At 39.4% G+C, this 288,358-nt stretch overlaps 6 protein-coding genes, 3 long non-coding RNA genes and 1 other non-coding gene across 39 annotated transcripts in view; 6 read left to right on the forward strand and 4 right to left on the reverse strand.

Annotated features, from left to right (window-relative positions):
• Positions 1-7,507: 7,507 nt before the first annotated feature.
• LOC112652744 (uncharacterized) lies at positions 7,508-13,526 on the reverse strand. Its single transcript, XR_003131671.3, has 4 exons — positions 12,705-13,526; positions 12,529-12,603; positions 11,555-11,734; positions 7,508-7,751 (listed from the first exon to the last, which is right to left on the reverse strand). It is a non-coding gene; the product is annotated as an uncharacterized LOC112652744 (long non-coding RNA).
• Positions 12,163-75,151, forward strand: MROH2B (maestro heat like repeat family member 2B). 9 transcript variants are annotated; one of them, XM_025436362.3, is made up of 43 exons: positions 12,163-12,244; positions 13,614-13,676; positions 15,271-15,332; positions 16,755-16,865; positions 18,241-18,400; positions 19,310-19,408; positions 22,135-22,289; positions 24,554-24,694; positions 25,069-25,161; positions 25,253-25,322; positions 26,962-27,075; positions 28,371-28,444; positions 30,422-30,544; positions 31,287-31,400; positions 32,950-33,106; positions 33,246-33,286; positions 33,900-34,041; positions 34,643-34,686; positions 36,705-36,812; positions 40,340-40,456; positions 46,326-46,433; positions 46,979-47,131; positions 49,396-49,422; positions 50,150-50,269; positions 50,482-50,561; positions 56,053-56,188; positions 56,284-56,379; positions 56,631-56,720; positions 57,073-57,193; positions 59,157-59,254; positions 61,121-61,273; positions 63,668-63,825; positions 64,324-64,450; positions 65,037-65,224; positions 66,249-66,389; positions 66,819-66,933; positions 67,556-67,702; positions 67,956-68,138; positions 72,348-72,503; positions 72,827-72,961; positions 73,369-73,471; positions 74,486-74,551; positions 75,009-75,151. In XM_025436362.3, the coding sequence occupies exons 2-43, from the start codon at positions 13,649-13,651 to the stop codon at positions 75,113-75,115; spliced, it is 4,761 nt and encodes a 1,586-aa protein (XP_025292147.1). In that variant the 5' UTR covers positions 12,163-12,244; positions 13,614-13,648; the 3' UTR covers positions 75,116-75,151. The 9 variants fall into 9 exon arrangements, 8 of the variants coding, with proteins under 8 accessions (XP_025292147.1, XP_025292146.1, XP_025292148.1 ...); XM_025436361.3 differs by lacking the exon at positions 12,163-12,244 and adding an exon at positions 13,134-13,224; XM_025436364.3 differs by lacking the exon at positions 12,163-12,244 and adding an exon at positions 14,451-14,588 and having other exon boundaries at positions 13,154-13,676.
• On the reverse strand, positions 69,513-90,673 carry LOC112652743 (uncharacterized). Of its 7 annotated transcripts, none has more exons than XR_003131668.3 (6): positions 90,479-90,624; positions 89,553-89,668; positions 75,244-75,403; positions 72,323-72,401; positions 69,774-69,849; positions 69,513-69,677 (listed from the first exon to the last, which is right to left on the reverse strand). It is a non-coding gene; the product is annotated as an uncharacterized LOC112652743 (long non-coding RNA). The 7 variants fall into 7 exon arrangements; XR_003131665.3 differs by having other exon boundaries at positions 90,272-90,531; XR_003131666.3 differs by lacking the exon at positions 89,553-89,668 and having other exon boundaries at positions 90,538-90,673.
• A 2,705-nt stretch (positions 90,674-93,378) lies between these two features.
• C7 (complement C7) lies at positions 93,379-145,739 on the reverse strand. Of its 2 annotated transcripts, none has more exons than XM_025436229.3 (18): positions 145,523-145,739; positions 141,135-141,187; positions 138,960-139,035; positions 135,045-135,186; positions 132,738-132,885; positions 131,472-131,610; positions 123,736-123,906; positions 121,222-121,465; positions 118,914-119,027; positions 114,734-114,900; positions 112,113-112,341; positions 109,631-109,802; positions 108,233-108,320; positions 105,429-105,561; positions 103,199-103,390; positions 98,731-98,821; positions 96,064-96,248; positions 93,379-94,660 (listed from the first exon to the last, which is right to left on the reverse strand). In XM_025436229.3, the coding sequence occupies exons 1-18, from the start codon at positions 145,526-145,528 to the stop codon at positions 94,422-94,424; spliced, it is 2,589 nt and encodes an 862-aa protein (XP_025292014.1). In that variant the 5' UTR covers positions 145,529-145,739; the 3' UTR covers positions 93,379-94,421. The 2 variants fall into 2 exon arrangements, with proteins under 2 accessions (XP_025292014.1, XP_025292015.1); XM_025436230.3 differs by lacking the exon at positions 93,379-94,660 and adding an exon at positions 94,776-95,199 and having other exon boundaries at positions 145,523-145,738.
• A 29,087-nt stretch (positions 145,740-174,826) lies between these two features.
• CARD6 (caspase recruitment domain family member 6) lies at positions 174,827-215,176 on the reverse strand. Of its 3 annotated transcripts, none has more exons than XM_035714903.2 (3): positions 215,046-215,176; positions 183,904-184,472; positions 174,827-177,790 (listed from the first exon to the last, which is right to left on the reverse strand). In XM_035714903.2, exons 2-3 carry the CDS (start codon positions 184,409-184,411, stop codon positions 175,386-175,388), a joined length of 2,913 nt encoding a protein of 970 aa, XP_035570796.1. In that variant the 5' UTR covers positions 184,412-184,472; positions 215,046-215,176; the 3' UTR covers positions 174,827-175,385. The 3 variants fall into 3 exon arrangements, with proteins under 3 accessions (XP_035570796.1, XP_025292083.1, XP_025292086.1); XM_025436298.3 differs by lacking the exon at positions 215,046-215,176 and adding an exon at positions 186,052-186,462 and having other exon boundaries at positions 183,904-184,551; XM_025436301.3 differs by lacking the exon at positions 215,046-215,176 and adding an exon at positions 186,052-186,191.
• On the forward strand, positions 191,776-194,790 carry RPL37 (ribosomal protein L37). The gene is made up of 4 exons (XM_025436315.3): positions 191,776-192,236; positions 192,909-193,044; positions 193,299-193,383; positions 194,675-194,790. Exons 1-4 carry the CDS (start codon positions 192,234-192,236, stop codon positions 194,742-194,744), a joined length of 294 nt encoding a protein of 97 aa, XP_025292100.1. The 5' UTR covers positions 191,776-192,233; the 3' UTR covers positions 194,745-194,790.
• Positions 194,519-194,598, forward strand: LOC112652865 (small nucleolar RNA SNORD72). The gene has a single exon (XR_003131778.1). It is a non-coding gene; the product is annotated as a small nucleolar RNA SNORD72 (small nucleolar RNA).
• Positions 206,827-213,684, forward strand: LOC112652684 (uncharacterized). The gene is made up of 2 exons (XR_003131632.3): positions 206,827-207,841; positions 213,438-213,684. It is a non-coding gene; the product is annotated as an uncharacterized LOC112652684 (long non-coding RNA).
• A 578-nt stretch (positions 215,177-215,754) lies between the features above and the next one.
• On the forward strand, positions 215,755-251,814 carry PRKAA1 (protein kinase AMP-activated catalytic subunit alpha 1). Of its 9 annotated transcripts, none has more exons than XM_025436305.3 (11): positions 215,781-215,913; positions 217,162-217,285; positions 233,405-233,546; positions 235,178-235,271; positions 235,754-235,798; positions 238,881-239,025; positions 240,343-240,430; positions 243,354-243,578; positions 244,925-245,411; positions 245,530-245,656; positions 248,862-251,814. In XM_025436305.3, exons 4-11 carry the CDS (start codon positions 235,212-235,214, stop codon positions 249,104-249,106), a joined length of 1,422 nt encoding a protein of 473 aa, XP_025292090.1. In that variant the 5' UTR covers positions 215,781-215,913; positions 217,162-217,285; positions 233,405-233,546; positions 235,178-235,211; the 3' UTR covers positions 249,107-251,814. The 9 variants fall into 9 exon arrangements, with proteins under 9 accessions (XP_025292087.1, XP_025292089.1, XP_025292090.1 ...); XM_049109303.1 differs by lacking the exon at positions 215,781-215,913 and adding an exon at positions 216,213-216,237; XM_025436306.3 differs by lacking the exon at positions 215,781-215,913 and adding an exon at positions 216,342-216,480.
• Positions 251,815-255,157: 3,343 nt separating this feature from the next.
• TTC33 (tetratricopeptide repeat domain 33) overlaps positions 255,158-288,358 on the forward strand; it is a 34,965-nt gene continuing 1,764 nt past the window's right edge. The window contains exons 1-5 of one of the 5 annotated variants that reach the window (XM_025436313.3): positions 255,158-255,289; positions 259,719-259,940; positions 281,836-281,917; positions 283,412-283,543; positions 285,228-288,358. The exon at positions 285,228-288,358 is cut by the window's right edge and continues 1,764 nt beyond it. In XM_025436313.3, the coding sequence (XP_025292098.1) occupies positions 259,720-259,940; positions 281,836-281,917; positions 283,412-283,543; positions 285,228-285,581 (789 nt within the window). In that variant the 5' untranslated portion in view covers positions 255,158-255,289; position 259,719 and the 3' untranslated portion in view covers positions 285,582-288,358. Of the gene's footprint in view, positions 255,526-256,101; positions 256,240-259,718; positions 259,941-281,835; positions 281,918-283,411; positions 283,544-285,227 lie in introns of those variants that run through there. The other 4 variants (XM_025436312.3, XM_035714910.2, XM_025436311.3 and 1 more) reach the window with 4 other exon arrangements.

Genomic DNA, 288,358 nt, shown 5'->3' on the forward strand with positions numbered 1-288,358 from the left:
GGTGGGAGAACCATTTACCATTCGAATGGTCCTCAAAAGAAAGCAGGGGTAGCCATCCTTATATCAGATAAACTAAAATTTACCCCGAAGACTGTAGTGAGAGATGAAGAGGGACACTATATCATACTTAAAGGATCTATTCAACAAGAGGACTTAACAATCCTCAATATATATGCCCCGAATGTGGGAGCTGCCAAATATATAAATCAATTATTAACCAAAGTGAAGAAATACTTAGATAATAATACACTTATACTTGGTGACTTCAATCTAGCTCTTTCTACCCTCGATAGGTCTTCTAAGCACAACATCTCTTAACACATCATCTTAAATGATACACTGGACCAGATGGATTTCACAGGTATCTACAGAACTTTACATCCAAACTCAACTGAATACACATTCTTCTCAAGTGCACATGGAACTTTCTCCAGAATAGACCACATATTGGGTCACAAATCGTGTCTGAACCGATACCAAAAGATTGGGATCGTCCCCTGCATATTCTCAGACCATAATGCCTTGAAATTAGAACTAAATCACAACAAGAAGTTTGGAAGGACCTCAAACACGTGGAGGTTAAGGACCATCCTGCTAAAAGATGAAAGGGTCAACCAGGAAATTAAGGAAGAATTAAAAAGATTCATGGAAACTAATGAGAATGAAGATACAACCATCCAAAATCTTTGGGATGCAGCAAAAGCAGTCCTAAGGGCGAAATACATCGCAATACAAGCATCCGTTCAAAAACTGGAAAGAACTCAATTACAAAAGCTAACCTTATACATAAAGGAGCTAGAGAAAAAACAGCAAATAGATCCTACACCCAAGAGAAGAAGGGAGTTAATAAAGATTCGAGCAGAACTCAACGAAATCGAGACCAGAAGAACTGTGGAACAGATCAACAGAACCAGGAGTTGGTTCTTTGAAAGAATTAATAAGATAGATAAACCATTAGCCAGCCTTATTAAAAAGAAGAGAGAGAAGACTCAAATTAATAAAATCATGAATGAGAAAGGAGAGATCACTACCAACACCAAGGAAATACAAACGATTTTAAAAACATATTATGAACAGCTAAACGCCAATAAATTAGGCAATCTAGGAGAAATGGACGCATTCCTGGAAAGCGACAAACTACCAAAACTGGAACAGGAAGAAATAGAAAACCTGAACAGGCCAATAACCAGGGAGGAAATTGAAGCAGTCATCAAAAACCTCCCAAGACACAAGAGTCCAGGGCCAGATGGCTTCCCAGGGGAATTTTATCAAACGTTTAAAGAAGAAACCATACCTATTCTCCTAAAGCTGTTTGGAAAGATAGAAAGAGATGGAGTACTTCCAAATTCGCTCTATGAGGCCAGCATCACCTTAATTCCAAAACCAGACAAAGACCCCACCAAAAAGGAGAATTACAGACCAATATCCCTGATGAACATGGATGCAAAAATTCTCAACAAGATACTGGCCAATAGGATCCAACAATACATTAAGAAAATTATTCACCATGACCAAGTAGGATTTATCCCTGGGACACAAGGCTGGTTCAACATCCGTAAAACAATCAATGTGATTCATCATATCAGCAAGAGAAAAACCAAGAACCATATGATCCTCTCATTAGACAAAGCATTTGACAAAATACAGCATCCATTCCTGATCAAAACTCTTCAGAGTGTAGGGATAGAGGGAACATTCCTCGACATCTTAAAAGCCATCTATGAAAAGCCCACAGCAAATATCATTCTCAATGGGGAAGCACTGGGAGCCTTTCCCCTAAGATCAGGAACAAGACAGGGATGTCCACTCTCACCACTGCTATTCAACATAGTACTGGAAGTCCTAGCCTCAGCAATCAGACAACAAAAAGACATTAAAGGCATTCAAATTGGCAAAGAAGAAGTCAAACTCTCCCTCTTCGCCGATGACATGATACTCTACATAGAAAACCCAAAAGTCTCCACCCCAAGATTGCTAGAACTCATACAGCAATTCGGTAGCGTGGCAGGATACAAAATCAATGCCCAGAAGTCAGTGGCATTTCTATACACTAACAATGAGACTGAAGAAAGAGAAATTAAGGAGTCAATCCCATTTACAATTGCACCCAAAAGCATAAGATACCTAGGAATAAACCTCACCAAAGATGTAAAGGATCTATACCCTCAAAACTATAGAACACTTCTGAAAGAAATTGAGGAAGACACAAAGAGATGGAAAAATATTCCATGCTCATGGATTGGCAGAATTAATATTGTGAAAATGTCAATGTTACCCAGGGCAATATACACGTTTAATGCAATCCCTATCAAAATACCATGGACTTTCTTCAGAGAGTTAGAACAAATTATTTTAAGATTTGTGTGGAATCAGAAAAGACCCCGAATAGCCAGGGGAATTTTAAAAAAGAAAACCATATCTGGGGGCATCACAATGCCAGATTTCAGGTTGTACTACAAAGCTGTGGTCATCAAGACAGTGTGGTACTGGCACAAAAACAGACACATAGATCAGTGGAACAGAATAGAGAACCCAGAAGTGGACCCTGAACTTTATGGGCAACTAATATTCGATAAAGGAGGAAAGACTATCCATTGGAAGAAAGACAGTCTCTTCAATAAATGGTGCTGGGAAAATTGGACATCCACATGCAGAAGAATGAAACTAGACCACTCTCTTTCACCATACACAAAGATAAACTCAAAATGGATGAAAGATCTAAATGTGAGACAAGATTCCATCAAAATCCTAGAGAAGAACACAGGCAACACCCTTTTTGAACTCGGCCATAGTAACTTCTTGCAAGATACATCCACGAAGGCAAAAGAAACAAAAGCAAAAATGAACTATTGGGACTTCATCAAGATAAGAAGCTTTTGCACAGCAAAGGATACAGTCAACAAAACTCAAAGACAACCTACAGAATGGGAGAAGATATTTGCAAATGACATATCAGATAAAGGGCTAGTTTCCAAGATCTATAAAGAACTTATTAAACTCAACACCAAAGAAACAAACAATCCAATCATGAAATGGGCAAAAGACATGAAGAGAAATCTCACAGAGGAAGACATAGACATGGCCAACACGCACGTGAGAAAATGCTCTGCATCACTTGCCATCAGGGAAATACAAATCAAAACTACAATGAGATACCACCTCACACCAGTGAGAATGGGGAAAATTAACAAGGCAGGAAACAACAAATGTTGGAGAGGATGCGGAGAAAAGGGAACCCTCTTACACTGTTGGTGGGAATGTGAACTGGTGCAGCCACTCTGGAAAACTGTGTGGAGGTTCCTCAAACAGTTAAAAATATACCTGCCCTACGACCCAGCAATTGCACTGTTGGGGATTTACCCCAAAGATACAAATGCAATGAAACGCCGGGACACCTGCACCCCGATGTTTCTAGCAGCAATGGCCACTATAGCCAAACTGTGGAAGGAGCCTCGGTGTCCAACGAAAGATGAATGGATAAAGAAGATGTGGTTTATGTATACAATGGAATATTACTCAGCTATTAGAAATGACAAATACCCACCATTTGCTTCAACGTGGATGGAACTGGAGGGTATTATGCTGAGTGAAGTAAGTCAGTCGGAGAAGGACAAACATTATATGTTCTCATTCATTTGGGGAATATAAATAATAGTGAAAGGGAAAATAAGGGAAGGGAGAAGAAATGGGTGGGAAATATCAGAAAGGGAGACAGAACGTAAAGACTGCTAACTCTGGGAAACGAACTAGGGGTGGTAGAAGGGGAGGAGGGCGGGGGGTGGGAGTGAATGGGTGACGGGCACTGGGTGTTATTCTGTATGTTAGTAAATTGAACACCAATAAAAAAATAATAATAAAAAAAAAAAAATAAAAAATAAAAATGAGACTGAAGAAAGAGAAATTAGGGAGTCAATCCCATTTACAATTGCACCCAAAAGCATAAGATACCTAGGAATAAACCTAACCAAAGATGTAAAGGATCTATACCCTCAAAACTATAGAACACTTCTGAAAGAAATTGAGGAAGACACAAAGAGATGGAAAAATATTCCATGCTCATGGATTGGCAGAATTAATATTGTGAAAATGTCAATGTTACCCAGGGCAATATACACGTTTAATGCAATCCCTATCAAAATACCATGGACTTTCTTCAGAGAGTTAGAACAAATTATTTTAAGATTTGTGTGGAATCAGAAAAGACCCCGAATAGCCAGGGAAATTTTAAAAAAGAAAACCATATCTGGGGGCATCACAGTGCCAGATTTCAGGTTGTACTACAAAGCTGTGGTCATCAAGACAGTGTGGTACTGGCACAAAAACAGACACATAGATCAATGGAACAGAATAGAGAATCCAGAAGTGGACCCTGAACTTTATGGTCAACTAATATTCGATAAAGGAGGAAAGACTATCCATTGGAAGAAAGACAGTCTCTTCAATAAATGGTGCTGGGAAAATTGGACATCCACATGCAGAAGAATGAAACTAGACCACTCTCTTTCACCATACACAAAGATAAACTCAAAATGGATGAAAGATCTAAATGTGAGACAAGTTTCCATCAAAATCCTAGAGAAGAACACAGGCAACACCCTTTTTGAACTCGGCCATAGTGACTTCTTGCAAGATACATCCACGAAGGCAAAAGAAACAAAAGCAAAAATGAACTATTGGGACTTCATCAAGATAAGAAGCTTTTGCACAGCAAAGGATACAGTCAACAAAACTCAAAGACCACCTACAGAATGGGAGAAGATATTTGCAAATGAAATATCAGATAAAGGGCTAGTTTCCAAGATCTGTAAAGAACTTATTAAACTCAACACCAAAGAAACAAACAATCTAATCATGAAATGGGCAAAAGACATGAACAGAAATCTCACAGAGGAAGACATAGACATGGCCAACATGCATATGAGAAAATGCTCTGCATCACTTGCCATCAGGGAAATACAAATCAAAACCACAATGAGATACCACCTCACACCAGTGAGAATGGGGCAAATTAACAAGGCAGGAAACCACAAATGTTGGAGAGGATGCGGAGAAAAGGGAACCCTCTTACACTGTTGGTGGGAATGTGACCTGGTGCAGCCACTCTGGAAGACTGTGTGGAGGTTCCTCAAACAGTTAAAAATAGACCTGCCCTACGACCCAGCAATTGCACTGTTGGGGATTTACCCCAAAGATACAAATGCAATGAAACGCCGGGACACCTGCACCCCGATGTTTATAGCAGCAATGGCCACGATAGCCAAACTGTGGAAGGAGCCTCGGTGTCCATCAAAAGATGAGTGGATAAAGAAGATATGCTCTATGTATACAATGGAATATTACTCAGCTATTAGAAATGACAAATACCCACCATTTGCTTCAACGTGGATGGAACTGGAGGGTATTATGCTGAGTGAAGTAAGTCAGTCGGAGAAGGACAAACATTATATGTTCTCATTCATTTGGGGAATATAAATAATAGTGAAAGGGAATATAAGGGAAGGGAGAAGAAATGTGTGGGAAATATCAGAAAGGGAGACAGAACGTAAAGACTGCTAACTCTGGGAAACGAACTAGGGGTGGTAGAAGGGGAGGAGGGTGGGGGTGGGAGTGAATGGGTGACGGGCACTGGGGGTTATTCTGTATGTTAGTAAATTGTACACCAATAAAAAATAAATTTAAAAAAATTATTGTTAATTTTTTAAGTATCGTGCTCACTTTTTCTTTAAAGAGTCTTGACTCTAGTTTTTAGAAAAGCATTCTAAAGTATTTGTGAATGAAATCCTATAATGTCTGTGATTTGCTTCTAAACAATCCACAAATGGGGAAACAGAAGAGGATATAGAGGAAAGATGAAGTCTCACTTGATAATTATTGAAACCAGTGATGAAAACATATGTGAGCAGTCATTATACAATCATCTCTACTTTTATAAATTTCTGATATTTTCCATATTCTTAAGATAAAACAAATCTTATTTAGACATTTCTCTTCTCTCTGCAAAGTCCTCCAACTAGCAGCCCTCAGATTTTCCTGTTTAACTACATTTTCTCTAACTTCTGTATTTTCTCAAGCAATTCAACTCTCAAACAGAAAAACAAAAGCCTTGAAGCTAACCACGCCCAGCCCTTTAAGGAACATGTTAAAGATTATTAATTACGCTCAGAGTCTATCCCTTGAGATCTTGGGTTCATGCCAAAACATCTGTTTAATCATCTAATCTAATTGCAATTCTTTTTGTATGTCATCACACTGGAATTTTTTAAACAAAGAAAATGTATTACCATAAATTTTGTCTTCTCAAGCAGCATTAAAATTCATGTGTGTGTGCGTGTACATGTGCCACACGTGTATGCACACATTTATCTCTGCCTGCATGTGCTCAAGAGGCACAAAAGCCTAAATGAGAGTGGGAAAATTAATATTTCAAGAGCTTCTGAAATGAATTATTTTTTAATACTTCGTTTATTTGTTCATGAGAGACACAGAGAGAGAGCGAGAGGCAGAGACATGGGCAGAGAGAGAAGCAGGCTCCATGCAGAGAGCCCGATGTGGGACTCGATCCTGGGACTCCAGGATCATTCCCCAGGCTGAAGGCAGACAACCACTGAGCCACCCAGGTGTCCCTGAAATAAATTAAGTAAAATAATAAATAAATAAAAGTGAGTAAGCCAAACAAATTAGGACAATGATATGAGGTATAGTCTCCATTTGAATTTATCTATTACACCCTAAACTAAATTTCATTGTCTTGCCTTTACTTTTATTCACTGTTCATGATTTACATAAAGCCAACTCACAAACACAGAAGGAAAATGTCATCAAACATAAGAAATAACTGGCTCTACCCGGCTCCCTCAGAACTCTAGTCATATTTAGGTTTATGGCAAATTCGTATACCCGTTAATGTTGGGAACATAATAGGATTTTTGTTCTAGAAGACACTCTGGGCTCTCTATCCAAAGGATCCTCATAATCCCTTTCTTCCCTGTCTTCCTCTATTGAGAAACATGGAAGCTAAAATACATGCCTTCCCAGACTCCATTGCAGTGAAGAACAGTCATATGACCGAATTCTTACCAATAAAAATGTGAGTAGGATTCACTGTGAATGTCTTCCTTTCTCAAATTTAAAATTTAAAGTCTTACATGGAGAAAGCTTTGTACTCTTCCACCTACTTCATTCCTGAAATCCGAACATGAGGTCTAGTGGTATAGCAAGGCCATCTTGCAACCGAGAGATCAAAAACACATGCTAAAGATAGTAAAGCATTAAAAAAAAAAAAAAAGAACCTAGTTCCACAACAACATTGTTGAATAGCTGCTTATTGTATAGTTAAGCCAATGTTAGAGGGTTTTCTGTGTTTCTGTTTTGTTGGTTTTTTTGTTTGTTTTGCAAGGAAACATATGCCTAACTTACTAGCATTCCTGGGAGAAAGTGTGTAGTAGCCACTCATAATAAAGAAACAACATAAATAATGTAAGAATTTTGGTAGATTTCTTTTTAAAAATTTTTTTTATTTATTTGAGAGAGAGAGAGTGAGAGAGAGAGACAGAGATCACAAGCAGGGGGCAGAGGGAGAAGCAGACTACACATTGTGCAGGGAGCCTGATGCAGGACTGGATCCCAGGACCCCAGGATCATGACCTGAGCTGAAGGCAGATGCCCAACTGACTGAGCCATCCAGGTGCCCTGTTGACAGACTTCTGCTTCTGGCAAAGATGAAGTTACAGGAATTGGAGTTACATTTCCACCTAAAATAAGTAAAAGAACAGACCTAAGACACAACAGTTTTCAGGCACTGAATACCAGTTAATGCAGGACATTGGTCTCTAAGAGGGGGATATATGAAGTCAGTTCCAGTGATGGCCCTTACTTCCTGAAGAAAGTTCCTAGATATGGAGCTGGGAGTTCAGGCAGGGCAAAGTGGATAGTCAGGATGGCAGACCACTGGAGGGCTGGGGTGGGGGAGAATATTCACCTCCAGTCTGCAGCTGAGCACTTATGAATAAGGCATTGCATGTAAGGAGTACAGAGGCTGGTGAACAAAGCATGCAAAAGGAACAGAAGTAATGATCCCCAAAGCCTGCCCAGGCCTAGGAATAATCTGTATTTTCAACCAGCCAGGCTGGAAAACTTCATAACTCATGTGACAGCAGATGGTACTCAGAAGAGTATCACCCCAGTAGTAGGGCCAAATTGGCCCTTCGTTAAAATCATCTGGTCCTTGTACTTTACAAGACCTAAAAGAAAACTCAGAAAGGATCAAGCTGTTTGCCAATAACTTAGCTGTGTCACAGAATGAAGCTTAAAAATATTCAACACCCAACAAAAAATAATTCACAATATCTGGCATCCAATGGAAAAAATTTATAGAAATTTACATATTTGTGATTTTAATGGTTTTAGAGTACAGTTCATTTGAACTTTGACATGAATCCTTTTATTCTTTTTTTTTTTAAGATTTCATTCATTTATTTGAGAGAGAAAGAGAGAGTGAGCACAAGCTGGGGGGCAAGGGAGAGGGAGAATCAGTCTCCCCACTGAGCAGGGAGCCCAATGTGGAGGTTCCATCCCAGGACTCTTGAGATCATGACCCAAGCCAAAGGCAGATGCTTAACCGACTGAGCCACCCAGGTGCTCTTTTATTCTTTAAATGAAGAGAACAGGAAAATATAACCTAATCAATGAGGGGAATAAAAAGAATCAATCAATAGACTTAGAAATTATGTATTTTAGGTTGTAAACAGCAAAGAACACAATCAGTATATTTGTTTTTATAAAATTAATATACTACCAAAAAGCAGAGAAAATTTACCGAGTATTATTTTATGAACTATAATACAAGAGAAATGCTTAAGAAGTAATTAACATATGGGTAATTAACAATTAGATTGATTATATCATCAGTATGATTATTTTATAAAGAAACCTGGAAAAACACTTTCTCTTAAAATCAGAAAACATGCTTTTTTTTAAGATTTTAAAATTTATTTAATAGAGAGAGCATAAGTTAGGGGGCAGGGGGGCAGAGGTAGAGGAAGAAGCAGACTTCCTGCTGAGCAGGGAGCCTGATGCCCTAATGCAGGGCTCAATCCCAGGACCCTGAGATCATGACGGGAGCCAAAGGCAGACGCTTAACTGACTGAGCCACCCAAATACCCCAGAAACTATGCTCTTAATACCATGATAAACATAATACTGCTGGAATAATTTGGTCCAGTTAGTCTATTTTTTGGTTAAGCTGTAAATACAACAACAAGAGCAATGCAAACAAAATAACGGATAACAATAACTTAATGAAAAAGTGCAACACCTTCTTCTTGCATTTCCCCCGAGCAACTGACCATTTTATAGAAGGCAAGACTGGACTAAGGCTTAGAGAAACTAGCTTTATTACTAAACAACTCCAGGATTTATATCTACTTTTCTGCTTCAGTGAGTGCAAAATGCAGACATGGGCTCCAGGTTCATCTTCCTGAACTTCTGTGCTCTTCCCCGTACACTATGAAAGCAGATGAAGAATTACATATATTAACCGTACACTATGGAAGCAGATGAAGAATTACATATATTAACACTAGGACCAGCCATGAAAGTCATGTTTTGTTTTTCAATCCTTGATCCAGATCATGGTCTTACAATTTGCCTCCTTTCCAACAAAAATCCAATTTCATATTTGAGTGCTACTAGTAACCAGAAATTTTATTATTTGAAACTTTACCTAGTATTTTACCATCACTTCTTGACTAAAAGGTTTTCAAAGAGTTTCATTTACTAAGTTTTCCTAACACTCAATGAACATGGAGGACTCTAAAAATCTCTAAGTATAACATGAAAATATTCACATATTTATGACGCATCCAAAGGCCGTCGAAACCCAAACTGTGAATTAGAAATGCATTTTACTCTTATAAAAGTCATCAAAAGATGACAGAGAAGTGTTCCTTTCTTTAAAAAAAAAAGTAAGAGATTTTTCTTTCTAAATGTAAGATGATCATCCAGAGGTAATAAAGTTGTCTTTTAATTCTTAAAAATATGATACTGATGGCTGTTTCTTCTTTTTACCTTACGCATTTATTAGGCCCAAGTAATATATTATGAAAAGCTGAGAGAATGAATATATCCTACTTTGTAGTACCTAGCAGCCAGTGAAGCTGAATTCCTCAATTAAAAAGATGATGTTCTCAATAACATGACCTGTGCATCTAAGAGGTAATTGACAGTTAAAACCTCAACCTTCCAAAAGCTCTAAGAAAGACTGAATGGGCTCCAGAACACAGAAATCTAATTCCTGGGGTGCCAGGCCACTAGGGAAGGTCTTCAGAGGTAAAGGGCTCTGGTGTTTCTCTCACTACTCGAATTATGAAGCCAAACTGTGTTCTTCTGGCACCTGTTGGTGACAAAGCTAGAAATGCCTAACATGAGAGGTATTTGGGAAATAACTTGCCAGAAAATTACTTGTCTGCAAGGGCTTCAATTATCTATCACTTGAGAATGAAACCACTTTATAAATCCATCTGAAAATTCCCTCTCTAGCTTAAATTCTTGAACTCCTTCCGAATTCCTGAAGTGATGACTTTAAAACCATATTCTTAATTTAAAAATGCAGTGTGCTTAAGAGAATTACTACAAGCAGAAAAGCAGAGAAGGGTAAGAGAAACTAGAGAAAAGGAGAGGAGAGAAGAGAACAAGAAGGAGAAAGAAGGGGAGGGGAGGGAAAGGAGGAAATGAGAAGCTGCTAACAGCACAGGGATATTAGTTCTGTGTAAAATTATCATCTAATATTTCTTGCCTTTTATGCACCAGGGTATAAGCAATTAGGCTTAAATCTTAAAACCAGCTGAGAAAAAAGGAGGGCCTAATTTCATTTTAAATACATTTTATGGGGGGATCCCTGGGTGGCTCAGCGGTTTAGCACCTGCTTTCAGCCCATGGTGTGATCCTGGAGACCTGGGATCCAGTCCTACGTCAGGCTCCCTGCATGGAGCCTGCTTCTCCCTCTGCCTGTGTCTCTGCCTCTCTCTCTCTCTCTCTCTCTCTCTCTCTGTCTCTCATGAATAAATAAATAAAAAATTTTTAAAAAGAAAAAGTAAATATATTGTATGAAACCTAATACTTCATTTAAAGAATAAAAGGAAGAGCACCTGGGTGGCTCAGTCAGTTAAACATCTGCCCTCGGCTTGGGTCATGATCTCAAGGGTCTTGGGATGGAACCCCCACATTGGGCTCCCTGCTCAGCGGGGAGACTGATTCTACCGCTCCCTTGCCCCCCACCCCGACTTGTGCTCACTCTCTCTTTCTCTCTCAAATAAATGAATAAAATCTTTAAAAAAAAAAAAGAATAAAAGGATTCATGTCAAAGTTCAAATGAACTGTAGTCTAAAACTATTAAAATCACAAATATGTAAATTTCTATAAATTTTGATATTACATAATTTTGATATTACATAGATTGATATTCTCCCCTAGCTTTACATTTTGCCTTTACTGCCTTATTAATATTTCTGATAACACCTCGTTTAGGAACAAGTAATCCTCTATTGGGTAGCATCACCTGTCAAGTTAGATTGAAGGAGAAGACTTCTTGGTTCTTTAGCAAGCTGAATTCGAACTCCCTTGCAAAGAAACATCTAGAAATAATACTTCATTAGTTAGTACATGCCATCCTATTGACTTTGTTGGTGTTTAGCATGCTCCTAGGGCTTCAGAGACATCAAACCCAGACTGTGTTAACCTTGTGTAAAGAGAAAAATAGGAAATAATGAGGAAAATGAAGCAAGATGGCCCAGGAAAATGGAATAAAAATGACAGCAAATTTGTTTTGAAGTTTGACTTTTTAAAATCTATCTGCAATATTGCTTTATGAAAAGAGAGATCGATGGCTGAATTTGCTTTATCTGAAAGAATATATAGCAAAACAATGTGTTTTGGTTGCCCTGATAAATTACAAAGTCAATATAAATCAATCATCTCCTAACCTCCCTAATCTCTATGAAATAAAGGAAACCTTGATATATATAGACATTCAGAAAACTCATTTGCTACCATTCACAAAAAGAGTAAGAAATTGATTATAACAATTATCTAAATAGCAGCTTTCTTATCATTGGTTCTATTGCTCATTGTTCTTTAAGATTCTAAGAGCACGTAATCTGCAATGCCTTTATTTCTCTACAAGACATTAAGAGTTTGAGGCTACCTCAATACCTCCCTGACCCACCAATTCTCAACCTATTCTTCAAGGGTAAGTCACGGTACTGGAGATGAGCAGCTGCTCTTCTTGCCCAACCACAATGAATACCCTTCAAATAACTGCTAAATTTTCAATTATCTCCTAGTAGGTGATTGGGCAATGAGCTTAGACTGTTAGTCTGTTTCTCAGACTTTAGTGAGCCCAGGAATCACTAGGGGTGCTCATTAAAAATATATGTGTCTGCCCCCTCATTCTAATTCACCAGGCCTGAGGTGGCCCTGGGATTGGACACGTTAAATAAGGATACCAGATGATTCTTGTTACCAGGCACTTACGGACACAATCTGGGAAATAGTGATGCTGACTTGGGAAGCTCAAAATGTTCTTAACCATCAGCCTGGTGAGGTCCTCTATAATAAAAACAATGAAAAATAATTTATCTGTAAAAAGAATGATGGATTCAAAGATTTGGTTGGAAACATTTGATCTACTAAATCTGAAAAAACTTCACCAAAGAAGGGAAGATGACTGGAGAAGACCCTCAGATGAGAATTGTCATGAAGCCCTTCCCTTGGCCCCTTTCACGTCCAGACCTATAGACTCCTAGTACCCCCTTCCCTAACACCTGCCCCATTAACATACAGCCAGTCTGGGCATACATTGAAAACTGTGGTCACATAGATTTAGGGTCAAGAGTATTGGGACCAGATTTAGGTCCATACTAGTAAAGCTGAAAGCATTAGAGACAAGAGGTGTGGATAAAAAATGATTTGAAAACCAGAAAAGAGAATGGAATCAAAGAAAAAGCCTGAGCCTAGAGTGAGGCCAAGACCCAGATCAAGTGAATGGCGGAGGGGAAGTAGGGAACAGGAAGGGAGGCAGAGAAGGCTTTGCTTTGCTGCTGTCAGTTGGACTCCATTCAACTGCCCCTGGTGGGCATTCCAGTCCACTGAGCATGCCCAGTTTGTGTGACTGACTTTCACCAAGTAGAACAATCAACAAGATCACCATAAAGGCTTTACCAACACCAGGCCAGTAAAGTGACCACTGAAAACCATTCCCAAATTTGTGATCAATGGACCCAAGTTTAGGGAAAGGAACTCCTTTGGTCTACAAAAATGGTTTGTGTCCCAGTCTCTAATTTCCTCCTTCTCAGATACTCTGGTCTCCACCCAAGGGACAATATTCGGTGAGATGCAGTCATTTTGTTGGTCAGCAGGAGCTCAGAAGCAAGAAAATATCATAGTGGTAGAATGCAGCATCATCCTCCTCAATAGCAGCCCATCGCTGGAAGCTTCCAGATCATTGTGCCGATCGAGTGGAGGAGGGACTTTCCTTTAGAGAACCTTATGTGAACCTTATTGAGAAACTTGCCAACTTGCTTGTTCGATTTTTTAGCCTTACTATTTCTGATACTTAGGTGCTGTCTCTTAGAGAGCCTGAAACAGCCAAGATATGACTCAGGCCATGGAGGAATCTGTAGGTGAGCATCATGGGATCCTGAGGAGCTAAGTGTTTTGTGTCTGTGCGATCATATGTGTACATGGGATGGGGGATAGTGTGGGTCATTGTGGAAGGTCTGTACACCTTAAAAGTGTTATGAAAAGGTATGCTAGATTAAGATTATTTGTCTCTACTCTCCTTTTATCCCAAAATAATAAGCACATTGATTGTAAAGGATCAATGATAGACTAGGAGCCTGAGAGATGAGGGTACCTTACCTTCTTCAACAATGTATAGTCTATCTGAGGAGAAAATGCCTACTCAAAGAAAGACATTCTCTCTTTTTTTAAAAAGATTTTATTTATTTATTCAGAGAGACACAGAGAGAGAGAGAGAGAGAGAGAGAGGCAGAGACACAGGCAGAAGGAAAAGCAGGCTCCATGCAGGGAACTCAATGTGGGACTTGATCTCAGGTCCCCAGGATCACACCCTGGGCGGAAGGCAGCACTAAACCGCTGAGCCACCAGGGCTGCCCAAGAAAGACACTCTTATTTAATCTTAAATGCTAGAAGAGTCCTTTGGAAATATATTCCCCTAATTTTTAAGCATGATTGCCTGTTTCGCCAAAAAAAAACAAAACAAAACAAAACAAAAAAACAAACAAAAAAAAAAAACAAGACTGTGCTAAAGAGCGCTGTGGCTTGATTTGGAGACTCACCTCTAAGAGTTTTTCTCTTACCAATTTGCCATGTGGCCTGAATTGCTCAATTCCTTTGACTCAGATTTTTTTTTTTTTTTTCTGTTTTCCAATGAGCCTTACTCAAATACAAATATGCCTGGAAAGTGCAAGTCAAACTAACTTAGGTCATTGACAGAAAACAGAAGATTTCATGAGCTTGGAACCACAAGAGTGATCTGCCAAGGCCAGAAGGTTAGACAGAAGAAAACAGAGGTAGGCCAGATGTAGACAGAGTGCGGAAAAGAACATGGCAGAGATACTGAGGGGAAAGTGAAAGAGCTATATCACACCATTGCCTTCTTGTGCTCAAGTAGGATGGAAGGGTTTCAACTCATGGCATCCAAGAGCTATGTCTTGATAGAGAGGATATATAGGGTGACACCTACATGACAGGAGGGATAGACAGGAATGTAATATTGTTTTTTTAAAAAGTATTTATTTATTTATTTATTTATTTATTTATTTATTTATTTATTTAAGAGAGAGAGCACAAGCAGTGGGGAGAGGCAGAAGGAGAGGGAGAAGCAGACTACTTCCTGAAGGGGAGCTTGATTCAGGGCTTAATCTCAAGACCTTGAGATCATGAGCTGAGCCTAAGGCAGATGCTTAACCAACGGAGCCAATCAGGTGCTCCAGAATGTAGCATCTTTTACCTTCCCCTTCCTCTTCAATTCAGGTTTTGAAAAAAATACTAAGTATCTGCTATTTGCAAGTATGTCAAATATATGAAATATGAATAAGACACAGTTCCTGCCACCAAAGAGCTAGCAGTCAAGAAGAAGAAGGGGTAGGAGGCAAAGGAGAGAGAAAGTCAAGACGAAAATCTCCATTCCTGCATAGGAATTAATAGGAGAGTATTGCAGCAAAGACTTAATTCTTTTTCTGTACATTATAGAGACTTTTGGAGATATTAACCTGACTCTAAGCATGCTGAACATGGAAGATAATATTAGCAAGGTAAGGAAAATAGAAAATAATCTCTTTTGCATTTACTTTTTCTAGTCCACTTATTGTAATATTTCATATACTGCCTTTTTTGCCTTGACTTCTTCTTTTCTCTCTGGCTCTATATATGGCATTTAATCTTTCAAAAAGTACAGTTATAATAGAAATCATCATAATGTTTAAACAATGATATTTGGCATTTGAGGAATCAGGGCATCTACTTCCGGAAGCTAGCAAAAAGAATGCCCCTTTCTATAACCTTATACAGGCAGACCTGGAAAGAGGGGGAGGACAGATTTACAACCACGTGGATTAGCATCTCCTCCTGGGTAAGCTGAGAAGCCCTATGAAAATCCCCAAGGATCTCCCCTACTCATCTGTGATGCTACTTCACAATTAGAGATTTCTTTCTCTGGGATGTGAAGGCTTTTCTGGCTCCAACAACCTTTTGGAAAATAATTAACAGCTACCTTCAAGGGACACTTACCTAGGAAGCAGCACCCTAGATGCCTTTCACACACACTGACTTGTATTATAGTCACCCCTCACACCTTTACCAGGTAGTCTTCGCTGTTTCCATTTCACAGCGAAGAAGAGTGAGAGCCAGAGCAGATGCATGACCAGAACACAAGCCTGTCTGACTCCAAAACAAGGCATCTAGTCATGATCCATTGCAGTCTCCCTGTGAAGGACAGGGCCTACACCTGTATCTCCTAATCTGGTGGTTCTCAGCGCTGACTGTGTGTTAGAATCCCTTATGCAAAGGGAGTTCTTTCACACCTTAAACATGGGCATGGTAACTTGAAAGCAACATGCTTGAGGCTCTTGGGCCTTTCAGGACACCAGTGTCTCATCTATCAGAGGCCAAGTAGCCACCTGAGAGATTTAGAAGAGCCCTTTCACACAGCACCTGCTCAAGCCCCATGATTCTGAGGCTGCAGCTCTGTCCAAAAGAATTTCTAACTTTCTTTCTATAAGCCATGAATAAAGCTAGGGCTTATAAATCTCCCTTAGGATCCCGTTTCATAGTTTATCAGCCTCTTTGGGAATCACAGTTTGTTTCTTAATACCATAGTCATTCCCTGGTGGTAGGAGCAGTGGTTTGGGTAATGAGCATTTCCAATCCCCTGAGTGCCCTGCAACAGTGATTTTCAAGCCTTTTTGCTAGGTAGCCTGCGTCCACCTTCAATTAGATTTTGTCATAGTAATGTAGTCAGGGTAGTCAGTTTAAAGTAGTTTTCAGAAAGAACTTTGCTTTATATGTAAGCTTTTGCTTCCTAAAGTTGCATATTATGTTCAGGAAGCCATTACAATTAAGATGTATAATATCCAATGTGAGGTAGAAATTTGTTTGATCGTGTTCATCATTTGCACTTTATCAGATTCCTTTAATTTTGCCACTCAAATTCTGTGTATACACTTGTATGTTCACAGGAAGACATTTATGGTCATCTCACTTCCGTTATTCAGAACAGTGATATCTTAGATGATGCAATTGTCCAACGATTGATTTATTATGCTTCTAAGGACATGAGAGACAACAATGTAAGTTTGATTCTTAATGATGAATCAATGCCAGGGTCAGCAGCAGGTCTTTAAGTGGCTCAAATGCACCCATGTGGACATTTATAAGCTTTTTCTACATTGCTGCCTGGACTGCAAATCACTTTCATTAGTTCTTTCACAATAACTTGCATATTATTGACAGTACCTATTATTTATCCATTCACAGATAAGGAAACTGAAGCAAAGCTGAAAAAAAAAAGATGTTAGAGATAATATTATCCATTCCACTTTTAGATGAGCATGTTGATGCTTGGAGAGATTTCTTTTTTTTTTTCGAAATAACACAGCTATCTATGGACAGAACAAGTAACTAGAACCCAGCTTTCTTGCTCTCCATGAATTATTATCTCTTCATGTGTCTACTTAGCTACCTATGCTAGGCATTGTATCGAAAATTACTTGTAGAAATAGTTTGAGTCCTAAGGTGTTATTTTCCTGCAGAAAAGATTTTTGCTTGTTTACCTGCCAAGGGTCCTAACAATCTATGATTAGTTTCAGGACTTGCGATTTTGGGCAATGAAGGGGGGCAACTTCTGCGACTCCAAGTTGGACCACGGTCCATGGAGGGCCAAGTGAACCTTTCATTTAGGTTCAGCCTTTTGGAATCTTATGCCAAAAGATAAGGAGGGGGATGATCAGGGTCTCACCATTTATTGGTCCTAAATTCTATTTTCCCACCATACTGCAAAGTAGCCTCTAATATAGGACTTATCTCTCTGGATTCCCAATCCTTTCCAGATCTCAGAGTAGTAATTCATTCCACCCTATACTCTGATGTTTTTTTTAATGTATTTTCTAATAGTTTATCTCACTCTTTTTATTTTCCTTAGCAGGGGAGTCGGTCAAGGATACCTAGCTCAGCATTACCAAAAGCAGAAGTCCCTCCAAATATCTCTGGTATCAAAGATAACTAGATCAAGACAATATTAAAACCCAAAACTCTAGACTCTTGGCCCTATTTCCCTTTCACCATTCTCTCCAGTCTTTCAACCACGGTGATCCATCACTTCAGCATAAAATATAAATCCTGTGCTCATAGCACCTGATCAATTAGCAAGAAAATGTATATTGACCTCAAGTTTACAAGAACCTTATTAAAACCCGGTTTTTTTTGTTGTTGTTTTTTTGTTTTGTTTTGTTTTTAAAACCCGGTTTTAAAGTTCATTACAGTTACCTCTGTCTTGGCAGCCACTGACCCCTACCCCAGAGGCTTTCCCACCTGGGTTTGTAACTGCCTGTTCTCTCTTTATCCCAAAGCCAAGGGAACTTTGAATATTCTCTAGAATGTTCCCTCTCCACAAACTCCCTCTTCTCTTCCTCTCATTGTCATTGCTGTTTTCCTTTTCTTCCTCAGATCCTCAGAGAAACCAGAATGCTGGCTGGTGAGGTTTTGGTGTCTCTTGCTGCACATGATTTCAACTCTGTGATGTATGAAGTACAAAGTAACTTCAGGATACTGGAGCTACCAGATGAATTCATTGTGCTTGCCCTGGCTGAACTGGCAACCAGCTACGGTATGGACAGAATAATCTCCACATTTTCCTGGGAAGTAACCACCCTGACTAACTGTCTAAAACCAGATGGGTGCAAGCAGCAGAAAGGAGAACATACCTCCCTTCTGCCATACTAAAGAGTATCGATACTGGGATTTCAGCACTTGTTTCTAAGCATAGATGAGCCTACTGCCCCGCCATTAGTCTGTGCTGTTCCAGATTTGGCTGGACTCTCCCATCTTCACTGTCCCTTTCACTTGGCTTTGTGTTTGCAAAAGCCCTTTTCCCACAAGTCATGTTCTACAAACCGCTGAACACTTACATGAAGTAGGAGTTTGTTATCATTTTTTTTCTACGTCACTTTATTTAACAGGTGTTTGTTTTTATTGTTTTTATTGTTTTATTACCTGTGCTAGGCCCTGGGGATGTAGGCAAGTTCTAGTAGGAGAGATAGACATTAATAAAATAATTATCCAAATAAACACTTGCTACCTAACAACAGGTACAGATGTCTTTATGCCTAGCACCTTATTTTATTTTTTTTAAGATTTTATTTATTTATTCATGAGAGACACACAGAGAGAGAGAGAGTCAGAGACATAGGCAGAGGGAGAAGCAGGCTTTCCATGGGGAGCCCGATGTGGGACTTGATCCTGGGACCCCGAGATCATGACCCAAGCCAAAGGCAGACACTCCACCACTGAGCCACCCAGACATCCATCTAGCACCTTATTTTAAACCAACAACTCCTTGATTCTCTAACTACAGCTAGGCATGATGGCAAAAGAGGGGTAGAGGAGAATATCTTCCTGCTGCACCTCATCTGTCTCCCCAACACAGCCTTGAAATGCTTGTTACTAACATGGAGAATCACAGAACTCCCCAGTGTGAGAGGATAATGCCTTTCTTCTCTTGTGCCCCTCTTGGCAGTGTCCCAGAGTATTCCCTTCATGATGATGACTCTGCTAACCATGCAAACCATGCTTAGGCTGGCTGATGAGGAAAGGATGAAGGGAGTCTTTTGTCTTGGTGGGTATCCCTAAGGTTACCTCTTTGTTAAGACCAGACTATGAATTGAACAAATGTTTCATTTTTCCTTTTACTCTAGCCTGTTCTTTCTAATAATATAGTAGCTACCATTGATTGAGTGCCTACCCCATGGAAGTTTCTCTGCAGGGACTTATCTCTCTCAATCCTCACAGCAATTATAATTCTCTCTGTCTCAATCCTAAAAGCAAGGTAAGTACTCTTAACCCCACTTTACAGGGGAGAAACTGAGGGTCATGGAAATTAAGCAATTTCTTAAATTGTGACAGTCAATGAAATGGCAAGGTAGGATTCAAGTCTATGTGACTGTAGTTTATACATTTTCCACTGCCCTAAAGAGCTTCCATGTCTACTAGCCTCCTTCTTTAGTTGGATCACATTTTCCCCACAGTGGCTCTGGGAGCTCACCAAGCTCTTAGCAGTAAGGTAAATTTTGGCTTCGCTTTATAATGCAATATTGTAATAATGGTAAGTAATCAACCTAATCAAAGTATAAGCAATCATAAAATTAAGAAAAATAGGTAAACAAACTTTGTGTCACAAATCCCTCAACTCCAAAACTGGAGTTTTGGGAAATACATCTAGAGTAACCAAGAGTCTACAGAGAAAAACATGCTCTGGGATTCCCAGGAAAAAGCATGTACAGCACAGTTAGAAGCTCCTTGGATGAGTCTAGAGACCTGGACGCTTTTTCCTGATAATCCACTGAACCATCAGGTGACTCTGTCCTCTCTCAATATCATTTTCATCTCTAAACACATTAAATAAAGTGATTACTAAGATCCTCTCAACTCTAACACCCCCAACACTACTATTTTGTAATATTTAAAGCCCTTGCTGTCAGGAATGTCATCTTTACCCATCAACCAAGTCTTTTCTGTTCTGTTTTGGCCATTTCTTCTTTTCTGTCCTCAATGGAAGCAATATTTATATCTGGTGTATACTGAGATTTTACTTTGTACCTGAATACTGCCTTGAGTATTTTAAGATTATCATTTCCTTTAACCTCACAGCAACCCCATTAGGTAAGTAACATTTTTCTCCTTCACTTTATAGATGAGAAAATTGAGGCATAGAAAGTTAATAACTTGCCTGCAGTTACACAGTTAGTATGTGGCAGAGTCAAGATTTTAACTATGACAGGCTGGTTCAAGAACTTGAGCAATTATACTAGATTAGCCTACTTCTCAATACTTTTTAGTTTCCCTACTTACTATCGCAGCTAACACTGTGTTCTTGCAAATAAACTTTGGTGCTGGTAATAGCACTTCTACCTGCAATATCAATGACCCAACAGCGAAAAGGAAATAAAATTAGAAATCATCATGGCATCGAATGAGAGATTCTCTGTCTTTGTGTTATAAAGTTATCTAGTGCCCTTTGGTCCTAAAGCAACTTTTGTCTGACTGCCACTAAAGAATAGGCATAAAATTTCATAGTCCTCTATCCATCCTTCCAGCTGTTCGTTCAATCGATCAGCCAATAAGCAGACATTGTGCGCATTGCCTCAGATACCATCAATAGATAAGACATGCTTTCCCCCATGTTGCTTTTGGCCAGTGCAAGACACACACACACACACACACACACACACACACAAGATTATGACAAAGTACAGCAAGACATTATCAGTTTGAAAAGAAAGTGAATGAGTCAATAAATGACCAGCTCTAAGATACACAGGATCTTTCCAGAGTATTCCTTGCATGTGAAGTATCATTGAGGAGTAAACTATGAATTTTCTTCATCTAGTGAAACGTGAGGGCTGAAGGAACAAATAATTTTATTTCATGCATTTGATTCAAATATATGTGGGTGGTGGTCCAAATGATATTTTTGCAGGCTCAACATTTTTTCTTTATTTATTTTATTGAAGTGAAACAGACACATGGAAAAAAATACAAATCAGAAGTGTACAGCTTGATGAGTTGTCACAAAATGGTCTTACTCATTTGACCACCACTCAGGTCGAGTAGTGAGACATTACTAATACTCCAGAAACCCACCTCATCTTTCCTGCCAATCATCACCATCTCCATCCTTTCCAAGGGTAACCTGACTTCTAACACCATAGATTAGTTTCATCTATTTGTGAGATTCATACGTGTTGTTGGGTGAAGCTATAGTCCGTGCTCACTTCTGTATATTATTACGTGTCTATACTGCAATTCTCCCATTCTACCTGTCGACAGACATTTTCTGTTTTCTATTTGAGGTTTTTCTAGAAAAAAAAAAAGCGAATATGTTTTCTTTTTGAGGCTATTACCAGAAAAAAGTACAAAACCAGTCTTATACAAGTATTTTAGTGTCTATTTATTTGGGTATCTAATGACTGCATACTTAGGAGTGGAATCTCTGGGTCATAGAGAACACATATTCAATTGTGGTAAATAGTGTCAAACAGTTTTCTAAAATGTTTGTATCAATTCACAATCCCCCAAGCAGTATGTGAAAATACCAGCTGCACCTTTGTCTTATTGACATTTGACATTGTCTGAAATTTTAGCAATTTCATAATTTTCATTATGGTTTGAACTTACATTTCACTAATGTGGCTAAATACTTTTTATATGTTTATTTGATACCATCATAACATTTTATAGAAACTATTACCATTTGCTAACCATCAGTGCACTCTTCTCAAATTATTTTATAGTCCCTCTGATCTTTATATTTTTCTCCATCTGTGATTGTTTTTAAAAATGCAGCCCTTGAGAAATTCAGCAAGGCCATTTACAAGTATGTCAACCACTGGAGAGACTTCCCTTATCCAAGATTGGATGCCAACCGACTCTCTGACAAGATCTTCATGCTGTTCCGGTATATAATGGAGAAGTGGGCCCCCATTACCTCATCTGTGCAAGTGAGTGGAGGCCTCAGCATGCCTCAAGCTAGCTCTCCTTCCATGCTGCTTGAACTTCCTCCACTCTCTGACATGATCATTAATCTCAGTGGTTTTGGAAAGCTATGAGTTGTATTTTATCAAGTTTATCAGAACTTTTTGTTTGCTTCAAATCACTATTTATTCATTCTTGGACTAATATTTATTGAGTCCCCCATGACATGCCAGACACTGTTGCCCATGCTGGTGAGACAGCGGGGATTGAACAGACCAAAATCCCCACTCCTGTGGAACTGACATTCCAGTGTGTGGAAGGAGCAATAACTAACTGAAAGTGAGTAAAATAGAAAGTTAGCTATTTTGTGTTTTAGAATCCATATTTGGGCTGAGTCACTGATTAGGAAAAACAACGGCCCACAAAAATATCCCATATCTCTGAAAATGACAGTGAAATAAAATAACATCTAAAGAACATGCATGGCTGCTTCAAAAGATCATAATGCCTTGTGCAGAAGAGATTACAAAGCTCAAGCACACGGAATCCCATGCCTATCTTGCTTAATCGGTATAATTCTTAAGTGGAGGCTTACATCCTATCTAGGTCTTTTAGTCCTACATTATAAAAGGTGTAACACTTAGCCCTCTCTAGTTCAGTTTCTTTTCTACATTTGAAGCTACCAAAGCATTTATTTTTTTTTTTAACATGCTGGGATAGTTAAATCATTAGCAAACATGGAACCTTTAAAATATCCTGTAAAAGTCTCTTCTTCAGGGCACCTGAAAAACACAATTCAATACAAATTCACCAAGTACTTCCCTAGCTTCCCACAGAAAGAGTTAGATAAGTGACAAGAAGTTGCACACAGTAATAAGGGAACAGAGAGAGAAGCACCTAAACTCCTGTGGTGAGTACTTGCAAAGGCTGTGATGTTGAAACTGAGCTTGCAGCTTCTAAAGACTTTCACCCCCAGCAAGAGGCATTCCCTAAAGAGACAATAAAAGCTGCTGAAGCAGAGGCTGGAGACAGGGTAACATGTGCACTTGAGTGAGGCTGGCAGGTGAAAGGGAAAGGGAGAAGAGAAAGGGGCTGTAAAGAGGCAGAAGCAAATGAAACCAGAAAAGGTTTTGGTCTTGGCCACATAATGAAGAGCCTTGAATGCTAAACAGGAGTTTGGACTTTTTTTTTTTAAATAGGAAATAAGAAACCTTTGAAGGGTTCTAAGCAAGGAGAATGAGATCTTAGAAACTAAGGAATAATTTTCAAGAAGCCAAGGGAGATCTATGGAGAGTCTATTGTTAAGTGCTTTAGCAAGAATAATCTTGAAAAGCGTCCATTGCTTGGAAATGTCCAATTGCTTAAAAGAATCATCCAGCTGACACACAGTTGAGTGAAATAAATGGTTGTTATTCTGAGCCACTAAGTTTTGAGACAGTTTGCTAGACAACAAAACTTACCTGACAGAAAAAAATCCATCACATAGTATTAGGTAGAAAAAGCAGAATGTAGAACTATATATCAAAGAATGGCATCAGGTTTTTAAAAATTAAAATGTACAGAGAAAATATAGAAAGAATAAGTCAAGCAAATTTAAAAAACATACTAAATTACACTAAACAGTGATTATCTATCAGCAATTTGAATACTGTTTACTACTTCATCATAACTTGTGTGATTTCTAAATTTTTACAATTAATCTACTTACATTACATTTTATATATATATATATATTTTAATGTCAGCAGAAGTAAATGAGAGGTAGGAAGTGGAGATAGCGAACATAGACGTCTCTTTCAGAAAACTTTGCTTTTTGTTTGTTTGTTTCAAGTTTTTATTTAAATTCTAGTTAGTTCACATATAGTGTAATATTGATTTCATGAGTAGAATTTAGTGATTCATCACTTCCTTTTTTTGAAAAAAGGAAAGAAACAACATTGAGCTCAAAGTGATAGAGAACTGAAGAATTTTTTTTAATATGAGGGAAGTTTTAAATTTATTATTTATTGACAGAAAGTGACTATTGGGGAAAGTTTAAAGAAATAGAAAGAGGAGCAAATATTGAAATGAGTATCAGTATAGATACAGATGTAAATCGAGCTATAAATACAAAGATAAATATAACTGCCTCATGCAATGATTTTAACCTAAACATCTTTTAAAGAATTCTTTCTTGGTTGGAAGTAGTGAGGAAAGTCTTTGGGGGGTGTCTAAAGCTCCTGGTATTCTGAGAACTGTATAAAAATCATAGTGAAGTATTAGAAGTGCTGTTTGTTGGCTGCCCCTGCAGACGTTGGCCATCATTAAGGCGCATGGCCCCACAGTGAGCCTGCTGCTGCATCGAGAAGACCTCTGTGAATATGCCCTGGACCAGGTACCCTGGCTCCTGAACCAGTATAAAGACAAAGAAATTGATTTCCACATCACTCAGGTAAGAACCACACCCTAAAGGAACTGATTCAGAAAGTCTACCGGTGACCATCCCAGAAGATAGTCTCAAGAGGTCCTGAGGAACTGAAATACTGGTTTGGGCAGCTGAACTTAAATACTTTTTGAGAAACATGAGGTAGAGAAGAGGTTGGCATAGCTGGGTGATGGGATCTCCAAAAAGGGATTAGGAATTTTCTTTTCAAGCTGCTGTAAGGCATTGACTAAGGCAGAGGGGCCAGAATCACTCAAGAAAACTGGTAACTGCAGGAAGATATGGGTTTGTTCTCCTCACAAAACATAATTATTTGTCTTCCACCTCCTGTGCTACTGCTTCATGGGCAGCCTCCAACTAACCTTTGAAAGCTTCCATTCTAGAGTCTAAAACAAATACTGACCGCGGTGGTCCTTTATGACACTGCCCTTCCAAAGGACTTGAGAAAAACCATCTTCATCAATTTACTCAACCAGGTAAGAAAACCCTACTGTCAGATCTGATTGTTTCATTTCTACTGGTTTTCTGTTTTTAATATCTCCCACCTCATTCTTCTTTCTCATTCAGGTGTGCAGACTTCCAGAGCCTCCAGTAAAGGAAAATGAACTTGAAGCTTCAAGCTGTTTCCTCATTCTAGGTAGGACCCAGTGTCCTGAGGGTTCTTAATAAAAATGTCTCCCAGTGATGATGACACAGTGATGAAGGGTCACATTAGTTATTTCACACACAGACATAACATTCTTTCAGCTTACTATTTTCTGTGCCTCTTCCTATCCTACCCATTCCTAAAAGAAGAGCAACAGATAGGATAACCAATCATCCTGGTTTGCCTGGAACTAAAGGACTTCAAGGGATAGAACTTTTAGTTCTAAAACCAGAAAATTTCCAGACATATTTTGGGAAATAACTCCCTTATCAGATATATGGCTAGCAAATATTTTCCCCATCCCATGTGTTGCTTTTTCATTTTGTTAATGGTTTTTGTGGGTTTTTTTACTGCCAAGCAGAAGATTTTTGGTTTGATATAGTCCCACTTGTTTATTTTTGCCTTGGGCGCTTCTACTTTTGGTGTCAAATCCAAAAAATCATTGCCAAGACCAATGTCAAGGAGCTTACCACTTGTTTTCTCCCAGGAGTTTTATGGTTTCAGGTCTTATATTCATGTCTTTATTTTGATTTGATTTTTGTATGTAGTATAAGGTAGGGATCCAGTTTCATTCTTGTGCATGTGGTTGTCCAGTTTTCCCAACACCATTTATTGAAGAGATTATCCTTTCCCCGTTATATATTTTTTTGGCTCCTTTGTCAAAAATAAATTGACCACATATGCACGGATTTATTTCTAGGCAAACCAAGGTAAGTTGGTAATTCTAGGGCTAGGAAACGCTTTTTTTCTTGGTATTTGAGATTATTTGAAACTGTGTCAAACCCAAAGTCATGCTTTTTTCTCATCTCTTAGTATCTATTCCTTCTCTCTCTCTCTCTGTCTCTCCCTCCTTCACTCTTTCCCCTTCCTTCTTGTTCTCTCACAACACAATCCCACCCATTGTCTGGTTAGAGTACCTGGTGCAAGTCATAGGGAAGGTACCAAGTTCTCAGAGTCAGTATAAAAATTATGTTCCATCATAGACCCTAAAAAGTAAGGACCAAAGCAATTCCATACCTCCCATACCTCCACCCTCCCCAAAATATGTCATTTCTACTATTTCACTGAATACCTTTCTATTATGTTCTAATTCTCCCTTAACTGATCCCTCTGCTTCTATGCCCAACTAATTAACTACTTCACTCTACCGCTAATAATTTCAAACCCAAACTATTCTACTCCAGCCAGGCCTGTTCTCTTTCTTCCCTGTTTCCTACCTTACCCTTGTAGCTCTCCAGCTCCACAACTAGTGAAGCATCTCTCCATTCTCTGCTTCCACGTTCGCAATGTGTTCTCCCGTGTCTTCTCTCCTTTTCTCCTTTTATACTGAATCGGGGCCCAACCTAATAACCTTATCTTAATTTGATTCCATCTGTTAAAAAAAAAACAACTAATTTCCAAATAAAGTCATATTCACAGGTATGAACAGATGTTGACCTAGGTATATAAAACTCTCTTTGCCAAACTGCTTAATTCTGTGATACTAAAGATACACCAATGTAATAAAATCTAGTTACCAACCAAAGAGTGACTTTGCCAATCTTCATGGAATTCCACTTTTCCCATTCACAAGTATTTTATCTAAGGTGAAAATGAGTTCTTATGACTTCAGTATTTCTTAAACCTGCAGCCCATTCCAACCCTGCAGACCTGGTGGAATTTTTTGATGAACAAATGAGAAGTAATAATGAAACCACTCGAATGGGAATCTTGACTTTGTTAAGATCGGCTATCAATGCTGAGGGTAAGCAAAGGAATAAAGCCAGAGTGGTTTATTTTGTGCCAAGAAGCAAACTGAAGCCTATGCATTCTCTAACTTTATTCTGTGTCTTTGGGGAGTTTATAGAAGATCATATGCAAGTAAAGCTCTGTCTTCTTGGTCATCTACAATCTACTACTTTTGTAAAGATTTTATTTATATGAGAGAGACAGTGCATGAAAGAGCATGAGCAGGGGGAAGAACACAGGGAGAGATTGAAATGGACTCTCCACTGAGCCCAACACCAAGCTTGATCCCAGGACCCTAAGATCATGACCTGAACTGAAGGCAGACACTTAACCGACTGAGCCACCCACGCACCCCTACAATCTACGTTTTTAAACAGGCATTTTCACTTACTTCTCCTCTTCAGATATTTATAGACATAAGTAGTTGAGAGGGAGAAGTAGAATATTTGAAAATCAAATTTAGAATTTAGAAGATCTAGTAAGCTGCCTAAGTGGCCCAATAAATAGGGGGTATGTGGGAGGAATGCACAATATTCAAGAGATTAGTACATTTAGAAAAGAGCAGAATTTAATGAAATATCATATTTTATTAATGCCAAGAAGCACATATTTTCATTATATTGGAATGCATTGCATAATTGATAGCATCTTTAATTATAATCAGCCACTATAAGGTTTTTTTGGTACAATATAAAATAATGGTGTCTCATAAAATTGATGTTATCTGGATTCAATAAAATATGAGAATTCATTTTTATTCTACATCATTTCAAAAAATTCCGTTAGCTCTGAGATTTACTGAAAAATCAGCAGACAAGATATATGAAGTAGTCTCACGAAATTTAAAGCTAATCCACTGGGCGTGATATATTGAGTCCACTTTGGAACCTAACATTTTAAGATGAAACCAAATATAACTGGGAGCAAAGAGAACAATAAATATCTTTCAAAAATTGGGAGATAAGAGGGGTGCCTGAGTGGCTCAGTGGGTTAAGCATCTGTCTTGGGCTCAGTCACAATCCCAGAGTCCTGGGATCTGGCCTCATATGGGGCTCCCTGCTTAGCAGGGAGTCTGCTTCCCCCTTGTCCTCTGCCCCTCCCCCTGACTCATGCTCTCTCTCTGTCTCATAAATAAATAAAATCTTTTAAAAAATGAAAAAGAAGAGGGTAAGAGGAAATTGAATAACGTGAAATGTTATGGACAAAAGACTTTGCAATTGTGTACCATAACTCTAATGGATTTTCATCAATCCTAGAACCAACTGTACTCCTACTGAACCCAGTCTCTTAATTTCTATCCCTGTCTTTCAGAGCCCAAGTTGCGGGATCACATCACTTCAATTGAAAGAACAGTCAAAGTCGTCATGAGTGACCTCAACATAAAAGTTAGAGAATTAATGGGGACTTTGATTTTGTTGATGGTAGTTTTAGGAATTAATGAAATTCTTTAAGAACTCAGTTATGAATTCCATTTTTAATAGAATTCCATCTTTCCCTGAAAGATAAATTATATCAAGTTAAAGTTTTAAAGTACATTCAGTTCGAGGGTTTCTCAGTAGAAAAAAAAAAAAAAAAGATTTTTGCCCAGAGCATCACAGTACTATGCTCTTCAAATAGTTTAAAAATTAATTATAAAAATAATATATCTTTCTCCAAAAAATAATAACCGCTAAGTCTTTTGTTTTTTAGCTTAGATATCCTATTTTCAACTAGGGAACATCTAGAGCAAGTCTTGACATAGGGGATTGCACAATATTTCTGGATTATTTGATTAAAGTTTTCCATATTAGAAAAAATATATAACTTGTACTGGAACAAATTTTAAAAAATAGAAATTACTGTATTTTTTTGTTAAAACCATATTTTGTTTGGATCAAAGCCTTATACAGGAACCAATGAAAAGAAGAAAATTCCCTATGAGACTTTCATCTGCAGTGACTATAATAAAAGCCATACAATAAAAAACAATAATTATGCTAAGTGAAATAGGTCAGAGAAAAACAAATACCATACGATTTCACTCTATATGGAATCTGAGAAATAAAACAAATGAACATATATTAACTTTATATGTAAATGATGAATCACTGAATTTTACTCCTGAAACTAGTATTACACTATATGTTAACTAGAATTTAAATTAAAAATTGAAACAAAAAATAAATAAAACAGTAAATTATAAAAAATTAAAAAGCAATGGTGTGATTATATATAAAAACTTGGCCCAGTAAGTGGCCAAGCCAATTATAAAATTACTAAGAGAGTTTAGGGTAGAATAAAATAGGACAGAAACTTTAAGGAAGTCCCCAGGCAAAAATAGAGAATTTATATATATTTTTTGAGAATTTATATTTTTTAAAAAAGATTTTTATTTATTAACTCATGAGAGACACAGAGAGAAGGTAGAGACATAGGCAGAGCGAGAAGCCGGCTCCTCGCAGGGAACCCGATGTAGGACTCCATCCCAGAACTCCAGGACCACACCCTGAGCCATGTTCAACCGCTGAGCCATCCAGGTGTCCCTCAAAAATAGAGAATTCATAACTTTTTTCTCCCTCGCTTAGGTAAATTACTGGTGCCTTTATGCTAATTGCTACCTTGTGGCCCTGCCTCCCTATTCAAAAAAAATTTTTTTACAACTCTCCATTAAAAGACCCATTCAGTAAAGATTTAGATATGAGCTTTCTATCCTCGAGGGAAGCAATCCAATAAACAAATTTACTTATTTACAAGTTATAGTACAGGTTCATAATCTTTTGTTCTAATCCCTGAAGCCAGATATATTTCGGAACTCACAACCTTCCTGATTTTAGAAAAATATTACTGTGACAGTAGCCACAATCAAATGCATTAATATCTCTGCAAGAAAATATATGCAGATCTACAGTACATAGAATAAGTAAAGACTACAGTTTTAAGAGCTGAGTTGGGTTTTGCCACCAAATGAATTAGCACCAAACTCAAGAAACAAAATTCCAGTGTCCAGAGTTGTTTGGGCTTTGAAATTGTAGATAAAGGATTGCAGATCTATAGTTCACGATGCTATCTTTCACTGAGGATTTTTAAAGCAAGGCAGAGATTTAGCCCACAATACCAATATTTCCTAATCTACGGTAATAAAGGACATGTCTTGGGTGCTAGGGAGAAAGATTTTGGTTAAAGAGAGCCTTTCCAGTAACCCTTAAATCATAAGCTCTAGCTGGCTTCCTGCTCCATCTATATATAGTACCATCATTCAATTGATACTCCTTTTTGGAAAGGTTCCCACTAAATGATTCATGAAGGTTAAAGAGTAGGAGAAGCTAAATTAATGTTCCACCCGATGTAGTAAAATGCTGCAAGTACATTTTTTCTGATTCTAGGTAAGGAATTCCACTCTCCTCCTCATCCAAACCATGTGTGAGAAATGCTACATTGAAGCCCGGGAAGGATGGCCACTGATTGATTATATCTTCTCCCAGTTTGCCATGTCCAACAAGAACCTGGTATGATGAGGGTGCAGTTTTGAAAGCTACACTGTCACAAGGGCAGTTAACTCAATGAGGGCTCAATTCAATGACTGATTTAGAAGTTATATTTCAGTCTTACCGCTTTTATTGATAAATTTTTCGGTCTCTAGCATTCTCAATTCTCTTTCATTGGTATCATTATAACTTATGATAAATTCAAGATGGGTGACATCATGGTTTTCCCTGAGAAGGCAACCTGTCCTCAACGGCTTGGGACAAGGGTGTAGAAAGTGAATTACTTCAGAGAAAACAAGAGGCATCCATAGTTGCCGCACTGGGGTTGGCTTCCTGAAAAGCATGTGCATCAGATCCAGATCTTAGCAAGTCCATGATAGCTGAAATTACAATCCACTCCGCTAGGGGGCAGTGTCTTTGAAAATCTTCGCCCCCACACACACTCTGACTCCCACTCCCACTCCCATCCCCACCCCCGAGAAAACAGCAAAGGCCTCAGGGAGACAGGGAGTATCTGTAGTTCAAGGACCCTCACAATTTTTGCTTTTCTGCTCTATCCAGCAGAGTTTTTTCTAACCCATTCCTCCAAGGAAGACTTTAAAACAGAAATTAAGGACTGAAGACCAAAATCGCTGGGTTCCATGAGCCTTTTTGGTTGAGTGACTGCATCCTGCACCCCAGAGTCTAAGAACACATCCAAGTAAGGTCAGAAGGGACCAACAAGAAGGATGATTAACAAGTCACTGTTTCATCTTTCTTGAAGGAAAAGCCAATGAAACCCAACTCCCTTAAGGATGAAAAGGGAGAGAAATCTGTCCGGGAAATAAGCCTCGAGGTCTTAAAAACCCTAGACCCTTTGGTCATTGGAATGCCCCAGGTAAGGGGTCTTTTGTCACACTGGCAGTTACTTAGATTATCTTCTGAAGCTCTGCCCACTTAGGAGTAAAAACATGAATTTGTCCTTCATGTGTCATCATCGGCTTTTTGATGTTCTGAATAGAGGAAGTGCATTGAGATGTTCAGTGCCCAGCCTAGAGTAATTCCTCAAAAACTTCTCTTCTTCCCCTGCACACCTAGACATATCATTGCGTGGTGAGCGGAGATTCTAATTCAATGAATGTTAAACTTTCCCCATTCATCTGGGAAGGTGTAGAAAGCACACATTCTCAAGCCACACCTGAGGCTTAAAAATAATCTAGACCTTTGTGGGAGGAGCCTTGGAATCTGTATTTTCCTTACGCAAAATGACCTGAGAAAGGATTAACTGGCCAGAAATGCATGACACAGACAAGAGACAATCAACAGACCAATTTAAGTGGATCAGAGGCTTCATCTACAAGGGCATTTTAAGGTGTGGTTCTTGGATTATCTAAAATATTTCTTTAAAATGCAGGTCTCCAGGTCACCTCCCACATCTACTAAATCAGCATTCTGGGCATAGGGTCTATGAATCTGCCCTGCAAACAAATACCAATATTTCTGAGGCACACTACAGTTTGAAATATTTCAATGTAGAAAGTAAATGATGAAAAGAAATGTAGGCCCAAACTCTAATGGGCCTGACATGCCACATTCCTAGCTTGTTATTAATGAGCCATTCAAAATGTTAAGCTAGCGCTAAATATTTAAAACAATAACTGTAAGAGATCAGTGGATTTACATAGAAGTAGACTGAAAGCAAAGTGGGTGAGCATGAGATCAGATGCAACTCACAGGAACTGGAGAGGAGGCATGAGAAAGTAGGAAGGAAATACGGAGGGGCATGGGAGACCTTATAATGAAAAATGGATCGGGTTTCGTGATTAAATCTGGATGGCAAGACAAAGGGAACAGTCCATGTTGACACCTAGGTTCCCATTAGGACAAGGGAGTTTTCCACAGGATATGAAACAGACTGACTAAAGAAACCAAGTGCTCCAGAACTCCAAACCACGAAGGTCAGCACTTAGAGCACAAACAGTAACAACAGCCCATTCACTCTCTGTTCCTAATCTTTCCCTCTCAGAGCAGTGCACTCATCTTGGGGTTTGGGGACATATAGGACTTATTTTGGGTTGTCACACTGACACGAGGCTTGGTGGTGAGTGGAGCCCAAGGATGCTAGACTTCCCAAACTGCCTAGAACACTTCTTCTCAAGGAAGAATTGTCCTGCCCTAAATTCCAGCAGAAAACACTCAGTAATACTCATTACAGCTAGCACCTGAAAATGAATGTGCAGTGCAGAGATTTTATTTCATGATTCCATTTTGATTTGGCCTGAAGAGCAATAATAATAATATTATTATTATTAATAATAATAATAATAATAATAATGATGATAACAGGTGGGGGAACATGCTCTGAATCAGAGGGAAACCCGCAGTGAGGACCAAGGAGAAATCATGGAAGAATGAACAATCCTTGCATCTTGCCTTGTTTTCCACAGGTGTTATGGCCAAGAATCCTGACTTTTGTAGTACCTGCAGAATATACAGGAACTCTGGACTACCTGTTTAATATCATCAGAAGTTTGATTATGGCAGAGGAGAGGAAGAAGAATGATGCCAAAGAGTCAACAGCACTTGTCATCTCTACAGGAGCTGGTGCGTACATTCAGAAACAAAGTAAAACATTTCTGAGGCTCATTTCCAGAAAGGCTATGGTGCTTTGATTATATATCCAACCCCAATCTAAATTTCTCTAGCCCCCACAGCAATAATGAAAATCGCTTTCTCTTCCCAGTGAAACTTCCTTCACCACAACAGCTATTGGCCAGACTTCTGGTGAGTGAGTTATGAATAACTAATGTGGGGATAAATTTAGGCCAATATAGATCATTCAATTCTAAATAAATGTTAATAAAAATTACACAGCAACTGCAAACCAAAAGAAACACGAAAATGGCATAATAAATGTTCTGCTACACTAATGACACTCATTAAGATTACTGGCAAGATTATCTTCTAGCTCTGAAATGCTTGTTAAACTTAATTTATTATTTTAAAATAAGCATAGAGTGAATTTGATCCCGAAGTACCATTCAAACAAATTCCACATCTATTATTTAGATTTCCTTCTTTCCCCCATATGTATCATTTGCTCAGATAACATTTCCACATGCCCTTATTTAACTAACAAATGTATCTAAGTGTTGGTACCTTCCATTTATTTTTGGTTGAAGGTTTCTATATATTTTTTCACCTTTATCTTCAGATGAAAATTGGGGAGGATTATCTAAGTATTAGCTTTTCTCTAAGGTAAGAATAGACTGATGATTTGTTAAAAGATTATCTACTGTAGGAATCAGGGGCATCCAGGACAGTGGTAAAAGGAAAAGGCAGATGGGCCTTTTAAATAACCTTCCACTGGATTAACTTTTTATCTTCCATTTTTCAGGTAATATCTATACTTGCCAGTTTAGGGAAATTACGTGGGGCTGGTGCAATAGGACTTTTGAAGATACTGCCTGAGATAATTCACCCAAAATTGGTAGACCTGTGGAAAACACGCTTTCCTGAGCTTCTGCAGTCTCTGGAAGGTACAAGGGAGTGGGATTGGGTCTTTATCCAAGGAGGCAAGAACACAAAGAAATGAGGCACCACTTCTCTGCCTAAGTCTCATGTTAGACAATTAAAATGATGAACTTGACATGCAAGGTAGACAGCTATACTTTTTCCTTGATTCCTTATGTTCTAATTCTCTACCACATACTTGTACTACAGTAGGATCTGGTGGGTAATATTCTTAGCAGAAACTTTTATTTTTGCTCTGGTCTTTTTCTTATATTTAGAGAAACTCTGTTTTGGTATTGTTCTAAAAAGTCATTACTATTTATGTTATTTATGTTAAAATATGGTCATTTAAGTACTTACTGTTGAAATTAGCAAAAAGTCTAGATTTGTATCATGGATTAAAGACTTTTTGCTTATGCTATACGTTGGCAAATTGAACTCCAATTAAAAAAAAAAAAAAGACTTTTTGCTTATGTGGCTAGGACTTAAAGTTGGCAACGTAGTAAATTTCATCTGAAACAATCATCCTGTGTAAAGCTTGAAGTGGAGCTCCAGTATCCACTGGGGAACTAGCAAGGGAGAAACAGAATCCTGACTTTATTTTCTATTTTTAATTTCTATTTCTAGGAAAGAACACCAGCATCATTCTATGGGAAACCATGCTGCTTCAGGTAAGGGTAGCTTCTAGACTGACTGTTGATGATGGGGTGATAAAATCAGGTAGAGTCACCCATCTTAACGAAAAAAGATCCAGATTCCAAAGGGCAGTAAACATTTCCTTTCCTTGGGAAAAGGACTGGAATGTTAGAAGTTGATAACTTAAGCATTACAGTCTCTACATCACCATAGTTTGAACAATAACCTTTAGTCTTCAATTTGGTTAAGAGTTTAAGATAGTATTGAAGAGTTCACTTACTAATATTTTTCTCTGTGTCTTTCTCAAATCTTTTCTAATTTCCAGTTCTTTCCTCTCCTTGTAATTGCATTCTTTTACCATTTAAGTAAATTGACCTTTTTTTCTGCTTCTATGCTTCTAAATACAACTCTATTTGCTCCTCTTTCTGCTTCTCACTGTATTTTTTCCTGATTTCTAAAAACCAAAGGGCGACATTATGCCATTTTTCCAGAAAAAAAAATCTCTCATCCATAAATTTTTGGGACTTCTGCAAATGAGCAATGCCACAGACAGTGCCAAATCCCCAAAATGGTAAATTGCAGATAGGAGTTGAACCATGGTTGTGCACAGAGGATCCTAATTTCAGGAGCCTATAAAATTTCAGGAGGTCAAGGAACCCATGGAAAGGGAGCTTTTAACCTTGCAGGGTCTCAGTTCATAAGCTGCTTTCATAGAAATTAACTAAGGCTTTTTAAAAATGTCAAGTTTTAGTGACCTTTCGGCATCACCTCCATGTCCCATCACTCCTCCTTGGAGCATCAAAATCTGTAGGATGGGTTCTTAAGAACTGGCATGCTTTACAGACTCCCACAAGTGATTCTTACCCAGTGTGAGATTTTAAAGCAACTACTTTACTTTCCTGGTCTTTAATTCTAGGATCCACCTCTCCTCCTATATCCATGCTTCTTTTATCTTCCACCTTCTTTCCCTCAAAATTCCTACCTTATTTTCCCCTGCTACCATTCTAAAGTAACTGTTCTTACCATTATGGAAGATTCCCTCTCAAGAGGGAAGCCCTAAGAACATTCTTCTCCTTTCCCTCTTCCAATCTTGAGTGTACTTCCATTTAGCCTTCTTCTCCCAAAACTATTTACTTGTGCCTTCTTCTCTCAGACTTCCAAGGTGGTTTAATTTCTTCTCTTCAAAGGGCCCACTCACTGAATGAGTTCCAAGAAAATATGTAGACATCTTTATTGGTTTTGACATTAAATGTCCTTTCCTAAGTTTAAAGTGGGGAAGATACAAGAGAAATAACTGACTTTAGAAAGTACAACGGATTTTGTCCTCCAAAAAAGACAAAAACACCTTTTTATGTATTGTTCAATGAAGAAGGAGATGGGTTCAGATGGCTGACTGAAGCTCTGGCTCAGAACAATTGGTGAAACCAGGAATGCTTAGCCACTAGAGCTGAAGTTAGCAAAATGTACTTGTACATTTAATTGGTTCTTCAAGACATTTTAATTCTTTATTCCAAAAAATGTCCCTTTCTTTTTCTTCTGGTATGTAATAAAACAAACACTGACAAATGAAGTTTTTCCAAATCTGTTTAAAACTTGAAAAATGTTAACTTCAATTTAAGTTTCAAAATGAATTAGTTTCTATTTTAAGACTTCAGGCAATTTTAATTTAAGGGGAAAAAGGAAAGCACTTACATGGAGTTACTTCCACCTTCTATGTAACTTGTTCTTAATGGGAATTCAGAACATACAGGATATGGCTATTAAAATAAACAAAGAAAAGGGCACCTGGCTGACTCAGTTGGAGGAGAGTGTGACTCTTGATCTCAGGGTTGTGTGTTTGAGCCCTACATTGGGTGTAGAGATTATAAATAAATAAACAAACTTTAATAAAATAAGAGGAAAAGTGCCAAAATAACCAGTTTTCTTAAATGGGAAAATGAACAGTCCTAGTTAATATATATTTATACTTTAAAAAAAAATAAAGTAACAAAAAAATACCAAGAAAGTACACTAAACAGTCATATTTATATCTAACTTCCACTTCCTTGAACAGTTGCTCAAAGAATCCTTATGGAAGATCGGTGATGTAGCCTGGACCATTCAACTGAGTCAAGATTTCAATGAGCAAATGGACAGTTACAGCAACATCTCCCTTGAAAAGGTTGGTTTTTCAACGAAGGGACCTTACTTCCTAGCTCATGACCTAAATTGGCTGCTCAACTTCCAATTTGTCTGTACTACCACCAAAAAAGAGGGAGAAATTACTAGAAAAACGCTACCTTCTCTACACCTTGCATTTGACCAAAAATTACTCATAGGACTATCCTAGCTGCAAGGAAAACTGAGTAATATAGCACCTTTGAGATAGATACATACCTGGTTGAAATCCAGGTGTTCTGTTTTAAAGAAGGAAGGAAAAGGGACGCCTGGGTGGCTCAGTGATTGGGCAGCTGCCTTCAGCTCAGGTCGTGATCCTGGACCCAGGATCGAGTCCCACATGGGGCTCCTGAGAAGAGCCTGCTTCTCCCTCTGCCTATGTCTCTGCCTCTCTCTCTCTCTCTCTCTCTCTCATGAATAAATAAATCTTTAAAAAAAGAAGAAGAAGAAGAAGAAGAAGGAATAAAAATAGATAATGAAGGCAAATAGTAGTCCCTGTCACAGCACTGTTTTAATGTCAGTTTATGCCTTAGTTTCCACTGGGCCAGTTTTGTGAGGTAGGCTACAAGAAACAATCTACCACAATTTAACAACTTATTATACTGAAACTGAAAGAATACTCAGAGTCCAGCTTTCTCCTTCCTCTGTTCCTGAATGGCTTCCACCTAACCCTCTGCATTGGAGCCACTCATTCTAAATGGAGTTTGAATCCAGCTTCTACTCCTTACTATATATGTAACTTTAGATAAATTACTTAACTTCTCTAGAACTTCAGTATATTCATCTAAAATGGAAATTATACCCAGGTCTGAGTATTGTAGTGATATAAGGGTTCAAAGAGATAATATATGTAAAGTCCCTAGTGAAGTACGTGCCTGGCCCAAGACTTCTGCTCAATAAAAATAGATGAAGATTATTGTTATGGTTATAACCTTTCTAATTTTTTTTTCTGGAAAAATGTTTCTTAACTCATCAGTTCTAGTATTAAGTGTCAATTCCAACAAACTATTATCAACTTTCAACTCTCCTATGCAATATTCAAAATTCCCATCACTGATTGATTCTCTCATATGGTAGCATACTGACTCTCCAAATTATGGTCTATGAGGCCTGCAGACGTGCTCATCAGGAGTATTTGATGAGCAATGCCTCATCTTCCCATATGTAAACTAGACTCGTGCATCCCATGTAATACCATCCATCCAACAGCTTCCAGATTCATGAGATGAATCCAGGATAATGGTGATATGGATAGGCAAAGCAGTTCAAGCAGTGAGCTGCTTAAATGGCCCTCAGCCATTATACTCAACAGGAAAGAGTGTACCAGTTTGCTTTAGCTGCATAGCAAACTACCCCCTAGTGGCTTAAAATAATAGCCACCTACTTAGTTTACACGTTTGCAGGTTGACCGTTTGGGCTGAGCTCAGCTGGGCAGTCATTCCATCTCAACTAGTCTCACTGGCATATATTGGGGATTGGCTGGTGTGCCAGGATCTCAACTAAGACAACTAGTCTCTGTTCCTCGTGGTCTCTCCTCCTCCAGCAGGACAGCCCAGTCTTGCTCTCATAGTGTGACAATGAAGTATACAAGGTCTCCTGGGGTCTGGGCTCCAAACAGACACACTATTACTTCTGCCACATTCTGTGGGCCAAAACAAGTCACAAGGTCAGCCCAGATTTGAGGAGTGGCGAAACAGACTATACCGATAGGAGGATCTGGAAACTCACATAATAAGGAGGCATGGATAAGGATGGGATGGAAAGATTCTGGCTATTTTTGCAATTGATCACATTTTTTCCCAGTTCTGGGTATCTGATTTCTGGGATTCCTTGCCAAGTCTCAAAGGAGAAATGCACAATACACTGAATCTGACCAAATCAGCAGAGAAACAGCAGCTCAACAGTATTGGGAGGCAATGAGGCTAACTAACCCTTTACACAGAAGTCCCCTTCATGGCATCAGGGTTTTTTTTCTGCAGCACCAGACTTTCCCCTGTCCTTCCACTAAGGTGGAGTTAAATGGACTCTAGCAGCTTTAGCCCTAATTAGTATTTACTCCTGTGTGATGCAGTTTTTCTCATTATAATTACATTATCATGGGGGTGTTTTGCCTGGAAATCCAAGAATGCAATGGTGCTGCTTCATCAGATTTTTACTCTGCAGTTGTTTGACCTGCTCTATCACCTCATGGACCCCTCTCACCCCAGTTGGTCTAATCTGTACAATTTCTCCTAAATGTCTCTCAGTCGCTACCAGTTTTTCCTTTTCTCCTATGCCATAGATTCTGATCCATAATGACCCCTCAATCATTACAGTCCTTCAAGCCCCACAGAGTCCTTGGAATAAACTTCTAACTGGCCAGTTTTCTGTCTCATGTGTGGCAAGATGGATGTTTTAAATAAGGAGATGGCAATCTGATATTATATAGCTACAAATGATTTGAGTTTTAGAAAACAAATTAGGACTTCATGACCTCTATTTTCTAGCCATATGGCAAATATCTCCTCTTGTGAATATTTTCCTTGTATCTTTCTTCCACAAGAATCTAGATCTATCTATAACACACACACACACACACACACATACACACACACACACGTGTATACACACATACACATACACATATTAACATCCAGGCATGTGTTGTGGTATTCAAACAGAAGCCACTCCTGGGCTACCCCATTCCTTCAGCCATACTTCTAAATCTTATATGGCTTATAATGAGAGAAAACAGGAAGTCATTATCTATCCCACTTGATTTTTCCCCATCTGGACATTACAGAGGTGTCCATTCTATTACAGAGGAATTCAAAATTCTCACCACCTCTAAGGGGTCTGGGAGCCACAGACTGATTCCCCATGTGCTCTCTTGCCAGTGTTCTTTCACTGGGGGTTTTCCCTCCCCAATTCACTCAGAGTTCCTTACTAAAGACGCAACATATGTGTAAAAGTTCCTGTATGACTCTTCTCCTTCACCCTGGACACCATTCTACAGCACTTCTGCACAACTCAGAAGTTGTACTCCTGAGAAAGAGATAATAATAGAGCTTACAAAGTATTATTTTCAGAACTATTATAGGTTAAATCTCTTAAACTATAAAATAAGTTAATAGACTTTAGAGGTCAAGAATTTCTAATGATGTCTTTGAATAATAATATGTCCATTGAAGATGGGTATTCTAAAAGCAGTTTTTGAGCATTTATTAGCTACCAGGGACTATACACTGAAAGTAATCAATAAGACCCTCTGTTGCCGAGAACTGAAATTCTGAGCACAAAGACAAGAAAATTGAACTTTACAATAGGGGGTAAAAAGTATTATAATGACCCTGCACCTTGTGCAGAGTAGAGGAATACAGAAGAGCCCAGTTAAGGACAGACCCTGCGGTTGGGTGGGTGGGTGGGGGGGAGCAAACAGGAAGAATCACCCAAATTTTCTTCCTTTGGATAACTGTTTTAATGCTTTCCACTTTTCATTGGAGTTTTTCTCTCCAACCTTTAACATTCTGTCACTTATCTTTTGTTTTCCAGAAATTCCTTTGGAAAGCCTTGGGAACCACCTTAGCATCCTGTCAAGATAAAAACTTTGTAAGCTCACAGATTAAGGAATTTCTGATTGCTCCCAACCAACTGGGAGATCAGCGACAGGTAGGGTCCCTTTCTCTCAGTTTCCTCTTATGATAAGTAATTCCATCCAGAAAACCACTGGCAGGTCTTAGGACAATCTTAGAATCTGATACATTAAAAATAATACAACAGAATTTCTCAGAAAAATGGTGTTTCCCTGATTAAATATCAATGCTTCATTATTTTTTAAAAGTTTAATTCCAGTATACTTATCATACAGTGTTATATTACTTTTAGGTGTATAATGTAGTGCTCACCACGATGTGTATTCTTGAACCCTTTCACCTGTGGAACCACAAAAGACCCCAAATAGCCAAGCAATCTTAAAAAAGAAAAGCAAAGTTGGAGGCATCACAATTCCAGACTTCAAGTTATATTATAAAGCTAAGGTGATCAAGACAATATGGTACTGCCACAAAAATAGACAGAGCAATAGAACAGAATAGAAAACCCAGAAATGAACACACAATTATATGGTCTATTTATCTCTGACAAAGCAGAAAAAAATGTCAAATGGAAAAAAGACAGTTTCTTCAACAAATGGTATTGGGAAAATTGGACAGCAAAATGCAAAAGAATAAAACTGAACCACTTTCTTACACCATACACAAAAAAATAAATTCAAGATGGAGTAAAGACCTAAATGTGAGACAGGAAACCATTAAAATCTTAGAAGAGGACTCTGGCAGTAACCTCTTTGACATCAGTCATAGCAACTTCTTACTAGATATATGTCTCCAAGGCAAGGGATAGAAACACAAAAATAAAGTATTGGGGTTTCACCAAAATAAAAAGCTTCTGCACAGTGAAGAAAACAATCAACAAAACTAAAGGGCAATCTACAGAATAGGAGAAGGTATTTGCGAATAACATATCTGATAAAGGGTTAGTACCCAAAATATATAAAGAACTTACAGAACTCAACACCCAAAACACAAATAATCCATTTAAAAAGTGGGAAGAAGACATGAATAGACATTTTCAAAGAAGACACACACATGACCAACCTCCCGTCTGGCAGCCTTCAGTTTGTTCTCTATAGTTGAGCCTGTTTCTTGGTTTCTCTCTCTCTCTCTCTCTCTCTCTCTTCCCCTTGGTTCATTTGTTCATTTGTTTTGTTTTGTTTCTTTAGTTCTACATATGAGTGAAATGTATGGTATTTGTCTTTCTCTGACTGATTTATTTAGCTTAGCATTATACTCTCTAGCTCCATTCATGTTGTTACAAATGGCAAGATTTCATTCTTTTTAATGGCTGAATATTTCATTATATATATATGTGTATATATATATATATATATATATTATATACATACCACTTCTTCTTTAATCATTCATCTACTAATGGACAATTGTGCTGCTTCCAAATTTGTCTATTGTAGATAATGCTGCTATAAATATAAAGATACATAAATCCTTTCAAATTAGTGTGTCTGTATTCCTCGGATAAATACCTAATAGAAAAATTTCTGGATCATAGGATAGTTCTATTTTCCTTTTTTAAAATTGATTTATACATTTATTCATCACAGCATTATTTATCATAGTGGAAATGTCCAACAGTGGGGGAATGGTTATAATAAGATGGTGTATCATACCATGAAATACTACACTATCATGAGAAGTTATCTTTTTTTTTTAAGATTTTATTTATTTATTTGAGAGAGAGACAGAGATACAATGAAAGCACTAGCAGGGGGAGGAGTAGAGGGAGAGGAAGAAGCGGACTCCCCGCTGAGCAGGGAGCCCAACATGGGGCTGAATTTTAGGACTTTGGGATCATGTTCTGAGCTGAAGGCAGATGCTTAACGATGCCACCCAGGTGCCCCAGAAATCATGGTTTTGAAAACAATTTAGCAACATGAAAATGTGCATTTAATATTAAGTGAAAAACATGAAGATACAATGCTGAGTATAGAGAGGGATCTTAATTTTTATAATTATAAAAACTGGAAGGAAATATACCAAAATATTAAATAGCTATTATGTTTGGATGGAGGACTCTGGATGATTTCTGTTTTTCATTAATTTTCTTTAGTTTATGTTTTCCAAATCTTATACCTGAATCTTGTGAGTGGGGGAGGAGTTCGGAAGAGTTAAAATGTTTTGCCTTGCCAGACATTTTTTAGCAAGCCATAAGTTCTGTTTGATGTTAATATGAATAGTTTTCAGAACCAATTTCTGTATCCAACTCTAATTTGATAATGATTCTTTACTAAAAGAGCAATGGAGTGTAGCTGCTTTGAATCTGTATTCAGAAAAGGACTGTTTATTATCTTTGATATCATTGATGGATGGATTTTTAGCAAAAGTTCTGACTTCTTAACTTTTTAGTTAGTACATTTATATCTTTTTCCTTTCAAGTTTTTATTTAAATTCTAGTTAGTTAACATATATGGTAAAACTGGTTTCAGGTATAGAATTTAGTGATTCATCACGTACATATGACATTCAATACTCTTTACAAGTGCCCTCCCTAACACTCATCACCCATTTAGTCCGTTCCCCCACCCACGTCCCTCCATCAACCCTCAATTTGTTCTCTATCATTAAGAGTCTTTATGGTTTGTTTCCCTCTCTCCTTTTTTCCTTTCCCCTATGTTCATCTGTTTTGTTTCTTGAATTCCACATGTTAAGTGAAATCATATATCGTCTTTCTTTGACTGACTTAGCAAATACTCTCTAGCTCCACCCACATCATTACACATGGAAAGATTTCATTCTTTCTGATGGCTGAGTAGTATTGTATCTATATACCACATTTTCTTTATCCATTCACTGGTCAACGGACATTTGGGCTCTTTCCAAATTTGACTACTGTTAATAATGCTACTATAAACATCGGGGGACATGTGCCCATTTAAATCTGTATTCTTATATCCTTTGGGTATTGTGCTACCTAGTAGCACAATTGCTGAGTCATAGGGTAGTTCTATTTTTATCATTTTTGAGTTCTGTTTTTAACTTTTTTAATTCTATTTTTAACTTTTCGAAACTTCATATTGTTTTTTAGAGGCTGTATCAGTTTGCATTCCCACCAATAGTGTAAGAGGGCTCCCGTTTCTTCACATCCTTGCTAACACTTGTTGTTTCTTGTGGTTTTGATTTTAGCCATCTGGTGTGAAGTGATATCTCATTATAGTTTTGATTTGCATTTCCCTGATGATTGATGAGCGATGTTGAGCATCTTTTCATGTGTCTGTTGGCCATCTGTAATGTCCTCTTTGGAGAAATCTCTGTTCATGTGTTTTACCCATTTTTAATTGGATATTTGTTTTTTGGGTGCTGACTTTTATAAGCTTTTTATATATTTTGGATACTAACTCTTTATCAGACATGTCATTTGCTAATATCTTTTCCCATTCTGTAGGTTATTTTTTAGTTTTGTTGCTTGTTTCCTGTGCTGTGCAGAAGTTTTTATTTTCATGTAGTCCCAATAGTTTATTTTTGCATTTGTTTCCCTTGCCTCAGGAGACATGTGTAGAAAAATGTTGCTATGGCCAATGTCAGAGAAATTATTGCTTGTGCTCTTTTCTAGGATATTTATGGTTTCAAGTCCCACATTTAAGTCCTTAATCCATTTTGGGTTATTTTTGTGTATGGCATGAGAAAGTGATCTAGTTTCATTCTTTTATATGTATCTGTCCAGTTTTCCCAGCACCATTCTTGCCTCCTTTATCAAAAGATTAATTGACCATATAATTGTGGGTTTATTTCTGGGCTCTCTATTCTGTTCTATTGATCTATGTGTCTATATTCATGCCAGCATTATACTGTTTTATTACTATAGCTTTGTAGTATATCTTTAAATCTGGGATTGTGATACTTCCAGTTTTATTATTCTTTTTTAAGATTGATTTTGCTATTCAGATTCTTTTGTAGTTCCATACAAATTTCAAGATTATTTGTTCTAATTCTGTGAAAAATGCTGTTAGTATTTTGATAGGGATTTTATTAAGCCTGAAATTGCTTTGGATGGTATAGACATTTTAACAATATTTGTTCTTCCAATCCATGAGCATGGAATAGCTTCCCATTTGTGTTATCTTCAATTTTTTTCATCAGTGTTGTATAGTTTTCAGAGTATAGATCTTTTACTTACTTAGTTAAGTTTATTCCTAGATATTTTATTATTTTGTTGTAATTGTAAAGAGAATTGTTTTCTTAATTTCTCTTTTTGCTATTTCATTATTAGTGTATAGAAATGCAACAGTATTCTGTATATGGATTTTTTATCCTGTGACCTTACTAAATGCATTTATCAGTTCTAATAGTTTTTTGGTAATCTTTAGGATTTTCTATGCATAGTATCATGTCATCTGAAAATAATGAAAGTTTTACTTCTTCCTTATCAATTTGGATGCCTTTTATTTCTTTTTCTTGTCTAATTGCTATGGCTAGGACCTCCAGTACTAAGTTGAATAAAAGTGGACATCCGTGTCTTGTTCCTGATCTTAAAGGAAAATCTCTGTTTTTCACCACTGAATATGATGTTAGCAGTAGGGTTTTCATATATGGTCTTATTATATTGAGGTATAGTCTCTCTAACATACTTTGTTGATAGTTTTTATCATGAATGGATGTTGTACTTTGTTAAATGCTTTTTCTGTATCTACTGAAATGATCATATGGTTTTTACCCTTTTGTTGATGTGGTATATCATGTTGATTGATTTGTGAATATTGAACCAGCATCCCAAGATCAATGCTTCATTTATTTAACCAGGTTTGTAAAAATATCTAAAAATGAATTTCAAGGTCACCTGAGTGGTTCAGTCAATTAAGTGTCTGCCTACAGCTCAGGTCATTGTCCTAGGGTCCTGTGATAGAGCCCCTCATTGGACTCTCAGCATGGAGCCTGCTTCTCATTTGCCTTCTACCCCTCTTCCCTGCTCACTCTTTCTCCCAAACTTTCTCTCTCCTGCTCTCTCAAATAAATATATAAAATCTTTTTAAAAATTAATTTCAATTATCCTTAATAAAACTATTTTTAGCATATTTTGGCCTCACCTTTTTAACTTAAGGATATGATCATAAACTTTAAAATCATTGAATTTACAAGCTGAAGGTAACCTTATATACCATTGATTTTCAACCTAGAGAAAGCATAAATATAACCTGGAGAGCTTTTTCAAAACAATTTTGCCTATTCCCTATCCTGGCTTGGCTGCAGAATGTATGTGAATGTGGAGGAAGGAGAGCATGTATATTAAAAAAATGAAAAGTAAATTAAAAGAAAAACTCTGCAGGCTAATACAAATCACCTAGTATAAAAAATTTGTAATGTATTTTGTTATACATTCTCCTCAGAAATGTTCAGATGTTTACAGGATCCTTTCTTCCATATTAAATGTTCAGAAACTACTAGACCCACTGAACTTTTGAAGCTGCTTTTTTATTATGTTATTTATTTTCTCTTTGTCAGATGTTCAGTTATCTTACTGCTCTTGGCATTATTTCTAACACCATTTCCCCATCCTGTTTGAAACTCTCCTTCCCACACAGTCCAATGGCTTGCTCCCTTATTTATTTCAGAACACTGCTCAATGTCACCCTGTTTATGGAGCCTTCTCCAGCCTCCCTGTTTAAATTGAGAACTCCTCCTAACCTGCAGCATCTGTTCTCCTTTCTTGTTTTCCTTATCTCCATAGTACTTGTCACCCTCAAAATACTATATGTTTACTTGTTTACTGAATCTATGTGTTTATTTAATGTCATTTCCCTGTCACTTCCCCAGTTTCATGCACCACAAGGATAGGGAGTTTGGTGTGTTCTATTGACTGTTGTGTCCTCAGCACCTAGAAGAGTGCCTGACACAAAACAGGTGCTCCATAAATATTTGTTGTATAAGTGAATGGTCAAACTCAAAATTCCTATCTTTTCTGACTTTAGGGAATAACATCTATTTTAGGATACTGTGCTGAGAGCCACTTGGATACTGTTTTAAAAGTCCTTAAAACATTCCAAGATCGGGAAAAGTTTTTCATGAATCGATGTAAGGTAAAAGGAATAACTTTCTCTTCCAAAGCTTTTGGTCAGAGCATGGGCAAGAGACACTGATTCCTTCAGTGAACATCCCTCTCCATATTATAGTTGTTCCTGTCCCCAGGTCTTTTTTCCAGGTGCAGACTGCCCCAGCTCAGGCCCTGTAGAACAACTACCTGTCTAACAGGTCTACACCAGTTTTTGTCACTAATACTGACCCATAAGGTCCAAAGGAGTTCTGTGTGTGCCTAGGTTTGTCCTCTACCAGCTGCTAAGGCCTCATGGTGAATTTCCATTGTGTACACTCTGCTTCCCCTGAAGGAAAGGGATTTAAGAAATAAAAATTAACACAAACTTTCTCACAGGGACTTCTTTCAAAGCCCAGTAGACCCACAGCACAGACCCGGGTGTTTAAATTTGACCTAGCAAGAACATCAGATTTAGACTAATTTTCATCATCCCAGTCCCATTTCTTAGCCCCTGTAGTGGTCTCTAGGATTAGGAAACAACATGGAGGAAAGGAAACATCTTCAGTCATAGTTTTCATGTCTCTCTTTCAGGGTCTTTTTTCTGGGAAAAAGAGCCTGACCAAGACTGATGTCATGGTAATCTATGGAGCCGTGGCCCTGCATGCTCCCAAGGTTCAACTCCTCACCAGACTTGATCAAGACATTGTTTCCCAAGTCTTATTTCTTTATGGCCAGTGCTCTCAGGTAATGGCCAGGACAGGACTGCCTCAGTTTCCAGGCTGGGGTTCCCAAACCTTGGAGGGACTGACCACTTGGAAATATTCATGCTCAAAAGAAACAGGCCAAAGGCAAGATAGGATATGGTATGTTTGAAAGATGAGAATGTAAGAGAACAAAAAAATTCATTATAAAACAAGGTCAGATCATTTGTTTCCTTCCTAAAGGCTTGGGTAGTTCATGTCCTGTGATATCTTCCTACATCAAATAGCCATAACAGTCTCCTTCAGGTCTGAACTTAAAATAATTACTCCAGTATTACACTGGGGCAGCTGGATCATTACTTCCCTGTAATAGTCTCTGAAGCATTACTAATGACAGTTGTTTAACCTTTTACATGGTATAGATGAACCACCTAAAATAGTGCCTGACAACTAGTCAGTGCAATATATGTATTTTTAAGTGAATAAAAATGTGTCATTAATCAGTCTACTCAACCTACCTCATGTTGTACTGTTTCATATACACCCCAACACACACATTCATACCAGTCAACCTGACTGCCTCTGATGGTTCTTAAACACACGAGGAATATTCTCACCTCAGAACCCCACAACTGAGTTAGAATCCATCTGATCATTTCTGTCCCCCATAGAACTTTTTATACCTTTAATAATATGCTTTGTATGTACTGTCAATTTATCCATTTGGCTAACTAGTACCAGGTTAGCTACCTAAAAATCACCTTGCGATCAAGTTTGAAATACAGCTTCCCAGAGCCATTTTTCAGGGAGATTGCTTCAGTCAGTCTAGGTTGAAATCTGACATCTGTATTTTTAAGAGGTTTATAAATGATTCTTATCCACAGCCAAGTTTCAGAAGCTCTTACTGATTATGAGCACATCTGCTCCCACATTAGATTGTTGGCACCTTGATGTTAGGGATTGTACCTTATGCTCCCTTATCTCCTCTTCTGTGCTCTCCACACACCACCTGTTTGATAAATCTGTTCTTGACATTTATTCATGTGTTTATGTGATAAGAATGGAATCATAGGGAACTTGTGATATCACAGATATAAGTATATGCTAGTGGAAGGGAACAGGACAGTGATCCTCACACGTCAGTTGCATGAGAATTACCTGGAGAGTCTGTTAAAAATAGAGGTCCTTAATGACTCCCAGTCTTCAGGGTGGATCTCCGAACCTGTATTGTTTAACATCCTCCTCAAAAGGTGATTCTGATGTACCCAAAATTTGATAAGCAACGATGAAAACCAAAGACATAGTTTTAAAAAAAGACATTTGTGTTAAATTAGTTTTTAGGCAAGCATTGATGGAAACCATGATAAAAATAAAAGAAGAAAGGAGACAAATATGTTTTAGATAATTATGACTATACTATATTTTCACGGTACTGTCAGTTTCTGCCGTAATGCAACATATGCACAAGATAGTACAAGAAAAACCACAGTGATTATAGGGGAAATGGGAGAGGGGCACAACATTCAAAAACCCCATCAACGACATATAAAAAATAGGAATCTAATGTTAAAAACAAGCTAAGAAGTAGATAAAAAATACTACAAAAAAAAAAAAATAAGGCAATTTTTCTTGAAAAAAACCCGAATTCATTTGTGAAAGTTGTGAGTTCTTGTGAAATGGTGGTAGGAAGAAAGGTCGTTTGAAGTCAGACAGACAACTAGAAGGCCAGGTTTAAATGGGGAGCAGTTCATACCGTGGTAAACTGAGGCAGCTGGCATGTTTGAGGTATTTGAGTATTCCTACACCACTCTGTTTGGCTGGCTCAGCTTTCACTGTCATGTACAAAACTGTGCATAAGCAAACATAAAATTAAGAATATGCTAGAAGTATTTATTCACAGATCGATTTCACTGGAACAAATTTGCATTTTCAAGGCAAGCATCAAAGCAGAACTAACTGTATCTCAGTTCCAAAGTCAGCTGCCCTATTAACTTTCATATTACAGCTTTTCACTCCTCTTTCTGCCAAGAGCCTCTATCCTTTTTCTTACCAAAATCTGTTAGAACCTCTTAAAATCATAAGGCTTGAAAGCTAAAGGCTTAGTTAGACGCACCTGGAGGAAAAGTCTGCCAAAGTATATAGGGGTCTCACTTTGGAAATGGGAGAGGAAGCGAACAGCCCTCACCCCTTGGCAAGACTCAGTGTCCTGCTTAGCTGTTGTTTTCAGGTTGGTGGGTGGCTCTTTTTGCTGGTGTGAGGGAATTCTAACTGCTGCTCTAGTATCTGCTTTTACCTTTGGTTTTTCAGGTTCTGGGCATGTCTGTGATGAGCAAGGTATGCAATATATTTGAATACAAATATATTTAAATACATAGCATGCTCCCTGGAAATGCAGTAAGCATAGATGTCCACCTGGGTTGATTCCAGAGGATAGGATCCCAATATATATCTAATTAATCCTAAAGCCAGGATCCCTGAGCCTAATCTATGACAGAACAGAGAGCTATATTTGGTTCCAGGTGGTTTGGAAGTTATACTGTAATCTACAGCAGTGTTCTTAGAACTATGTGCTGTGACCCACCAGAAGACCATGAAATCAGTCTAATAGATCACAACCAGCAAATTTTTGTAATGCAATAAAAGAGAAATAGAAGAGTACACTGCATTTAGCAATAAGAAGATCATAAAGCTTTCAGTTATTATATTTAACATATATATGTTATATATATATATATATTACATATAGTGCATATAAGTACAGAGTAGAATTGTAAACTGTTTCCTACAGTCTATATAGTTAATGGTCCAAAAAGTTTGAAAGCCACTGCTGTATAGAACCTCAATCTCTGGGGACAGGGGGTGGGGGGAGGAATAGAAATTGACCTTGGTTTTTCACTTCCTTTGCAACTTTGATCTTAGACTGAAGTAGAGATGGCAAAAAGAAGCAGAGAGTCTCATTTCTGTCTGGGCACATAGTTCTACCCTAGGTCAAGAACTGGGGTTATAGAACCAGGTGTGGAACCCAAGACTTTGGCTTGCACTGTGAATCATTTTGCTGTAGGACATGGATCTGCAAATGAGTTTCACAAGAAGTATCACTGAGATTGGTATTGCTGTCCTTGATGCTGAGGATCAGGGATTCAAGTTCTCCTACAAGGAGGTGCTGCTGGGTTACATGCTGGTAAGTGCAGAGAGGACATGGACAAGGTCTTGTAAAGACTGTTACCATGAGTGCAGAGCTATCTTTTTTTAAATGGGTACAACTCACCAGTCCCAGGTAACAGATCTCTGCCATTGTATGCACCAAGGGCACCCAACAGTCCAGTGGGGCTGCAGCTGCATCTGGAAACTCCCTAGATCCTTTCTAGAATATTTCATCCCTTTGTATTGCAGGACTTCATCAGGGATGAGCCCTTGGACTCCTTAGCTAGTCCTGTTCGGTGGAAAGCCTTAATCGCCATCAGATACCTCAGGTAAAGGATTTTTCTTGCTCTCATTGAAAAAAATATTTCATCCCCAATATCCTCCTTCTGACCAACTGACTTATCAATCAGTGCCTACTCCAGTATATCCTCCCCTAAAATGAACACAGCTTATCAATGGGTATTTTTTTTTCCAAATAGAGGCTTTTCCCTCTTTTCAAACTTACAGAACTGACTAGAGGGGCTGATCTTTCAGTGATGGACAGGGGTAAAGAGTGACTCAGAGGAGTCAGATTTATTGATACAGGAGGATTGAAGTTTCTGTGCAGAAGGAAATTTCTCTTCCTAGACCTCAGCAAATTTTAATATTCCCATTAAAAACTTATGAAAGCCCTAATCATATTTTAGTTGGTTAGTAGCAATAAACCTGAAGAAGGAAATAATTTTAACCAAATTTTTAAAATAATATTTTCTCCCCTGCAGTAAGAGAAATATAAATTCATTGTTAAAACTTGGAAACTAGGGACACCCGGATGGCTCAGAGGTTGAGCGTCTGCCTTTGGCTCAGGGAGTGATCACAGGGTCCAGGATTGAATCCCACATTGGGCTCCCTGTGAGGAGTCTGCTTTTCCCTCTGCCTATGTCTCTGCCTCTCTGTGTGTCTCTCATGAATAAGTAAATAAAATCTTAAAAAAAAAACCTTGGAAACTATAAAAAGTTTTTTAAAAATAATAAAAATCACCCCTTGTTTTCAACATTTTGGTATACATCCAAGTCTTCATACCTAATTCTCCATTTTAAGTACAGAGCTGAGAGGCAGCCCCTGTGGTGCAGCGGTTTGGCGCTGCCTGCAGCCTGGGGTGTGATCCTGGAGACTCGGGATCGAGTCCCACATCGGGCTCCCTGTGTGGAGCCTGCTTCTCCCTCTGCCTATGTCTCTGCCTCTCTCTCTCTGTGTCTATGACTAAATAAATAAAGTCTTTAAAAAAAAAAGTACAGAGCTGAGATCCTACTCTATGTACAGCTGCATCCCTTTTTTCCTCACTTCACCTTAAATATTTCCTTATTACCAATTCTTCACCAACATTGTTCTTTTTTTCATTGTTTAAAAAAATTTTTCATTTTGGTAAAATACCCATAAAATGTTTCATCTTAACCATTTTTAAGTGTATAGTTCAGTAGTTTAAGTGCAATCATACTGTTGTGCAATCAACCTCAGGAATTCTTTTCATCTCATAAAACTGAAGCTTTGTATGCATTACACAACTCCCCATTCCCTCCTCCCACTAGCGCTGGCAACCACCATTCTACCTTCGGTCTCTATGAATTACATACTTTAGTTATCTCATATGAGTGGAATCATGCAGTATTTCTTTTTGTGTCTTGCTTATCTCACTAGGATGATGTTCATCCATGTGATAACGTGTGTCAAAATTTCATTCCTTTTTAAGGCTGAGTAATATTCCATTTAATGTATGGTGTACCATATTTGTTAATCCATTCATGCAATGGATGCTTGGGTTGTTTGCATGTTTTGGCTGCTGTGAATAGTGCTACTAACGAACATGGGTCCATGAATATCTCTTCTAGACTTTGCTTTCAATTCTTTTGAGTATATACCCAGAAGTAAGATTGCTGGATCATACAATAATTCTATTTTTAATTTCTTGAGGTACCATGATACTGCTTTTTATAGCAGTGGCACCATTTTACATTCCTGTCATCAATGCATAAGGGTTCTAATTTTTCCATATTTTTGTCATCCTTTGGTTTTTTCTGTTTTTTTTTAAAGATTATTTGTTTTAGAGAGAGAGAGAGAGACTGCACAAGCAGGGGGGAGGTGCAGAGGGGGAGAAAGAGAGAGAGAGAGAGAGAGAATCTCAAGTGGACACCCCACTGAGCTTGGAGCCCAACACAGGGCTGAATCCCAAGACCTTGAGATCATGACCTGAGTGGAAACTAAGAGTTGGACACTTAACTGACTGAGCTACCCAGGCGCCCCTCTGGTTTATTTTTAATAGCAGCCATCCTCAGTATCTCATTGTGGTTTGGGGTTGTATCTCTCTAATAATTAGCAATTCTCAGCATGATATCATATGCTCATTACCTACTTTTACATCTTCTTTGGAAAAATGTCTATTTAATTCCTTCGTCCATTTTTTAAAGTTGATTCTTTGTGTTCTGTTGTTGAGTTGTCAGAGTTCTCTATATATTCTGGTTATAAGCCCTTCAATAGAAATATGATTTGCAAATATTTTCTCCCATCCATAGGATGTCTTTCACTGCATTAGCTGTGCCCTCTGATGCACAGATTTTAATTTTTATATTGTCCCATTTGTACTTTTGTTATCTGTGCTTTTAGTATTATATCCAAGAGATCATTGACAAATTCAATATTATTAAGCTTTTCCCCCAAGTTTTCTTCTAGGAGTTTAATAATGTAAAGTCTTACATTTAGATATTTGCTCCATTTTAAGTTGATTTTTGTATATGGTATAAGGTAAGGGTCCAACTTCACCCTTTTGCGTGTGGATATCCAATTTTCCCAACACCATTTATTGAAGACTGTCCTTTCCTCCTCTGAATGGTCTTGGAACCCTTGTTAAAAATAATGTGACCATGTATGCCAGAGTTTATTTCATTAATCTATGTATGTCTCTCTGTCTCTTTCTGGCAATACCACACTGTTTTAGTTATTATGGTTTTGTAATAAGCTTTAAACAAGGAAGTGTGAGAACTCCAACTTTGTCATTTTTCAAGATAATTTTGGTTATTTGGGATCCTTTAAAATTTCATATGAATTTTAGGATAGATTTTTTTCATATCTGTAATAACTGCCATTGGGATTTTAATGGGGATTACATTAAATCTATAATTTGCTTTGAGTAGCATGGGTATCTTAATAATAGTAAGTCCTCAAATCCATGAACATAGTATGTTTTTCCATTGTGTCTTCTTTAATTTCCTTTAACAACATTTTATCGTTTTCAGAGCACAAATCTTTTGTTTCCTTGGTTAAATAAAGTATTTTATTATTTCTGGTGCTGTCGTAAATGGAATTGTTTGATTTTTTGATTGTTCGTTGTTAATGTACAGAAACACAACTGATTTATGTAGGCTGATTTTATATTCTACAACATTGTTTAATTTATTCTAATAATTTTTTGTGAATTTTAGGGTTTTCTACATATAAAATCATGTCATCTACAAACAGAGATAGTTTTATTCCTTCCTTTCCAATCTAGATGGCCTTTATTTCTTTTTCTTGCCTAATAGCTCTGACTAGGACCTCTGGTATTATGTTAAATAAAAGTGGCAAAAGCACGCATCTTTAGCTTATTCCTTTTTTTTAAATGGAATTTTTAAAAAGATTTTATTTATTTATTCAAGAGAGGCACAGAGAGAGAGGCAGAGACATAGGCAGAGAGAGAAGCAGACTCCCTAAGGGAAACCTGATGCAGGATTCAATCCCAGGACCCCAGGATCATGACCTGAGCAAAAGGCAGATGCTCAACCACTGAGCTACCCAGGTGCCCCCCTTATCTTATTCCTGATCTAGAGGAAAAATTTACAGCCATTCACCATTAATATGATATTAGCTGTAGGATTTTCATATATGGCCTTTTTTATATTGAGGTAACAAATAGCATTTTTAATGGCTGCTTAATAACTTATTGTATAGGTATGTCTTGTATTACTTAACCAACTTTCTCTTGTTATATTTTTCAGTTTTTAAAACTATAGATAATATTTTAGCAAACACCTTTGTGCAAAAAAAATGCTTTCTGAACTTTTAACATAAAAGTTGACAATTTAGTTCAATAAATATTATTCAATGTCATCCATGTATCAGGCATGGAGCTAGGTTCAAAGGATAATCATTAACTAAATATGGCTTTGCCCTGAACAATATATGGCTTTGCCTACTAGGTAAAATAGATGTGAAACATACCCACGTAATTTCTCTAAAATGTTGTAAGAAGCAACATAAGGGAAGGCACAGATTGCCATTTACAAAGATAAGTGAAGTTTGAAGAAAGCTCAAATAAATAAATCCTGAAGATGAATTAAGAATTAACTAGGCTCTAAAACAGTGTTGTCAAGTCTAAATATAATGCAAGTCACGTATGTCATTTAAAATAGTAGTCACTTTTAAAAGAGTAAAAAGACACAAAGCAATTTTAATAATTATTTTGCTTAATCCAATATATTCAGTATATTATCATTTCAACATATATTTGATATTTTAAAATGTAATGAGATAATTTATATGATTTTTCATACTAAATCTTTAAAATTCAGTGTCTTTTAGAATTATAGCATGTCTTAATTCAGACTACCCACACTTGGGTGTTGGATAGCTACTCGTTGCTAGTGTCCCTCATTTGGACAGAATACTTATAGAACTTGCAAACTGATCTCTAATGACTGAAAACCAATCAGTGTTTACCTGGGGCCAGTGTGAAGGAAGAAATGAGCTGTGAAGGGGCATAAAGAAAAATCTGGATGTTCTATATTGATTATAGTGGTGGTTTCATGGGTGTGACACTCATTTAATTGCACACTTGAAACAGATGCAGCTTATTGTGCATAAATTATACCTCAATAAGTTAATTTTTTTAAGTCAGCCAGATAATAAAGATGAAAAGACTGTTCAGCTTATACCAACATATTTAAACACTTTCAATAGACCTGTCCCAGCTGGTACTGACTTTTACTTCCCTATGAGAGAATCAATTTTACCCTGCCCTGACCATGTCATAGTTTTTCATTTCTTTGCTAATATGATAGCTGACAAATGGTATTGCATTGTCTTTGTTTACATTTATTACATAATAAATGGGGATTTTCATGTTTATTGAACATTTGCATTTTTCCAAGTTATGTCTAGGTTTGTTCATATCCTCATGTTGTTAGTAGTAAATGGCTGAAAGAAAGAAATAAGGGGAGAAAGGAAGGAAAGAAGGAAGGGAGGGAGGAAGGGAGGGAAGAAAGAGAGAGAAAGAGAAGGAAGGAAAGAAGAGAGAGAGAAGGAAGGAGGAAGGAAGGAAGATTCCAGCCTCTTTACTATAGGTACCCTCATGAATACATAAAGTATGTGAGACCCTACTTATAACGCGAGAAGACAAATGAAATTGATAGAATTCACTGCTCCAAACTTAGAATCATTACACACACATATACACACACATGGGCACGTGCACACACACACACCCACACACACACACAATGAGCACCAGAAAAAAATAAATAGGTTAATGTTATCACAGATCATATAATAAAAAGTTAAGTAACACAAAGCTAGTGATGATTTATCACTGTAGTAAATTAGAGATGAAGCATGTTGACTATATGCACCAGTACAGTCTGATTCTATGTCCTCAAACTCTCCCTATTTCTGTCACCGCCTCCTGCAACATTCCAATATGTCAGCAAGCATATCTGACCCTCTCAGAGGTGGCTGGCAGTTCTTGAGAACTCTTCTGGGCTATGTTTTGTTTGTCATCATAATATCCATCCCTCCACATGGTTCTCTTTTCAGTAAACTGAACCCTCAGCTCTCACTAAATGACCACCTAAATATTCTTGAAGAGAATATTCGCAGGCTGCTTCCCCTTCCACCTCTGGAAAAACTCAAAGATGAAGGCGAGACAGACAAGGACAAGGAACACATTAATGTACGTGGGGGTAAGGCCTGAGTAGAATCAAGGGCCACAGTGGGACTCCACTCTCCTGCCTCAGCCTGACACTCATGCTCACATTGGATTTTCAGTTTCTCTACGAACGATCCATGGATGCTCTAGGAAGGCTGCTGAGGACCATGATGTGGGATAATGTAAAAGCAGAGGACTGTCAAGAAATGTTCAATGTGAGTAGGCCCACTGCTCAAACAGATTCCCACATTCCCTCATCTGTGGGGCAGAGCAACACTCCAGACTCTACCTCAGAGTCTTCACCTGGCCCTTTAACCCATCACATAGGGCCAGTCCACTTAAATATTGTCTGTGGGAGGGGAGCACTCTGTTACAGAAGAGGCAGAGAGAGAGAGCAAAAGTTAGAGAATGGGAATGAGTAAAATGACGAGCACTAAAGAAAGAACATTTATTCTTTGACCAACAGCTTCTCCGAATGTGGCTCGTTTCACAAAAAGATTGGGAAAGAGAAAGAGCCTTCCAGATCACTGCAAAAGTGCTGACAAATGATATTGAGGTACGTAATCCCCTGGAGTGGATAGGTTTCATTGCTTGCTAACAACAGGGATCCCTGAGGCCTTTGGAATCCAAAGCCCCTGCATGCTGGATCTCCAGTTCCAGAATGGGGTGCTTTCCAGAGAACCATCTAAGAGGTATCTTCTCACTCAGGATTAAACCTGTTTGGTTGTCTTTACATGCTCACTAGCTTATTTTTCCACTGCCCTTAAGGAAAGGGTTCAAGATTCAATTTCATTTACTCTAAGGACCTATAGGGGGAAAAGAAGGGACTTCAGATCCAGTGTTGCTGGGAATATTCTGGGATGTCATCAAGCTGCCGCATAATCTTGAGGGTCTACTTTATCCTGCAGGCACCAGAAAACTTTAAAATCGGTTCACTCCTCGGCCTCCTGGCTCCTCACTCCTGTGACACTCTGCCTACCATCCGTCAAGCAGCTGCTAGCTCCACTATTGGTTTGTTCTGTATAAAAGGTGAGGGAAAGATGAGAAACCCACAAATGAAGATACCTATTTTCTTTTGTTCTTGGATTTTCTCCTTGTCTCTCTCTCCCTCTCTCTCCCCAGTTCAGTCATTTCTGCATTCTAATGCTTTAATCATGTCACAGAATTCATCTATTGGATCTTTGCCCCCCAGTGGCTCTGTTTTTCTATTTTTAAAAACAAAGATAGTAACACCAAAGCATCATAAATGTCCATTGAGGTAGGTAAAATGTTTTGAGAGTGACCAATTTAAATCACTGAGCACTTGGGCATATTAGCAATGCTTCCTCTGTCATGTGGATTTCTTCAGGAGGAAATTTCACTAGTCTTATGATGCTAAGTGATTTTCAAAGTTATTTAGGAAAGACAAGTTTGTGGGGGGTTTTCCAGCTTCCAGAACAGGACCTCTACCTGCTCTCTAAGTGCTCTCTCTGCACGTGAAGTAGCAATATCAGGAAATGTAAGGAATTTTAAAACTTCAGTTCAGGCTGTAAACCAGCAAATCAGGGCCTTGCGTCCACGTTAAATCAGCAGGTGCTTCCCAGAGGAGGGTCCTGCACTGTGCGTGCGCAGTTCTGCGCAGCCTAGGCACGGCCGGAACGCTGGTCTAGGTTTAATGCCATCTCACACCTGTATTCTGTTCCTCATTCTTTTGGATACTCAGAAAATGCTTATTAAGTCGTTTCCATGTGTCAAGCACTTCTCTGATGCTGGAGGCGCAGATATATTACAATTCTAAAATTCAGCTCAGAAAAGTATATTAAAGCCAAAAGTTGGAATTGGGGGTGGGGGAAGCGTTGGTTGGTTAGTGGAAAAGAAGAAAAAAAAATTCAGCAGAGTCAAAGTACGTATGAAAGTCTTTTGGGATATGGGAAGATAATTCATTAAGATATATGTTTGTACTAAGCCAGAAAATGAAAAATGAGTTAAGGAAGTAAGAACCAAGGGCCCATCCTACTAAGAGAAGTAACATCCAGAGAGGAACCTCATAGGAAGAGAGGGATTTCAATTCTATTAGTGTTGTACCTACTCTTCCTTTAGCATACTTTATGTTCCTGAAACATGCGAAAATCAGGTTTTCAAATACTCTTTGTTAATCAGAAATCCCATACCTCATTATCTACGTTAACTCTTTTCCTTGATAGGTCAAATAAGCATGGCAGGGAGAAAGAATGTGATTATTAACCACCTGCTGAGTACAAGTAACTAGTGTGATGCTAAATTAAGTACCATTTAATGCTCAGTGTTGCAATGAGAGAGCTGAGGTTAAGAAATTTACCGGCTCCAAAATGTAGTAGAGCTGGGCTGTGAGCCCAGGTCTGTCTGACTCCCAAGTCCCTGTGTTGCACTGGGCTAGGCTGCCTTCCACAGAAGGGTTCAGGTGTTAGTTTGCACAATTACCCTACATTCGAACAACAAACAGAAAATCGTTACCGTTTAGCTCTGAGTTTATAAATTGGTTTCAACCACCATTTATAAAGTTGCTGATGTTCCTATTGTAACAGATACCTTTCCGGGTTCCCTTTTCCCCAAAGTGGCTTAGGGCTGAAGAGAACTCCCAGGAGAGACAGCAGTATAGCAGAATAGTGAGAGCCTAGGCACTGGTGTCAGACCAGGGTTCAAATTCTGACTCTCCTATTTTTAGTCACTGGATAACCATGGCCAACTGACTTTTTATCCTTCCTCGTCTGCAAAAACAGGAGCGTCTACCTTAGATGATGTTTATGAGTAATAAATGAGATCATTGTACATAGAGTATTTAGCCTGGTGCCCAGCATGTAGAAACTACTCAATCCGTGTTTGCTCTTATGCCCACCCTCCCATCAGACAGGCTTTAGTGCATTTGTGAAAAGTATCCAGCAGCTGAATTAGTGTCATGTCAAAGTACAGCCAACCTCTTTAAACCCTATCAGGTCTTTGAACTCCTGCATCTGTCTCCCCTTGTGGATTTTAGGCACTCACCCAGAGGTGGAAAGACTGCAGGATCTGCAGGAAGGGCTACAGTGTGATGATGTGCAAGTCCAGATCAAGATTTCTTCTAAAATAGCAAAGGTAATATAATAGATACAGAAGACTAGCCAAGGGATGTAAAGATGATTCTGGGTTGATTTCCAATGAGTAAGCTGTATATGCCTCACTGCCAAGGAGAGCAACGATCTAGCCATTCTTTGTCCTATCATCTGTTAACCCTGAATATATGTGCTCAGTCAACATCTGCTACTGATCATTTCATACTCTGGGAAATCTTATGAACCAAGCATCCCTCTTCAGGGTGAGGGAGGGAGGGGGATGGAGTAGAAGGAACGAGGACTTTGGAGTCTATCAGATGATGCTGTGTGCACTTGAAGCCCATTCTCCTCATTAAAAATAACAATAATAACTTACCTCTCAGAGTTGTTCTGAGGATTAATCAATGAATTGATTCATTTATTCAATCATTTACTCATTCACCTACTAAGCCCTATGCATCTACCATATGCTGGACTTTGTTCTAGGCTGTAAGGATAGAAAAAGACACAATGCTTGCCCTCAGTCATTATGACCATATGCTTACAGAGATAAGTGAACTGTCTTGAGGACAGGGTGTCTCTTCCTAATTTGTAAAAGCCCCTTCTGAGCTCGTGGTGTTTCTGCAAAAAAGAGCATGATAAGACTTATATTTCCTAAGGGTCATCTGGCTGCTGTGTTCAGACTATGATACAGGACAGCAAGAGTGAAATTAATGAGGTCAGTTTGGAGGAAACTACAAGAATCCAGGTGTGAGATTAGGTGGCTTGGACTAAGATGGCAGCAGCAGAGATGACAAGAAGGTGACCAGAATAAGGGAGAGAGAGAGGCCAGTTGGGAAGCATGGAGGAAACATATGTCAAATGCCTAAGAAAGTATCTGTTGTATAATAGGTGCTCAGAAACATGAGTTCCCCTCCTTTCTTTCTTCCTAAACCATCATCTATCCCAATGTGAGATAAAAAAAAAGAAAAAAAAAAAAAAAAAAAACAGATACCATTGAGTTTGGAGCCCAGACAGGAATTTGCTGTTACACAGAACAGATGTGGCAGTCTAGTTCCTTGATCTTAGAATCAAAATTACTCAGAAACTGGTTGAGACATGCACTTACTCATGAAAAGGGATTAATTTCCTTTCAAGAAGAGTTCTACCAAATATCAGTCATCAGGCCACTTAATGGAGGGAGAAGTCAGTTGTGAATTGGATTGCTGTCATACCTACATACTGATCTTGCTTGGTTAAAGCCTCAGACAATGTTCCTAGAATTCATTCAAACTGCCAACCTTTCACGTCCCTGCCTGCCTTTTCATTAGCCTGTATACACACACTCATAATCACGCACTTCTGTCACCCATTCTATATAGTTCTTGTACTTAGAGATCAAAATTGCAAAGTTTTTATTTTCTAGATTTTTGTTGACTACTCTTAATTTTGAAACATGGAAGAGCAAAAGGCAGAACTCAATAATTCATACTTACATGGGTATTGTGATACAAGTGGTATTGAACAGAGCCCTTAATACTTGGTGATAGATTTTCCTAAATTCTCAAGCCTTAACTATTCTTTGGAAGACTCAAGACATATTTCTGTGATATATGAAATGTATGTGAAAGTAATTTATAGCATATAAATTGTTATGGAGTGGAGTGTGGAGCACACTATAACTTTCAAGTTTGGAGAAGTTGACTCAGCAGTCTTGGGATTCAATAAATATAAAATGATAAAAGGGTAACTCCAAGGAAAGTTTGCCTAGAGTTGCAGGGTAAAGTCTACGTCTGTTTTTATATTTTCTGTAGTTCCTATGGCCCAGTCATATGCTGTTTGGAAATTCCAGTGGTTTCCAAAATCCTAAAACAATAGCAGCATGAAGTGAGGTAGTTGATAATATCAGTCTTTCCGGGTGCATTCTCAGATTGTCAGTAAACTAATCCCAACTGAAGAAATTCTAATGTTCCTGGAGGAAACCCTGGATGGTCTGGAGAGCCTTAACCCCACCTGTACACATGCCTGTGGCATATGGATGATCACGGTCCTGAAGGAGCAGGGAGCTGCTTTGGAAGAACAGGTGAGCTGACAACCAGTTTGACCACTGAGCAGAGTTCTAACACTTCTGGAATGCCACGTTGGTTGCCACTTCTCAGCTTATCCACTGATGGGCAACAGGCAAGAGCACACACAGCTTCAGGAGACCTCAACAGAGACCCAAGTTGTACATTAACAAATAGGTTCATGTTGAGTGCTTGTCCCACCCTGTTTCAATTGCCTCTCTAGTCTGTGACTTAAAACGACGACAACAACAACAAACAAACTTTCCCAACTGTTGCTCTCTAGCCAAAGACAGCAGCTCCAAACCAAGGGCATTTGGGTTCTGGAAAACTGGTTGTTAGATCTGTAAGGAGGGGGTGATCACGTGGATCATCTTTGGGATGGCCACTAAGGGCCAGTAGAGTTTCTAATCTCACTGCCACTCTTCAGGCTGCTCTTCCACACAACTTAGGGTTGGTTTTCTGGTAAGGAAGTCTGTCATTGGAGAACTGATTGGGGGAAAGTCCTCAATCCCTGCTATCAGCTGGAGAGTTAGAGTGAAGAGGATTTGAGTTCAGGAAGCTTGGTTAAGAGCTCCAAATGGAGATGCTCGATCCTCTCTCTTGAGGTGAGAAACAGAATTCAAACAATTCAAAGATTAATAAGGAAAAAGAGAATATTTAACTCAATGAAGTCACCTCAAGAGGAATAGTTGAAAGTTATGGTTCCCATATCCCAGGGTCAATCAACCATAAATTATAGAATTCTCCAATGTATAACCTTTAGAAATTATTCCTGTGCTAATTATTCTCCAATCAGTTTTTTTCAAAAACAGGGTTTTTTTTTTTAAGATTTATTTATTTCAGAGAGAGAAAAAAGTGAATAGGGGAGACGCAGAGGGAGAGAATCCCCAAGCAGACTCCCTGCTTAGCACAGAGCCAGACTCAAGGGTCCATCCCAGGATCCATGAGATCCTGACCTGAGCTGGAACCAAGAGCTGACACCCAACTGACTGAGCCACCCAGAAACACCCAAAAACACTTATTAAGTGCAGATTATGCCAATACCAGGCAGTAGGCTAGGCATTAGAGAATCAAAGTTTCATATATTTGGAATGTCATTGTATTTGTGTGTTTAGCACTAAAAAGGAGCAATAGGGACTGGAATCCTCTCCAAACATCATTGAGATGGGGCTCTGTGGCAATCATACTTGCCAGATATTTATGTTTAAGGAATTATAAATCAGAGAAAATGTTGTGTTTAACCTAAGAATGTCTATCCAAAATAAATAAGAGAAATATCTACTAGCAGCAAAGTTACTTTAGCAGAGAGATCTCCCTTCTTCACATCAAAAATCCAAATGTATAATATCATTCTCTGCTGTCCACAGATTAACACCCAAATTTGGAAGGGTGACCTTCAGTGCTCTCTAGGATCTGGCTTCATATCTTCATATCTTCTATCAAGTTATCTTCTTTCATCACCCACATTTCTCTGTGTTCCAAACCAGTCCCCTAATCCAGAAATCTTCACCATATTCGCGTGGGCCCATGCTCTCTTACTAATTTTTTATATAGATTTTTTTAGGGCAGTTTAGATTCACAGTAAAATTGAGTAGATAGCCATAAACCTCCTCTGCCCCCACCACACACACACACACACACACACATCCTCTCTCACTATCAACACCCCACACCACAGTAGTACATTTGTTACAATCAAGGAACCTACACTGACACATCATTGTCACCCAAAGTCCATAGTTTCCATTAAGATTCATTCTTGGTGTTGACAAATGTATAATTGCATGTGTTCACCATTGCAGTAACATACAGAATAGTTTCACTACTCTAAAAATCTGTGCTTCATCTATTCTCATGCTTTTTCTTTTACATCTTTATCTGTATTCTTCTTTCTGATGAGGATGACTTTCCCTCCATCATCTCTATTTTGCCTTTTGAAATTGCTATATATCCTTCAAGACTCAGGCCAGATGTCCCTTCAAAGGGACCTCAGTTACTTCTGGATTGCCCTATCAATCCTGTGAACCTCCTATATACCATTTGCTACACACTGCCTTTTGCACAGGCCTTTGAGTATATGACTAACATCCTTTATTAGAACATTCATTCCTTTTGAGAGAGGGTTACATCTTATTCATCTTCGGTAAATTCCACACAACGTCTCTCACAATATTTGGCATAAAGCAGCCTTTCGCTAAATATTTGCTGCATTGATTTAAGAATAAATACCCAGTATAGCTATAATCCCCCTGAGTAAGAGATAGGCCATGTGTAGAATTGATTATTGTTTTCAACATTATTTATAATTCATCAACCACCCTTGAATAATATGCTGACTATATGAGTCCAGAGACATTCACGTAGAGGAAAAATGGCAACTTAATGTTTGATTTGGCTTTTTTTTTTTTAAGCTGTTGGAGATCTTGAGCATGATTTATCATCACATGCCAGTCCTCAGACAAAAGGAGGAAAGCTTTCAGTTTATGCTGGAAGCCATCTCTCAGATAGCCAGCTTTCACATGGATGCAGTTGTTGCCAACCTTTTACAGAAGCCTCTGCCCTTCGACAGGTATATTCTAACATCTGGTCCCTTCTCCCAGGAAAGGCCACTCTGCATTGAGGAAGAATTTGTGGTTTGAGAGAAAGAAAGCAAAAACAAAGATTGAGAACATTTCATCTAAATAATAATTTCAAAAATGGTGTTTGAATCACAAGGAGTGTTTTTCCAAGTGTTTTTTCATAAACATGTCCTCATTAAATGATGAGATTAAAAAAAAATACACCATAGGAAAAAGTATTAGAAAATGAGTATTTCTTCTCTTTCCGGTTGCCTAGAATACACCTATGTGAGAGGTTTCTGCTTTAATGGACATCAACAAACCTAAGTAACCCACGTCCAGAATGCTGGACTGTTAAATAACACATCCTTCTTATCGCCAGGCATATTGGCATCTCCATCTGTCCTTGAAATTTTGATTAGTCATAATGTGGTTTTAGAGAGGAGCAGATGAAAAAGCTCATATTCCAAGGAGTTGTTTCTTATCAGCTTCATGCCTTACCACCCTAGGGACACAAAGACACTGTGGAAAGCTCTGGCTGAGAACACAGCCTCCAGTGGGAAGCTCTTGAGAGCCCTAACAGACAAACTTGAGAATGAATTAGAAGATGACCTAGCCGGGGTGGAGGCGATTGCAGTGAGTTGGACAACCCATCACATACCTGGAATATTGTCCCACTCCGTGGTCTGTCCTCACCTGGAATTTGGTGATGTGGCATTAATCATACGTCTTCCCCTCTCACACCCTGATTTTAAATCAACTCCAGCTTGTATTGGACAAATATGGCAGTAATTTTGTCTGTGGCTATCACTTTTAGAAGCAAATTTCTCATCCTCCCAAAGAAAATCCATGATCTGTATTTCCAAATTGGTCTTCAAGATATCCAAAAGCACCCTTTTGAAAGACCTCAAGGCCAGAAAACTTTCATTTTACCTGGCCGGTCCCCCGTCCCCCTGCCCTTGGAATTTGGAGTTGCCCAACATGGCAGTCCTGAGAGAGAAACACTTTCTGAGCTGAGAAGTTTCCAGACAAATACGTCCTCTCTTTTCCAGCTCTTTTTGGTTTTGTTTTGTTTTTTTCTTTTGTTTTGCTTTGTTTTCACCATGAGTGTGGTCAACCTAGAAAGCAATCCTTTGGGGAGAAAACTGACTTGAAGGTCAGCCCAGGGAGATGTCCTGGAGGAAAGGAGCCTGTGTGACCACAATGTCCTCTCTCCCCTCAGGTGGCCTGTGCTATGTATGAAGTGGTCTCAACAGGCACCCCTGTCACCAACTTGTACCCAGAGGTGTTCACTCTTCTCCTGAAGCTGGTCAGCTGCACCCTGGGTCAGAAAATGTCCACTGCCACCTGGAGCCGCAGGCGACGGGTGTTGCAGCAGGGAGAACAGCAGCAGACAGCAGACCCCTGCAGGTAAATGGCCTTCCTCAGTGTCCGGGTCCCAGACTCTAGGGGATGAGCTGTGGAAGTCAGGGCCTCGGCCTGCTGCTGTGGCCTCCACTACCCCTGAGGAAACAAGGCTCTCCTGCTCCTGAGCCAATCTCTGGGGTAGTTGCTCAGAATAACGACAAACAGCAGCTCTGTTTGCTTCCCCCAAGGGCCTCCTCTGTTTCATTTGTTTTCTCTCATTGAGACTGTTCAAGGAAAGCTGGAATTCTGTGATACTCAGGGCCACCAAGGAAAGCAGAAAAATAAAAATCAATACCATATTTTATCAAACTTAAGACATCACCAGTTGAGGGAAGCAAAATTATTTTAAGTATTATAAAAAAAGAAAGAATCCCCAGCTAGGCCATGAATCAATGCTTTCTTATACTTTCAAATTTTTACTGTATATTTATTCAGAGCTCATTTAAAATCTCTTTTATCAGGCAGAGATTTTTATCCTCTATCGCAACATTCTGCCCCCTTGTCCTATGGCATATATTTTTATTCCGGTATCAAATCAGCCTTTTTAAAGAGATCCTAAACAGCCGTTAGGCCCCACACATGTAGCTCCATTAATACACGTCAGTTTACTAAAGAGACAACAGTGTTAGGAGCCAAGCCTCAATCCACGCACATCCCTGTGCTCACACCAGTCACACTGACTACACCACAGCCTCTGCCGGGCCAACTACCGTAACACACCACTCATCGCAGGATGTACCCTATTTCCAAAGGCCTGTGTTAGAATCAGCAAAATACAGTATTTTGCACTTTCCATCCTGGGCTTTATTTTCTCATGAGAGGTTGACAAGATTTTGTGGCATTAGTTCCCATCATCTCCATGCCCCCCTGACCCTAGAGTGTGAGATCGGGTTGCCCATCTTTTCCCCTTGCACAGCGTCCGCTGATCCAAGAGTGAGGGAACCCTGAGGGGAACGGGAGGAACCGGGGGATCCACAATCCCCTGTGTGGGGCTGACTTACTTTGTGACGCCCACTGTCTCCTTCAGGCTCTCGACGGCAACCCTGAAGTGTGTGCAAGCCCAAGCCATGAAAGAGGGCCTTGCCAAGGAATCTGATGAGGGGGACAACTTATGGGCCCTGCTGAGCAGTCCTAGCACCCACCACGTAGGAGTGTGTGCACTGGCCAGGTAAGGGGCGGGCCTTCTAGAACTGGACACAGAGGAGAAAACTAAAAATAGAGTAAAAACGCAGTGTAGGCAGCTTCCCTGGAAGCAGTGGGCCCACTAAGGGTTTGCCTGCAGTCGGCAGAGAAAACAGGGAAGACAGAGCGAAGGGAGGTGGGAAGCGGTGTGGGAGCAGCCCGGGTCCCACCACCCCCTCAAAATCCCGGGATGCGGAGCACAGTTTTAGGAAAACCGCACCTCAGCAGGGCTCTTGGAAGGGCTACTGTAGAGTCGAAGCATTAGACTCCAGAGTAGGTACAGGATGTTTGCTCTTCCACTGAACATCCCTTCGTAGATCATTTCTTTCCCTGAGGGAGAAATAGACTCAAATTTCCTCCATTGTTTAGAAAGAAAAAAAAGTCTCTGCTACAATTGGAGCCTTGCGTTTTCTAGGAGCATGGCCGTGTGGCAATATGGACTCACACTGGACATCATGGAGCAACTGTTCTCCTCTCTCACCTCCTCCTCGGAGAACTACCGGATAACCGGCACAGCCTTCTTCTCTGAGGCAAGACAGAAGCTTCGCGTCGCCGCCCGGCAGCCTCTCCGGGTGTCCCTGGGGGGTTACTCTCGGGGTCAAGAGTTCAGTGGGCGCTGGAACCCCAGAAGGGGCCCCTCGGGGAAGCTTTGGTAGCAGAGAGATCCAGCCACTGCCGGATATGTGGCACCTGAGCAGGGAATGCCGGGGGACAAAGGACCCAGGCCCAATCTCTTCTTCGCTCTGGTCTGCAGAAACCAGGCCTCCCTGGGCAGAGAAGCCTGGAGAACCAGGGCGACCGGGACAAAACAAACAGTACCCAACGGGTAGATCATTGTCCCCTCACACCCTGGCATAAAAAGTTTGTCCCAGGCGAATCAGAACAGGGACATTGTCAGGAACGCTCCCGTTTTCCCATTTTTCCATTTGGATTAGGGAACGTCTTGTCAAGTAGATGTTATGGTCCCCGTCGCCACGTACCCTTGACCTGTGGGCCGCTGGCGCCTAGAGATTAGTTTGTGCAACACTTGCTGACTCACTGAGGGCTTCTCCGCGCCCTGCTGCTCCTCTCTAAGTGTAGTTATGATGCGCTTGTCACTGTCAGGAAGGGAGGCCACTCCCTTTAACTAAAGGGCCAAGTGGTTGTTTTCAGCTCATGAAGGAGCCCATCCTTTGGAAGCATGGGAATCTACGGGAAGTGCTGATCCTCATGGACCAGAGTGCCTGGGACTCCAATGCCACTTTGAGGCAAATGGCCATCCGAGGACTTGGTAATACAGCTTCTGGAGCCCCTCACAAGGTAAAAGGAATTTGGGAGGTGGGGTGGGGGGGAAAGGGGGATATTTGAGTTAAAAATTATTATTTACTAACCCACACCTCTTGGTTGCATAGAAATTAAGTAAAAAATCCAAATAAATTGCTACATTGGTGTCTCTTGGGTTGAAGTACATGTGACCCTACCAGAATTCCAGTTTCCTTGTCTGCAGTCCCCTACCCTATCCCACATGCACATAGAACAGTTTTCAAGATTAAGAGGCCTTATTTCAAAATAGGTGAAGAAGCATAAGCAGATAATATTAGAATCTATCATCAGAGGCCTGTATCACCTGGCCCGCACCGAAGTCGTCTGTGAAAGCTTGAAGGCTCTAAAAAAGATCCTGGAGCTGCTCACAGACCGAGACGTGAGCTTCTACTTCAAAGAGATAGTGCTGCAAACAAGAACCTTCTTTGAAGACGTAAGTGGGCCCATTCAGGAATCTTCCCTCCCCAAAAGTGAGTGAACACAAAGATTCAGGTAGTGCTTACTGTAGCAAGCAATGTCGCCGTCCCATCTGTATTGCTTGGCCTTCCCCCTGGGGTCACCTGCACTCGGGTCCCCTTAACAGAGATCACTTGGACAATTCCTGTGCAGGCCCCTGGCTTCCTGGGTGTCTCTCTGCCCGAGGGTACTCTCTGAACTGGGAATCACGATCCCTCTGAGCAGGGTGGGCCAGACACGTTGGGGGAGAACCCTCAACCGATAAGGAACAAGTTGGCAAATAAACTGCCCGGCTTCCTCACCTAGCACAAGGATTGAGCCCCACTTGCCCATAGGGGTAAAAAACTCATTAGTATTCCCCTTTGTAGCTTTCCTCTCTCATTCCCATGAATTATGACAATATTCAACACAGAGCAAGGGCCCAAATAAAGGCCTGTCACCTCCAACACTCTTCTCCACATCCAAGACTCAAAGGTTCAAAACGCTTGTGTGTGGTTCATTTAATCCAGGAGTCAGTACCAACGATAGCCAGCAGGCCAAATCCTGCCCAGATCATCTTTCTGTAAATTAAGTTGTATTGGAGCACAGCCATGCTCATTGGTTGCATATCGTCTATGGCTGCTTTCTCACTTCATCTGCAGGGTTGAATTAGTTGTTACAGAAACCATATGGCCCCCAAAGTCTAAATTATTTACTCTCTGGCCTTTTATGGAAAAAGCTTGCCAACCCCCAATCTAGTCAGTATCCTAGAAATTCATTTCAAAACAAGGTCAGTCTGTGACCCCAGGCAAAGGAAGGTCATTTTCCTTTATAGCTTCTGGAAGACTAGACTTCATTATTTATTTTTGGTTTATTCTCTGTCATCAGTGTAAAAACCTATTTATTTCACCTCCAACTTACATCTATTTTTTTGTGATTGAAACCTGTTTCCTCATGTTGTGTTGTCAGAGGAGATGGAAGACTGCTGGTTTCTTCCTCTTAAACATTAACGCTTGATTAAATTACCTTTCTACCTGCTAGTCTCCAGACTGAAAAGTCTTCATTTCCTCCATTATTCATCATAAACCTAATTTTTCAGCTCTTTAAATATTTTACAAGCCAGTGACTGTGTTGTGTCTCTAGATGCGGCCTGCAAAGGATTGAATACAACCTAAAGAAAAATTACGTCTCAGGGCTGATTTTTTCCCTATTTATCCACTCCAATCTTTTTTTTTGTTTGTTTTGTTTTGTTTTGTTTTGTTTTGTTTTGTTTTTAATCTTGCCTTTTCTTCCTGACTCCTTGGCAATTTGTAATCATATAGGCCTCTAGATTTTAGTCTACAATATATGCCCACAGTCAACAATTCTTCACTTTTGTATTTTTCAGTGTCCTTTATTTACTTGCTAGCCCAAACCCGGCCTTTGAGAGCAGCTTTCTGCTTGTTTTCAGCTACTTTTTCCAACGTATCAACTTTCCTTTTAATTCTCTTCTTGTCCTCAAAACCACTTGCTTGGCTCCCACTCAATGTAGTATCTTCTGTAAAATAACAAAGAGGTTCTTTTTTTCATTACACAGATAATTGATGGCAATCTTCAACAACAAAGGGCTGAAGTCGCCCCTACAGCGACCCACCTGTTTGTTAGGTTCCCTGGGGTTGTTGTTAATCCAGGCATGATGATTCTCTTGGCTCCCAGCCTCCTCTAATCACCTACAAGTTTTGTGATCAAGACAATGTTTCTCAGTCTCATGCAGAAGAAAAAATCTCAAGTCCTCCTGGGTGGTTAGATTAGAATTTTCTCATCCCCAATAGGTACCAATTCCATCATATTTGTATAAAAGTGAAATTTGATAAAATTTAGGTCTTAGTTATGACATGCTATTTACTCTCTGCTAATGCTCTCTTCCCACAAATAAATTTAACTATACTTGATGAAACTTTGCCCCAGGGATGCCTGGGTGGTTCAATGGTTGAACATCTGCCTTAGGCTCAGGGCGTGATCCCGGGGTTCTGAGATCAAGTCGTGCATGGGCTTCCCCTTGCATGGGGCCTGCTTCCTCCTCTGCCTATGTCTCTGCCTCTCTTTCTGTGTGTCTCATGAATAAATAAATAAAATCTTTAAAAAAAAAATAAGAAAGAAAGAAACTTTGCCCCAGCAGTTTTCTATAGATTAAGCATACAATTCTGTAATCTCCAAATTTCTCCCCTCCTCCCTGTCTTTCAGTATTTAAGCACTTTGTTGGAAGTCTCAAGACATGGTGACACTTCAATGAAATGGTAGAACAGAAAATATGGCTGCCGCCTCCCGCTCTGGGTTCGCCCAAGCCCGTCCTCCCGCCGACCCTGTGCAGTCACCTTACTCACAAGACACTAAATTCTAGTAACCCTCCCAACACCCACAATAAGTTCAATGCTTGTTTCCTGCCTTTTCCTATCATCCCTTGATCTATCATTAGGGCCTATCACTTGATTCCAGAAAATTTTAAAGATTTTGAAAAAAACTAAATACCTTTCTACCTTTCTGTATTCTGTAATTGGTTTGTTTTCTTTCTCTAAAAAGAGACCTTTCAGGGCACCCAGCTGGCTCAGTCAGTAGAGATGCAACTCTTGATCTCAAAGTTAAGTTCAAGCCCCACGCTGGGTGTGGAGATTACTTAAAAATAAAATATTTTAAAAAGAAATAAATATGCAAACAAATTGGGGCACCTGGGTGGCTCAGTTGGTTAAGCATCTGACTCTTGGTTTTGGCTCAGGTCAAGATCTCAGGGTCGTGGGATCCAGCCCCATCTCGGGCCACCACACTTAGCCCCACCCATGTGCACATGCTGTCTCTCTCAAACAAGGAAATAAAGAAATAAATAATCTTTTAAAATAAATAAATAAATAAATAAATAAATAGACCTTTTAAAAATGTATCCTGACCTCCTTCCTAGTACATTTAAACATTTCTACTTCTATTCCCATTATACAAGCTCAAGTCTCATGTATTCATTGAACTTTTCTGGCCTTGTCCCAATCAACTGTCTCTATTTTTTCTGCAAGATCTTTATTAACTTCCTTTTCTTATGGCATTTTTGTTTATGTGCCCATTTCTGACATATCCTACCTTGCTATCATAATTAATACTACTCTCTCTTCTTCCTCTCATATTCATGGGCATGCTTTTTGTTGGCCCTTGTTTATAGCAATAAATAATATTCTGCTACTCAGGATGACTTTTCCCTTCATTGTTCTGTCTTTTTATGGGTATTTTAAATAAGTTTGTTAGACCTGGAAGGAAAAAAAGAAAGAAAAACCTCCAGAAAATCCTTTAGTGTTTTTTAGAACTCTGAACAGTATCAGCAAAGTGTCTGGGAATAACAGGCGGCCATCTTTCTCCAACACCTCACCCTGTGGTCCTTAAAATCACTGCTTACCATTCCGGCCAGACAACAAGCCAGGAAGCTCCAGAATTTCACATATGCAAGAGTAGGGCTAGGCACTTGTTTGATTATTCTCTGTCTCTGAGACCCAGGGCCCAAATTTCTGAGCTGCATTTAATGCCACTGGAAAGTATCTGGGATCTTAGAGAAGAGTCTTAGGACTTGAGAAATTTAGATTAGAAGCCCCAGAATTCTAGACACAGGCTAATTCATACAAAATACATAATAAGCAGGAACCCTCGTTGGCCTTTTGCCACCAGTACTCCCTGTTTACCATTCCTATGGTCTGTCTCCCCAGTAGCTACTCAAATGACAGAAACCAAGTCTCAGGCAGCCCCAGTGGCTCAGCAGTTTGGCGCCGCCTTGGGCCTGGGGTGTGATCCTGGAGACCTGGGATCAAGTCCCACGTCAGGCTCCCTGCATGGAGCCTGCTTCTCTCCCTCTCCCTCTGTCTCTCTGTCTCTGTCTCTGTCTCTCTCTCTCTCCCTCTGCCATGAATAAATAAATAAATAATCTTTTAAAAAATTTAAAGAAACCAAGTCTCCAACTCTAAAGCATCACTTAAACCTCAGACCAATGGTCATTTAAACTCACAGACTGTGAGTGCAGAGCTTCTGGAGAAGAAAGAGCATTCTTGGTGCACACAGCGGCTGAGCCAAGAGCGCTCTGGTGCCTGGGTTGCGGCCTCCCTTTGCTGAAGTGGGGCAGGGTAGAGCTGGGGGTGGGGTGCCGACTGGGAGTGGCCTGTGAGGGGGACTCACCCACCACATGCATCTGTCGCCACAGGAGCAGGATGATGTGAGACTGACTGCCATCTTCTTATTTGAGAATCTGGCATCCCTAACAGGAAGAAGGTGGAAGATTTTTTTTGCGGAAGAAATAAAAAAGAGCATGATTTCATTCCTTCTCCACCTCTGGGATCCTAATCCCAAGATTGGAGCCGTAAGTGGCCCCTGCACAGACACCTGCCCTCTCCTCCCACCGCTGAGAAGTGTCAGTGAGTCAGGTCTGGCTGAACCAGAAGCCAGTTCAGAGGCCACTTCTCTCAACTGAACCCGAAAACCACTTCTTCAACCCTAAGTTCTTTCTTGCCCACTCTGTCTGAGATTGCTCTTCCATCTTTGAAACTGAGAAGGTGGCAGCGCTGACTTTAACCCCCTCGCATCACTGGTGTCCACTGCTCTCTCCCAGCACCAGGCAGCATCCTTCCCTTCCAGAGGGCAGTCCAGTGTTAGGGGCAGTAACTCTAAATACTCTCTTTCTAGGCTTGCTGTGACGTCCTGATCATCTGCATCCCTTTTCTGGGTCTTCAGGAACTCTATGGGGTGTTAGATCATCTCCTTGATGGTCAGGATCTACCACGGGCCAGGGATTTCTACAGGCAATTCTGTGTGAAACTGGTGAGCGTGCAGTAAATGCTGCCTGCGAAAGCGCAACCCGGAGTCCAGGCAAATCCCAGAAAGGCAAACAACACAGGGAGGGATGTCTGGCCCTCGCCAGAACTGTCCTGCAAGGATAGCAATGATTCCTTGTGTCCTGCCCCATTACCCTCAGCTCTTTCCCAAGTCCTGACTGGGATCTGTTCTCTGAGATGCCTGAAACACAGCTGCTGATAGTCTCACAAGCCCCAGTACTGTTCTGATGAAAATCGGATTTGAAATAACCATAAGACATCTTCCAGTAGAATAATTAATGGCTGTGTGAGCCTTCACTGGCCTTTAGTTTCCCTTTGTGGGACCTACAAGATGCCAAATTCCATAAAGGGTCACTTCCCAGTTGTCTTCTTTGTAACGTACTTCTTTTTCAGGCAAGGAAAAACCAGGAAATCCTGTGGATCCTCCACACCCACTCATTCACCTTCTTCAGCAGCAATTGGGAGATGATCCGGAGTGCTGCAGTCAAGCTCACAGGTGGGGGCCTGGCTGCACTCCCTACTCAGAGGTGTCTGCTCCTTCCCATCTAGTTTCGCTTCAAATGGAAGCTACTCTACCATGAAAGTGGGAATGACTGGGATGACAAAAAAAAAAGTGCCAGAAAGGAATTAATTTTGCATCTTGGAGTATCTTCCCTCAAAGGAAGCTGTTCTCTTTTGCAAATGAAAACTTGTAACATCTTCTAACTTCCCAATACCCTCTCTCTTCCCGTTAGACCCTCCTACCTTGTGGGCCTTCCATGCTTCTTCTGGTTCCAAGTCATGGCTCTTTCCTTTGCCAAAGTCTTTGCCCTCAGCCTGCTGCCATGCCAAAATGCTTCCTTTGCATCATCCCTTAACATAAGCCATACTAAACCTCCTAAGCTCAATTGAAGCTGAGTTTTAGCAGCAACATGATACAAGTGGAAAGTGTGTTGGTGAGGAGACCAGCAGACCTTGGCTCGGCTATAAGATTCTGGACAATACACTTAACCTGTCTGATCTATAAAATAAAAGAGGAATGTAATTGAACCCCTGAGGATCCTTCTATTATGAAATTCTAAATATTATCATGACACCTAGTCCAACTAATCCAGCCCACCGTGAACCGGCTTACTCTCTTGGCCACCTTTAAGACTGAGTTAAAACCTAAGAATTTCTTCTTGGATCACATATATGATCCCTCTAGCTGCACTGTAAATTTTTTTAAGACAAAGATCATATCTTACTTACACATGTTTGAAACCCTGACAACAATTGGCACCCCCTGAGAGGACACTGCATGATCTTTTCCAAATACACATTGGGTGAGGGACCACTTCCAGACATGGCTCTCAAGACCCAAGAGACATCACCCTAACATCATCCCGGGGTCACAAAAAGAGTCATATAGTTTGCTCATTCACTAGCCAGACCACTTAACTTCTGACCAGGTGCAGAGTCTGACCTGACCCACTATTCATGGCCTCTTCCTCATGATGAAGTTAGTATCTGTTTTTCCTGTTGATTTTAGATGCCATCGTCCTCAATTTGACCAACCGATATATGCAGTTATTAGACAAAGAACAACTGACCACACGTGAGTACCAAGCCTAGGTTCTGCACAACATATTGTTAGAGAAATACCTTTGAGAAAAAGAAGCTAATGCTGCACCAAGTTCCATGTTAGCCCAGTAACTGAAAATCATAGTACCCCATTATTGTCTCTAATGCCCCCTAGATACTGGAATTTCTCCAGTATAAAGCAACCCCCAGTATAACGCAACCCCCAGCTCCAGCCCTTTGCAGGTGTCATTCCCAACAGACTGTTATTTTCCAATTGTCTATAAACCTAATGATTAAACGGTCAGGATCTTCTCTTCCCCTATTTCAAAGTTAAAATAGATTCTCAGCTTGCAGATCCAAATCCTACCCATTGGGATAGAATGTGAGCATGGAATCCTGAGCTCCATGTAGAGCTGACCCCCAACATGGAGCCTCACAGTGTGACATAGGTTGGCTTTCTTCATTCACTGAACTTTGCTGTTCTATTTCAGGGCTCCAGGCACTTCGGCAAGACCCCTGTATCAGTGTCCAGAGAGCAGCTGAAGCTGCCTTGCAGACCCTCCTGAGAAAGTGTAAAGAGACAAGCATCCTTCTGTAAGCCACAAGGAAATAAAGTGCTAGACTTTTTCTACAACTGACTCCTGTCTTCATCCTCACCACCTACAAATTTGCAGTATCTTGAAGGATGCTAGCATGAGGATCTTGAAATGATGGTATATTCCTTACCCTTCAGAGTCTCCTTGCCGACTTCCATTAGTAAAAAGTAAATCCCACAAATTCACGTGAGGGATAACCTGTGATTTGAGTGGTACCGGCCACATAGCTTGCAAGGTTACCCTTCTATCTTACGAAGCTTATGTCCGCAGATATCTTGAAATGACAGCACCTGAAACAATTCCACTGCCATTAAGAAGAGGGCCACTGTTATTTGCACACATAGCTCTGTCCTTTATCTCTGCCAGCCTTGAATTACTACTCACACTTTCTACTTTCTAAAAAGCAGTGTTATGATAAACTTTAATCTGTGTGTTCTTTCTCAGGTTGTAATTTTTGTTTTGAGACTATGTCAAGTACTTTTCTACAAAAGACCCACTCAGACATTGTATTAAATCTCATGGTTTCCTTTCTATTGTTATCCCAGAGCATTTGAATGGCATGTGTACGTGGCTGTGTTTGCGTGTGTGCATGTGTGCACATGCATGTGTTAACCTTCTTCACGGCATCTGAGTCATAACTTCTTTTTGTCACAATGCCTACCTGAAATGTTACACACATGGCATTATGTACATAACAAGAAGTTTCTAACACAAGAAGTGCGAAGCCTGGCACTTGTCGAACACTATTACCATCATGATAATCCAGTAGCAACATTATTAAATTGATGCATCCCTTTATAAATTCCTATTAGCTATATTCTCATATCTTCATTGTCAACGTCTTTGGGGAAGCATCTTTTCCTACAAGACCTTCTACGGACCAAAGGAATTTTTTAGGTCAGAGAATTTAGGCCAGAGTCCATTTATTCATTCATTTAACAAATACTTACTGAGTGCCTAAAATGTATAAGGCACTGTTATAGCCATCAGGTCTATGACTATGAAGGAAAAAAAATAGAAAAATTCCACCATCGTGGAACTGAATGCTATGAACTCTGCTTATAAATTCCAGAGGATGGGATGCCTGGGTAGCTCAGTGGCTGAGTGTCTGCCTTCGGCTCAGGGCGTGATCCCAAGGTCCCAGGATCGAGTTCCACATTGGGTTCCCCTCGAGGACCCTGCTTCTCCCTCTGTTTATGTCTCTACCTCTCTCTTTCATGAATAAATAAATCTTTAAAAAAAAATTCCAGAGTATGGAGCCAGCCTCCAAGATGGCCCTCGGTGATTCTTGCTTCTGGAATCCATGTAGTCCTCTCCCACAATGAATAAAAATGAGCTATGCAATCAATATTTCAGGAGTTACAATGTGTGACTTCCAAGGTAAGGTCATAAATGGCATTGAACTCTCTTGAGTTACTCACTCTGGGGGAAACCAACTGCCATGTGAAGGAAACACTCAAGTAGTCCAAAAAGAGTTCCATGGGGCAAAGAATTGATGTGCTCCCCCCGCCCCCACCACCACCATCACCCCGGACCACACACACACACACACACAAGCTAGCAACCAGAGCTAACTTGCTAGATCTGTTCATGTGCCGTCTTGGAAATGGATCCATGAGCCCCAGTCTGAAAGTCTTCAGATGGTTAAAGCCTCAGCTGACACATGACTGGATTATGAGATAAAATACAGAATGCCCAATTAAATTTGAATTCAGGTCAACAATGAATATCTTTTTAGTAAAGTATGTCCTGATTTTTACACTGGAAAAAAAAAGTATTGTTTCCTAAAAACAAAAATTTAAGCACCTTGTATTTTTATTTGCTAAATCTGGCAACCCTACTTCAATCTAATGAGAGTCTTGAGCCAGAATCACTAAGCTGAACTACTGAATTCCTGAACCACAAAACTATAAGAGATAATAAATCTTTGTTGTTTTAAGCCACTAAGTTTTAGGGTAATTTGCTGTGCACCAGTAAGTAACTATTACACAGAGTCCATGATACCACCAAAGTTGTCTGCAAATTTCTGTGTATAATTGTGTAGGTGCATTTTCGGGGTAATGGCTTTCATTAAATTCTTAATGAAGTCAGAATCTATTCCCAAGCATAATATATATGAAACAGAGCAAGAAAAGGAAAGTAAGAGACATGAGTTTAGTCCACCTCTTTTGGCAGGTTATTCAAAGTCAAAAGACTTTTCAAAATAACACTGTCCACTAGAACTTTCTGCAGTGGTGATACATTCTGTATCTGCATTGATTGATATGCTGGCCACTTGCCACACGTGGCAACTGAGCTTTTGAAATGTAGCTACTCTATCTAAGGAATTAAAAGTTTAAGTAGCCATATATAGCTAGTAGCTACAGTATTACACAAGACAGTTTCCAAACTTGGGGCAAAGAGTCCTAAGAGAATTTGAGTAGAGCCACCTCAGAACTATAGGATGTTCTCAACATGAGCATAAATTCAGATACAGGACCTTGTCTGATATTAATTTACATATCTTCACTACTTCTCTCCATCCCTTCTGGCATCCAACAAAGAGCCTTCCTCATCACTGATTGATAGAAATTAGGTAGAACCTGGTATCATAATAGTGTTGCATGGGGACAGATGGTAGCTGTACTTGCAGTAAGCATAGCATAACATACAGACTTGTTGAATCATTGTTGTACACCTGAAACTACTGTAACCTTGGGTGTCAACTGTACTTTGATTTAAAAATAAATTAGGCAGAACAGCCACATGAAACATTGCCACTGAAACTTCATCTGTCTAAACTCTGATCTTAGAAGGATTCTCTCGCTGACAGGAATTCCCAACAGTCCTTACACGCTGTGTGACTTGGGGAAACCATTTAACTAACCTCTTTGTACTTCCACTTCCACATCTGTAAAATTAGGGTAATAATATCTACTTCAAGATGCTATTGTGGGGATTAAATGTATTCATGTACACGTAAAGCATTTAGAAACCTGGCCCAGGATCATGGTCAAATAAATGTTACCTATATGATATAAATATTAATAACATGAACAAATATATCATTAGAATCATAAATATTAATGTAAACTCAGCAATTGGTATAGAAAGCCAGCTGATTATACCACCTCCGTGGGGCCATGTTCCTGACCCTGTGAATACTGCTACCCTCCTTGGGAGGCTGGAAAGAGGCTGCCAACCTGCCCCCACCCCATGCCAGTCAGAAGATCCAAGCTCAGCAGCTGGCACTCCTGCTGTGACCGCCAGAGTCCCTACAACACACATCAAAGCCTTCCTACCTGCTTTCACATCACACAAGCTAGTCAGGCTGTGTGGCAGGAAAAGTTTAGATCTCTTTGCTCTCTCCAACAATTATTTCCATTAATCCCTCCCTCTCAGAGTTGCCGCCAGCCTGGTTCAGGCCTCTCTTGCCAGTCAGCCCCCCAACAGGTTGATCTAAGTGGTTCAAACACAGGCAAATCACCCAAGGGAGAAACACCTCTAGAGGGTCTCGGGAAATTAGAGTTACAGAGGAAAAGCATGTTCAAATACCACCGAACAGATTCCTCACTCCTGTTGCTTGCCTCACTATTATTTGTACATATGATCATTTTTTAACTCATGTTTACTTTAGAGGAGTGATGCATAACGGGCTAGCACTTCTTTAAAGGGCTCTGGGATCACTTGTTTTGCAATTCAGTACTCTGCCCTTTGACCCAACAGTGAGAGCCAGGGCTCTGCTGGTAAACTGGGGACATTTAGCTTGGCTGACCCTGCTAAAATAGTTTTACCAGAAAAGAGGAGAACAAAGATCACAGATGAGAAGAAATAGGCTTCCAGGGAAAGAAGCCAGGGGAATTGCTTACTTGGACTTGTCCCTGCACAGCCCTAGTACAAGACTTCTGGAACCCTCAAGACACTCTGAGATTGTAATATAAATTTTCTAATAGTGTTGTCTTTTTACTAGATTTAGCCCCCAGCCCCACTGTTATCGTTCAGATTACCAAAGTATGTAACTAGAGTGCGTGGTCAGTTAGACATGGCAGTAACCTGTCCGCTAATCAGTAGCTTTCATCTGGGCCCCTGACAGAGAGCAACGTTCCAACAAACAATTTTATACGGCTGCACTCTGGAAATTATCATCTTGGAATTTCTCTTTCATACTTGTTTTTTGCAGGTATTTCTAAAACTGGGATAGTAGATAACATGAATAGAGTCGAGAGCAACCTGAGGGAAGACAATGGGATTCATTGCAAAAATGTGTGTGCATGTGTATAAAATGGCCAAATTGTGACATATGAAATGGCATTTGCTTCTTACTTCTACTTTGTCAAACTTGATTGACCCGACAAAACATCCTTACTTATTTGTATTCCTTCTGGACAAACTGTCCTGGATTTTATTTATTGAATTATGTGGTTATCCTGGAAGCAAGATAAATTTGGAGAACACAATTTTATAAATATCTGTGACTCATAGCTTCTTTTTCAATTTGGGAGCCTCCAAAAAAAACATAAGATAAGAAATCCTTCTGCATTACCTACCACTTCCTCCAAATATTCTCAGAGGTAAATCCTAAGGATTAAATTGACCAATGCCCTAACACCTTCTTCACTGCACAGTGATGAAAAAGAGACTCTGTTTTGGAGGTGGAGATCCTGGAGAATTGCTTATTAGTCCTAGGTTACCTAGGACTCATTTAATTTTTCAGAGAGCATAGAAAGGGAATAGGAATTTATCTTTAGGGGCACCTGAGTGGCTCCATCCATTAAGCATCTGCCTTTGGCTCAGGTCATGATCTCCAAGTCCTGGGATCGAGCCCCATATCAGGCTCCCAGCTCAGCAGGGAGTTTGCTTCTCCCTCTCCCTCTGCCTCTGCCCTGCTTGTGCATGCTCTCTCTCTCTCTCTCTCTCAAATAAATAAAATATTTATTTGAAAAAAAGGGAATTTGTCTTTACCCTGGTCCTAGTGGAATTATAAGAAATCTTTAACTACCCACATCCAATCCTCAGAGGTTCTCCTCTGGATGAGGGTAAACAGGCCTATGGGCAGGGTTTATGGCATGGCCATTTTCTAGTCTGTAACATTCTACAAAAGATAGAATGGAACCCCATATGACTATAGCAGAAAGGTTTTATTAAGGAATAAAGATGGATAAATAGCAAAAGGCCAAATATTGAATGACAAATCAAGTTATACTGTATCTGGAAGATAGTGGGTAGCCAGAAGAAGTTTTTGATCAAGGTAGTAAAATGATAAAATCCGTACTTTAACATGTGATTAATAGAGTAGATAAGCTGGTAAATCAGATAGTTGTGATGGGCTTTCAGACTAAGGCAGTATTATAAAAATAAATGACACAGCCAATAACTAGTAATGAGATTGAATTAGTAATCAAAAACCTGCCAACAAAACAAAAGTCCAGGACCAGATAGCTTCACTGGTGAATTATACCAAACATTTAAAAAATTAACATCAATCCTTTCAAACTGCTCCAAAAAATACAGAGAAGAGAAGAACACTTTCCAAACTCATTTTATGAAGCCAGAATTATTCTGATTCCAAACCCAGAAAGGAAACCACAAGAAAACAAAATTGCAGACCAATATCCCTGATGAACATAGATGCAAAAATCTTCAGGAAAATATTAGCAAACCAAATTCAAGCATATTTAAAGGATAATATGCCATGATCAAGTGGAACTTATGTCATAATTTAGTTCACAGAGATCTCAATCACCTTTCTCTTCTATATCACATGAACTCATTACATTGATGACTTTACACTGATTGGACCAAATAAGAAAGAAATAGCAGCTAATCTAGATGTACTAGAAAGACATTTGCATATCAGAGGGTGGGAAATAAATCTGACTAAATTCAAAGGTCTCAGTGAAATTTTTAGAAGGCCAGTGTCCAGGCACATCAAGATATCCTATCTAAGGTGAAGGATAAGCTGTTGTATCTGGCCCTTCCTACAACCAAGAAAAGCACAATGCCTATTGGACCTCTTTGGACTTAGAGGCAATGTATTCCTCACTTGGGTATGTTACTCCAGTCCATTTACTAACTGACCCAAAAGATACCAACGCTGAGTGGATTGTAGAATAAGAAAAGGTTCTACAACAAATCCAGGCTGCTCTGCAAGCTGCTGTGCTATTTGGGTCATAATTCGGCTCATCAATGGTGCTTAAAATGTTGGTGGTAGATAGGGATGCCATTTAGAGCCTTTGGCAGGTCCCTATAGGGGAATCCCATCCTAGGGCCTTAGGATTTTGGAACAAAGCCCTGCCATTCCCTGCAGATAACTACTTTCCTTTTGAAACAGAGTTCTTGGCCTGCTAGTAGGCCTTAGTAGAAACCAAATGCTTAATCATGGACCAGCAGGTGACCATGCAACCTGAGCTGCTCATCATTAACTGGATATTATCTGACACACCAAACCATAAAGTTGAGCATGGACAGCAGCATTCCATCATCAGTAGAAGTGATCAGGCCCACACAGGTCCTAAAGGCACAAGTTATGTGAAGAAGTGACCCAAATTATCCTTACTCCAGCTACACTGCCTTCTTTCCCAATGTGCACCTATGGCCTCATGGAGAGTTCCCTATAATCTGCTGACAGAGGAAGAAAAAACTCAGGCCTGGTTTATAGATAGTTCTGAACAATATGCAGCCACCACACATAAGTGGACAGATGTAGTGCTACAGCCCCTCTCTGGGACAGTCCTGAAGGGCAGTGGTGAAGGGAAACCTCCCAGCAGGCAGAACTTTGACAAATATACTAGGTTGTTCATTTTGCTTAGAAGGAGAAATGGCCAGATGTGCAATTATATACAGATTCACGGGCTATGTCCAAGATTTGGCTAAATGATCAGGGACTTGGAAGAAAGATGATTGGAAATCTGGGAAAGAAGTACATAAATAGATCTCTCTGAATTTGCAAAAAAACATGAAGACATTTGTGCTCTATCTAAATGCTCACCAAATGTGACTCGATGTTAATAATTAAGTGGATAGGATGACCTATTCTCTAGACACCAGTCAGCCTCTTTCCTAGCCACTCTTGTCATAGCCCAATGGGCTCATGATCAAAGTAAGCATGGTGGCAGGGATGGAGGTTATTCATGGGCTCAGCAATATGGAGTTCCACTCACCAAAGCTGACCTGGCTACAGCCAATGCTGCAGGCCAAATCTGCCAGTAGCAGAGACCAACACTAAGTCCTCAACATGATACCATTCCCCCAGGATAATCAACTAGCTAGATATTGGCAGGCTGTTTATATCAGACAGCTTCTATTATGGAAAGGACATTGTTTTGTTCTTACTGAGGTATGTAGTGGATACGGATTTGCCTTCTATATACCCAATGCTTCTGGCAAAACTACATCTGTGGACTTACAGAATGCTTAATCCACTGGTGTTATTCCACAGACCAATTACTTCTAATCAAGGGACTCCCTTCACCGCAAAAAAAGGAAGTGTGACAAGTGGCCCATGTTCATGGAATTCAAATGATCTTAACCATGTTCCCCACCATCCTAAAGCAGCTGGCTTGATAGAATGGTAGACTGGTCTTTGGGAGACTTTGTTACAGTGCCAGCTGGGTGGTAATATCTTCTTGGAGGACTGGGGCTAGTTTCTCCAGAAGACTCTGAATCACCATCCAATAGACAGTGCTATGTCTCTCATAACCAGATTCAGAGATCCAAGAATCAAGGGATGAAAATGGAAGTGGCATCATTCACTCACTGGCATCACTTCCTGTTACCCCCTAGTCATCCACGAGCAAAATTTCTGCTTCCTGTTTCTATAATATTATGTTCTGTTGGCCTAGAAGTGTTAGTTCTAGAAGGACAAATCATTCTACAAGGAGACACAACAATGATTCTATTGAACTGCCACCTGACCACTTTGGGCTCCTTATGCCTCTGAATCAACAGGCAGAGAAGGAGTAACTGTAGGAGTAACTGTGCTGGATGGAGTGATTGATCCTGATTGCCAAAGAGAAATTGGACTACTACTCCACAATGGGGACAAAGAAAGGTATGTCTGGAATACAGGGCTTTCTGGATCTACAGCTTGCAGATGATAGATAGTGGAACTTCTTAACCTCCACAATCACATGAGACAATACCTTATTATAAATATATAACATATATGTATTTCATATATATATTTCATATATGTATACGTAGAGAGAGAGAGGGAGAGAAAGAGGTTCTGTTTCTCTGGGGAACCCTAACTAATACACTCTGCTTATGTATATACTATCATATACATTACTTTTATACTAGTCAAAGGAAAATTGGAATATCTATATCAATACCAGACAAAGCAGACTTCAAAACAAAGAATTGATCAGATATAAAGAGATATTTCATGCCAATAAATGGGTCACTTAATCAAGAGGACATAATGATCCTACGAATTTATAGAGCTTAAATACACAAAGCAAATACTGGTAGAATTGAAAGGGCAAATAGATAAATCCACACTTACAGTTGGAGATGTCAACACTCTCAATAACTGGTAGAACAAGCAGACCAAACATCAACAGGGTTATAGAAGATTTGAACAAGACTATCAACCAACTTGATCTTATTGACATTGTATGGAACACTCCAAAGAACAACAGAATGCAACTTCCTTTCAAGTGTACGTGGGTAATTCACCAGATAGATCATATTCTGGGCCATAAAACAAATCTCTATAAATTTATCCATTTTGAAAGATCAGTTTGAGAAATATATCATTTTTTATACAGCTGAATCTTTTTAAAAAGTTATAGAAATTAATTACTGACTTTATTTCAGCAACCAAATCTTATCCTGAATGTTGGCTTATTTTGAATAAGACCAGGTATAGCAAAAATTTTAGAATCAGTTAAGGTCCTTTATCAATGAAAAGTGCTATTGCCATTGTAACATGTCAGAATAGTGATTAAGAGTGTGATCTACTGAACCAAAGGACTTGGATTTGAATCCTATTTCTTCCATTTGCCGTGTGAAGTTCACTAAATTTCTTAGCTTTTCTATCCCTCCACATCCTCATTTGTAAAATGAAACTATAGTATTTATTCATAGTGTTGTTGAACTGATTAAATGAGTTAATATATGTAAAGTGCTCAGAGGAAGGACTGGCACCAATAAGCACCATAGAAGTTTTCGGTTTGGATATTAATGTTATTCCTTACTGGCATTCAGGTCTTTGTGTTCCACATTCCAAGACTGGGTGCCAATATTCCTTCTCAGAAGAGATGGAACATCCTAGCCTGAGTTGCTTAGGACCTATATTAGGCATTTGCAGCACTGCCATTATAATATGAGAGAAAAATGCCTCCCACAATACACAGAGAAAATACATCTGGCTCGATAAATTTACTTTGATGTCTTAGCCTTACTTGCCAAGATTGTGAAAGGGCAAGCTCATAAGGTAACATCCCTCACAAACCCGCTAACTGAAGCACAAGTTTGACCATTAAATCACAGCAGCTCACGGTCTCTGCCATGGGCTAAATGTATCCTTTCAAAATCTGAATATTCTGTAGTTTTTAGGGGATAGATTCTTTACCTCTTTGGTTAGGTTTATTCTTAGGTATCTTATGCTTTTGGGTGCAATTGTAAATGGGATTGACTCCTTAATTTCTCTTTCTTCAGTCTCATTGTCAGTGTATAGAAATGCCACTGATTTCTGGGCATTGATTTTGTATCCTGCCACACTGCCGAATTGCTGTATGAGTTCTAGCAATCTTGGGGTGGAGTCTTTTGGGTTTTCTATGTACAGCATCATGTCATCTGCGAAGAGGGAGAGTTTGACTTGTTCTTTGCCAATTTGAATGCCTTTTATTTCTTTTTGTTGCCTGATTGCTGAGGCTGGGACTTCTAGTACTATGTTGAATAGCAGTGGTGAGAGTGGACATCCCTGTCTTGTTCCTGATCTTAGGGGAAAGGCTGCCAGTGTTTCCCCGCTGAGAATGATATTTGCTGTGGGCTTTTCGTAGATGGCTTTTAAGATGCTGAGGAATTTCCTTCTATCCCTACATTCTGAAGAGTTTTGATCAGGAATGGATGCTGTATTTTGTCAAATGCTTTCTCTGCATCTATTGAGAGGATCATATGGTTCTTGTTTTTTCTCTTGTTGGTATGATCTATCACGTTGATTGCTTTACGAGTGTTGAACCAGCCTTGCATCCCGGGGATAAATCCCACTTGGTCAAGGTGAATAATCTTCTTAATGTACAGTCGGATCCTATTTGCTAGTCTCTTGTTGTGAATTTTTGCATCGTGTTCATCAGGGATATTCATCTATAATTCTCCTTTTTGGTGGGGTCTTTGTCTGGTTTTGGAATTAAGGTAATGCTGGCCTCATAGAAAAAGTTTGGAAGTACTCCATCCCTTTCTATCTTTCAGAACAGCTTTAGTAGAATAGGTATGGTTTCTTTTTTAAACGTTTGATAGAATTCCCCTGGGAAGCTATCTGGCCCTGGACTTTTGTGTCTTGGGAGGTTTTTGATGACTGCTTCAATTTCCTCCCTGGTTATCGGCCTGTTCAGGTTTTCTATTTCTTCCTGTTCCAGTTTTGGTAGTTTGTGGTTTTCCAGAAATGCATCCATTTCTTCTAGATTGCCTAATTTATTGGCATACAGCTGCTCATGGATTGGAAGAATTAACATTGTGAAAATGTCAATGCTACCCAGGGCAATTTACACATTTAATGCAATCCCTATCAAAATACCATGGACTTCCTTCAGAGAGTTGGAACAAATAATCTTAAGATTTGTGTGGAATCAGAAAAGACCCTGAACAGCCAGGGGAATATTAAAAAAGAACCAGAGCTGGGGGCATCACAATGCCAGATTTCAGATTTGTACTACAAATCTATGGTCATCAAAACAGTGTGGTACTGGCACAAAAGCAGACACATAGATCAATGGAACAGAATAGAGAATCCAGAAGTGGACCCTCAACTCTATGGTCAACTAATATTCAACAAAGCAGGAAAAACTATCCGCTGGAAAAAAGACAGTCTCTCCAATAAATGGTGCTGGGAAAATTGGACAGCCACGTGCAGAAGAATGAAACTAGACCATTCTCTTACACCATACACAAAGATAAACTCAAAATGGATGAAAGATCTAAATGTGAGACAAGAATCCATCAGAATCCTAGAGGAGAACACAGGCAACACCCTTTTTTAACTTGGCCACAGCAACTTCTTGCAAGATACATCCATAAAGGCAAAGGAAACAAAAGCAAAAATGAATTATTGGGACTTCATCAAGATAAAAAGCTTCTGCACAGCAAAAGAAACAGTCAAAAAAAACTCAAAGACAACCTACAGAATGGGAGAAGATATTTGCAAATGACGTATCAGATAAAGGGCTAGTATCCAAGATCTATAAAGAACTTATTAAACTCAACAGCAAAGAAACAAACAATCCAATCACGAAATGGGCAAAAGACATGAACAGAAATCTCACAGAGGAAGACATAGACATGGCCAACATGCACATGAGAAAATGCTCTGCATCACTTGCCATCACGGAAATACAAATCAAAACCACAATGAGATACCAGCTCACACCAGTGAGAATGGGGAAAATTAACAAGACAGGAAACCACAAATGTTGGAGAGGATGCGGAGAAAGGGGAACCCTCTTACACTGTTGGTGGGAATGTGAACTGGTGCAGCCACTCTGGAAAACTGTGTGGAGGTTCCTCAAAGAGTTAAAAATAGATCTGCCCTACACTCAGCAATTGCACTGCTGGGGATTTACCCCAAAGATACAGATGCAGTGAAACGCCGGGACACCTGCACCCCGATGTTTCTAGCAGCAATGTCCACAATAGCAAACTGTGGAAGGAGCCTCGGTGTCCATCGAAAGATGAATGGATAAAGAAGCTGTGGTTTATGTATACAATGGAATATTACTCAGCCATTAGAAACAACAAATCCCCACCATTTGCTTCGACATGGATGGAACTGGAGGGTATTATGCTGAGTGAAGTAAGTCAATTGGAGGACAAACATTATATGGTCTCATTCATTTGGGGAATATAAAAATAGTGAAAGGAAATAAAGGTGAAAGGAGAGCAAATGTGTGAAAATATCAGTGAGGGTGACAAAACATGCGAGACACCTAACTCTGGGAAATGAACAAGGGGTAGTGGAAGAGGAGGTGGGCGGGGGGTTGGGGTGACTGGGTGATGGGCATTGAGGGGGGCACTTGACAGGATGAGCACTGGGTGTTATGCTATATGTTGGCAAATTGAACTCCAATAAAAAAAATAAATTTTTAAAAAACTCTGAATATTGAAACCCTAATTCTCAGTGTGATGGCATTTGGAGATGAAGCTTTTGGGAGCTAACTAGGTTTAGATGAGATCAGGGGTCATAAGGGTAGAACCCCCTAATGGAATTGGTGCCCTCATAAGGAGAAGAAGAGACCAGAATGCCCTCTCTTTCCACCATGTGAGAGTACAGCAAAAAGTAGCTCTTGACACACAAGGAAGAAAGCCCTCCTTACCAGACACCCCATCTGCCAGGACTTAATCTTGGACTTCCCAGCCTCCAGAAATGTGAGAAATAAATGTTTGCTTGTTTTTAATATTTTTTAAGTATACTTATTTATTTTCAAGTAATCTACACACCCAACATAGGGCAACAACTTACAACCAAAAGTCACATGTTCCACCAATTGAGCCAGCCAACACTTCTAAATGTGTATTGTTTCAACCACGCAGCCTATGATATTGTATTAGAGCAATCAGAACTCACTCGACAGTCTTGTTCTTTCTGTCACCAAAATGAGAAAGAACGTCCATCATAGGGTTGTGATTCCCAATCCGTAACTAAGAGAACTGTCAGCTCTAGCCACTTCCACTGCTAGAAGTAGGAGCAGCGATCTCTTAATAAACCAGCATCCCAAGATTAACTTTCCCAGAAAATAGGCTTGTGTGCCAAAATATTCTTTTTAAGATTTTATTTATTTATTAAGGAGAGACAGAGAGAGAGGCAGAGACAGAGGCAGAGGGAGAAGCAGGCTCCATGCAGGGAGCCTGATGTGGGGCTTGATCCCAGGACACTGGGGATCAAGACCTGAGCCAAAGGCAAACACTCAACCACTGAGCCACCCAGGTACCCTTCAAATATTATTTAGATTCGGGAACTTCTAAGCTTCTTCCTTAAGGCCTCTGCCTCTTTCTATAGCATGAGTCTCAACAACAAACTTCTTCACCCTTAATCAATCCTCCACAGAGGCAGTGAGAGGGAATCCCCTATCTTTATTCAAAAGAAAAAAAAAAAAAAAACAAGAGAAATAGGAGGGACATGCTTCCATGGCACAAAAGACAAAGCATACCTATTTAAGGCCAAGTTAGTATTTCAGAATGCCAGCCCCTGCAGGTGTAGCAAGACACCACAACACACAGCTCATTAACTCTCCCACGTCTGGCAAGACACAAACAACCACCACAGGTCTACAGCACAGAAAAAAGGCCAACACTGCAGTGAAACAAGATGAACCCTACCCTAGGAAGCAGAAGAGCCATTTCCAGACTAGATCTGCTATGTGACTATAGAAAAATGACTATAAAATGGGCATTTTATTGAGCATACACAGCCAATGGACTGAGCTATGGGAGGCACAGAACCACAGGATGAATCCCTACCCTTACTAGTCTAGAGGAAATCTGGGGGCAAGATTTCCTCAAAGGTGCCTTTCTCTCATATCTAATGAATTCTGTGCACCACGTCCATAGGAAAAAGCCAACCACCATTTTTAAGAGACTCAGGATACTTTGGAGGGCTCCTTATCATCCCAAAGTATTTAATTCCATAGGGCTGTAATCATCCAATTATTTGGCTTGTCCAGTTTAATATCACGCCTGACCTCAGGAGTTCCTCTTCATGCTCAGTATCCATGTAGAGAAGAGTTTCTAGACTTAGAGCTCCAGTTGAAGCCCTTTACTAAATATTGTTATGATATATTCATGGTGGGGCCACCTGGGTGGCTCAGGTCGTGATCCCGGAGTCCTGGGATCAAGCCCCACATCGGGCTCCCTATGGGGAGCCTGCTTCTCCCTCTGCCTATGTCTCTGCCTCTCTTTCTGTGTCTCTCAAGAATAAAAAAATAAAATCTTTATAAAAAAAGGAAGAAAGAGAAGTACATAAAATATTTAATAATAATAATATACTTGTGGGTTGCATAGAGTCTAATAATACACCAATGTTGAGCTTTTTGTGTTAATTACTTCTTCTTGAGGATGTCTGGGAAACTTTCCTTTATTGAGAAAATTCTATTTCATGATTACAAAAAATTCCTTGACCTCTCTGTGTTCCTAGCCCACCTGATCAGCTGATTATTACATAATGGACACTCATTCTGCAGTACATATGCTTTGTGCCTTGAGCCAATGCACCTCTGTCTTGAACATCATTGATCTGTTATGTACCTAAGGCCTTGCCCCTGGAATTCAGCACAAGCCTCCTCTCCTAAGGATGAGTGCAAATAGCAGTGATAACAGGGCAGTTCTTTATGTTTGTCCTTTCACAGGAAATTGTCCTCAGCCTGTGAATCAAAAATAACATTTTATTGTCTTTCTTCTCCTACCCACCTACTCACCATCAGCCCATTCCTTCTCAAACAACGACAGTCTTTCTATCAGGTCTTGTTAACCCTTGGCTTAAAAAAGCAAATTTCCCTACATGATTGATGTTTTTAGTGTAAATCTGGAGCTTTGTCTGACAGGAATAAATAAAAAGACAAATTGTAAGTGCTTTGGTTGTCACAGCAGGGATTCCTATCATGCCATCAGCTTTCTTGTCCCCAAATGTGTGAGCTGCCTGAAAGACCAAGGTAATTGAAAGGCATGCATATACCTCTGGTTTCTCAGATATTAACGGAAATTGCTTCCTACTGTGGTTGCTTTCTGGCTCAGTGTTCTAAAAGAGAAACAGGTCATTCCATTTCTAGGACAAGTATTGAATACACTTTAGTCCATCAAGAAGGAAAAATCTCAGTGCACTGGTAGGTAGTGGGACAAATGTGGCTGCTCAGTTCTGCTAATCTTATACTAAAAATGACTCTTTTTCAGTTCTTTTTTCTTGTCTTGCCCCTCCTCTGCCTCTCTCTCCTACCTCAGAAAAAGAGTTGGTATACCTGGACACTTACTTCATTTCGTACCCAAAGTATATAGCAACTTAGTTTATCTTCAAGTTTACGATGACCTCTTCCACCAACTATTAGAAATAATCCAAATGCCTATATGGTGGGTAAGTGAGTGAGTGTGTGGGTGTAAAGAATTTTGGTATCCATAAAAAGAAAATATAGACCAGATGATACGCTATGGGGTTCAAAAATTTTCATTAATACACATACTTATCTTAACCAAAAGGTAAAGGCACATGACCAGTTTTAGGGAATGCTGGGTACACCACCTGCCCAGCATCTGTAGCTCTGAGAATGGGTTCACAATTCTCACATGAAGCTGAGAATAGCCATGACCTTTCCAGCTGAGAGAGGAAGCCCTTGATCAAATTAACCGGTTGGTTGGCTAGTTGCCAGGTAACCCAGAGTTCCAGGGGTCATTTGTCAGATAGTTCCCCTTGCCACTCCACACCCCCACTATACCACACCTAAACATAAGAACCTTCCCTCGGTTTCAAAGGATTACAAGTGTCCCAGACCCTTGGTGGAAGGGTAGGGGAGCAGTCTGGATGGGGTTCACTAAAGTTCACAGCATTGATAAGCAGCTCTTCTGTTGGTCAATTATTAGAAAATGTATGGAGTGTCACAAGAAGATTCCATTTCATCTTGTTTTATTCTTCCCTCCCTTCCCCTATGATCCTGTTTCTTAAATTCCACATATGAGTGAGATCATATGATAATAAGGAGCTCGTTATGTATGTAATGCAACTGATGAATCACTGAACTCTACTTCCAAAACTAATAATACACCATATGTTAATGCATTGAATTTAAATAAAACTATATATTTAAAAAACACACTCTCCAGTGTGATTAGAAGATCTTCCAAAGCAGCTTCTCTGCCCAGGTGGACTTGCAGTGTCCCCTTAAATCGTGAGTGATGACTTGTGGGATGTGGCTCGGCTCCCATGTAGCTCCCTGAAGCTAGTGACGGTTAATGCCCCAGTCAATTCCCTCCTCCCCCTCTGTCCCCCACTTGGTCCAGATGACGTGAACATCAGCACTTTCTGCCTTCTCCTCCAAGGTTATAGCCCACTCTAACCCAGAGGATCTTCACCTGGTCTGAGGCAGCAGGAAGGGCAAGCAGGGGAATTGTCAAATTCACACTAATCTCTTTGCAGTCAATTTTCCTGGCATAAGCAGCCCTGGCTTTCCAAAACCTTCTCTTTAGATGTTCAAGAGCTTATTTTCAGAGTTTCAAAACATTTTAAAAGACTTAATGTTGAAAGTTACATCTCCTTGCAGATTCACTGCAATGATCGTGATTCTTTTATAAACAACTACGAAGATCTCTAACTAGAGGAAAGGACAAGTGTAAGAATGTTCAGAAAAGAAAAAAGGCACAAAATTTAATATTTCAAGATAGCATCTCTCTACAACCTCATTCACTGCTCCCTCCTTCTCCTCCAACTCTTCCCTAACCCCTTACTTCTCCTTCACTAACTCTGGGAAACTTCTTTTCCAAACCTTAGTTGTCAAATCTGCTAATTTATTTTTTTCAGACTTCATTCAACCTCTCCTATAGCATTTGACAGTGTTGACCATATCCTCTGTATTAACTAGGAAAGGAGGGTGGTAGTGCATAAGTAGTAGTTGTTTAACTCTCTACTTGCTTAAGACAAGAGGAGAAATTATTGGAAGGTTACTGAGCTCTTCCTCCCAAGGAAATTACATGTTCAACTCTGTTTTGGGACCTGCATCTGGGCCTGGCATTTTCAAATCTATCTCCCTACCCAGGGTGGAAATGAACTCCCTAATAACAAATTCGTTGTTATTTGTTAACAACAAATAACAATGCGGTTGACCGTAAACATTTTTGAACACTATTGTTTTTAATCTATTTAAACCTGCTTCCTTTTAACTTCCATATATTCTCTCTGAATCTTCACTCAAGGGACAATGTGGTATATAAAACTGGGCCTGGACAGACCTGGCTTTTAGGTAAGAACACACTGGTACAGCTATTGTGGAAAATAGTATGGAGGTTCCTCAAAAAATAATAAAACTACCATATAATCCAGCAATTCCACTTTTGAGCAAATATCCAAAGGAATCGAAATCAGGATCTTAAAGACATATTTCACAATAGCCAAGATATAGAAACACCTAAGTGTCCATCCATGGAAAAAAAAATAAAGAAAATGTGGTGTATATATACAATGCAATGTTATTTGGGTTTAAAAAAAAAAAAAGAGGGAAATCCTACCATTTGTTTAAAAAAAAAAAAAAAGAGGGAAATCTACATGAATGGACCTGCTGGACACCATGCTAAATGAAATAAAGCAAACAAAGAAAGAAATACTATATAATCTCCCTTATGTGTATAACCTAAAATAGTCACATTCATAAAGAAGAGAGTAGAATGGTGGCTGTCAGGGCTGAGGAGAGGGGGTATATGGGGATGTGATGGCCAAAGCGTACCAAGGTTTAGTTACACAAGATGAACAAGTTCTGGAGATTCACTATACGGCATTGCTGTAGCTACGTGTTAGCTATAATACCTATAGCTAACAATACTTTAACAAATACTTAAAATTTTCTAAGAAGGGGGCCACCTGGGTGGCTCAGTTGGTTAAGTGTCCAACTCTTTGGCTCAGGTCATGTGGTGGGATGAAGCCCCGCATCAGGCTCTGCACTTGGTGTGTGCATAGTGCACAGAGTTTGCTGGAGGTCTTCTCCCTCTCTCTTCCCCTCTGTTCCTCTGACTGTTCGAGTGCTCTCTCTCTCTCTCTTTGTAAAATAAATAAAAACTCCAAGGAAATTTTCTATGAAAAAAGATCTTATGCTGTGTTCTTACCATATAAATAAATAAATAAGTAAATGACAACAACAATGATAATAAGAGAGGTAGGGGAAAACTTTCGGAGGTGATGGATGTGTTTATGGTCTTGATTGGTGTCTACTTATCCCCAAACTCATCAAGTTGTATACAATAAATATGTATAGCCTTTTACATGCCAATCATACCTTAATAAAGTAGTTTTAAAAATAAAGATATATTTAAAAAGAACACATTAGCCATTCTTCATGGAAAGATTCACAATACAGGTGAAAAAAAATCCAGAGACTAGTATCTTTAATGAGATTTTAATCATTGTCATTTTAACTAAGGTTTTGTTGAAATGTATTTATCAGTACCAGAAAAGTACACAGATATTATGTGTATATAAAAGCATATTTTAAATTCCATTTAAGCCCACTCATTTCATCTCCCACAGCTGCTTTTTTGTTTTGATGAAACACTGAAAAAGGAATAAATAGAAGGCCAGTGTCTCCAATTGATGTACCTGTATGGCCCCCTGAATAATCCAAGCATGTATTCATATGCAAGAAAACTGTTCTGTCAAATACACAATCTCTCAATAGCTCAGGCCAGAACTGATGCCTCCTACAAAAGAAAAGGGGGAGAAAGCAAGCAACTTGCATTTCTTGTGCTTGACACATACTGAAGAAAAGTCCGAGAGAGAAGATGGGATTGTCTTTGTCGTCAGACAAGAAGGCAGAAGGCGCCAGTGACTACAGCACAGTGGTTCAGACTTTTCAGGGGGTGCATCTCCCGACAAGATTTAGGGATCCCTGCATGTGGTGCTTGAGTCCTCATCGGGCAGCTGAGGTTGCCGCTTGGGGTGGGTGCCGGATCTGTCTTTTTCCATTCAAGGTGCCCTTTGCCTTATTCAGCTTCACTGGGAGAAGCAAGCCAACCTCTCTGACCTTCCAGTTTTCCTGATCCATGTGTACAGACTGGGTGTTCGGGCCCCCCGATGGGTGGGGTCGATCATGGGTGGGGTCAGTCATACTCGAGGGAATCAAAGGGCGGGGTTAGTCGCCTTCCTCTGGGCTAAGCCCCTAATTTTCAGATTTTAAAGAGTCACGGTTCAGACACATTAGCAGTTTGTCCAAGAGCACACGGTTCGTGCAAGGGGTCAGGTGTGCTGCTCGTGCAGACTGGCTTTTTTTTTTTTAAGATTTTATATTTTTTAAAGATTTTATTTATTCATTCATGAGAGACAGAGAGAGAGAGAGAGAGGCAGAGACACAGGCAGAGGGAGAAGCAGGCTCCACGCAGGGAGCCGGACGCGGGACTCGATCCTGGCATCCCCCGCGGGCGGGCATCCTAACGAAGGGGCGGAGCAAACGGCTCGGGGTGGGCGGGGCGTGGGGGCGGCTCCCGCGGGTTGGCCGTGCAGGGCCGCGTGCCCGTGACCGTGACGCTCTGGCCGCGGCACCGGAGCGCGCCCGCCGCGCACTCGCTCAGGGTCTGCAGGGCGCCGTCCACCTGCGCGCACACCGCAGAGCCGCCGTCCTCGGCCTCGCACTCGGAGGCTTCCCGGCAGACGCATCGGCCGCTCGCGGCTGGGAAAGAGACGACGGAGGCTTAGAGGCACGTGGAGCAGCTGGGACCGCGGGGCGCCACCGGAGATCTCCAGAAGCTCCCGCCGCCCCGAATAAGCAGGGCCTGAGGCTGGCGCGGCCCGGTGGCCCTGCCGTCCCGTGTGGGCCAGGCCTCTCCGAGCCGGGGGCTCCCCGGTGCCGCCCCCCTGTGCCGCTGTCCAGGGAAGCCAGAAACGGAGCCCTCCTCCAACCCCTGGCCGCAGAAGGAGACCTCAGAAGAGACCAGGTCGCTGCGGGGCTCAGAGGCAAAGAAAAGAATTCACCTGCTTTGAGAGATGGGGCCTAAGACGCAAAGGGCCACATGTCCCGTAAAGACAAGCCAGAAAGGAGTTGGGGACGATTCCACCGTGTGCGCTGCAGGTGCCAGGCTGGAGTTAGGCCAGCCAGGTGTCTCCAAACGGAGTGACAAGGTCAGCCAGCCCAGGGGTGACTGCCACTCCCAACGTGACCCAACGGGGAGAGTTCAGTGCATCGTGGCTTGTGTGGCAAAGTGTCCAGGACTGAGGGGGGAAAGGTCCAAAGGAGGGCCTGAGATGCTGGCAGAGGTCTCACAGATCACGCAGTCCAGCTCCCAAATTTATAGGAGGGGAAACTGAGAGCAATGACTTGGCGCCAGCCGCCCAGGCTTTCCCCCTTGGTAAAGTGGCTAAACCCGTGGGAGGTAGGCCTTGCCAAGGGTGCTGCTGTCCAAGATCATGGTAAGTGCTAGTGGGACACAGCACCGGCAAATCTTGAACCACAACTTGAAAACAATCACTCCTTTTTCTCTTCTTCAAATTATTCTAATTACTTCTAGGAGGAAGTGTCACCTTAGCACTGATATGCTTTTAGGCACTTTTACCACCTCCTTAACACTTGCTAGACTCCCTTTATCCCAAAGAAGCAGCATCCCTCAAGCTGCCAGCAGCATCTGGCTAGCATCTGCAACCTTACTTTGTGTCATTATATGTATTTTTGTAGTTGCCTAATATTTATGGCAAGTGATATCTCCTTTTAAGAAAGTGATAATGAAATTTTCTTCTTAAAAAATAGTTATTTTTTATGTGGATCTATTTTTTTTAAATGAGTACATAAAACGGGTAAGACAAGGACAGAGCAAAAATCATGAAGGGGGACTGGGAACCGTCAGTGTTTGGGAGGACATTCAGAGCATCGATGGTGGATTTTTGTCCTCTTAGATACTTGATCCCCCCAGCTCCCCAGGAAAGGCTGTGGGCAAAGACAGTTACCCTTAGACCAGCCTGGGACTTTCACATCCTCAGGGATCTGCTTGGACTTGCTGCTAACCTAGAAACTACAGTTTTTAAAACCTCAGTACGACTACCTCAGCGTTGTCACCGTTACAATTACGAAATGCCCCTTACCATCACATTTTCCCCAGAGTGGACAGGCCCCGCAAGCTTTCTCGGTGGCGGCCGGCAGAGTACAGCTGTCGCTACCAGCAAGGGTGTAATTTCGGCCCTGACAGTGGAGAACATGCATCTTGCACACTGTCAGAGGCAGTATCCTTTTGCTTCTCTCATCTCGAGCACATACATCCAAGGAGGACCTGAAACAAATGTTTTAGATTCCATTATTTAGAAGATGTTCATTCTCAAAAGTGGAAGATGGGAAATGAAAGGAGAGGCTCGGAGCTCCGTGCCTCAGATGTTACCAGCCACAGCAAAAAGATGAAGCAGAAACTCAAATCTCCTTCATGACTGGGGCTCACCCTCCTCAGATCTTCGAAATGAACATATTTTGCTCTTTATTGGCTCACAATTTTTACACACGTAGATACCTGGTGTTCATCTAGTTTCATCTACAGCAGCTCAGATACAGCAAATTAGAAGAGAAGGCAAGGTCTGCTCAGGAAGCCGGGGGGTTGACAAGCAGGAAGGAGACAAAATCAGCAAAGATCACACACTCAGAGACTAGTCCAGTGGGACCAGTGACTGAAGGAGAAATTAGGTCCTCCCAGCCCAGCAGCCCTCAGAGTTCATGTCCATGATACGGCATTGTCCAACACCCGATGGTCAAATCCTCAAGGGAAGATGAAATCATATTTGTCAATGGGATTTTTTAAAGTATCTGTGTTTACAAAATCATTTAGGAATATTTCTATGAAAATTTATTACTTTTTTTTTCTTAAGCATGGGGGCTAAAATGGTGAGATTCAGCTTTTTAGAAATGTCACTGATAAAAACAAGCATCTTTCAGAATGTTGATGGATAAGGAAGGCATTACTATAGTGAACCCTTAAACAACAAAGTATTTTTGTATGGTAGATGGAGCCTATATTTATTTTTATATATATTTAGTTCTAATATTTTCTTCAAAGACCAAGAGCTAAATTTACTTGGAGTTATTTACATCAAATCCTTATATCTTTCTTTTATCTGCTTATTTAAGCTTTAAATCAAACTACTCAGAACAGCCTAAAGAGCAGAGACCTTGCAAAGCCACCTTGTTATCAGTATCTGAGAGAAAGCTCACTCCGTGTCTGTAGACAGTAGGCTGCAGAGAAACTAAATGAATCAGAGAAGTTAGAAAGAGGATGAAAGTGAATCAAAGTCAACAATGATTCATAAAGAACTAACGCCACAGTCAGAACATTCTGGTTGGACAACCACTGCCATTTACACTATTCAGGTGTATTTTTCTCACAAGAAGTCACTTCTTCTTATAAGATACCACCAAAATCACCATTGCCCACAGTTGGCGCTCAAGGAGTTGGATAGGAGTCAAGTACAGTTGACCTTCCAGCAACACTGGTTTGAACTGCACCATAGGTCCACTTTTACAGGCTTTGCTTTGATATAGACAGTACTATAAATGTATTTTCTTTTCCTTATAATTTTCTTAATAGCATTTTCTTCTCTCTAGATTATTTTATTATAAGAATACAGCATATGACACATATAACATAGAAAATATTTATGTTATTGGTAAGGCTTCCGGTCAATAGTAGTTAAATTTTGGAGGAGTCAAAAGTTATATGTGGACTTTTGACTGTGCAGGGGGTTCAGCACCCCAACTTCTGGGTTGTTCAAAGGTCAATTATAATTGGTCAGTACATTTGTGTTTTGATTCTTAACCTTAAAGATGACCAGTAAATCTGGGGGCCCAAGTATCTCCCATCTGCCTCTCCAGATTCACTCTCCACTCTCCCCCCTGCTGCCAAGAAGGCTGACACTATGAGCCACATCCACGGACTTCCTATCCTCTGGCTTTGGGTGCGTTTGATCAATGGCAGGAGATTGGAGGGATGTTTAGTGCCCTGGCTCACTGCAAGGGGGGTATCTCTGAGGTCCCTAAAATGAGAGACTAAGCTCTTCCTCAGCTCCCACCTGCAGAGTCTTCTCTGTCTCCAGCTTTGCATAAGAGCCCCCCTCATCACTCCAGGCCTGGGCACAGATATGTAGCCTGGCTGTTAGCAGTCCAGAAGTACTGCCTCGTGGCATCAGTTTCCTTCACGCTGCCCACACTTCTGTAAACAGTCCCACTAGGAAACCTCTTCTTGTCCTAATGCAATCATACCATCTGTATCCACCTAGGACCAGATCACAGACATCCAGTACCTACTTCAGAAGTCCACCTACAGCGGAGTGATTTCAAGTTGGGTGCCATTCTTACAATGCACATCTAGAGGCACAGACATTTCAAGAATGGGGAAAGCAGCACTTGTATCTGTTGGTACACTGCATTGAGAGTTTATATTTCAAGGGAATTTCAACCCTAATCTCCTCAAGCTCTAAATCCTCAAGTGACAGTGTTTTCATTTTCCTCCATCTCGTGTATAAAACAAGCAGTGCCTGAGTCCTTCAGCCTTTCTCTAGACGGAATAGAACACGGCTTTAACACCGCTGGTTGTCAGCCCCCATGACCCAGGCAAATAACAGACAGCAGATGGACCAGGTTAAAACGCAAACAACTATCCTTAACCCTTGGTCAGCAATACCTTCCATCTAACAGAGACGCATCCACCAACACATTTTTTTTTAATCTTGAATAAAATAAAACAGAGAGAGGTGAGCAAAGAAAGAGCTTACCCACATTCATAGGGCATTTTACAAACACATCTTGAATTCTGCAGTTTCTCCCAGCGCTGACATTTAGGCCCTGCTGGTATCAAAGGAGCATCTGGAAGAAAAGGATGAGGGAGATCCAATCATTAGAAGAGCTTCTTTGTGGTAAACAAAATGTTATTTTAATTGTTGAACCGGGTTGCTGTAATATTTTCAACTGCCACAAATTTGTACAGTCAAAAAACAAAGCTTTTTAAAGCATTTTATGGAAGACAGAGTGTTCCTAGGAGAACCCTACAAATAATTTCATTGTTAGCACTTCCTACTGTATGAGCATTTACTATTGTGATATTTAATCCTCCTTAATAAATGCCCACTTCAGGTTAAAGAAACTAAGGGCCAGAAAAGTTAAGAAACTGGTGCTAGTTCACACGTTTAATAGATTGGCCAAGCCAGGATTTAAGTCCATGTTTGTCTGAATTCAAGGCCAGTGGAGCAGGCTCCCTTTCATCAAGAAGTTGGTATTTATAAACTGTTGTTTGGAACGCATTTGCCCACTCTGTCTGTGGTGGAACAGAAAGCAACACAATGTGACCTGTACATGGAGAACTCCCTGGTACCCCAAGATCTATGATAACCTCTCACATGTAAATGTCTAACTGGGGATCCCTGGGTGGCACAGTGGTTTGGCGCCTGCCTTTGGCCCAGGGCACGATCCTGGAGACCCAGGGTCGAATCCCACGTCGGGCTCCCGGTGCATGGAGCCTGCTTCTCCCTCTGCCTGTGTCTCTGCCCCTCTCTCTCTCTCTCTGTGTGTGACTATCATAAAAAAAAAAAAAAAAAAAAAAAAAAAAAAGTCTAACTGGTCTCCCTTCAATGGTGAGTAAATATCTAGAGATATTTACATTAATAAAACCCTTTCCGTTGCTTTTTGTGTTTTCTACAAACTGCTCAAAATCAACCATCTTCCTATTTTTATAAGAAAACACCTTAGGTCCAGCTTACAAGAGCTTAATTTGACTGCCATCCCTTCAGCCGTCCCTGATTACAAGGTGAATGACCTAAAACATCCTGTTTTTTCCACCTCCTGCTAGCTTCATGACAATGAAATTCAGGGACATATATTTTCCCAACATAAAACTAGTTCTGTGTGGGATATATCTATAAAGGTAGTTTATCTGAAGAGCATATTTTTACGGAAGCACAACCTATGCATTACTTCCTCACTTGGGAAAACTTAAGGGCTTTAGACATGACAGTAAAATCTCATGAACAATTCATAACTTGTAAAAATGGCCACAATGTGAAGCATAGCCTTCCATGTCCAGCAACATCTGTAATGAATACTCATTCTTTAAACACTTCCCTTTCAAAGTTTAACCTAAATGCAATGTAGTATTCTGAATTGGATCCTGAATTGGATATAGTGAAAAAAACCAGTGATATATAAATAAAATCTGGAGTTTAGTCAATAGTATTACACTAATATTAGCATCTTAGTTAACCCACTAAATTATGTCAAGGTATATGAGATGTTTATATTATAAGAACATGGTAAAGGGTATATGGAAACTATATTTGCAACTTTTCTGAAAACTAATATTATTCCGAAATAAGATGTTTTTAAAGATGGTGTTATCTAGGGGGCACCTGGGTGGCTTAGTTGGTTAAGCATCCAACTCTTGATTTCACCTCATGATCTCAGGGTCGTGAGATCAAGCCCTGCCTCAGGCCGCCTTATTTAACAGATTCTCTCCCTCTCCCTCTCCCTCTCCCTGTCCCTCTGCACCCCCTCTGCTAAAGCAGCAACAACAACAATAACAACAACAAAAAAATGGTGTTATTTAGAACAGTGCTTCTCAACCAGGGGCAATTTACCAATGTCTAGAGACATTTTTGGTTATCTACTTACAGCTATCTAGTAAGTAAAGACCTGGGATGCTGCTAAACATCTTACAATGCACAGGACAGATTCCCACAACAAAGAATTACCAGTCCAAAATTCTAATAGTGTTAAGGTTGAGAAAGTCTAATCTAAATGTACCAAAACCAAGGTTCAATGATAAAGTCATATAAATGAGTTCTGCATTATGCAGAAGTTTATTTGCCAAAGACAAAGCTGGGGGGATGGAAAGAAGATGGTCAAAGGATACAAAATTCCAGTTATAAGATAGATGGATACTGAGGATGTAATGTGCAACACGAAGACGATACTTAACACCACTCTATGATATATAGGTAGATTTTTGGGAGAGTGGATCCTGAGATTTCTCATCACAGGGAGAAATTTTCTTTTTTTCTTAATTGTATTTTAGCGAGATGATGGATGTTAACTGGACCTGATGTGGTAAGCATTTCACAATAGATGTAAATCAAACCATCATGATGTACACCTTGAGCATCTACAGTGATCTACATCAATGATTTCTCAATAAAACTACAAAAGACGTTTTTTAAAACTTTATTTACTAACCATTCATAAGAATGAAATTTTAGATTTTAAATGTTTTCTACAAGTTATTATAATTTCTTTATGAAAAATCACTGGTAGAATTAGCTAGATGAAAGACCTTTGTATTTAAGAACATAGCTTTCTTGGGCACCTGAGTGGCTCAGTGGTTAAGTGCCTGCCTTTGGCTCAGGTCGTGATCCCCGGGTCCTGGGATTGAGTCCTGCATCAGACTTTTTGCAGGCAGCCTGCTTCTCCTCCTGCCTATGTCTCTGCCTCTCTCTCTCTCTCTCTCTCATGAATGAATAAGTAAAATCTTAAAAAAAAACAAAAAAAACAAAAACAAAAACATAGCTGCATTATCTTCATATATGTTTATGAGACTGCATTCTGATGGAGGAAGGGAGAAATGAGTGATTGGTGTTTAATGAGTAGAGAATTTCAGACTGGGAAGATGAGAAAGTTCCAGAGATGGATGGTGATGATGGTTGCACAATAATGGGAATGTACTTAATGCACTGAACTGTACATTTAAAAATGGCTAAAATGGTAAATGTAATGTCTGTTTTACTACAATAAAAATAAAAAGACTCCTGATACAGCAGGTATTTTAAAACATCAGTTTTGGAGGCTGACAAACCGGGTTTCTTTTTTTTCACCTGTAATAGGCTTATTTTAAGGGAAGTTACTATTATTATTCATCATGTCTTCAAAAAAACACACAGGCCTGAAAAATATCCTTAATTAAAACTTTAATAGAATTTGCTACTGAGTAGGGGAAAATTCATACTGAATTGTGCTACAAAACAACTGAAGCAGACATTTTAGAAAGACAAGTATATAATATCTCATTTGGAATAAAAGAGCAACCTCATCAAGTGTACATTGTTCTCTTTAATTTTAGAATTCCTGGTACAGGCCCATAACTTCAAATATCCCTGATAAATTCATATTTATGCTTCAGTGCAGTAGAAAACAAAGCACTTGTCTCTGCTGTGGACCTTTGACAGCTAATGAACATAGAACCAATGTGGTGGGCACTCTGCTGGCCACGCTGCCCTCCCTTCCCGTCATCAGGATCTATATTTAACACCAACAGCCTATGTCCACCATCAGCCACAGAGGGCTCTGTGCAGCCTGCTCTCCCGTCAGTTGTAACCATCTAATTCATCTGACAGTATCACTCACAGATTCTAGTACTTCATCCTCACTAAAAAAGGCAAATTTTAGCATTGAATTAGAAGTCATACACCAGAAAATAAGAATACCATATAAAATGGAATATAAGTGAGTTTTCCCTCCTTCCTGTCTTTTAATTGTCACAAATATGTATTTTCCATTTATTTTTTAAATATGTTTAAAATGTAAACAAAGAAGAAACTGGAGGCTATTTTAAAAACAAACCCATCCTACCTTAAATACCCCTAAAAAGAAATAGTTTGCTTTCTAAATCTCTTCTTATTGTAGCTTCTTAAAAGACCATTTCAATTTGCCTGGTGTTCAAAAATACTGGATTTTTGGATTTCCACTATTAAGACCAACTTCACAAACCCCAGCACTTTGCTTTCAATAACTTCTGCTTTGCAGTGTTAAATGCAAATGCTTTTAAGTTTTCTATTTCAATAATGCTAATAAACTCTCTGAAAGCCCAGGAATGAAACATACAGAATTTTTTATAAATTTTCATCTCAACTCTGTATTTAATAAAAGTACCTTTAAAATTTTTAGGAAAAAAACAGAAATTATTTTTGAAAAAGCCTTTATATTCTTGGCACCAAAACAGATACAAAACTAATTTTCAATAAGAAGGATTTAAGTTTGTTTCAGAATCACCAGAATTCTTGCCTTGCCTTGCATTCCATGAGTCTATCTGTGTCATGTGAAAAAAAACTGTTACCCAGTCTATGAACTGACCTTCCTGTAGAAGGGCAAAGAGGGAAGGAATGATTCACAGTATGTCCATCCAGGGCCATAAAGGACCACCACAAGGAGCCTCACTCACTTGAGTGCAGGTGTCCTTGGACAGATCTATGAGCTATTCACCTTTTTTCACACACTGAACGTTCTTCATATCAGGACTCCACTTAAGGCTGGATCCACAGAGAAACGCTGAAGGACCTTCTAAGGACATGCCACCTGAACAGGAAATGGTCACCTTTTCACCAACTCCATAGAAAGGTTTGTGGGGATGACTCTGTATGCCATCCTTCAATGGAGGTAGAACGCAGGCAATTTCTAAAAATAAAAGAAAACAGAATACAAGGATCATTGTTTTCCTAAGTCATCTTCTCTTAAATGATAGCTTCCAATAATGCTAATATACATGCTCTGCTTTTTTACATATTAGAAGACAAAGAGGAAGAGGTAAGTTCACTCCTAGGATGCCCTGAAAGACATGTCCCATAGTGCCTGGCATGTAATTGACCAATGAAAGACTAAAGACCAAAACAATCCCCATTCTCCATCCCGGCCCTCAAAGCTATGTGACAATTTAAAATGAATCATCTTTATAAACAGAGTCCCAAAGCCCAGGCTGCTGTCAAAACCAGACTTTTCACAGCTGCCATTTATCTTTTTGGTCTTGAAGTCCCACCAGAATTTTCCCAGGAACTCTGTTCATTTGCATATCATTAAGCATACATCCAATTAGATATTTTTACTATCTGAAAGTCTTAAAGAACCACCTTTAATCTTGCAACTGTACAAGTATTAAATACCTTTGGTTTTCCATCTCTAGTCTTTCTCACTCGATTACATTCATTATCTCAAATCTTCTACTTGAGAAAACAGCAAAGAGAAAAATGAGAAACATGCAGAGTTATGGGAAGCAAGTCAGAATTTATGATTCAAAAAAAAATCTTGGCAACCTCTCTAATGGACTTTGGACAGTATTCTACAAAATATTGCTCTGTTTCTGTACCATTTCCATCAGAAACTCCATTCATTCATTAATTCAAAAACAACATCTACTAAGTGTCTATATTTAGCCAAGTATGTTGTGTGCTGCTGGGGATGTGACAAGATACAAGTCTACAATGTTTGGTAATACCTTTCTCCTTGATGTATTTGTAGTTTGAAAAAAAATGCTGGAAGTCTGCTAAACTAAGGAGGAACTGCAGCTCAGAGGCTGAAAAATGGATAGAGTTTTTAAGAGTCATAGGGTTAGGGAACTAAGAGTTAGAGTCTAGTCCCATCACAAAGGAGAACCTAAGGAGAAATCCCAGACTTTCTATTGAGATCCCTTTAATGGCTACACACTAGGAATAAAAGTAAACAGGACATAAAACAGCCTCACTGCTTGCCAGAAACAAAAATCAAATCTTTTCTAGAGGAAGAGAACATCATCCAAAACCTCAAATTATTCCCTTATTTTTTTACACATAAAGTCTAGCATTTAATCAAAACTAATCTAACATTTAAAAGGCCAAGAATTAACCAAAATCCCCCCAGAAGACAATAGCAACCTGCCCACAGCAGGTCCAGATTATGGGATTAACAGCCACGGACCTTGAAAAAACTGTCATTAACAAGATGGGAAAAAATTAAATGACAAGGTGCAGAATCTCAACAGAGAATAAGAAAATATAGAAAAGTGGATAAATGAAATACCTAGGATTGGAAAATGAAATTAAGAACTCAACGGAGTTCTTAAAAGCAGATTAATACAACTGTACAGAGAATTAATAAACTGGAAGGTAGACCAATAGAAAATATTTAGAATGAAACAGAGAGGGAAAATTATGTAAAACAAAGGAAAAAATATACGTAATATACACAATCTAAAAAGTACATCATCTGTGTTTCACGAGGAGAAGTGAGCAAGAATAGGACAAAGGCAATGAGGACACAGTGGCCAAGAATTTCCTAAAATTGGCAAAAGACATTAAAGAACAGATTCAAGAAGTGCTTCGGATATCAGCCAGGGTAAAGACAAAGAAAATCACACCTAGGGACATCACAGTGGAGGTGCTTCTGAAACACAAGGACCGGGAAAAAATAGAAATTCTCAAAAGTAGCCGAACATAAGATTTTCAACCAGAAACAGTGAGACTCAGAGTGCAGTAAAATGTGCCTTCCCAACAGGAGCACTATCAACTAGAGACTGCTGAGGGCTTTTTCAAGACACAACTGAAACTTGAACAGGAGCATATGAGCCTCTCTGGAAAGGGAGATCAAGACACGGGCCACACAGTGAGCAATGATTCATCTTGATTCATTCTCTTCCACATTATTCTCTCATCTTAAGTTATATGCTACAGCCAAGGCCACTCACTTTGACAACGCATTTCCCCAACAAGCCACTGTAAATCATCTCCACATCTGGCTACAGGATCTCCAATAAGAGAATATCCTTCATTGCAAGTGTATACTACATTAGTCCCAACAGGAAACATGGCACCTTTATCCTAAACAGAAATAAAAGAGAGATAGAGAGAGAAAAGTATGTCTATTTTGCATTAACAGAACATTTCTCTAGATATATTTGGCCTATAAATCATGTCTTCTTTTAATCATCAGGCAAACTAAGTTCAAATAACTAATTTAGAAAATTGTCTTTAAAAACATTTTTCCCTGGATGGTCCTAGCCAACACTTGCACTAGCATTAGCTGAAATAAACCCATTAACACCACTGTCCTATAATTTATTGATTATCCCCGAAACACCAAGCACTATACTAAGCGTTTTACTAAAATAACTTTAGTGGACACTGCCCAAGTCACTTCTTTCCCCCTACTTTTCAGGAAAATACACTTTGTTATCAGATTTTGGAAAAGTACTTGTCAGTCAGTTCTTTTTAGAGAGATGTCATGGGCTGTTCATTGGCAATACTGCCTAATAAGAGCCAGTAAGAACAGATAGGAATGTTCAAACCCTATCAGCACATTCATGAGAGTTAAGGTTTCTCACTGCTGACTTTTAGGGAAACCATAGTGCTGATCTTCTCTCATCCCACCCTCCAGCCCCCACCCTGTAAGGGCAGTGCTTCTGGGGCTGGGCCAGATTCTGGGACATGGTATTAGCCCAAGATGCCAGGAGGTGAGATTTCACAGTGAAGCAAGGAAGAATTTGAAGTCTGAGACTGAAGGATGTAATCATGCTCTTCTCTTCGTCCTTTCCTCATCCTTCAGGTTCTCTGCCACCCCAGGGGTGATGGTGAAGAACATCAACCTGGGGGAGGGCTGAAAGCCGGACCTGTTCCGCTCCCGGCAGTAGAACAAAATTCCATGGTGCCATTTTCTTCTTGCTGTCAGTCTTGGCCCAAGTTGGCTCCATCATGGGAGTTGGTAGGAAACCAGGTTACTACCAAGGTTTGAAGAAAATGGGGAAGGATACTTGATTTGCTTTAAGTCCCTAGGCCTTCCTTTGCCTTGCAAAGGGGACTGCTATAAGGGGAAATTGGGCTCAACAGTGCCCAAATTGACTCTGTATCAGAACCACTAGTAGCAATTCAAAAAAAGGGGGTGGGGGGCGCCTGGGGGGCTCAGTTGGTTAAGTGTGTGACTTCAGCTCAGGTCATGATCTCACAGTCCTGGGATGGAGCCCCATGTCAAGCCCCCTGCTCAGGGGGGAGTCTGCTTCTCCCTATCCCTCTGCCCCTTCTCTGTGTTCTCTCTCTCTCTTTCTCTCTCATAAATAAATAAATAAATAAATAAATAAATAAATAAATAAATACTTTTAAAAAAAGACAATTCTCAGGCTTTACCCTAAACATACAGAATGAGGAAGTAGAAGAAAGAAAGAAAGATGAGGGGCAAGCAGCAATCTCTATTGTTAAGTTCCCTGGGTGACTATGTTGTAGTCCATTTGTGGCGCAGTGTTCAGGAGTCAGGGGTTCCAAACCCAGGAGTTTGGGACAGCAGTTCAGAATTTGCTAACTATACAAGTTTACTTGGCGTTGCTCTCCAAGCCTTCAGGAATTTCATGGATTGTGGGAGCTGTATTGGAACATCTGACTGTTAGAGCTGCTGGATTCATTCTCCTCTCTCTCTCTCTCTCTCTCTCTCTCTCTCTCTCTCTCTCTCTCCACACACACACACACACACACACACACACCTTTTCCATTTCCCAACAATACCTGTATTTGGAGAATCTTCGGCAAAATGTCAGTAAGTGTATGTTTAAGGTCCTGGAATTTGAGGGGCAAATCCTTCATGGAGAAAGCAAGGCTGACCATACTGAGAGGGTCCTGCTGCACAGTATCTCCTATGTGAGCCAGGAAGACACTTCACTGGGGCTTTGGGGCCAAAGTCTCATCATAACAAGCAGCAAGAAAAATATGCATTAATATGGCCCCAAAGTAAAAAAAAAAAAAAAATTCCCCTAGAACGACAAGTGGTAGATGACTTGTGTTCCTTCCTGAAGAAGAAAATTGCTCAAAGTATCATGACCCATATCTCACCAACACTGGCAAAATGTCTTACTGGCTTCTGGAATAAACCCAATATTTCATCCCAAACCCCATATTTATGAAACAAAATTTTTAAAGACATTTTTTCAGGGTGCCTAGTTGGCTCAGTCAGTTGGACATCTGCCTTCGGCTCAGGTCATGAGCATGGGGCTCCATACTCAGCAGGGACTCTGTCTCCCTCTCTCCCTGGCTTGTACACTCTTTCTCTCTCTCTCTCTTTCTTTCTCTCTCTCTCTCTTTCGCTCACTCACTCTTTTTCTCTCTCAAATAAATAAATAATAAAATCTTTTTTAAAAAGGACATTTTTCAGTGGCAAGAATAAAATTCTCTTTGTTGAAGATCTTGCTTATGGATTCCTATTTTAGCGTCCAGAATGGAAATGTTCAGCAGCCCTCTGGCATGATTACATTTCTAATTTCACTGGGCAGCAGTATTGATTAACCTTACCACAGAAGATCTACTGCCTTCTGCAGAATTCTAATCACCTTGGGCCAAAGAAGAAAAGTTACAAACTAAAACCCTCACCACTAAAAGGAAGATGCACAGATAAACTATTTTTAGCTCTGTTTCATATGGAAGAAGGAAACAGATTATGACATCAGTAGAGAGAGAGTACTTGGAGCAGAGAGTATATGTAAAGGAAAGCAATGTATCTTTCATAACCAACTTGAACAAATCCATCTTTCAAGGCAGGAGGTGATGGACAGAATTCTTTTGGAACCAAAGACAAAGGAAAACAATGTGGTTCAATCAATCTGAAAAGTAAAGGAAACAAACATAATTAATGTGATGGATTTCCACAGTATGATAAATATTTTGCAGCACACTGAATTTTTCATGTACATCTGAAGGGACTCCGTTCACATAAATACACTGATGCAATTGCCATTTTCAAAATCGGTATCTGATCACGTCCTGTAGTAGAGAACTCAAACATGAACTCAAGCTTCTAAAACATAGCTAGTAAGTCAGCAGTATGAAGAACAAAGAAGAAAGAAAAGGAAATAAAAGTCATTGGTCAACACACCTACTTTATATGATTTCTAGAGGTCACCTGTCTCAGACCTGCTTTTTCTCCTGCTGTCTGGATTTGAAACGCCCTTAACAGAATTAAATCTGTATTAAAAAATAAGGTAGGGCAGCCCGGGTGGCTCAGTGGTTTAGCGCTGCCTTCAGCCCAGGGTGTGATCCTGGAGACCAGGGATCGAGTCCCATGCATGGAGCCTGCTTCTCCCTCTGCCTGTGTCTCTGCCTCTCTCTCTCTCTCTCTCTCTCTCTGTCTCTCATGAATAAATAAAATCTTTAAAAAAAAATAAGATAATAACAGGGGCACCTGGGTGACTCACTTAAGTGTCTGCCTTCCCCTCAGGTCATGATCTTGGATTCCCTGGGGGTCAAGCCCCACATCTGGCTCCCAGCTCAGCAGGGAGTTTGCTTCTCCCTCTCCCTTTGTGCCCCCCACCCCCGTCTCCCCACTTCTTCTCTCTCTTGCTGGATGGTTCTCTCAAATAAATAAATCTTTTTTTTTTTAAGTAAGGCAATAACAGTTAGTGATCCTGCAAGAGAGGTTACACAAAAATAACTAGTTTTGATTGAGCATTTACTATGTGGTAGGCACCCTGGCAGTTGCTCCACGAATGTGCATTATCTCAATTCACATTCACAGTGACCTTATGAGCTAAGAAAGAAAACAAAGGCTCAGAAAGGCTGAATGACTTGTCCAAGGTTATAAAGTAATAAATGTCAGGGCTGCATTCATGCTGTAGTCAGCTAGACTCCTACAGTCATGCTCTCTCTATCACCCAGCCGGTAGGGAGCAGATCTGCTTGATGCCACAGCTGCTCCGACCCCCTAGGCCAGGCGGCCTCTGAGTTACTCAGTCAGGAAAACGTGAAACACACAAGTGCTAGTGGACCACACACACGTCTCCCTCCTTCATCTGACCCCACTGCCAAGGGCAAAGGAGCCACTGATAATTAATTTCTGAATCTTTAGTCGCTGCAAATCGCTTACTGCAGAGGGCGCTGTGCTCTCTGCAATTGCCAGGAACCCTGGTGGCCATTACCTCAAATGCTGCAGCTCCTCATCCTCACAGGGGCTGCTTTCCCGTGGTTCTCCAATACAGGATTGCCCACCCTCACTGGGTGGTGGGTTATTGCATTCTCGGTGCCTTGTTTTCTTCCCTTGAACGCAGGGGGTCCAAGAGGACCAGCAATTCCAACCCCCATCCACCCCTCCTGTAAGATAAGAGAGAGGCTGTTCAGAAAGCACTTGGAGAAGATTTCAGAGTTTAGTGCTGAGCTTCCTGCTCAGGCAGTTGTTGGCAGAGGGGACAATCTGGGCACTCACTACCTTCAGGACATCTTCTACAATGACCAGAGTATCTCTGCACATCGTCTAGGTTTGTCCATGTTAAGGCTGCATTAACGAATCTCTTGCAATAATAATATCTTAAATTTGTTTATTATTTTGCAACTGTTTCAGAGCACTTTTACATACATTCAACCCTTCGTTTACTTCTCACAAGAATGAATCCAGATGGTCAGGAGATCTGTCACCCATTCTCTGTTGATACGTATGGAATCTAAGACAAGGTGGTTAAATGTCATGCCCAGTGCTAAAACAGCTGCCAAGAGACACGTCCAGACAGCAACATGGTCTTATGGCTAGGTCTGGGCTCCTCTCATTACAGCAGTTTCTATTGTGAACATTTCTATTGTAGAAGCAGTGATTGGGCATGAGAAGGACATAATCTACCGGGTATTCCAGACTGCCGACCTCAGAGCTGGCACTGTACAAAATGAGGAAGTGCAGACATAGGAGAAATGCTGTTGCCTCCTGTCATCATCCTTCAATCTGCAGGTACTTACTTGGCCCAGCCTGGCCATCTTCCAACTCAGGGCCAATTCACCACTAACAGTGCTTTTACTATTTTCCCCCATCATATTCCTTGGGGGAGGCAAAAGAGAACTTGCACTATATTCTAAGAACTTGGCTTTCCTAGTTAGAAACTGATCTCAGAACCATGCCCCCAAAGCATTACTTCCTGATGATGGATGTGTTTCCTGCTCTGTAGCTATTTCTACTGTGTAGCCTGCACCCCTCTATTTACCCTCTCCCCTCCATCGGCAGCCACTCTTCAGTATCACACACACCAAAAATAAACTAATTTGGTAATATTTTCCCATGAGTTCCTTTATGCTTTCTTACATAATCAGCAATTGAGTTAATAAAGTAGTTCCCTGAGCATACCAACAGAGGGTGGGAACAGCTTGATATATTGATGGCTACCCCGACCCTTACCAGCAGGGGGAGCTTCCATTTTATCAAATTATAGGAAATCCAAGCCATGAAGAAATGAAATCAAAGCGGTGGAATTTCAATTTACCAGACAGGCCACTTGGGAAGAGAATTGGAGGTAAGGATGCCTTCTTGATGCTTGTCTATAAGCAACTATAGTTTAGTCATCATGTATTCATTCATTCATTAAACATTTATTAAGTGACTTCTATGAATCAAGCCCTGTTGGGCTCCGGGAATAAAAAAAAAGGAATCACAGTTCTGACCTTAAGCAATGAACTTTCTAGAGGAGAGAGATATATAAATAAATACAACATTACCTCATGCTTTGTCTACTTATGAAGTCATTCTCACATAGATCTGTACAAAAGTGCTTATAGTACCAAGAATTCAGTTGAACACATTCAGCAGATGTTCAAAAGCATTTGTGAATAATTGATTGATGGAACACAATACAAAATAGAAAGAGATATTTCAAAGAGCTTGCTGTCAGAAAGGCTAAGCTATGCATACACAAGCTCCACAGACCTGTGTTACAATAAATCCTTAAGGACATGACTCTGGAAGGACAGAGGTGTTTTAAGCATTAACCTGTTCCAATGGAGAATGGAGGCCAGGGTGGGTCTGCAAATTAAGACAGGACAATGGAGAGACCCCTGGGTGGATCAGTCGGTTGAGCTTTTTTTTTTTTTTTAAGATTTTATCTATTTATTTGAGAGGGAGAGAGTGACACGAGCAGGGAAGGGGCAGGGGGAGAAGCAGATTCCCTGCTGAGCAGGGAGCCCAACAGACTCAGAGCTCCATCCCAGGATCATGACCTGAGCCAAAGGCAGATGCTTAACCGACTGAGTCACCTGGGCACCCTAAGCGTCCAACTCTTAATTTCAGCTCAGGTCATGATCTCAAGGGTCATGAGATCAAGCCCCACATTGGCTCCATGCTCAGTGAGAAATCTGCTTGGGATTCTCTCTCTCTCTCTCTCTCTCTCTCTCTCTCTTCCTCTCCCTCTGCTGGTCCCCACCCCCATCTCTCAAATAAATAAATAAATCTTAAAAAATAGAAAGATGGGAAAACAGAGACTGCAGAGGACCTTGACCCAGTAGCTATGACCCAGAAGTGGAATAAGAAGGGTGATACTAAATTAAAATCCCCATACACAAAGAAGCACAACCTCAGGAGCCAGATGGAAAGAGTATTTCCCTTTTCTCTGTGTCCAGCAATAACTAGCAAAAATTCAGCACACTGACCTGCTTCATTTCCTACAAGGAATCCTTGCTCACAAGCCACACCAAATGTATATGGTTTGCAATGGCACTGACATTGGGTCCCCTCAACGGTGGCAATGCCACCATTTTGGCAAGGTCGACAATGGCAGGGGTCAAATTCATCCAGATATTCCTCGAGAGCTCGCTTCAGGTATAGTCTTTTCACGGAGGCACAAGGTACTTCCTTTACCAGCTCATACAAAGGAGTCAGCTATACAGATAAAGATATCATGGTCAGTAATCAGGGTTTTAGGCAAGAACACTTTTTTTCTGGCATTTAGGCTCAATCCCCATTAAGATAAAATGAAAAGCTACTCTTAATGTTAATTCCAATTATTTCTTGTTCAAATAAAAAGAAATAAATTCACTTTCTTTGCAAGGCAAAAGGACAAATAGGAATGAATAGGGAAGGAATTATTTTATATCTCACATGAAATTTTTCAAAACCAACAGGACATTCATTTTCTAGTTACTGAAAGATTATTTTGAAGGCAGTACATTTCCACCCTTGCAGGGGACAGAAGACAAGGAAACACACTTAAATTATAGTGAAGAAGCAAGTGCAAATAAATTTACAATGAAATATCCTGACTCTAAGAGACTTAGCATGTCTCTTAGTGGAGATTGTGACTATTTTTCCCTGAAGAAATTTAAAACAGATAGACATAATTGCTCTGTGCTGAACATGTCCGATGAAAAGCAACTTGGAAACCCTAGATGTGCTGGCTAAGCTTTAACAATCTGCTCTCCTAAGGAAAAAAAAACGTTCCACTTTGTAGCATTTGCCAATTTCTGCAGTAGAAGAACTCTCCTCATGGCCAATTTCAGGTTGTCACTGTGATGCCAATGACCATGGAGTTGGGAAGACCTATGCACCATCTGGCTCTTGTGAAGGCCCGTCCGCGCTGGCTGCAGCACACCACTGCGAGTCAAGACTCAGCCACGTTCCCCTCCATCTCTGCCTGGCCTTACATTGCAGCTTGAAATAATTGACTGGATGGCATTGTGCGGACATACACCTATAATAAGTTAGCACAGCTGTGACAGTTACAGTCTGTTGTGGAGAAGAGCAGAGTTGAGAATGAGAAGGAATGTCTGCTTCCTCCTAATCCACGATTTCGAATTTTTCAAGATTTGTTATGGGGCACTGGCATTGAAAGTAGGTCATCGTGAATATCGGTGGTGGTGCTCCATGATAAGACCTCCTCGGAAAAACTACCCTCCTCCCTCCACCCTTATTCAGAGGCAAGTGGGTGTGTGTGGTGTTAGGAGGGTGCTCAAGGAGCTGGTGTGATTTGGGGCTTTATAAAATGTATCCAGGTCAAGTTTCACCTGGGACACTGCTTGACTCCCATGATATGGAATAGACTATAGAATCAGTTCTGCTACAGCATTTGTTTTGAAAATGTGAATTTGTTGGGACGCCTGGGTGGCTCAGTGGTTGAGCCTCTGCCTTCAGCTCAGGGCCTGATTCCGGGATCGGGGATCGAGTCCCACACCGGGTTCCCTGCAGGGAGCCTGCTTCTCCTTCTGCCTGTGTCTCTGCCTCTCTCTCTCTCTGTGTCTCTCTCTCTCTGTGTGTATCTCTCATGAATAAATAAATAAAATCTTTTTTAAAAATGTGCATTTGTTCCATGGAGACAGATGTATTAGGAACCACTCTGAGTACATTGCAGATTTTGCATTTTCTTACATACAATTTCATCCACAAGAAAAACCAGGTGAACCCAGAAAGGTGGACACAACTGACCTGAGATAGGAATACACAAAATGCGCACAAACACACACTCCAAACATCCATCCAGTTCAGTATCTGTGTAATGAACTACACCGGTCCGTGTCTGGTGCTACAACTATCATCTAGCAGTTTCTACGATCATCCAAAGGCTCTAGCCCTTTCTTCCTCCAGCAAGCTGCAAGTCTTTTTCCAGGAATCGTGCCCCATTAGTGCAGCATATGCACCCCTTAACAATTGAACACATATAAAACTGCACTGTGGTTTTTACCAATGCCTGTCTTTTTTTTTTTTTAATGAGCATCAAAGATCAAGTTTTTGAGTTTTACGTCCTTAACCCCATTTTCCCCACACTCCAGATAGTGTTTATTTGTGCAATCCTGCCTAGCTCTCTGATTTTTAGGAGCACATATGTTGCATTATAAAAGAAGTGACTGCATCCACAAAACATCCTAAAATTCTGCCGGCCGAATTTGTTCTATCTCGATGTATATGTCTCCGCCATGCCAGAGAAGGAAAAGAGGACCTGATGAGACAGCAGACATGCCTAAATGCTATTCTTCTGAAGTAGAGACCAAGGAAAACATAATCAGATTTAGGTCAAAAGCTTACGATGCAAATTTTGTTATTAATTTCTCTTGGGATTTACAAGACATTTAACCTTTACAATTGAAATATGGACATACAAGATAATGAAGCCTCTGTTTCTCATTATTATGTATGCATTCACTGCACCATACAAAACATAATTGGGAGACAGAAAATGCTAATGAGGGCTCTCTCTGTTTAACCACCTTGATTTAATCTCATTTTCCCAGTGCGAATAAACATGCCTGCCTTGTGCTGCTTTCAACAGAGCAGGACATACCTTTTGTTTTATGACTTGGGGAAGACGAGTCACAGATTCTGCCCAGGAAGCATACCGCCCTTTGTTTCCAGCAGGATTGTCCAGCTGCAGCTTACTGAGGCCAGCCACGAAGTCTAAACTCCCGCCCCTGACATACGGGTCCCCTCGCACCATATTGCCCTGAGTTCCTACGCAAGGAGAAATCAGATAAATTAGATCAGGATGCTCAAACAAAACCAAAAGGAGACTATAAAAGTGAAAAGTCTATCAAGTACTAAAACACAACCCATCCAGCTTTTTGATATTCTGGGAAAGGAAGAACTATGGAGACAGTAAGAAGACCCATGAGTAAGAAGACCCATGATTGCCAACAGTAGTGGTTGGGAGGAGGAGTACATAGGTGGAGCACTTGGCTGTTTAGAGCCGTGAAATTGCTCAGTATGATACTACATGGTGGATATATGGTATTAGACATCTGTCCACACCCAAAGAATGTACAACACCAAGGCTGAACTCTAACATAAACTATGGACTCCGGGTGATCATGATGTGTCAATGTAGGTTCACCAACTGGAACAAATGTCCCATTGTGGTGGGGAATGGACAGTGGAGAGGCCTTAGTTTCTGACAGGAGTGTACAGAAATCCCTTGTCCCTTTTTGCTCAGTTGTGCTGTAAACCTAAAACTACTCTTAAAAATATCTATTAGAGGAAAAAAGAACGGGCACCTGACTGGCTTAGTGGATGGAAAGTTCAACTCTTGTTTTCAGCTCTCATCATGATCTCAGCATTGTGGGATCCAGCCCCAAGTCAGGCTCTGTGCTCAGTGCAGAGTCAGCTTGGGATTCTCTTGCTCTCTCTCCCTCTGCCCCTCCCTCTGCTTGGTCTGTCTCTCTCAAATAAATAAATAAATAAATAAATAAATAAATAAATAAATCTTAAAATAAATAAATAAATAAAATCAAAAAAAAAAAAAGGAAAAAACACAATCATTACCTGACAGTAGATGATATTAAGGAATTATTGTTCATATTCTTTTTTTAAAGATTATATTTATTTATTCATGAGAGACACACAGAGAGAGAGAGAGAGAGGCAGAGACACAGGCAGGGGGAGAAGCAGGCTCCATGCAGAGAGCCTCACATGGGACTCAATCCCGGGTCTCGATGATGACACCCTGGGCTGAAGGCAGCGCTAAACCGCTGAGCCACCCGGGCTGCCCTATTGTTCATATTCTTAATGTTCTTGGTATTATAAGAGCATTATGTTATATAGGAGACTGCCAAGCTTCTTAGAAAATATATGCATATATTTTGGGATGAAGCATCATGAAATTTACTTCCAAATTTTTCAAATAAGATTACAAATATTTTAAATATATAATATTTATGTTATTAGATAATCCAAGTTATAAATATTAAATGTAGATTATATTGCAAAATATCATAATAATCATTACATATAAGAGGTGAGTATATGGGTATTTATTACTATGTTCTTTCTGTGTGTTGGAAAGTTTTCATAATAAAATAAGAAGGGAGTTCTGGAATACTAACAATAAGAAAAAAAAAACTATTAACGGACATACATTAACACGTGCAAAGTGTTCTAAACAGTGAATATTAATTGAATTCTTTTCTTTTTTTTTTAAATTGAATTCTTTTCTGCATTTATGTGCCTTGTATGTTCAGAAATATTTTTGCCTCCATTTGTAATTGATTTTTACACTAGAAATTCCTAACTTGCAGACCAGATTTGGGGTGATTTTCCATTCATTTCTTTTCTTTTTAAGATTTTATTTATTTATTCACAAGAGACACAGAGAGAGAGAGAGGCAGAGACACAGGTAGAGGGAGAAGCAGGCTCCATGCAGGGAGCCTGATGTGGGACTCAATCCCGGGTCTCCAGGATGACGCCCTGGGCCGAAGGCGGCGCTAAACCGCTGAGCCACCCAGGCTGCCCCCATTCATTTCTTTTAACTAAATTTTGCAATTTCATAAAATTTTTCAAATTCAAAACTGTACACATTTATCAGAAATTATTAAAGCTTGACTTTTTTAGTAAATTAGCTGAGTGCTTCCTCATCTTCATTGTTAGCTCTGCCCTTAATATGCAAACAGTCGCCCATAGAAGGCAGTGAATCACAATGTTCAGTTCCTCCACGACCTGAACCAGAACCACGTGGAGTGACTACACATTTCTGAGCTCCAACATCTATGAGAGAACAGCTAGGAGGAAAGCCCTGGAGTCAATATTTTAACAAGTTTCCCCCATAGTCTCGATGTATACTAAAGTTGGAGAAATCACTGCCTTCACTGGCACACCTGTTTATGAATTACAGATCCTAAGAAACCAGTTTTATTTTTTTTTAAAGATTTATTTATTTATGATAGACATAGAGAGACAGACAGAGACAGAGACACAGGAGGAGGGAGAAGCAGGCTCCATGCCCGGAGCCTGATGTGGGACTCGATCCCGGGACTCCAGGATCGCGCCCTGGGCCAAAGGCAGGCGCCAAACTGCTGAGCCACCCAGGGATCCCCAAGAAACCAGTTTTAATTTTATTTTTAAGCCTGTAGCCACTCTCTTCACACCTCAGTGAGCTCCCTGCTCCAGCTGGCCCTCTTCCTCTAGACAATGGACTGGTGTGACAATGAGGACTGTGAAGCCAGATGTCATGCCTTTGAATCTCATGTCTGACCCTTATCAACTGCGATCTTGGGCAACCTTTCTGTGACTCAATGTCCCTGTCTGTATAATGGGAATATGAATAATACCTAACTCTTAGGTCAGAGGAATGTATTGGCTAATTTTTGTAAACCACTTAAAATTGTGTTGGGCACAAAGTAAATGCTACGTGTTAAATACCAAATTACATAAAGTCAGCAAGCAGCCTCCAGTCACGAGCCCAGTTGGTAACTGATGTCTACATCTTCTCAAATCTCCCACTCTCATTTCTATTTCCAGATCACTATATTTCTATCTCTTTCAAAGACCTGTCCTCCTCCTTTGTCATGCCAGTTCCAGGAAGACAGGCATTTTCTCGGGCATGTCACTGCTTGTATCCCAATGCTTAGAACAAATCCCACTGCATACCACAGGCTCCATAAACAACTGATGAAGGAAGTGAATGAGTAAATAAACCTGGTTTCACTCTTCTGTCTCCCTCCTTCCTGCAGTCATCTGCCAGTATCTTGAGAGTCCCTACTTCCTTGGTAAGAACTCTGGCACCTGGATCAGTCAATTCACCTTTGCCCCAATTTCTGCCGTCACCCCAGGACAATTCAAACTCTAGCACCACTCAGTCCATTGCTACCACACTGAGAATCTCTTTATTGTAAGGCAAATATGTTGTAATCACCAAATTCAGTGAAGAGTCTCCGGTCCTTCTCTTACTTAACTTCTCTCTAAGAATTTCTCTCTGTTGACCTCTCCTCCTTTACTTTTAATGTTACTGATTTTTCCAAGCTTTTACTGTTTTTTTCTTTCTTTTTTCCTTTATTTTAAGTAGGCTCCCTACCCAGTGTGGGGCTCAAACTCAATGACCCTGAATTTAAGAGTTGCATGCTATACTGAATGAGCCAAACAGGTAGCTGTTTTCTGGTTCTTATCCTATCAGATTGTCCCTCCTCAGTTCTCTCTTCTTTCTCTAAAACTTCCTTTGTAATCTTTCATTTAATCACTCCCTATATTAAATCCTTTAACAGCATCCCTTGTCATCAGAATGAAATCCAAATTCCTTAACATGGCATCTAGACAGAATTTAAATCAGTTTATTTTTCCAATTCTTTTTTCAATCCCTCAAAGAATAACACATCACCTTCCCCACTCCCTCACCCTCCAGCAGCAGCAGCAGCAGCATGCACCAAAAAAAATGCACTGAGCATCCATGTCAAAATGGAATTGAATCTTCTCCTGCTGGTGTCTTTTTTCTAGGCCTGATTGGCAATGTCATTGTATGGGAGAAAGTTGGTACACACTGAGGACATATTTACAGTGCACAGGATATACCCAGTAAGCTTTCCACTCTGTATAACATCCCACCGCCATGACATATGAGAGAGAGATCAGAGGCAAAAATAACGAGATACATTTAAAAAACAGAACACCTGCTAAAATCTCAAAGGCCCTTAGAGGTCAGGAATTAACCACAAAAGAGGGATAGAGATTAGGCTTTAATGCAAATTTCCCCTCTTATTTACCTGAATCTGATTTTAAGACGTCTTCCAGATCTTTGCATTTGTTCTCTGATGATGCATAAAATAAAAAATTGAACGTTGAGGCAGCACATTCCTTCATATCTACTGAACCAAGACCTGAGGAGAACGTTTTAAAAGTGTTTAATTTCTGCATTTATTAAAGAGCCCTTTTGAAATACAGCCAGGTATGAGAATGGAGATAAGAGGTTATGTCCTACTATTTTGGCTATCTAATCAAGAGCAATATGATAGGGACATTTTCAAGTGCTCTAGAAGGGTCAAGGATCAGAAAAAGGAAAATTTGATTTTTGTTTTTAAACAAAATAATAGATGCATGCATATACCTAGGAATGAAGAAGTGTCATATGTCTGAAACTTACTTTCAAATGCAAATTTTGGTTCCAATCATTTTTGATCAGAGAGGGGAGAAGATTGGGATGATTTCTACATGAAAACAGTGGAAGGAGCAGAAACTGAACACCCCAAAGAGTGATATCTTTGGCGCATTTGATCAGCTACTCAGGCATAAAGCAAATCATTAAAAGTAGACATGCAATGGTCCCCATCCACCTACTGGAAACCTCAAAAGCTGGGTTCTGGTTCTACAATAATTGATTCCTAAAACCCTAGGTCTACTGCCTCAATCTCTCCATTTTAATATCTTTACTGTCTCTGGTTTCCAACATTTCCTTCCCACCACCCATAACCTTAGAATGTAACAATTTCTACTCATTATCAAGTGGAGTTTGGCAATACATTTTTTTAAAAGAAGGATAGGAAATAATAAAGTGTGGAAATATATTTTTCTCATATAATTTTGCTAACTATACTGTAATAAACTCAGTATTTCTTTAAGAACAAGGTTATACTTAAGCAGTTTTGATAATATTTCAATTAGAACTTTTTGGAAGAACAGAAACTGCTCAAGGGTAAAATTTTTACTCAAAAGTTACTTTGACCAATTTGTAAAGCTTTTAAAAATTCTCTCCATTTCTTTTAAGTACTAAGGAAAAAAGGGGGAAGCAGTGAAACTGAGTTTATATCAAGCCACGTGCTGGATTAATTTTCCAAAGAAATACTGCCTTTGTTGTTGCTTTAAAAAACAAAAACAAAATTGTGTTGTACATTCATTTCCATCCAGGGAAGTTAAAAAAGTTCAAATTCTAGTTAAGGCTTATCAGTAAAAAATTAAGCCAAATGGGGAAAAAAATAACCCAATGGACATAGAAAAATATTATAGTTCACCTACAAAGGAAGGTTACGAGATCTCCTCTGAATCTCATGTAATAAGTCTTACCCTCTTCTAAGGCCTGCCTGAATAGAAAGATTCTGAAGAAATGATCAGGAACAGAGAAGGAAGTTTGGACATCGATGTAAGGAAAAAGTTGGGAAGGAGCAGGTTTGACTTGGAATATTAATAAACCAGAGCCAAAGATCTTTGGAGAAAAATATTGGACACTGAGACACCACTCTCTCCCCTCCCACATGGGGACACCTGGTGAGGACTCTCCTCTAATTATGAGATCAAAAAATCATGAACTGAGTGGCATGCACTGATTGTAACAAAAATTGGCAACAATTCTAGCAACAACATAACATAAGAAAAAGTTCAGCTGACTTTGGAACCAATTAGACCTCCTTACAATCTATATGCCCTTGGATGAGTCTCATCGTAACACTGAGTCTCCATTTCTCCATCTGTAAGACCAGAATTGTACTGGCCACCTCACTGGGTAGTAGTGAGGATCATTGCTAATACATCTAACTTACTTGTTGTAAGAAACCCATCCAATAAATTTAAGCTATTATTACAAGAATTAGGTAGTAAACAAACCTGTGATATCCAGAGCAGATTTTTTTTTAAGGAATGTGAGTGATAATGAACAGAGGTAAACAAAATGCTTCTTTAAAACATTTTGACAAAATAAATAAATAAATAAAAAATAATAAAAAATAAAACATTTTGATTTCTGAAATATAATTCTTCATTAACTTTTCCTCAAAGAATATTACTCAAGCTGAGAAATGGAAAAGGTTAAAAAGTATTCCAAAAATCCAATCAATACCCTCTGGAGATAAATGATAATAACTATTTCACATTTCAGGTTACTATCCAAAAGAATAGGCAGGCTTTTCTTAGAGCCTAAAGATTATGAGTAGAATATAATGGATTCTTACCATTTTGGATTCCTTTGCAATTTAATTCTATTTGTCATATTTTAAAGCTCTGGAAGTTCAAGCTAACTACATGCCATTCCCCCCTCTAAAATCCCTACAATGATTGTATTTAATAATTTTTTTAATACTCTACCTCTTTGTTTGAGTTTACGCGAGTCTACATAAAATACAACTTTGTACTCTCCTCCTAGGGACCCAGACTGCAGATAATGTGTCCCATACTGGTCGATTAATCTTCGGTAGGCACTGTAATCATACAGAGGGGGAAGGAGGGAGAGTTCCTTCCAGAACGGTTCAGCAAGGTGTAAAAATTCCGGATTATTATTGACAAACTGAGCCACTTCCACAGTGTTCTGGACAATCAGCAACTGATGATTCTATGGGAAGAAGAAAGTAAAAAGAGTTTTAGGTTGGAGATAAGTTGAATTAGTTCCCTGTCCAGTGTCCTCAACCCAGACTATATGAATTTCTATTTTTGATGCATGATGAGGTCTTTTGTGGGCCCACTCACTTGAGGCAATCTAAGGAATTTTTGGAATCCCAAATAGGAGTAATCTCTGAGTAATAACATGGTAATTTCTTGCATATCTGACTTGAAAATCTCAAAACCAAGTTGTTACACCCTCAACTAGAAAAAGAGAATCAACTTCATTAATTTCACAAATAAGTATATAAAATGGTGTGTCCCTAGGGAGTACACATTGATAGTGACTTATAGGTAAGGTGACCATATAATTTATATCCCTTCCGGAGGTCTCTCACTTCATAATGAGGGTTTTTTTTAATTTATTTTAGTGTAATTAACATACAGTGTTATATTAATTGGACGTGTATAATATAGTGATCCAACACTTCCATACATCACCCAGTGCTCATCACAAGTGCACTTCTTCATCCCCATCACCTATTTCATCCATCCCCCATCTACTTCCCCTCTGGTAATCATCAGTTTGTTCTCTATAATTAAGAGTGTGCTTTTTGGTTTGTCTCTTTTCTGTTGTTGTTGTTCATTCATTTGTATTCTTAGATTCCACATATTAGGGGTGCCTGGGGGGCTCAGTTGGTTAAGAGTCTGTCTTCAGCTGTCTCAGGTTATGACAGGTTACCCTGTCTCCAGGGTCCTAGAGTCAATCCTCACATCCCTCTCCTTCTCCCTCTGCTGTTTCCCCTACGTGTGCTCTTTTGAGCTCTCTGTCAAATAAATGAATAAAATCTTTTTTAAAAATCCCACATATGAGCAAAATCATATGGCATTTGCCTTTCTCTGACTGACTTATTTCACTTAACATTATACTGTCTGGATCCATCCACATTGTTGTTTCATTCTTCTTTCTGGATGAGTAATATTCCATTGTGTAAATTACATCTTCTGTATCCATTTGTCTATCAATAGACATTTGGGCTGCCTCCATAATTTGGCTATTGTAAATAATGCTGCAATAAGCATAGGAGTGCATCTGTCTTTTTGGATTAGTGTCTGTATCCTTTGGGTAAATACCCAGTAGTGGTCACAATGAGGCCTTTGAACACTTCCTAAGCATCTTGTAATGATGTCCAAACAGATGTACTTTATACCAAATCCTCACTTCTGTGAACAATATAGTACAAAGATAATACATCTCCTATCTCCATAGTCAGCTTGTTAGTCATAAAACAAATAAAATCACTATTCCTTTATACCACTTTGCAATTTATTAATCAAGTTACTGACTTCAAAACTGAGGGGGGAAATACAGTTTTTAAATGATGATAAGCTTGAAAAATTCTTCAGCAGTAGATGTACATCAATTAGTACAATCTATCTCAACTGTTCAGGTTGGCCAAGATAAAGGTTTTAGTATCTCAAAACAACAAAGTATCTAAAAATAAATCTTTCAACTTCCTCAGATAAAAATGTTAGTATCTCAAAAGTAATAAAGTATTTTAAAATCTTTTAGTTTCATGCACTTTCTAAGAAAGACTCTAGTATTAGTATTTAGGAAGTACATATTAATTGGATCTTTAAACTGCATATAACATTTATATAACCATGTATAGTAATCATGAATTCAAAATTTTAAAAAATTTTAACTAATAGATTTGAAAGTAATGCTTTTCTAAGAGTTTCAAATAAGAACAAATACTTTAATAAGAAAATAAGGGATCCCTAGGTGGCGCAGCGGTTTGGCGCCTGCCTTTGGCCCGGGGCGCGATCCTGAAGACCCCGGATTGAATCCCACGTCGGGCTCCCGGTGCATGGAGCCTGCTTCTCCCTCTGCCTGTGTCTCTGCCTCTCTCTCTCTCTCTCTCTCTCTCTCTGTGTGACTATCATAAATAAATAAAAATTAAAAAAAAAAAAAAAAAAGGATAGGGGTGCCTGGCTGGCTCAGTCAGCAGAGCATGTGACTCTTAATCTTGGTCCTGAGTTTGAGTTCCACACTGAATATGGAGTCTACTTTAAAAAAAAAAAAAAGAAAGAAAGAAAAAAGAAAAAGTATAAACAAATATATTATCCAAGAGAAGTAACATGATACAATCTTACCTTTTAAAGAAATATATTACATTGTCTCTTTGAAGAAGATAATCCATTTGGTAAGTACACTTTTGTTAATGTTAGAAATATTTAAGCACTAAAATATGAAAAAGTCAACTAATATTTCATACTAACCTTGTTCTCGTGGGTTTTACTGGTATGTGAAATACGATTATATGACGAAGATGATGAAGAACTGAACAAGGAGGATTTCTTCCTAGATGATGTATATTCAGCTGAGGTATGTTTTACATAAGACCAACTACTGTTGTAAAATTCATAATTAAAATCATTATTTATTTTCACCTATAAAGAAAATGAAAAATTTTTCTGTGACCAAATTAAGGCCTTGGATATAACCAAATATCTTTTGCCACAGACCCTTTAACATGGATACTTTCTTCACAGTCTTCTCCAAAAAAAGGCAAAGCTCTTCATTGACACATAATGACTGTGGCCCTCATTACAACCGGAGCCATATGAATACAAGGAATAGAGTCCATTCTATAATTACTCTTTGTTAAGAAGGAGATATGGTATTAATAATGGCAATCCCAAGTGATTCACAGAACACGTTTGTGTACCAACATCCCCCACTTTCTTTTAGTGTCAACTGTTAGCCCAGAAATTAGAAAATCAACAAAATTATACTAACAGAAAACTGAATAGCACTATGGTTCTTGATTTTTCATCTAATAGAAGGGAACAGAGATGCAAATTTTTTTCCTATGATAGATGGCAGAAGAAAAGGCCATCCCAAAAGAATTTTGAAGCAGACAACAGGATAGTCAGATGTGGCTAAGAGAGAAGTGACAGCTCCAGCACTGATGAAAAAGACAATCATTTATTTATCCCTTATTTTGTCCTAGATCAAGTGTCAAAATAAAACGCCCATGGGGGCTAGCAAGTAATATAAATGTTGGAGGCATACAGTGGAAGGCAGGGTGATGAAGTGAACTCACACTGTCGAAAGAGACACCAACATTCAAATCCATCATACAGTTACCATATGTAACCATAAGTTCTAGCATTGACAGATTATATTTTTAAGAAAAGAGAGAAATCTGAATCATGACACAAAAATCTCTAGATTTTTTAAAATCATAGGTAATTAATTTGCTAACAAATGCCAGTCACCATGAAAATAAAGCAAGACATGCAAGATGACTCCCTCTCACAGTTTCTGCTTTGTATAAATAGTCAAATCACTAACCGTCGTTCTGCAAGCATTTGTGTTCTTGGCATATATCCATAACATCTATGTTTGAGATTAATCAAAGTATAAATAAGCACAGGGAACATTAAAATGATGGATATCATACACTTTAAACATACACCTAAAAGGAGTGAAAATGACGGAATATCATGTAGCCATTTTAAATGATGCCTGTGAAGAAAACTATTCATGTTAAATGAGAAAGTAGGTATAAATGTGATAATCCTGTTAATTACAACCATGCAAGTATATTTCCTAGTCAAAAAAGACCAGAAAGAAATTGGCTTGGCTGACTGAGTGGCTCAGTCAGTTGAGCCTCCGACTCTTGCTCTCAACTCGGGTCATTATCTCAGGGTTGTGAATTCAAGCCCCACACTGGGCTCCATGCTGGACACAGAACCTACAGAAGAAGAGGAAAAAGAAGAAGAAGGAGAAGGAGAAGGAGAAGGAGAAGGAGAAGGAGAAGAAGAAGAAGAAAGAAGAAGAAGAAGAAGAAGAAGAAGAAGAAGAAGAAGAAGAAGAAGAAGAAGAAGAAGAAGAAATTCAGCAAAATGCCATACTATATAACTTTTATCACTGCCCATCAAAATTACACATGCACACTAAGAACATGCTGGAAAATAAGAAAAGATAGATTTATTCATATCTTTTGTTAGAGCATTATTTTCATTACATTATGAAACTGGTTTGTTTAAAAGTCAAATGCAAAAATTCAGCTCAAACTGAGATGGAAAATATATGTATTATTATTGACTACAAAGAGGACAATAATGAAAGTGCCATTAGGGCAGCCCTGGTGGCGCAGCAGTTTAGCGCCACCTTCAGCCCTGGGTGTGATCCTGGAGACCCGGGATCAAGTCCCATGGATCAAGTCCCATGTCGGGCTCCCTGCATGGGGCCTGCTCCTTCCTCTGCCTGTGTCTCTGCCTCTGTGTGTGTGTGTGTGTGTGTGTGTGTGTGTATGTGTGTGTCTCATGAATAAATAAATAAAATCTTTAAATAAATAAATAAAAGTGACATTAGAGATTTCTACAGCCACTAGATAGTGTCTCCATCCTATTTGGTTTTAGACACAGAATTTACTTTTTATCTTTCTTAAGAAAGAGAAGCTATCTATCTTCCTTTCACTGCAAAGGGAAAAAAGCCTATTTCTCCTCATCTTCAGATCTGCAGTTCAAACTCTTGATTAATGCAAATAAGCCTCTTTACCTGCTTTAGTTCAGCATTGCCTCACTCTCAGCTACTCTACACAGAGCTACAAGAGTCATCTTTTCCAAGGTAAAATGTGATCTTCTTAAATGCCCCTTAATTAATAGTCTCTCCATCCAACTTACCATACCCCAGACTGATCCTTCCTCTGAAATCACAAATCCAAATGTCCTATACCCTGCCACCTCTCAGTCTTTTGACTTTCATTCTATTATCACCATAGCTATTATTCAACTTCGTAGACACAAGTTTTTCCATTTAGTTTCCCTTCTCTCTCTCTCTCTCTCTCTCAGCACCTTCATTTTTCCACTTCCTTCCTTTCCAGAAAAACTTCATGGTTCATGACTTGAACCAGTCTCTCGCCAATGATCTTAACTCCCTTGCCTTAGATATGCCCAGCCATCATGCTTGTCCTGCAGAATCCCAACCCTGGTTCAATGCTCACAGCCAAGCTGCTCAGCCCTACGATAGAAAAATCACATAACTATATATGGTACCACATCAGTCCACTCATGATTTCCAGTCTCATGAGGACCCTCAATGCAGTGCAGAAGCTTCATATTTCCATTCTCTTTCTCTCTCATTCTCTGCAGTATCTATTTCAAAATCTCTGTACCTACCTCCATCCTCCAATCTTAGAACCACTCCCCTCACTCTCAGAACCTGATCTTCACCTCTTTCTTCACAAACATTCCCATTATCAGACAGAGGTCTCCTAAACTTCTGGCTAACAAATCCACAAACATATTTGCATTTCTTCTACTCCTCTTCTCCACAGGTGTCCCTCCTCTAGCTAAAGCTAATTTCTGTCTCATCTCTATTGCATCCCCTCCCTCTTCTAAAGACGTATTAAATTGATGGCTTATTCCCTCTCCCACAGCTTCAATTGTTCTTTCTCTACTGGCTCATTCCTATCAAACTAATATGTATTCTAACCCCACCTAAGTAAAGCATGTTGCAAGGGCTCTGCAAACACATTTCTTGGGTTCAGATTCCATGTTATCTATTATCTCTATGATTGTGGGTGAATTCTTCAGCATTTTTTGTCTCGGTTTCCTCAACTATAAAATAGAAATGACAGTACCTACATTTTTAGACTAATTATAAAGAAAAGAAGATCTGGAGCACCTAGGTGGCTCAGTTGGTGAAGCATTCAACTCTTGGTTTCAGGTCAGGTCATGATCTCAGGGCATTGGGATCCAGCCCTGTGCTAGGCTACATGCTCAGCGGAAGGTCAGCAAGGAGTCTGCTTCTCCCTCTCCCTTTCCCTCTGCCCCTTCCCCCATTAACATGCGCTCGCTCTCTCACTCTCTCTTTCTCTCAAATAAATAAATATTTATTTAAAAAAGAAAAAAAGAAAAAAGAAAAAAAAGAAGAAAATCCATTTTAAGCACCTGAACAATGAATAGTATATAAAGGGCTCTTCATGTATGTGAGTTATTTCAATCATCATTTAAATTATTCCTGGTTAGCAAGGTAGATTTAAAAATATCAGATATCTAGACTCATACCAACAAAGGAAACAGAGGATCAGATAATTAAGCATTAGTTAGAATTGCCTTTAGAATATGATTTTCTTGGGGCACCTGGGTGACTCAGTTGGTTGAGCAACTGACTCTAGGTTTCAGTACAGGTCATGATCTCAGGGTCATCGGATCCAGCCCCAAGCCTAGCTCTATGATCAGTATGATGTTGCTTGAGATTTTCTCCCTCTCCTGCTGCCCCTCCCCCTGCTCATGCTCTCTCTCTCTTTCTCTCTAAAATAAATAAATAAGTCTTTTTTTTTTTTCAAGAGATAATGTTTGGGGGGGGTTTAAGATTTTATTTATTTATTCATGAGAGACAGATTGAGAGAGAGGCAGAGACATAGGCAGAGGGAGAAGTAGGCTCTCTGCAGGAGCCCAATGTGGGACTCTATCACTGACCTTGGGATCATGCCCTGAGCCAAAGGCAGATGCTCAATCATCCAGGTGTCCCCATAAATAAGTCTTTTTAAAAAGAATGTGATTTTGTTATTTATTTGTTATGCACATAGGCTCTCTTTTCCAAAATATAATGAAGTACATTCAAAACTAAATACAGGAGGATCCAGGAGATAATTCATTTCCTCAACCCTAATCCTTACTCCCATCTGCAACTCATTCCAAGTTGACAATGAACACAACAGTCTCATCAGCCTCCATGCTGAACTAGCAAAGAGGCACCTTCTCTAAGAAACCATGGAGGAAGAATATGCTTATGTGTCCAAGGCTTCCTTGTGGTATGAAAAGTATGAGGAAAAAAAGAAAAAGAAAAGTATGAGGGAACAATGTGCACGGTATCAAAGAAAGTGGCTTAGTCATCAAGAAACCAGGTTTGCCCCGGATAAACTACAATGTTAATAATGAAACGGAGATTATAAGATGTTTTGTTTTTATTTGTTAATATTTCTGTTCCAACAAGCCAAAAGTAATTTTCCACTCAGAAGTAGCTGAATACCCACTGGTCTCGGGTCTATGTGAGCTGCAGAGAGCATTTACCACCCCCATCTACACACTGGGTTAGCACTTCAGTGACTGACTCATTGCCTATTGCTTCCACCTCACTTCCCTCAGGCTGGATTCTCAAAACATCTCTATTCTTCACTCAATAACAGGTTATAATTTTCCTTTACCTCTGACAAACACCTTCAAACTCAAGGACTGGAAAGGCATTTCAGATGTCAATCCAAAAACCAAGCCATGCTGAAGGAAATGAATGTCAGGATTGTGCTATTATTAAATTATTTCTCTTCTTCAGAAGCTGCAGACTTCCAGCATGTCTACCTTCCAACTATGTCAGAAATTCTCTCATTATTTTCTCTGCTCTGTAACTCTCTAAATTTGACCCAAAAAAGTATATATGCAATTATCCCTCTTATAATTATGAAAGAATTATCACCACATCCTCCTAGTAATAGAGGGGAAAAAACTTTCTACATATGCCTATGTTACATTCTCCCTTCTGGCCAACAGTTAAATTACAATACATATCATCCACCATGTAGAATTTAGAGTTGAGAAAGCCATTAAATACAAGATATTGGGAGAGTAAAATATACTAGAAAAAGGAAGGGCTCTGAAATATGGCAGATTGGATCCAAGCTCTGCTACTTATTAATTTGGTGGTTTAGAGCAAGTCAGCTGAAGTCCTCTGAGCCTCAACTTCTACATATATAAAATAGTAAAATACCACTTACCTTCCAAAGATGTTATAAAGATTAAACATACACAAATTGCCTAAAACAGTACAGATGCCACAGTAGGTATTCAAAAACTGGCAGCTACCTTTTTTTTTCAGATCAGTTTCATTTTCCATTTCCATGATACAATAATTCCTTTATTCTAAACATTTATTTAATTTGGGGTGCCTCCGTGGCTTAGTCAGTTAAGCATCTGCCTTCAGCTCAGGTCATAATCTCAGGGTTCTGGGATCCTGGGATTGAGCCTTGCATTGGGCTCCCTGCTCAGTGAGGAGTCTATGTCTCCCTCTCCCTCTTCTCCCTCTCCTCTTCCCCCTTACTCATGCACGCGCATGCATGCACTCTCTTTCTCTCTCAAATAAATAATGTATTTATTTATTTCAGAGAGAGAGTGACAGGGAAAGGCAGAGGGAGGGAAAGAACCTCAAGCAGACCCCCCTGCTGAACACAGAGCCCAGGGCTCCATCTCACAACCCATGAGATCATGACCTGAGTTGAAATTAAGAGTCGGTCTTTTAACTGATTGAGCCACCCAGGTGCCCCTATGATGCAGTAATTCTTAAATGTAACTTATTCTCTTGTAAGTCAGAAGAGGATGCTGTTTATAATCAAAACTGCATTCTGAAGAGGGTTAATTTTGGTAAACAAAAGCCCTTCTGTCTGAACATCCAAATAGTTTTGATTTACAAAATTGGAGACAATAGATAAGAAGTACTGAACTGGAGATTTTCGGAATTCTGGAAAGAAGTGAGGAAGGGAGTGAAAGAAGAGGTCTTGAAAGAAGAGAACAAAAAAAAAAAAAAAGAAAGAAGAGAACAAGAGACCAAAATGTGATGAGAACAGAAGCTTTGATTTGTTGAGGTTCTAGAAGGACAGATGTTTTAAAATGGAGATGTCAAAATGTTTTTGTTGAGGTTCTAGAAGGACAGATGTTTTAAAATGGAGATGTCAAAATGTTTTTGTTGAATGTGTTAGTATGACTACAACAAGAAATTTCTCCTCTATATTCCCTTCAAATGTTTAGGATTCTCCCCCTTAAGCCATAACTCTATCTGTGTGAGTGGATTTTGTGTGGAAATCATGGAAATCATGGAATCGGTGAGTATGACAGAAACAGCTTGCAAGAAGAAACCTGGAACAGAAACCCTGAGACTCTAAGCAAAATGGAAAATTCTGGCAATACAGACGTTGACAAGGATATGGAGCACAGGCCCCGCATTCCACACTGCTGACAGGGTCTAAATTGATGACACAAACATTTTGGAAACTTTACTGAGTAGAGTGCAACCTGTACATAACCTGCAAGGCAGCAATTCAAGCACCAGGTGTATGCCCTAGAGAAACTCTAGATCATTTGCATGGAACTCATGCACAAGAATGTGCAAGGCATTTTCATAAGAAAAAAAATTGGAACCAGCAATAAAAATGTCATCTACATCAACATTAATAAATTTAAAAACCATAATTTTGAATGAAAAAAATTCATAGAAGAATAAGTAGGATTTACTTATAAAAATGGCCAAAAAAAAAAAAAAAAAAGGCAGGCAAAACTAAATCACAAATTTTTATTCAGGGACAAAGACATATGAGATAAACATATACAGAAAAACAAAGAAGTGATTAATACAAAACAGAAGCTAGTGGTTGTCTGGGGAACAAGAGTGGGGAGGATGTGACCAGTGAGAGGTAGATGAGAACCGCTAAGTCGGTCATTGGCAATATTCTATTTCTTAAGGTGGTTGGTGGACATAGATGAGTATTTGTTGTATAGTTTCCCTCAAACTGTATGTTTATGTTATTCATACCCTTTCACAATTTAAAAATGAAATCTTTCACAATTTAAAAATAAAAGCATTTTTAAGTGACACTGACACTTTGGCAGTGGTAAAGAGATTAGCACAACCAGTCATGACCAGGGCCTTGAGTTTATGACACCCATACAGGAACAGACCATCTAGTTTGGGGCCCATATGGTCCATGGACTTGAAAATGAGGTAAAACAATACTTCCACCTAAATGAGACAAATTAAAAGTATCACTGCCCTGAATCCCAGAGTTAAAGATATGTATCATTTTTAAGCCCATATAAAACATTCGTAAGAACTGACCAAATATTAGGCCACAAATAAATTCTCAACAAATACCAAAAAATCAGTATCACATAAGTAATGATCTCCGGCAATAATTCACAGATTAAAAATAAATTAAATCAATGAAATTAAGTACCTGGAATGTATAGGAAAGGATATTTCCACTCAGTCTATAGAAAAAATTTCCATCCCCACTAAATACTTTTCTGCATTGACCACCAAAACTTTTAGTGTTGATGACTTTGTTCTTAAACTGGCCAGTGAGTTCATTGTAACTATTTAAAAAAAAGAAGAAGAAGGAGGAAGGAAGGAAGGAAGAAAAGACGGTTACAAACCAGAAATAGTGCTTGCTGAAAAAAGAATTCTAGAAAATCTTGAAATATATTACAGTTAAGCATCTCTTCAAGAAAGTTCAAATAAAGAGAACAGTATCCTAAAGCACACCATACATTATTCAGCCTCCCCTGGGTAGTATAATAGGGAAAACTAATTGCTGGGGAAATCCAACATCCCTTTAGCCTAAGAACATGTTTGGTAAACACACAGCCCTTTTGTATCTAATGGCAACAGCTGGTTTTTAGTTGAATCTATAGATAAACCAGTGCAATTAAGATTACTCTTGAGGAGAAGGAAATTTGTATGACAAATTTCAACTAAATTGCTTCTTAGCTTACTGAATGGTAATACTCTTGAGTAATTTTACCATTTCTCTGCTAATAAAATTGAAAATATTATAGAAAAGGCACCTCAAACTACCACTCTAAAACAAATTATTTTAAAGCCTTGATATCTCAACTTGGATCTGACCCTTAAACGTTTTTCAGAATTCTTTTTGAAAGGACAAAATGGGATTGTCCCAACTTCACCTGAAAATGAAAGTTTCCAGCTGGTTTAGACAATTATTTTTCAAGCCTAAATATTCCAACACACCACCTTCTCTCTTCTTTCTGTGTTCATACTCTATTACCTCTTCATTCTCTCCCTTTCCATAAGATGACCAACTATCTAGGTTTTCCCAGGTCTGAGGGGTGTTCCTGAACATATGACTTCCAGTGTTAAAAGCAGGACAGTCCAGGGACAATTGGACACTCCACATTTACCAGATATATTTTCAGGTATACAGTTATGAATTAAAAGTGCTCGCACACCTAGCTGGCTCAGTTGGGAGACTCTTGATCTTGGGGTTGTGAGTTCAAGCACTTACATTAGGGGTAGAGATTACTTAAATAAATAAAACTTTTTAAAAAATGGTTTTAAATGTTTCAGGGTATAGCAAAGAGTTCTGAGCCAAAGGCTTAGCTATTATGACTTGTTATTATACTTACCAAACCATAAAATAAAACAAAACCAAATGAAAAGCTATAACCCATCAATATGCACAGGAAGCTGCCCAGTACCTTACCCATTTCCAGTAAGTTCTATGTTGGGAGGAGGTTGATCAAGGTCACAGGAAGGTCTACTTTCTGAGTCCTCACATTTGTCTTCATCAGCACTATCCTCTTCACAGTCAGAATCCCCATTGCAAACCAAAGATTTGCTGATGCACTGGCCTGTACAGAAGATAAGCCCCCACAAAAAATAACAGAGGAAGAAGGGAAAAACTACTTGGGATCAAAAAGATTTTGCCTCTAGGGCACCCGGGCAGCTCACTCAGTTGAGCTTCCAACTCTTGGTTTTGGGCCAGGTTTGATCTCAGGGTCATGATTTGGAGCCTGGTATGGGGCTCCATGTTCAGCAGGGAGTCTGCTTGAAGATTCTCTCCCTTTCCCTCTGCCTCTCCCCCTGCTCCTGCTCACTCACTCTAAAATAAATAAATAAATCTTAAAAAAAAAAAAAAAAGATTTTGCCTCTGACCCCAACACTGCACTAATATTCTAAAGTGATTTTGAGATCAATCCTCAAGATGTCCAGGAAAGGACTGGTGATTATTTTGGTCCTCATAACACACAAAATTGATTCTGATCTCAGCTAGAAACAAAATGGAAAATAAAAACTGAATTCAAATTCCAGGCTCTAACCCATAATCAAGCTGTTTGTCTGAGTCTTCCCAAAATCAAAAGGTGCCAACCACTGGGAAGACAGATTGACATCCTGCCCTTCAACTTTCAGCTTATTTTTTGTAATTACTGACCAAGATGGCAAGGCTCTGTTTGTTTGTTTTTTGGTGATTTGATGTATAAGCTTTTGAGAACATGGAAACTGGGTCAAAAGGTTAAAACCCAACATTTCTGTGCAAGGCACTCTTCCAGATGTTAGAGTACAAATATAAATACAAATGGTAAGCTGGGATTTTCATGTACTTTACAATCTAGTAGGATTTTCATGTACTTTACAATCTAGTAGGACTATAAAGACTTAGATCATTATAGACATAGATCCCACTATGTAATTGTTATGGTAGATGTACATCCCAGGCACCAAGGAGGCACTGAAGGGTACTAAATGATCTAACCCTTGCCTACCTCCCCAGCATCATCTCCAGCTATTCTCCTAGCAGCTTCCTGTGCCCTCATCACACCTACATGAATAAAAGGCCAGGCTTTCTGTCATCTCCTCTGACCTTGCACTTATAGTTCTCTCAGCCTAGAAGGATTTCTGTACCTGTCACGTACTTGTCCTTCAAGAATCAAATTAAACATTATTTTTTTCTTAGAAATCATCCCTATACCACAGGCTGTAATGCATGTCCTTCGTATACATCCTCATGGTATGCATTACACACAACTCTTCTGATGGTATTTCATGCACCCCAGTGTGGTCTCACTCAATCCAATGCAACTAACATTTGTTGAGAGTCTGCTATGTACCAGGTACTTCAGATGCAAAAATTAAAGGACTATTATCCATATCCTCAAGGAGTTCACAAGAGAGATAACCAGGTCAACAAATACTCCAGATTACAGATGGTATGATGTACATGGGGAACACAGAGCAGTGACTTGTTAATTATCTCTATCAGTTGAGGAACTAAGGAATGCTTCTTAAAAGAGGAGTCATCTGATTTGGGTTTTGAAAGTAAAATAGGGGTTCCACAGGTATTGTAGAGGGGACAGAGAGTGGGGGATTATTTATGTACTATTCTGTCTGTAAATTTTAATATTTTTGAAGGAAGAGGCTATGTGTTCATTTATATATCCACAATCCTTACCACTATTTCTGGACCATATTAAGAATAATAAATATTTGCCAAAGGTTGTTGAATTAATCTGACTACACAAATGCTACATAAACAATAGGTCAAATAATAGTGCCAAAACTTGAAATTATGTTTCAATCACCCTGTACATAGGAGTGATCTGTATTGCTTCTTAACTAGATAATTAGAGTTACTTTTCTGGTAAACATAATAATAACTTGGGCAGTAACATTGTTTTTGCCCAATCTTGATATACCAGACTCTCACATCTTCAACAAAAATACAATGTCAAAAAAAAAAAAAAAAAAAAAACAATGTCAAGAACTGTTTGGGTCTGTCAATAGCCATATTTCCTTTCAAAGAAGCAAAGAGTATCTCCGCCTTTATTACCAGATGAAATAATGATATTGCATTTGAAATAATGATAGCTGAGTGTGTAATAAGCCAATAAAATTAATTTTATGTCAATATAAATTCAGCAAACCTGAACAAATAAATACTGAGCAGGTTAATCAAATAACATTTTGAATTTACACTCTGCATGGAGTTTCCAAACCTATGGAAAACAAATACCTGAGAAACACCTGAAACGCTCTCCACATCCCTCTTCTGTCGGACATCCTCGTGTAGGTTCACACGGTTGTGTTTCAAATGCACTTCCAACACAAGGATGGCCGCCATACTGCCCATAAACAGCAACTGACCTCCTGTGAGTCTAAACACAAAACAGATTGTGCTTTTTAATATCTCCTTTCCTTTATCTGAGAAACAAAATCTGAGAGAAATTAATACAATTGAAGAAACATTGTTCAGGAAATTGTTCTGGTGCACAGATGTAAAACTTCCCAAATCAATAAACCCACAGACCTACTTGTCCTTGAGTACAATGACTCTTGGATTACTATTTATGAAGCACTCCCAGCCATATATTTATTTATTCTCAGGGTTGAGTGTAAAAAAAAAAAAAAAATCAGTGAATCTTTAAGAAAGTAACTTGAAAGAGTTCTCTGGGTAGACATATAAGCAAATAAGTTGATATAGATGATTAATGTTTTTGCTCAAGCTATGTGCCAGGAGCTAACTAGAAGGGTGACACAAATTTTGCCAGAGGGAGAGAAGGATCTTGGGAACCAGGGCTAAGGAGAAGTAAAGTTAGAACAACCTTTGGAAAAGTGGTGGAATTGATTTTAGTTGGATGTTAAGCCTTCTTCAGGAAGGCAAGGCAAGGCAAAGCAAAACAATCTAGAGAGAGTTATATGTGAACATGGAAGTCAGATTTTCAGTACAGAAATCTTGGTAGTCCAAAGGTGAAGCTACCTCTGCAATGGAATTCTACTAGATAATCAAAATCATTGGCCTCTGAAATGGGAAATACGCCAAAGGCAAATCTCTGGGAGACAAAGTATGGGAAAATAGAGGAAATCATCAAGCCAACTAAGAAGCAACTAATTCGTCATAAAAGTCACTTAATCAGTGTGAAGGCATGTATTTAATATTTAAACAAAAAGAAAGGTCCACAAAACCCTGTCCCTCCCCAACAGCAATCAGATACATCATACAAGCCTCTTCCTATACTCACCTTTTCCCTATTAAAAAAAAATAACAGAATCTGGCATTCCAGAGAATTTTAATGGCAAAGACTAATGGGGAAGACAGGATATACAAACTGATGTGGGGCCAGGAGTGGAATGGTCAAGAAATAATTCCTGAGATGTTGGTGCTTATATCCTTAGTGCTCAAGGGAGAGGGGATGTGCAGAGTATCAGATCATAAATGTGTTTCTACTTATAAAACCATTTTGCAGGATTTCTCTGGTGCTTATCATTGGGTTCCTTATTAACTATCAGTGAGATGAACAGGCAGTCATGAGACCCCTTAAGAATGTAGCAACCAGAGGCACCCACGTGGCTCAGTTGGTTAAGTGTCTGCCTTCAGCTCAGGTCATGATCCCAGAGTCCTGGGATTGAGCTCCGCATCGGACTCCCTGCTCAGCTGAGAGTCTGCTTCTCTGTCTCCCTCTGTCTGCCTCTCCTCTTGCTTGTGCTCTCTCTCAAATAAATAAATAAAATCTTAAAAAAAAAAAAAAAAAAGAGAGAGAGAGAGAGAGAGAGATTGTAGCAACCAGCACATATTTGATCCTTATGGGAATTCTGCAGGCCATAGGTCAGCCTTCTGGGCTAAACGTGAAGACATTTCTACTTCTTTCCCTTTATCACAAACCAAGGTTGAATCTCCTCACCCATCCTAAACCAGGTTAGAGATGGAGATTCTTTCAGACAAAGGGTCGCAGTATTGCAATTTGCTCTTTGAGCAGTTTTGTGTCAGCCTGGGCCTGACACCGGCACCTTCTATTAGATCTAAGCAGAGATGCCATGGAGGAATATGACTGGGGAATGGAACACAGTACAGTTCCTTAATAAGTTTTTAGTTTCTGTATTTAATTGTTGAAGATCTCTCTTATGTGTCTTATTAAATTATCCTTTTGTGAAGTTCCAAAGCACAGATTGTGTTGTCTAAATAATGTTTCCCTCTCTCTGTATATGAGGATCACTTTGATGGCTGCCCACTGTGGACAGTCTCATTCTCACTTGACAAATTCTGATCTTATGACCCTATTTTCATTTTCACTTGTCTCTTTCTGGGTGAAAATTTTGTTATTATAATCTAGGGATGTAATCATTGCATGATGACCTTCTCGCAAAGAAAAAATTATTAATATGGCAAATACCTTCCATCTCTTTATTTTTAAATTATAAAAAGTTTTCCTTATTTGGTGCTTCACTTTTGCCTTGTTATTCAAGTACCCATTTGCCTATAATCAGAGTAGTCATCTCTTTGCCCAAAGCCAAATTCTACATTTGTGTAACTTGTTTTGTAAATATAACTCATGTAGGTACTAAATTAATGCTTGACGAAAATGATGATTATGATGATGCTTCAAAACAGAAATTATCTTCTGTAATATGGTTCTGTTATTTTAATAATTAAAAAGTGATTTTTAAATACACATTTTTATTCAAGCTGAACCACCTTTAAAATATTCTGCAAATACAGAATCATGTTGTGTACCTGAAACTAAAATAATGTCATATGTTAATTATATTTCAATAAAAACATATTTAATCATTCAAATGTTTAGAACCTTTAAAACAAACATTATATTTTTGGAATTTATCCTGAGAAAATTATTAGAACAGAGGACAGATTTCTTTTTTTTTATTTTTTAATATTTTATTTATTTTTTCATGAGAAACACACACACACACACACACACACACACAGAAAAAGAGAGAGGCAGAGACACAGGCAGAGGGAGAAGCAGGTTCCATGCAGGGAGCCCGATGTGGGACTCCATCCTGCTTCTCCGAGATGACGCCCTGAGCCAAAGGCAGACACTCAACTGCTGAGCCACCCAGGTGAGAGGACAGATTTCTATGTACAAAAATGTTCACTAAAGTTTTATTTATAATAATGAAAATGTAGATAACCTAAATCTCAAACAACAGGAAAGTGGATAAATAAGACTGATATACTCATATAATGGAAAATAATACAGCTGTTAAAATTCATGCCAAAAGTATAACTTTAAAACAGTAGAGTTGTGGGAGCCTACATGGCTCAGTCAGTTAAGAGTCTGCCTTTGGCTCAGGTCATGATCAAGTCCTACATCAGGCTCTCTTCTCAGCAGGGCTCTGCTTCTATCGTTCTATCCTTCTATCCTTCCCCCTGCTCTATCTTTCTCTCATGCTCTGTGTTTCAAATAAATAAGTAAAATCTTAAAAATAAAAAAATAAATAAAATAGTAGAGGGGTGCCCAAGTGTCTCAGCTGCTTAATTAAGCACCTGGCTCTTGATCTTAGCTCAGGTCTTGATATCAGAGTCGTGAGTTCAAGCCCCATGTTGGGCTCCATGCTGGGTGTGGAGACTAGTTTTAAAAAAATGGAATATAGGGTACCTGCCTGGGTCAGTCAGTGGAGCATGCAACTCTTGATCTGAGGTTTGTAGGTTCAAGGCCCATTATGGGCGTAGAGATTACTTAAAAGCAAAATCTTTTTTAAAAAAGTGCAAAATGTTTCACTTTTCATGGTCATTCAGTATTCCTTAGGTAAAACAAAGCAGCTATGTTGTACTTGTTAGTGCTTGTTTTAAAATAACAAGAAAAGTTGAACCCAATAAGTATAAAACAGATTTTGAATTACCTACTAACTTCATTTCATGCTCTTCAATTTCTCTAATAGTTAAATAGTGAATTGCTTTATTCTATGTATATTTCTAGGCTCAAATGTAAGATTTAGAAAAGTCCTGCAAGAAAAATAAGAATGCAGAAATTACTTTATTACATTATTATTAAAGTCATACTTTTCTCCCTTTAAAATTACTAAATATATTTTTAAGAAACAAAAAAATAACATGCCAAAATATCATTTGTCCATATGTAAGCTATTTCTGCATATAAACAATAAATACAAATTTTTTGTATGGTCCTACCTGAGTCTTGGTACACCCGTTGCATTCTGACCATGGGGCATAGGTATCCCACTGGCAATTGACTGGAGAGGCAGCTCTGTCAAATTGTTATAAATCAGGTAGAAAGATAAGAGAGGAGGACACAAAAAATAGTCAAAATTAATTCAAAAAAATTGCTTCACAATTTTTTAGGAGGCACCAAAAGCATCCCAAGATACTTAAAAATATAAGTGGAAGGGACCAACTTTTGTAGAGATTAACATTTATTAAGCATCTATAAGGTACTAGACACTATTTAGACACCCGAGCTGTAGACCCAATAAGAGATGGGTCACTGACTATTGATAGAGTAGAGGACAAAAATGAAGATATATAATCATAATACAATAATACAAACACAATCCATAATATATCTAATTTGAACAATTTCTTTTTTTTAAAATTTTTTTTTTTAATTTATTTATGATAGGCACACAGTGAGAGAGAGAGAGGCAGAGACACAGGCAGAGGGAGAAGCAGGCTCCATGCACCGGGAGCCCGACGTGGGATTCGATCCCGGGTCTCCAGGATCGCGCCCTGGGTCAAAGGCAGGCGCCAAACCGCTGCGCCACCCAGGGATCCCTAATTTGAACAATTTCTTGACAGAAATGTGTACAGTATAATATGTTGTGAAAATAAAGATAACTGAGTGTTCACATTTGGGAGGGTAGGTGAGAACATATCGGAGGAAGTATTCAGGCATTTGAAAAGATTCTGAATAATGAATTAAAGAACTATACAGAAACTCTTAACTAGAAGACAAAAAGCTCTAAAAAGACCTTATGAGAAGTGAGAAACTAAAAACTGGCAAAGACTAGAGGGACAGAAATTTATTTCTAAATGCTCCCCCTGTTCATTTAGGCTAATTCTCAAGAACACACCCAAGTAGGGTCAATTTGAGCTTAAACAACTCTGCTCCATCAAAATACATGAAAAATGGAGAGTGGATTCTCATGTGATACTTAACTCCAGCTCTGTCAAGAAGATCACATGGCTAAGCCCTAAAGGATGCCTCACCTAAAAGCACATTTTACAAGGGGTAAAGGAACTCAGACTCCTGATGTCTCAATTTCAAGCACATTCCTAGCCTTGGAGACACCTGGAGTCAAGGTGATATGTGCTTATCTTAAGCCTGTGAGATGACGCTGAAAGTAAGGGGTCCCATCTGTAGCATGTGTGCCTCACAGGCTTTCATGGAGCCAACCCTGCTAGTCTTCATCTTGACATGGCACCAACGATCCAAATGCCTCAGTGTTTTTGACCCTTAAACAATCTGAACTTGCTATTTTCCTGTGTTGTATCCCAGGGACAGGCAGAGGCCTTCCCACACACACCAAGGTTTAGGAAGGGAAGCTAGCTTGGCCTTCTCCCTTCTGTTCTCCCATAATACCCCATGCAGACCTTTCCCAGAGCCCTTAGCACATCTGTAGTGAAACCAACTCTTTCAAGATCTGATTCACCCAATGGACTCTCAGTACCGTTTTGATCCTCTTTATGTCCCCTGTCACTACCACAGGTCCTGACACATATTCTGATAGCTTGATAAAGTGAACTGACCCGGTCCTATCCCATCAAACTGACAGTGAAAGCACAAGACCATGGGTAGATGTTGGCTTTTTTTCAGGTCTCAATAGTCAATAAACCTAATTTCTTAAAAAAAAAAGAAAGCTCTCAACCAGATGGGAGCTACCCTTGTAGGAGCATAGCATAAGGTATAGACTTGTCAAATCACTATGTTGTATACCTGAAACCAAGATAACATTGTGTATCAACTATATTTCAATTAAGGAAAAAAGAAAAAAACCTCTCAACCTTTAAAATCCAAAGAATGTTTTGCAATGAGAACATTTAAAGATCAAATTGTATTCTAAGTTGTGTCGATTCTAAGGTTGGTGCAGGTAAAATCATGGTACTGGGACAAGAAGAAAACCCTGAGGTATTTTTAGTCTTCACGTTCCTTCCTTATAAGGAATAAAATAGAATAAGAATAAGGATAAAACAAGCTTTTCCTATCATTGCCTTTTTTCAAAATATGGAAAGATAAAGTATTGAAGGAATAAAGTTGTTCAGACTGCAATGTAAAAATCAGGCCATACTAAAGAACTTTCTAAAAATAAAAAAATTAATGATTTCCAACACAATCCAAAACATTCTCACCTTGAAAAAATTTGGAAATCTGTAAATCCCACCAAGATGAACAAAGTTATTACCTGAGGGGAAGGGAATAAAGCGTTACTTTAAGTTTGCATTTCTTTAATGAGTTGAAAGTGAATACATTTGTACAAGTTAAGATTTGTGAGTTGGGAATATAAGGAAGAAAAGTACCATGGACAAGTCTCAACTCTGCTTATCCTTTAAACTTCCATTTTAAATAAAAGTTTAATACAGTTCTGTTGAGCTCACCTCCTGTTCATTTCTGTAAAGACAACTCGGGGCCTGGGAATATCATGGCCAAACGAACAGAAAATTTAACCCATTAGTACATTTCTTTAGGGATCTTTTAATTCCTTTCTCCACTCCTTCGCTCTAACTTCCACACTCATAAGGACACCCAGATAGGACGAAGCCTAGAAGACAGACCAGCCAAGAGTAAGGAGTTAAAAGGGAAATAAGCTTCATAAATGAAGAGTCAACCCAAAGTTAAAGCACATCCCTAGCCAGAGGGGCGGTGAGGCTCTCCAGGCCCCTTAGTTCTGCAGGTGGCTCGGGTTTAAAACACCTCTGAGGCCTTCTGTAATCGTCTCTACATGAAAGCACCAGCCTAAATATTGAGGATCTGACAGGTCACAAAATTGTATGTAAAATGGGGTTACATTTTGTTTGAAAAATCAAACATGTATTAAAAACAAATCTAGAGGGTCACCTGCGTGGCTCAGTGGTTGTGTGTCTGCCTTCGGCTCAGGTCATGATCCCAGGGTCCTGGGATGGAGTCCCACATCGGCCTCCCCCTCAGGGAGCTGCCTCTCCCTCTGCCTGTGTCTCCGCCTCTCTCTGGGTGTCTTTTATGAATAGATAAATAAAATATTTAAAAAGTAATCTAGAAAGAAATATAACAACGGTTAATAGGATTTTTCTGGGATGAAATTATAGGTGATTTCTATTATCTTATTTTTACTTTTATGTATTTCCGTACTTTGACCACTGAATGTGTCCAGGAATATAATTCAAATCTTTACTGGAGACTCTTTGAGAGTATCAAATGTATTCAATTTATAACCCGGTGTAACAGTCCTTAAAACCATCTTACCCAGATTTTAACAGGCCGATATATACTTTCTCTTCTCCCTCAAAGCTTTTTTTCTCTCCATGTAGTTGTGAAGTGGCTTCCCAACATTTTTTCCAGACCCTTCTACTTTCCTTCTTGGATTACTTACCGTCTTTTTTTTTTTAAGATTGTATTTATTTATTCATGAGAGACTGTGAGAAAGAGATAGACCCTCAGGCAGAGGGAGAAGCAGGCTCCATGCAGGGAGCCCAACGTGGGACTCGATCCTGGGACCCCAGGATCAGGACCTGGGTCGAAGGCAGGCGCTAAACCGCTGAACCACCCAGGGATCCCTACTTACCGTCTTTTTACGTATCTTTCTTTCAGTTGTAAAATTCTAATTGCATACTTCTGCTTTTTATTGTTCTAGAAAGCTTTTAGCCTGTTATTTTGATTGGCATAACCAAAACCCTAATAGCTGTGAGCATCCTGGAAATGAGTGAACAGTGGTGGGAAAAGTTGTGAATACTTTTCTGACTTTTCAATAAGTTTGTAAAGCAGTGTCTTTTAAAGGTTGTTGTTTTGTTTTTTAATTAAAAACTACAATTTTTTTTCCTTTTTCAATGATGTCTTTAACTCTGTGCCATGTCAACTCATTTTTTCTGCCTGTAGGAAAGCCTATTTCATAGCTTTACTAGTCACTCCCAGGCACTAACACTCACATTTTCAGAAAACAAAAATCCTGAAACAATCAAGTAGTCAAATTTCAATTCAGTATCCAATCAATTCACTATCCTACTCCAGGGTCCTAGATGCTTATAACAGGGGTGAGAGGGTGTCTCCTTCAGAATTCTTTCTCGTTCTTTTTCTTTTCTTCCTCACCTCTCCAAGCTCCCTCTGTCTTCTTCAAAGTCACAGCAGCAGGAATGAAAGGGGCAAGAGCCAAAAAGGGTCTTGTGTGACTGAGCCAGCTGGAGATCTTGATGGTAAACCAGGATGTTGGTATGTTGATTCTTTATCTCCCACTGCGCTTTTTGTGGTTCTTTGGATGCTCCCCTCCCACCCCCCCACCCCCATTGCAGATCTACAACCACTGTACTCTGGTACAAATGATTAATCTCTTTGTTCATGACTCTGGATTCTCACCAGTGCTTGCCTCGTGGGAGTCCTTTCCCCTACGTATCCTACCTGTTGGGGTTGCTTCATCCTGCAGGCAGTTTGTTAAGCAGAATCCCTGGAGACCCAAGTCTGGCTCCTTCCCAAAGGTCCACTTTGAGTCTATAAGATACTTGCACATGTCCTTATCCTGTCAGACTCTAGATGTCCAGGATGTAACCAACCCTGCTGTGTTGATTTACTCTGCTAAAGGCAGACCAGTGAACCAACCTGTGGCTTTAGATTTTCCCATATGTGACTCGAGTATCATTCCCTGATATGGAAATGTTGGGGTTCAGAGCAAATGGTCAAGAAAGAATTCTTGAGACATCTACAGTGCAAAAAGGTGGTTTTATTAAAGCAGGAGGACAGGACCCACGGGCAGAAGGAGCTGCACTGGAGTTGTGATGGGTAATTAACTATATTCTTTCGAGTTGGGAGAGAGATAAGGATATTGTAAGTATCTAAGGAATTTTGGAACCAAGGTTTCCCAGACCTTTAGGGGGCCCAGCTACTGTCTAATAATACCTTAGTCATGAGACCCTTCAGATGTATATCACTGGGCTATATGCTTGGAGGATGATTGCTAACATGTATCTTGGGGTGGGGGAGAATGGGAGTAAAGATAAAGGGAATTTCCAAAGGAATTTTTATATGCTAAAATAGACTTACAGAATCCTGGGGGGTCAGGATAATGTTAAGCTAAGATTGCCTTTTACCCTCAGCAAAGTGTCAACAACAAGGCAGCTGAGTTTCTAGAGAAAGGTCACTATTTGTTTCAAGGACTTGTCAATGGGCTATAGACAGTAAGGAAACTTAATTTTTTCTTTGGTCTTTGTTTCCCACATCATTCCCTATATCTCCAGTACTCTAAAGGGTTGATCTTGTATACTTTTAAGGATAGGTATAATGAAAGTGTCACCCGACAGAAGTAAAGTTACCCTTTTTTTTTTCTTTTTTTGAGAGAGAGTGAGAGAGAATACATGAGCCAGGGTCAGGGAGAGGGACAAGCAGACCGAACTGAGCTCAAAGCCCGATTCTCATTACCCTGAGATCATGACCTGAGCTGAAATCAAGAGTCCGCCATTTAACCAACTGAGCCACCCAGGGGTCCCTAAGCTCCCTTTTTGTAATACTGCATTTCCTGTCCAGTATCTCAGTCTAAAATGTGGGGATACACAGCATTCTTTGTTCTTGGCCTTCAACTCTCAGCCAAAGCAGGCATCATGAAAAGATTCACTCTTAACATTCTTAACAGCTTTTATTTTTTTTTTCTTAACAGCTTTTAAAACACATTTTAAAAGAAATTCAACCAAGTTTTAGGGAATATACTTTTTTTTTCTCATCAGGCCTGCCTTTGTCAACACCTTTCCCATATATGTACTCTTTATTATAACCTGTGAAGATCTGCTTATTACAAGGCAGTTCTCTTCATGAGTTATATAAGCTGAATCTATTAACCAAAAGAATGCCTTGAAATTTGCTAGCTGGGTCCCTGAAAATGAAGCAGTTATCATTTCCCAACTTCAGAAAGAGTATGTTAACAAATGGACAAGATAGAACAATCACAAATTAATAACAAGTGATGCAAAAATAAGTTGAAGTTGCTGTCTCTGGTCCTATCACTGGTTGAATTGTAATTTTCCTTACATTTGGCTATGTTGTATTGGAGCCAACAAGTATATTTGGTAAACCTTTAATTGCATTCCATCCATCTGTATCCTCCACTCTCACATTCCTGATATTTCATCAAGGATTCCATCTGAAACTCCAGGACTCTTACATAAGTCAAGTCATGGGGGCTCATGGCATGGCCCCAAATCAAACAAATAAACAAACAAAATATACTGGAAGGAAGTTTTCCCTAAGAAATAACAATGGTATTATTGTATTTCTTAATCGCTTTCTCAGGACTTTCATAAACATTGCCTCCAATATCTGGTTCCCAGACCTCTGAACCAGTAATTTTACTGCAAAACAAAACAAACAAACAAAAAATAGAATTCACTTTGACCGAATTGTTAAACATATTTAAACAAGGATTTTTTGTTGTTGTTTTAAGTTACCCCCAGATCTTTGTCTTTCCTATTTCCCCATGACTTCTCCTTATTTGAGTCATTTTGGTTAAGCCTCGCTCCCTTTTGAGATTGCTTCGTTCACGAAAGTAATGAAATTATTATCTTACCTTCATGTTTGGAAAAACATTCAGGGCAGAAGAAAGGAAGAAAACTTCCAGTGAGTGCCCAGTGAATTTTCAACAGCAGGAAGAGCCCAGCAGCCTGCTCCCTCTCTCTCTCTCTCTCTATGCTGGGGATTAACTTGGCACTCATAAACAGAGCAAGTGGTTCTAAGACTTAGCTCCTACCCCAACCAGATTCTCTGGGGACACCAAGAGCCTGCCCCTGGACTTAGTCTGTGTTTTGAAGCCAGATGCATCTTATCAATTTACACAGGCCTTAGCTATAACCAGCTGGAACTGTTTGGAAGTATAGTTCTAAGAAAACATCTGTAAATCAAGAAAGGCAGCAAATGTTCTCAGTTCAATGTTTATATGATTTTCAACCAAAGGAGACTTTATGTAAGGCAAGGGATAAACCCCCTTCCTGTTTCAATCTTCTAAACTAAGCGGCTGTTTTCATGATTCTCTTAAAGGGTGTTGTACACCAAACTTTGAGATTAAACACTGTGAGAAAAAATATATAAATGCAGTTCTGTCACTCAGGATATAAATGGAACATTCTGGAGTGGAATCTCCACCCCTCCCCCCAACAAAAAAAAGGAAAACAATACAACAACTATACTATAATATATATATATATATATATATTATACTATAGTTGTGTATACACACACACACACACACACACACACACATGGCCTAACACAGTATTACATTCATTTCTTCGTGTTTGACTTCCACAGAATGGTCAAAAACAGCATCATGTTTTGCAAACATTGAATAGCATCACCAATTTCCCCAAGTTCTTCCCTTAATCCTTTTTGGAGATCACTGTTGGAAAGTTCCTATCGTTGGTCATCATCATCCGTGCATTATCTCTTCCCCCATTATTGTCTTGCCTAATTCTTATAGATCCTCATTCCCCACAGGTTTGCATTGATTCTAGCATTTCTCAACATCACTTTCATAGACTGCAGGAAAGCTGCATTTTGGGGGCAAGAGTTCAGATTTTTTACTGAAGCTAAGCTATGGTTTGATTCACATGGTTTGGTCAAATATTCTGACGCTTGCTGCTAGGGCATTATAAATAGGCGAGACTCAAGTGTTAAGTGGGAAAGGGATTTTAAGTTGAGAGTAATTTTATAACTAAACATTCCATTAGTGAATACTTTCCAAAAAAAAATATTTTCCAGTTTTAATGATTTATTTCTTTCTTTATCCTAAGAATTTGAATAATAGAGACCAACCCCCATCTTCCTCTTATAAATTAGTGTTGGGCTTCCAGAGATAAACTTTCCACATCTTTTGTTAAAATCATTAGTGATTTGTGTGGGAGAGATTTTGCAACAGAGAAGATGACCCCCTAATTCCTGAAAGATTTTTTTTTAAATTCAACTCCAGTTGCATGATTTCCAGATGTTATGGACTTTTCTTAAGAACTCATTGTGCAGAGGAGACTGAGTGACTCAGTTGGTGGTGCGTGTGAGTCTTGATCTTCGGGTTGTGAGTTCAAGCCCTATGTTGGGTGTGGAGATTACAGAAAAATGAAATCTTAAAAAAAAAAAAAAAAGTACTCAATGTACAATTCTACATTCAAGGACTCATTTGCATCCCTGAAAGCAGATTCTGAGACAGGAAATCAATTGCAAGTAGGCTTTTTGAGGGGGGTTGGGGGGCTTTTGTTTTTTTTTTTTATTTGGGTTTTGGCTGGGTTATTTGTGGGGTTTTGTTTGGTTTTCTGATTTGAGAAGTGATCATAGCTGAGGGATGGAAAAGGGAGACAAGGAAGGAGAGGTCACCAGTAAAAGGCACTTTGCCTTGTGGCAATTAGAACTCAGTCCCAGTGTGGAAATCTGGGGACACTGCAGAGCACTTCTCAGAGCTATTCCAATTAACTGAATATATCAACCCTCTCTGATTGAGGGTGGCTCCTAGACTCAACTCTCTAACACTTCCAATTTGCCTTGGAGGTAGGCTGAGCAGCCCTGGTAGTTAGGGCAGGAAAGGGCCTTCAGGAAGACTGTTGCAGGTATCAGCAGTATTTGCAGGTATTTGCTTTTGTCATGTAGTGAAAACTGCTGAGGGGATATAATAAGTAGATACCAACAGCACTGCTTGTGGTAGCCTGTCATTCATACATGAATGCATTCATTTATTTGTTTATTCTAATTCAACAAATATTTACTGAGGACACATAATATAATAGGCTATAGATTTTGACAGCAATACCTTTTATTATTTTTATTCCTTACATGCTATAAAGATCATATGAGCCCATGTATAGAATATCCTTAGTCTAGAGGATGACACATGCATGCAGTATACCTATAATAAGTTAGAACTTGAATTGTGCAGCTCACAGGGACTGTATCCCAGAGAACATTTTAAAAGCTTACAAAAACTTCCTTTCCCCAAGTGTTTTGCAGTCTCCCATCTCCATATCTTTGCTCTCACATGAATAGTGTTTCTTCAACAGTTGGAATTTCAGTGGAGGAGCCATTAGAACAAAAGCTTTAAGTGCAGGTGGGAACCTTACTCCACTCCCCTCAGGTGGGAGATTTGACTGCTGGCATACTGTTGTGTGGACTTAATTCAAAGGACAATAGGAACTCACTCAATGGAAGTTTTAAAGAAAGAATCAAAATGATGTTTCCAAATGATCGAAACAGTGGTGGTATGTGGGCCACGCAGGTAAGGAACAGAAGGAGGACACATGATTTGGAATTTATTTCAGCAGTCAGCCAAGGGGTAACCAGGCCTCATTCAAGAAGGGATGGACAAAAGACCAGAGAATTCACAAGGCTTGGTGATTAAACATGGTTTCATGTCTGACTGAGAACATGGGGGAAGTATAACAAATGAATAAAAGAGAGAAATGGGAAGTTGAAGAGGAAGAGGTGATTTTGGAGAGGGGACATTTTATTTTGGAGAAAACAACCAACACATAACAGAAATGTAGATATTTCTGGAAAGAAATATAGGAACTTCCTTTCACAGGGATATAGATAGAGCCACTGGCATAAGGATAATACATAAGCGAAGTCATGAGAGAGTGATCACAGTGAAGTATAAAACCATAAGACCTGCCACAACTCTGGGAGCAGAAGGAAGAAGAGCCAAAAAGGAGAGAAAGAGGTTACAGAAGGAGAAGGAAAACCAAAACAATGTACTGTTAAACCAATTTAAGAGAATCATAAAGAGAGGTCAGTCAACAAAGACAAGTGGTGCTCAAAGAGAAGGAATATTGAGGGAAAAAACCACACTACTGGGCAATTGAAACCTAATCAGAAAACTGTGGATAAACTGTGGATAAACAAAGTTTCCCCACATATTTTCTAGTCTGGTGCTACAAGATGTGTCTAATAAAAAATAATTTTACGGTTTTTTTTAAAGATTTTATTTATTTATTCATGAGAGACACACACACACAGATTGAGAGAGAGAGAGAGTGAGAGAGAGAGAGAGAGAGAGAGGGAGAGAGAAAGAGGCAGAGACATAGGCAGAGGGAGAAGCAGGCCCCATGCAGGGAGCCCGAGGTGGGACACCATCACGCCCTGGGCTGAAGGCAGCGCTAAACTGCTGAGCCACCCAGGCCGCCCAATTTTATGTTTAAATATGTGTAGAAAGCATATATTATAGAGAAGAGTTTCTCAACCTGTGAATTACCGGCCTTTAGGGCATTGATCATTCTTTGTTGGTAGAGGTGGTAGGGGGCACTTGTCCTGTGCATTGGAGGACAGTCAGTAATACCCCTGGCTATCTACCCCCTTGATGCCAGTGATACTCTTCCCTAGTCATGACAATCAAAAATGTCTCCAGATATTACCAAATGTCCCCTGGAGACCAAATCAATCCCCTTCCATTGAGAACCACTGTTAGGGTGTCTATCCCTAGGGTGTTCAGCCTTAGATTCACAAAACACATTGCACAGTGCATTGTAAATTAAATGTTCTAAAAGTTACACACCAAGTAAAATTTCTCAAAACGTTTTCCAAACCAGAGTTTTGCAAATTCATGTGACCCAGAACTTGTATTTCTGACAACCTTCAAAACTGATATAGCAGACATGCTCTAGCAAACGGTGTCTGAGCCAACACTGGATCAATGGAAGAAGAAAGAAGATTGCTGCCAGACTTGGGAAGGGGGTCCGCAAGGCCTCAGTCCTCTCCCTCTGTCCTGCTGACACACTCCCTATTACCCATTAGTCTTCACTTCCCTTGGTAGCACCTCAAAAACTTCAACATCTTCAAACCCTAATGAAACAGACCAGTGATGATATCAAGAGGCTGTTATGGTCCACCTTGGGGAGATATTTGCAAACATCTTAACAAGCCTATTTCATTTGCTAGCCATTTGTTTTATTCTGAATTGTTCCACTGACTCCAGGAGCATGAGAGGACTAATCTTGCTGAGGAAGAATTAAGCCTCCTTTTCTCTCTTGTTGAGTCTGAGGTCAGAACTGAAACTTCCAGAGATTGGAGCAAAAGGCAACAGCACCCCCTAGTGGCAGGCATGCTGCAGTCCCTTGAGTGGTTGGTACAAGAGCTTTAGGCGCTGGAGTCCAACTACTCCGGAGAAAGAAACGTTGAATCCTCTTAGTCTCCCCGTCAAGTGCTTGTTAAACTAATAAGTAATCCAGGCTGTATCTCTTTTTCCACTAAAGCGTCATTGTGTGAATAGTTTAAGAATGAAAAACGGCTGCTAGGCAGTACTTTATCTAAAGGAATTTTTCAGCAAAACAATGACAGTTAAGTGCTTTATCATATGCCTAATAAGATGTCCATCTCTGCTGGTAGCACTGCATTCAGTACTGTGATTTGTGCATTATTTTATTTGTCTATTTATTTATTATTTATTTATTTATTTAATTATTTATTTATTTATTGATAGACATTTATTGAATACACCACAAGGGAGCAGTGGCGAACAGCAAAGGAGAGACTGCCTGCATTATTTTAAAGTGAGGTTCACAAAAAAAGAAAGAAAAAATTGAGGTCACTAGATTAATACTCTCTGTTGGTATCCAGTCCCAAGGAACAATGTTTTAAGGTTTAAATAGATTAAGAAATATTTCCAGGGGCGCCTGGGTGGCTCAGTTGGTTAAGCGGCAGCCTTTGGCTCACGTCATGATCTCAGGTTCCTGGGATCCAGCCCTGCATTGGGCTCCCTGCTCCGCGGAAAGCCTGCTTCTCCCTTTCCCTCTGCTGCCCCCCCCCCCCCCCCATTTGTGTGCTTTCTCTGTCTCAAATAAGTAAATTTAAAAATCTTTAAAAAAAAAAAAAAAAGAAAGAAAAGAAAAGAAAAGAAAAGAAAAGAAAAGAAAAGAAAAGAAAAGAAAGAAAAAGAAGCAGCATTTCCAGGGCATGACACTTCCTTTTGGACAGTTGTTGCCCTCTACAGCACTGGACTTGCCTTGGCCCTGGTGGCCCTGATGGCTGCAGATGGCAAGGATCAAAATACAATCAGGAAGCGATAAGACACGATTTTCAAGGTTTTCAATAGTGGCAGGCACCTGCTAAATTTAGGAGAAGGCCTGGATCTGTTTGGGTTTCTGTCGTTTGGGTTTTTCAGTTATCTGCAGTGCACATTGCAGCGGTAGCCTGCAAAGCCAAGATACATTTCATTTGGTTCAAATTTGAATTAAGTCAAACAGCTCTGAGAAGGAAGCAGGAAATGCAAAGATTTTCGTGGTCCTTTAACTGCTTTGTGTAAAGGCCTGCAGAGGAAGGGCGAATAGCAAAGGACAAGGTCATTTCTTCGATCTGCATGATAAACTTGGGGTATCTATGCAGAAAGTTGGTTTGTTGTTGTTGTCATTGTTTTTCCAGATCAGGAGTTCAGCATATCATAGCCCTACATTAAAAAGTAATCACCTGCAGAAAATGTCGGTCTATGCCACAATTTTAAGCTTTATCTTCTTAAGCTTTCCTTTTTTTTTTTAATTTATTTTTTATTGGTGTTCAATTTACTAACATACAGAATAACCCCCAGTGCCCGTCACCCATTCACTCCCACCCCCCGCCCTCCTCCCCTTCTACCACCCCTAGTTCGTTTCCCAGAGTTAGCAGTCTTTACGTTCTGTCTCCCTTTCTGATATTTCCCACACATTTCTTCTCCCTTCCCTTATATTCCCTTTCACTATTATTTATATTCCCCAAATGAATGAGAACATATTCCTTAAGCTTTCTTTACACAGATATACTTTGATATCAGATTTATCATTACATGTTCCATAGGTCAAGAAATTAAATCCTGAATTATACAACTCTTCAAACGTTTATGAAAAAGTTTTAGAAAACAGTGAAGAACAGTCATAAATACATGACTAGAGGGCAGCCTGGGGGGCTCAGCGGTTTAGCTCCGCCTTTGGCCCGGGGCCTGATCCTGGAGTCCTGGGATCGAGTCCCAATGTCGGGCTCCCTGCATGGAGCCTGCTTCTCCCTCTGCCTGTGTCTCTGCCTCTCTCTCACTCTGTGTCTCCCATGAATAAATAAATAAAATCTTAGAAAAAAAAAATACATGACTAGAAACTGCTTAAAAGTAAGAATTCTCCTGAAAGCCCTCAGGCACTAATCTGTGTACAAATATGTGTTCTGAAGCCAGAGTCTAGATTTGAATCTTGGGCAAGCTGTTCAACCTCTTAAATCCTCTTGCTTCCTTATCTGAAAAGTAGAAATAATATTATCTAAATCATAAGATTGTTCTATGAAATAAATCCAGGTAAAGTAATTAGCACTGTGCCTGGAATATAGTAAGCCTACTCCAATAAATATGAGCTATAATACAAAAAATTAGAAACAACACAGGGGTGCCTGGCTGGCTCAATCAGTAGAGCATGTGACTCTCAATCTCCGGGTGAGTTCAAGCCTCACCTTGGGCACAGAGCATACTTTAAAAAAAGAAAAGAAAGAAACAATACAAACATGCATCAATAGTGGATTCATTAAATAAATTATAGTATACATATTAAATGGAACATTATGTACCTATAGAAAACTGAAGAGGTTCTCCATGCACTCATATGGAAAGATCTATAAAATACACTGTTAAGGAGAAAAAGGAAAAATACAGAGCAGCAATTACTTTGGGGTTAAAAGGAATACATATTCATATTGGTTTATACTTCCATGAAGAAACTCTGGAAAATACACAAGAAACTAAAAAATTTTTATCTCATGGGGCATGCATATGAGAAGGGCACTAGGTGGAAAGATGGAAATAGGATAGAGAAAGAGATGGGACGAAGACCTTTTACTTTATACTAGCTTATATTTGTAATACATTGATGAATGCATTACCTATTCAAAAAAAGAAATTTAAAATTATTTTGTTAGCTGCCATTCTTTTATCTCATAGTGCTGTAGAATAGCATCTTGAAGATTCTCTGACTTTTCTTGGCTTGTTTGTTTATTCATTTGCCTGAAGGAGCTGGGGTAGACTGTGAGGATACAACTGCGGTAAGAGAAACAAGCATCTTCATGAAACACTTGATGAATACCAGGATTGAAAGATTGGTCTGGAGGCCAAGTTGATCTGGTGATTCATAGATCTTCACTTCAGTGCACTGTTGATATATATCCTCAATCTTGATGTGATCATGTTTACAAATGTATGCTACTTCATTTCATAGTGAGCATACAAATAAAGTACACTGGTCATTTGTATTTAGAGGCACGTGACGATGTAATAAGGCACCTACACTCCTAAAGAAATTTGTTTTACTCTCTTCTTGTTCCTTCTTCAGCTTCAGCTTATAGGCCTGCTTCTTGGGAGAACGTGGCTTGCCAGAAAGGACATAGAACAAATCTTGTCTCAAATTTAAGTTTTACCACTTGTTATCTGTGTTATCGTCTTAACTCTCAATTTTTATTTTTTTAAGAGTTTATTTTTTAAGTAATCTCTGTGCCCGATATGGGGCTTGGACTCATGACCCCAAGATCAAGAGCCACATGCTCTTCCAACTGAGCTAGCCAGGTATGCCTTTTAACCCTCAATTCCCTTAAAAAAATAAAAGATAATTAAAGTTTCTTTCTAAGGCTGATGAAATTTAAGATCTATAAAATGCACACTGAAATATCTTAAGTACATATAGATCTCCACACCTTCCACATCCATGAATAAATGAGTTTTTAATCCATAAACAGATACAAGCCAAAGAAAAATTTTAGCAAAACAATTTATCCGGAGATATGCCCCAATGATACACAGTTTGAGTGACTTCCTGAGAACAATCAACTTGCAATCAATCAGAAGTAAACTGATTAATAATTAACGACCAGGGAAATTACCAACTACATGACATTAGATTCTTATGGGTCTGTGAAGATAGTCACCAGGACCAAGAGGTATTTTACTGATTGAAATTTACATGATCTAAAAGGAGAATGTAAAAAAAAATAATTAAGTAATTTAATTTAATGAGAATGTACAGGCATATCAAAGTATCAAGATCCTCTTCTTTAGATGAAATTATATCAAGTAGCATTGTGAGTGACAGTTCAGACCAATGAGAAGGCCCCATTGAGAGTTGCATTATTATAACTTTGATTAAGCAAAAAATGAAATCAATTTATGTTAATAAATGCTTTTACCGTCAAAAAAAAAAAGAAGTCCTCCAAAACCTGTGTCCAGGTGAAATGAAGACAGCACCACTCAGGAAAAAAGTTGGGAAGACCTTGACACAACATCCAACGCTTAATGTGGAATCAATAAAGGTTAGTGCTTCTCTCGTCAAGACCAAAAAGAGGAAACCTCAAAATTATCCAAACACAGGAAGTAAGGTCTCTCTTCCCAGGGAAAACTGAGCAACACTCTTGAACTGCATTAAACAGACCCATGAGAATGGAAATCCTCGTTGATGATTTAGTCGGAAATTGCCACTTACTTCCCCTTCCCCGCAGAATGGACCCTATGTGTTCAGTCAGGATAGATTAAGGAACGTATATTTTAATGGAATAGGCAAATACATAAATAAATCCATGAAATACAAGGTGATAAGTCGCCTCTGTATCATTCCTGAATTTCTCCTCCTTCTCACTGCCTCTCACACCCAGTCATCAAGTTCTGTAGAATGTATTTCTGACTTCTATACCCCTTCATTCATTCATGTTGTCAGTGTATAGCCACACCTTCCAAATCATTTGCTCCCTTATTGCCTGTCTGCTATATTTGTTTATTGGGATCTAATTCACACAACATAAAACTCACCCTTTTATAGTGCATAACTTAGTGGTTTAAAAATTACTCACATGTATATGAAGCCATCACGACTATCTAATTCCAGAATATTTCCATTATTCCCCAAAGAAATTTCATACCCATTAGCAGTCACCCTCCCATTGCCCACAACCTCTAGCTCCTGGAAACCACCTATCTACTTTCTGACTCTGTAGATTTGCCTCGTCTGGACATTTCATACAAATGGACTCGCATAATATATGCCTTTTTGTGACTGACTTCTTCACTTAGCAGAATGTTTTCAAGGTTTATCCATTTTGTAGCATGTATCAGTAACTCATTCCTTTTATGGCTGAATAATAGTCTATGAGTGTGCCAGAATATACAATATTCTGTGGCTCAGTCAGGTAAGCATGTGACTCTTGATTTTAGCTTAAGTCATGGTCTCAGGGTCGTGAGATCAAGCCCCACATCAGGCTCTGTGCTCAGCAGAGAGTCGGCTTGGGAGTCTCCTCTCTCTCTCTCTCTCTCTCTCCCCTTCTCTCTCTGCCCTTCCCCCAATCACACATGTGCTCGCTGGCTCTCTCTAAAAAATAAATAAATAAATAAACATTTTAAAAAATCAATTGACTATAGATTTATGAATCTATTTCTGTACTCTCATTTTATTCCATTGTTTTATATTTCTATCTTTATGCCAGTACCACACTGTTTAGAGTACTGTGGCTTTGCAATAATCAGGAATTAGGAGTCTTCCAATTTTGTTCTTCTTTTCAAGTTATTATGATTACTGAGAGTTACCTGTAATTCCATGTGAGTTTTCAGATCAGCTTTCCATTGTTACAGCAAAGGTCACAGGGATTTTGATAGGGATTACATTGAATTTTTAAAAAAGATTTTATGTATTTGTTCATGAAAGACACAGAAAGAGAGGCAGACATACGCAGAGGGAGAAGCAGGTTCCCTGCAGGGAACTTGATGCAGGATTCAGTCCCAGGACCCTGGGATCATGACCTGAGCCAAAGGCAGATGCTCAGCCACTGAGCCACTCAGGTGCCACTTCAATGAATCTGTAGATGACATTGGGTAGTGTTACCACCTGAACAGTATTAAGCCATTCAATACATGAATACAGTGTGTCTTTCTATTTCTTTAGGTCTTCTTTAATTTCTTTCAGCAATGGTTTAAAGTTTTCAGCATACAAATCTTGAATTCTTGGTCAGATTTATTCCTAAATATTTTATTCTTTTCAATGCTTTTGTAAATGGACTTAAAATATTTTTTATAAAAAATAAATAAATAAACAAATAAAATATTTTTTATTTGCAAAAAAAATTTATTTTCATTTTGTTCATTGCTAGTTTATAGAAATACAATCATTTTTGTTTATGAATCATATATCTCATAACCTTGATGAACTTTCATAGTTTTCTGTTGGATTCCTTATAATTTTCTACTTATAACATCATATCATCCGCAAAGAGAATAATTTTACTTTTTTCTCACTTCAATCTGGATGCCCTTCATTTCTTTTTCTTGCCTAACTGCCTTGGCTAGAATCTTCAGTGCAATATTGAAGAGAAGTAGAAAGCAGACATCCTTGTCTTATTCCTTATCTTAGGAGGAAAGCTTTCTGTCCTTTGATATTCAGTGTGATGTTAGCTGTGGGTTTTTCATAAATGTTGAGAAAGTTCCTTTCTACTCCTATTTTGTTAAGTGTTTATATCATAAAAGGACACTGGAATTTTTCAAAAGCTTTTTCTGCATCTTAAGATGATTGTGTGGTTTATGTCCTTTATTCTTTTAATATATTACAAATGGTTAATGTTCATACATTGAATGAATCTTGCATCCCTGGAATAAATCCCCATTTAGCCATGGTATGTAACCCTTTTTATAGGCTGCCAGACTGTTTGCTAGTTTTCTCTTGAGGAATTTTGTGTCTATACCAATAAGAGATATTGGTCTATGTTTTTCTGTGACGTCTTTCTCTAGTTTCTATATCAGAGTAATAAGGGCCTTGTAGAGTAAGTTGGAACATGTTCCCCTCTCTACTATTCTTGGGAACTATAGTTTGTGAAGGATTGGAAAAACTCCATCTCTGTCCTTCTACTCTCCTGTTAGTAAGCATTTGCATAAGTAACCATTCGTGTTAGTTTGGGTGTATCTTTCTGGTGTTTCTTTTATGCAAATATAAGAAAATACAAATATATGCTTTTATTCCCCCTCTTTATTACATATAATTAATATATGTAAACTCTGTGTGTGTGTGTGTGTGTGAAGAGAGGGAGAGGGAAAAAAAGAGAAAAATTGAATGTATGAGAGGAAAAGAATGAAATAGTTATCCACAAGTATTTCAGTGTAAAAATTCTTGCATTCTTTTGATTGAAGCTACCCTAGTCAACTCTTCCCATCTCATCCCATCATTTATCTCTAGCATATGTGTGTGTGTGTGTGTGTGTGTGTGTGTGTGTGTGTTTATTTATCAAAATCACAACCCTGGTTACATCCAGTCCAATTCTCTTCCTGTAGCTTCTGATTGGTCTTACTTTAAATTCATGACCGTAAACTTCAGGTGGTCCTTTAAGCAGTAATCACATTACACTGCCCGGTCCATTCAGTTGTTCACTATGACTATTTCACACTTCCTTTTTTAAAATCTCTCCTATGGGATCCCTGGGTGGCGCAGCGGTTTGGCGCCTGCCTTTGGCCCAGGGCGTGATTCTGGAGACCCGGGATCGAATCCCAGGTTGGGCTCCCGGTGCATGGAGCCTGCTTCTCCCTCTGCCTGTGTCTCTGCCTCTCTCTCTCTCTGTGTGACTATCATAAATAAATTTAAAAAAAAAATTTTTTTTTAAATAAATAAAAAAAATAAAATAAAATAAAATCTCTCCTATGAACTTGCATTTGTCTCTCTGGTAATAACCTTGATCTCCACTTCACTGAGCAAACTGAACCACGAGAAAAAAAACTTCCACATACTCCCAGAGAACAAATGTACTCTGTGTCGCCTCTGGTTACAATGCATTGCTTCTTTATACTCCTAACTCAGTAGCAGAAATTCTACTTCACGTTTCTCTTCCAGGAGCCCTGAAGAGAAGAATGATAACTTTGGAGTCACACTGAGTTGTTTTGATCTCCAGATTCCCTGGGATGCCTGTCAGAGCAAACTGATTTACAATACTGAGGCAGTCAAGGCAGGAAAGCAGTCTCTGCCCTAACTTTCACCTCTGGAACTAAACTGGTGTCTTGTAAGGCACTGGGATAAGCATGAAAATGAGTGATTTTAAGTGGCAGCAACAGCTCTCTCTCAGCCCCATAAGGGCTTGGGAGAATCCATCCTGGGCTTAACCATTCTTTGTCTTGCATGTCTGTCCCCTACGACATTCCTCTCTCATTTATCTTGTCAGGTTTGTCATTCAATCTTTCTTCACTGACTTCTACTTAATATTGATCATTGGGATGGTAGGAATAGGTCGTGGGTGCAATGGGGAAAGTTGGTGAGTGTAACTTAGGCAGAAAAGAAATCCAAAACTTCTTACACGTGTGGATAACTACTTCATACTCACTTTTCCCCTCACACATTACCTCTGAAATCTACTTTCTCATGTTCATTCTTAACCAACACCTTACTTATTTCATTAAAAAATGGAATGCATTAGAAGAGGATTTGCACGTGTTCCCATTGTGCATCTGCCTACCAGCATCTGTGCTCCAATACTCTCTGCCTTACGCTCTGTTACCACAGATGAACTCTATATGCTCCTGACTGAGCCAGTTCTGCTCCTTGTTGACCAGATCTCATCCTGTCTACTCGCAGTAAGAACCTAAGGAGCCATCCGTCATTATCCTTAAAAACTCTGCTTGGAAGCAACCCTGCACTCGTTGAGACAACATCCCCATTCCTTTTACAATTAAGCATTGCATGACGGAGTGATTATGTGACCCTTGTACCAAAAGAGATATTTAAATGTTTCCCCAAACAAGTTCTGAGACCCAGTGGCATTCTGCATTTGAGCTCATAGTAAGTGCTCAGAGTATTTTGCAGAATAACATTCATAAATACAACCCCAGATCCCAGGGCTGTAACTCCAGCCAGAGTTTCTAACCCTCTCAAGAAAAGCTTTGCCTAGGGTTTCATCAATTATTAATGAATGATCCTGATAAAGTACAAAAAGTATATTGATTAGACCTATTTCAAGAAAGAAAGTGTATTATACTTTCTAATCCAATATGTTGCCTACACCTTAAGTTGAGAGGGAACTGGTTTTCTCTCATAACCACTAAGTACTCTGCTGAGTGATGTGCCCTTTTGGTTTAAAAAAAAAAAAAAAGATAAAATTGACCTGCTGTTTACCCTAAGTCCCTTCGGCAAGAATATAAAAAATACGATGCTGCCTGTAACCAAAATTGGTTTCTAAAGCATTTCATATTCCATCCAAGAGCAGCCTTCAAAAATATATGGCAAGAATGCCACTGATGAATTATGCTGCCAAGTAGTGAAAGGAGCTATTGAGCCTGACTCTTCCAGGATAGATTCAACACAGTAAAGCAGTGTTTCTCCTGAGTTAGCAGCAACACTAGCATGTTGCAAAGACTTTGCCATGTGCCCTAGCCTCTGTCTCTGCCCTCTTTTTTTGTCACTTCTCTTTCAACAACAAAAAATCCCCCATGCCAATTTTCACTCATTTATTCCAAGTCTATTTTCCAGATTCCTTTTATCCAAATATTTCTCTGTCATGAGGCCTAAAATTTAGCTTTAACAATTTATCCTTTGCTTCAAATAATCCGTCTCCAGAATGGGCCCCTTAAAAGTCCCACTTGAAAGACAAAAGACAAAAGAAAAGCAAGGAAAAGACATAAGAAAGAAATTAAGCAATATATTGGCCTTTCAGTCCCAGTGGTGGCAGAGCTGAGCCAGAGATGCCAACACTCCTGGCTCTCAGAGCGCCCACTCTGGCCTCACCTCCTCCTCCAGCCCATTCTGCTGCGGTGACTAAACATTTCATCTACTTTGCCTGGGGCTTCTTGACAACAGCATCACCACTGCCATCTCTCTCCACGACTGCAGTGGCCAGTCAAGTGGGTGAAGCTGCTCTGGTGGAGGCAATGTGTAAGCCAACAGATTGCTACTGACTGCTTGTACAAAGGCAAGATGGAGTATATATCCCATTTTCCCAAAGAGCAAGAAGTGTTCTCCTTCAGGAAGGGCACCACAACAAGGGTCAGCAGATATTTCCTTGCTCAAGCCCTCTCTTTGCCTTTCAGGGTAACTACAAGCAGGTGCTCTTAGGAAGAATAGGCAAGCACACACAGCACCAGAGGGATTTTGCTGGCAATGTGATCTCTTGTGGAGCAGCTGCAGCCGCTTCACTCTCTTTCATTTACCCAGTAGATTTTCTCAGGACCCATTTGGCAGGTGATGTTAGAAAATCTGCCAAGTGAGCAGAATTGAAAAGCCAAGGTGGTTTCCTACCCCTGCAATACTATATGCCAGGAGTTGACTTTGTAGTATGGGCACAAAGGAGCTGACATCACATATACTGGGCCCCTCAACTGCTAGAAGATTTCCAAACATGCAGGTGGAAGAGCCTTTTTCCAGGGGCATGATCCAAAATTCTCAAGGGCTGGATGAAGTCCTGTTAGTGTTCTGAAACTCAATTGGAAAATGGGGCCAGGATTTTCTTTCCATACAACACCAAGCAATTCTGGGATACAAACAGGGTGTCCAAGAATTCAACTCAATTCTGACACTATCTACCAGGAGATAGTGCCAGATTCCATAGGCTGAGGGCTTGGTCCTGCAAGAGTGCCCCGCCCCCACCCCACTTTCTCTTCCAGCTTCAAGCCTTGGCTGTTATCTACATTCCAACCAACTGACTACAAATTGGAGGTTCCAATGACCCCCTCCAACCCAGGATGCCAACCTCAAATCCAGGTTTTTCCCTATACTTATGACTGATTATAAAGTAAAGGTTCGTATGACCCCCCTATATGAATATTTTTCTTCACGGGCATCATTTAAAATGAAGACATGATATTCTGTTATTTACTAGAGTGGCTCACAGATCTCAGACAAATGTCTTATTTACCAGATTACCAATGTATCATAAAAGTGTCTATAATTCAGGAAGTGCCAGATACAAGAGATACATAGGAGAAGGAAGGCATGAGGAAAGGATGCAGAGCTTCTATGCCCTTTCCAGATGGCACCACTCTTCCAGCACTCCCACCTGTTCGCAAACCAGGAAGATCTCTAAACCCAGTCCTTTTGGGTTTTTAGAAAGGCTTCATGACATAGTCATGATTGATTAAATTATTGGCCATTGATTCAACCTCCAGTCCCTGTCTCCTCCCTAGAGGTCAGGGGGTGGAGCTGAAAGTTCCAACCCTCTAATCACATGGTTGGTTCTACAAGCAATCAGCCCTCACCCTTAGGTGGGGTCTAAAAGTCATTGCATTGACATAACAAGACATAACTTTAAGGCTTTCATCACAGAAGAGTCCAAGAGTTTTAGGATCTCTGTGCCAGGAAACAGAAGACCAAATATAGATTTCTTATTATGAATCACAATATTATAGAGCCCTTGTGTTTGTCCTGTATAATACATCGAAGAAAATCATCTAATTGCAGTCTAACTAGAAATCGGAACCAAGAATTCATGTAAAATACTCAGCATACTTGCCACGTGAACCACTCTCCTTTGAGAAAATTCTGGTGTCTTTACCCAAGCCAGCTCATATTTGTATGATGGTAGGGAAACTTTAGGAAAAGGAACCAAGTGTGATCACACCCAAACCCCAGCCCTGATGCTCCCACATATTGGTTATTTCTGTTTGGGCAGGGAATGTATGACTGTTACTTGAGGTCCAGAGATGAGGCAGCCCAACCTATCAGATTTAGGAACCATCTAATTGAAATAACCATTTTATAAGACCCCAAATTATGTCTAAGTATTTATTTGGACAAACTATGTTTCCCTTTATACTTAAGTCCTGCATAACATTTTGCATAGCAGAATATTTTCAGTTACATTCTATATTGGATATTCTGTTGTAAAATAATAGACACACAGAACACATTTTAGAAAAGACCTATTGAAAGGGAAAGAGTGAGTTATGAAAGAAAAACTGCCTTCCTTACCATTTTGCCAATGATTGGCCCTGGATAAAATAATTATTTTTGCTTATCTCTCTTGCCTTATCTAAATGAGAAAATATAAATGAAACTCTCTAATCAGGTGCCTGGCATATTGCCAGAAATAAATCTTAGTTTTCTTTTCTCCTTTTTTTTTTTCAAAACGGGGGATGAGGGCAGAAGGAAAGGGAGAAAGAATCTTAAGCAGACTCCAGGCTCAGCACAGAGCCCAACATGGGGCTCAATCTCACAACTCTGAGATCATGACCTGACCTGAAATCAGGGGGCTTAACCACCTGAGTCACCCAGGTCCTCCTCCTTTTCTATTCCATTAAGCTTCACCTCCCCAGCCTACCTAGTATGCTATGAAACATATTAAAACCCATAAGTAAGTTATAAAAATAGTAACCTTCAGAACACTAACTAGAATTTATAAGAGTAGTAAACTATATACAAAAGACTTGAAACAATTAATGTATTCCACTTAATGCCATTCAGTAATTGGATCCAAAAGTGTTTTTGGTCCCATTATGTTCATTCTCCCCTTCTTATGTAGTGCTAGAACTCTGATGTTGAACTGCTCACATGATGTGGAATAAAGACTAAGTTTTTTTTGTTTTTGTTTTTTTTTATGATAGTCACAGAGAGAGAGATAGAGAGGCAGAGACATAGGCAGAGGGAGAAGCAGACTCCATGCACCGGGAGCCTGATGTGGGATTCGATCCCAGGTCTCCGGGATCGCGCCCTGGGCCAAAGGCAGGCGCCAAACTGCTGCGCCACCCAGGGATCCCAAGACTAAGTTTTATAACCTCCCTTACATTTAGGCGAGGACGTGATGCTAACCTCTGGCTAAGGAGATACCAGTGAAAGTGGTGTGTGCAGTGTCTCTGAAGAGATCTTATCCCAGTCTCATCCTCAAATCACAATAAAACCCCAATCCAGCCTCTCTCCCTGTTCTCATACCATTCTTGGGCCAGCTGGGAATCCTACCTGGGAGGTATTCTATCCCCAGAAACTTCATTATGTATTTTTATACCCTTTCGATATGTGCACGGCATCATCAGTCTTGAGGCCCAAACCAAATCTTCGGTGGAGGTGCATTCATCAAGGCACACAAATATTTTTTTTTTAATTGGAGTTCAATTTGCCAACATATAGCATATCACCCAGTGCTTATCTCATCAAGTGCCCCCCCTCAGTGCCCATCACCCCAACCGCCCCGCTCACCTCCCCTTCCACTACCCCTTGTTCGTTTCCCAGAGTTAGGAGTCTCTCATGTTCTGTCAAAGGCATAAAAACATTTAATGAAAATTTCTGGTAATCTACTTTTTCTGGCACCTATACATTGAACGAGGAAGTTTCATAACCACTTAGACTTGAGAAGCATTACTCTAAAGCATACAAATTATACAGAATGGCAGACCTATAGTAATCCAACAATGTCACAGGGAAGAAGAAGAAGAAGAAGAAGAAGAAGAAGAAGAAGAAGAAGAAGAAGAAGAAGGAGAAGGAGAAGGAGAAGGAGAAGGAGAAGGAGAAGGAGAAGGAGAAGGAGAAGGAGAAGGAGAAGGAGAAGGAGAAGGAGAAGAAGGAAGGAGAAGGAGAAGGAGAAGGAGAAGGAGAAGGAGAAGGAGAAGGAGAAGGGGAAGGAGAAGGAGAAGGAAGGAGAAGAAGAAGAAGAAGAAGAAGAAGAAGAAGAAGAAGAAGAAGAAGAAGAAGAAGAAGAAGAAGAAAAGAAGAAGGAAAAACTTCTGGTTTCCCAATCTAGTTACTAAGTATTTGCTGAGTATTTTAGTCTAAGCTGTGCCCAAGGCCTCAGGGTGTAGCAGTAAACGGAACAGACGACACTCCTGCCCTCGTGGGTCCACACTGCGCACTAGCATGAAAACATTACAATGCAATTGAGAATTTTCAGTGGAAGAGTTGTGGAGGAAGATGTTTGTTAGTGTCATTTGGAAAAATACCTACCCTTATTTCCTATCAACAAAATAATAACAACAACAGTATTTTTGTTGGTCAGTCATTTTCTGAGTACTTACGATGAGCCCAGCAGCATGCTTAGAACTTCTTATGTGTTATCAAGCATTTCAGTACAGGCATTTGCACTGGTTTTTTCCCTTTGACCCATCTGGGTATAATAGAAAGAGCACTGCATATGAGTTCAGAGTATTTGGACTCAATTCCTGATCTGACCACTTGCTGGCTATATGACCTATGCCAAGTCACTCAGTTTTCTTTACTCACAATTTTATTAAATAGAAAGGAATGTAATCTTTACACTGTCTTTCCGGAATCTAGACAGGGTCAACTGACATCTCTCATGCTCAGCACTTAGAGAATCACTCAGCACATAGAAAAGACTCAATAACTATCAGCCATGATTACTATAATTATTTAATATTTTATTATTAAATAATGAGTAAGTAAAAAAGACATTGCACTATAAATTTAGCCTCATAACATGGATCTCACAGAGCACCAAGATTTTCTTCCCACTTGTTTAAATTTTTTTCTGAGTAGAAACCACACAATATAACTTACACTCAAATTATTTTTATCTTATTTATAGTATCAGATTATGAAGCTAAGATTATACTTTACTGCCTCATGTTCCATTCTTAAAGATCTGAGTGTATCATTCTTCTAGGGGCAGAAAACCAAATGTAGATTCTACTACATAAATGTCTGCTAGTAAAAAAAAAAAATAGGAAAAGAGTACTTATTTTGCATAGTATCTTCCAGTTCTGGGCCTAAATATTTTTTTAAAACCTCTTTTAAAAATATCTTGTAAAATCAGTTATTATTACCAGCATATTTAGAACTACAACATTATTTTCAACCAACTTCACAGAATTACATTGTACAAGTGTATTACCACATTTACTTAAGTTTTCTGGATTTTTCTAGTCCTTTATAAACACTGTGAGATTGTACATTCTTCACATTTATACATCTTTGCATGCATCGACAAGTATATGTGTAGGATGAATTCATAAGTAAATTCATTGGGCCAAGAGATATTTTATTTTTATTTCTTATAGAAGCAGTATAATTGTCTTCCCAGAGGACTGTAATAATTTATACTTCTTTTTTTTTTTTAAAGATTTATTTATGACAGACACAGAGAGAGAGAGAGGCAAAGACACAGGAGGATGGAGAAGCAGCCTCCATGCTGGGAGCCTGATGTGGGACTCGATCCCGGGACTCCAGAATCGCACCCTGGGCCAAAGGCAGGCACTAAACCGCTGAGCCACCCAAGGATTCCCATAATTTATACTTCTATCAGCAATAGAATAGCCATTTTACCCACCACCTCTATTAACATTAATCTTAAAAAGCTATCGTTGGACAAGGTTGAAATTAGTGGCCAATAAGTGGCTCCTGAATTACTTGTAAATTTTAACTGTGTATGTTTGTTTCCATCCCCTATAAACAAAAATAACTGACTTCTAACTTTAGCCTCCATATTTGGTAGGTATTACGTTGTTAAAGAATTTTTCCAATTAACCAAAAAAAATTTCCAATTAACTAAAGAAATAATTTTAATTATGCAAAGTTTAATATGTCAGCCCTGGATTAGAAAGAGCTGGACAGAACTGGTTTTAAATTTTTGTATTGTTGTGGGTGTGTTAGCTTTCAAAAGATCCAGAAGGTGGCAGCATAATGATGTTTTTTCGTAAATTTTGTAGCGCAGCTACTTAAGTGGGAAAATCTAAAAATATATGGATTTTTTCTTCCAACGATGAAAATATATGATTGTTTCCATTTTTATTTTTTCTTGCCTTATAATACAAGATCATGAAATACAAGGCTCTAAGGAATGAGGACAGGAGCCCTCACACAGAAGAAAGAGGAACAGGGACTGGGTAGGAAGGGTACCCAACTGGGGATTTCAGGATTCCTACCTCAAATTATACTCCTTTGGGTAAATCCCTTACTCTCTAAATCTATGTTTCCTGTAGATACAATCATCTAGCAATGCCCATCCCACAAACCGTTGAGCAGGCTAACTAAGAAAAAAATATAAATGTGGGTAGCCCTGGTGGCTCAGCGGTTTAGCACCACCTTTGGCCCAGGGCCTGATCCTGGAGACCTGGGTTCGAGTCCCACATCAGGCTCCCTGCATGGAGCCTGCTTCTCCCTCTGCCTTTCCCTCTGTCTGCTATTCCCCCAGCTTGTGCACTCTCTCTTCTCTCTCTGTCACATAAATAAATAAAATCTTTAAAAAATAATAAAAATAAAGATCTCTCTTTAAAAAATAAATATCCTTCCCATTAGGGATAGCTACTGAAATATTTATGATCAAAATGACATGAATATCTTGGATTTGCTTTTAAAGACTTTTTTTAAAAAAAGAAAAATGGGAAGGTGTGAACATATAGGTAAAACGATATTGACAAACTATCGATCACTTTTGGAGCAGCTGTGTTGGGGTGGTTATACAACCCTATTTGTGGGTCTGATTTTAAATGGCCATGCCCACCCATACACCTCACTCTAGCTGACATGCAGAGAACAGGTGACAGGGAGTCGAGGGCAGAGACAGAGAGGGTGGTTGGTCCAAACGGGAGGTGACGGTGGCTTAGGCTGATCTGGTGGTAGTAAAGATGTTAGCAAAGTGCCAGGACTCAGAATATATGGAGATCAAGCTGACAAGACTTCTTTGTGACTTAGGACAGATGAGGAGGGAGGAGAGGAAGTACTGCCAGGAGAAGTCCTGGCTTTTTTGCTTTTTTGTGATGAGTGGGGTCCAGGATGGGGTACACCTTTGGGACAAGTTCTCTTTCCCCAGTTTGGGATTCCAATCAGGCAGGCACCATTTTAGAAATGTCAGGTCAACAACTGGGTGGAGTTTGTAGCACAGATCAGGCAATCAGAGTCAGGTGGCTAACATTAACAGTCAGGAGGCTGAGTGATGCCACCAAAGGAGTGAAGACATAAAGAAGGAACCTCAGGATAGACGTTTAGAGTCTCAGTGTCAAAGTCCCCACCTGTCTAACAGAATCGTCACAGGGCTCTTGGAAGGATTACATAGGATTTTTCTATGTAAAACCCTATGTGAGGGGCGCCTGGGTGGCTCGGTCAGTTAAATTCGGCTCAGGTCAGGATCTTAGGGTGGAGAGATGGGGCCCTGAGTCTGGCTCCATGCTCAGTGGGGAGTCTGCCTGAGATTCTCTCTCTCTCTCCCTCTGCCCCCCCTCCTAAATAAATAAATAAATAAATAAATCTTTTTTTAAAAAGCCACAGTAGTGGGGCACCTGGGTGGCTCAGTGGTTGAGCGTCTGCCTTCAGCTCAGGTTGTGATCCCCAGGTCCTGGGATCGAGTCCCACATGAGGCTCCTCGGGGGGAGTCTGCTTCTCCCTCTGACTATGTCTCTGCCTCTCTTTGTGTGTCTTTCACAAATAAATAAAATCTTTTAAAAATTTAAGATTTTTTTAAAAAATAAAAAACAAAAAATAAACCCCACAATACTGTGTGACACGTAGCGAGTGTTCAATAGCTCTTAGTCCTCTTTGTCCCATTCATTTTTAGCAGACGACCTCTTCTCTTCCTAGAGGAGAACAGAAAAGAAAAGCCATCAGGAGGCAGCAGCTGCCCTGCCCTCAAATCTGCTTGTAAGTCTATCGTAATTCTTCCCAGAGTCATAAGATGACAAATTCCCTTTCCTCTTCAAAGTTCACTTTTTCCAACAGGCTGTCAGCTCTATCCCTCCCACCACTTCTGGGACCTTGCCCTACCAATTATGACATTCTGTGTTACACTTTCTATTTTTTCCCCTTTATAGCTTTTTCCTCTCAGTCTATAATAATGAGTTCATGCCACCATTAAAAAAAAGAGAAAGTTTTCCTTATTGTTTTTAATGATTTTTCTACAGAAAGCGCTTCTCTTATTTTTATTGTGCATACGAAATACCAAGGATCTTGTTAAAATGCAGAGAAGGTTTCAGTAGGCAGAGAGAGGGTGCCGAGCTGAGATCCCGCTGAATGCTGTTGCTCGTGCCACTGGTGCACAGACCACACTTTGAGTAGCAAAGTCCTGGGGCAGTGGTTCTCAACCGTGACTGCACACTGGGGCTACCTAAGGACCCTTATCTGGGTGCTGTGTCTCTGACGTGGGCTATGGGCCTGGCAGCAGACCAAAAAAATCTCTCTAGATGATTCTAATGTGCAACCAATATTGAGAAGTCCCTCTTTCCAGAGGGTAGAATTACGAAGGACTTCATACAACATATATTTTCCACAATGTTTGAATTTTTTCCAAATATTATGTAATCTTGGGTAGCCCGGGTGGCTCAGGGGTTTAGCGCCACCTGCAGCCCAGGGCCTGATCCTGGAGACCCGGGGTGGAGTCCCACGTCGGGCTCCCTGCGTGGAGCCTGCTTCTCCCTCTGCCTGTGTCTCTGCCTCTGTCTCTCTGTGTCTCTGTGTGTCTCTCATGAATAAATAAAATATTTTAAAAAATATTATGTAATCTTGGATTTTTTTTAAGAAAAAAAGGGAAGATCGGTCAGAAGAAAAAGAGGAAAAGGAAGGATGGAAAAAGAGGAGGAGAGGAAGGGAGGAGGATGAAACGAAGAAAAGTCTTATCTTTAAAAAAAAAAAGATTTTATTTGGGGGAGGAGTCGGTGTGTTCAAGAACGCCTTGACATTAAAGACATTAAAAAAAAGAAAATAAAAAGACATTTTGGAAAAAAGAAGAAATATTTTTCATAAAGAACTGTGCCAGTTCAAGTCCTTCAAGAAAACATCCGCTGGTAGGATTCGAGGGCGCAAGAGTCTATGAAGCAAAAGGGAGAACGGAGCTGGGGGCGGGAGGGGGGCTCCGGTTGCCGGGGGGGGGGGGGGGGGGGGGCCGCCGGGAAGGCGAGGGGGAGGGGCGGGGCCGAGGTTCTGAAGTCTCCGCCAGGCGCGCGCAGAGCCCAGACGGCGGCGGCGGCTGAGGTCCCCCCCTCGGGACCTCCCCCCGGGGACACCCCCCCCCGCCCCCCCAGCTCTCGGGTCCCTGCGGTGCCGAGTCCCTGGCGGGCAGCAGCGGCGGCGGGTTCTGCGGGCCGCGCAGCAGCAGCAGCAGCAGCAGCAGCAGAGGGTGCGGCTGCCCAGGGCCGACACCGGGGGGCGCCGACGCGGCTGCGCACAGTGAAGGGGCAGCTGAGAGCCCTTTGGCGGGTTTTCCTCTTAGTTTCAGAAACGTTCGTCTCATTCCTTATCTTAAAAGCACCAAAAGTAAGTCGGGGGACGCGGGGCTGGCTCAGTGGCTGAGCCTTTGGCTTTGGCCCAGGTCGGCTCAGGGCCTAAGATCGAGTCCCGCCTGGTGCTCCCCCTCCCTGCACGGAGCCTCTGTCTCTCAGTCTGTCTTCTTTATTTCGTTCGTTCTTTCTTTCTTTCCTTTCTTTTTTTTTTTAAGATTTTTATGTATTTATTCATGATAGAGAGAGAGAGAGGCAGAGACACAGGCAGAGGGAGAGGCAGGCTCCATGCAGAGGGCCCGATGCGGGACTCGATCCCGGGACCCCAGGATCGCGCCCTGGGCCAAAGGCCGGCGCTGAACCGCTGAGCCACCCAGGGATCCCCTCAGTCTGTGTCTTTCATGAATAAAAAAATACAATCTAAAAAACAATAATAATAATTAGTACTTCGAATATCATCCCGTTACAACGGGAACCTGGGTAGTGGGGACAGAATGCCAGGAGCTGGGATCCCTGGGTGGCGCAGCGGTTTGGCGCCTGCCTTTGGCCCAGGGCGCGATCCTGGAGACGCGGGATGGAATCCCACATCGGGCTCCCGGTGCATGGAGCCTGCCTCTCCCTCTGCCTGTGTCTCTGCCTCTCTCTCTCTCTCTCTCTATCATAAATAAATTAAAAAAAAAAAAAAAAAAGAATGCCAGGAGCTGCTTGAGGAAGTGCAGCAGTTAAAGGCAGGCAGGGGATCAGTGAGGTGCAAGGAGGAAGACTAGCTGGAGAAGAGCCAGGAGCAGTGTGCTGGAAGCCCTGGGCAGGGTGTGTTTCAAGAGGACAACAGAGCCTGTCTTGAGCATTTTATCAAGTCAGGGCCAATTTCCTTGCCTTTTTTTCTTTTTTTTAAGTACTGATTTTTTTTGAAGTACTAATTAATGTACTTTTTTATTAACAGTATTTGCTTCTCTCTTATCTGATCCCTTAACCCAATCCTATCTTGGGAAAGGGGACAGACATTAAAGGCTCACAGTATTCCAATCTCCCTTTGGGTTGTATTGCTCACCCTTGAGTCCTGAAGTGGAAGTGGGGAATTTACCAAAGACTGGGGGGTAGGGCCAAAGGCCCATCTAGAGGACACATACAACATCTCAGTATCTTGATCTATTCTCCTTTCTCTCTGCTTTTGCCAACCCAGAGAAATTGATCTGGCCTTCGAGACCCAGAGACAGGGGAGTGTCAAATTAAGACCCAAGGCAAAAATCATCTGCATCAATCCCTAGCAAAGTCATTCTGCCATTAGTGAAAGAATAATATGATGTAAACCAGTGACATTGGGGAAGAGGAAGAAAGGGCTGAGGCTCAAGAGGGGAAAAAACAAAACAAAACAAAACAAAAACAAGTCTTAACCATGGAGCAAAGAGAAAGAAGCACAGTTTGGAAAATAAAAGGATGTGTTTTTAAATTTAATCAGCTACAAAACCTGCCAACAAAATGGGAAGTGTTAGATGTAGAAACCTATAGGTGGAAAAGAGCAGTCCTAATCTTAAATGGCTAAAACATTTTACCTCATTATCACCTCATTGCACCAGCTTTTTAGGGCACAATTTTCCAGCAGGAGATGAATAATGACTTTAATGAGAATGATAATGCAAGGAAATTATCCCAGACTGAATTCCTGGTCCACATGAAAATGTCTTTCTCTGAACACAAATAAACAGGTTTGCAGCTCAGGCGGGATCTGGGTTTTCAAAATGTGGCCCCAGGATCTTCAGGATCTTCAGTGTCAGTGGGCATCCTGACATTAAAAAAAAAAAAAAAAAAAAAAAAAAAAAGCCATTCCTTAGGCTTACCCTAGACTTTATCAATCTCTAAGGGAAAATTTAATAATATGCAATCTTAAAAACCACCTCTGGTGATTTTTAGGCATGCTCAAATTATATAATCACTGTTTCAGAATTTAAGGAAACTCACCAAGAGGGTGTATAGAATGTTGACACCTTGGATTAGGGAACAGTCTAGTTTATATTTCTATTATAGAATGATGGAAAACATTTCGGCCCTTGTGCATAATATAGGCTCAGGGGCAGGCAATACCCGGATCACAGTAGCAACATTTTATTTATATAAAAAGAAAAGAATATATAATCTAAAAATCTTCACTGCAAAATCACTCAAAATCCTTTTAATTCAGGCAATTATTACCCCTTTCCATCACTAAAATAATTTATATCTTATAATAACTGAGAAAAAATTATGATTGAAGTAGTAAGAACGAATATTTGATGTGCATTTTAGGATTGAATCTGGTGACTCTATCTTCCTCCTCTGGGCTTCTCTCTGATATTGATATTCTATGATATTTTGGCAAAATGCTGCTTTTCTCCTTCTTCCTGGATGCATGGCCACTCAGCTGGTGACTACCTTTCCCAACCTCATTTACAGCTACATGTGGCCATATGACCAAGTTTGAGCCAATGGGGTGTGATTGAAAGATGCACGCAATTTCCAACTCATCTCTAACCTAAGTCAGGTTGGTCTCTTTGGAATTTGGCTTTCCTCATGTTCTGTAGATTGCATCAAGGAAATGAGAGAGTGGCTTCAATCGTGAAGAAAAGGACAATGTCCAAAGGGATGAAATAACAAAATGGAAGGAACTTAGCTCATGATTTTTTTTTTAATAAATTTTTATTTATTTATGATAGTCACAGAGGGAGAGAGAGAGAGGCAGAGACACAGGCAGAGGGAGAAGCAGGATCCATGCCGGGAGCCCAACGTGGGATTCGATCCCGGGTCTCCAGGATCACGCCCTGGGCCAAAGGCATGCGCCACCCAGGGATCCCATTAGCTCATGATTAACCCCGAAAAGAGATGCTCCACCAGCTTAGGCTGAATTGTTACAGGAAGGAAAAATTAGCTCGCATATTATTTAAGCCACTAGATTTTTGTCTGCCCTTTGCTATAGTATCTCAGCCTTTATCCTAACAAGCCCTGAAAACTACTCTTAACCAATTACCACTTAGAGCCACCCATTAAATCAGATTTCTGAATCCATGGCGGTCAGTGTCATGTTTATCCTCCCCAATAGACACTTTGCTTACATGGACCCTATATAGCAAATAAAAAGAAACCTATACCTTAGTCACAAAGGGGACTATAAAAAATTCTAAGACGTAAGGAAATGCAGAAGGTCACCATGCATGTGGGTAAAGCCTAGTTTTGGGGGGCTAGTACAATTTATGAGGCAGCTTTGCCCCTAATGCCAGTCTCTGTATCACATTGGACTATACTCCTTTTAAGCATCTCAACAAAGAACATGCTTTTTCCAATGTTGAAAAAAAAAGTAATCTTTATTTGGAGTCCTGTATAAAATAAAAATTGATTTAAGGTGTTTAAGAAAGGACTTTCAGGTGTTGAAAAAGGTTAAGTCATTGGGTAGACTCTTCAATCTACCAACAAAAAAAAGTCAGGTTCAAATTGAATGCTCTCAGTTTGGTAAATAATACACATAAAATAAATGGTTCTGAGTTTTAGCATGTGTGACTTAAAACAATCAAACTTGTGTATTACATAAAGATGCCCTTAAACTATATTTTATGTCTTAAATTCACACTTTCTTAAGACATCTGGAAAACCAATATTTCATACTGTTTATATTACCTGCCCCAACACTGTATTTGATTTTGCCACATTCAACCCTGATTGATACCTGTAAATATATATATTTTTTATTTTTTTAATATTTTATTTATTTATTCATGAGAGACAGAGAGAGAGAGAGAGAGAGAGAGAGACAGGCAGAGGGAGAAGCAGGCCCCATGCAGGGAGCCTAACGAAGGACTCGATCCCGGGGCTCTAGGATCACACCCTAGGCTGAAGGCAGCGCTAAGCCGCTGAGCCACCCAGGCTGCCCCTGTAAATGTATTTACATAGAAAAAATATATGAAAATGTTATTAGTGAGTTAGAGGACTACATTACCAATTATTCTGAGTTATGAGATCACAGACTATTTTTATTTTATTTTCTTCTTTGCCTATTTCTGCATTTTTGAAACTATATATGAGCTTATAGTTTTATAATAAAGAGGAAACAGATTTATAGGATCTCATGACCATAGCAGGATTTCTCATTCTCTTTCCATGTCTTCTCAGTTCCTACTGAAGAAATAAATGCAAGAGAAGGCAGAAAGGTGAAAAAAGGAAGAATGAGATGGAAAGGGAGGAATCTGCTAAGCAGCACCTGTTTGCCCCTCCAGAGTCACTTTCTACCCTGCTTTGAACCCTAAGACTGGCCAACACGAACTGCCTAGGTGGACTCCTTGTTCTCTGGTTTCTGGTTGGCTTTGGCCTAGGGGATGCACTGGGGATCCAAGTTGTGGAGTACATACTCTCTTGGGCAGCTCCCTGCAGGTCACTGCAGCCTGTTGTCCCCCTCAACCAACCAGCCCCAAGATCCTTCCCACACAGCTCTTCTGACTAGGGAAAACACTACCCCCTCTCTCCCTTTGGATCTTAGGGTGGGCAATGTGCCTTACTTTTACTAGATCCATGGCACTTCATTCTCTTTTGCGCTGTTTTTACATCTTGTCCAACCCTTTATAAATAGTTCCTTTATGAAATCTCTCCTCGAAGTGTCCAAATTGAATGTACCATATGGGTATTGTTGAGACCCAGACTAATACAGAATCTGTTGGTGACAAATAATTCTCCAGGAACTAATCTTGAAGAAGGATTCAGTAAAATGTTTTTTAAAATATCACAAAGTATTGCTCATTTCAAAAGTTTAAACAACAAGATTATTTTCACTGAGGAACTCCACTTTTACACCAAAGATTCTGTAGTTATGAACACTAGTTATGCTTTTTCTCTTGAAAAGATAAAGACAGGGGATCCCTGGGTGGCTCAGTGGTTTAGCACCTGCCTCTGGTCCAGGGCGCGGTCCTGGAGTCCCGGGATCGAGTCCCACGTCGGGCTCCTGGCATGGAGCCTGCTTCTCCCTCCTCCTGTGTCTCTGCCTCCCTCTCTCTCTCTCTATGTCTATCATAAATAAATAAATAAATCTCTAAAAAAAAAAAGGAAAAAAAAAAGAAAGAAAGAAAAGATAAAGACAAAAACCTACATGCATAATCCTTTCTTTCTTCATCCTTACAGTAACTTTAAAGATTTAACACCCTCTAAATACTCAATAGTTTCTTGTTTAAAACATGCATAAGTGAAGGATGCCTATTGTAGTATGAGAATGTTTTCAGAAATTAGTTCTTCCTTTTCAAAGATCGTTTTTCATCTATTTATCAATATGATTTTTTCCCTTGGCATCCTTGAAAAAGAAAAAAAAATTAACCCAATGAAGACAATGTGGGGCCATTTTAGTACTTAAAACTAGTATTAATTTTATAAGAGTTATGAGTTCAAAAACCAGAGGTCTTAATCCAACTTACGAATCTCATTATTTAATTTCTAAATCTAGTGAATTTTAATATCAATCTTTGAAGTGGTCTTTTATTAATATTTGGTATCTTTTACAAACTTAATTAAACTTAAATATTTTAAGTTTAATATATTCCTTTCACTTATGCTTGTAACTGGCAGAACTTAGCCAAATGTTTAGGATAGTAATGAATCTAATAAAGTAAAATTGTAAATTTTGTGAATTTTAAGTTCTCTTAAACATTGCAATGCTTTCTACAAGCTTTGTAACTCTAAAATTAAAAATTCAATTATACATTTTAACTTGAAATCATGAGGATAGGTTTTTTAATAAGCCAAATTATCTTAACTATTACAAATAATTTACATATAAAACATTCACAGATCATACCCAAGTTAGTGCAAAATCATTTATTTCATTGGTTTTTAGCTCATTATTTCTGCATGTAAAGGCCAAATGAGTTACATTATCCAAGCAAATTGGAGCTGTCATCAGAAGTAAAAATGATTTAAACATCCCAAACAAACAAGATTATCTGCTTGGTGGCTGATACTGAACCAAAAAGTTTTGACCAAGATACTTCTGGAGTAGCCAACATCTAGTTTTTCTTGCAACACTGAAGATGCGTGAGCCTTATTTTATGGAGTAATCTCAACAGCCCCATTCCTCGAATTCAGGTTATATACTACCTAATACTCAAGGTTGGATTCAGTTAATTTATTTACTGCTTGATTCTATTCTCAATTCTTTTCATATTTTTCCTTTTGGTGAACACAATTCTTACAGATATTTTAATGATACCAGTTAGGCTGTGCATATCTTTTTTTTTTTTCTGTGTCATGCTAATGATGATAATCTCTTATCATCACTGCCTTTCTTCTTTAGGTTAATGTATGATAGCAATGGCTGGGGTGAAGGATTTGTCTCATAGTTCTCTAGAAACAACTATGAAAACTAACGTTTTCCTGCCCTTGGATTATATGTCTTAGCCTGTGAAGGACTGGTCCTACATGACTTGGGTTGAGTCGGTCTGGGCTGAGAAGGTTTAGATTGGGAGGGCTTGGGTGGGCATGGTTTGGGCTGAGTGGGTCTGGGCTGAGGAGGTTTAGCTTGTGAAGGTTGGGGCTGAGTGGGTTTGGGTTGGGAGGGCTTTGGCTGAGTGGGTCTGGGCTGAGAGGGTTTAGCTTGTGAGGGCTGGGGCTGAGTGGGTTTTGTTTGAGTGGGTTTGGGTTGGAAGGGGTGGGGCTGAGTGGGTCTGGGCTGGGAGGGTTTAGCTTGGGAAGGCCGGTACTGAGTGGGTTTTGCTTGAGTGGGTTTGGGTTGAGAGGGCATAGATTGGGATTGCTTGACTTGGGATGGCTTGGGCTGGTTGGATGGGAACTGAGAGCTGGGTAAACATTTGCTATTGGACTTGGGATAGGATCCCATTTGGAAAGCTGGATTTGAAGGTCCATCCTGTGTCTTCAGTTTGGCTCCTTGCTGAGAAGCAGATCTTAAAGGCTTTTGTATGACTCCTGCTGGTTGAGAGGCCTGAGGGTAAAGACCTTCATTTGGGGATATTGTTTTCATAAGTTTCCCAGTTGCCCTAGTTGGTTGTGTCCTCTGGACGTAGGCATGCTTAAGCTGTGGCTTCCCAACTGTTCCCACTAGCTGTACACCCAGGGAATGGAAGTGCCCTACATGGGAGACCACTGCCCCAGATCTTTCAAGAGCTCCCATTGTCTGTGGTCTCTTAGGCCAGGCCTGTACATGCTGAAACATAGGTCTTAGTGGTCTCCCAAATGTATTCATGTGATGTCTCCAAGCCGTTCTTGAAAATTTCATAAATCTTTCGGGTGAATAAAACCTCTGGGGTTGGAAGTACTGAAATCTAAAACCTTCACCTCGACCACGGTCCCTCATTTTCTGAAAGGGCCAGGGACGGAACCACTTAGACCTCTGCTCTGACCCAAAGTGGAAGCCCATAACCCAGGGGGCTTTCAAAGGAACATGGTTAAAGTTACCTCCAATTCTGGTTGGTAAAGGACAGGAATTTTCCAGATGAGGCAAGAATACTGGGGTATGGTGGAAATTCTGAGGATTCCAGCTAGCCCCAGGCTCTCTTACAGGCATCTCAGTTGGAGCTTCAGGTGAGCTTTCTGGTTGACTGTGTCTTTGTTGTCTCTCATCTCTAGCTGTTCTAGCCAAGTTTTCACTAGGGCAACTATGAATTACCTGAACGTTCTCAAAGTCTTGGTCTACCTGGATTCCCAACTCCCTGGCCAGGGAGCCCATGTCCTCCATGGACACACATCTGAGTGAAGATGACGTCACTTCTTGCAGAGCAGTTTGAAGATGCTCCATATTCTTTCCTCTCTCTCCAGCTTCCTCCCCCTCCCAAAAGAGTAGCTGTGATGGCTTCAAATTTAGAACCCTCTGGAAAAGCTGAACCTCTTCACTCTCCTGGGCTTGGGGACTGAGAACAAAGTAGAATCTTTCAGTGGCAGCTTCTCCTAAAAACATTAGCAAGTCCCATTCCTTCTCACCTAGGTAGTCAGTGAAAAAAAACACAGCTGAGGAAACTTCCACCAAAAAACCAAACTGTGTCCAAAAACTTTCTAGGTCTCCACGAAGATTGGCCAGAGCAACAGGCTTTTGGAAAAAACTGAGGTCTTTCTTTGGACCATTGCTATCCGGAAAATGCCACATTATCTCAACCAGGCCATCAGAGATTTGTCGGGGAAGCACTGGGACAGTAAAATCCTGATGGAAAAAGATTTTGTGTGATTTCAGTTGGGCAGGATCAAGCAGTCTGTTGAGGATTCTGGACTTGGAGAAGTTACAGTGTCCTAGGCGCACAAAGGAGAGGACAGGCGTCTTCAGAAACTTTTCTGTGTCCCCTGTAGGCCCTCCTGAAGACTGTGTTGACCACTTTTTCACAATGTCCTTCATGGCTCCTAGCATTAAGATGCTTTTGTTGTTTTCTGCATCTGGCAGGAGCAGGGGAAGAGCAAACTGGCACTGGTACATGTTTGACATGACTTCACGCTGCAAAGAGCTGTCTGAGCAGAGCATAGAGGCACAAAGAACATCCAATGGATTAATGGTTTGTATGTCTCTAACTTCCAAATTCTCTATTCCAGCCAGCAATTCCTCTTTGCCATCCTCACCCGGAAACTTGTGTCTGAGGATTGCATCTCTGGCTGTCACATCCAGAGCTTGAACTTTCATCAGGAAATTCCAGGCTAAGTCCCCTGGAGTCTCAGGTGTCCACATACATCCTCGATCTAAGGAGAATTGTTTAACAACATCTGGCAAAAGCTTTCTGCTCCTGTCCATGTTCAAACATGACAGGACATCTTTAAACACTTTTTTTCTTTCTGTAAGGAAAAAGATACCCGGTGAATGTTACATTCAGAGACTAAGCTTCTTTCACGGACTTTTAAAATTAAGTAAATAAATAATTAACATTTTCATTGTAAAAAGATGGAACAACACAAATAAAGTGAAAGTTCCCTTTTGCCATTCTGCCAATTCCACTTTCCTTCTGACAGATTTCAATATGTTACATATGTTTGCTTCCCATCCTTATGACATGCAAGGATATAAGTACGCATGCATATAGAGAAATATATCATTTGGTTTAGTGGATGCTATTTTATTTTTACATAAATTATATTATACTAAACAAATGATTCTTAAACTTCTTTCACTTAATGGTACTTTGCAAATTCTTCTAAATAACTTTATATACAGACTGACTGAATTCATTTTAGCTAATCCATCATATTTCATGATTCAGATGGGGACCATTACTTATTTAACCATTGTCTACTGATGATCATTTAGGTTTTCCAATTTTTTGATTAATGTTTATATACAGCAATGAAAAACGTTGTTAGTAATTCATGATATACATGTATGAGGAATTTTCTAGGTTTATACTGAATTATTTTTTAAATACATCTCTTGCTAAAGTTTGGAGAAATGTAAGATTTTATTTCCATTAAACTTTTCTCAAAAAAAAAAAATAAAAATAAATAAATAAACTTTTCTCAAAATTTATGTGTTGTACCTAATTTCTCCCGATCTCCTATTTTCTAATATTACCCCCCCCCCCCCAACCACTTCTTGAGAATACAGATACAGTGCTTGGTAGAGAAGGAAGACCAGAGAGCATTTTCTATTCCTGGTAGATGGCGAACTAGCATAAGATTCTTGGGTCCCCTATAAAAATAACCTGGAAGAAGGCTGCCTGAATGGCTCAGTTGGTTAAGTATCTGACTCTTGATTTTGGCTCAGGTTGTGATCTCAGAATTGTGGGATTGAGTCCTGCATTGGGATCTGGGCTCAGTGGAGAATCTGCTTGAGATCCTCTCTCTCACTCTGTTCCTCCTCCAGTGCTCTCTCTCTAAAATAAATATATGTATATATATATATATTTTTTTTTTAATTGGCTGGAAGAAACAACAGAAGTGAGCAAAAAGTATAGATTTTAAGAATTAACAAAGGTAACTCAACAAAATCCTTGGGTGGTCTAAAAGTTGCTTGGTTGGAATATGTTTTGGGGTAAGAAGATGAGGGAGTAGTTGAGGCTACCAAAAAGGGTCCAGAGGAGACAGTGAAAGGTTGCTCACTGCTCTTGCCTATCACTTATCTTGTCTTTGGACAACAATCCTCTGTTTCTTCAGCACAAAAACCAGTACCCACACAGCCCAAGCCAAGATGCCTAGTATTGTCAAGGTAATAACAGGGCTACTATGGAGCTCATTTGGGATACCACCAAGAAGCAACAAAGTAAGTTTTATACACAGCAACAATGATACAGTCAATAAGCACAGAGTTGGATAAAGGGAAAAAAGTTAAAAAGCAATAGTATCTAGAACTCAATACATTATTATAAATTTAAGACTCATGAAAATTGCCCAGCTAAGGCAAAAAGAAATGATCAGAGATTTTAGCTGACACCCACTGAAAAGAAAATTTTGAATTTGAGTCCAGTTAGGTTAACTGGAAACTAAAACAGATAAAAAAAATTAAGACTCTTTGGAGATATTTAACAATCTAGAGTCTCTACAACCTGTCATGATAACACAATAGTTAGGACACAATCCAAACTTAACAAACATAGGAAGAAATAGAACATATAACCAATACTCTATCATGGAGACTGACCCAGATATTGGATTTAGCATTTAAGAATTTTATTTTATTTTTTAAAGATTTATTTATTTTAGAGAGAAAGAGAGAGCACATATATGTGAGTGGCAGGGGGGCGTGGGGGGGGAGGGTGGGTAGAGGGAGAGAGAAAGAGAGAGAGAATCTCCAGTAGATTTCCCACTGAGCACAGAATCCAATGCAGGGCTCAATCTCATGACCCTGAGATCATCCCTGAGCTGAAATCAAGAGTTGGACATTCAATTGAGCCACCCTGGTGCCCCTAGCATGTAAGAATTTTAAAGCCTTAACTACTCTTAAGAATGTAAAATAAAATAAGTTCATAATGAATGATTAAATAGAAATCTCCAGGATAAAGCAAAAAGTATTAACAAAATAGAAATTCTAGAACTAAAAATCACAATATCTAAATTTTTAAAAATCAGTAGAGGGACTTAACTGCAGATTGGAAATTACAGAAGGTAAGTCTGTATACTTAAAGATTTAGCAATTGAAATGATTCAATCTGATGGATAGAGAAGGAAAATATTAAATAAAAAATGTATAAAGTCTTAGGAACCCACATAACAATATCAAAAACTTTAACATACATGTACTTGTAGTCTCAGAGAGAAGGGAGCAAACAGAACAGAAAGAACTATTTGGATAAATAGTGGCTGAAGATTTTCCAAATTTGGTTTAAAATAAAAGTTTTACAGATTCATAAAACTCTCCAAACCCTAAGGAAGATAAAACAAAGAAAATTATATGTGAGTCAACTGCTAAAAAAATTTTAAGAAAAAAATCTTGAAATCAGCCAGAATAAAAATGACACTTACAGGGAACAATGATTTAAAACAACAACAACAACAACAACAACAACAACAACAACAACAACCAAAAAACTGCAGACTTAGCATCAGAAACAATGGAAGCCAAAACACAAAGGAATGGCATCTATAAAGTGCTGAAGACAGAAAAATGGCCAATCTATAATTCTATAGCTAGCAAAAATATCCTTCTGGAATGAAAGCAAAATAAAGACATTTTTTCAATAAACAAAACCCAAAAGAATTTCCCACCAGCAGATGTGCACTACAAGAAGTAATAAATAAAATTCTCAGGCTAATGGGAAACATCACATTAAAACTTGGACCCTCAGGAAGAGAGAAAGGGCACAGGAAATGGTAAATCTATGGGTTCCTACCACTGGATGAACTCAACTACAAGGAGGAAGTGAAGGGAGTAGATTGATACAGTCTATATACAAGTTGACCTTATACAGTGCAGGGCACATAGAGCAACACCGTAAGCCTTCCTGAGACACAGATTTGACACTGATTTTTTTTTTTTGTCATGAAATTTAGCATAACAAAAAGCATGATGACTCTTCTCCTTTAAATCAGATGAATTTGGGGGGATCCTCAGGTGGCTCAGTAGTTTAGCACCTACCTTTGGCTCAGGGCATGATCCTGGGGTCCTGGGATCGAATCCCGCATCGGACTCCCTGCATGGAGCCTGCTTCTCCCTTGCCTGTGTCTCTGCCTCTGTCTCTGTCTCTCTCTCTGTCTCTCTGTCTCTCATGAATAAATAAATAAAACATTTAAAAAAATAAATCAGATGAGTTTGGATTTTTTTTCAGTCCCTAACTGTATAGACAAATAAATATTACAGAGGACAGCCACATGTCTCCAGTCAACTAGATTGGATTGGTTAGCTATTAGAATTACACAGTAAATCATAACTACATTATTATTGAAACTTTTCTTGACATGTTTCACTAAAGGTGTTAGATTGATTGCAAAAAATAGCCCCAGTTAATGGCTTTCTGGATATGTTTTGGCTTTCTGAAATATTACTTTGTAAGAAGTGGTATCTATTTTTCCCTAGCCCTTGAATTTGCACTGTCTTTGTGACATACTTTGACTAACAGAATGTGGCAGAAGTGATGGTGTTATGAGTTGAACTGTGGTTCTCCCCTTCCCCCCACACACAAAAAAAATTGTGTTGAAGTCCCCGGTATCTCAGAATGTGACCTTATGTGTCAATAAAATCTTTACAGAGGTCAAGTTAACATGAGGTCATTAGGTTGGGACCCCATCCAGTATGACTGATAGGCTTACAAAGAGGGGAAATTTGAAAACAGAGACATGCACAGAGGGAAAATGATTTGAAGACACATATTAGATGGTCATCTATAAGCCAGGAAATAACTGAGGCTACCAGAGAAGAAGGAGATAAGACTGGACCAACTCCTTTCCTAATGCCCGCAGAGAGGGTATGACCCTGCTAACGCCTTGGTTTCAGATCTCTGGCCTCCATAACTGTAAGACAATAAATTTCCCATTGTTCTAAACCACCCTTGGTATACTTTGTGTACCTTGGTGTACCTTTGTAGTACTTTGGTGAGCCCTAGGAAACTAATATAGGTGGCATGATAGTTCTAAGCCTACACCTCCTCCTCTCTGTCTCTGTCTCTCTCTCCCTCTCTCTCATCTTCTCTCTCTTATACTCTTCTGTCCTCACCATAAGAATATGCCCCATCTAGTCTGAGAATAAGTCCAGACTAGTCTGCCAGGAGATGACAGACTAGCCTATAGCCAGCTGACCAGAGACACATGAATAAACCCAGGAAAGACCATAAAAGCTGCCTAACTAACTACAGACACTCTGATTGTTTTGATATGCTTTGTTATGCAGCACTATTGCAATAAATAACTGATACAGAAAACAAGATCATACAAACTAAAGAGTAGCATGCAAGAAACACATCATAATATTAGAATGTTACCTATGGAGGAATGGAGAATGAATAAAAATGTAATAAACAGACAAAAGGGGTTTTTGCAGAATAATGATGATACTATAATAATTAAGTCAACCCTATACAATATGTGAAATATGTAAATAAATAAAAATTAAGAATGAAGCCTAGAAATGACTATGGACTGGGAAGATACAGGGATGGGACAAGATTAGTGTTGGGAGTTAAATTATGTACCCCTCAAATTCATATGTTGAAATCCTCACCCCAGTACCTCAGGATGTGACATTATTTGGAAATAGGGTCATTGCAGATAAAATTAGTTAAGCTGAGGCTATTAGGGGGGGGGCACCTGGGTAGCTCAGTTGGTTAAAGGTCTGCCTTCAGCTCAGGTTATGATCCTGGGACCCTGGGATGGAGCCCCACATCAGGCTCTCTATTCAGCAGAGAGCCTGCTTCTGCTTCTCTCTCTCCCTTTGCCTGCTATGCCCTGCTAGTGCTCTCTCTATGTCAAATAAGGAAATAAAAATCTTTAAAAAAAAAGGATGAGGTCATTAGGGTGGGCCCCCATCCATTATGACTAATGTCCTATAAAAGGGAAAATTTGGACCTAGAGAAATGCATTCAGGGAGACCATGGTGTGAAGATGAAGGCGGATAAGAGCGATATTTTTAAGAGCCAAAGAATGCCAAAGATTTCCAGCAAACCACCAGAAACTAGGAACAGATTCTCCTTGACAGCCTTCACAAGTAATCAACCTTGTAGACACCTTGATGTCACCCTTCTAGCCTCCAAACTGAGATAACACATTTGTGTTGTTTGCTGATGAAGCTCTCCACTTGCGGCACTTCACTCCAGCAGCCCTTGCAAACTAAAACAAAGTGTGATGAGGAGGACATTACTCTCTCCTACCTAGGACCAGATGATGAATCCCCAGTATGTGAACTGAATGGGAGAGAATAGTTACCTTTCCCTCCTCTACTCAGTACTTGGTGATATTTATTTTCATGGACAATACCTCTCCAAATGAAGCATTTGTTGGTTTTTGAATTTTCATTCAGAAATATTCCAATTAAAGATACTGATCTAATTTCCCTTACCAAGATGACAATTTATGACTAGATCAAGTCAAGTAACACTACTTTGGGCTCTTATCCATTCATCACAGGCTCCTCTCTGATTTTTACTTCAGTAGTTAGGCCTATAACCTCCATATCTCATTGGTTATAAAGGCACTAATAGGACAGAAGAGGCTCAATTTGAGCAATAGAAGATAACACCTAAAATTAGTGGTTAGCAACTTATACGTACCATGGTGGTGACTGTAGAAACCTATAAGCTGACAATCAGTATTTATTTTTGGGTATACTGTCCACCATTGTGTAGGTCCTGGGTACTCCTCTCTGTCAATACCTGCCTCTAAGGAACTCCCAGGTTAGGCAGGCATAAAGAATCTCTGAGTAACTGCTTTTCTGCTGACATCGGTGCCTTTCCTCACCCCTTCTCCCCATTATGACATGGAAACCTAAAAATAAGTTGTTGCCAACTAATTATCACATATCATTCCCATACCTTCAATCCTTTTCTCCTCCTCCTCTGCCTCCTCCCCCTCTTCCTCCAATAACATGCCAGTTTCTGAATCTTCATAGCTCTGTTCTTCATCTGAGAAGTGTGCGGTTTCTGAATATGCAGTATCCTCCTCGCCATCATAAACACTGTGCTCTGAGTCATTATAATCCTCTTCTTCCACAGTGGGTTCTGCATCTTCAAAGTATTCAGCAGATTCTAGATATTCCTCTTTTCCTAAGTATAAAGAATCATCTGGCTCCTCGTATCTCTGTCCATCCTGTAAATAAGCAATAGTTGTTGGAATTTCATATTCAGGTTTGCTGGAAATTTCATATTCAGTGTTCTGTCCATCCTGTAAATAAGCAATAGTTGCTGGAATTTCATATTCAGTGTTCTCATATTCAGGCGATGTGACTTTGGGTGTGTTGTCTTCCTTTTCATTTTCCCTGGAGGCCCAAGCAGTTCCTTTATGACTAGTCTTCTTGTCCCTGAAGGACTCAGAGGTTCCCATATCATGGTGTTCTTTCTCTGTAAAGGACACTGTGATCTCAGGACTCTCAGGCTGTTTCTCTCTAGAGGAAAAAGTGTTTTCTGAATTCTTGCTTGCACTTATAGATTGAGTACATTCTATATTCTCATGCTTTAAAAATTCTGAAAAGAACAAGAAAGTTGGGGGGGAAGTTCATTTTTCCAAATTAGCAAAAATTAATTTTATAATAACTTGAGTTTCCAAAACCTCAAAGCATCATCTCTCTTCTTTATTTCAAAACTGGAGGATGAGAATACCTAGCATCTCCCACATAACTAACAAGTCAACTGTCATTCTGTCACTGGAAAAAAATCAGATCACATTTCTAACTTTCTCACGAGTTTGAGTTCTTCATAGCAAACTCAAAGAGTACATGAGTGAAACAGAAAATGTGAATTCAGGTGCCTGAGTGGCTGAGTCAGTTAAGTGTCTGCTTTCAACTCAGGTCATGATCCCAGGGTCCTGGGATTGAGTCCCGCAATGGGCTTCCTGCTCAGTGGGGAGTCTGCTTCTCCCTCTACCCCCACCCCCCCTCGTGTTCTCTCTCTAATAAATAAATAAAATCTTTTTAAAAAATGTGTATTCTATGAATAGTGCTTACTTGTGGACTTACTATGACCCCAAACCAACTCAGATTTCCTAGGACCATTGCTAATGAAATCTAATCCTAATAATTTGTAATCAGGAAGCAAATAGCTCTAATTTGGAATAGCAAGTCCTAGAAATAATAATAACTATTTCTCTATGCATATGGGTCGTGTTCTACATTAGAGACTATTAACATTAATCTTTTTATCTGAGCCTCTACTTCTCTAATATCTCTTAAAATAATCTTCAGTATTTTTTATATTTTTAGAAAAAGGAGTTATACCCACCTTTAGTGGTAATCTACAGAACTGCTAAATAATCCCTTCCGGAGGAACTACTTCCTCATCTGACATGAATTATCTTTAAATGTTGAAGAATTAGCATTTTTTTAAAAAGATTTTATTTATTTATTCATAGACAGAGAGAGAGAGAGAGAGAGAGGCAGAGACACAGGCAGAGGGAGAAGCAGGCTCCACGCAGGGAGCCAGACGTGGGACTCAATCCCGGGTCTCCAGGGTCACACCCCAGGCTGCAGGCGGCGCCAAACCGCTGCGCCACCAGGGCTGCCCAAGAATTAGCATTTTAATTGCATCAAAAAAGTAAGTTTCTGCTGGCATTCTTATCACAGAAAAAATGAAGTTACTGATCCACCATGTACATGTGCTAAAAACCATTTTTCTGATATTTCCAAGATGGTTATACTAACTCCAAGATTGGGGTTGTTAAATATCCATGAATTTACTTCCTGAATAATAAGCAGTTATTATAGCACTAAAAAAAAAAAAAAAAAAAAAAAACTGCGAGTTTTGGACACAAGTTCAACAAAAAATTATCAATCCCCTAAGCCAGTAAAATATATAGTTCCCTGTTTTTAAAATCCTGAACACTTTGACCCTTTATTAAATTTCAATGAAAATTATCTCCAGGAGATAAACAAAGGAAAACAAAAGGCAATAATTTTCTTCTTTCAGGAAATCTGCCTTGTCCCTCTAACCCTCCCCATCCCCCCAAAAAAGTACAGAAATCCAACTTACCATGCTGTAAGCCCCAAATGGTAGCTGACTCTGGAAAAGTACTAAGTAAACATTTGAGAAAATGCTGACAGCTCACCTCTCCCTTTTTCTGTACCAAAATTAACAACTTTCGACTTTTCTTCAGAGGATCTGTAATATTCTCCAGAGTCTCATACTCTTCCTCAGAAATCAGCCTCCGAGAGGTTAATGTATCTAAGACAGAATCGGAATCTTTTTGGAGGATTTCAAGTAACCTTTTTCGTTCCCTTTCTATGATCTCTGAAGGAACACTCCCCGCAGCCATTGTTCTTGTGTCCTCTAGACCAGGAAGTGGATTATGAAATCATTCCAATAGTAAGCAAATACAAGTTTTTCAAAAAAATAGCAAAGAGTAATTCTGTTTGGCAGAGATGAAAGATGCCTAGCAATGGAGGGAGTGGATACAAACAAGCCAAGATAGTGGGGGAATCTAGCCCTGAGCACCCCCAGCCTGGCTCCCTGTAGATTACCTAGCTACTCTATTGATGACCTGAGTCTGTCTCATCTTGATTAGCCTGAGTCAATTCCTCCCAGAATCTCTCTTGAACTTCAGTTTGGACAAGGTATTCTCTGCTCTGAGCTCCATTTGTGATAAGAATGTGAATTGATTAACTGTTTCTGGAGAGAAATCCGGCAATACATAGCAATAAACAAATAAATGCTGATAGATAATAATATAAATTTACATCATTCAACTCAGCAATTTCACTTCTAGGAAATTATCTTAAGGAAATGATCAAATGCCCAAAGATATAATATGTGCAAGAATCTGCATGATAATATTGTTTATAATAGCAGATAATTTAAAATGACAAAGATTTCCATAAATTAGGGATTTGTGGAATAAACGTTGATACCTCAACAGAAAAGAACAATTTAAAAGGATGAAGCAGGGTGCCTGGCTGGCTCACTCAGTTGAGCATAAGACTCTTGATCTCAGGGTCATGAGTTCAACCCCCACAGTGGGGAATAGAGTTTACTTAAAGAAAAATAAAAACATAAATAAAAGGATGAAGTAAGTATATATATTTTGACAACTACTAATATCCATGATATATTGTTATGAAAGACCAAAAGAAGAAAAAAAAAGAAAGACAAAAAGTGGGGCGGCTGGGTGGCTCAGCGGTTGAGCATCTGCCTTTGGCTGGGTGTGATCCCCGGGTCCTGGCATCCAGTCCCGCTTCGGGCTCCCTGCATGGAGCCTGCTTCTCCCCCTGCCTGTGTCTCTGCCTCTCTCTTTCTGTGTCTTTCATGAATAAATAAATTAAAATCTTAAAAAAAAAAAGACAGAAAGTTACAGATCCCACTTTTGTTTAAAAGTTAAAATGTGTATCGTGTATATATGTATATATATATATATATATATAAAAATGTATATATATATATAAATGTATATATATTTTTTTAAAAAGAAGACTGTCAGGAGAGAGATACCTCAATTATAACACTGGTTATCTCTGGGGGTATGATTATGGAGGGATTCATAATTCCTACTTTAAATACTACTATAGGGATCCCTAGGCAGCGGTTTGGCGCCTGCCTTTGGCCCAGGGCGCGATCCTGGAGACCCGGGATCGAGCCCCACATCGGGCTCCCGGTGCATGGAGCCTGCTTCTCCCTCTGCCTGTGTCTCTGCCTCTCTCTCTCTCTCTCTGTGTGACTATCATAAATAAATAAAAATTAAAAAAAAAAAGAACACTACTATACCCTAATAGTTTACATCTTTTGTTTCTATTAAGAGACTTCATTTTTTATTTTTTAGGTTGTATTTTATTTATTTGAGAGAGAGAAAGAGACAAAGTGTGAATACATGTGCATACAAGAGGGGAGACAAGCAGATTCCATGCTGAGCACAGAGCCCTATGCAGAGCTGGATCTCAGGACCCAGAGATCATGATCTCAGCTGAAATCAAGAGTAGGATGCTTAACTGAGTCACCCAGCACCCCTGATTTTTTAAAAAAGTTTTCTAGTTGGTTTTCTTTCTTTTTTTTTTTTTTTTTAAGATTTATTTATTTATCTGAGAGAGAGAGAAAGAGTGCACGGGCAGAAGGGGCAGAGGGAGAATTCCAAGCAGACACCATGCTAAGCATGGAGACTGACACAGGGTTGACCCCAAGACACCAAGATCATGACCTGAGCAGAAACCAAGAGTTGTTTGCTTAACCAACTGAGCCACTCAATCACTCCTAGTTGGTCTTTATTTACATAGTTCACAAGAACTTGAAAACAATATAAATAACTATCAAAAGGATACTGGATGAATAAACTGTAGTATTACATGTAGTAAACATGTAACAGTACACACCACTCAAAAAGAATGAACTTCAGTGACCCAAATATGATCATAAAAATATAAAAGGAAAACTTTAAGTCCCAAAAGATTATGTACCACATGACACTGTTTTAAAAAATTGAATGTAACTAAAATACATGCAAACACACATTTTAGGAGTATACAGTCATTAAAATTATAAAAGTGTGGATTCCTAGTTATCTCAGTCAGTAGAGCATGCAGTCTTGATCTTGGGGTTGTAAGTTTGAGCCCCGTGTTGGATATAAAGATTAACTTAAAAATAAAATACTTAAAAATAAAATACTTTAAAAAATTATGTAAAATGAAAAGTAAGGAAATAATGAATATGAAATTAAGAAGGATGGTTACCTAAGTTCAGGAGAGGCTGGGGGATAAGATGGGATGAGAGGACAGTAAGATCATGGAGTTAAGATATAGGATATCATCCAGGGATGAATTTACAGATGCTTACTATATTATTAAAGATAATTAAATATGTAAATAAAGGCAGGCCATGCATGACCAATGCTTAAGATGCATTAAGAACCAAGGATAGGGGCACCTGGGGCTCAGTGATTGTCTGCCTTTGGGTCAGCTCATGATCCCAGCGTCCAGGGATCCAGTCCTGCATCAGGATTCCTGCAAGGAGCCTGCTTTCCCCTCTGTCTATTCTCTGCCTCTTTCTGTGTCTCTCATGAATAAATAAATAAAATCCCTTTTTTTAAAAAGCACCGCATTACATGCTTTTAATTATTTATTTAAAGATTTTATCTATTCATGAGACACACACACACACACACACACACACACACACACACACGCAGGCTCCATGGAGGGAGCCCGATGAGGGGCCTGATCCCGGGACTCCAGGATCACACCCTGGGCCAAAGGCAGGCGCTAAACCACTGAGCCACCCAGGGATCCCCTAAAAACCCCTAAAAAAAAAAAAAAAAAAAAAAGAACCAAGGATAATGATGAATTCAATTCTGTGTCCCTGAGGTTGAAAAAGATCAAGAAAACCCTTACATTAAAAATTAATTTAAAAAATTAATTTAGGTAAGAGTTTTAAACATGTCTCAAAAGTATGAATTTTGAGATGCATCTCAGCTAATACCAACAATTTGACAGGCAATGTCAGCAAGTTTGCCAATTGTTTTTTTATTCACCTTGGTTGATAAGGCATTTTCATAAGCTCCTCAAACCCCATCTAATAGATGAAATTAACTCAATCCCCACTGTTCCACCCTAAATACTCTCCCTTCTCACAAGTAACCTGCCCTGGGGGATTTCAAAGTTGATGGGAAGGAAAGGGATAGTTTAAATGAAATATTTAGCAAAGAAATTTAATCATAGGAAGTTTAAATTCAGTTCTTTGGTAACAGAAAATTTGCATTGCACAAGCTTAAAATGCAAATGGGATGGAGCTGGGGAAGGGTAGCCAGGAAGACGCAGATTTGAAAATATACCCCCGAAATCAAATCAATGACACAGGAGTAAAAATTTTGTTTGCAGCTAAGAAATTTATTTGATGTCTTCAAGAGAAAAGTCAGCAGTAATTTCATTTATTGTAGGTGGAAAAAAAAAAAAAAACTACTGCCAAGTTCTGGTGAAGAGACTTGAGTTGCATCAGAATCACAGATGCAGGATTTATGTAGTTTCCATTATTCTCTGCTGAAAGGCAAAATGTCATAGAGCAAATACCCAGGAATAGCATATACCATCTCTTTCAAAAATTGATCCATTCCCAACCTGGCATTTTTAAAAAACATTTATTTATTCATGAGACACACAGAGAGGCAGAGACACAGGCAGAGGGAGAAGCAGGCTCCATATAGGTGTTGTGCCCAAGATCGCGAATCCGAGAAACCGCCAAGGAGCTGACACCGATGCAATCACACGAGGATTTATTTACAAGCTGGAGCCTGGGACCAAGTATACCCGAAGCAGCGGAGCAGGGACTTGGACACGGAGACTAAGAGGCTTAGCAACTTTATAGGGGCCAGTGGCCAATGGGATACGCAGAAAGTTGCACAGTCACGCTGGTCCGGACACTCGCCGGTGGCCGATTGAGTTACATTTTACCCTAAAGTGTCCATTTGAACTGGCCTATCACTGAGCCGATTTCCGGTTAGGGTGTGCCCTGGTGCCTGGGGTGGGGCAGTGCCCTAAGCGGTCGGCACAAGGCGGCGCAGCACAAAATGGAGTCAGTCCTGCTCTGCTTGTCCAGGGGTAGGGGGTTTTTGTTAAATTTCCTGGGTCCCACAATTTACGGGCCTAGATTCCTGTGTGCTTAGTGGGTCCCTAACGCATTAGCCCAATGGCTTCCTGGTTGAACTTAACAGGGCCTTAAAAGTCCCAGGTCGGGCTCCCTGCATGGAGCCTGCTTCTCCCTCTGCCTGTGTCTCTGCCTCTGTGCGTGTGTGTGTGTGTGTGTGTGTCTCGTGAATAAATAAATAAAATCTTAAAAAAAAAAAAAAGTCGGAGGAGGCAGAGGGTGTGATAGGAGACTCCTGCTGGCTTGGAAGGGGCAGGAGACAAGCCAGGCGCGCTCACAGCCTCCAGGAGTTGAAAAAGGCGGCAGCTCTTCGGGAACCTCCAAGGAAACAACGCAGCCCTGCCCATACCTTGATGCCGGCCCAGCGAGGCCCAGCGAGGCCCAGCGAGGCCCAGCTCAGACTCCTGACCAGAACCGTACGGTGTGCTTTAACTGTGGCTAAGAGCGCTTAAACTAGAGGTGGGCCTTCTCGACAGATTTTGAGTGTGCAGTATTGTTAATTATCGGCATAAAGCGGCACGAGAGGGCAGCCGGGCGGCTCAGCGGTTTAGCGCCGCCTTCGGCCCAGGGCGTGATCCTGGAGACCCGGGATCGAGTCCCGCGTCGGGCTCCCTGCGTGGAGCCTGCTTCTCCCTCTGCCGGTGTCTCTGCCTCTCTCTCTCATGAATAAATAAGTAAAATCTTAAAAAAAGTAACATCTAAATAAAAAAATCTATTTACAAGGGGCTTACGTATAGGCTTCCAGGCCCCCCGTAAAGGGGCCGGATCACATTTCCTCGCATCGGGGTGCAGCAAACTAGAAGCTCCACGTGTGACCCCTTGCACAATTAAATTAAAAACATTTGGGGCAGCCCCGGTGGCGCAGCGGTTTAGCGCCGCCTGCAGCCCAGGGCGTGATCCTGGAGACCCGGGATCGAATCCCACGTCGGGCTCCCGGTGCATGGAGCCTGCTTCTCCCTCTGCCTGTGTCTCTGCCTCTCTCTCTCTCTCTATGAATAAATAAATAAAATATTAAAAAAAAAACAAAAACATTTGACTCTAATTTACTGCAGTCAGGAAAAGAAAAAAACCAAACCAAACCAAACCATTATCCGCCTTTCTCTTTAAGATGCGGCGAGGCCGCGCCGCCGCCCCGCCCCGCCGGGAGAACCAGCGTCCGCCGGAAGCTTGCGGCCCGGGGAGGAGCGCCTGGAGGAGCGCCTGGAGGAGCGGGCCTCTCCCGGGCCGCGTCGCAGGCCCTGCCCGGCGCCCCACCACACGCCGGAAGCGCGCAGTCGGCACGGGGATCCCCAGGTTCCCGCCAGTCGGCGGCCGCAAACCCGCGAGGCGGCGGGAGGGCCGGGGCGCCAGCACACAGGGCCGAGCTCCGGCGTCAGGGCTGCTCTCCGCCCACTCCGACGCGGGGCACCGAAACCCCTATTGGCCCTGCCTGGCTCTGCATCCGCCCCTAGGCCCCACCCACGGTGCCGCTACGGACGTTTGGGGACGGTGCACCGCGCCCCGCCGGAAGTACTTCCCTGGGCGGAAGCTTCTGAGCACGATATAGCGGAAGTGCCTCCTCTTCCGGCCTCTTTGGGGTCTGCCGCGGAAACAAGATGGTGAGTTGGTTCCAATGCTCGTCTGAATCGCCTTCCATCCTCGTCCTCTGCGTCGCGTTCCCTGCCATCCTTAGGGGGCCGGCAAGGTTCCTGAGGGAGGGAGGGGGGGGGCAGGAGAGGGGCACGCGGTGGCCCTCAGGAGGCAGAAGAATGGCTCCTGACTCCCTGAGGAGGCTGAGCCTAACGGCCGTGGAGCAAGAGCCACTCCAGATCCCTTGGTTCTTTTGATCTTTGGAGAAGCCTTGCCCTCGGATGAGAACTGAAGGGAGAAGCGTGGTCGGGGAGCGTTTGGCTCTGTGCGCCAAGGAACTCCTTGGTGGTGAGGCCTGGCGAGGAGCTCTTAGTTGCCGGGGGTCGGGGTAGGTAGGGAAACCGCCACGTTACTTCTCCTTCCGACTTGTCTATTTTTTCTGTCTCCTTCAAAGAACGTAGCGGATTTCAAGATAGAGCAACCCTTGCAGAATGCTTTCGATAATCTGAAATGCTGGTAGTTTCTCTGATGTAGCACTTTAAGAAGTTAGGAACTTCCGCCACAGTTTCAGCTCCGGATTGTCTTAAAAAAATTTTTTTTTTTTATTTGTCTTTCATTTATAATCAGTGGTGTATTTTCCTGAAAACGTCGGGCGATGTATAGAAAGCGCCAGATCTCAAAATTGTGTCTCCCCTTTGCAGACGAAGGGGACGTCATCGTTCGGAAAGCGTCGCAATAAGACGCACACGTTGTGCCGCCGCTGTGGCTCTAAGGCCTACCACCTTCAGAAGTCCACCTGCGGCAAGTGTGGCTACCCTGCCAAGCGGAAGAGAAAGTGTAAGTGGAGCGCTTTTCAGGCCGACCGTGTGAGGTGTTGGGCTGGGTGTCCTTCGCTCGTCGGCGTTGTAGGAACGTGGGCACGGCTTCGGGCGTTAGTTGAGCCTTAACGCAGAAGTGCATCTGTGTGCGGGTGAAGCGGGTTGGAAAAACACGGAAGGCACTCTAACAAGTGTGTTGACCACAGGGCCTAAAATGTACGTGCGGAGGGGCGGGGGTTGCAAATCAGAACCTTCCCTCAATCTGTGTTTCAGATAACTGGAGTGCCAAGGCTAAAAGACGGAATACCACTGGGACCGGTCGAATGAGGCACCTAAAAATTGTATACCGCAGATTCAGGTACAGTGTGTGTGTTTCTGTCGTCTGACTGGTTCTGTGAGCTTGGAGAACAACAGCCTTGTTTATCTGCTGTGAAATAAAGATACTACCCTGGTTGGTGGGGATGACATGTTGGAAGGTTGTGGATTTTTTTTTTTTTTCCTGCTGCCACTGTAACCTTCAGATGAGGTAATCTAGATTTCGTTGATCTCTCAAGGAGCAGTAGTATAAGCTATAAATGTCTAGAGTGTGGTTTGAGCTGGACACCCCAAACTAATGCTGTTTTTTAGGGATAGGTCACATCTCACTTTCGCAGCAAAATTTGTCAAGACAGTAGTGGTGAATGAGGCCTGAGGTCGGGCCTTCACTTTTGTGGTTTCAGGCAAGTCTGCTATAGAAAACCATCTGAGTTGGGGCATTTGTATAGAAATAAAGCTATCTTGCTCTCTTGTTAAAGTCTCTAGAGTTAGAAATGCAGAATTTCAGCTCCAACCTAAATGGAGAGAAACTGCCTTTTGAGGGTGTCAGTCATTTAGATCTCAACGAAGATACTTCTTTGTTGGGGAGGCTGTCCTGTCCTATGTGATGCTTAGTTGAAGCCCTGGCCTTTGCCCCAATTCCAGACTTTTTCATTTTAAAACCTCACAAGGCATCTGGGGGCTTTGTAAACACAACAGACACCCCTAGATGTGTTTGCATGCTGGAGTGACCTTTCTTCTTTGCACTTTAAAAGCATCATACAGTAGTGTGAGCTTAGTGTCAGGGGACTGCCAGTGCCATGTAGGAGGACTTTAAGAGTGTGAACTGAAGCCAGATTAACCTTTTGGTGCTTCAGTTCACAACTCTTTAAGAGGGGGATAGCAGTAACTTTCTTCTTAGGGTGTGTATATATATTAAAGGAGTTAAATGCAAAGCATAGATAAGCAGTTTAGAGAATGTCTGCAATTAAACATGCTCCTTGACTAAAGGAAAGTATTTAGGATCTCTGCCTGACAGCCTGGGGACCCATTTTCACAAATGGGTCTTTTTAACAAGCAGGAGAGCAGTACTGGCCCAGTGATCAGTACAACCAAATAAATGGTTGACTTTTTCTCCAGTTGCAGTTAAGTATATGTCTAAAATGGGTATCCTGAAGCAGAAGTAAATGAAATGTTGCAGCTTATCAATGATGTTGTAAAAATAAATGTCTGAACATATGAATTTGATACTGATTTCAGCATTTAACTGAGATAAGCTCATTGAACTCTGTATTAATAAAATTTGAAATGTATGTATTGTTGAAATAATGGTTTTCATTTTTAACATGATACAGGCATGGATTCCGTGAAGGAACGACACCTAAGCCCAAGAGGGCAGCTGTTGCAGCATCCAGTTCATCTTAAGGATTTCAACGATTAGTCAAAATAAACGTTCTGGTTTTAAAAAGTATCTGGTGTGCTAAGGTATTTTTAATAGCCTTGTAATATCAGTGAATTACCATAGGATTGGAGATGGGACAACTTGATATTAGATTTACTTGTTAAGTGATTGTTCTAGAGCACTATTTTTTTGAACTGGGTTGTGACACTGTTTAAAAAGATAAATAATCAGAATTCCCAGGATTCCTTAAAGTAGACAACACTGGAAGATGATGGGAAAAGAATGCAATATGAGGTAGCACAGCAGAGCTCATGATATATATGGGTATTAAAGATGTTAGAGACGAGCACCTGGTTGGGTCAGAGTAGCTCGATCTCTGGGTCATGAGTTCGAGACCCATGTGGGATGTAGAGTAAATGAAAAAGATTTAAGTAAAACTTTAAAATGGTAGAGTAAGTAAAGCATAATTGCTTTTAGTAACATTCACGTGCTATAGTCTAATGATTTGGGGGAGTGGTCATCATTTCTGTGTGATACCGTTTGGAGTACCATTGAGAACATGAAGGATAGTAATTGCATGAGTTGTTTTGGAAAGGTGGTCTTAACTCATTCTAGTCTCAAATGCTTGTTTGGTATCTAGCATATAGGCTTGTGTGTAATTTAAGATGGCCAGCTAAGTGAGTATCTGAAGTACTTGCTAGCTATGAGTAAAAAATGCGAGTGGGATGGGTTAAGAGAAAGTGTGGGACCTCCTGCAAATACAGTGCATTGAGTATACAGTAAAGGAAAGCCATAGAAACATTTGTAGATGAAGGACAATAAATAGATCCCCAGTAGAATTTCTTTAACCCTCAACTGAGTAAGCATTGATTTTTATTTATTTATTTTTTTTCTGTTAAAAGGGCTCTGAAATTTTTCACCTTTCCCAGTTCTGGTGATTTATTGCCAGTTTTTTGCAGTGAGGAGATGAGGCCAACATAGTTGGACTGCTGAGAGAACAGAGATTAAGTGGATAGAGCACAAGTGTTAGAACAGTTCCCATAAAATAAAGTGGCCAAGCACTAATTGGCAGCTTCCTGTTGATCACAAAGTGACTTGTAAAGGATCTTCATAATCTTCAGTGCCCTGCCAACCTTAACCTTTATTGCACCCTACAATGCTTTCCCAAGCTAAGTCCTGTCCTGTCTTTTTTTTTTTTTTAAGATTGATTTGAGAGTGTGAGCACAGGTATGTCTGAGTAGGAGGAGAGGCAGAGATAAAATCAAGCAGATGCCCTACTGAGTGATCTCAAGACCTGAGATTATGACCTGATCTAAAATTGAGCGGGATGCTTAACTGACCACCTAGGTACCAGCACACAGCCTGCTTTTTTCTTCGGTTCCTAACTCCTCAAGACCACCGCTTACCTTTACTTGTGCAGGAGCCGCTGCTGAGCTAAACAAATAGGGCTTTGGGCTGTGAGACTAGAGTAACGGCTCTACTTCAGGGATGTTAGAGCTTGGTTCCTGGAATTTGGTTGTCATTTGTTAGTATGGTCTTCCTAACTTCTGTGCCTCTGCTCACTGTAAACTGGAGGGCTTATTGTAATTTTCATGGGCTTATGAGCATAGTCAAGTGAAGTTGCTTTTATCATAGTCATAAAGTTAGCAATTAAAGTTTATGAAATTGCTTTTGACCTACAAAAACAGCAATTTTAATACACAGGTGGCCCTTGAACAACAGGTTTGAACTCGAGTCCTTCAATAAATGCAGTATAGTATTAGAAACTTTCCTGATTTTAACATTTTATCTAGCTTTATTGTAAGAACACAGTGTATAATCTACAAAATGTGTGTTAACTGTTAACCTGTAAATTTTAGTCAACAGTAGGACTTAAGTTTTTGAAGAGTAGAAACTTCCATGTGGATATTTGACTGGGGTGTTGGTGCTCCAACATCTGCATTGTTCAAGGTTCAACTGTACTTAGCATTCAGCTGTACTTAGCATTGGTGTGAAGGGTAAAGGAGGCAGATGGGCAGGGATGCATTAACAAGGGTCTGTGTTTACTGAGTGTAAGGTGAGCTTACTTCATTTGCCAGTGCCTGTGGCCTTTAGTACAGAGTAAGTTTGGAAAAGTACTCTGGTGCTATGGTAATTATTCCTGCAGATCATAGAAGGCTCATGGGCCAAATGAACCCACCCTAACCAGCTAAACTGATTTTAAGGCCTAGGGAGAAGCAATGGGAAAGAGATGGGGCTGGGTTAGCACATTCAGAATAGAGTGCAAACGGGTGGATTTGGTTGAGTCCTAGTTTGCAGAAAGTTCATGTCTGATGCATCTAATGAGGTCCTAAGAGTTGATTGAGGTGTGGGCAGTGGATCCTAAGCTGACAGATGTCCCACTTAATTCTATTAATGGTAAGAAGTACACTTGACCCACCTGTAGCTCAGATGCCCTACTGAACAGCTGAGAGATTTATTGGGCAGAGGGTACTCAGGACCAGAGGAGTATCACCAATGTGTTGCTGAGAGGAGATCAGAAATAATCGAGTGCTTCATATCTTGTATTGTTTACTTGGCCCTTTACCTTTTTTTTTTTAAAGATTTTATTTATTCATGAGAGACACAGAGCGAGAAAGAGAGACCGAGACCCAGGCAGAGGGAGAAGCAGGCTCCATGCAGGGAGCCAGACATGGGACTGGATCCCCCCCCGGTCTCCAGGATCACACCCTGGGCTGAAGACGGCGCTTAACTGCTGAGCCACCCAGGCTGCTTTACTTGGCCCTTCAATCACATACTGTGGTTTTTCAGGAGAAAGGGAGAGGGTTGGCAAGAATCTGGACGGGCAAACTGAATAAATCATGAAAGTTTTGAAGTATCATAGCTAAGGAGTTTGGACTTTCACCTGAAGGTAAATGATAAATCATCGAAGGTTTCCAGCCCACAGTGGCACAATTAGTTGTCATTAGCAAGATGTACAAAGTAGTGATGTGGATGTCACAAGTCTTGAAGTTGGAAGATAAGGCAGCAGGTTCTGAAATACGAAATAGTTTGTGAAAATCATAAGGACATGGACTTAAGGTAGTGGCAGTGGGGCTGGCTGCTTTGGGGAGGTCTCTAATGAGAATACCTGAAATTTGAATCAAAGGGAGCTTTTAAGCTATAACCCCCCCGACCCCCACTGGAATTTCCTTCTGTAACATAGGCTTCCTTTGCTGTAACATAAACAAAAATATTGCCTGGAAGAGGACTCTTGGATGATAGGTTTCTGACTAAGGGCAAAGAGGTGGTTTGTACATTTCTCTGTGATGGAGTGGAGTAGAATGGAGGCAAGAGGGAAATACTAAAGTTGGGTTTTGTTGCAATGCCTGTGGAACATCAGGAGGAAGTGCTTAGGAAGAACTGAGTAAACCTGGTGACAGTTGGGGTAGAATATTGGGCTGGAGCTCTACATGGGAAGTAGTAAACATAGAGTTGTGAAAGAACCAATTTTAAGGGTTAGAATGGTGAAGATAATTTACACAGACAGGAAGTGATGGTGAGAGAAGAGGATGCAATTTCTTGACTTGAGGAATTTCAGTCACCATTCTTGACAGTTGAAACTTTGAAAATACACACAAAAAAAAAAGACAATAGCTCCAAGAAAGATTTGGGGAGATATCCATAGACTAGAGAGAGTAGTTCATTATTTGTTAAACGTGTGTGGTAATGTACCTGCTATATGCCAGGCCATTGTTAGAGGTACAGTGGGAACGAAAACACAGTTGAAGTTAACGTTGATTCCAGTGATTGCGGAATTAGCCCATGAAATAGGACAGGGTTGAGTCATACAAAGAAGGTTTTATTTGAGGGGGTAATCACCTGGCTGTGGTTAAGAAAAATGAAGGGTTGTTTTTGTTTTTGTATTTTGAGAATAAAGATCATAAAAGACTTCAGGGGCGCCTGGGTGGCTCAATTGGTTGAATGTCTACCTTTGGCTGAGGTCATGATCCCTGGGTCCAGGGATGGAGCCCTGCATCCAGCTCCCTACTAAGCAGGGAGCTGGTTTCTGCCTCTGCCCCTTCTCCCATCATGTACTTCTCTTTTCCTCTTTTAAGTAAATAAAATCTTTAAAAATAAAGATGTCCAGATTTGGCATAATTTGGGTTGGTGTTTACTTTTTGTAAGCTTTATCTCCGTAAAGTATTGATAATCCAGTTTTCTAAGGATTCAGCACAGATAAGGTAATGAGGAACGAGTTTTAAAAAAAAGTGCTTTGCGAAGGTTACCTGGAAATTCTATAGTTTCCTTTCATTTGTATTGATAATAGTGTGCCCCTTGTCCTGAACCAAATACCAGTTTAGTGACCCGTGTGCTGGAAGCACTTCCAGGTCCAGGAGATAGGTGGGAAATGACAAAAGGACTGCCCTGACGGATTTCAGCTGTGTGTACATAGGCTTGTGTGTGTTGGAGGGTGACTGAACAAGTAAGCAATTTCAGGTAGTGTTAAGTGCTGTGAAGACAAAGATGTGATAGAGAATGTGGAGGTAGGGGACCCTTTAGAAAGGTGGTTCAAAAAAAAAGGTTAAGAAAGCTAAATGGTAAGGAGCCATCCCTACAAAGATAAGAACAGTCATCAGGCAGAGATTATATTCTGCCTTTTTTGAGTTCTGGTTTGGTTGCAAAATTTAGTTTATGTTGAAATTTTGTAATACTGTACATTCGTGTAAGAAAAGCAAAGTAATAGGGTACTGCCTGGTTCAGTTGGTAGAGCATGTGACTTGATCTTGGGATTGTGAGTTTAAGCTTCATGCTGGTTGTAGAGATTACTTAAATAAAACTTTTTAAAAAAGTGTTAAAATTAACGCATGGCGCCTTGTTGGCTCAGTTGGTTAAACATGACTTTTTTTAAGATTTTATTTATTTATTCATGAGAGACACCTAGAGACAGAGACACAGGCAGAGGAGGAAGCAGGCTCCATGCAGGGAGCCCGATGTGGGACTCGATCCCAGGTCTCCAGGACCAAAGGCAGGCACGAAACCACTGAGCCATCCAGGGATCCCTAACATTTGACTCGATTTCTGCTCTGATCATGGTTTCAGGGTAGTGAGATCAATCCCTGCTTGGGGCTCTGCACAGGGCATGGAGCCTGCTTAAGATTCTCTTTCTTCCTCTCACTTTGCCCCTCCCTCTAAAATGAAATAAATAAAAGCTTCCTTGTACAGTAAGGTAGAACAATGTTTTGTCAAGGAAATTCCAATGAAAAAAAGGTTCCTGTGTATGCAAGTGGTTTGTAGAATAGGCATGGTATGTAGATTGAGATAAAAACATAACTATTTTTTGTGTCCTTTCTTTACCCAGTGGGAATATGCTCCAGTGCCCCAGGATGAAGACTTGGTCTGATCCATATATTTTTAGAGCATTCGCAAATAATAAACAGTAATTTCTAGTCGTGATTAGTTTTAAAAGTTTTATTTCAATAAGTAAAATATCCAATCCTGTGTAATAAGTCAAAACTCAAAAATGACGTAACTCCCTTCTTCCAGCTTGGGCTTCCTTTGGGCTAGATGCCAGCAGTGGAGGAGGAGGTATGGTCCCTTTGCTCACCTGTACACTCTGGGGCTTGTAAGCTGCAATTTTACCCCTCTCCTCGACCTAGCAGAGGATTAAGCTGACTTTTACTCTCTTGGGCTCTTATAATACCTCTTTGGAGATTCCCTACTGAGTTCCCTCTCCTATAGTTCCCATCTCACTTCACAATTGTCTTTTGTGACTTCTTCCTTGCTCCTAGTATCCAGACTCTTTCTTGTAGGGTTCTCTGTACCTGAGGGCCCTATTGGCAGGATCCAAAACTATCCCCTGCTGTCTTCCCTGCGTGGTACACATTTGGTCCACAGGAAACATTGCCACATTCCTGACCTGACCAAATTCTGAAGTGCAGCAGGCCTCTCCTGGCACGCCACCAAAACAGTTGCAGGAAACACATTTCAAAGTTCTCTGAGTGGTTCTTTTGAAGTTTCCTTCACCAGGTTTAGAGCTAGAAGGCAGCAATCCCCTTTTTTCAAGAAAGTTGGATTAAATACTTAAAGCTCTCTTCAAAGGAATTTCTTTGCCAATCTCTCCTTTGTATCCCTCTTATATCAAGGATCTCAGGATTCTAAAAGCTATGACCGGGTCTTTGGAGATATTTTCTTGGGGGATGGGGTGGGGAATATGTGCCTAATTTTAGTAGTTCCCTGAGGCAAGAAAAGTCCTATTCTGATAGAATTTATATTTATAGAGCTCTGTAAATAAACATCCAATAAATGTAAAAAGTACTTGGTTTGCCCTTAAAAATGCTTACAATGGTTTGTGAACTCCTGAGTGTTATATAAAGAAAGTAAGTCCTTTAGAGGAGAGGTCTTTAAAAAAGACAACTGGTAAAATTATCAGGAAAAGGTCCAGCTTCCCTAAGTTAAGAGTAGAGATGTTATATAGGTGGCTGAGGGTTAAGCATATGATATTATGCCAGGTGGTATTTCAGGAACGTAACTATCTTAGGCAAATGGGAGGAAGGGAGGGTGGCATAAGATGCAGCCACCTCAGGATGGAGAAGGCATAGTCAGGGCAGAAACTGTTTATGGTCCCTGTGCCACAGAAGAGCAGCCCTCAGGGAAGCAGCAGCTCCCCAGGAGAGGAGACAGGAAGCAAGAAGCCTCAGAGAGAAGCACTGTCCAATTAAGGATGGCTCTGGGGAGAGAAACCTCTGGGAACATAGACCTTGAGGGAGCACATCATGGCAAACTGTGAACACTGTGCTTTTACAGTTGCAGGAGACTTGAGATGGCAAATTTGACTTTATTTTGGAGAGGAGAAAACTATAGCACAGGTTATTTGTTAAAGGTATATATTTTCTTCGGTAATAAAAATTCCAACAACTTGAGTGTTGTTGGAATGCATTCCTTTAAAAAGACATTGCATAAATTAAATGGAAGATTACTTTTGTAGAAAATTTGTCTTCATTAAATGGAATCCTGACTCATTTGTGGCCTGTATGTACAGCCAAGGGCTAATCACATGTCATAAAGTACAGAGATCTAAGATACTATTCACATACATAATTTTAGCATTAGGTTAACTCATTTAAAAGGTAACCGTAAGCCTTCTTCCAACAATCTTGATCAGAGCAAATCGGCTCTTTTCTGATCCACTCCCTTTCTAGAAGTGTTGTGAGAGAATATATTTATTGAGTAAAATCCCCAACAGTTAAATTTTTGAACAATTTAAAAATTTTGAATAAATTTCATATGCATTAAGGAGATAGCTTTTAAAGTGAGTAGATTAACTATTGATAGATTTTTTTTTAAAGATTTTATTTATTCATGAGAGAGGCGGAGACATAAGCAGAGGGAGAGGCAGGCCATCTGGGTGCCCAACTATATACATAGATTTAAAGGCAGTATCACACACATTCTCCCTTCTGGATTCTTCTCAATGTCTTTTTTTTTTTTTTTTTTTTCTTTTCAATGTTTTGAGTTTAGACTATGCTAAATTCTGTAAGATGCAAGCAAAGGCTTTCAGTATTTGCAAAATTAAGAAAACTTCACTTGCTGTACTGAAACCTGGTGGTTTATTACATGAATAACAACATGCAGAGTATAAAATATAAACATCTAGGAAAAACAGTTGGTACATCAGGCTTCAGGAGGACAGAAACCACACAATAATTTGAACAGGAATCATTTAATGTAAGGGATTGGGGTAATGAAGGATTGAACAGTAAAAATGAAACAACTATAGGAAGAGTGAAACAAGGACAGGCCCTACCCTTAGAAGCTGAGATAGAGCACTAAAGGAAAAGGCCTCCCTACATCTGGAGTTGAGATCCAGATGTCAGAAGGTAGAGCATAGCTCACTGGATGTTGAACTGTCTTGCTGCTGGGACTTCCCTGGAAAGCCCAGAGGGATGCTGATGGGAAAGTCATTCATGGAGAGGTACACTGCCCAACAGCCTTCTGCAGTGAAACTGCCTGAAGGAGCTCTGAGGGAGGTTTCTGGTCATTAGGCACCTGTGGCCAGTGCAGGAGCCTGATTGCAGACATAGCCTCTCTCTGAAGTTTACCAAGAATCATTTTATTTTTAAAGATGTTATTTTTAACTAATCTCTACACTCCACGTGGGGTTTGAACTCACAACTCTAAAATTAAGAGTCTCATGCTATACCAACTGAGCTAGCCAGGTGCGCTCAGCTCAGAGCTCTTTGTCAGATTCAACCTGAGGTAAAATTTGTGCTGAGTTGGCCAGTATAAATATATATAAAATATGGTAGACAATTGTTGTCTAATAGAAATATGTGAACCACATATGCAAACCATGTATGTAGTTTTAAATTTTCTAGCTGTCACATTTGAAAATGTAAAAAGGGCACCTTGCTAATTCAATCGGTAGAGTATATAACCCAACCTGCAGGTCATGAATTCAAGCCTCATGTTGGATGTGAGATTATTTAAAAAAAAAAAAAAAAAAAGTAATTTAACATTTTTTAAAGAGTATGTCCAACATCATTTACCATATAATCAGTATAAAACTGGAGATATTTTTCATTCTTTTTTTATACCAAGCCTTCAAAATACAATGTGTATGTTCTACTTTCTGCACATCTCTGTTCAGATGTCACATTTCAAATGCTCAATAGCTTTATGTGGCTAGGGGTTACCCTATTTGGTAGCATGAACGTCGACATCAAGTTTAGCATTTTGGGATTGAATGATCATTTGGTAAAGTTACCTTGATCAAAAAAAGTGCTGCATCCACCATATAAAATATAAAGATAAAATCAAAACACAAAAGTTAATAGCTTTTAGGTCAATTTACCCAGCTGGTAAACCCAGCTTTTTACCTGTAAAATGGCAAAAAGAGTTGTACCTACCTCATGTTTGTTGCACAAATTGTTGCTATGAGAACAAAATGAGATAGGTCATATAAGGTACCAGCACAGTGCCTGGCACATGGTAAGAGTTTGGTAAATGTTAGTGTTCATTATTACTATGTATGTGTCATTCCTAGATAAGGGTATCAATTTGATAGTAGTAAGAAGATAGAAAGAACCCTATAAAGATATGTATGTTGGTGAATCCACCACAGTCAATGATCTATTTATATGCTATAGCAATGTAGGCTCAGAAATTTGACTTTATCAGAACAATGAAGGTGGCTTATCTCTCAGGTAAAGCTTATATTAACAGAGTAACCAAGATTACTATATATCCAGTAAACTTTTTAACAACATTCTGTATACAAAGATAAACTGAACACTGTCTTTGTGCCTAGGCATTTGGGGATACATCGATGAACTAAGGGGAAGGAGAAAAGTGGTCATGGATAAGCCCAAGTCATGTTTAAACAAAATGACAGTCAACTCTTATTATCCAAGTAGGGGTAATAATTCCCCATTTGGGAATTATTTCTGATTGAAGATCTACAGCTACTTGGTGAGGATTTGATCCAAAGGCAGAGGGAGTAGGAAAGATGATGGTGAAATGCCTACCGCATGAGCTCAGGTTAAATCTCAAGGTCATTTTCCATCTACTCAACTTCACCACCACTGCACGCACTTCACCTGCCTCCATGGTTAATCAGCAAACTGATTAATCCACCTAGGTAATCAAAAATTGTTTGAAAATTGGCTTCCAACTAATCCAAAGTATAACTGTCAAACAGGGAGAGTGCTCTGAAAGGCTTGACAAAAACTTCTTTTTTTTAATTTAAAGATTTATTTTTATTTATTTATGATAGACAGAGAGAGAGAGAGGGGCAGAGACACAGGCAGAGGGAGAAGCAGGCTCCATGCCGGGAGCCTGACGTGGGACTCGATCCTGGGACTCCAGGATCGCGCCTTGGGCCAAAGGCAGGCGCGAAACTGCTGAGCCACCCAGGGACCCCCGACAAACACTTTAGCTCTGAAAGAACATTATCTTTCTATTCTTGAGAAAGCACCTTACCATAGCTCACATGAACTAACCAGAAAAGGAGGCAGGAAATCCTTCCTTTAACAGAGTTAGTAGGCTGAAAGACTGTTTAACATCAGATGCAGTGCCTTGGAACACAGCCAAGATAGTCTAGTTAATTACATTCTAAGTAAGGCTAGCCAAGTGGGTCTGGACATTCTCAATTCTAAACATGTATACTAACCAAGCATTATCACAAGGGCACAAAGTTCATGCCCATGGGCATTAGTCATTGCATTATTTATTATATATTTTTAAAAACCTAAATCCCCTAAGTAGAGGTTGAGTTAAATAAATTATAGTACATTCTTACGATAGTAATGCAATTGTTAAAAAAAAAAAAAGATGACTTTTATTTTTTAAAAAAGATTTTATTTATTCATGAAAGATCGAGCTAGAGAGACAGAGGCAGAGGGAGAAGCAGGTTCCATGCAAGGAGCTTGATGTAGGACTCGATCCCGGGACCCGGGATCACAACCAGAGCCAAAGGCAAGCGCTCAACTGCTGAGCCACTCAGGCGTCCCCCCAAAAGAGATGCTTTTTATTAAATGTAAATCACACTTCAATGAACTTGCTTAAAAAGGATGAGAAGCCCGGGTGGCTCAGTGGTTTAGCGCCACCTTCAGCCCAGGGCGTGATCCTGGAGACCAGGGATCGAGCCCCATGTCAGGCTCCCTGTGTGGAGCCTGCTTCTCCCTCTCTCTGTGTGTGTGTCTGTGTGTGTGTGTGTCTCGTGAATAAATAAATAAAATCTTTAAAAAAATAAAAAGGAAAGAAGACAATGGAGCAATGCCTTCAAAATTCTCAAGTAAATTCTTTACAACTTAAAACCCTATATCCAACCAAACTACGAAGTGTAAGGGTAGGATAAAGACATTTCAAGCACATAAGCTCTCAGAAAAATTCACTTCCCGGAGTTTTTCTCATAAAGCTACTGGTGGGATACATTTCACCAAAACCAGGAAAAAGAAAAGCAAAAATGGACCAAGAAGGGGAAACCATGGTATACGTGAGACAACAAATCCAACACAAGAGAAGGTTAAAGGGACTCTTGAGGAAGATAGTGAAGGGGGATTCTCAAGTGATAACTCTGATACAGGTGTACAAGGCAAATAAGAAAGATCTAGGAGAGTCATGTGCAAGAAGATCAAACTGATAATGCATATCATGTTTTAATGTCTTAAGAGATTTTAGACAATTGGTAGAATTGGGTTGCATCAATGATAAACACATAGAAAACTAAGTAAAAAATATGACAAAGTATGAATACCTCCTGTATATCATATACTTCAAGCATTTTAATGTTGAGAAAAGATTTTAGATAATTGGTAGAAAGTTTGGGTTGAATTTATAAGTACATAGATCTAAACAAGTAAAAAACACGACATAGTATTAGTTCCAGACAAAACAAAGTCTTCTATTAAAGGTCAATTATATGTAATTGAATAAGACACCTAGAAGATTCTCTAAGTCAGAATTTCATAGTCAAATAATCTAGAACCATTTCAGTAAAAATAAAATATACTAGACTTAGAACAATTCCTAACACAAAGAAAATAAAATTCCCACATAAAACCAAAAGCATCTTAATTTCTGAAATTAAAAGTTTTACACATTTGATAATGTACTTGAATTTAATTGTATTTATGTAAGAGAAATAATAGATACAAAGAATGGGAGAATTAAGTTATTTCATGAACTGATTATATATGTAAGGAAAAATATTCTTTACTGAAACAAAACAAAATCAGGTCTTTAACTCTTTTCTTGCTTATATAATCTATTAGTTATTAAGGAAACCACCAAAGCTAAATAACTGTCTGTCTACCTATCTATAGATAGGTAGATACATTTGATACATTTAACATACCTTTTAGCAAAGCTGTACCATTATCAGATTCTTTTTAAAAGTACAAAATATTTTAAAGTATCTGAAGCCATTTTAGAATGGAGACCAATCTTAAATTTTATTTATTTTTTCAAAGATTTGATTTTATTTATTTATGAGAGACAGAGAGACAGAGGCAGAGAGGGAGGCAGAGGCAGAGGGAGAAGCAGGCTCCCCGCAGAGCAGGGAGCCCGACATGGAGCTTGATCCCAGGACCCTGGGATCATGACCTGAGTCAGAGGCAGATGCTTACCTGACTGAACCATCCAGGCGCCCCTTAAATGTTTAAATACTGTATCTTTTCCTTATTTCAAAAGCATTTAAGGGTGACAGAAAAGACAGAAATGAACCTTAAATGGTTATTGCTAAGGGAAAGAAGCCAGTCTGAAAAGACTCCATGCTGTATGATTCCAATTAAGTAGACATTCTGAAAAAGGCAAAATGATAAGAGACAGGAAAAAGAGGACAGAGTTGAACATGTGAAGCACGGGATTTTTAGGGTGGTGAAAATATTCTGACCCATAATAGCAGACAGATGGCATTGAACAGTTGTCAAAATCCGTAGAACTTTACAGTGGGACGTGAACCTGAAGGTATGCAGATTTTAAAAAGTCAGTTGCAAGGCTGTGGTGTAAGGCCTAATATTAAGGTTCAATATTATATATTGTTGCCTTGACATCTGGTAATATTGAGAGGGCCTGAAAAGGCATAGCTATAAGTTCCCCTCCCCTTTCTGCTCCCACAGTTAAGTTTCTATAGCCAAACAACCCTCCTTACCAAAAGGCCAGGCATAGTTAGTGCTAATTCTTGAGTAGTGAGTTCAGTTCCCTGTCAGCATGTACAATTATTCAAGTAACTAGTCACGTTCTTCACAAGAACCAGGAGGGAACCCACCCTATTGATACTACAAATCCTGCCTTTTGAACCCACTGGTTGGTTGTTCTGTTCCTGATGGCAACCCCTGTTAGTATGTGACCAAGAGACCACTGCTGATGGTCCTCTGTTTGGTGGTGTGCATTTGGCCATCCGCATGACCCTAGGAGGGAATTCCTCCCTCAGCAACATGGTACATAAGAGATTAAAGCAAAAATTGGGGCATTCCAGAGCAGAATGCAGATTGTGACAACATAATCTATTGGTATTATACTACGTAAAACGTCCTCACTGAAGAGGGTGGAGGGCAAAGGTGCTTACCTAAAGAAATGGTGAAGTCCAGATTAGCACTTGGAAATGAGGGAGTCTATAAAACTAAAGACAAAAGGAACTGCACAGTTGTTATCCACAGAGGTAGGGTTAACAATTCTATTTCCATAAATACATCTGCTACTCTAAGCAATTAAGGAAAGGATTGTTAGATAATGGAAGCTAGGTTTCTTGCTGTTGGAGTGGGAGTTTAAAGATAAGCAAAGGAAAGAGACAAGGATAACCTATGTAGTGATGGACTAGAGTTGGTTATATAAAATCATGTTTAGCTATTACAGATAGGGGCAGTTGTACATATAGCAATATTTAGAGATATGGGTATATTGATAGTATACACACATATATTTTCTTGCTCTGTCAGCTGAGAGAGTCTAGAAGCAATGACACTTCAAACACCAAATCTTGGATTCTAATACTGCTCTCCAATAAAAGTAAGCAGGATACCTTGGAGAAATGGCTGATCCTAGCCCTGGAGCAGGAAATAATACAAGATGATTCTGGAACATCTTGTAGTACCAGAAAGTAAGGAAGTGCTAAACAAAAACACAATAAAAATGACATTGATGAAGGTATGTCAAAAGGATACAGGAGCCAACTAAGAAAGCATCCACTGATCAAAGCTGGAACAATTTATTGCTCAAATTGCAATATTTGAATTGCAAGGGAATTGGATTATAACCCAGTTATAATAACCTGAAGGGAGAATTGGATTATAACCCAGCTATAAAATAAACATTCATGAATCTACACTGCTGTAAATAAATGATTGAATAAATGGGAGAGAAGAAGCAAAACTGTGAAAAATTCTAAATAACTTACGTAGATAGCATACCCTAAAGGCAGGGGAGCATAACTCTCCAATCCTTAAGTGTGGGCTGTGGTTAGTGATTTCCTTCTATAGAATACAGAAAAGAATACAGTATGGAAAAAAGGAAAAAAAGAGTAAGTCTATAGTAGAGAAACCCGACAAACACGACCTCTGGCAGGTAATTAAGGTCAACACCAACAGTGATAAACCATGTACGTAAGTATGAACCCTTGATATAAGATTAAAATGGACCATTGTCTGTGTTCCTCCTCCCAAACCACTAACAATCAGTCTAGCCATGAGAAAAACATCAAATTCCAAAAGAGAGGCAGTCTACAAAATACCTGACCAATACACCTCAATACTGTCAAGATCATTAAAACCAGGAATACCCGAGGAATTCTCATAGCCAAGAGGATCCTACAGGGGCATGATAACTAAATGCAATGTGGTCCTGGAACAGAAAAAGGAAATTTGGTAAAAATTATGGAAATTGGAATGAAGTGTGGACTTCAGTTAATGATAATATATCAATATTGGTTCATTGATTGTTACAAATGTACCACAGAATGTAAGGTATTGATAACAGTAGAAACTGGCTGTGGAGTACATAAGAACTCTGTACTATCTTCACATCTTTTCTGTAATGCTAAAGCTGTTCTAAAAAATACTAAAAAAGGGCAGCCCCGGTAGCTTAGCGGTTTAGCACCGCCTTCAGCCCGGGGCCAGATCCTGGAGACCAGGGATCCAGTCCCACATCAGGCTCCCTGCATGGAGCCTGCTTCTTCCTCTCCTGTGTCTCTGCCTCTCTCCCTCCCTCTCTCTCATGAATAAATAAATAAAATCTTAAAAAAAAAAAACAACAAGGCATCGGAAGAGGATGGTGGGGGGCACCTGGGTGACACAGTTGGTTAAGAGTCTAGCACTTGATTTCAGCTCAGGTCATGACCTTATGGTATTGATATCAAGCTCCACATCAGATGCTGCACTGAGCATGGGGCCTGCTTGAGATTCTCTCTCCTTCTGCCCCTCCACCGCTCATGCCTTCTCTCTTAAGAAAAAAAAAAAGGATCTGGAAAGCTTAAAGAGTAATATTTCCCTTAAAGTAAATAAGGGAGCTTGGGCAAGCTGAAGTGAAGAGGCTTTGCATGTCTGTTTCTTACAGCATCTCTTCCAGTTTACAATACACCCCTCCACTGAGGACAGGACAGCAGCCCAGACCAGAGGGAGCTAAGCCAGGCAGCTGCATAGGAGTCAGTCTGTAAGGGATACTATACATCTCTGAGGTGCCAAATTATCACTCAAATTTGTATTTACCTGAACTCTTCCTGGAAAGGGGTAGTGAAAAAGAACCACTTTGCTAAATTACTTGTGGTGAGATAAGAGCTCCCCGGCTACAGAAAACCAGCTTAGATTGAATGTGTGCTTAGATGGCCTGCTGATCGCAGTCTAAGAAATGAGGGTCTAGTAACATCAGTGTCTTTGCTCCCTGGAAAAATGCTCTGCAATCCTCTATTTTGTGCCTTTCCACTTAGATAAATGTCAAACCACAAAAAAAATTTTTAAAGATTTTTTTTTTTAAGTAACCTCTGCATTCAACATAAGGCTCATATTCATGACCCTGAGATCAAAAGTTGCACACTCTTCTGACTGAGCCAGGAAGGCACTCCAATGTTGAACAAAGTTTTAAATCATATTGTTTTGGTGCGCCTGGGTGGCTCAGTTGGTGGGGTGTCTGCCTTCTGCTCAGGTCATGATCCCAGGGTCCTGGGATCCAGTCCCACCCACATCAGGCTCCCTGTTCAGTGGGGAGTCTGCTTCTCCCTCTACCACTCTCCCTTGCTTGTGATCTCTCTCTCTCTTAAATGAATAAATAAAATCTTAAAAAAAAAAAAAAAAAAAGAATATTGGGATGCCTGGGTGGCTCAGCGGTTGAGTGCCTGCCTTTGGCCCAGGGTGTGATCCTGGAGTCCCAGGATCGAGTCCCACATTAGGCTCCCTGCATGGAGCCTGCTTCTCCCTCTGTCTGTGTCTCTGCCTCTGTGTGTCTCTTATGAATAAATAAATAAAATCTTAAAAAAAAAAAAAGAATATTGTTTTGAAGGGAACCAAACTGCTGGTCTGAATGGAGAGACAAATTATTAGCCCATTCAAGGTATCCAAGCATTTATCAGCTCCTTGTATTACCAATTGAGTAAAAGCAAGACTAATAGCAACCAGAAACAGGACAGTCCAATTACTTTTCTCTCCATATAGTCTCAAGGACATTGTTTCCTTTAGCTGATAGGAACAGGGCAGCAAAGTTGTTACATTTTTTGTTGAAGGAATACACCTTCTGCTGCTGATCATGGATAGGTCTACATGCCTGATACTCAGAGAATCAACTGGGAGATGGGTAGGGTTGATGTTTTCTCATTAATAGGAAGTAAGCCAACCAGGATCAACCAGCCACTTGTACATAGAGATGGGCCAAGGGAGTCCTCGCAGACAGTGCTAAGATTTTCCCTAGAAAACAGTTCTAGGCCTATGTCTAGAAGGATAATTGAAGCTAAAGAGTGTCATCATGAGAGGGTTCTAAACATTTTTTTTTTTTTTGCCTAAAAAGCTTTTTTTTTTTTTTTTTTTTAAAGATTTGATTTATTCATTAGAGACACAGATTGAGGCAGAGACATAGGCAGAGGGAGGAGACACAGGCTCCCTGCAGGAGCCTGATGCGGGACTCGATCCTAAAACTCTAGGATCATGTCCTGAGCTGAAGGCAGACACTCAACTGCTGAGCCATACAGCATCCCTTGCCTAAAAAGTTTCTAATTAGGAGTTAGGAACCATCTAGTTAAATAGAGGAAAATAGTTCACAAATTTTTATCACTAACATCTTGGAAGCTTCTAATATAAACTGTTCTTTTTTCTGTCTCTTCCATAGGCTTATATTGCTTCTGGACTCTTCTAATTATCCATATTCTCCAAGTAAATCTTCTATTCTTGGATCCCTTAATGCACTACTTAATCTGCCATTTGTATGGTGATGACACCCAATCTGTATCTCTGGGCTGACCTTTCTTTGGAGTAATAGACCTGTATTACTAGTATCACCCTGGATATCCTTATCTGAATGTCTTTTAGATGCCCTAATGTTACAAGTAGAATTCATTATTTCTATTGAACCTCTATTCCCCATTCTCCCAAAAATCCCTCCAGAGGTCGAGAGGTAAGTAAGATTTCTTCCTCACCCTCTCTGTCCACACCAATCTCTGGTGTTGCTAATTCCATGTCTATTTGAAATTTTTCTTCTTTATACATAGTACCTGTCTCATCATTTCATTACCAGTTCTCCTGTTTTATCACCACTTTGGTCTTGCTCTTTTCCAAACCATCCTCCACAATGAATTCAGAGTTTAATTTTTTTTTCTAACAGTTAAACACTTTTTGACTCTATGATATATGCATAAGGTTCAAAACCAAAAAGTTAAGAAGTGTAAATACGGGAAAGTCTGCCCACCTGACTTCTTGATCACCATTTTCCCTTACCAAAGGCACCCATAGCCATCAATTTCTTTAGTAAAAGTAATTCTAAAATGCACCTACTTCATATCTTCTGTGGTTCATCACTCCATAACGTCCAAATTGAGAAGTACATATGAGGATTTTTCAGGATTTACTGTTTGTCTTTTGTTTCTTCTAACAAATCCCTCTGTACATCCAGATTTCATCCCCTGTATCTACTTTGTTTTCCCTGAAAAGCCTAAGGCTTCTTTCCCTCTGTGATTTTGCATATGCTCTTCCCTCTGCCTGGGATGCCTTGTTCCCCATGTTTTCCCACACCCTGTGCCATCCTTCATTGAGTACAGTGCAATACCCCTTGCCCTTCCCCTATATTCAAGTTGAAGCTTTATGGACCTCCACAGATAAAGGTTATGCCTTCCCTTCACGAAACCCCTTTTAAAGAACCATAGAGTGGGGCACCTGGCTCGCTCAGTTGGGGGAGCATGCAACTCTTGATCTTGGGGTTGTGAGTTTGAGCTCCATTTTGTAGAGATTAAAAATAAAATCTTTAAAAAAAGGACCATACATATGTCTTTATTGTAGCACCTAGGACATTGCTTTGCCATGTTGAAAGCAGTATTGTGTTCCTTTGTCTTTTGAGTCCTTAGAGTCTAGCAAACTAATACCTACTTTTTAAATAAATATTTAATATTAGTTACAGTGTAACTACAACTAAGGTAAGACCATATTAGGCTGCATTAATAGAAGTATAGTGCTCAGAATTTTTAGTTCTGGACACCATATTTAGAGAGAGAGAGAGAGAGAGAGAGAGACTGAAGAAGTGTAATATCCACCTGTCAGTGTACGGTTCACTAACACTGTGATGGCCTTAATAAGAAAAGACCAAGAGAATGCACAGCTCTCATAGGATCCCTGAAGGGCCGGAGGGGAAACAGCTGACAACTACTTAACTTCCTCCTGAAACGCAAGGTTCTCCAACAGGGTGTTGGGTCATTGTGGTATGTCTTCATCAGTGCTGAGATGTACTGCAACTTATTTGTACTTATAAAAGCTGAACTACTGAAATCTGAAAACAGTTTACCTTTCCCCTCCCTCCTAAATTAGTGTGGAATCAAGGTCGCTTCTGTAAAGTCACTCCTGCCCACTTACATTCCAATCTACTTGGCTTGAGAAAGGGGTAGAGTTACAACAGATGGGTCTGGAAACTGGGTGTAAACCAATTTGCTTATCTTCACTTCTAACCCGGGAGAATGTTGAGCATGTGAATACTATCTGAGTAGGAGGAAATAGAGAACAGTCATCCTAGACTATGAGCTCCTCCAGGGTAAGAGATTCCTCCATGAATTTTCATTTTGTATTTATCTACAGGGTCCGGCAGTGTTTGAAGAAGAAATGAGCGAGGGTTTGAGGATGGATCAATGCGAGGATGAAAGAAAAGAGAGGGTGCAAGAAAATGTGACCAAAACTTGAATGAAGGAAAGAGAAAAAGCAAGCGATTAAAGAAGGCTTATTTACCTTCTTAGAAATTGTTAACTGAATTCAGTTTTTAATCATAAGGAAAAAAAAAAACCAGCAATAAAAGCTGTTTAAATAGAGACTATGGAAGACCAGATAAGGTGACCTCTAAGTTCCCAGTCAAGCCTTTTTGATCCAAGATTCTACGTTTTATTTCCCCAGTAATGCCTTTGAGTGAATGGTAGCATTTAATGAATATATATTAAATAAAACTATAATCTAAAATATTAGAACAGAAACAAACATGTTTCTGTTAAAAAAAAAACCCATATAATTTTCTTAATTGGGTTTTCATAGTTTCGTGAAGAGATTGCCCATTGATTTGCAAAATGCAGCTTCAGTTTGCTCCTTTGTAAAATGTTTTGTGGCTTAACCACACAGGACTGAGGTACCTTGTGATTCTTTTTTCTTTTAGGTTAAAAGAAATAACAGAACTTTGCTAGGTTGAACTCTAGACATGATGCAGATTTAAAGTAATTTAAGATGATACTTCAGGGTAAGGAATTAAAGTTTTTCTTTTTCTAAGAGAATCCAGTAATCTATTTCCGCTTTGTAGAGATCCAAGATGCCTGAGATGCAGAAACTCAGGAGGCAACAAGTAAAGATGAAGAGACCACAGAGCAAAAACAGTTACCACTGCCCACTCCCCAAGTATGTTAGTAATCAGACTTCTTAACTTTATGGCCCTTCAGAATATGTGCAGTCCATAATACATCAGAAACTGATTATCCAGGGCTAGTTGTAACTGTTGATGTAATTCTAAACTCAAGCTTTTGCTTCTCTTGCAGTACTTAATGCATGTTATTTTGCTTTCATAAACAGAATATAACAGTCAGACGAGCTGGGTAACTTTGATTAGGTACAAAAAGGATAATACTTTTAGTCTTACTTTTTTATATTATTTTCTCGATGGGTTCAACTCTGCCCATTGACACTGGCCCAAACGCTATCACACTGCAAAACTGAGATCGTATCTTGTTTTTTTGGACACTTCACTTTGCTCACGTCAGTGGAATTCAACTGAGTAGTGAACTGGCTTAAACATTTAACACAGGGACGCCTGGGAGGCTCAGCGGTTGAGCACCTGCCTTTGGCTCAGGGTGTGATCCGAGGATCGAGTCCCACATCGGGCTCCTTGTGGGGAGCCTGCTTCTCCCCCTGCCTGTGTGTCTGCCGCTCTCTGGGTCTCTCCTGAATAAATAAGATCTTTTAAGAAATTTAATACCAACAAGCATATTTCAACTCCTCCCCCCCCGCCCCCCCCCCCCCCCGTGACAGGCCACATCCCATTTGTATAGATGATAGACTAAACTGTACTCATCGCAAGTACGATAAGTATCTGTCGACTGACTTGGTTGATGCAACCCTAAGCCTCGACTTCAGTTCAAAGTCTACATTTTACCGGAAACCTAAAAATGTTAATTCCTACGTGTGTAACACCCCATTCCTGAGCACACATACCGTTCGCAGGGTTCCCAACCGGCCCTTTCCCACGGGGCTTGCCTGGGGAAGGAAACTTGAGAAAAGCCTCCAGGAGCAGGAAAGCCCGACGACGCCACTAGGGCTGTCGAGGCGCCCGGCGGCAACGGACGGGCTCACGGCACCAAGCGCAGCCGCAGCCGCAGCCGCAGCAGCCGCAGGGGACCGGTGCCGAGGGGGCTCGTCGGAGATGCTCTCCGTCGGGGCACCTCCCGGGGGCTTCTCAGGTCCATCCGCACCGCAAAAATGAGCAGGCTGGGTGGGAACCGGCGGCCCGGCGCAGTCCCCGGCCGCGTCCCACCGCCCGCGGCGCCGGAGAGCCGCCCGCCCGGCCCCGCCCCGCCCCGGGAGTCGCCGGCAGCGGGGTCGCCGCGGGCAGGACCGGCCGCCGGGGAGCGCAGCCGCCCGCTCCGCAGCCCCGGGGCCCGGGCAGGGCGGGGCGCGGCGCGGCGGCGCGAGGAACCGGGGCTCCGGGGCTCCGAGGCCCCGCGGCCCCGCCGGCGACCCCCGCCGCCCCGCCAGGGGGAGCGTGCGCGCCGGCGCCGGGGCGGGGGAGCGCCAAGGGGGGCGGGGGCCCGGCGGGCGCGGCTGGCGGCGGCGCGGCGGCTCGGCGGCCCGGAGGCCCGGAGGCCCGGCGGCCCGCCCGCGTCCCTCCTCCCCTCCCCGCCCCCGCCCCCGCCCCGGCGCGGCCTGCCCGCCCCCTCCGCCCCCTCCCGCGGCGCCATGCGCAGGCTCAGTTCCTGGAGGAAGATGGCGACGGCCGAGAAGCAGAAACACGACGGGCGGGTGAAGATCGGCCACTACATCCTGGGGGACACGCTGGGGGTCGGCACCTTCGGCAAAGTGAAGGGTGAGGACCGCGGGGGCGAGGGTCGGCGGCGGCCGGCGACCCGCGCGCCGCGCGCCGTCCGCGCCTCTCAGCCCCCGCCCCCCGCCCCGGCGTCCCTGCCCCCCTGCCCCGGGCTCGGCAGCCCCCGGCCTGGCTGCGGCGGCAGCGGCGTCCGAGCGGCCGCGGGACTGCGGCGCGACCCTGCCTGGCCGCGGGGGGGGGGGGGGGAGGGGGCGGTCGCCATGGCGACGGCGCCGCGGCCCGAGGGGCTCGGCTCGGCTGGGCGCTGCGTGGGCGGGGCGGGGCTGCGGAGGTGCGGAGGTGCGGAGGTGCGGACTCGCCCAGGTGGGGCCGGCGGGGCTGCGCCGCCCGGGGGCCGGGGCGGGGGGCGGGGGTTGGGGGCGGGGGGCCGGGGCGAGGGCCTCCCGGGGCCCGCGGCCGCTCCCTCGGCTCCGCGCCAGCCCATGGCCCCCCTGGCGGCGCCCGGGGTCGTCCGCGTTTCCGTCCCCTCTAGGAGGTTCTCCCCTTACCTGCCGGGGCCGATTCTTAGTGTGCGATGGGTGCCCCCTCCTCAGCCTCCCCCAGAAAGTAAGCTTGCTTTGGGGTAGCTTACGGAATTTTTTTTTTTTTTTTTAAAGGGCCATCTTGTTGGGAAGGATGACTAATTTTTGTTCGGAGCAGTTAATGAGTATAAAACTGGTCCTGTATTTGCGATGCACGGTTTATGTTCTGAACGCAGACTCCGTGCCTTCAAGTGTTTCTGAATTACCAGTTTTGCAGACTCTGTGCCAAACTTGGTAGGTAGTGCAGATGTTGCCCCCAGACGGTATTTATTAGCTCATTAACGTAGTTTGTTTCCACTTATTTTCACAGGATATGTATGTTTTAATAATTTAGCGCACATCATTTGAACTTTTTTTAAGGAAAGTATGGAATCTCTTACCCTTGTGTTTCAACACAGTATTCTAGAAATAACACATTTGATCACGAGTCCACCAATTCTGGCACAAAAAGTTTAATTGCAAATTTTGTGAGGCATAAATATTTTTTCTTTAAGATATTTGACCTATTAGGGATGTAGAGGAAGGAAGCATGGAACTGATAAATATAATTCATGCATTGGCTTTGGATAAATAACCTATGACTTGCATATACCAAGCTCTTGGTAAATGTTTGACTTGAAAGAAAAAAAGTTGTGAAAGTCTGAACAGTGAATTAACTGAGCCTTGCTTTACCGGAGCTAAATAAACATTTTCTGATTTTATCTAGGGATGGAAGAGGAGAACCCTTCCTTCTCTTGCTCTTTCTGAGTCATAGAACTGGAAAATTGCTGTATAGCCCACAGGGAAGCAACTGCCTAAGCCTTCTTATGAAAATCAGCAAGGCCAACAATGTAAGAAAGTAAGAAGCAAATGCCAGAATAGGGTAATAAGAGCCATCAGGGTGGGTCTATATTAGGCCAGTAAGATGTCTCTGTGCCCTCAAAGTTATTTTTAGCTATGTTGTCAGTCTCTTTACTTGTTAGCAATTACTAACTGCTTTTAGTTGACAAATATTTGTAAGAAGTGCTCATTAATGCCCCAGAATAGTGATGACAGTCTTGATGCCCTTATTCCTCCCAGGGTTCTGCTTGGATTAGGATGCTCATCATTCTAATAAAGACCTGTGTAATTCAGGTCTCATATTTGTGTTTGCTAGGTAGCTTTTGGCATGGTGGTAAATAGGAAAGCAAGAGGAGATTTTTCATTTTCTGAATTTGATCTGTGATGTCTGTGACAAGAATCCTTCCAGTGAGTGCTGTTCCTTAGCCTTCATTCTTCCACATGTGCCTCTCTTGAATACTAAATACCATCAACCTCTCCTCTTGTATCATAGAAAAGCTAATATTCATCAAAGAATCAAAGGTTTCATTGATAGGGTTAAATTTGTTCATAAATACATCAGTTGATACTGGTCAAAATCCTCATCCAGTGCATTTTTAAGTTGTCAAGCAGTTGTGATGCTTTTGCTCCAAGTATAGTAATAGAAAATCAACCTAGCCAAGAATATCTCTGTGCTTCTCTCTCCAAAGCACAGAAGCTTCAGCATACCTCTCACGAGTCTCATGGGCTCATCTAGTCCTTGGGACCAGGGATGCCTTGTGCCAATTGGTTTAGGCTTATGTTCCTAAGTAGGTACTCGCAAGGGAGATAGTGTTACCCATGGTGGAATATGGCCCATTGTTGAGTGTGTGTGTGGTGAGGGCATCTTATTCTGATATACTTAGTGGAGGGAGACAGGATAAATACCTATACAGAATGGGTATTAATTGTTAGGAGAGAGAGAGGTGGACATAGATGCTCATTTGAGCAGGTTAAAACAGCTGTTACAATGGTGGTGTTGGTAACTTACACTAGCCTTAATTTGACAGGAATTCTTATGAATGATATGATTAGCCATGTATTTCAATGGAGATAGTTTGGAGTAGATAGAGCTTTTAAAATTAGTTACACGTTGGTAAATATAACATAGGAAAGGAATCTAACAGAATATTAGATATTAGATGATATTAATCTACAATATCATCTAATATTAGATGATATTGATACACAGACAAATTCCCACTATGATATTATATGCTTAGAAGAAATTTTATTTTGGGGGGCAAAGGAAACTATAAATTTGCAGTGATATTTTGTTTCCTATTACAGGCTAAAAAAGTCATTTGGTAACAATGATATCATTGTGAGGGGAAAGTTTAAACAGACTACTAAAGTTGGTTTGGGATTATGCTTGAATTATCTTTTATATTTCCAAATTACCCTTTTCTAATCCTGGCTATCAGGGTGTTAGTCTCTATTCCCTTGCAGGATCCACTCCCCTTTCCCTAGGTACAACAGTTTTAAAAGCATGGATGAACAGAGAGTCATGTTACTATTGCAGTAAATTAAAATGGCAGTTTTTGTTAAGTTTTCCAAGAGAAGAGAAGATGGTCTCTTTAGTGGTGTAGGTGGTCTTCGGCAAATGAGTTGTTTATATACGCAACCTATTAAGTTGGGGAGCATTTTTCTACATAAAACTGCAATTTCAGGTAAATAGGTGAATCAGGCGCAGTAGAAATTATTTAAAAATTTCTTTAAGGAGGGATGCCTGGGTGGCTTAGCAGTTAAAGCGTCTGCCTTAGGCTCAAGGCGTGATCCTGGGACTTGGCGTGATCCTGTCCCACAAGGGGCTCCTTGCAGGGAGCTTGCTTCTCCCTCTGCCTGTGTCTCTGCTTCTGCCTGTCTCTCTCTGTGTCTCTCCTGAATAAACAAATAAAATCTTTAAACAAAAACAAAACAAAAATTTCTTTAAGGAGGGCAGTTCTTGGCTAGCTTAGTCAGTAAAGCATGCTACTCTTCATCTTGGTTCATGAGTTCAAGTCCCCACATTGGATGCAGAGCTTACTAAAAAAAAAAAGTCTTTAAGGAAAAAAGTTATGTATTGTATCTATCTATCTATCTGTATCAGTTTAGGTAGTCTCAAGTTACAAAAACTGAAGAAGTAGAAGAGCATGTACTGTCATGTTATTTATGTAAATTTTAAAGTCATGCAAAAACACCCAAACATTGCTAGTGAGAGTAAATTATTGCCACTCCTATAGAGTGTGATAGTATTTATTAAAGTTAGCCCAGCAATTCGACCTCTAGGAATTTATCCTATAGATATACTCCTGTGTGTAGGAAATAATGAATTTATTCATTCTCATATTGTTTATAAATACAAAGGGTTGGAAACAACCTTTCTAGTAGGACAATAGTTAAATTATGGTTATCCATACAATGATATGCCTTGCAAACATTAGAAAAAAACAAGATTTTATATAATTTAGGGAGCAATTTCCAAGGTGTATTTTTAAGAGGAAGAATAAGGGGATAGTAGAACAAATTAGAAGAGAGTATACCTACCATTTGTGTATAAAAAATAGGAGCAAATAAGGCATTTAAGTGTAACTACTTGCATATGTATGGATAAACATACCCTTTAAAGATAAACATGAAACCATTACATTAGTTGTTCAGAGGAGAGGAACTAGGTAGCAGGGGGACATTTCACTATATCCTTTTGTACTGTTTAATTGTCTGGTGCAGGCATTAGAATATATATAAAATTAAATTTGTAGAAATAAACATAGGGAAAACATTGTTACAGTATTGTTTATGGGTTCATACAGGAAGGGAAGACAAATAAAATACCACATTCGAAGTAGTGGTTACCTCTTGGGAGAGAGAAAGGAGAAAGAGATCTGGGAGGGGCATACAGAGCTTTATTTGCATCTGTGATGTTTTACTGCCTAAGCTAGTGGTGGGTGGAACATGGGTATTTGGTTTGCCTTTTGGGATGCCTGAAATGTTTTGTTAGGAAAACCTGCCTTTCTCAAATTTATACTTATAGCTTTTAAAGCTCACCCCTCTCTAGAATTATTTTCCTTATACTTTTAGGAGTGAGGTTTTTTGTTTTGCTTTGTTTTTGTTTGTTTTTAAGATTTATATATTTATTTTAGAGAAAGAAGGCAAGAATGGGGTGGGCAAGAATGGGGTGGATGAGGGAGGGGCAGAGGGAAAGAGAGAATCCTAAACAGGCCCCCGAAGTGCAGCTCCATTACAGGGTCTTGAGATCTTGACATGAGCTGAAATCAAGAGTCCTATGCTTAACCAATTGAGCCACCCACGCACCCAGAGTGAGACTCTTTTTACTCTTAATTTTAGAGTGGGAATTATATAGGTGATTAGAATATCTTTAGTAGATATTTCTTTGTGGTATCTCTTTCCTATTTAACATTTTCTCTTCCAAAGTATGATCTTGTTTCACTTTAGGATTTACATATCTGATTAGGAGAGCATTTGTTACAGTGTTCTACGGTTAGACAAAGTTCCCTTTAGAAAGCAGTAACATGTTAGCTAGTAGTTGACTAACTTGTGAGGGACACATTGTGAATCCTGGTAACCTTTGCTGTGAGTGACCTGCAAGTCTTCCGTGGCAGAAATACCTGTCTTCCCGTTTTGTTCAAAAAAGATATCTTAGGAATGTGTGGGTGGCTCAGTCCATTAGACATTGGACTCTTGATTTTCGCTCAGGTTGGGATCTCAGTGTCGTTGAGATGGAGCCACACATCAGGCTCTGCAGTGGGCATGGAGTCTGGTTAAGGCTCACTCTCTCCCTCTCTTTTTTTTTTTCTTTTTTTTCTCCCTCTGTCCCTACCCCTGCTTGTTCTCTCTTTCTCATAAATAGATATAGATAGATAGATAGATAGATAAATAATTCTTTTAAAAAGCCCAGTATCTTAGCACTACTGTAAAAACAGTGACAGTCTGGGGTACCTGGCTGGCTCAGTGGTTGAGCATCTGCCTTTAGCTCAGGTCATGATCCTGAGGTCATGGGATTGAGTCTCACATCAGACTCCCCCCCACCGTGGGGAGCCTGCCTCTCCCTCTGCCTATGTCTCTGCCTCTCTCTCTCTCACTGTGTGCCTATCATAAAAAAAAAAAAGAAATAGTTAAGTATCTGCACCTATGTGCACCTATCTCTCTCTCTCTATCTCTCATGAATAAATAAATGAAATCTTTAAAAAACCCACAGAACAGTGACAGTTGGAAGAGTTAAGTTTTGAGCTTTCGGAAAGGGGAATGGTTCTCTTAATGCATATTCCTGACAAGGTCCACTTGTTATTGATGTAGCAGCAATTCATTTGTCTGCAACTGAATTTAGTTCAAAGGAGAATCTTTTGCGTAGTTTTATTGTTTTTTTTTTTTTTTTTAAGATTTTATTTGAGAGAGTGAGCGAGAGTGGAGGAGGGGCGGAGGGAGAGGGAGAAGCAGACTCCCCTGATGAGCAGGGAGCCCATGTGGGGCTCACCCCAGGGCTCTGAGATAATGACCTGATCTGAAGGCAAATGCTTAACAGACTGAGTCACCAGGCACCCATCTTTTGCTTAGTTGTGAGGAAACAGTTTAGGGTTTGATATTGTGCCAAGTTCCCCCCCCTCCGCCCCCAGTTTTCTGCATATTAATGGTGCGGTAGAGTAGATAGGTCATAAGACTTGGAGTCAGAATACCTATTCCAACTTGATCACTTAATAGCTTTATTTAATCAAATTGCATAATCTCTTAGAGCCTCATAATTACCTATATCATAGGTTTGTTGTGAGGCTTAAGTGTGATAATGTGTTTTTTCTAAGCTATAAAACACTATTTTCAAAAGTATTGTTACTAAAATTCTAATGTTGAAGTTTGTTGTTAATTGGGTTCAAGGCAAATATATTTGTTCCTATAATTAAAGAAAAGAACAGATTATGATATGATAGCTTTACATTACCAAGATTTTGCTGGGAAGAAAGAGGGAGAAAGACAATATTCAGAAGGGCTATTGCCTACTCTGAAAGAGAAAATATCTGAGCCATCAATTTTGGGACACTATTTGAAAACTGTGGCAGGAAAAGCCTGTATTTAAGTAAGACAGGTTAAAAATGTTTGACAGGTTTCTTTACTAGGCCATATAATAATTCAAAAGCCATTATTGTGTTAATATGCATAGTAGTTTCCAAAAGGGAGAGCATACATCCTTTCCCAGACTTCCTTCCTTATGCCATCTTTTTCTGTGGAGAGTCTTCACTTCTAGTATTTTGTAAAGCATAATTCTTAAAATTCATTGTAATAATTTTAGCTTTATGAGTTTTGGAGCCCATAGAAAATTCAAATTCCCAAATTAGAGCATTGGAGAGAGGGCTGTAAGAGTTAACTCCAGGTAGGCTGTGAAGCGTGAAACACAACTTCAAAAAGCAGAATCCATGGAGCTGGAACCTAATAGCCTAGGAGCAAAAGAAGTCCTATCCAGCTAACTTCCACAGATGTCACTGTGTGAGGGCACAGAGGAGTAACTGATGCTCATCAAAGGTGAATATTTGTTTGGTTCCCAGTCATTATGTACAGCGTGTTCCATTTAAGAATTATTGGGCATGTGTAGTACCTATGAGAAAACCTGCTTTCAAAAAAGATTACTTTTGTTAACTTGTTAATCTTCATGGTGAATATCATATTTTAGAAAAAACAGTGTTTCCTAGGGCTGTAATAACAAAGTACCACAAACTCGGTGGCTTAAAACAACAAATTTATTCTCTCACAGTTCTGGAGGCCAAAAGTCCAAAATCAAGGGGTTTGTAGGGTTACACTCCCTTGGAAGGTTCTTGGTGAGAGTCTCTTCCTTGCCTCTCCAAGCATTTGGTGCCTCCTGGTGTTCCTTGGCCTGTGGTAGCTAAATTCCATTCTGTGCCTCTGTCTTCCCTGGCCTCTTGTGGGTGTGTCTTTGTTCTCTCCTCTTCTTATAAAGGATACCATTCATTTGATACAGAGCCCACTCTAAATCTAGGATGATTTCATCTTCAGATCCTTAATTGATTACCTCTGCAACTACCCCATTTCCACATATGATCCATCCTAGGTTCTGGTGGAAACGAATTTGGGGTCCAGGGGCAACATTCAGTCTATTACACTTGTTGTTTTATATGCTTTTTGGTTTTATGCCCTTGGTTTCTCCCTTATAATACTTTAATTTTCAAGAAACTTTTAAATTGGTCTGGTAGAATGAATAAAGTGTGTTCTTGGTATCTTGTCTTAAAACACTGAAGTTGTTATGAGGCAGGTTTTTAGTAGACTGAATTAATTTTGTCATCTAGGAAAAAGATTGTAGTGGCAATGCCAGGCACATAGGTGCAGATACTTAACTATTTCTTTTTTTTTTTTTTTTTTTTTTTATGATAGGCACACAGTGAGAGAGAGAGAGGCAGAGACACAGGCAGAGGGAGAAGCAGGCTCCATGCACCGGGAGCCCGATGTGGGATTCGATCCCGGGTCTCCAGGATCGCGCCCTGGGCCAAAGGCAGGCGCCAAACCGCTGCGCCACCCAGGGATCCCCACTTAACTATTTCTTAAACGAATGAATGAATGTTTAGAATAATTCTTAGTGGTAATGGGGCAATTCAGTCCATTATTCTTTTCAAAACTGTAAGACTATAGGGGCGCCTGGGTGGCTCAGTTGGTTAAGCATCTGACTCTTGATTTTGCATGGTCTCAGGGTGGTGAGATGGAGCCCTGCCTTCAGTTGGGAACTCAGTGGGGATGGGGTGGAAGGTTCTCCTTGGGGATTTCTCTCTCTCTCCGTCTCCCTCTGCCTCTCCTCCCACTTGAGTTCTGTCTCTTAAATAAATAAACCTTTAAAAAAAACCTGTAAGACTATAAAGATTACTCTGATAATGTTCAACTTCTTAGATTTATGTTTTATTGAAAGGATATCTGTATTTGTATTATACTATGTGTAATGCCCTTTTGAGGATTATCTTTAAAAAAAATTACCATATTTCACTTACTGTTTTGGGAATAGCACAAGTTTTTGAGACAGATGGGGTTCATGTTTTGATTCTCCTAGCCCCTAGCCGTGTGCCTTTGGGCAGGTTATTTCATTCCTGTTCCTCAGTTACCTGTAAAGTGTTGGTAATTATATCAGTCTTCAAGGGTTGATTAGAGTTAGAGAGTCAGTAGGTTTGGGCACAAAGTGGGTATGTCATGAATATTAACTACACAGTTGTATATCTTAATTACATTATGTGTTACAAATCAACTAAATTTATGACTTAAACTCAAGTCTAATTCACCTGTTTTTTTTGTTTGTTTTTTTGTTTTACCTGTGTGCTCTTGTGTGATTGAATAAATGTTCCTATAGTTTTTAGGTAGTAGGTGAAATCACTGTCAAGTACTTGGTGCTAAGTGTGTATGTCTAGCAATAATATGTTGAAAATTAACCAAAGTCAGGAAATGGTTGAACTTTGGAAGCTGGAAATCTCAGGATTGGTAGTGATGGAAAGGGGGAGGATAGAGGTTGGTGGAATTTAAGCTTATGGGGATGGGAACTAGATGCATAGAAATTAAAGCTATTAATTATTTAGCACTTATTATGGGCTTAGATAAAGGGATGCTACTGAATCTATGTGGATAAGGAGGACAAATCAAAGAGCTGAGATAATTGGCCATATGAGAATTAAATCAGAAAATTTATGGCTGATTAAATAGGGGTAGAGGGCAGGTTTGGGAGCAACGGAAAATAAATAGTCCTAAATAGTAATAGCCACCGTTTATTATCAAGCGCTTACTGTGCCAGCCAGGTGCTATGTAAAGTGCTTTACAAACCCTATTTTATGTATTCCTTACAATTACTCCTATGGAGTATGTGGTATTTTTATTTTTATTTTTTTTATTTTTTATTTTTTTTTAATTTTATTTATTTATGATAGTCACATAGAGAGAGAGAGAGAGAGAGAGAGGCAGAGACATAGGCAGAGGGAGAAGCAGGCTCCATGCACCGGGAGCCTGACGTGGGATTCGATCCGGGGTTTCCAGGATCACGCCCTGGGCCAAAGGCAGGCGCCAAACCGCTGCGCCACCCAGGGATCCCGGTATTTTTATTTTTACAGACAAATGAATAGAAGGTTGAAGTAATTTAATTTGCCCAGATCAAACATTTTGTAAATAACTTTTATACTGGAAAACCCAGGTCTGAGTATATATATATATAAGAAAATTTTGAGATCAATACATGAATGAATTTGAGAGAATCTGATTAATCAGATTAAATGTATATATATTAAATATATATATATTTATTACTCCTAATGTTTAATGCTATCAGCTGCCCTTTTCTCCCCCTAAAAATGTTCTATTGGTATACCAGCCATGAAAAAGGAATTAGTGCACTAATTTTCCCTTAAAAAAAAAAAAAACTGATCATGTACCCTGCTTATTTATTTAGTTGTGTGTGTGTATGAGAGAGAGAGAATTTGATCTCGTTACAGTGGCTGTCGAAACACCTTCCCCTCCTCTGCTGCTGTTCAATTTTTGTTTGAATACTATTTATACAGTCATACTTTGGTGATTTCTGTTTCAAAAATGAAGAAGATCTGCCTCTATTCTAATTTATAATTTGATGAAATGCTCATGTATTAGAAAAAAGTCTTCAGTTATTGGTTATTGATTATTTGGTTATTGATTTCATTCTGCTTATTTAGCCTTCTTTTGGAGGGGGCTTCTATTCACAGGTGGAATAATATGCTACTCCCTATTTCTCATGAATTGAATTTTACTTGATTCCTTATTCTTGGTCTATCACCATCCCTCCTTGTCTTTCCAATTTCTTCCTCATTTTTGGTATGTGTTCAATAAAATTTTCTGTCACATTTCTGTAACTTACTGCTTTCTACATGATTTTAACTGTTCTGTTGTCTTACTCTGCTTTTTTTTTTTTTTAATTTTTATTTATTTATGATAGTCACAGAGAGAGAGAGAGAGGCAGAGACACAGGCAGAGGGAGAAGCAGGCTCCATGCACTGGGAGCCCGATGTGGGATTCGATCCTGGGTCTCCAGGATTGCGCCCTGGGCCAAAGGCAGGCGCCAAACCGCTGTGCCACCCAGGGATCCCTCTGCTTTTACTTCATAACTTCTATAATTTCTTTTTTTATTTAAAAGATTTTATTTTTTTATTTTATGTATTTATTTTAAAAATATTTTATTTATTTATTCATGAGAGAGACACACAATGAGAGAAAGGCAGAGACACAGGCAGAGGGAGAAGCAGGCTACATGCAGGGATCCTGATGTGGGACTGGATCCTGGGACTCCAGGGTCACTCCTTGGGCCGAAGGCAGGCACTAAACCGCTGAGCCACCCAGGGATCCCTGAAGATTTTATTTTTAAGTAATTTTTATATCCCATCCAATGTGGGGCTCAAACTTAAAACCCTGAGATCAAGAGTCCCATGCTCTACTGATTGAGCCATGCAGGCACACCATAACGTCTATATTAGCACTTGGTGATAGCTAATTTTTTCTAGAACATTAATGTAGTTCTTGGATGAGCATTGTTAATGTGTATTCTTTTTACTTTAGTCTTTTGTACTTTAAAACTTTTTGGTTTTTCTTACTTTATAGTTAAATTTTGGTCATCTTTAGAGGCCAGGGAGGTCCCAAGGATCCAGGTTTTGGTCAGTAATGTTTTCTGTGGCAGCGTTACTGGCATATAGTAGATGCTTAATACATGAATAAATTTGAGAGAATGCTTTGAATCACCTTTTCCAGCTCCTTACTTAATGACAGAATATACGTGTGGAGTTTCAATAAGACCCAGTTGTTACCTAAAATGAATTGGGGTTGAAATTAGGTTGAGTGGGGTGGGATATGAGAGGGGACTGGTTGATTTGTGATGAATTGGAGTTAAGTCCGAAATGGATTCTGCTGTAATATTCTTTCCAAATCAGAGCCTGCCAGTTGTATCCAGCATTGTGGTGTTACCAGTCTTGTTTCATCTATGTAGTTAATGGGACAGGGTTTCTAATAAGCCATTGCTTGAAGGTTTTGTGGGTAGTTGGGACAGATGAGATTACTACTTGTTCAGGTATCAATAAACTAGGTCTAAGAAGATACTTCCTGAATTGGGGTTTAATAGTCAAGTTGACTCCTCTTAAATCACATTTGATTGGTTATAGAAGATTGGAGATAGCCTTACCAGAAATTAGAATATGCTTCTAATTTCCACAGTCCATTTCAGCTCTGATTATAGGTTTTTCTCTGTCCCTGATTTCAGTGATATTTTATGAGTTTTTTTATTAATAAATTTATTTTTTATTGGTGTTCAATTTGCCAACGTACAGAATAACACCCAGTGCTCATCCCGTCAAGTGCCCCCCTCAGTGCCTGCCACCCAGTCACCCCCACCCCCCGCCCTCCTCCCCTTCCACCACCCCTAGTTCGTTTCCCAGAGTTTGGAGTCTTCCATGTTCTGTCTCCCTTTGTGATATTTCCCACTTATTTTTTCTCCTTTCCTCTTTATTCCCTTTCACTATTTTTTATATTCCCCAAATGAATGAGACCATATAATGTTTGTCCTTCTCCGATTGACTTTTTTCACTCAGCATAATACCCTCCAGTTCCATCCACTTTGAAGCAAATGGTGGGTATTTGTCGTTTCTAATGGCTGAGTAATATTCCATTGTATACATAAACCACATCTTCTTTATCCATTCATCTTTCGATGGACACCGAGGCTCCTTCCACAGTTTGGCTAATGTGGACATTGCTGCTAGAAACATCGGAGTGCAGGTGTCCCGGAGTTTCATTGCATCTGAATCTTTGGGGTAAATCCCCAACAGTGCAATTGCTGGGTCATAGGGCAGGTCTATTTTTAACTCTTTGAGGAACCTCCACACAGTTTTCCAGAGTGGCTGCACCAGTTCACATTCCCACCAACAGTGCAAGAGGGTTCCCTTTTCTCCGCATCCTCTCCAACATTTGTGGTTTCCTATCTTGTTAATTTTCCCCATTCTCAGTGCTTTGAGGTGGTAGCTCATTGTGGTTTTGATTTGTATTTCCCTGATGGCAAGTGATGCGGAGCATTTTCTCATGTGCATGTTGGCCATGTCTTTGTCTTCCTCTGTGAGATTTCTGTTCATGTCTTTTGCCCATTTCATGATTAGATTGTTTCTTTGCTGTTGAGTTTAATAAGTTCTTTATAGATCTTGGATACTAGCCCTTTATCTGATACGTCATTTGCAAATATCTTCTCCCATTCTGTAAGTTGTCTTTGAGTTTTGTTGACTATCCTTTGCTGTGCTTCTTATCTTGATGAAGTCCCAATAGTTCATTTTTGCTTTTGTTTCTTTTGCCTTCGTGGATGTATCTTGCAAAAAGTTACTGTGGCTGAGTTCAAAAAGGGTGTTGCCTGTGTTCTCCTCTAGGATTTTGATGGAATCTTGTCTCACGTTTAGATCTTTCATCCATTTTGAGTTTATATTTGTGTATGGTGCAGGAGAGTGGTCTAGTTTCATTCTTCTGCATGTGAGGCCAGCATCACCTTAATTCCAAAACCAGACAAAGACCCCACCAAAAAGGAGAATTCTAGACTAATATCCCTGATGAACATGGATGCAAAAATTCTCAACAAGATACTAGCCAATAGGATCCAACAGTACATTAAGATTATTCACCATGACCAAGTAGGATTTATCCCTGGGATGCAAGGCTGGTTCAACACTTGTAAAGCAATCAGTGTGATTCATCATATCAGCAAGAGAAAAAACAAGAACGATATGATCCTCTCAATAGATGCAGAGAAAGCATTTGACAAAATACAGCATCCATTCCTGATCAAAACTCTTCAGAGTGTAGGGATAGAGGGAACATTCCTCAACATCTTAAAAGCCATCTACGAAAAGCCCACAGCAAATATCATTCTCAATAGGGAAGCACTGGGAGCTTTTCCCCTAAGATCAGGAACAAGACAGGGATGTCCACTCTCACCACTGCTATTCAACATAGTACTAGAAGTCCTAGCCTCAGCAATCAGGCAACAAAAAGACATGAAAGGCGTTCAAGGGATCCCTGGGTGGCACAGCGGTTTAGTGCCTGCCTTTGGCCCAGGGCGTGATCCTGGAGACCCGGGATCGAATCCCACGTTGGGCTCCCGGTACATGGAGCCTGCTTCTACCTCTGCCTGTGTCTCTGCCTCTCTCTCTCTCTCTCTCTCTCTCATTGTGTGCCTATCATAAATAAATTTAAAAAATAATAAAAAAAGCATTCAAATTGGCAAAGAAGTCAAACTCTCCCTCTTCGCCGATGACATGATACTCTACATAGAAAACCCAAAAGACTCCACCCCAAGATTGCTAGAACTCATACAGCAATTCGGCAGCGTGGTAGGATACAAAATCAATGCCCAGAAGTCAGTGGCATTTCTATACACTAACAATGAGACTGAAAAAAAGAGAAATTAAGGAGTCAATCCCATTTACAATTGCGCCCAAAAGCATAAGATACCTAGGAATAAACCTGACCAAAGAGGTAAAGGATCTATACCCTCAAAACTATAGAACACTTCTGATAGAAATTGAGGAGGACACAAAGAGATGGAAAAATATTCCATGCTCATGGATTGGAAGAATTAATATTGTGAAAATGTCAGTGTTATCCAGGGCAATTTACACGTTTAATGCAATCCCTATCAAAATACCATGGACTTTCTTCAGAGAGAACAAATTATTTTAAGATTTGTGTGGAATCAGAAAAGACCCCGAATAGCCAGGGGAATTTTAAAAAAGAAAACCATAGCTGGGGGCATCACAATGCCAGATTTCAGGTTGTACTACAAAGCTGTGGTCATCAAGACAGTGTGGTACTGGCACAAAAACAGACACACAGATCAATGGAATAGAATAGAGAATCCAGAAGTGGACCCTGATCTTTATGGGCAACTAATATTCGACAAAGGAGAAAGACTATCCACTGGAAGATAGACAGTCTCTTCAATAAATGGTGCTGGGAAAATTGGACATCCACATGCAGAAGAATTTTATGAGTTTTTGATGGAAGTTTTTCCAGTGCATTCTTAGCCTCTTGTCTTTCAGGAAACTTCTATAATTTCTTAGCCATGGATGGTTTTGAAATTAGTTGAGCTCTACAAACAGTGGTTATAAGAAAATTTTGAGATTGCATTTATATTGCAGTAGTTTAGAACTGGCGTTTTTGATTCTGTGATAATGCTTTGGGTTAAGGTAGACTATGTCGCAGTTACACATTTGCTCAGTTCCTGGAAAGACTTGCATTATAGAGGTATTGTGCAGGTCAAAGAACCTGGACAAAATGGGAGGTGAACTTAGATAGTAAATTGTATTTTTGAAAAGGATTGAGACTTACACTGACTTAAGCACTTTTCTTAGATTCCTACTTTAACAAAGACTTTTTTCTCCAAATATGAAATATCTGTATAACCTAACCTTGGATTTAATATTAATAAGTAAAACATTTAAGAAAAGCAGCAAATGCTTTAAAACATTCAAAGTAATGAGGAACTACCCCATCCCCTGCCCCTCTCAACTGCAGGGGGTGTGGTGGGCAGAAGAGCTCATCACTCACTGTCTTGGGTAGCTGGTGGGGGGAAAATGTTGAACTGTTGAAAACCACTGGACCCGATGATCTGTAGAGTTCTCTTTAGTTTTAAAATTCTGTGCTTTTATTATTAAATCATCAAGAGCACATATTAAGTGAAGAGCAATGAGTCTTGTCTTTTAGAAAGATAATTATCTTGTTGCTCCCCCGTTTAACAGCCTGCAGTGGTTCATAATCCTTCAGAGTTTTTAAAGGGTGGGCAGGCTCAGCTCCATCCCAAATCCCAGATCAAGCAAAAAATCCTATTTAGATTGGAATAATGAGGGAAAAATCTTTGTTTAAAATAATGTTTTAAAAAGAAGTTTAGGGACGCCTGGGTAGCTCAGTGGTTGAGGCTCTGCCTTCGGTTCAGGGCATGATCCCGGGTCTCTGGGATTGAGTCCTGTATCAGGCTCCACGCAGGGAGCCCGACGTGGGACTCGATCCCGGGTCCCCAGGATCATGCCCTGGGCAGAAGGCGGCGCTAGACCGCTGAGCCACCTGGGCTGCCCTAAATAAAATCTTTAAAAAAAAAAAAAGTTTAAAATATCAATGTTGAGTTTTCTACTTGGAAATAATAAGAAGTATAGCATTAATCTGCTAAGGGCTGCCATAACAAAATACACAGATTGAATGGTTTTAACAAGAGATATTTTCTCACAGTCTGGAGGCTAAAAGGTTGAGATCAAGGTTTCAGTAGGGTTGATGCCTTCTAAGGTCTCTCTCCTTTAGCTCGCAGATGGCTGCTTCCTCCCTGTGTCCTCACATGTACCCCTGCATGTACCCCTGCTGCCTTTGTGTCCAGATTTCCTCTTAGAAGGATACCGGGAGTCCGGGTGTAGTAGGACAACCAAAACGGTTTCATTTTAACAGTCACTTCTTTAAACACCCTATCTCCAAATACTGTCACATTCTGAGACCAGGGTTAGGGTTTCAACATAAGAATTTTGGGGAAGACACAATTCGGTATCTAACAAACATAAATAAGAAGGGATTTCTTATTTATCATTACCTTTGCTTTCCCGCTGGTAATTACCAAGATTGCCAAGATTGCTCTCACCTATTGGTCTTACAAACTGTGTTCTAATTTAGAAGAGAACATTTTTTTCCCCTAAAAAGCTAAAATCCTAAGTCACTTATTTAAAAATTAAAAAGAAAAGCATACATATGTATTTCAAAAAGTCAAATAGTACTAAGAAGTATATTTATAAAACCGAATTCCTTACTCTAACTTTCTATTAATTTCTTCTGTAGTTAGCTCTAGTTTTTTTTTTTTTAACCTCCATACTTCTAATTGATCTATGCATGCATACAAGCTATTTCTTAATTCTTATTGACAGATTTTGTTGTTGTTGACTTTCTATTATGGTATATAAGGATTTCAGTTCCCTTATACCTTTTCCTCTACATCTTCATTCTTCTCATATAATTATATCATACTTAAAAAAATCCATACTTAGCATTGCATAATTGTGACTGTGTAAAAACTATTTGCCAGGCCAATACTGTGACTGTTTTGTTTATAATTTTTCTTGGAGTTATTAAATTACCTTGTTTTTTCTATTTGCTTAGTTTTCCTTGAACTGGAGACTAAATTTCCCATATCTTCAAATACCTCTGTAAAATCTCTTCAATACAATATTCTGTACTTTCAAACCTGTAAGATAATTTATCAGTCTCCCCTTCCCTCAACTGTCTTGAATCTTCCATCGCATTTCTGTCTGGATTTGTTGCCTTCTGCTCATCTGTTACCTAGGACTTTGCCTCATTACCATATTGGGGATTCTTTTCGTTTTTGTCCTACACTGGATCCCTTCTTCACTGGAGATTATCTTTCTTGGTTTATTTGTCTGATTTTAATAGAATATATATTCTCCAGTAGGTTCTAGAGAAAGGGTAAATAAAAGCTAATTTTTTGGAGACTAATCATCATTGATTATCTAGGCATAGCATTCAAAATTTAAAGAAAATCACTTAATTTTTTAAAATTTAAAATAGAAATTGCATGTTCCTGAACTGAAACTTGAAAGGCTCAAAGGGCTATCTATAGGTAGGGGAAGTGTGTCTGTAATATGAGGGAATTTTTTGGGATGATGGAACTGTTCTGTATTTGATTCTAATGGTGGTTTTATCATTTTCTATGTGTTAAGATCCAGAGAATTATTCACCAAAAAAAATAGTTCAGTTTTTTTTTTTAAGTTCAGTTTGTATGTGTGATAATTTAAGAACTAAAAAATAAGAATTTAAAAGGGCAAAAAAGGTACAGCAAAAAGAAAGTCTCTTTTCTTTTTCTCTCTGTTAGCTTTCCAGTTTTCCTTTCTGGAAGAAACCACTGTTAGCAGTTTCTTATGTATTCTCCCGCTTAATCACTCTTGAAGACGTAAATAACATTTAGGGGCAAATCAAGCAGAACTGAAAGGAACTTAAATTTGCTCAGTATTTTCTGAGAATGTGAAGATTACTACTCTTTGACTATATCTAAAATGTTATTAATCAAGCCTGGCACTAATTTGTTAAAATTATTTCTCTTACAGTTGGCAAACATGAATTGACTGGGCATAAAGTTGCTGTGAAGATACTCAATCGACAGAAGATTCGAAGCCTTGATGTGGTAGGAAAAATCCGCAGAGAAATTCAGAACCTCAAGCTTTTCAGGCATCCTCATATAATTAAACTGTAAGATCCGATTATATTAAATATAGTCATACCACTTTTAAATCATTTTTATTAACCTGCTTAATCTGACAAGTGAGAAAGATAACTGACATTTCTTGAATCATCCCTCAAGGTTTTAAAATTTCTGCCTGTTGATGTATTTATCTAAACCTCATTCATGGTCACTTAAACCTCTGTCCACGTTTTGCCCTTGTGCTTATCAGCTGTTAACTTTCTCATTCATTCTTGTCTTTTGGACATGCCATCTGATAGATAACCTATGCTTCTGTTGCTGTAGAACCAACAGTGATGGGCTAGTAAGAAGTCTTCACCTTCAAATTCCACATGATGTCATTTAGCCTCACTAAATGCAATAGCAAGGCAGTAGAAAGGGTTTTTCCCCAAGCTGCTTATATCTGCTAAAACAAATAACAAAAGATAGAATTTCAGGAATCCAGTATTCAGAAAACAGTATTATGGTTATCTTGTAGTTGCCAGTTGTAGGGTCTGCATTTAAACTTATTGATCAGTTTTCTGATGTGGGCTCAGTTCAAACTGCTTAGGGTTTTATATTTAACTGGCTGGCTCAAAATTTTTCACTCTCACCGCTTCTCATTTGCTGAGGTGCCATGGTTTTAAGGTACATTTGGATGCTGATGACGCGTAAATACACATCTCCTGCTTTCATACCTCTTCCCTGAATTCCATTTCTATGCACCCACTGCCTACTTTACATCTCCATTCGGATGCCAGAACTGAACATTCTGTTACCGTCCCCCAAACCTGCTCTTCACACAGTTCTCACCCTCTTGAGTTAATATCCGGTTCCTCAGGGCAGAAATGTAGGTTTTTCTCTATGTTCCTATCATCCATTCCATCTCTTCAAAATACATTTAGGATCTGAGTGTTTCTCAATTCCTTCATTGCCATCAGTATATTGTGAGCCACTGTCATCTCTGTCATGGACTCTGCAGTAGCCTCTTGCTTCCACCTTTACCATCCCAGTCAGTTCTTCATATTGCTGCTGTAAATTAAAGTTACCCTTCCCTTTTAATAGATCAGACCCCACATGACTACTTTGCTTAAAACCTTCAATAGCTTTGCATTTCCCTTAGAGTAGAAGCCAAAGCCTCATCCTGGCTTGTAAGGTTCTCTGTCCTCTGGTCTCCAGTTACCTCTTTGACTGTACATCCTGTTTCTCTCTGCCAGTTCTCTTCGCTCTAGCCTTCTTACCATTCCTCAAACATACCAGGCAGGCTTCTACCTCAGGGCCTTTGCACTTGCTGTTCTCACTGCCTGGTTCACCTTCTTCCTAGATCATAGTATGGTTTGTTCCCTTCTATCAGGTTCTGCTCAAATGTTACTTTTATCAGAGAGTACTTCCTTAAGCACCCTGTATGAGAGATTCCCCTTAGTTTGCTTTATTTTTCTTCATAGCATGTTCCACCACCTGAGATATTGCTTATTTATTTAGTGTCTGTTTCCTGGCTCCTGGAACATGAACTCCATGAAGGCAGAGAATTTGTTTTGTTCCCTGCAGTTTTGCCAGCTTCTAGCACAGTGCCTGGTATATTATAGGCGCTTAGTAAATATTTTCTGAATGAATGAATATACATGTTTTAATATTGGTAGATAATGTTTTCTCTCACCAGGTACCAGGTCATCAGTACACCATCTGATATTTTCATGGTGATGGAATATGTCTCAGGAGGAGAGCTATTTGATTATATCTGTAAAAATGGAAGGGTAAGCTGTTCTGATTTAATCCTGTATATATTTTGTAACTCCCCTTATTCCTTACTAGCTTCAAGATGTCAGAAAGCAATTTTGTTAAGAGGTCTACTTAATAACCAGTTCCCTGGTTGCTCAGTATTTTCTGAGAATGTGAAGAATCATAGAATCACATTTGTCTAGAATCATAACTCTTTAGAGTTAGAAAAGACCTTAAAGATTATTTCCTTAGCCTGCTTACACAGATGTGGAAGCTGAGACTCACAGTTTATATGTTTACTCAAGGTCACGTGATTTATTAATGACGGAATTGGATTGAGACCCAGACCCCAGAACTCATGATCCTCCAACTCATGCTTTTAGGGTATACAAATACTTGTAACATATATCTTGAAGTATATATATGTAATCCCTGCAAAATATATTAATACTTAAAGATCTAGGCCTTGCTAGTCAACCCTAGTCACATTTAAATTGCATTCATTTTTTGGTTTCAGAAATCTGATGTACCTGGAGTAGTAAGAACAGGCTTCATGAAGGAGGTAGGAATTAGACTTAAAGAATTTAGAGTTGGAAGGAACTTTAGAAGGCATTTGGAACAGTATCTTAAGTTGCAGACACAGAAAGTGAACACTGACCTCCCCTGCCCATATTTTTTTCTCAGACCCAGGTTATATGGTATGCTAAAACCTCTTTCTAGAAGAGCTGTTATCTAGCAATAAGAAGTCACTTTTTCCCTCCCAGTCTAAAGTTCTTTATATCATTCATTCATTTGTTCTATATAGCATATCTGTTTACTTTCATCAAAATCAAGCTCATTAAATAACCAAGTTAATTTTGATTTTACCATTTTTTAACATGGTTCATTTCAATTTTTAGGAATTCTACTTCCCTATTCATTAACCCTTCCTCCCACCACCATGTTATGCCTGGAAAAATGGAAACAGGCACAAGTTGAATTGGTATCTCGTTTTCCTATCTTTTCCATTTGTCATATCTTGGTTATTTTACTTTACATTATGGGAGTTTTCTTCAGTTTTTACCTATTGCATATTAACATTTCAGCTGTCATATTTTCTATTTCAAAGATCTTTCTTGTTTTCTGAAATATTCTTTTTTAAATAGCCAGTTCTACTCTACAGATACAGTAACCTTATCTGTCTGAGGATAAGTTTTTTTTTTAAGCTTTTAATGTTAATTCCAGTGTAGTTAACAAACAATATTATATTAGTTTCATGTGTATAATATAGTGATTCAGCGATTCTGTGCTTGTCATGATAAGTGTACTTTTCATCCCCAGCACCATTTCACATCCCTCCACTCACCTCCCCTCTGGTTACCATTAGTTTGTTCTCTGCAGTTAAGAGTCAGCAATTGTAGTTCTTTTTTTTTTTTTTTTTTTTTTTTACTCGTCTGTTTCCTGCATTGTTACTGTACCTTCTTTGCTCTGTTTTATTGGTCTTTGTCTTTTGTACATAGCTCTTAATAAGTAAGGTACTAAAGCCAAACTTATGTAGGTGGAAGTTCTTGATGGATGGGCCTTCCCATTGGTTGAATAGGTAGGGATCTGTCCATTTTATTAGGGTATACCAAATGTCCATAATTTCAAGTATTTTCCCTTAGATCAGAAAGTTGCTCCAGAAGAAACCTTCCAATTTCTTTGAGGGTATTAGCTTAGCTGTCAGTACTCTGAGTGCTGAATTGGGAAGAGGCCTGCAAGTATGCTGACTTCCACTTAACCTTTGTGTTTTCCTTCTGATGCCTCATCCCTGTGTTGGTGTCCTTGAGAACAGAGCTGGTTCAGCTTTCCTCAAAAGTAAATCACCATGGGTCTTATCCCCCATTAGGCATGAGTTTAGAAATTCTTACTTTACCAATTGTCCTGTTTTTAGTCCTCCTCTCATTTCTCCCTTGCAAATTCCCAAGGCTTCTAAGCTTTTCCAGGGTTCTGTGTGCAGGCTAGTTTATTATTGGTTTCCACCCCTGTGGGCTTAGGTTTCTGGTCTCTCTGGTGAAATCTAATTATTGTTCATCCATTCTGCAGTTTGGAGATTCCTCTTTTTTTATTTAATTTTTTATTTAAATGCAGTTTAGTTAACATATAGTGTATTACTAGTTTCAGATGTAGACTTTAGTGATTCATCAGTTGCATATGAAACCCAGTGCTTATTAAACCAATTGCCCTCCCTAATGCCCATGAACTCCTCTTGATTACTACTGTCACTTCTCTTGTTCTTTTTGTCTTTATATCTAATGTCATTTTAGTGATGTTTCAGTGTGGTGACAAAAGGTTCAGTCTGCCATGTTTAACTGGAAATATGCTTTAACTTTTCTAATCTTTTGTAGACTTCCCATCCTTCATCTTTTGTACTGTATTTGTCAGTACAGTATAATTTTCATTTTTGTAGCCTGTTTAATTTCCTATTACATTTTGTTTAATCAGTTTTCTTTCACATTTAGGACACATTCTTTTCTTTCATTTAGTATATTTGATATAAAGTTATATTAAAAAAGTGAACCTACATTTTTTCTAGAATTAAGTGAGATTGCTAACACATTGTTATTTTCTCTAGAGGAAGAGTATCTAATAGTACTTCAGTAGTTTTAATTTTGGTTTCAAAATAAATTACTAGTTTATCTTTCCTTCCAGATTGTCCATGCTATGTGAAGTATAGAAGTCTGGTTTTAGAATGCTAATTTTTGGCCTCTGTTAAAGAATGCATATTAGAATCCTTTGCCTAGAGAATTAATAGGCTGTTTATTAAATGTGACTTCTTGGTGCAGGCTCATCCAAGTGATGGCTTACTTTTGGGAAGAAATCATAAAATAAGAACATATGGATAAATGGGATGAGGAGGAGTTTTTTTTTTTTTTTGAGTGAGGAGTTTTAAAAATTTTTTAAAATATTAGTTGCTACTTAAGATCGCTTTTTTCAGGAAACAGACTAGAGACGCATGCTTTTTATATTTTATAAAACAGATGAATTAAGGTTTTTCTTTTAAAACTAAACTGTATTTCAGGACATATAATTTGATTGCTTGCTAATTTGTTAACAATCTTGACTGTTATTTCCTCGTATAGTCTAAAATAGTATCATCCACCCCAACATAATTCTCTGTGCCCTTATTCTGCTGTATTTTTCTTCAGAATACTCCTTGATGTGATACTTATTTCTTTATTGTCTATTTTCATCAACTAGAGTAGCGCCTTTGTTTTCTTCATTGTTGTATCTCGAGTGTCTGAAACTGCATGGCACATTGAAGATGCTCAATAAATATTTGTTAAAGGAATGAAGGATTAAACATTTCCGATTTATAGGAGAAAACACATCTAGTTTCAAGTAGAAATTGAAACTATTTGGAATAGCTCATGAAATAGGAAAGCAAGCTATTACAATGTAGTCACAAGAGTGATAACAGAAAGTTGAGTTACTGATTTGGGTTCCAAGATCCTCTTAGCAATTCATGCTCTGTATATCCATCTTCTCCGTGTTTCAAAAGTATTTCAGGATGAGGTTCATTTGAAGGTTTCGTGGATTTTGACTGTCTTATAGGTTGGAGAATTGTAGGTAGAAGAATTTCTTCTGAAAAACAAACCTTTAAAATGCTTCTCTACTTTTCTTAGCTGGATGAAAAAGAAAGTCGGCGTCTGTTTCAACAGATCCTTTCTGGTGTGGATTACTGTCACAGGCATATGGTGGTCCATAGAGATTTGAAACCTGAAAATGTCTTGCTTGATGCACACATGAATGCAAAGATAGCTGATTTTGGTAAGGAGATTTTTTTATAGTTTCACATATTATGTTTAATGAACATCAATAGCATTTTTCAGATAACCTTTACTTCTGTGCAATGGATTGAGTATCCCAAAATAGTGTATCCTCACCATTTTGTCTATGAGCTTACAAAGAGGAGAGATAAGGAATTCTCTTCTTAGTTTTATGCCTTTAAATTGAGTTTTATGATAGTAGGTAAATAATTTAAGTTGGCAGCCTTAGAAGCGTCATTTGGTAGAGCCTTATTTGTGAAAGAGAAGGTAGCAACCTTATTTCCAGTGTGTTTTTTTGATCAAGTATAGGGCAAAAAGAAAGACTGGAATGGAGTTGTTCGAGCTCTGAAAGCCAGATGGTTAATTATATGAACAAAATTATTTTAAAAAAATTGAAATATTTTAAATGATAGAAAAGCATAATTTCAGCTTTGAGGATCATTATTTTGTCAAAAATTTGAATTTTTCCTTTATTTCCTATATAAATTGCCATTGACATTATTATATCTAAGAAAATGAATCTCTGCAACTCTCTTTTGCTTAGCTTCAGTTCAAATCAGAGGAGATTGGTATAACTATTTTCCTCAGTTTTGAATATATGTATTATAATTTATAGAGATTCATTGAACAGTGCCAGTCAGCTCTGAGCTATTGATTTGTTGCTGCTGCTGCTGCTATTGTTGTTGTAACTGACTTATTTGACTTCCATATCAGTTGTCATGATGATGATTTTTTTTTTTTTTTTTTTAAGATTTTATTTTTAAATAATCTCTATACCCAACCTGGGGCTTGAACTCACAATCCAGAGATCAAGAGCTGCTTGCTAGCACCTGAACCAGCCAGGAACTGGTTTACCTAGTGCATTTTTGAGGAGGCAGAGATTTCTTTATGGAGTAAAATTATGAGGGAACTTTGATATTCAGAGTTACTGTTTTTTTGTTTTTTAAAGAATCAGAACAGGGGTTAACGGGGGTTAACAGAAACTTTGAATTTTAATTCTTATACTCATCTGTTGTACATTTTTTTCCTAGTAATTTCTGTATTAATAAGTTTAAATATGCCAAGTTTATTCTAGTAAGCAGAATGACCAATATCTTTATACTCATTAAATTCTAATAATGCACTTATTTTAAATGCTGAAACATTACAAGTTTTAGGGTATAATGGCAAAATATTTGGAAACAGTAAAGACGGAATTTGTTGAAGCAAAGGACAAAATGATGATTTATCACTTTAATGCAAACTCAGTTTTACTGTTCAATAGGGTTTTGTTTTTGTCCTTGGGAAATCTTGAATAGTTGATTTTGTGCATTTTCAGGTCTTTCAAACATGATGTCAGATGGTGAATTTTTAAGAACAAGTTGTGGCTCACCCAACTATGCTGCACCAGAAGTAATTTCAGGAAGGTAGTATTTGACACCCATTCTTCCACCCCAGTACATTTATAATTGCCTGTTTCTCTTAGATTTTGTCTGTCTGGAGTGTCATATTAAATTCTAGTGAAAGGATGGGCAGCCCGGGTGGCTCAGCGGTTTAGCGCCGCCTTCAGCTCAGGGCGTGATCCTCGAGACCCGGGATCGAGTCCCACATCGGGCTCCCTTGCATGGAGCCTACTTCTCCCTCTGCCTGTGTCTCTGCCCCTCTCTCTCTCTCTCCCTCTCTCTCTCTCTCTGTGTGTGTGTCTCTCATGAATAAATAAAATCTTAAAAATAAATAAATAAATTTTAGTGAAAGGAAAGACATGTAAGTCTTATTCTTTCCTTATCCAGAAAATGTTTATGTTTTAGGAATAAAACATAAGTAAGAATTAAGGATTCCATTTATGGAAGAGAATATTGGATTGCAAGTCAATACTGTATTTAAAGTAGTTAGATGAGAATACTTTTTACTTTTTTCCCCCTGTAGAAGAAATTGAAAGTTTAAAACTAGCAAGTTTTTTTTTTTTTTTTTTAAGATTCATATTTATTTTAGAGCATGCATGTATGTGTGTGCAAGGGGGTAGGGGACCCGGGGGAGAAGGAGAGAGAATCCCTAGCAAATTCCCTGCAGAGTTTAGAGTCCAATGCGGGGCTCAATCTCAGGACCCCAGGATTGTGACCTAAGCCAGAATCAAGAGTTGGATGCTCAGCAGACTGAGCCATCTAGATATCCCTAAAACTAGCAAGTTTTAAAAGTCAGACATTAAAAACTTGAATATAGAAATACCTACTAGTTAGAAATGGTTTACTTAAATGAAGAGTTAAAAGTGTAATGTGTGAGGGGCACCTGGATGGCTCAGATGGGTAAGCATCTGCCTTCAGCTCAGGTCATGATCTCCAAGTTCTGGGATTGAGCCCATCAGGCTCCCAGCTCAGCAGGGAGTTTGCTTCTTCCTTTCCCTCTGCCTCTACCCTGCTTGTGCATGCTCTCTCTCTCTCTAATGAATAAATAAAAAATCTTAAAAAAAAAAAGTGTAATGTGTATCTTTGATTTTTCAGAAAGAAGGCATTTTTAAAAAACAATTTATTTTATATAGAGGGAGGGCATAGCGTGCGCACAAGTTGAGGGTGGGCAGGAGAGGGAGAGATCCTCAAGCAGACTCCTTGCTGAGCACAGACAGAGCCTGATCCCAGAACCCTGGGATCATGACCCTCATGATTCAAAATCAAGAGTCAGACGCTTAACCAATGGAGCCACCCAGGCATCTGATAGAAAGGCATTTTGTAGTAGCTCTGTTTGTGATAAGATGTCTTGGGGAATTGGACTGAAGTATGATAAAATCTTCAGACTCATTTATTTTGAATTTTTCATTTTTTACATCTTCTAGAGACTAAAGTTTTATAAGAATTCTAACCTCTCAATTTACTGACTGGCAGCATTGAGAACATGAGGATCTTTGTATAGTGCAGCTCTTCGAATAGTTTAGATGGCAGGAAAATTTAATTTTTTAGACTGTTCTTCACTTTACTACTGAAATTAAAAATAGACTATTAAGTTTACTAGTTTCTGTAATTAACTTTTAATAACTTTACACTCAAACCATGTTTCTTTGTTTGAATGTTTCACATCCTAATTCAGAATGCAGAAATATATAGTGTTTTCATAAGCTTGCTTGCCTGCCTGCTTAGAGAAATTATATTTGGGTATGGCAATGGATAAGGCAGAAGTATCTAATTTTATTTATTGTTTTAAAAGATTTTATTTATTTGAGAGAGAGAGAGAGCGTGCAAGCATGAGCAGGGAGAGGGGCAGAGGGAGACAGAGAAGCAGACTCCCTGCCCAGCAGGGAGCCTGGACTCAGGGCTCCATCCCAGGACCCTGGGATCATGACCTGAGCTGAAGGTAGATGCTTAACTTACGCAGGTGCTCCAGTTTTAAGTATCTGATTTTAAATTTATCAAGATTCATATCATCTTTTTATATCAGCTTAATGTTCAAAAAATAATTTCATTTGTATCATGTAAATTCTTTTAGAAAAAAATAATTCAAGTCCCAGCAACAGTGTTAATTGAATAAAGAAAATAATTGTATTCTAAATATGCATATATACATGGGCCATTACTGAAGTCTACTTTTCCAGTTTGGATAAGGTCTTTCTGTGAGGTCTGGATGAGTGGGAACTTGTACTCAAAGCAGTATCTATGGATCAGTTCAACAATTTATTTGATCAGTTTATAGACCTCCTTTCCCCAAAGCCAGACTTTGATCTAATAGTCTGCAATTAGTTAAGTCAGTTGGCTACAGTGTATTGTAAATACCAGTGTAGACTCTTCTGTGAACCAGTCAGCTTGGTTTTCTTCCACAGCCCCAGGCCCTTTTTGCCTTGGTAGGAGGTTTCGGGTTATTGGGAGAGAGTGGGTTTAGAATTCGTCACTAAAGAAAAATTCTTTTTTTTTTTTTTAAAGATTTTATTTATTTATTTATTCATGAAAGGCACAGAGAGAAAGGCAGAGACGTAGGCAGAGGGAGAAGCAGGCTCCAGGCAGGGAGCCTGATGTGGGACTCGATCCTGAGACCGCAGATCACGCCCTGAGCCAGGGGCAGGTGCTCAACCGCTGAGCCACCCAGGTGTCCCACTAGAGAAAATTCTTAATTGATGTTATGAGGACCATGGTAAGGTAGTAAGAACAGAAGTTTAGCTATAGTCTAAACTTAAAAAAATTTTTGACTTTTGTTTTCAAAGATAATACTGATAGAATTAGTATAGAATCTTTATGTGTAGTATGTAGCAGTGACTATAGAAACCATATTGTAATAATTCTTTATGAAGTATCCATACTTAAAATTTTTTATTAATTGATCAACTCTCAAGTTACTAATTATTTAATTGATTGGTATTTCCTGTTACAGATTGTATGCAGGTCCAGAGGTAGATATATGGAGCAGTGGGGTTATTCTCTATGCTTTATTATGTGGAACCCTTCCATTTGATGATGATCATGTGCCAACTCTTTTTAAGAAGATATGTGATGGGATCTTTTATACCCCTCAGTATTTAAATCCATCTGTGATTAGCCTTTTGAAACATATGCTCCAGGTGGATCCCATGAAGAGGGCCACAATCAAAGATATCAGGTAATAATGCAACTTGGAGATTATCAGATCTAATAGTTTCAACGATACAAGTTAAGTGAAAAAAATAGTTGGACAGTATATACAATGTAATGCCATTTTTATGTTAAAAATATAGTACATAGGCATATTTATTTTATTTTAGTATTTAAAAATACTAAACTAGCTACCTTAGGGAAGGAAGATTAGTAGTAGGGAGGGCTTTCACTTTTTACTTATGCATCTTTCTTTTGAAATTGGAACAGTGAATATTAGTTTTTAAATATGAAAAGGTAGGTAATGTGGAATAAAAAGGACCCTGTTGGGATGTTACCTTTGTAGTTGTTCTTTAAGATTTTCTGTAGTATGCTTCATATTTGACTTTTATGTAGTCTCATTAGGATTAATGCTTTTCACTAGTAGCAAATTTCTGTGTCACTCTTTGAGTCCTGATCTCATGAGTTACTGTTTTTTTTCTTTTGTTCATCTTAAGTAATGACATTTAATCAATGATGTGTGTGGTTTTTGGGTAGTATACATTGAATCACATGTGAAATTACTGGTTTCTAAGTTTCATATGGAAGGGCATGCTTATAACTACCAATGGAAAAGGACAAAATCATTCTTTAAAATTTTAAATATCTAAGTGAAAGATGCTTTTTCTTGTGTTTTACATGTTTTTTTTTCCAATTTAAATTGGAAAAGACTTAGAAAACACCCAAAAAATAGAGATCTAAAATGATCTTTAATTTATCACCCAGAAGATAGTTATTGTTCTTTTGGGTGTTTTCCTTTCTTGATGTTTTTAGTTTTAGCAGTTTTTGACATAGTTCAGGTCCTTTTATATATGGAGTTAGGAAACTCTTAGTTCCTTCATTAAAAATAAGGAGATATTATCATCTTCATAGAGTTGTTTTATGAGGTGAGATAATGTGTTGGAAATATTTAGCGTAAAACCTACCATTATAGTAAGCATTCAATGAATGATAATTGTCTGTTTTTGTTGTTACGGTTTTTTCACTTAACATTATATCAAAAGAGAATTAAAATCACAGAATATGTTCTTTTTCTGAGCTGGGAATAAGCTCATCTTCATCATTTGTCATTGTCATTTGTGCCAAAACTTTAAAAGTGTAGACATTTATTTTCCTGTTGGTACAACATTGCTTTCTCCCTCTTAAAACCAGAGGGAGGTTGTAGCATTTCCTCCAGTATATATACACAATGAAATGTGAGCCAGAGGAGGAAAGTCTCAGTTTGAAAAAATGAAAATATAAATGAATTTATATCCTAAATTCCCCAAACTGTTGCTTGCAGTCTCATTCATCTCTACTCAAAATCCTCCTCCTGACCCTGCTGTTTTCTCTCAGGGAACATGAATGGTTTAAACAAGACCTTCCAAAATACCTTTTTCCCGAGGATCCATCGTATAGTTCAACTATGATTGATGATGAAGCCTTAAAAGAAGTATGTGAAAAATTTGAGTGCTCAGAAGAGGAAGTTCTCAGCTGCCTTTATAACAGAAATCACCAGGACCCTTTAGCAGTTGCCTACCACCTTATAATAGATAACAGGAGAATAATGAATGAGGCCAAAGATTTTTACTTGGCAACAAGCCCACCTGATTCTTTTCTCGATGATCACCATTTGACTCGGCCCCATCCTGAAAGAGTACCATTCTTGGTTGCTGAAACACCTAGGGCACGCCACACTCTCGATGAATTAAATCCACAGAAATCTAAGCACCAAGGTGTAAGGAAAGCAAAATGGCATTTGGGAATTAGAAGTCAAAGTCGACCAAATGATATCATGGCAGAAGTTTGTAGGGCAATTAAACAACTGGATTATGAATGGAAGGTAAGAAAAAAAGGACATTCTGATTGTAGTAATAAGCACATTTGGCAAACCTGTAGTTTATAAATTGTTTTCTAGAAGAATTGATTTTGATTTTGCTTTTGTTCATACCATACACTAGGTTGTAAACCCTTATTATTTGCGTGTTCGAAGGAAGAATCCTGTGACAAGCACCTACTCCAAAATGAGTCTACAGTTATACCAAGTGGATAGTAGAACGTACTTACTGGATTTCCGTAGTATCGATGGTATGTACACCCCACAAAACAACATAGCAGACATACTAGACCTTGTTACCTAACTTGCCTTTTTAGTCTTTGATTCTTTTGAAGCTTCTTGAATTGTTCCTAGTAATCAATAGTGAAAGAGTATAAAATGTGATTTTGTGCCTCTGTGATGTCAACATTTGTGAATCATGTTTTTCTTGTAATGTTGGTGTATTGTCCTTTTAAGATTATCTTAAAGTGGGCAGCCCGGGTGGCTCAGTGGTTTAGCACTGCCTTCAGCCCAGGGTGTGATCCTGGAGACCTGGGATCGAGTCCCACGTCAGGCTCCCTGCATGGAATTGAGCCTGCTTCTCCCTCTGCCTATGTCTCTGCCCCTCTCTCTTTCTCTCTCTCTCTCTCTCTCTCTCTGTATGTCTCTCAGGAATAGATATATAAAATCTTTAAAAAAAAACAAAAAAAGATTATCTTAAAGCCAGATGCAGTCTGGTCCTAAAGGGATAGTTTCTGCCACATTCCTGTTTTGTTTTTTTTTTTTTTTTTTGGTATGGTTCATTTGGTAAGAAAATGTTTTATTTAGAAATAAATGTTGACTTTTTATTAAATATTTTTATATCTGATATTTAATTTTGTTTTCATTCAAGAATTAAAGTACCATTAGCTTTTAGAGTTGATTGATAAGGCAGTGTGAACAGATTTGGTTAGTTGCTTATAGGACAAGGAATTATTTGTCAAGTAAAGTTTCTTGCTGGGGACTGAGGGAGAAATGTTTTGGATAGTTTAGGGACTTATGCTTATTTTTCTCCTCTCACCCAGCCTTTTGCTCCCAGCCTGACACTAGACACATATCAGAGATACCCATCCTTTATGAGTTTTGTGAGAGCTACATGATTCCAATTTTATCTACCTCTTAGTAAAGTGTTCTTAAGTAATCACTTTTATATGAATGCACTTTATAAGGATTCCTGGGACTAAAGCATCTTATGTTCAAGATAACTGTCATAATTAGTTAAAAATGACATTGTTAACCTTAACTTTAGACTGTTGTGCATTTCTATTTACCTACAGTCATAAACAATCAGAGACAATCTGATGATCAAATCACTGAAATATTCAGACTTTTTAAGTTGGGTATTTTAATTGGTCATCAAAATGATGACCTTACTGCAGTATACAATCTTTAAAGTACCTCCTCAAATTTTTTTAAAGAAACATTAAATACTGTTTTACTGTTTTAATAGTTTGAAAATGGAAACCAGTACTCAGAAAATATGTCTTTGATTACCATTATGTATTTTGTTAGAATATCTTAACTATTTAGTCTGGGTTGAGGTAAATTATTAATTGCAGAAAGCAGATATTTTGTTCTTGTTTTTATTTTTATTTATTTTTTATTTTTTATTTTTTTATAGAAACTTTTTTTTTTAATTTTTATTTATTTATGATAGTCACAGAGAGAGAGAGAGAGAGAGAGAGAGGCAGAGACATAGGCAGAGGGAGAAGCAGGCTCCATGCACTGGGAGCCCGACGTGGGATTCGATCCCGGGTCTCCAGGATCGTGCCCTGGGCCAAAGGCAGGCGCTAAACTGCTGCGCCACCCAGGGATCCCTTGTTTTTATTTTTATTTTTTTAATTTATTTATGATAGTCACAGAGAGAGAGAGAGAGAGAGGCAGAGACACAGGCAGAGGGAGAAGCAGGCTCCATGCACCGGGAGCCCGACGTGGGATTCGATCCTGGGTCTCCAGGATCGCGCCCTGGGCCAAAGGCAGGCACTAAACCACTGCGCCACCCAGGGATCCCTGTTTTTATTTTTAAATGGGAAAAATATCTTTTATCCCAGTGTATGTATGAGTAGACTATAATAGACTTAGTAAATGGTGTGATACCATAACATGGTTTGAAATTTATATTTTTAAAGATTTATTTATTTATTTGAGAGTGAGAAGGAAAGAAAGGGGGAGACGGAAAGAGAATTCTAAGCAGACTCTCCACTGAGTGTGGAGTCTGATGCAGGGTTCAGTCCTGTGACTCTGAGATCATGGCCTGAGCAAAATTAAGAGTTGGATGTTTGACTGACTGAGCCAGCCAGGCACCCTTGAAATTTATATAAATTCAGATTTCCCACATGCAGACACTCTTAAATAAAACTAATTTATGTCATCTATTAAAAAGCCTGATGGAACACAGGTGATTTATAATTCAAGTAAATACTCTCTCTATCCTAGCATTATAAAAGAGTATAACTGTATATATAAATGTTCTCTCACAAACAGAACCTTTTTAATTAAGTACAAGTTTGGCAGTTCTCCATTGGCCAACTCAATTGAGTTAAGATATATTAACACTTTTACCTATGAATTTACCTATGAATTTTTTGTCTTCTTTAAACCAATGGATAGTACCTTCGTAGTATCAGAAGGACACAGGTTTGAGTGGTGATATACTGACCAGAGCTGTTTTTCTCTCTGTCCAGATGGTGTTTATCTGCTAACAAATACCAATGCAGTCTGAATGGAATGGGTTTTATATTTCTCATCGTATTTGTATCACATTTATAACCTTAAGTTTTTTAGCCCCTGGATTTGCCAGTTGAATGAGCATTTACTATTTTTGTACTCTGTTCCCAACTTTAGTTTTTTCTTGATTTCTGATCGTTGGAATCGTGGCTCTTTTGTGAGATCTTAAATCAAATATGAAGAGAAAGTGGGAGATTAAAAGCACTAAAGTGACAGGAGATTCAGGTTATAGCTTTATCTCTCTGTTCATTTGTCTTGTTTTATGGCAAGTCACTTCACTTTCTGGGGTTTATGTTTTCTTATCAATAGAACAAATAGTTGGATGAGGAGATTTCCAAGATTATTGCCAAATTTTAAGTGCATTTATTCTATGATTTTAATAAAGAGGGATTAATTTTTATTGGTAAGGAAGGATTTTTATTGAAACCCATGTTACTAGTTTTTTGGGCTCTTACCTTTGGATTGCAAGACTGATGAATAACTATGTACTGTACCTAATCTTGATTAGCCATCAGAATACATGGAAGAATGAATACATGAAAGGAAAAAAGGCAAGTGGTTTAACACAGACTCATCACCTCTATTTCAGAAAAATTCAAAATAAACATGGTCTTGATAGCTGGTCAGTGGTCTTACTCAAGCAAATTAAATACTATTAAACTTTTTGGGGGGTGTCATGGATTATAATACATTGAAATTTTTTTTGCCCAGATGAAATTACTGAAGCCAAATCAGGGACTGCTACTCCACAGAGATCGGGATCAGTTAGCAACTATCGATCTTGCCAAAGGAATGATTCAGATGCTGAGGCTCAAGGAAAATCCTCAGAAGCTTCTCTTACCTCATCTGTGACCTCACTTGACTCTTCTCCTGTTGATTTAACTCCAAGACCTGGAAGTCACACAATAGAATTTTTTGAGATGTGTGCAAATCTAATTAAAATTCTTGCACAGTAAACCTAAAACTTTGCTTATTTCTTTGATAGCAATAAGCATGCATAATAAATCATAGCCAAATGCTTCCATTTATAATCAAGTTATACATAATTATAACTGAGGATTGGCCTTTTGGAATGCAGTTTGCACAGGAATTGGAATATGATTCATAGTTAAAAGCCTAATGTGCAAAAATGAATTAAGATAATTTTGTTGTTCATTGTTCAGTAGGCATATAGCATAATGTAATATTCGCAATGAATTATAGGTCTCTCAGGCTCACTTGATTTTTGGCTATTTTATATTTAGTGTATACAGGGCTTTGTAGAATATTAATTTACCATAAAGGCCTTCATATATTGTTATATGTCGATATGTTATATAACTGCTTCATAAATTTATTCAATAAATATTTGCCTAGAATCCCCAGAGACCTTTATAGGAAGTTTTGTTTTGGGGGCTCCTTATTTTCTTAAATAACAAGTATCTTCCGACAGTAGTCATGTCTGGATGATCTTCCATATCTCCTCCTTTAATATTCTTTAGTATCTGGTAAGCACATCAGAGATATTAGACACAATTAAAATCTTCTCTGTGGCTTGGTAAGTCCAAGAACACACAGAACCTATATATTCAGTTACTCTAGGCACTAAGGTAAATCTTACAATTTGTCTCACTATATTCTGTACATAAATTTCTTTTTGTCATGAGCTGAGTTGCATATACTATAAATGAATCTTTTTTTTTTAAATGAATCATGTTTTTGTCAATCTCAAATTCTGCTGCTCATGTCAGTATTGAATGTATATAAAAATTTTTTAGTCATTCAATTATGTATCTTTCAAATTGATTTAGCACACGCAACATTTCTTACAAACTGTTTAAATGCTCAGATAAGACTTTTTCTCCCAAATTTTATCATGAACATTTTTAAAAACAGAGAAATTGAAAGGCTGTAGGGTGATCACGTGTGTATCTACCACTTAGATTCCACACTGGTTAACATTTTGCCATGATTGGTTTATATCTATATATGTATATAGATATAGTTGTGTGTATGTGTGTGTGTGTGTGTGTGTGTGTATATATATATATATATATATGTAGGTATATATATATATGCTTTCTCCCCTGAACCATTTGGATGTTGCTGACATACTTAATCACCCTCAACACTTCAAGCCTCTCCTAAAAAAAACATACCACTACTATAAAATTACTAATTCCCTAATGTCATCTAATCATGCATGTTTAGGTTTCCCATTTGTCCTCCAAATACTTTTATAGCTTGTTATTTCAAACCAGAATTCAGTGAAAGTTTACACATTGCATTTGGTTATGTCTGCATAACAACATTATTTCAATAAAATATGGAACAAATCAGTGCTTCTAATGGTCACATTTATTTTGGATTTTAATCACTTTAAAAAGTAGCATTCTAGGAACTGCCTAAAGATGCTTAATTAATCTTTTTGTAAGATCCATATTTTCTTTTCCTTGCTCTTTCCTTTTTCCCAGTAGTAGCATTCCATAACAGTTGTAAATGAAGATTTAAAGTCATCTCAGTTAAAATTGGTGTCATGTGTATGCTAATAAGAAATAAAAGATACTCTATCACCCATAATTGCCTTATACTATTTTAACTTCAAGCATTGATTTTTTTTGGTCTCAATTATTTTTCCATTGCAAAAGAGCTACCATATTTCTCCTTTAATACCTTTGTATTATAGAACTGTTTTTGGCAAATACAGTGAGCACCTATGTAACCAGATGGTAATGTACTCAAGAGTCTTGATAACTTGTGTAGTTAACTGTAGTTGAGTAGATTTGGTTCCAGCACCCCTAGAAACTTGCACTGAATTCAAAAGAAATACCATGCTTCTTTTTGTCCAGGGCTTGTCTATTCAACTTAGAAGCTGTATAAAGTAATAGTTCAACTTAAATAATAAGTTCAAAACTGTATTTATAACTTGTATGTGGCCCTGTGTTTTGGGGATACTGATTTGATGTAGGGTCTATAAATGCAGCATTATGTTCCTGATGTTAAGAACAGAAGACTGTATTTTTAAGGTTACAGATTTGTATATAGAACTAAAACATCATCATAATGTCTGTATAAGCTGTTGTTGGGGGTGAGGAAACAAAAGGAGGAACCAATTAAATCGGACCTTCTAAAAATTGTTAATTTTGTAAACTTTGCTCCTTGTTAAGTTATTGTGATTCCTTTTAGTTACTGAATTTTATTTTGAAGATATTTAAATATTGCACTTGTACAAATAGTATGATAAATGCACAGATTATTGCAGTAAATTCTTTTTTAAGCTGGGATATTTGAAATGACAACTTCTGGTTGAAAATGTCAAGGTTGCATCAGAATTTTCAAAAATTTATTGTAGTTTGCAAATTCTTACTAACTGATGATACAAGGGAGTCAATGCAAAGGATTTTTAATCTTTTTTTATTCTCTTTTCAGCAATTTATATTTTTTGTGATTTTATGCAACCATATTTTTACTTTGTCTCGACAACTGAAAGATGTATAAGGTTTTTGCCAGAAATGTACTGTATACATAGTTTTAAATATAACAGATTTTACTGATATGTAAAAATTTTGCCATTAAAATAAGTGATTTCTCACAGAGAGGAACTTTTCTACCAGGTTGGGGGATATGGGAGCTTAATATATCTAATTTAATTTCGCTGAAATAAACTCCATTGCTTTTACTTTGATTATATTTTCTCTTGAGATGCTTTTGTAAGTTTTTCAGAGTTTTAAATGATTTATATCAAAAGTCCTGTGCTCTCACCCCTTACCCTCCGTTCCCTGCTTTTTGACTTTGCAGTGCTACCATTCACACTGAATGAATGCTTGATGGACTGTGGCTAGATGTAGAACTCTGCATCTGTGCTCTGACTGGCACCCTTGGAATGAAAGACAAATGTGTGTTGTTTAACTCTTTCCCCTTATCTCCAGTCCATCTTCTCCACTCACAGCAGAAATCTCATTTTCATGGTGACTTCTTCTGACAAAATGAATGAAGTTCCACATACAACTATAAATTGGTAATAGGGTAGAAATCAATCTTTGTAGTAAAGTATTTCTGAGAAGTGTCCGTGTATGTTTTGATTTGGGTATATTTAAGTATATAATTTAAAATACTTTGACTTAGAAAACGGATGATAAAAAACACTTTTCACGTTACATTGTGCTTAATTTTTTTAACTCCAGGGAAAGCTAAAACACCTGTTCATAGCTGATCACCTGTGCACCTTTTGACAATGTGTCTATGAAATATGGTGCTTAAATAGATTTTAACACTTAAACAATAATTATTGTCTCAGCTAAATTACTGATTTTTTAATTTCATCTAAAAACCACCTGAACAAAATATTAAGATATATGCAATAAAAGCCTAAGTGGTTACCAGTTTTACTTGGTTGTAAACATTGGATTTGGTTAGAATTCCACTACTGTTAGAATTCAATTATAATGAAATCTCATATTCCAAACAGCATTGTTAGAGCTTGTGCTAGATTGTTGGCATTCTAAATCTTTAAAATAGTTTGACAATTGTAACAAAAGAAAACAGTACTAAAGAATGTTATGGGGCAGCCCGGGTGGCTCAGCGGTTTAGGGCCTGCCTTTGGCCTGGGGCGTGATCCTGGAGACCCGGGATCGAGTCCCACATCGGGCTCCCTGCATGGAGCCTCTTCTCCCTCTGCCTGTGTCTCTGCCTCTTTCTCTCTCATGAATAAATAAAATCTTAAAAAAAAAAAAAAAAAGAATGTTATGAATAGTACATAAGATTGTTCTTTAGGGAACTTATAAATTGCTCTAGATACTTCTTTACCCTGACTGTATAAAATTGTATAATAAATTCTCGTTTGAAAAAATCAATACTTATTGAACTGTTCTATTGTAGACAAATAGACTGTTCTATTTATTGTGAATGCCAATAAATGTTAACTATGATGAATTTAGAGGATTTCTAGCAACTTGGAAAATTATCATATTGTCAATAAATAGCATGGGAAATGCATTAAATATATATTTAGGTACATTAAGTTCACAGGCCAAAGTAAGTAGGGAATTGGTGGGTGAAGTGTGAAAACTCAGTGTTGTAGGTAGCCTTTACCAGAGTAAAATTATTGGAGAGTTTTAGGAAAGACCCCTAGAAAGGGGTACAACTTCAAGCTCCACTTAATTATTCACTCTCCAAACTATATCCCCTCAAATAGCTACTGTGAACCAAGCACTAAGAATGTGACCACAGGCATAAATCCTGCTCTGAGTGTCCTGTCAGGGAGATATATATATCTTATTTTATTTTTTTGGGGGGTGGGGGATATATATTTTTTAAAAGACTTATAAGAAGTATTTAAGAAGTGCACAAATCATAAATATATGGCTTGATAAATTTTCCTGTTTTAGGCTTGCAGTGAACATAGACGTGTCGACCCCACCCATATTAAGAAACATTCCTCTACCTTTGTGTCCTTTATAATTAATATCATAAGTTATATACTCCTATATATTTCTATGATATGACTATATTATTGGCAACACCATCAATTGTTTTTCTTGAAGTAACGGGCTCTGTTCATTTTCATAAGGCCTCTCACATACTCAAGCCTGAAAAACTGGAGAGCTGGTTGCTTTTCTAAAGTAAGAGTTGTATTCCCCAAAAATGTATCTAGTTCACAAGTGCTTTTACTTTAGATATGTCAATACAGAGCAGATGTACTTTATGACTATCAAGGGTCATTTTAATAAAATGATTTTTACTGCTTCATGGATATTCTTGAGTGATTTTTTGGGGGGGTGGATGGAGTACTATGAGTATGGTGAAGAGTACAAAAGCACGCTTTTGTATCATTGCCTTGCTTCCAGCTGAGCTGCCATCAATTTTACCCACCACTGCTTTTCTATTAACAGGGCAATGTCAACACTGTGAAAAATGGCAAATGATGTTTTCCTGTCAACACGAAAATACTTTGTAAAGGTCTTGGCAACCCTCCAGCGTCTGAGGATCACTTTGGAGAATCATTGTTCCACAAGCAGCGGTTCTCCATAGGGTAGGGGGAGGGGAACAATTTTTCTTCCAGGGACATTTGGCAATGGCTGGAGACATTTTTGGTTGTCCCAGCTGGTGGTAGTGGATGCTGATGACATCTCGTGGGTAGATTCCCGGGGATGCTGCTAAACCTCCTACCGCGCATAGGAGATTATGCGGTCTGAAAGACGATGCTGAGATTGAGAAAGCCTGGTGTACAAAGATGGTCTTCCTTTGCACAAGATAGCTATATCGATAAATTAATGATCTTAGGGATCCCTGGGTGGCGCAGCGGTTTGCCGCCTGCCTTTGGCCCAGGGCGCGATCCTGGAGACCCGGGATCGAATCCCACGTCCGGCTCCCGGTGCATGGAGCCTGCTTCTCCCTCTGCCTGTGTCTCTGCCCCCCCCCCCTCTCTCTCTCTCTGTGACTATGATAAAAAAAAAAAATTAATGATCTTAATTTTTCCGTTTCCTTAACAGTTCCCTGTGTTCCATTTCCCCACTTTTATTATTTGCAAGACACACACCACAGCTCCTTTCAAGTTAAAGTTCTTCTGGGCCCAGCTGACTTGTTTTCTCCTACGGGAAGCCTACAGTGGAACCACGGGCCTCCCTGATCTGCTCGCCGGAACCCCTTCCCCGTGGAGTTGTGCTTGTCTTTTGCGTCTGGCCAGACCCTTGGCTAGGCTGTAAAGTCCTTTAGGGCAAGGTTCTATCGTAATGCTATATCCCCTCAAATAGCTTACTGTGCACCAAGCTCTATATCCAATGCTATATCCCCCCTCCCACCCCCTCACCCCCAGACCCTTTCCCCGGAGCCTCGTCTGTTTCACCTGCGGACTGGCAGGGGCTGCCTCCCTCTGTGCGCACCTCCACCTGCGCAGCCGTAGTTTCCCGCGCTCACGCCCCGCAGCCCCCCGCGCGCCAGGGGCTCCGGGCCCCGGTGGCCCAGACTACAAATCCCAGAAGGCAACGGGAGTGCGGACGGCCGCAGTGGCTTCTGGGCTTTGTGGTCCGGAGACCGGGATTGGCAACCCGGCAACCGCTAGGGCTCCTAGGGTCGCCTCTTCCCGGCCCGCTTCTCTGCGCGGTTCCGACGCCCCGGGTCGGCCAGGCCGGTTTCTCGGGAGACCTGTGCCCCCACCAAAGGCAGGCCGCTGGGAGGTCGGGCGTGTTGGTTTCCGTTTCCGGTGGGCAAAGGGCGAGCACAATGTAAACACGGGACCAGGGGAGTGGTCAGCAGGTACCTGGGGCTCCGCCGACTGCGGTGGAAGCCGGAGGAAGGGCCGGGGAAGGAGGCTGGTGGGTCTCGCCGGGAGGGGACGAGGGGCCTGGAGGCGTCGGAGTTGCGGCCCGACAGGGCTGTGGCAGCGCGGGACGCCAAGGTGGGTCTCCCGAGACGCACGATCCTGAGGGGTCGGGCCCTCCCGGACGCGGGCGGCAGGAGCGGCGGCGCGGCCCGGCCCGGCCCTCAGCGGCGGGAGGGGCGGACCAGCTGGCGGGTGGCGCCCGGGCCCGCCTTTCGGAGCCTCGCACGGGAGCTCGCTCAGACGGGTCTCTCCGCGGCGACGCTTCCGGGCACGCTGCTGCTTGACTCCGCTCCGAATCCGTCCCGGCCCGCGGAGGGTGCTGTTCGGTTTCCTGCCGCTCTTCACCCGGTGGTTTCTGGCCGTCGGCGCTGCGTCCTGCGGTGCCGCGAAGACCGACGGCGCGTGCGCCTGTGGCCGGGGAACTGTCCAGCCGCCCGCAGTAATTCGGGTTACGACCCCGGTCGGGGTCGTACCGGCAAAAGAACGCAGAGCACAGCGCGGTTGTGTAGAGTTTTCAGGGTGTCCATGAGCCCTCAAGTCTATGAGATGAATGTGTGTTGTTCCCTGAGTTGAACGTGAAACCTGTGTGGTTACGATTTGCCCATACGACTTCTTGTCCGAGTTAAAAAAAAAAAAAAAAAAAAAAGTAAAGGCTAGTAGGTGCCTTGTGCACCCAACGGTAGATTCAGATAAGTCTTATTTTTTTTTTTCAGATAAGTCTTATTTATACGAAGTTTCAATTTCACGTTCAGATAACCTTAGAGGAACAATAAACTTACACTAATTAAGGTATCGGAATGAACTCTGAGTGTTAAGTTTTCCAGGCTAGAAAGTGTTTTGCAGATGTCCTAGGAGTCACTTTTTAGCCTTTTATTCTTTATTTCATTTTATTTTATTTATTTATTTATGAATGATTTTATTCATGAGAGATAGAGAGAGAGAGAGCCCGCGAGAGGGGCAGAGACACAGGCAGAGGGAGAAGCAGGCTCCACGCAGGGAGCCCGACGTGGGACTCGATCCGGGGTCTCCTGGGTCAGGCCCAGGCCAAAGGCAGGCCCTAAACCGCTGAGCCACCCGGGCTGCCCTAACTTTTATTTTTTTAAAACTTCTCAGCCTCCCTTCCAGGAAACCTCAAGTGTCTCCACTGAAGTCATAGAATCCTTTGTTTACTCTCTAATAGCACTTATTCTGGAGTGTATTGACTATACTTTTGTGGTCTCTAGACAATTCTGAAGAAAGTACAAAGCTGTGCAAATCGCCTTGGTAACAGATTGATGCCTTTCAGCCCCAGGGGGCCCTTAGCACCACTTTATCTTTATTCATCCCTTATTGCTGCGTTTCCCATTTTTCCATTCTCTGTAGTGTCTATTTTGGAACTTTTCTATTCCTCTCAAGTACCCAGATCTATTTCTTTTCTGTTTACCTGGAGCAGATGACTAGCTGCCTATTTCTCTGGGAAATGTGAAGCTTAGGAGTGTGAGATCCTTCATTATCTTTTCCCCCTACCCCTGAACTTGTCTGTACTTTTCATTCAATAGCATGGATGTACTCTTTTCGCTCTCTTCAAGGCTAAACTTGTCAATTGCTAGTGGTCATCAGGCCTTTTATGCTCCTGTGACATCATTCTCTCCTGATGTCCGCAGCCTCTGCTCTCTAGAAGAGCTTAAAGGTTTGGTGAAGGAAGATGGCAGAAACACCTGAGGCGGTGTTGTGTGTGGCTTTTTCATATATGGTTGAGAACCACCATCTGGGGTCTTGGCCTGTTCCTGTCTTTGACATTTAGAACAATGGTTTAGATTGGAGGATGAGGGAGGGTAATGGGAGTCTGATTACCTATTAATTCTTGAAAAATATATGTGGGTCTCTCTGTTCCTTTTTCCTTTCCGCTCCACCTTAACCCCTGCTCCCAATAATAAGTAGACCTGAGCAGTGATTTCTAGTGTAGTTTGCCTTTAGTAAATGCACCAGGTTTTCCTCTGTTAACAGGATTCCCACACGACCTGGTTCCTCACATTGATGATTTAGAAACAAAGTTCCATTTGGAAACTTGAAGCCAGAAAAATGTGATCGTCCTCATTCTTGTCGCCTTTAGGGACAATCATATCATAAATACAAGAGTTCTGATCGAGATATATTATCCTGAAATCTTACCGAGACCTTCCTAATGATTTATTCTCTTACATTGTCTTCACTCTGTGCCTCGGGCCTTCTGTTCCATAGTAACCACACTTCATTTTGAGCCATTTCTTGACTCTTTCCCTAAGTGATTTATTTATTTATTTATTTATTTATTTATTTATTTATTTATTTATTTATTATTTTTTAATTTTTATTTATTTATGATAGTTACAGAGAGAGAGAGAGGCAGAGACACAGGCAGAGGGAGAAGCAGGCTCCATGCACCGGGAGCCTGATGTGGGATTCGATCCCGGGGCTCCAGGATCGCGCCCTGGGCCAAAGGCAGGCGCCAAACCGCTGCGCCACCCAGGGATCCCCCTAAGTTATTTAGAATCATCTTCAAACATAGGGAACTCATTCTCCTATTTTATAATGGGTCTGGGGAGAGAGATTGGCATTGTCCTTTCCCTAGTATAGTTTATAATCCATTACTCCTCTAGGCTTTTTGAGCAATCTCTTCTCAGATATGTGGTTCACCCATATCTGCCTGTGTATTTCTTGATTGCTGTAATTTATTGAAACTTCCTTGTATTCATTAGGAACTTCGGCACATGACCTGTAATTTTCTTACCCCTCCAAGTTCTGCCACTATCTTAGGCCTTTCCATGTGAATAACTTCATAGTCACCTTATCTTTTTTGGCCCCTTCCTTCTGTTGATGACTTTTATATTTTACTTCAGCCATGCGCATCAGTAATGAAGACCTGACATCTGCTAGAACCTATCCACTATTTCTTTTCCCTCTCTCCCTTACTATCACAATGCCCATTCTTTGATAATTTTTTTTTATTTTATTTTTTATTTTTTTTTGATAATTTTATAAAGACCTCTGCTTCATTGCTTTTTCTTATCCCCCTAGTTGATTACTCCGTAGATCATAATCACCTCAGGGATATAGACTCCCTAAGAACGGAATGAAAGCTTAGGTACCCTTCTCCAGAATGCACATAGATATAGAAAAAATTTACATACAATTCCAGGAGTTTCTCGATGTCTTTAAGCACATCCATGTAACTACTAAGAATTCTTGGATCCCTCAGTAAATCCCTTCTCTAAATAAATACTTGTTGAATGTTTCTTTGGTTTTCTTTAATATTGTTCCATCAATTGTCCTTTCTTTCTTATCCTTTCTTTGATTTACAAAACAGTTTAACATTTGTTACCTTTTAAATTCACCTAATAGTTTTCTTGTGAATTAAGTTGTTTACCAAGTTTGACTCTCCTAAAAACTTTTTATTGTGGAAAATTTCAAATGTGTATGAGAAAGGAAAGTACAAGGAATCCTGTATACGTATCACCTAACTTTATTGGTTATCAGCCCAGAGCAATCTTTTCCTCTATATTTCTCCTCTCTTGCATCCCTACCTTTGGTGATCACTTTGAAACAATTTCTAGCTATCATATAATTTCATGTGACATATTTTAGTATATGTTTCTAAAAGATAAGCATTCTTATTATAAACTTGATTATAATACTATTATCATGGCTTCAACAATAGCAGTAATTCCTTAATATCAAATATCAAATCAGTGTTCTAATTTCCTTATTATTTCATAAATGTTTCCTCCTCATTGGTTTGTTGACATCCAGAGCTAAACAAGATGCATGCATTATATTTGATTAGTATGTCTCTGAAGTCTCTTTTTATCTCCATCTTTCTCTTGTCCCTGGAAGTTTATTTTTTGAAGAAACCAGTTTTATTTTTCTTTAGTTTTTGTTATTTGCTTTCTTCATCTCTGATGTGTTATCTAGCATGCTCATCTATGTCACATGTTTCTTATAACTTGGTAGAGTTTGGTAGGCTTGATCTGATTCAGGATTAATTTTTGACTTCGTAGGTCAAAATTTTTGACCTTCATAGGTACTCCATAGGTGGTATGGCACTTTCACCAGGAGATACTATAGTCCAATTGGCTTTCTTTATGATGTTAGCACCCTTTGTTGACTATTGCTTTGATCCACTACTTAATTAGGTGTTTAAAAAGTGGTGACAGTCTCATTCTGTTCTCCCATTTTCATCTGTAATTTGGAGAACTTCTACAAAAGGCCAAGTTTGAATTTTAAAGCTGTTTTTTTTAATAATTTTCCAGAATGGCTTCCTTTGGATGGAAGAGGAAAATTGGTGAGAAGGTCTCGAAGGTCACTTCCAAGCAATTTGAAGCTGAAGCTGCCGATGAGAAGGATGTAGCTGAGAATGAAGAAGGAAACTGGCTTCATGCCATTAAACGTAGGAAAGAAATTCTCCTTGAGGGCTGTGCTGAGAAAAGTAAGCAGCTGAAGGATGAAGGAGCTAGTTTGGCTGAAAATAAAAGGTATGTTTTTAGAGTTTTCTTATGGAGAACAGTTTACATTGCTGTCAGTAAGGAGACAAAGAGTTAAGAATCTGTAAATTCATGTTTTAAACATCTGATCTGGGTGCTAAATTAATCAGATAAATAAAAGTTTTAAAGACACCTTTAAACATTTTCATGGAATCGGAAAGTTTGTAGAAGAGTCTTTAAGATGCTTGGAATGTCTGCTTTGCTGTCATTTTTGTCCTGTCTGAAGAAGAGTAAACGCTAAGTAAAATGTAATCCAAGTTATTGGTTGGTAGGAGATAGTTTAATTTCTGGAAACTTTGTCCTCGTGTTCTTATATATACCAGACTAATTAGATGTTTCCTGAAGGACTTTGATGGCATGTATTTTTTTTTAAGAGGTGTTCAGTTATCCTTTTCCATTGGCTTTTGTATACTTCAATAAATGCAGGTGCACAGGAATTTGATAGTAGTTTCATTTATCCTCAGCCCTTCCTCAGCTAAGCTCTTATACGTTTCCTAATCACCCTTCACTGTTTTCCATTTTCCTTTTTTTTGTACTTTCTTGTTCCTTTTCCCCTGTCTCTGGGTAGGTCTTTCAGTGGGACCAAAAATCATTCTTTCACAAATCAATGGGGTCTGGACCCATTAGTTCATAGATTCTATAGAGAGAGCTGGAATTCTCTATATAGGCAAAGAAAATGATCTGTACCTGATACCACATACAAAGATGGACTCTACAGAGCTAAAAAACATCTCAGTGTGAAATGTAAAACTACACAGTGAATGAAAGAAAATATGGAAGGATATCTTTATAACCTAGAGGTAGAGAAAGACATTTTTATTTTCAAAAATTTCAAATCAATATTAGGGTTGAAAGAACAGTTTAGCCCTTGTATTCTTTCTATCTAGATTCAAAAATTACTAATAGTTGCTTTATCTATTTCAGTGCAACATATACATACATTGACGTATGTAATTGTAAATTTACAATTTGTGATCTGTTTCAAAGTATGTTGTAGACATAATGACATCTCTTTCCTAATTTAGCCTGCTTTTTATAAGAATGAAAATATTTGGAGGCATCTGGCTAGCTCAGTCAGTGAAGCATACCCCTCTTGATCTCTAGGTTGTGAGTTCAAGCCCATGTTAGGCAGGAAGGCTACTTAAAAGAATAAAGATACCTCTTACTAAACACTAATATGCAGTCCATTTTTAGATTTTTCTAATTTTCACTGAAATGTCTCTTACAGTTTTTTTTTTTTTAAACCAGGATCCAATCAGACTCATACATTTCATTTGGTTATTATATCTCTTTAGCGTTTACTTAGGTCCCCTACTTTATCATTGGCATTTTTGAAGAGTCTAGACCAGTTTTCTATTTGATTGATCCCTTATGGATGTCATTTAACTGGTTCCCCTATCTCATGCATTTCTTCTAAACTGAAGTGTGGAGATTTGATTTAGATTCCGATTAACTTTTTGACAAGAATACTTAATAATCAATCTTGCACTTTCTATTGTATCATATTGAGAGGAAATAACATCAGGTTGTTGTCAATGGAGCCATTTGAAAGATCTCATGCCTATGTTTTCTGTGTTTAATATCTGCTGAAAGTCATATTTTAATAAAAATCTTGAAACATTTATCCTTGGTGAAGGAAATATATTAGAGAATTATACTGGACAGCCTGGGTGGCTCAGCGGTTTAGCGCTGCTTTCAGCCCAGGGTGTGATCCTGGAGAACTGGGATCAAGTCCCGCATAGGGCTCCCTGCATGGAGCCTGCTTCTCCTTCTGCCTTTGTCTCTGCCTCTGTGTGTGTGTGTGTGTTTCTCATGAATAAATAAATAAATAATTTTAAAAAATAATAAAAAAAAGAATTATACTGATCATCACGAGGAGTGGTTTTTTTTTGTTTTTGTTTTTTTTTTTGCATTAAGGATGATTTTGAGAAGCTATATGTATGGTCAGCAGGAGTAATATCTGAATAGGTCTGTGTTTAGGACAGAACACTCTTCAGCTCACCTAGAGATCTAAAATCAGGCCTGTGTGCTTTTGACTAGTATCTTCTATGTGGTAATAAAACATTTGAGAAATTAAAAGTAGTACTGAACAAAAAGCTATTTTTTTTCCTTCTTCCTTAATTAAAATTGGTCAGGGTGGTTATAAGATTCCTTGTCAGTCATTTTAGTCATGAATGAGTCAGAGTTGAGGAAGCAACATTTTAGTTTCTAGGTCTGTTCTTATTTTTGATTCTTGGAGTAATCTTTTATTAATATATTTTAATATAAAACATCAAACGGTGCCTAAACTATAGTATATTAGCACCTCAAATTGGAAAACAATTATGGAAAACAAATATCAATCAAGCGCAATTAACAGCCTAATCTTACATTGTGAATTCTACATGTGGTATTAGTTTTTTTGTAAAACTGTGCAAGATTGAGCATTCTGTCTTAGTCAGAAGAAAACCCACTATAAATTTTCCACATTTATGAAATCACTTTCAGAACATCCATAAAACATCTTTAGAAATTCCTGTAAATGCCTGTTAAAAGTTCATTAACTTTGTTTTTGCCTTTTTCTCTAGACCACACTAGTGTGCAGGAGGAAAAAGCAATTTGGTTATTACCATGGGAGTCCCTCTGAATTTCCTGTGGTACAAGAGAGATAGCAACTTTGTAGATAAACAAAATAACTCTTGTTTTCTGCCTGCATGTCAAAACATTGAGTCATTTCACCAAAATCAGCTGGGTTGGATGTTTTATTTTGAATGGAGAACACTGTGAAATGATGGAGTTTGTTGCTGGTCAGCATTTGTTTTGGAATAATATATACACAGCTTTAGAAGATAACTAAACAGAATAAAAGGAATCTAGTGGGTTGAACAGTTTGGCTACGCTGTGCCAAAACTAAATAGAAATATAGTTTAAAAAGGCCTAAGGTAATATTAAACTTGATTTAAGTAATATGAGGAATAAAAAATAATATAAGGAGGAATAGTGAAGCTAAATTGAAAGAAAACGAACAAAACCTCAGTCCCTGTCTTGTGAATCAGCTTCATCTTTAAGCATTCTCATTTCCACTACGTTTTAGCCATGCTGTCCTTCCCTTGTGTTTTTGAACACAGTTTTTATACAACTTTGTCCTATGATGCTCTGTCTGAAAAGTCTTATCTTCTGTTTTCTGATGTCTATGTTCTTGTCCTCTTGATCTCTGCCCACATGTTGTCTTCCCTGTAAGCCCCTTTCTGAGCTCATTTCCTGTTTGAATTCATCACATCAACCTTTTCTAACTTTTAGCATTTCTCCCTTTTTGAAGTTACTTACACACTTATTTAGCTATTTGTTTATATGCTGTTTGGTTCCCTACTGTAGGAATGTAGGCTTCAGGACAGTAGGGACTTTGACTTTTCTACTCTGTATTCAGCACTTAGAACAATTTGTGTCACTTACCAGACCCTCAAATAGAACTATAAACATAATGTAATTCCAATAAAAATTCTAGCAGGCTTGATTTTGTAGTAATTGACAAGCTTATACTAAAATTCATATGGAAATGCAAAGAATCTAGACTGGCCAAAACAATTTTATGGAACAAAAAAATATGTAGAGAACTTAGGCTACTTTATTTCATTACCACATTCTTGAATGCTGTGCCTTAATAGTGTGAGAATGGACATCTACAGATCATGAAAAGAATGTAAGGTACAGAAATGACTCACATTTATGTCGTAGCTGATCCAAGTTAAAATTTCTGTTTATCAAAAGGCATAATTAAAAAAATGAAAATTTGGGCACCAGGGTGGCTCAGTGGTTGAGTATCTGCCTTTGGCTCAGGTAGTGATACCAGGCCCGGAGTCCTGGGATCGAGGTCTGTATCAGACTCCCTACTGGGAGCCTGCTTATGTCTCTGCCTCTCTCTGTGTGTCTCTCATGAATAAATAAATAAAATCTTAAAAAATAAAAGAAAATGAAAATTCAGGCTATAGACTGAGACATTTTCCTAGACTGTATAAAGTACTCTCATAATTCAGTGGCAAGACACTAGCCAGTTAAAAAATAGTTAAAAAGGCTGACCTAAAACTTTATAAGAGAAGATATATGAATGGCCACTAAGCACATGAAAAGCTACTCAGCATGATTAGTCACCAGAAAACTTCAAATTAAAACCACAGCATAGTACTACATAACCACTAGAATGCTAAAATTGAAAAGACTGACAATATCAAGTGATGATGTAAAGCAACTCAAATTTTCAGCCATTTGTTCATGAAAATGTAAAATAGTTTTACTATTTTGGTAAACAGTCTGACTGTTTCCTGTGAAGTTAAACATACACCTTGCCATACAATCCAGCAATCTACTCCCTCCTAGATATTTATTCAGGAGAAAGGAAAACATATATTCACTGAAAGACTTATCTAACACTGTTCCTAGTAGTTTTATTCACAGTGGCCATGAAGTGGAAACAATCAAAATGTTCATAGCAGGTAAATGGATAAATTGTGGTATATCCATCTGGTAGTACCCTATGGAGCGATGAAAAGGAATGATGATGCATCCAAAAATTATTATGTTCAGAGAAGGAAATCAAAGAATGTATACTATCTGATTTCATCTATGTAAAACTCTCTAAAGACAGATCTAATCTGTAGTGACAATCCTATTGAGTGATGAAAAAGGAGTGATTGATGCATCCAAAAATCATTATGTTCAGAGAAAAAGAAAGAGGGCACACTGTCTGATTCCATCTATGTAAATCCCTAAATGGGACTGTAATCTATAGTGTTTGTCTGGAACTAGAAATTGGGATGGGTTAACTGTGAAAGGGCATAGGGAACTTTTTGGGTTAATAATAATGTTCTTGGGCAGCCCCGGTGGCTTAGCGGTTTAGTGCCACCTTCAGCCCAGGGCGTGATCCTGGAGACCCGGGATCGAGTCCCACGTCAGGCTCCCTGCAGGGAGCCTGCTTCTCCCTCTGCCTGTGTCTCTGCCTCTCTTACTCTCTGTGTCTCTCACGAATAGATAAATAAAATCTAAAATAATAATGTTCTTTAATGTGAATGGTTGTAGTATCTACCTAGGTGTGTACATTTTTAAAAACTCATTGAAGAGGATACTTAAAATGGGTACATGTTTTGGCGTTTAAATTATACTCCAATACATTTGATTAAAAAAAAAATCAGGGGTGCCCGGGTGACTTAGTCGGTTTAGCATCCAACTCTTGATTTTGACCTAGGTCATGGTCTCAGGGTCATGTATTAGCCTCTTAATTTACTTCCTATGCTCTGGGAACAGTGGTAGAAGTCCCCAGTCTGGAAATGGGGAGGGGAACTTTGCAGTTGCACATATTCCCAGTTGTCAAGTTAGAATTTACCTCAAGTTAGCATCTCAGAAGTTGTATAAAATTGTGTATAAAGTCATGTCACCTTGTTTTTTTGTTTTTTGTTTTTTTGTATAAAATGATGGTAGGGATTAGGTGCATCAAAATACGGAACAGCTTTGAACTTGGGGTGAGTACTAATCATGAGAATGGTAGAGAAGTAGGATTCTGGAGGAATTGCTAGAGATGGAGGAAGGGAGGAAAGGTGATGAAGGAGAGAGAGCTACTTCTCCTTCCTCGGATACAAGCCTTTGCCTCCTTGTGATTTTCTTTCTTTTCTTCTCTCCTTCCTTCCTTTTCTTTCTTTCCTCTATCTTTTTTGCACTGAATATTTTCTTATTTAGTTTTATTTAGCCCTTAGAGTGTTATCTGGACACATGAAATGTAGCCCAATCCAAGTATGTTAATGTCATCCTTCCTCCAAAGGCAGCACAGTTCTTTAGCATTTCGGAGTCTCCTGCTGTTTGTTTACTTCATTACTAACTACTCTTGAAAAACTTTGGTTTACAATGGAATAGTTTTTAAAGATTTTATTTATTTATTCATGAGAGAGGCAGAGACACAGGCAGAGGGAGAAGCAGGCTTCCTCCAGGGAGCCTGATGCAGGACTTGATCCCAGGATTCCGGAATCACAACCTGAGCCAAAGGCAGATGCTCAATCACTGAGCCACCCAGGTGCCCTTGGTTTTTAAGATTTGAAGTTCTACCTTATAATATTTATGATTCTTTGTAACCAAAAACTGGTGTTCTATCTAAACACTAAGTAATTTTGATGATTTACAGGGACAGTATTGTGAGTATAGTGATTAAGAGTGTGGATTTTGAAGTCATTTTACCTCTGTTCAGATCCTATTATTTCTGTCTGTATAACCTTTGGTAGATCATTAACTTTTTAAGTGTCAGTTTCCTCTTGTGTCAAATGGTAAGACTTCTCTCAGACTATTGGGGAATTAAAAGGCAAGTCCATGTAAAAAGAACATGTCACCTAGCACCTGGGAAACATTTGATAGATGTACTCCAGATATTATATTTTAGGATTTTATATGTGATTGGTACATTTCATGTAATATTAAGATTTTTTACAAGTTATTTTGTTCAGACACCTTTTTCTAGAATTGTTACTAACTGTGATAAACCTTTCCAGAGTCACAGTGTGAGTCCCAACTTTGATAGGTTGGCTTTCAAGGTTTCAGCCACTAGATGGTGATATTTGATTATGTCCAGTTTTCTCTGTGGGAATTGGTATGTATGTGTGAAGAAGAAATATAATTAGAATTTACCATGAATTTTGTCTCTTGTCTAGAAAAGTATACCTACCAAAGTGAATCTGAGGGCAGTCTGGCCATGTGGCATGCATTTTATTGGCTTCAGCATGGATCTACTTAATGATTATGAGCTTCATTTAGATGTCATCTGTTCTTCCCTCTCTTTTGGATTCTTCTCACTGATATACAAGCATATCTTGATAACAGCCATTTAAAAAGCTTCCCTTGCCTGCACATGCCCCACCATTTCTTCATTCCCCTTTCACCACCAGCTCCATTTCTTGATGAATCATCCTCTGGGTCTAATCCATTACGTTTCTATTCCCACTGGCCTACTGCAGCCCCTCTAGTGAAGGTTATATACCCTCCGGACATTATGTCTCTTTTCTCATTCATTGTCCTTGTCATCATTCAGCATAGTTGACCCCTGTCTTCCTGAATACACTGCTCTCTCATCTACAGCACCACGCTCACAGTTTTTCTTTTGTCTCACTGTCCATTTCTTTAAAAATTTTTTTTAAAGATTTTATTTATTTATTCATGAGAGACACAGAGAGAGAGGCAGAGACACAGGCAGAGGGAGAAGCAGACTCCACACAGGGAGCCTGATGTGGGACTCAATTTGAAACTCCAGGATCATGCCCTGAGCCGAGGGCAGACACTCAACCGCTGAGCCACCCAGGTGTCCCTCACTGTCCATTTCTTAATCTTTGCTTCCTCTTCTTGTGTTCATTTTCTAAATCTCCAGTGCTTGCTTTATACTCACTTGGATGTCTAATTAGTATCTCAAATTGAACATGTACTAAGCAGAACTTTGCTTTTTCTTTCAAATATCTGGTACTTTTTAGTCTTCCCCATGTCAGTAAAAGGCATCACTATTTGCCCAGTTACTTAAGCCTAAAAGCCCGGAGTCAGTTCCACTGGTTTATGTGCCAGTAAAGAGCTAATCAGCCCCAGTCACTTCCAACTGCCTGCCCTTTTTGCTGTTCTTATGGCCATTAGGCCCTGGAAGCAGCTGCTGCTGTTATAGACCAAACAGCCCACATTTATGGTCCTAAATGACAACCCGAGACCATCACACCTTGACACTGGCCGGATTGGACTTGTAGATGCTCTGAAGGGAGTGGGTCACACACCGAGAAGTATGGGAGGGGTTAAAACGTGGGGTAGAGGGGATTCCTGGGTGGCGCAGTGGTTTAGCGCCTGCCTTTGGCCCAGGGCGCGATCCTGGAGACCTGGGATCGAGTCCCACGTCGGGCTCCCGGTGCATGGAGCCTGCTTCTCCCTCTGCCTATGTCTCTGCCTCTCTCTCTCTCTCTCTGTGTGACTATCATAAAAAAAACAAAAAACAAAAAAACGTGGGGTAGAATTTGGTGGGAGACAGAGTATGGAAGGGAGTCTGCAGATTATTTTCCCTTCTTCTACTCACTGGACAGTTTCCAAGACACACAGGTTTTATACAGTCTTCTGAAGAAGTTCTACAAGATTAGCAATCCTCTGTTTGTTTTTGAAGCTATTGCCAGCTTAGCAGATGCCTTATATTTATTCTCTTTCCTGCCTCACTCTCTTTTTTTACCCTTACTCTTGCTTCCCTGGGATCCTACTCCCCACAAAGACTAAGCTTAGGCTTTAGGCTCTGTTTCCCAGGGAACCCAAACTAAGATGTCATCATGGATTCTCTTCTTTCTTTTGTTCCTAATATCCAGGTTAAGTTGACCTTATTTTTTAAACATATTCTTTTTTTTTTTTTTTTAAAGATTTTATTTATTTATTTGTGAGAGAGAGAACGAGGGAAAGTGAGCAGGGAGTCTGACACAGGACTATATCCCAGGACTCTGGGATCATGATCTGATCTGATGGCAGCCGCTTAATCAACTGAGCCATGCAGGCGCCCTTCTCTTTTTTTTCAAGTATATATATATTTTTTTTCAATTTTTATTTATTTATGATAGTCATACAGAGAGAGAGAGAGAGAGAGAGAGAGAGAGGCAGAGACACAGGCAGAGGGAGAAGCAGGCTCCATGCACTGGGAGCCCGACGTGGGATTCGATCCCGGGTCTCCAGGATCGCGCCCTGGCCCAAAGGCAGGTGCTAAACCGCTGCGCCACCCAGGGATCCCTCAAGTATATTTTAAATCTTTTTTTATCCTCTCTGTTTTCATTGCTGTCATGTAATCTACTACTAATCTCTTACCTGGATCATTCAGGTAGTCTCCTGTTTCCCTGTGCTCATTCTTATACCTCCCTGAGCCTGATTGATCTTTTGAAAATGTAAATTGTGTCTATGTGTTGTATTAAAACTCTACAGATTCCCCATCACACATGTAATTAAAGCCACAGTCATAACCATGGCCTCCTAGTTCCTAAGATATCGTGGCTTAGTTTGCCTCTTGTACCTCTCATTCTCCTTCCTCCTGCTGCCATAACCATGCTGGTTTTCTTTCTTCAAAATGAGGTGTTAGGCCTTTCCTTGGCTTGGGCTCTTCTGTTGTCTGGAATGGAACTTTCCCCATATCTTAGCTGACCACATTTTGTCAGTCAGATCATAGCTAAAATACCTTTCTAGAGAGGTCTTTTCTGACCACACATTTGGAGTCACTCCCTTTCACATCCCTCCACTTTTTTTCCTTTTTTTCATCTGCACTCATCATATTTTAACTTAGGTTTGTTGTCTTTCTCTGCCTTCTTCCTGCATGCAAACATTGTAGAATATAAGATCTAGAAAAACAGTAGGGGTCGTTTTATATCTTGTTGAATGCTGCATCCTCAGTACCTAGAATACTACCTGGCCCAGAATAGATGCTTAATAAATATTTATCAAATGAACAAGCTGATAACTATAAAGCTCATTAAACTTGAAGCCATAGTAAATTAGGAATCTAATTGGGAGCAAAGTAGTTAAACACTTTGACATTTCTGTCCGATAAATGAGTGTGCTAACCTACTTGGCTTGATCACCAGCTGTTCTTTACCTCAGCATAGGGCTTACCTCACCCTGCCCTCGTGCAACCCCTGGGCCCATTCTCTGCTTCCTTCCTTGTGCTAGTTCGCCAGCATGCTGTTAAGGTTGCCTTTAAACTGGCGGAATCAATGTCATTTATTAACCATAGTGACTTTAAACCAAGTTTTTATCTTGTAATGCTTCCTATCCAACAGCTGCAGCAGGGCTGTGTCTGTTCAGTCTGTTCCAAGCTGAAGTTGAATTAAGCGATATGCTTAGAAGTTATAAGAAACCATTGATTTGTTGGGTGCCAACTTTCCTGTGATCCCAGAATAGAGGATCTGGGTGGTGCTACCCTTTATTTGTAGGAGAAGTACATCAAAGAGATGAAAAATGAGGGAGGAGAGAGAATTCAATAAGCTTATGATAGTGAAGTAGATGCCCACTGGTTGCTGCTTCCTTTTAGCCAGTGGAGAACAGCTCACTTGTATCTGTAAACCTCTGCGTGTCCTGTATGCATAAAGCACATTTCACTTAGCAAAGCCTCTGCTGCCAGCCGTGACAACGTCTTCAAAATAAAAGCAGCATAATTGAGGGGGTGGAATGGGCATTTTTATTTTGCCCTGAAATCTGTGTGCCTGTGTTTGCACATGTCAATGTTTGTATGTATATCTGTGTGTACATGCTGCCTAATGAAAAGAGAAAACAGAGTGAGTGATGGTCAGTGTCATCTCGAACTGCTTAGTTTCATTTGTACTTCGTAATAATGTAAGTGGCTTGTGGGGGTGGGAGGGCGTGGTGGGGGAAGCCACCCTGTTTCTCAGTAACAGTGTTGTTGGCATTTTGGGCAGGACAGGTCTTTGTTGGTGAGGATTGCCCCTTGCTTGCTGGATGTTAACATCCATGAACCCTTGTCACTAGTGCCTCTAAGTCATAATGACAACCTAAACTGCCTTTATAAATGGATATAAATAGCTGCCATGGGGTGATAAGTGTTCTGGTTAAGTTAGGCAGAAAATAGAACTGAAAGTGAAAAGAACATTTGACAAATGTGACAAATTTTAAGTGGTCAATAAAGTTTTATTGGACATAAGCATGCACATTTGTTTATATATTATCTGTGGCTGCTTTTTGTGCCACAGCAGAATTGAGCAGTTGTGGCAGACCGTATGGCCCACAAAGCCTAAAATACTCATTATATGGAGCTTTACTCTACTGACTTTGGTCTCTGGACCAGCCCTTTTCTCAAAAGCTGAGGCTCCTGAAACCTCACACATCCCAGGGTCTTAAAGTCCTTCTACTCTACCTAGAATTTTAATCTCTTGGTTCTTTCTACCTATATTCCCATTCTCCTAGCCTTGGGATTTCTTGTAATTTCTATACGTGGAATGGTAAGATGGAACAAAGTAAGAATTAAGGCATTTGCTACTTTTGTTTTAGGGTAAAACTTGTTTTCATTCCTTTCCTTTTTTTAAATGTATTTTCAGCATACTAGCTATTGTCCACACTTTTCATGTCTTTCATGCTTTTTTCTTTTTTTTTCTTGCTACTTTCTGAGACTTCTCTTGGAGAAGGTAAGACAAATGAGGTAGATAGAATCTGGGATGTTAACACCTTCTATATGCCTGGCCATGTTCTGGGTGTTGTAGAGAGTACAGGTGAATGTACCCTTTGGTCCTTCAACTCATTAGTAAAGAGAAGATAAAAATACATAGAAAAATTAGACAAAAATTAAATGGGAGACAGCATTGGGGTAGTTGGAAAAGCATTAGTCTTATAGTTGTAAGAGCTAGCTTTCTGGTTTTTACAGGATTAATACCACGTGTCTGAGGACTAGTTCCATAGCTGCTCTCTATCTTTGTTTGCTCCTCAGTAAAATGAGAACAAATAATGCCAATGGTCAGGGACTTTTATGAGCACTAAGTGAATGAACTTTTTGTGAGAATAACTGTATATTAAGTGATGGTATTGAAAGTACGTTGTAAAACATACAGTACTTTAGCAATACCAGTGTTACTATGTAGTCAGATGAGTGGTACTCATATGGTCTTCATGAAGAAAGGAATTTTACCTTGGGCTTAAAGGAGAGAGAGCCTTTGAATAGTGAAGAGGGGTAAGGAGTGCAATTCTAGTTATGCATGTGTTTGTGTGCTGGGGGGCCCCACATGAAAAAAGATGTGATCCGTGGGTGGGGATTGGGCACATACACAGCTGAGTGGAGCAGAGGTGTGGGTGGGGAGTGGTAGAGAAAAGATTGGACTGATAAACTAATACAGGAGGAAATAGATTGACTAGTGTTAAGTTCTCCAGAATTTACTACCACTACATTTCTTAGAATATTATGAATAGGAGGATTATTATGAAGGTATAACTTAATTTTTCAGAGAATAGAACACAGCACATTTCCAAAGCTTTTCATGTTGTGTCTGAAGTAATATTTAGAAATATTTAGAGATAGGCTTGAAATCACCCATAATTTGCCTGAAGAAGTACAAGCACTTTCTTTTTAGGTGACATATTTACCACTTTTAGACATGATATCATTAAAGCTTAGTGGATAATTGCACCAAGAGACTAAATTTCTGTGATGTATATAGTTTTTGTTAAGAACATTATAGGGAATAGCTATGAATAGTTGAAATGGATGTTAAGTATTGTTGAAAGTCATGTACTTTCCCCCCTCCAATTGTCTGTTTACATACAAAAGTTTTTCTAATGCTTTTCTGAGGTGTATCCTATATGGTCATGTGGACTTCATACTTTTTAATAAGTTGCTGGATTTAATTCTTTAGGATTTTTATTTAGCATATGTATTACAAAGTCTTCAGTGATTATTAGGATTCTCTTTTTTCAGATAATGTATCTTTCTTAGGACAGAAGCATTCTTTATTTTTATTACTAGATTGTGCAAATATGCTGAAATGCATTAGGGCTCTTAAGATTATTACATTTTAAACTGTGGTATTTAAAGCTTTGGCTTAGGCACTGGCAGCTATTTTGTGGTCAGGGCCGTATTGTCTTTGTTTATCCCACAGAGACTGTATACCACTCTTTGTGTCTACCTTATTCCTTCAGAAATTATTGATATATGTGAAGTCCTATCATGTTAGGTGCTACAGCTGCATATATCTTGGTGTACACAGAACTTTCAGCTTAAACAAACAGAGAAATAAGTGTAAAATTTTAAGTTCTGTAAGGAAAAGTAACTGGATATCATGAGCCAATAGTCCTAAGAACGATCTAGGCAAGGGAGTCACAGTCAGCCTCTCAGAGGAAGCAAGAAGGCAAGTCGATTGGGTTTAGCTAGGGAAGGGAGCCCTCTTTATTATTTTGCCTTTTGCATAATTTGTGGTTGAATCATATACTTATTAAAATAAGGCAGCTTGCTATAGTCCTGCCCATTTACTCACATGTTTTAATTTGATCCAAGTTATTCCATGATACTGGAATTAATTCCTAGTGAATTTTATTTTGTGACACTTGTGTGTATATTCAATGAGTGAATAATATGGATGATAAAATAATTTTAAAGGATCTCTATATCAGAAGTAGAAATTGGGAGATTGGGACTCCTGGGTGGCTCAGTGGTTGAGCATCTACCTTTGGCTCGGGTTATGATCCTGGGGTCCTGGGATCGAGTCCTGCATTGGACTCCCCTGCAAGGAGCCTGCTTCTCCTTCTGCCTGTGTCTCTGCCTCTCTCTCTCTGTGTCTCTCATGAATAAATAAATAAAATCTTTATAAAAAAAAAGAAATTGGGATATTAAAATTGTGACTTTTTACTTTTTTTAGAAAACACGTGTCTAGTATGGCAAGGAGAACAGGGCAATTACTTCCAATACAATAACAACTAAGAAACATCCTGCACTAGGTAGGAGTTGACATCATTGTTTTAATTTGCTTTGGAAAATGACCTTTATTCAGTGTGTATACACCTTGATGTAATTACAGAGCTCCTCTTACTGTTTCCAGAGGCAATTGATCCACCCTAAATTGTTTGTTCTTGTCTGTAATAAATTAGACACTTTTAAGATATGTTTGTTCTTTTGTGTAAGTAAATAGTTTAAGTTTAAATTATTACTGAAAGTGGGCTTTATGACTTAACCTAATCCCGTGTACAATAATTTCAATAAGTTATAGTGACTAAAACTCGAGGCAATTGAGAATTTAAAGTATGGTTACATCTTTTCCCTTGCCTAATAGGATCACACAGGGACTCTGGTCTGAGCATCATCTCAGGACTTCTTCCAATCCACTTCCCTTCTGAATACATATGTCTTGAGAAAATATGCAGTGATTAGGAAGTATGTTTTTCTCTTTTATTGCCTTTTTGTTCAATTTTCTTTCTTTCTGGGCTTAAGTTATGGAAATTAGATTCCTTATGATAAATGTTCATTGTATTGCTTACACATTATTTTGTCCTTGCTTTCTTCAGAATGCTACTCCAAATTCTAGACAGAGAAACTCAAAATAACTTACACATTTTGTTTTTGGTTTAATTTAGAAAATTGATCATTGTCTAAAAGTTGGAACCTGATATACCTACATTGGAAGTCACACATCTTTCACTCAAATTAAGTCTATCTAAAACTACTTTCAATATCATTATAATGTCTATATGAAAGCTCTTACAAAATCAAGGAGTAAACTAAGCCTTTAATTTCAAATATTATATCCTTAACAAAGGAAAGCCACTTCCAATAAGAAAATATAAACTGAGCCAGAAAAGTTATCTTATCATGAAACATTTTTGGACACAATTATTGTTAATATTATTAGATACATAATATAAAATAAGGTGAAAACTTTAAAGTTCTTGATGACATAGTTTTTAATGAGGAAATAAAATTATGAATGTTAGTATTAGCTAGGGATTTGCTAAAAATGTAGCTGTGTAGAAATAGCTTTTAGGGGAGGGGAAGTACCTGGCTGGCTCATTCGGTAGAGCATGCAGCTTTTAATCTCAGGATTGTGAGTTCAAGCCCCACAATGGGCATGAGGCCTACTTAAATTTGAGTAATCTCTACCCCAACATGGGATAGAAATAGCTTTTAAATTTGTTTCAGTATTTCCATATAAGGATGTAAAATTATTGATAGAAATCAAATAGAAATCTGTCATGGTATTAGTAGAAAGTGATACTCATTTGTGGCTAGTTTCATTTTACTTGACATAGAAAAAAATCCTATAGCATTTCTCCTTAAGTATCATGGATTCTGCATTTATGAGTTCACCCACTCACTAAAATATATTAATAACCCCTAAATCAATGCTCATGGTGATTTCACAATCATTAGTGGACATGCAAAGAGCTGAGAAAAATTTGAGTGCCTGCTGCATATGTTCCCAGGTGAGTTACACAAGGTGAAGAACTTTGCCTTCTTGTTTCAGCTCCCATACTGTAAACAGGCATCCTTTTTGTGGCCTAATGTTATATTTTCTACATTTTTGTGCTTTTGTTGGTGATTTTGCTGTTTAAAATGGTGCCCAAGTATAGTTCAGAAGTGTATCTGGTGTTCCTAAGGACTAGAAGGCTGTGATGTGAATGATCACAGATTTTTATAGAGAAAATATGTGTGTTCAGTAAGCTTTGTGCAGGCATGAGTTACAGTGCTGTTGGCCATGAGTTCAGTGTTAATGAATCAGGAATATTTATTAAATAAGATGTCTTTATTTATTTTTAAATATTTATTTATTTATTCATGAGAGATACACAGAGAGGCAGAGATATAGGCAGAGGGAGAAGTGAGCTCTCTGCAGGGAGCCCCAGGTGGGACTTGATCCCAGGACCCTGGGATCACGACTTGAGCCAAAGGCAGATGCTCAGCCACCCAGGGGCCCCTAATAAGATGTCTTTAAACAGAAACACATAAAACAAGGCTGTATGTTAATAAGTTGATAAAAATATGACCAGCCACTTGCAGGAACTTAACCCTGTATTTTCCCTATGAGCAATGATTCAGTATTTGCTAAATTAAGTCTCTACAACAACTTTGTGGAATATAACTATGGGAATGAGAATCAACTATATCTGGAATAAAGCTTTTGAGTTTATTAGTATTTTAGTGTATCAGCTTTTCTTTTTATCAAGAACTTAAATAATTAGAACAAATAATTAAAATTTACTCTAAAGCTGTGTAAAATCTAAGTCTTTCGAATTCAAAGATAAAATTATATTCAACATCATTTGACATTTGTTGATTTATATTCTGCTCTCCTCACCCAAAATAGCATAGTATATTAATTTCTTATATCTTTTTTTTACTCAGCAAACATTTATGTAGTGCTTTTGTTAGACATTACTGCAAAGAAAATATTACATAGGCATCTTTTGTGGGTGACACAGAGAGAAATTGTTTTGATATGGAGAAAAGAGGACTATTTAGAAAGTTCTTCAGATGGTATAAAAGGAGAGTATTTAATTAAATGGGGGAATAGACCCATTGAAGAGTGTTTGAGACGATTTCTGGGAGGGAAGGGCATGAGAGTGGAGTCAGGAAAGACAAACTGGAATTAGCTGACAAACAGAACAGTGTTCCAATCATGGAAGTCTAGTCAAGAGGAGGCCAGAGGAAAACCTTAATTGAATTTTTGATAATCCCAGCAAGGAAGGCTGACTACACTAAATAGGAGCAGCAACAGTGGGTTGAAGTGTGAATCAGAGAGAGAATTGATGACTCATGTAACCCAGGGAAAGTATAATCAAAGATGACTTGGTGGTGCTGTTCTCCGAGCCAAGGTTGCCAGGGTAGAGTAAGTTTGGAGTAGGAGCTGGTAATGAGTTCAGTCTGGACATGTGTTTGAGATATATGTCAACCTTCTCTTGATTTTATAATCCTGGTGAGTTATCTTCTCATTTCTCTCTTGGGTATTCACAGAAAAACTTCCCTAGGGAGTTGTCCGCAGTCCTTGTCTCTCCTTTCTTCCTTCCACCTCACACCTCAGTCTGGTTTCTGCTGTTTCACTCAGTGCTCCCATTGACATACACGTTACTACTTCTCCCTTAGGTACAACCTGTCACTCTCTGTGACACACTTCTTGTTTTCTATGAAATCACATACACTCCTGAATTTCTTCTTCCTTTCTTTCTCTGCTTCTCAGCTGTCTTTGTTAGCCCTTTCTTCTCTGCATGACTTCTGAGTTTTGAAAACTCCAGCCCTGGTATCTTTTTTCCTTCTCATTTACTCCCTTTCTCTGTGTGTGTGTGTAATATTAGCAAGAGCCATGATTTGTTTAACTTATTGGTATAATTTTTTTTAAAATTTATTTATGATAGGCACACAGTGAGAGAGAGAGGCAGAGACACAGGCAGAGGGAGAAGCAGGCTCCATGCACTGGGAGCCCGACGTGGGATTCGATCCCGGGTCTCCAGGATCGCGCCCTGGGCCAAAGGCAGGCGCTAAACCGCTGCGCCACCCAGGGATCCCCGCTACAATTTTTATTGAAAAGAACAACACACATGCACATGATTTTACTTTTTTTCTTTTTTTTTTAAATAGACTCTGTGTTCAGTTTGGAGTCCAGTATGAGGCTTGAACTCAACACTGTGAGATCAAGACCTGAGCCAAGATCAAGAGTCAGACAATTAACCAACTGAACCACCCAGGCAACCCTGTATGCATATGATTTTAAAAGGCAAATGCAATAATAACAAAGGATATACAATGAAAAGTACATTTTGCCCTCACTCTTGTCCTCTGATCTATTAGTTCACTTTCCCACATGCGACCAGTTACCAATTCCTTGATATCTTGCCGCAGATAATCTTTAGATTTATAAGCATGTGGACCTGTTATTTCTTTAAACGTCATAAGTGGTAACATTCTAAATATATACACCATTTCCCTTGCCTTTTTTACTTAATATATCTTAGAGATTGTTTTGTATTATTATGCGTGGAACTGCCTTTAAAAAAAAAAAGACTTATCTAGTCCATCTCTTACTATCCAGACTCTTACTTTCTGAAACCAGGAACCAGAAAGATTTAGATATGAGGGGATACTGGCATTTCATTGCATGATGTATTAAATGTATCTTGCCGTCTCTCTTTTAAGAAAGGATCTTTTTGTCTTTAATTTTTACAAATGGTACAGTGACTATCCTTTCAGTGATAATAGTGTGTACATATACAGGCCACTTCAAAACGGAGATTTATAGAAATGGAATTGGTGGGTCAAACTGGATGTGCATTTAAAAAAACATATTTCGGGGAGCCTGGGTGGCACAGGTGGTTAAGTGTCCGACTCTTGGTTTCAGCTCAGGTTGTACTCTCAGAGTTGTAAGATCGAGTCCAGCATCTGGCTCCGTGCTCAGTGCTAGTCTGCTTAATATTCTCTGTCTCACAACCCCTCTGTCACCGCCCCCTCCCCACCCCATCCAGTGTGTTCTCTTTCTTTAAAAAGTAAAAAAGCATACTTTCCCCTTTTTTGGATATAGTGTTCCAAATGACAGATGGGTTTTAAAGGTCATGTGGATGTGAGCTGATATTTTTCCTCACCAGCATTTGTTTACAGGTTTGTCATTTTTATTTCTAAGGGTTTTGTGTGTGTGTGTGTGTGTGTGTGTGTGTGTGTGTTTTAAACTTTTTGGAGGAGAAAAAATTCTCTGTCCTTCATAAGGGTTTGAAAAGAGTGTTCATGTACATGTTCTTTTGTTGTTTACACAGCTTAGATTGAAAGTAATTGTTCATTGAAGTAGAGCTTTTAAACGTGCATGTTTATATGCATGTATTTTGAAGACTAGATTGAGGAGAGAGGACATGAGAGGCTTGCTTTTGCTTTGTGTTTCGTTATAAGGATTTTTCCCTCTTTTCTGTAAGACTAAAAATAATTTTTTTTTAATTTATTTATTCATGAGAGACAAGCAGGCTCCATGCAGGGAGCCCGACGCGGAACTCGATCCCGGGACTCCAGGATTATGCCCTGGGCCAAAGGCAGACGCCAAACCACTGAGCCACCCAGGGATCCCCAAAAACAAATATTTTAAAAGTACAATTTTAGTTGTTAAACATGTAAGCTTATTTTTAGAGGATTAAACAGCCTAGAAATAATTTGTAATTTAAAAGGTTTCTTTTTTTTTTAAAGATTTATTTTTAAACAATCTCTTTACCCAGTGTGGGGCTCGAACTCACAACCCTGAGATCAAGAGACATGCTTGAGCTAGAATGTGTTATGCTAAGTGAAGTAAGTCAGAGAAAGACAAGTACCATACAATCTCACTCATACGTGGAATTTAAGAAAGAAAACAGAAGGACATATTAAAAGGGGGAAAAGAAAAAAAGAAGAGAGAAATAAGCCATAAGAGACTCCTAATGACAGAGAAAAAACAGAGTTGATGCAGGGAGGTGAGTGGGGGGAAGGACCAAATAGGTGATGAATATTAAGGAGGGTACTTCGATGATGAGCACTGGGTTTTGTTTGTAAGTGATGAACCACCGAATTCTACTCCAAAAATCAATATTGCACTGTATGTTAAATACCTAAAATTAAAAAAAGAAAAAGAATATTGATGCAGGCAGAAGTAGGGAAAAACATACAGCATTGTGGTAGCACCTCATAAAAATAAGGTGAATAATGGTCACACTGTGTTCCTAAAATTCTAGTAGTCTTTCATGGAGAATTAAACATAGTGTTCAAATAGTTACCTCTTCAGTACCTAGCAGGGGCCCCTGTTAGGGAAGAAGATATTAACCATGGTCCAGGCAGTAAGTCTGATAGCCATCTCTGCATATTTAGATTTGGTTTGCCTGGAAGCAAAGACTACCAGCTTTTGCGGGTTTTGCTGGGTGAGTGTGAAGCATATGGTTCTATATAGCCTGCTACTACAAAATAGCAATAGCTACTGCTACAGCCTTAATGGCAGTGAAGGTGTCCTGTAAAATACATTCCCACCATGTCCACCCTCACCTTGCTGCTAGCCAAGGAGTTGGCTCTGTGGCAAACTTATTTTCTGTATCTGTAGCCCATTTGTCATTTGCCAAGATAATGTAAGACCCTGGAAAATGGCACTGCCCATTTGTGTTCTTTGCTAATCAAGGAACTGTCTAGCAAGGTGGAAACAATGTGCTTTTTTATGTTCTTCAACTTCGTATTTTCTACCAAATTTTGCCTATATTTCTTTATTTCACTGCCTTCTGTTTAAATAATATTCAGTGCATGTTAGCCCACATTTTGGTGGTTATGTTTGGTTTGGATCTTCCCATATTCAGTAGGAAATGATGTAGAAGAAAACATACAGAGGAAATGAAGGCTCTGGAAAACAGGTAACAATGCGTAATTCAAGAGAAAATAGCACATGATAGGGCTTAATTCACTATGAAAGATATTATCAATGGTTCACGACCTTGGTGTTTATTATGTTAACATTACCTGGTTCAAAAAATATAGATGCCTAAGCCCTCTTCTGAGAATATCTGTTTTGGATGAGCTGAGGCAGGGACCAGCTGTGTGTGTTATGTGTGTTGTGTTGTATATTTCTTCCCTTCTAGAACTCCTTAGATTATTCTGGTGTAGCCAAGAATTAAAACTAGTAGATTGGACAGCCCCAGTGGCTCAGCAGTTTGGCGCCAACTTCGACCCAGGGTGTGATCCTGGAGACCCGGGATCGAGTCCCACATCAGGCTCCCTGCATGGAGCCTGCTTCTCCCTCTGCCTGTGTCTCTGCCTCCCTCTCTTTGTCTCTCGTGAATAAATAAATAAAATCTTTAAAAAATAAATAAAAATAAAACTAGTAGATTATATGTTTTCTGTTTAGTTCTAGAAAGCAGAATTAGTAGCATTAGGGGAAAGATACAGAATAGAAAATTTCAACTCATTATAATGGAAAACATTTTGGTAAATAGAACTTTCTAGAAATATTTGAGTACACATGAGTTAACCACTTGTGAAGGATCCTGTGAAAATGACCGCTTTGGACAACACGTAGGACTTAGTCCTTCCTTAATTTTATTTTAAAAAGAAAGTGTTTCAGTGCTTCTGCAGATTTGGCATGTAATATGCTAAGATCAGTTTTAGGCAGAATGAGTTTGAGGTACCTGTGTCACAACTTTGTGGGGATGTTAGTTGACTCTGGAGCTTTTATAAGAAAAACCTAACTAGGAAGACGTCAGTGAAAAGGTGGTAATGTAGGGATGCTTGGATGGCTCAGCGGTTGGGCAGCTGCCTTCCGCTCAGGTCGTGATCCCGGGATCCAGGATCAAGTCCCGCTTCGGGCTCGCTGTGGGGAGCCTGCTTCTCCCTCTGCCTGTGTCTCTGCCTCTCTCTCCCTCTGTGTCTCTCATGAATAAATAAATAAATCTTAAAAAAAAATAAAAGTGGTAGTGGAAATCACCATCTCTAAACTGTTTTTCATTCATTTGACCCATTTTTTATAAGTACCATGTGTGAATAGTGATGAAAAGTCAGTGCCTGAGCTCATGGAATTTACATATGAGAAAACTTAAAACTGAAGAATCTTTTTATTTTTTTCAAGATTTATTTATTTATTTATTTTAGAGGGAGAGAAAGTATGAGCTGGGGGTGGTGCAGGGAAGGGGCAAAGGAGGAGAGAATCTTAAGCAGACTCCTCACTGAGCATGGAGCCTAATGCAGGGCTCAGTCCTACGACCCTGAGATCATGACCTGAGCCAAAATCAAGAGTCAGACACTCAACCAAGCCACCCAGTTGCCCCAAAACTGAAAAGTCTTTACACAATTACCAGGCAGCTTTTTAGTGTTCTGGGTCAGCTGGATTGCTTCAGTGGAGCCCAGGATTGCAACTGGATTGTAAATTCTTCGACAAAGTCCTTTGCACTACATCTAACGTGTGTGACATTTGCAGACATTGAAGTTGATGAAAAGGGAAATTTTGGTGGTGATTTCTCAGCTCAGAATATAAAATCGGAGAAAGATTTCTTTCTTTTTTTTTAATTTTTAAAGATTTTATTTATTTATTCATGAGAGACACAGAGGGAGAGAGAGGAGAGAGGCAGACACAGGCAGATGGAGAAGCAGGCTCCCTACAAGGAGCCCGATGCAGGACTTGATCCCGGACCCCAGGATCACACCCTGAGCCAAAGGCAGATGCTCAACTGCTGAGCCACTCAGGCGTTATTGGAAAAAGATTTCTAGGATCTCTTTTATTTGCATTTGTCTTTTTCTCTTTTGCTGTCCTTTCCCTTTATCTCTTCATTTTTCTTGCTTTTGTAACATTATTATTGTCATTAGTTCTTGAATAGAGTTATTTTTTGATCTACAATTATTCCTTTGTACTTAATTTTAAAATTTGGTCATGTACTCTCAAGGACTTACTGAAAATATGATACTAATGTGACTTAACCACAGATATCGAGAGGCAATTCAAAAATGGGATGAAGCGCTGCAGTTAACCCCAGATGATGCTACCCTGTATGAGATGAAGTCACAGGTAATGATTATGAAGAATTTCACTTTCCTTATGAAATCTCACTATATTGTGTTCATGTGTTTGGTGAGCAGTAATAAGCCAAAATAGCATTTCTTTCCATTATAATTCTCAAGTATGTCTTTTTTCAAATTTTTTCAACATTTCCTTTCCAAATATGTTACCGTATTATTATTGATGGCCCTGGGTGATAACATATTATTGCCGTATCATTTATGACTCTGTCTTTTGCATGAAATTAGAAAGTCATTTATTTTCACAATGATGTTAACTTATTTCAACCTATGGTAAGATATGAACAGATGACTATCTTTGAGGAAGTCACTGGTGATTTCTTAAATAAATATGTTTGCTTTCCTTGGAAATAAATGGTAGTGGACTGAGCAATAGCTTTGTTTCTTTAGAATGAGGATGGATTGGACTCTGAATGATGGTATCTCTCTGAAAATGACCTACTCCTTGGCAAAAGGTCAGAATAGACTCAATTTATTAATAGTTTAAAAATAACATTTGAATTTAAAAAATACATGTCTAATATTTTGTGGGAAAGTCTATAAAGAAAGTCCCTGAGTACTTGAATTAAAGTTATCCAAAAGACTTTCAAATCTTTAACAGAGTAAATATATTTTTGGCAGACAATAATTGCAATTCAGCCTTGATCTGCACACCTTACAGATAATTTCAGATGATGATCTCAAACATAAGGCACATTCTTTATCAGCTTTGATTTTAATTTAACCAAGAAAACCGCAAGTAAATTATGTTCATTGAATGAAGTGCTCTGAGGACCTTCATCTGGTTAAGTCTTTAGTTTTCAGTCTTGACTATGTATATGTTAAAGGCAGTATTTCTGGTGAACTAAAATGAAATAGTTTGAAATAAATAGTTTAATTTGTAACCTGATAATGATAGTTGTGTTACAAATCTTGTGAAATGTGAATGGTTTTAAAGATGATAGATAAAATCTAGTCTTTCCCATAGACTGAAGTAGAAAGTTCTGGAACTCCTTATTTTTCTGCTTTGTATGGTTTGAAAAACCCAGTTGTGGGGAGGCCTAGGGAGTGTTTAAATGATTTCTGTACCATGAAGATGTTCATAGGATGGGTGGTTGAACAAATTTAAATTTACCTCGTTTAACATTAAGACCTGGGGTCCCCTGAAAACCACATTGTAAATAGAATAATCAGAAGCGGAATTAAGAATTCTAATGTCTCTGAGCCACCATAGCAAGATCATGACCACCTTTTTAACCAGATGGACAACAGAATTCAATAACTGAAAAGGGAATAATTTATATTTTCATAGTTATTTTAGAAATAAGAATATATATTCATTCCTGATCCTGAATGGCAGAGAAGGGGATCAAAACCACTGAACTACTATATTTACCAGACTAAAAATTTTTTTAAATGAAAAAGTTTGCATATGGTTATTCATTAGTAGTTCACTAATTTATGAATATTGCTGACAGGTTTTGTTTCTTTTATTTGGCTCTAGGTCCTCATGTCTCTTCATGAAATGTTCCCAGCAGTACATGCAGCTGAAATGGCTGTCCAGAGAAATCCACATTCATGGGAGTCTTGGCAGACTTTGGGACGTGCTCAGCTTGGATTAGGAGAGATAGTCCTGGTAAAGAAGTCAGATTATTATAATGGTGAAATTTTATTCTGACCTGTTTTGATTAGCTGAACTACACCTATGCAAAAAGTAAATAGCAAATTACCTCTTAAAGGTATTAAGCCATAAACACAGAATAAAGTTATTACTGAACATCCTTTTCTATTGTAAACATCAGTTATATTAGAGGCAGAATATTTTTTTCAGGGGGTGCCTGAAAAAAGGCACCCCGAGGTGGCTCAGTCAGTTAAGCATCTGACTCCTGGTTTCGGCTTAGGTCATGATCTTATGGGTTGTGAGATTGAGCCCCATGTGGGGCTTCATGCTCAGTGGGATGGCTGCTTGAGAATCCCTCCCTCTGACCCTTCCCCCTCAAAATAGAGAAATAAAATATTTTTTAAAAATAATTTTTTTGTCATTAGACATCATGAAAATTTTTTTAAAGATTTTATTTATTTATTTATTAATGAGAGACAGAATGAGAGAGAGAGAAAATGAGAGAGGCAGAGACACAGGCAGAGGGAGAAGCAGGCTCCATGCAGGGAGCCTGACGTGGGACTCGATCCTGGGTCTCCAGGATCAGGTCCTGGGCTGAAGGTGGCACTAAACCTCTGAGCCACCTGGGCTGCCTATGAAAATTTTTTTATTTTTTTTATTTTTATTTTTTTATTTTATTTTTTTAAAAATAATAAAGATTTTCTTTTTCTTTTTTTTTAAGATTTATTTATTCATTCATTCATTCATTCATTCATTCATTCATAGAGACAGAGAGAGAGAGGCAGAGACACAGGCAGAGAGAGAAGTAGGCTCCATGCAGGGAGCCAACACAGGACTTGATCCAGGGTCCCCAGGATCATGCCCTGGGCTGTAGGCAGCCCTAAACTGCTGCACCACCGGGGCTGCCCTGAAAATTTTTTTAAAATGGCATTTGGTAAACATTCAAATATAAAGAAAGCAATTTTTAGGTTAATTTCTTGCAGCATTAAATTTCCCACATTATAAAGTGATACCAGTATCTCATGGAGACAAAACCACTAATAGGTTATGTAGAGGAAGGAAGAAAGTAGAATATGGGAGAGTAATGATGATAAATAAATAAATAAATATATATTATTTATAAAATAATAAAAATATTTATTTATTTAGATTTTATTCATTTATTCATGAGAGACACATAATGGTTACATCTTCCTGGTGTGAATTGACCCTTTTATCATTCTTTAATGTCCTTTCTTATTTCATGTGACAGTCAATACATGTTAGCGTTATTTGGATCTAAGCTCTTGTCTTCAAAGGTGGGCATTCTTGGTACCTTCCTGATCGTGGTTTAACCAAGAAATCTCTAGACTCTTATGTCTGCTGGTCTGCAGAAGCAGAACAATGCACTTGCCTTATCTTGAACTATAATAGTGTTACCTGTACTTCAATGGATTTGGAGTCCTCAGCAGCAATTTGTCAGGCACTTTCTTTCACACTTTTTTAACTTCTTTTTTTTCATCTTAATCATCATCCAGTGTTTAGGGCCCAGCCCTAATTTCTATCCTTAGAAACATTATGTTTTAAAAAATATATACAAATATATGTATATATATTTTAAGAAGGTAGATAGATATTGTGGATTATATCAATCCACTCATTTTTTTAAAAAAAACAAAACAAATAAAAAAAACTGATTTTTTTTTTTAATCTCCCCTAGGCAATTCGAAGTTTTCAGGTTGCCCTTCACATCTATCCAATGAACCCTGAAATATGGAAAGAAGACCTTTCTTGGGCAAGAACACTACAGGAGCAGCAGAAGGTAGCACAGAAGATTAAAAAGTGTGAAGCGTCATCAGAAGGAACACATTTCTCACCCAAGTCGATTCCTGACTATGACTTTGAAAGTGATGAGATTGTTGCTGTTTGTGCGGCAATTGCTGAGAAACAGAAGACAGTTCCAGCAAATAAAACAATGGTTATTGTGTCAGCTTCTGGGACTGTAGAGACGGTCACTGAAAAGGAAGATGGTGCTACCCCACCAGATGGCTCTGTTTTTATCAAAGCCCGATGAAGTAGCAGGAATCCTTTGAGTCTGTCTTTTTGATTGCCACTTAAAATTTTAGGCATAGAGATGTTTGTTTACTGTGGAGAAACCGAGCAAAACTCCTGTTTGTAAAATGAGTTTTGCAGCTGAGACATATAAAAACTAAAAGATAGATTTACTGTATAGTGTTTGGACTATGCTTTGATAATTTAGGATTTCAACCTCTTAAGATTAGAGTTCTGAGTCCAGTGGCTTTTGATTCATAAACGTAATTTAATCCAAAAGTATAAGTGGATGCATTTTGAAGACACAGCTTGAAAAGTGAATTCTCTAGTAGTGAATAACTTGATGGCCAGTGTTATTAAGATGTTGACTCTGACTTTTGTTTCATGATAAAGGAAGTCGGTGATTTCTTTCCCTGCTTAGAAATATACTCCTCTTACTATTCACCCTTCTGTTTTTCTGGTTGCATTAGAGTAAGTCTGCCACAAAGCTTGAATATTTTTGAGATTCATTTTGTTTCAAAATTGTCATTTGGTTACATGTGGAATCTTTGAAAGTTTGGCTGAAAATGCATGCATGTGTACATTCTAAACATTTTCTGAAGTTTCTCTTAATTCTGTGTATTTTTTGACTTTAAAATTATTATGACAGTGATAGTTGCCCCCTTCAGTATTAGATGTGTGAAATACTGATAAATGTCAGAATGACAGTTTTATTTTCTTAGTTGTTAAAGTAGATAGTGTTCCTTACCACAAGTGAGTCATGTTTGAGATGTGCATTTTTAAAAAACGAATGGCTCTTATAGATGTGTCATAACAAATTGTACTGCTGCATTGTCCCAGTCAAAAGCAGTATTTTCTCCTTATTTTTAAAATCTTAGAAACTCTGAAAATAACTTATCTTTTGCTTATAACTTTCCGCTTGGAAGTCCTTTTCTAGATAACTTTTTGGGAACTACTCAATTAAATTACTATTACAATTTTAAATAGCTAGATTATACCTTTCTAAAAATAAGAAAGTAGGGATGTTAATGAGCGCCAGGGAGTGCATAACTTAGGCACAATACATAGAACCTAAAACATGACTTATGGTGAAATCCCATGAGTAGACAAGGGTATATATAAAGAAATATGTCATTGAAAGCCACAGTCATATTCACAAATCAAAACTGTCATTACTAATGTGAATTATTTTTATACTACATATATTGTAGTACAATTATATAGACTACTGGGTACTGTTACTTCTGACACTCAGGAAGCTATTATTGCTGGAAGATTAATTTTATCCTTGCTAGAAATGAAAGTAAGCTATTTTAAGGAATCTTACCTTAACCTGTTGGAGCATGTGAGTAATGTGCTACATTTTTCTGAGATGATCTTTTTTTCCTTTTTAAATTTTTACTTAAATTCTAGTTAGTTGACATGCAGTGTAGTACTGGTTTCAGGAGTAGAATTCAGCAGTTCATCACTTACATACAACATCCAGTGCTCATCATAACAAGTGCCCTCCTTAGACGTATCACCCACCCATTTAGCCCATCCCCTACCTTCTGAGATGATTTAAACAATTTTTCCTGTAGTGGAATGTTTACCTCTTTTTTCCCCAGAGTATTGTATTTTTCCCCAAACTTACATCAGAAAGTTAGCTCTGGTTAGAGAGATTGGTTTTAAAGTAATCTAAAAAACAAATGCTCATTACATTTTATTTTGTTTAATAAAGAATATTCTCCCAAAGTAGATACTTTGGCATTTACAGAAGTGAGCATTCACTCTTTAGTATGTTGTTTCTTGTATTGGGTTTTTGTTTATCATGTAATTTGTGAATAAATATTTTTTCCTGCATTTTAAAGATTTGCCTCTTTGTATTGTTAGCTTTTGAAAAATTAGATTGATTTAATTTCTTTGTTATGTGAGAATAAAATATGTAAAGCACCTTATATGATATCTTGCATAGGATGTACTCAGTAAATGTTAGCTATTTCTATGAAGAACTTTAGTTTAGAGATATTTAACCTCAGTTTCTCCTGATTTTAAGAAGGTAGGAAAACTTTCTAATCTTTATCTGAAAGTGAGGAGTCACTACTTTTGATATTATAGGACAATGGTTATCAGTTGGAGTCATTTTTGTCATAAAGTCTATGCCTCAACTCTAAAAGAGGCAAGACCCAGGATGGAGGGCATGTAACCACTAGATTCTACTAAGGAACACAGTATTTATGCTGTATTGATATTGGTAGGCCAGATTAGTCTCTTTCTTGTTCAGATGTAAGACATAAGGAGGAAGACATAAAATGGAGGGGAAAAAGGAAAAATGAACTATGAAGAAGGAAGGCACCTCATTTATACATGCCCCAGAAGATGCTCAGCTAACACTCTTCTATGCATGGAGAGAAAAATACATATATCATTTTATAAGGATGTGGATACTGCTACACAGACATTTGGTAAGCTTGTTAACTATAATACCAAATACTCCTGAATCTGAAAGAAAAATAGTTGAATATGATAGTGATATAATTAAAGATGTTTAATATACCTTCTGAAATAACATTAAACACTATATTGAATATAATTTGTGTTATTCTTATTTGAAAATTGTATGGCATAAACACTCACTAGTCAGAACACCACACATCCAGATCATGCCTGATAATTTGAGAATCCATATATTATTCTCTAGACAGTAGGTTTTTAGATTATAGAGTATTTATCTTAAATGTGCTAACAAATACTGCACAAACATTGAAGTCATGCAAGGTATAGATCACAGAACCCAGATCTACTGCAGTTGGGGCCTAG

This window comes from Canis lupus, chromosome 4, assembly GCF_003254725.2.
Source record: "Canis lupus dingo isolate Sandy chromosome 4, ASM325472v2, whole genome shotgun sequence".
Classification (NCBI taxonomy): Eukaryota; Metazoa; Chordata; class Mammalia; order Carnivora; family Canidae; genus Canis; species Canis lupus.

What these genes read in the sequence shown, in the direction of transcription:
- MROH2B (XM_025436362.3), top strand. Translation starts at nt 13,649, where the DNA reads ATGACTCAGGCCATGGAGGAATCTGTAG. An exon ending in GGCCATGGAGGAATCTGTAG is followed by an intron (nt 13,677 to 15,270) that starts GTGAGCATCATG and finishes TGTACATTATAG; the next exon opens with AGACTTTTGGAGATATTAAC. An exon ending in CAAGAACCTTCTTTGAAGAC is followed by an intron (nt 68,139 to 72,347) that starts GTAAGTGGGCCC and finishes CTGTCGCCACAG; the next exon opens with GAGCAGGATGATGTGAGACT.
- CARD6 (XM_025436298.3), bottom strand. Translation starts at nt 186,334, where the DNA reads ATGGCTGCGGGGAGTGTTCCTTCAGAGATCATAGAAAGGGAACGAAAA. An exon ending in CATTTGGGGCTTACAGCATG is followed by an intron (nt 184,552 to 186,051) that starts GTAAGTTGGATT and finishes TGTTCTTTTCAG; the next exon opens with AATTTTTAAAGCATGAGAAT. An exon ending in GGAGGAGAAAAGGATTGAAG is followed by an intron (nt 177,791 to 183,903) that starts GTATGGGAATGA and finishes TTTTCCTTACAG; the next exon opens with AAAGAAAAAAAGTGTTTAAA.
- C7 (XM_025436229.3), bottom strand. An exon ending in GATTTCCAAATTTTTTCAAG is followed by an intron (nt 139,036 to 141,134) that starts GTGAGAATGTTT and finishes ACAATTTGACAG; the next exon opens with AGCTGCCTCTCCAGTCAATT. An exon ending in AAAATGCCCTATGAATGTGG is followed by an intron (nt 96,249 to 98,730) that starts GTAAGCTCTTTC and finishes CATTTGTTTCAG; the next exon opens with GTCCTCCTTGGATGTATGTG.
- PRKAA1 (XM_025436302.3), top strand. Translation starts at nt 215,787, where the DNA reads ATGCGCAGGCTCAGTTCCTGGAGGAAGATGGCGACGGCCGAGAAGCAG. An exon ending in TGCAAAGATAGCTGATTTTG is followed by an intron (nt 239,026 to 240,342) that starts GTAAGGAGATTT and finishes GTGCATTTTCAG; the next exon opens with GTCTTTCAAACATGATGTCA. An exon ending in CCAGAAGTAATTTCAGGAAG is followed by an intron (nt 240,431 to 243,353) that starts GTAGTATTTGAC and finishes TTCCTGTTACAG; the next exon opens with ATTGTATGCAGGTCCAGAGG.
- RPL37 (XM_025436315.3), top strand. An exon ending in TGCCAAGCGGAAGAGAAAGT is followed by an intron (nt 193,045 to 193,298) that starts GTAAGTGGAGCG and finishes TCTGTGTTTCAG; the next exon opens with ATAACTGGAGTGCCAAGGCT. An exon ending in ATTGTATACCGCAGATTCAG is followed by an intron (nt 193,384 to 194,674) that starts GTACAGTGTGTG and finishes AACATGATACAG; the next exon opens with GCATGGATTCCGTGAAGGAA.